Source organism: Melozone crissalis, unplaced genomic scaffold (assembly GCF_028551555.1).
Source record: "Melozone crissalis strain CALT ecotype California unplaced genomic scaffold, PUWL_Pcris_2 ptg000005l_1, whole genome shotgun sequence".
Taxonomy (NCBI): domain Eukaryota; kingdom Metazoa; phylum Chordata; class Aves; order Passeriformes; family Passerellidae; genus Melozone; species Melozone crissalis.
In genome coordinates, this window is record NW_026535783.1 from 46,492,955 (window position 1) to 46,741,664 (window position 248,710).

Genomic DNA, 248,710 nt, shown 5'->3' on the forward strand with positions numbered 1-248,710 from the left:
TGTCTAGCAGAGCTCATTTTTTTTAAAGTGCGATTTTAAAAGCATAGATATGCAATGTTTGTGGTTACGGGGACTTTCTGTGAGTACCAGCGTAGTGCAAGGACCAAGCTTTATTCTGGCATACTAGGCAGTGCTAATGCAAAGAATGTAAGAGGGGAATCATGGAAGTAGGAACATCTTTTCTCCCTTTGCTCCTCATATATTGCTGTTCATTCTTTCTATCTGCTTCTGATCAGATACTATTTAGATGGTGAGCAGTTAATTTGCTCAAAAATGAATGCAAGTTTTCTTTTATTCTGAATCAGTTCTTGTGAAATATACCAGGCAGATGTATGTGGAAACCAAAGCCCTCCACCTACAGTAAAAAAAAGCATACATCAACCAATATAAGCAATCTTGTGCTGCCTGATGTGTTGGGGCAAAGGGGAACTGAGTTTTCACAGCATTAATTTTCTGTTTTCTGTGACACCATTGTTTACATGATATCTATTATGGGTCACCATTCATTAGGGATGGGGCTGGAGGCTACTAAACAGTTATCAGATGACAAGTGTACTAGTTTTTGATCAAATCAGGCTATAAAAGTTCATGAGTTTAATTTAATTAAAAGATCTTCTGGGGAGTTTATCATAAGAACACTTTAGGTTACTCTGTTTCATAAAGGAGGAGGTTTATCTGATCCTGCCTTCTTGTTTGTGAATATGTTTGCATATGTCTTTGTATGTGTTTGCTTCCCTCTCTTCTTGGAATAACTTTTGCACCTTGGGAATCTTTAGTTACATGCAAAGACAGTCTCAAGATACAAAATTTCTGTAAGTCACATGAGACAGAAAAACATAAAAACCCTGCTGAGGAAATTCTGTATGACACATACAGTCAAGAAAGAGATTTCATTAGTTATTAAAATAATTGATATTTTTTGTTTTAATGTGTTCATTGAATCCCCTTATTTTCTTTGATTTTTGCTACAAAGAGGAGACTCCTTGGTATGCAGAATCACCTTAGTGGTTTACCTTTAGAGAGGGTAATTAATGTGATCCTAGAATTGGGCTAAATTTTTTCTCCAAGTATTTGAAGCATGTTCCTTGAATTTGAGGGTCTCCCCCCCGCCCCCCCCCCCCCCCCCCCCCGAATCGTAGAATGTCCTGAGCTGGAAGAGATCCACAAGAATCATTGAGTCCAACTCCTGGCCCTCCACAGGATATCCCAAGAATCACATCATGTGTGTGAGGGCATTGGCCAAACTTTTTGAACACTTCCAGACTTGGTGCTGTGAGCACTTCCTGGAGACCAGGTTCCAGTGCCCAGCCACCCTGTGGTTGAAGAACCTTTTCCTGATATCCAACCTAAACCTCCCATGACACAACTTCAGGCCATTCCCTCAGGTCCTGTCACTGTCACCCCAGAGAAAAGATCAGTGCCTGCCCCTCCTCTTCCCCTAACAAGGGAGGACTGCAATGAGGTCTCCCCTCAGTCTCCTCCAGACTGAACAGAACAAGTGACCCCAGCCACTCCTTGTGGCTTTCCCTCTTTTTTATTAAGTAACCATTATTTTTGCTGAAATTATCAACTCAAATCACTTAGACATTCAGAAACCTTTCTTCACTATAAACATGTAGACCCCTACATGCTTGTAGGAATGTACATCTATAAAGTTTTTCCAGTGAAGTGAAGTAAATAGAGTTCTTCAGGTAGTTTGCAAAAGTAATAGTCAGCAGAGTTTTGCTTCATCATATGTTGACTCTGTCCTACCTTGCAAAACAACTTTGTCTTATAAATTTTTCTTTTGTGTACAAAATGTTCATGATAATTCATGTTATTATTACTTAAATAAGATTAAATCATCAATATTTCTAAACTATATTGCCATCATGGAAAGAAATACATCTGCAAGTAAGGTCACTTAGAAATTTTTCTTTCTAATTAGTTAATGGATAGTATTTTTCCTGTTGTGAGTCTATGAGGGGGAATATCACTGATTTTTTGAATAGTGTTGTCAATCAAACACCCTCACCTATATACATCTTTTTCCCTAAAAGTTTACTTTCTATGGTCCTGGAAGTATTGTCTGCTGCTCAAGGGGGATGCCACCATACATGACTGGCTCATATAGTTCCCACTACAAGAAAAGACTGATAAAAAATACTTTCTACTAATGATACCGAGTAGTACAACAAATTTGGTGACTGAATTTGTGCTGTAAAATTAAGCTACACCTTGAGAGTGAGTCTTTTGGTGGGATTTTTCTGAATGCAGATTATATCATGCTCTCACCTATGGCTGACGACCACAACCAGTCTTTTTGTCTTTCGTTCTGTTTGTGCAGGCAGACTTGGCACAGCAGGCTGGTCCATGACACTTACCTTCAAAGTCCCATTTTAGGAAGATGGCTACACCACACCCTCCTGCAAAGGCATGAAATGCAAGTCAGAGAGGCAGGAGAAAATACTGCTAGTTTCATGCAAAGCTGTTTGTGTGGGGAGTTTCTTAAAATACAGATTGAATAATTGGAGCTTACGTGCAGAGTATAATTCTTGATGCAACACTGGAAGAATTGAGAAGAGAAGGGAGGAAAATAGTTTTTTTCTGAACTGGAGAGAAGATGACCACGTAACAGTGCAATGACAGCAGAGGAATGGTTTGCTATGAAGTGAGAGTTTGCACTGAGTAAGTGATGGTCTGTAGGGTGGTGGGTGATCTAGTAATAATTAAAGGTAATAAGAGTGTATATGGGAATGAAACAAATTATGTGAAATGAATACTATAAGTGAGAATACAACAGAAAAGAAAGTAATAGCAGGTAATGAAAATCAAGTTACCAGCCATTCTCTAGATTTAGAATCCAGTAAGTTGAGTAAGCACTAGATTTCAGATGTTATCAGTAGACTGAATGTTACTTGAATTACTTTTTTTCTTTTATCTAACAGTGATTACATACATCCTGTGAATTAAAGCCAGGTTATTAAGAACATGCAAACATTGACTGTGTACAACAAATTAGTATCTTTTTCATAAAAGACAATTTGTAATAGAGCAGTGTTAAGATGTAAAAGAGTCACACACCACAATTTTAAAGACAAGGATCAGATTTTTCTGAATATTTAGTGTACTAATTGAAAACAGTTTTTGCTGACTAGAGTAATTATGCTTCTTAATAGGGACTTACTGTCACAGTAACTAATTTGCACTGACATCACCTGTCAAATAATTTTATGCTCATCCCTGTATTCAAACAGGCTCTTAGGTGTTTGATTTGCACCAAGAGTGGAGGAAGTTATGTGTGCCTTTATGGAAAGAACAGCGCTCCCAAACTACTGTCTTTTAACAAGTGAGAATTTCACAATACAGGTCTGGAAAAAATATGAATGGATCTGAAGGGAATGACTCTCAATTCTGAGAACAGGAAACAGCATCAGGTGCTGGTTATTCTTTCCGTGGTGGTTTAATCCATCCCTTCTTCTCTACTAGGACATCCCGCTGAAATACATCTGATAGTCTTGGTGGGGAATTCCTCAAAGAAGAGGTGTTGGGAAACAGACGGCATCATCTTCTCTGAAGGACCTATTGGTCCTTCATTTCAAAAACATTTTGAAATTTCAGAAGTTAAAACTTCTCAGTCTGATAGCACAGTGCCCTTCAAATTCTTAAAGCTTCATATGGCAAGGACAATTTTTCAACAAAATGCAGCAGACAGAGAAAGAGCAGACAAGTATAGTTGCACATCTGGAGTGTGTGGACCATTTATAAATTTGCAGATTTGCTGTATTCAGCGGCCTAGATGCTCAAATTCTGAGCATGTCTATAGCATTTGAGATATGTTCTCAGTCTAGAAGTCTGTTCTTCTAAACATGCAGATGAAACATGTTGGAAAACTGAATTGCAGAGAGAACTCATCCCTGTGTTTAGCATTCCCCGACATCTAGATAGCAACAAGGGGACCCATTCTACATAATCAATGCAGAAAAATTGTACAGCACTACAGACAGACCTAAAGCATCCTCTTGCCCATCACCTCTAATGAAGTGGGGCTGTAGAGAGAAAAAACTCAGTTTTAAAAACCAAATCAGCAAAATAACTTATGAAGAACCTGGTCTGAAATGTCTGGGTGCATTTGCCTCTCCCAGTTGTGTAGACAAGAAGCATGTGAGGAATCCTGCCTAGCTCTTCCTTGTTTCTTCTGCAGCAGACAACAATCAATCAACAATCAGTACTGCTATTTGGAAAAAACCTGCAATTTTGTATACACCTGCTGCTGCCACAATTCGTTGGAAATTAGCCTTCTATTATAGTTTGGAAGTGCAAAGAGCAAATTAGATGTTGTTACCATTGTCTTGACCTAGCTGCAGATGAAGAGTGTTTGTATGAAGCTGATATTTGCAATAGTGTTAGTTTTGGCTAATCTGCCTCTTCTGCACTGGTTTCCAAACCAAATACAAAAATGGGAGGAGACATAATTGCTGAATAGCTCTGAAGGGTTTTCCCAGGCATTAGCATCAGTTGTGGGAACAGAAAACAGCATGGGGTGCTGATTATTCTTTCAAACTTTTGAACTAAAGCTATGCATAGATCTGGAGACTTCACAACCTCTTAACACTAGGATGTTTTATGGGCTGTTCAGTGTGAAAATATGAATTTAATAGTCCACAAAGTTCAGCTAAAACGAAAATTTATCTTTATGGGGAGCCATAAAGCCAATAGTACATACTATGATTTTTAACAGTGAGTAACTGTTATTACATTGTAGTGACAAGTCTCAGAATATCTACAAATGCAAATATCTATAATGGAAAAATAAGATAAAGGTAATATTTCCAACAAAGGTCAAAAGGTAATCCTCAGCAAATATTGAAGGTTGCTTATTTGTTGAAGTGGCTCATTGTGGATCATTGTACCTGGTGCACCCTAAGATATACAACATATTTGGCACACTGGAACACTCCCACACCCACACCCACATTCTTGGAGGAGTGCATGGGATTTGAAAGGAGGCTGCAGTCAGGGAAAGAAAGCTTAGGTAGTTTTGTGCCTTCAGTTACATTGTGGATGGGGTGCTTTTTGTTGGTCTGGACATCCACAGCAAAGGGAAGCAGGACATATAGATAACTATGTTCAGGGTATTTTTTGACTTCTGATTACCCAAGATTTACATCAACCCTCCTTTTGATGGAGGGTTCTGTTGTGATTTCTATATTATAGCATTGTGTTGCTGAACTGGTATTGCGTGTCACTCCAAAAAGACATGTGGGACCCGCCTTTAGACAGAAAACAGAAGAGCAACACACTGCACTGTGTCACTAACATTGCTTTGAAATATTCATGTCAATATCTTTGAAGATATGTTTATCACTGATTGTAGTACAAAACTGTCTGGAACTTAAGAGTTTACCAAATTCTTTCTCTTTGTGATGATTAGCTCAAAAGTAGGGCAATAGCAAAACCCTTAGTAATGTCTTTTGTAGCCCAGAACTTTTTATTCATAACATTCATACTTCAAATTGCAAAATATAACCATCCAAATAATAGTACTGCCATATTTTCCCATGTATTTTTTAAAATTATCACTAAGATTTAATTCTGCATATGAGCGGTGTACGATCGGAAGGACTTAGAATGGGTGACGAATCTGTCTGTTCAGCAATGCAGTTACTCATCACTGTGGGAGGCTGCAGTCAAGCAGCCTGGCATCAAGAAAGCACCTGGTCTCAAACTTTTCATCACTGTTTTCCAGAAACAGCTGCCAATTTAGTTATTTATACACCAGCTTCAATTTAGTTATTTCCTGGTTTTTGAAGGCTTGACTGTATAACCTATATAACCTTGTTTTTTGTAGCTCTATGTGTAGTGTCACACCATTACAAAACGGTGCCTTAAGGCTGCGGAGAAAAAAACCAAACAAAAAAACCTAGTTCTTGTTTCGACAGTCTTTTTAAATAAGTTTTGTTGTACAACCGGTCTTTATGTAGAATTTCATAAAATCTTGATGTACATAAGAAAAGTGTGCTTTCTGAAATTATTATAATAAAGATTGTCACTTAGTGGTGTAGAGCCTCAAAGATTAGTAAACTATCTGTATTTCATTTCTTCAGGGTCGTTTACAGAGTCTTTATTCAATCTGATATGGAGGGGTAGTAATGTCTGAAATCAAAGTAGTGAGATGAAAGGTCAGATATGACCTGGAGAATTCACTTGTGGACAATAGTGGGTGTGTGAAATGCCTGTTTCTGGTTTGCTTGCATTGTGGAGTTTATTGTCTTCCAGCAGCAAACTTCTCTGCCTTTCCTGCCCAGCTGATGAAAAGCAGGAGGAATAGCTTTGGTATAAAACATTGAGATGTACTACTATTGCTTGGGGACCCTCAGACTCTGTGGAATTTATCTCCAGTTTGTCTAGCACTCACTCTTACCATCTTGTCCTGTGAAGCCACTTGCCTAATCCCATCCCAGAGTTTGTTACAAAACTGCAAAGCTAGAACCCATGCCAAACCCATGCTGTGATTCCTCTGAAGGCTGCACAACTCTTCTTACTCGCTGCAATGAAGTTGATGGTGACCTTTATGAACATGAATGCCTTTCATAGTGCACACAGTAAAAAGAAGGGAACAACAATCTTCATAAAGGAATTAGCATTTTAAACTCTCTACAGGTATCTGGTTTATAGTAAATTGGAGTGGCTAACTGGATGTTGTCTCTGAGGTAGTGCAACAGTTTACTGCCACAATACACAGGTAAAGATGGAAACTATAAACAGCCTCATTATGAAAAACTGGTTACTGACTGAGAAATGTTTGCTGCAGGGATAAATGAGGTGTTTTCAAAGTACTTGCTAGTACACTCAACCCAGAATGAACACATGAAAAAATTGATCCAGTCTTGGTACTGGACCACCAGGCCAGTGGTCTCAGTTCGTTTTCCCAGAAGGGACTGTGTAGTCCAGCCTGCACTTCTGCTCAGACAGATGTACACAGTACTGCGCTGCTGAACAGGGAAAATCGCATTGCTTCGTTGGGGGTTTGGTTTACTTTTGGTTTTGATCCTATGTCTCTCTTCCTGTTTCTCCTGCACTTAAAAACTTGACACACACTGAAAGTAGATCACAACAGCAGCACCTGAAACAAAGTTTGTAATCTAAATGTATAAAAGGGATATTGGCCCTTTTGTTTCACATTTTTGTCCACATTATTTATTGCTAAGAAATCTATTTGGAAAGACAGGAAATACTCTAGACTGAACCTATGCTGTTTGCAGCAAGTCCCTGGGTGTGGTAGAATCTGGTTTAGCCAGGGACAGGGACACATCTGCAAATGAGCAGGTTTTTTAGAATGCTGTTGCCAGACATTCACAGGAAGTGTGATTACAGAATTGTCTTAACTCCTTTACTTAGCATGGGACTGCTGAAGAAACATTGTGGCTTTTTTCAAGGACTGTGGACACAGGCAGCTTTGAAAGAAACTGTACTCTGAGTCAGAGAATTTGTACTCCCTATCTCAAGTATTTATTATACAGAACATCTTTAAAGCAGAATTGGATGTTGATGTGAAATGGAGAGAACTGCTTCAGGTGACTTTAAAGTCACCCAGACTCAAACCCCCTGATTTCTCCCAGCTTGGGAAATATTTGTGCTGCCATGATGTCAGGAGTTAAGGAACAAAAAATATCACACCCAAAAAGTACTTTTCACTCACTGCATTTGTGCTTCATGGTAGGCTTGGTGTAATGACTATTCCCATTTTGTCTCTGAAGCCTGCAACAGACTTCAGGCAGCCCAATGTCTGGGGCTGTTTCCTGGCTTAACAATTGCTGGGACAGCTGTGGGTACCTTGCTTCTTCCTCTGTCACACATTTTTTCTTCACAAAACAAAGGAAAGAGACACAGCAACAGAGGTATCAGGGCTGTTAGATATCCTTTAGTACTGTTGCAAAAACCAGTAGGTACCACTAGGCAGTCCCTGCCTCCCTGTTTGTGCTTCTTTCATGTATTGAAATACAGGATGTTCCCTCTGGACCTGAGGAAATGCTTTTATTCTGTGAGGATGCAGAGCCGTCAGCTTACAGCTTTTCTCTGGCAGACCAGTGAGCAGATGCTTTTCTTCCAAGCATTTCTGACGGACGCTTACATAGGAAATGATGCTTGCTCCCATGTGGTCCCATTTTTTGCCAACAGTGGACTGCACTCATGGGGCAGTAGCCCACCAAACTTTTCCCCTGACCTGTGGAATAGCTTCATGATGAGAAATTAGATTCCTGAGCTTACTATTCACTTAACTATTGAATTCAAAGGTAAATGAGGAAAATAAGGCTGAAAGAGAGCAGAAGTGCCCAAACCTCCTCTGCACCCACAGTGTGTCCGCTTTGGGGTGTGTAGTGAGCTCCTGAGCCCCAGAAGTACGAGACAGAAAAGGCCCCATGGCTCCAGTGCTTCTCCCTCCTGCTGAAGCTCATATCCCACACATCCACAACCTGTATTGCTTTTTCTTGCCAGTGATGTGCTGTGGGATCTTCAGGCAGAAATGAATATTTCTTGTTCTGAAGGCTCCTAATTTTTTCAGCTACTGCATTACTTATTCCTCCTTAAGTGAAGCTTCTCTGGCTTTTGGCCTTTGATCATCTTCTCTAAATGGTTCTGATGCAATTTGCCCCAGGTTGGCTCCCCCTCCCAAACTCACTTTTGTTTACATTTCTCAGGGCCTGTGATGGCAAGGAGTCCTTGATTCACAGGCTTAGACAGGAATTGTTTTGTCTGACCACAATGGGAAACCCATAGTGTATGGAACCACACTGTGTATGGAATTCAGAGTTATATACTAAAGAATTGCAGGATTACAAATATTTGAAAAATAGAAAAGCTAAAATCCCAAGGCACCAGTTCACGTAGCTGTAAAATTAGGGCAAATATATTAAGGCTTAATCTTGATTACATTTCAGGATCATCACAATCATATGATAACAAAATCTTTTGAAATCATGTCACACAGCTGGCAGGGCAAGGACATTCTCTTGGTTTCAGAAATGTGTGTGACTGAAGGTGTGTTTGAGCTGCAGTGTTCAAGTGTCTTTTGGGAGCAGTTTTCATGGAAAGTAATTCACAACCCCATCAGAAGTTGCTTTCTAACATGCTTTTGTAAGAGAACAATAAGAATCAAAACCCTTTGGAGGAAGGGGTTTGAAAAGGTTTATAGAGATAAATGTGACTGATTATGGTAAAGTATGAAAGAAAAGGAGTTTGGAGTCAATGTTGAACAGCAATATTTCCATTCCTGGGCAACTTTGGTTGGTTTTGCCTACTTGAAGGTACTGGTAGAATAAGAATGCTCTCCCTTAAAATCGGTTGATGAATCAGTGTTCTGGACAGAATCCAGTTTCTTATCTATCTGGGATCAAGTTACCCTACTTTCCCTATTTTTGCATGTGAACAATGATAAATGGAGATATCAGTCTCCATGGGAGACTAAAATGACATCACTGAAATAGCGATGATGTTTTTCAACAACCCTGTAGATGAAACAAATTGGTACAGTTTTGACCTAACATCTTGAGTAACCACATGTTTACATCTTCATTACATTGTCTTCTTTTTACTGAAACAATGTAGATATAAAAGAATGGCAGATTAGAGGGATAATGCATTAAGTTGATGCAAACTATTTAAAATGCAAGATATCAAACAGTGTCTCCAAACATAGCACACATCATCTAAAAAACCCCAAATCAAAAAACCATAACACTCTGAAGAAAACTACAAGAAAAGAGAAAGTCTTTCCAACTATGAAATTACTTTCCAAATCCTCCTAACTTAGAATCTTGAACATAGCCAGTGTTAAAGAAATTTATTCACTGAAAAAGCACACAACACACAATGTTCAGGAAAAAATATTGGTTAGTCAGAGAACATCTGTCTCAGTGTTTCAATATTTAATTTTGAATCCATATTTTAAAAAGTGCTAAAAGTTTAAAACCAAACCAAAGAAAATGCTTTAGATGCAAGCAGCAACCACAAACCAAATCACTGTTTAAACCAAGCTAAAAAGTTGGTTACTTGTATGTATTATAAAAAAATTTTCTTTAACTGGACAAACTTTACAACAGTGGTGATTTTTATAGCATATATATTTTGTAAAACAGCTTTTCAAACACTTCCTGAATAAGCCTCTGCAATATTTTTGTACTTTCCTGTATTTAACACTGGTGACATCTTGTGGTAGTTTTAGTCAAGGTAAATAAAACCTGTTGCTTTCGTCATCCGTACTCTGCAGATTTGCTTACTGCTGAGTGATGGAGTCCTGCAATTGATAAAAATGCAGTGTATGGCTTCATGGTGAGGAGATACTACATCTACTAGATTTTAATAAAATAAAACTAGCCTAGTTAAGTGTCAAAAGAAATCTCACTCCAGCTACAGAAAGGAGAAAATAAAATCAGAGTGGTTATAACCGCAATTAGTCTGTACCAGAAAATTAATGATTCCTTCTGGAAAAGACTAAACTCTTGCTGAAAAGGGCTCTTTAATAAAGTTATGGGACAGATGGGGAAGTGTGTATGTAACTCTAGACAATGGGGACTGCAAATGTCACAGTCCTAAGCCTCCCCTCTCATGTGTGCTCAGACAGCAACAAAACGACATGGATATTTTGTCATTCCCAGAACTACAGTGAAAATCCTCTATTAAACAAGAGTTACCAGTATTAGTACAGCACAAAGAAAACAACTTATGAATCCTATAAAAATCTGACAGTTTTATCTGCCCTTTTAACCCAAAATACTTTATCCTGGTCACTAGCAAGAAAGAAAGTATCACTATAAGGCAAGTAGTAGGCCAAATCTCAAGTGAAATTATTTTGTGGCTGCCTTGCATGGTCTTAGTGACATGGATAGTTTTATGTGCCCGGCAGAAAATATGGTGGAGGTTTTTATGTTGTAATTTTCCCTGACCCTTGCATGTTTTGTTTAAAGAGAGGTATGTTGCAGACATAGGAAAGGAACAATCAGAAAAGGTACAGCTCCCATGAATTTTAGCCAAGGGTATTTGGCCCTGTGAATTGCTTAATACAAGGGCAAAAAATGTGGTTTTGAGAAGGGTTTGTAGGAGTCCCACATACGCATTATACTTAGCAATGAACTATAATGCCTGCAGCATGAATGCAGTCTTGGATTTCAGTTAGGTGCTGAAGCTTCGATGAGGAGGACACTGGAAATTCCCCTTCCAAGGCACAGTCCAAGCACCCACGGCAGAACCAATTCTAGTGATCAGTTTTGGTGGAAATCAGTAGCTTGCATGGGTACAAGTAGCATCACAACATTAAGTAAAGCACTGGTGCAACTAGGGCTGAAATTCTACAGCCTTACTAGTAAGAGGACTATGATATCTAGAAACAGTATGATGAGCAAGTGCCTCACCCAGCTCTGGAAATACCAGAAGGACTAAAATACACATTTTCACAAAAGCTTTTACATGATCACAAGAAAAAAAATTAGAAAAATCAGGGATTTAATGTCTTAGAGTTTCTGTGTAGAATATTAAAAGTCTGAACTACCCATGTATTGAACAGTCTGGTCTAGGTCTGATAGCAGAAATAAATAACAAAGTAAGGTCTCAGAGATGCATATCTAAAATTGCATTGAAAGCAATGGCAAAAACATCTGATAAGCATTGTTAATTGCCTAATTCTGCTCTCTCATATAACACTTTAAATTGCCTAAAATGCTTTATCCTGGTTACTCTTGGTATTTCACCACTTTAGAGGCATTTTCAGCAGGAACATTATTCAATTTATCACCATGTAAGACCTAAATTGAAAAAGAATTGGAAGTTATATGTCATTTTTTGGTGAGATATATAAATGATAGGCTAAATGAAACACAGAATCACAGAATGACAGAGTTTGGAAGGCACCTCTGGAGGTCCTGTGGTCCAACCCCTGCTGCAGCAGAGCCATTTGGAGCTGGTTGCCCACAACTGTGTCCAAATGGCTTTTGCAGATCTCCAGTGGGGGAGATTCAACAAACTCTCTGGGCAACCTGAGCCAGCGCCCGGTTATCCTCACAGAAAAAAGGGTTTCCTGATGCTTAGAAAGTACCCCCAGTGTTTCAGTCTAAGCCCATAGACTATGCCCTGTGTTCTGTCTCTGCTTCTGTCACTGAACGCCATGGAGGAGAGCATGGCTCTCTTTGTTGCACTCTCTCTTTGGGTATTTGTAGGTATGGATGAGTTCTCTTCTCTGGGCTGGACTCACATCAGTTTTTTATCATGGTAGACACTCTCCAGTCTCATTAACATCTACTAAAGATTATTGAGAATTACCTCACAGTGGTACAGGTGAGTTAATTCTCATACTCATGTGTGCATCCCAGCAAGACTCTGGTATGTTCAGATTGCTTAAGTGATCCCTGACCTGATCCGCTTCCACCATGGAAGAATTCCCTATGCATTTTCCTTTCTCCACATTCTTCATGTGTCTCTGGGTTTTCTGAAAGATGGAATTGCTAGTAAAGACTGAGGCAAAGAAGGCATTTTGTACCACAGTGTTTTCTGTGTCATAGAATTATAGAACATAAAATGATTTGAGTTGGAAGGGGCATTAAAGATCATCTAGTTCCAACACTCCCTGTTGTGGGGAAGGACACCTTCCGCTTCATCAGCTTGCTCAGATCCCTATCCAGTCTGGCCTTGGACATTGCCAGGACATCCACAACTTCTCTGGGCAACCTGTTCCAGCGCCTCACCACCTTCACAGTAAAGAATATTTCCTGATATCTAATCCCAAACCTACTCTCTTTCAGTTTGAAACCATTCCGCCTTGTCCTGTCACTACACGCTCTTGTACAAAGACTCTCTCCAGGTTTCTTGTAGGCTCCCTTCAGGTACTGGAAGGCTGCAACTGGGTCTTCTATTCTCCAGGCTGAACAAATCCAATTCTCTCAGCCTTTCCTCATAGGAGAGGTGCTCCAGTACCTCCAATATTCTGGATGCCTTTCCTCTGGACTCACATCCTTTCAGTGCTGGGAGTTCAGAGCTGATGCAGCCCTGCAGGTGGGCTCTCAGCAGAGCAGAGCAGAGGGGCAGAATCCCCTCCCTGCCCTGCTGCCCACCCTGCTCTGGATGCAGCCCAGGACACGTGTGGCTCTCTGGGCTGGGAGTGCCCGTGGCTGGGGCATGTCCGGCCTCTCAGCCACCACCACCCCAAGCCCTTCTCAGCAGGGTGGCTCTGATCTGTTTGTTCCCAGCCTTTGCTGATACCAGGGTTTGCCCAAGTTGCACATGGGGATCATGAAATTCCCATGGATCAACTTCCTGAGCTTGTTCAGGTACCTCTGAATGGCATTCCATCCTTCAGGTGTGTTAAGTATGTCACTCAGCTTGGTGTCAACTGCAAATTTGCTGGCAGTGCACTCAATCCCTTTGTCTACATCATTAATGAAAATATTAAATAACACTGGTCCCAGTATGGATTCCTGAGGGACCACTTGTCCCTCTTGTCCATCAGGACTCTGAGCCATTGCCCGCACCCCTCTGGGTGCTACCACCCCACTACTTTGTTATCCACCTAACAGTCCACCCATGAAGTCCCTCTCTCTCAATTTTAAGGGAGAAGGATGTTGTGGGGGCCTGTGTCAAAGGCTTTCCAGAAGTCCAGGTAAACGATATCTGTCACCCTTCCCCTGTCCGCTCGTGCAGTCACCCCACCACAGAAGGTGACTGGGTTGGTCTGGCAGGACCTGCCCCTGGTGCTGCCATGTTGGCTTTCCTGAACCACCTCCCTGTCCTATGCATGCCTTAGCACAGCTTTTGGGAGGGTCTGTTCCATGATCTTCCCAGGCATGGAAGGAAGGCTGATAGATGGGTAGTTCCCAAGGTCCTCCTCTCTACCCTTTTAAAAGATGAGTACAATATTTTCTTTTTCCAGTCACCTGGGACTTCACATGATTGCCATCATTTTTCAAATATCACCAAATTAAATATCACCCAAATGTGAGAGTGGCTTTGCAAGTACATCAGTCAACTCCCTCAGGACTCAGGGATGCCTCTCATCTTAGTCTTCTGTTACCTACATGCAGGTTCTTCTCTTTTCACCAGCACGACTGAGAACACCATCTGACCCCAAGAGTCAAGTTTTGTCTAGCAGTATCATTTCCTTTTCCATGGAAGATGAGCAGTGGTATGAGTCAGAGAGCCAGAGAAGCTTCTGCAGTCCCTACACATTATCCTGGACAGAGCACCCAGCAGGCAGCAGATCTCTTCAATTGATATGTCAGGTCAACACGTGGTTTATTCTGCACCCTGAACAGTGATTATTGCAGCAAGGAGTCATCCACTGCAATGAATCACTGTTTCCTCATGGTGCTATTGCATGTTTTAGGGTCAGGTGGACCAGATAATTTGCTTGAAGGTGCATGAAGCTCCTACTCAGCTTTGAGGATGGTGAAGCTGCAAGCCTTTAGGTTGTGGAATCTCAGCCTCTCGGGGCTGAGGGGCAGAATGAACAAGACCACCCCTGGGGGGCTCGGGAGTCCTGGAATGTTGCCAGAAATGTCTGGTGGCTGGACTTTGATCCCACAGGGGAGATGACATCAGTATGAGGATAGGAGGATTTCACTGGGGTGAATGGTGAAGGGACAAGTTAATTGGAGTGTGAGATACAGGGTTTAAGATTTCTGTACAGGGGGGTCTAGAGAGGTAAGATGGAGGAATTGGGGCGTGCCCTTCTCCTTCTTCTTTTTCCTCTAGGCCTCCATCTTCTGTGGTGGAGTTGGCACTCCGGGATTGGACCTTACTAGGGGAACACTGGTTAATAAGGGTAGAGGGTATTGGAGAAAAATGATAAATATTGTATACGTAACTCCAAGTATAAAGATAAGTGGCCGCCCCAGGGGCTCTCAGTGTGTGCCCATGGCTGACTGCTGAGCAGAACTCTGTCAGGCCAAGAGAAAATCTTTTAGATAAGCATTTAATAAACACCGAGACCGAGAAAAGATCTGCAGTCCCTTCTCGTCCTTTGGAGCGCGGGCGGCCCAAGGCCATCTTCGGGCTTTTCCAGACCATCTAAACAGCCCAAAATCCGACATTAGGTGAGAAAAGAGCCTTCCCCATTGTGCTGTAAGCCACTTGCTTCCACCTCTTCCACTCTCCAGAGGTTGCACTTACCTTCATATTAGGGATGAACACTGCCAACTTCTCAGCTGCAGGTGGGATTGGTGGCTCTTCAAGCTGTTGAGCCTCAGAGAATGTCCTATCTCTCTTTCCTCTTCCCTTGTGCTATGCAGCCTGATCACTTCCTCTGGGTAACTCCTCATCTTGGCAGCAAAGATCCTGCAAGACTTCACAGCTCCTAACAACAACAAATTAAAATGAAACAACAGACTTTTAATGGAAGCATACTAAATGTCAAAGTAGGGGCTGAAGTACAAATGTCTTCAAGCTGAACATCCTGCTGTTATCAAAGAACTGTTTCACTTGCCAGAAATCTTTCTCATATTAAATATCTCCAACTTCTGCCACTGCTTGCTATCATTATTTGTCCGTACAGGGATCCTCTTTCACACCACATCTAAGGTGTAGCTCAGTTTCTGTGTAAAGGTAACTTATCATCACCTCTAACACAAAGACAGCCTAGCCTTACAGCTATTAGTCAGTGCATGGCTTACATACAAAATTGAAACTAACAAACAAACAAACAGAAAAACCCCTATAACAAACCAGTGTAATGCAAATTACAGAAAGTTTTTATATTAAATGTTTGACAAGTTACAAAGTTTTCATATATATCTGCTGTGAATATGACCACTAAGTGTAAGACTCTCCTTGGGAATGGTGATGCTCAAGAAAAGTTCTCAGCATTTAGAGAAGGCTTTAGTGCAGTCTCATAGGTAGCTCGAAGCAGAAGAGAAACACTTTCTATGAAAAAAAAGTTTGAAACAACTCTTTTGAAACAACTTCAGACATACAGTATAGATATGATCAGGGCATGGCTAGGGAACAGGCTTCAGATACTTGCCAACTAAGGCTTCGAGTTTTCTCCGGGGTTGTAAGAAATGACTCAGAAGGGAGGATGTGAAACAAATGTGAAAAACTGCTGCAGGATTAGATGAATGGTTATTCCACAGAGGGAATAATCCACAGAGGGAATTTATATTGTATATCTGTAGTAAGTAAGTAAAGCATTGCCCAGTTTCAGATACCAAGTTCACTCTAAGCTCTCTGTGAAGCGCTCCTACCTGCAGGTTTTTTGAATGACATAGGAAGAAAATCTAGTGCCTTCATATTTTTGTGTATCAGCTCTGGTAGGATAATATATTATTGGATCATTGTTGCACCAATGGGAAAAATTATGTTCAGAGATCCAAATTATTTTCTCAAGAAACTGTTGACTTGTCACATGACTTCATTGATAGGAGCATATTTTTCTTTCAAAAAAGTAAAATGGACAGGTCTGAGAGGAATGTCTTGTGAAAACCAGCGGTGAAACAAACTAAAGGAGTATTTGTAGAAATGACTCTATTTCTGCTTCTTGCATTATTATATTAATGGGGTTTACAGATACTGAGGCTATGGCCCTGGACAAATAAGCATTTCTCTCTGCACGCTTTTTCCTCCCATCATACTTCCAGCCTAGTGAGAACAATTTATGCTGAAATTGGTGTTCACATTTGAAGCTCCTGAAGTCTTTCGTAGCATACAGGGCATATTATGTGCCATAACAGGCATGTTGTTTTATGGCACATTTTCCTACTTCTACTTCACACTTGCGGCATCCTTGCCATGCAGAGCTTGGCTGTTCCTGAGCCACTTTTTTCAAACACAACCTGGCACACCCTACTCTACTGGTCAGACCTTGTCTGTGAAGACCTGACTAGCTTGTGAGAAAGAATGAGGAGACATGGGCCTGTGTTTTATTCAGATGTAAAGCCTTATTATTCAACTGGCCTGGAGGTCTCCATGCAGGGTGAGTTGCAGCTGTGTGAAGAGTTTATTGTCTGTTCAGCAGTGGTGCATCTGGGTGCAGCACCTTGTACTTCCAATGGGAGAGTAGACAGGAATGTGCTTCAGCTGGGACCTGGACCTCTCTCGTCCTATATAGGAGCTGGAGAGTAACAAAATGGCATGAAGCAACTGTGTTCATGCAGCACAAGCCATGCAAACAGACTATGTTCAGTGAATGACATTGTGGGCAGCTGCTTTGATGGATGGTTAGGAGGTTGGAGTTGTATGGAGGATGTAAGTCTTTGAGTTGTGTCTGTAATGCCTAACTGGGATGCTGGGCACAAATAAAAACAGTGGGCTGTGAAATCCAGATTGTTGGATGCACTGTGCTGCTGATTGCAGAGGTATTGAGACATGGTTTGAGTGAAAAACAGATACATGGTCTTCTCTAACAAGATTCAGGCACTAGTTTTCTGTGTGGTGCAGGAAGTGCTTCTTTCTGATATGTTCCCTATTCCTGCACCTGTTCCTGGTTTGGCAAGAGGGTGACTAAATTTTCTATGTGAATAGCAATATGTTTTGTGAAGCATGATATGAACTTATAAGATAATCACTGATACAAGAAAACAGCTTTTTCTGTTCCCACTGATCTTCCAGGTGACTGCTTAAATGCTGCTCATTGGTAGCATCAAGGCAAAGACTGCATGATTAACCTTAGGGTTTCTGAGTGAGGTTGTAAATACATCCAGGCTCTATCAGGCTCTTCATCTGTAAATAGAGAACATTCTTTCAACGCCTGTATTGCCATTAATTGAGGTGATCTCCACATAAAAAGCACTTAAATACAACTATGAAATGTGGTTTTTTCAGCCATGATATGACTTATTTTTCAACATAAATATTGTTTGAGGTAAAAACAAGCTTGGTGCAGATGTCTCAGTTCAATACCAGTTTCTCAGTTCATTGTGTCTTGATGGCATCTTCATGGAAATTGAGTGCTTGTTCATGGTCATTTCAGTTGGAAGAACTATAAAACATTTTTCTTTTATTTCTCTACAGCATCAGAATTTGTACTGCTCTCTGAAGCTTTTACAATTTAAAATCATGAGACATATGGTATTTGCCAGTGAAATGTTTTTGTTCTGAGAGTCTAGACTTAGGAGCTGAATAGTTACTTCTTTTTGTTTGAGTTAAATAGCAGCAGCTGAACAGTTACTGCTTTTTGTTTGAGTTAAACAGCAGCAAATTTAAAAAAAAAAAAAATCAGTTCTTTCTTGGCACGATTTTGTGTAGAAGACAATTGAAAGAATCACAAGTGGCTGACTCCTCCAGCACCTCTGGAGATCACTCTGAGCATCATCATGGTCAACAACAGCAAATTAATCACAGCCTTGAACAGGCAGACAGATTAAAAAACCTCTCTGTTCCCATGTGTTTAACTACACTCATGGTAAAAAACATTTCAATACTTCTAGTCTGAGTCTTTCATGCTCCAGCTTGTGTCTCTTGCTTTTTCATTTATTGATGTGCACTTCTGAACAGAATTTTTGTCTACCTTCCCTATATCCTCCCACGAGGTTGTTGAAGGTAAGAGAAAGTGTAACTCTCTGATGAATAAAACAAGAGACGAGGAGAAAGCTCAGGTACTCAACAGTTTTTCCCCCTCAGTCTTCACTAACAATCTCTTCCCACAGCTCTGAAGTGGATGGGGAGCAAAGTCCTCCCACTGTAAGAGATCAGGTTCGAGACTACTTGAGAAATCTGAACAGACATAATCTATGGGACCTGATGAGATACATCCCAGAGTCATGAGGAAATTGGTTGATGTAGTTGCCAGGCCATTTTCCATAATATTTGGAAAGTGATGGTAATCAGGTGAAGTCCCCGGTGAGTGGAAAAGGAAACATTGTACTCATCTTTTAAAAGGATTGATATGAGGGCCCTGGGAAGTCCTCTGCTCTGTGCCTGAGAAGAGCATGGGACAGATCTACCTAGAGGAGGTGGTATGGCACATGGAGATGATTCAAGACAGCCAGCACAACTTCACCAAGGGCAAGTCTTGCCTGACCAGCCAAGCAGCCTTCTGTGATGGAGGAACGAGATCAGGGGGCGAGGAAGGGATAAAGATGACATTTGTCTGGACTTCTGTAAAGCCTTGTAACAGTTCCCCAAAACATCCTTCTCTCTAAATTGGAGAGAGGAATTTGATGGATGGACTGTTCAGTGGAGACGGCTGAATGGCTGCATCCAGAGGGCAAAGGATCAAGGTGTGTCTGGAAATCAGTGATGGATGGTGGCCCTTGGGAATCTGTCTTGGCACTGATTCTGTTTAGTGTCTTCATATGTGATACAGACAAAAGGATCAAGCACTGTCAGCAAGTCTGCAGATGACACCAAGCTGAGTGGTGCAGCTGACACATGTGAAGGACAGGATGCTATCAGAGAGACCTGGACAAGCTCATGAAGTGGATCCATGGGAATGTCATGAGTTTCAAAAAGACCTAATGCAAGGTGCTGGATCTGGGTTAGGGGAACCTCTGGTATTAACACAGGCTGGGGATGAACAGATCAGAGCAGCCTGAAGGCATTGGGGTAACCTTATTTGCAGCCCTTCAATACTTAAGGGGGCTTCACGAAGAAGATCACCACAGACATTTTTTGGAGGGACTAAAACAACGGGGCAAAAATAGGAAAATAAAAGGGTAGATTCAGACTAGACATCAGGAAACATTTTTTACAATGAGGTGGTAGAACACTGCAACAACTTGCCCAGAGAGCTTGTGGATGCCTCATCCCTGGGAACACCCAAGGTCAGGTTGGATGGGGCTCTAAGCAATCTGATTGAGGTGAAAATGTCTCTGCTTATTGCAGGAGAGTTGGACTAAATGACCTGCAAAGGTGTCTTCCAACACAAACCACTCTATCATTCTATGAAGTCAAAAAAGCAAGAGATCTCCCATCCCTTTTCCCAGCTTGACAAAAGGCTGGGGGGGGCTCTCCTGAACCTCACCCAGTATATTCATCTTTTCCCTATATTATTGGGATCCAAAACTGGACACAGCGATTCATAGCCACCTCACAAAGCATGAATCATTAAGAGGTAAAGGATAACTTCCCTGGATCTGCTGTCTCTGCCTTTGTGAGTACACGCAAGCATTTGGCTGGGTTTATTTGCAGCAATATTGCTTGCCAGGTAACAGAGTAACAGAATAATTTATGTTGGAAAAGATATCCAAGACCATCAAGTCCAAGCACTGATCAAATACCACCATGCCCACTAAACCACAGCACTAAGTGCCATATTTTTCTTTTTTCTCTGAATGTTTCCAAGGATGATGATTCCACCACTCGCTGAGCAGCCGGTTCCAATGCTTAACCACTCTGTCAGTGCAGATATTTTTCCCAATATCCAACCAGAATATCCTTCCTTGATGCAGTTCCTCTTGTCCTATTGTTAACTGCCTGGAAGAAGAGACAGATCACCATTTCATCACAGCCTTCCAGGTAGTTGTTCAAAGCAGGTCCCCCCTGAGCCTTTTTTCTCCAGGCTAAACAATCCCAGCTCCCTTAGCTGTTCCTCACAGCTCTTGTGCTCTGGAACCTTCACAGCTCTGTTACCTCCTCTGGACCTGCTCCAGCACCTCAATGTCCTTCTTGTACTGAGGGGTCCAGAACTGAGCACAGGATTTGAGGTGTGGCTTCCACAGTGCCAAGTACAGGGGGTCAGTCCCTGCCCTGCTCCTGCTGGCCACACCATTGCTGGCACAGGCCAGGATGCCATTGCCCTTCTTGGCCACCTGGGCACTGCTGGCTCATGCTCAGCTGCTGTCACCAGCACCCCCAGGGCCTTTTCCTGTGGCAGCTTTGCAGCCACTCTGCCCCAGCCTGTGGCACTGCCTGGGGTTGCTGTGACCCAAGGGCAGGACCCAGCCCTGGGCCTTGTTGAGCCTCACACCACTGGGCTGAGTCCATGATCCAGCCTGTCCAGATCCCTCTGCAGAGCCTTCCTGCCCTCCATCAGATCAGCACTCCCACTCAGCTTGGTGTCATCTGCAAACTGACTGAGGGTCACTCAGTCCCCTCATCCACGTCACTGATGAAGATATTAAACAGAACTGGCCATAGTACAGAGCCCTGGGGAGCACCACTGGTCACTGGCCACCAGCTGGATGTAACTCCATGCCCCACTAATCTCTGGGCCCAGCCATACAGCCAGGTTTTACCATGTGAACAGGATGCCTGTCTGAGCCATAAGCAGAGACTTTCTCCAGGAGAATTTTGTGGGAAACACTGTCAAAGGCTTTACTAAAGTTCAAGGAGAAATATCCACAGCCTTTTCCTCATCCTCTAAGCTTGTCACCTGATCATAGAAGGAATCAGGTTGGTCAAGCAAGATGCATGCTTCACAAACCCTTGCTGCTGGCCCTGATCGCTTGTATTTCCGGAGCATTGGTGATTACTCCTAAGGCCTGTAAAGGGCAGTCATGAAAAGTAATAATTTACTGCAGCTTTCCTGGATCAGTGAGTAGTATGAATCTTGAACTAGTCAAAGACACTTGACATAACACACATTGGAATTAATTTTGTCTCTTTGATTCAGAAACTTGGGCTGGGATAGGAAGTGTGTGAACTTGTAACTCAATGTTTTCAACTTCTGCTTTTTCCCCATTGATTTTTCCCTGGACAGGTAGACAATGTTGCTCTCTTAAAAATGTTCAAGAGGCAAGAGATCAAAATGCTGCACAAACTGTCCCTGTCTTGCAGCACAGTTACTCAAGAAATTGTCCAAGCAGTCACAATGAATTGAACATTCTGCAGTTGGTGGCTGTATCTCCGTGTGACAGGTGAGCCAGTCTGGTTGCCAGGGGATCTCTGTCTACTGCAGAACTTGAAATCTAGCAAAAACAGGTGGTTTCACAGAAATTACTTTTCAGAAACTAATCATGTTGACAAATGGCACTAAGATGTCAAAGGCTGAAGGGACCAGTGGGGAGGTCACTACCACACTGCCACAGCAGAACTGTCAGGCATTCTGGGTATCAGGGGCTGAAGGACCAGTTTTTTATCTTAATATAAGTATGCAGAAAATATGCACTGGGATTCTGTTGAAGCTGCAGCAGTGTACAATAAAATTGTGGCTTCTCAAAAAGCAAGTCTCGAGCATGGAAAGACCCTGTCTCATGTCTGTCCTACAGAGGTCACTGCAAACCCACTTCTGAGAAAACTGCAGTGCTGGTTTGCAGTATTATCACACTAACACTGAATGCAAGCTGAAGTGTCTTTGTCTATCACCGGTATTTATTTACATCTCACATGTTTGCACAGTGACAAATAAAAATGTCATTTATCCTTTCAGACAGATTCAATATAACTTTTGAGAGCAAGACATTAGTAAGCATTATGTTTTGACTTCTCTGAGCCACAAAAAAGAAAAAATTAGGATTCCAGCTCATCCTGTTTTTTAAAGATGGACACTCAACTCTAAGCTAGAATATAACTTGCATTCTTGAACTTCTGATTTTCTCCTACCTTATGCAGATTTGCATTTTCACAGATGCCTGTAACATTGTGTCTAGGATTTTTGGTGAAATCTTTTTATTGTTTGTTAGTGTTGAAGAGTGGTGAAATAGAGTTTTTCAAATTAGAAAAACAGCTAATAGTACCTTTGAAAAAACAGTTTCAACACTTGGATTGAACCTCAGATTGCATTTAGGGAAAAGTTTTATCAGATTGTAACCCTTATTTAACAGTAAAATGATTATATTAAATAACAGGTTTATTTTTTTGATTACTGTTCAAGTGTTTGTCCGCAGTGTTGGAGTGCAAGTGGTGAAAGAAGATATAGTGATTCTTTTCCCCTGACACTGTTTTAGGATTATGGTTTCCAAACCACTGAAATAAGCTTCAGGAAAGAAGCCCAGATCATGCTTCTGTGTACGTATTACATTACTATTTTTAAGGTCTAGACTAAAGGAGAACATGCAGGCTTACAGCTGAATTTGGACCTGAAAGAGTTTGATTTAGACCTTGATTCATGAACTTATGGAAGTTCCAGCTTTGGCTGTGGTGGGGTTCTGCAGCCAGTGCTTAGAATGACTGTGTGTCCTGTGTTTTCCCATGGCATTAGAGCTTCTCTACCTGGGATGGGGCAGCCCTGGATATACAGAAAAATGAGATGCTGGAAAGAAATGCTACAGAAAGGATCCTGAGAGTCCTGGCTTATGGCAAGTTGAACATGAGCCAGCAGTGCCCTGGCAGCCAGGAGGGCCACCCGTGTCCTGGGCACACCAGGCACAGCATCCTCAAGCACAGCATTGTCCTGCTCTGCTCTGCCCTGGGGCAGCCTCACCTCGAGTGCTGGGGGCAGCTCTGGGTGCCACAATAAAGGAGATATAAAGCTACTGGAGAGTGTCCAAAGGAGGGCCATGAGGATGGTGAAGGGTCTAGAAGGAAAGCCCTATGAGGAGCAGCTGAGGTCAGTTGTTCTGTTCAGCCTGGAGGACACTGAGGAGAGACCTCATTGCAGTTACAGCTTCCTTGTGATGGGGAGAGGAGGCAATGGTTTTAAACTGAAACAGGGTAGATTTGCTTGGATACAAGGATGAAATCTTTTACGATGAGGGTGTTGAGACACAGGAACAGATGTTCTGATTAGCTGTGGATGCCCCATCACTGGAAGTGTCCAAGGTCAGGTCTCACACTCTGATCTAGTGAAGGATGTCTCTGCCATGGGTCATCATTATCTTTAAATGTCCTGTTCTAACCATAATCATGGTATGATTCTATATTTTGTACATAATAAATACCACAGAGGGTTTTTTTAAAAAAAAAACAAAAGTAGAATATGTAAAAAACCTTGTATACATAGGGACATGCAGAATATTAAAAAAGGATACTATAGTATAGACACTTTGTAACAATAAAAGGTCACTTAGGAGTCAGCCATGCTTGAACATATCCACTGACTTTATGACTGTTACTTGAGCTACCAGCATCCTTTGTTGGAAAAACAGCAGCGGAGTATCCTTAGAAACAGATTATACTGGGGGTGAAACGGCGTGATAATAGCTGCTCTGTCTTGAGCTGAAACATCATAAGAACCTAAAAAATCACCTAATGATCTTATTATGCCATGTAACAGAAATTATCAGAGGACTTGGGATTATAACAGGCAATTAAAGACAGAGGTGGCTGAGTTTTTTGCCCCTGCTATTTATATTACTAATTTATTAGTTAGCCTGAAGTTTAAAAAAGACTCACCATGGAACATTAATAGTTGGCCAATGTCCAAAATTATCATCGAGACCAGAATGGAGAGTAAAAATCTATTCTATTGAGACCTAAGGTACTTGTGGTCTTTCAAACTACAGGTTTTGAGGAATTATAGCAAGACCTGAGTAGAAAAATGTGATGCCAAGCTCTCATTCTCATATTTGGGTGCCCTTTTCTTACTCTCTCTCTTTCACAATATATCAGGGCCTGTAGGACATTCCTGGCAGAGCAAATACATTTCATGGAATGAGCCACCCAAAAGAGAAGCTGTCTGAAGAGGCAGTCAGCAGTTTCCCCTCTCCCAGACACTATGACATCAAAGCTGGGAAGCACCTGGGACTGTATTAATGGTGCGGCAGTGAAAGTTAATTAGCATCTACTTTAGAGATTAGGTTTCCATTTGTGCCAGTATACAAAGGCATATGCTCTGAAAAATCATTAGCCTGAGGAATGCCCTTCTGCCTACCAATGCTTTCTAGCCAGACAGCATTTCTTTTTGTATTTTCCTTCTTTCCTAGTGTCCCTACCTTGTGACATACTGAAAGCCATGTCTGCAGTCCAGTTAAACATTTAAAACTTGTTTAATTTTAAGTATTTTTATGTTTTTCTATTGAAATCAAATCAATTCAAGCTGTTGAAATGTTTCCCTGTAATAGTAACATGTTGTGTTGTGAAAATTCCAGAAAAAAAAAAGGCTTTGAGGAATGCAACAAAAATGTTCATAACTATTGACAGTCATTACTAGCATTCAGTATTGTTTTATTTTAATGGGAACAGGTTTATCATCAGACATTGATATGATAATTGTTGCTTGGATTTTTGAGTTTATATATGTGAATATGTGTGTACATGTATTCTCTCTAGAGATATGGTATCTCTTGCAAAAAAGAGATGATGTCAAAGTTCTTGGATGGCAACAAGAAAGAAAAAAAAATGACACAATGTTTTATAAAGATTGTTTATATTTAATTTTCCTGTTTCTCTGTGGTTAGGTTCTTCCACAATTTATATATCCGCATCTTATATTTTATGTTGTCAGAGTTGTCAGAAAAACAAAGAACTATATTAGCACATATGACACTTTGAATTTAACCCAGCAACAACAGTCTGAATTCAACTGCTCAAGGAATAATTTATAAGTGTTTCTGAAAGTCAGGATTCAGTCTTCATTACAAGTGTGATCAGGAAGGTAGAAAAGGAAAGGAAGGAGATCTCATTAAGTGTCACAGCACCTCTCTGGAAACCTCAGAAGATTTTTCTCCTACAGCTAAAGCTCACTAGATTTGTTTGTCTAATCATTAGATTTTAGAATTTTATTGACAGTGTTATTTTTTCAAGTCAACTCCATTTGAATCCATGAATGCCAGAGATTTTTGTGGAACTGCAAACCCCTTCAGTTACAGCACACAGAAAATTGGTAAGTTGCTTTGAATTAGGAAATTTTAAAAGTGAGCTCCTTACAAAATACATTAAAAAAATTAAAAGCAGCATTTTGGGAAGATCAGAATTTTTTTTAGCAATGTAAAGGAAATAGATAGAAATGTACCTAAATCACTTATGCTGATGGATATGTATTGTAAGGCTGACAGAAGTTAGTGAAGTGCATAGGCATACCATAGAGTAGAATTTTGTGTAGCATAAGAAATAATAAGTAAAAATGCAGCTTATTAAAAAATTTAGATGCAATTTTGGATTTTTGATCATTTCTGAGGCACATCATATGCCCAGAAAGACTGGAACATGTGACTTGGTGTTATTCTTTTCTGTTTTGGGTTCTTTAAACTGGAGGAAAGAAGTATAATAGGGAATTGGCAACATTTTAAGGGTTTTTTTGTGCAATGTAGACTCTTACAGCTTAGAATAATCAATTCCAATGGAATTAAGTAAAGATTGTAGTATTATATAGATCATCATAGCTGTTTTCTTATCCATTTTACAAATGGATGAAAAAAAGAGAAGTTTTTAGCATTGCTTTATTAAATTCAAGGAAAGACTCAGGAGATTAATTTCCAATCCACTATATCCCTGTAGTTCTTATAGAGCCAACTAAATGTGAAGATATGTTGGTACAGTTATATCAACTAGGCTGGGAATATGAGTGAGTACTGTTGTGAGAACAAAGTCAGATCAGTATTTTGACACTTGGCTAGCATATAGACAACTTTCTTATTTCTTACATATGTCTAAACACAACCTTTCAAGAATATTGTGTGACCAGACATTTATCTGGACTTTGATATAATTTCAGTAGAGGCTATAGGAGTCCTTTCTAACTTTTTAAACAGAAATACTGTTTAAAGGAGAAAATTCAATGGTGCAGAAGCAAAAAACATAAGAAACATATTCTACCAGTGAAATATATGATCCTAGAAAAAGGTTAGACTTCTATTAGAATGAATTCTATGTAGAATCGAACAAAAACCACAGTAACATCAAATTATTCACATGTTGTTTTTAAATTGCACATCTTCTCCTAATGGAAATATACTAAAACAATGAAGAGGAGGGAGTGTGGGTGATTTTCTTAAGGACATAAAAGAGCAAAAAGATACTCTCCCGTGTAGAGAGTACAAAGCCAAGATACCTTTTACTCAGGCTTCAGGGAGACAGCTGATGCCCTGTTACAGGTAATGGGCTCCTGTGGCAATACTGTGCACACAATACCATAGCTTCACCCATATGCCTCCCCCAGACCCCCTCCTTAATTGCATGTCACCCTTGGGAAGAGGCACATGGACTGCGGGAGACAGTCACGTTTGGGGTGAATTGTTCACTATCTGATTGATCAAGGACCTACTTTTTAATGTGTTTTTCCCCAGTATTTTCTGAACTAAATTAGTTTCTTTTCTTAATTAGTAGAAGTCCAAAGGTACTACAATGAAGAAAGCTAACTACACACATGTCAGTATTTATTACACGGTATGAAGCAAAATTTAACATTAAAAATCAGTGTTGAGGTGAGTAGGCATAGAAACAAGAGTAGGAGAAAAATTGCAGTGTTATATGCACACCACTGAAGTGATTAATAAAATGCTTACTCTCCCAAACAAGAAAAGTGAGTTTCAACATTGTACTTATCTGCTGTTCAATCTAAAATTGCTGGGGCCTACAAAAGAAATCATTATTAATATCAGAAGATCTTACTGTAGGACAAACAGTAGTTCCACTTTATCACAACATTTTCTTCTAAGGTTTCTAAATGGACTGTGGGAAATTTCCTTCTTTTTTTCTTACTTGGCCCTCAATTAGCATCCTACCTATAACAATGTTTCTAGCAGTGTTATTCATCAGTAAGAATTAGGGAATGGACATCATGCTAGCCTGAAATCCCTTATAATTTCTCCATGGAAATCAGACATGTTTGGTTTAGTATACTTTGATCCACATCAAAACTCAATTTGACTTCAAATTTGACTCAGGCATGAAGACAGAGGTACCCAAGCAAATGTGGTCCCCCTGTTCTCTTCACCTGTTTGTCAATGTACATGATAGTCCCACTTTGGGACCTGAACCACAGCATATGAAATACCTAGAAAAAGTGTCAGCTAAGTATTAATATATTCTAGCTAAACTCCACTGCTGATATTATGTCTTTTCACTGATTAATTTTTTATGAGGCTTCTACTCATCAGTCTCAGTTCCAGCTTCTTCAGGTGTATTGTAGGAATGTAGAATTCCCTTGCAATTAATTTTCATCTAATAATTTTATTTTCTGGCCCTAAAGGTTTTATTGTTATAGATAATGACTGCATTCCTCTGTAAAGGTTCTGCATGTATGTTTGTATCATATGAAACTAGACTACAATTTAATTAAATGAATCCTGTTTACCAGTGCCAGCTTTGTCTGTGTAAGAATGCTGGGGAATCAAACTCACTTTCTTTGAAGAGGTTAGTAGAATGCATATATTTTTCTCATATTTATTCCACAGGCAGATTTCTCTCCACCTGACAGCTTACATTTAAGAGTGGGAATGGAACACCTTTTATTCATCTCTTCAATTCCCAGTGCAGGGTGCATTGCTGGAGCTGCAAGGAGAGGAACTGATTTGTTACAAGGATATCTAGATGCTGTTAGGAACTTTGAAGATCTTAGCAATATGCTCTTCATAAGTGTCAGTTTCTTGCAGTTGTCTCATCTCCTGCATAACAAGTAAAACTCACTAAAAAAAGTAATATTTGTGAAATCTGGATAGAGAAAAAGGAAATATAACACAGAAAAAATTTCTGTGGCCCTGCTATGTCATGATGGTATCAGACAGCCCTCCTTGATGTACTGTGAGGACCAGCTAAATGCAACCTGTGACTGTGATTGGAAAGATGAAGAAAAAGGATCAAACCCCAAAACTCATTGCCCATAATACCCTATTTTTTCTGCTAGAAAAAAAGAGGTATCAGCCCTGAGATGCTGGAGCCATGGATGATGGGAAACAGCAGAAGTCCCTTGCAGAGTTCTTTCTTGCCAAGAGTCAGTTTAAGCTAAGATGGGAGAGGTGCAAGACTTGATTTTACAGCTAAACCTGGAAAACCCAATTTGATTATATTTTAATATCAGTCAGTAAAACTATTCAAGATGGAATTCAAGGTTCAGGTTTTTTTTTGTCACATCAGCTTAACTAGCAAAAATACTGTTCTCATTTGCACAGCAACTATGAAAACAGAATAGATATGAAATGGAAGATTTGAAGTAAAATGAAAGGATTAGACCAAAAGTGTTAGTCAGTAAGATTTATTTTTTAAATCTGTTGTCCCCCCACCCCCAAAAAAACCAACCAAACCCAAAACCAAACCCCCAAGACAAGCACATGAACCAAAAAAACCCCCCAAAACCCAAACAGCTTGAGAAAGCTTCTGCATTTCTGTTTGCATCTGAGGAATGATTGTTCAGAGTTGGGTTTGTACAAATCAGCATGTCCAAGGCAATTAGAGACAAGCCCTCTAATTCTGTTAGTGTTCTCTAACCAAGTATCATCGTATTCCAGGTACTCTTCAGATTCTCTTTCTTTTCAGTGGAATTTTGTCCTCCCATTAAATTGACTGCCACAGTTTCAAAGGTGTTTGGGTCAAAAATTCTTTCAGATTTGCTATAGAAAAGCAAAATTAATTTGTCTTACAATCCTAGTACCTAGGTTTTTCCCCTAAAAGGTGAGTTCTGCTGCTACCAGTATACAGAAGAAAGAGATAAGAAAAATTAAAACCAGCTGTATCTTCTGGTTGTCACATTCCTCATTCTCTGTTCCCTCTGCTACAATGGTTTTCCTCTGGACTCTGAAAAAAATAATCTCAGTTTCCATACATGATGCTTCAACATCAAGAGAGTAATTCCCTTTCTCAAAAAGGCCTCCAAAATACCAATAAATAAAATAAATTTACTAATCTTTATTCAGTTTCTTTTTCCCACTTGAATGAGCTCTTTTCAGAATCTTTAGCCAGTGACCATCTCCTGTCAGGGCTCACTCACAAAGATGGTCTTTCCCTGGGAAAAAGGTGACAAGGATTTATAAATATAAGCATGTCTCTCTTTTCCTCCATACCTGGGAGTAACACTCTAGGACAACAAACCAAGTGACATAGTACAAGGATCAGGCTAGGAAGAGACTTTGCAAGGACTGACGGCATACTGTGTGATTCCAATAGAGTTTGGCACAGAGAAAAAGAAGAAAAAGGGGACTTTTTTCCTTTAAAAAAGAGTCTTTTGAAAAATGCTTCTGTGTTTGATAGTTTGTAAACTGAAGGCTTAATTCAAAGTTCACTGTACCTTCATATAGCATGTAACTATACATTTCCTTGAGCAGTAAATAAAAGATTTTACTGAACTATGCAAATGTAATTGGCACTGAAGTGACAAATACAAATTTTTACCCTCAGTTCTTGGGTAGGTGGCAGAAGAAGTTCACAGGTATTACTGTGGATTCGGATACATTTCTTGAATTTCAGAATCCACTAGCTCCATTAGATACATGCTTTTTGATAGAGGAGATAAAATTTGCAGTAGACAATAAGCAGTAGTTTTCTGAAGGACGAAGACATAGCCTTTTCATAATTGGGATGTGTGCTTTATGTGAGAAGTATGGCTTCATACTTCTCACATAAGGATATGAATGTGCAATGCTGTATGACAGACATGAACATGCAGCTGTGTCACCCACTAAGAAAACTTTGGATGCACTTACTTTTAATGCACTTATTAGTCTTACCTGCCTTATTTTACATAAACTTTGCTGCTATTTCAGCACATTGAAAATGAAGAATTATCTTTAGATATGAGTTGCAGTTTCTAATGTTAACTTTGTTAATTGGAGGTTCTGGTTGTCCTCTTTACTTCATGTTCAGGACTTCTCAGCAGGCTTCATCCAAGACAGTAAAAACTCTTATCCTCTATGTAAAGGCTGCCTATATCTTGTGTTTTAGACCACGTGTTTCTCAAGGTGGTACATTGATAGGATTCATCACTTCTTTTCATTTGAAAAATGGAGACAATTTACTTCCCATACATATAAATAATTTGATAAGGCAAAAAGATTTTTTTAATGGTGGTTAGATTTGGTTTCTGATATTGTCAGGGCTTATTTAAAGCAATTTATTTAACGCAAACTCACCGTTTATATGGTAGATTTGAATCAAAATGAGTACTTTGACAGTATATACCTTTTTTGTTGCCTGTGTTACTCATTTTCAGTGTGAGTCTTCCACTATCATTACCATGATGTTAGCTTGGGGATAATCCTTGAACTTTTTAATTATGACTTCCAATTAAATGATAATTGCATAGAAAATTCTGGCATATAGCACCAATAATGAGACAGTAGCAAAAAACCACACTGAGCTCACAAGTAAATTCTGTGCTTTCATGTGGAAAAGACCCCTTAAGCTGTCAGTTCTTTTAATATGATTTTTAAAGTAAGACGCAGCTTAAAAATATTTCTGCTTTAAATGTACTATGAACAGTAAACTTACAAGTGTCTCAATCTCTAAGTGTCCATATACTTAGAAAAAAATCCCAAAACACTGGAAGGCAATGAAACTTTAAAAGAAAGACTGAAGCCTCAATATGTCTGCTAGGTTTTCTGGGTATGTAAAGAATGCAACAACGACTTCTTACGAACTTCACAGTCACATTAATTGGATGCAATATGAATGAATGACAAAGGACCTTTAGCTTGGAAGAGTTTATTCAGCCAAGGATCAAGGCTAGCCTTGAGGAGCCCAGTGATGTGAACACATCAAAACACATCCCCCTCCCTCAACTCTCCTCCTAACAGCACTCACAGCACAATAGGGATACGGGCTTCCCTTCACCTTGGAAGAAGCAATAATGACTGCCACAGTGTCATTCTCATTCTTGGAGAACTGGGATTTAAAATTGTTTTAAATGCAGGGCTGGCCATGCTTGGCATGAAAGGCCCACACCTGCTGCAATCTTCAATTGCCCAGCCATGTTAGTGGGCTCCCTTGCTGCAGGCTCCCTGGCTGACAGGACGCCCTGCCATGAGGTCTGCATGCTCATGCGCTCATGCTGGTGGAGTGCTTGGGTAATTTGCTGTTCTCTGAGCCTGGCTTTTCAGCTGCTTTATTCATCTCTAGCTTCAGCTCATTTATATCCTCAATTCCCCAATTACACCAAAGGGGAGTAAGATGGACCCAAACTGAAAGAACCAACATGTTTCAGTTGCTGGGCCTTATCCTACATGTGTAGGAGTCTTTTTGAGAGCAATGGGCGCTCTTCATGGCATTTACCTCTTGGCTGCAACTGGTGTTGCAAGAACTGATCATCAACTTGGGGCCACAACATCCCTGTGCTTTTGCTCTGAGTGGACACTGCCAACAATACTGCCAATGGCTCACACTATCACATTGCTGGTCCTGCAATTCCAAGTCAGATTTCCTTCTAATTGAGAAAGGCTCTTGCATGCATATCACAGCTTTCTACGCCGGGTGGAAAAATGCCAGACATTAAGCCCCTTCATCCTCTTTCCCACTTCCAAAGCCCTGTTCCTCTGGTTTACCTGCTCCCCTGCCCGTGTACGAGAAAACCATAACGTTTAAGTCCCATCCAAGCCCCGTGCAAACCCCCACGCATTCCTCACAAAGCCCGTAGCGTGTGGCCCCCAGACTGTCCTCCGGGGAGCCTGCAGCCCCCAGAGCTTCTAAACATTTCTCCTGCAGAAGTGGTGCGGCACCGCAGCTCCCCCCGCTCCCGTTACACACAGACACAAAATCCCCCCCGCCTCCCCTACTGCAAACACCTCCGGTCTCCAGCGCACCCCTCGGTTCCCTCATCCCCTCTAGTGTCTATGCAGCCCGTCCCCCCTCGAAGCCTCCCCCTCGGCACCTTCCAGCCCCTACATGGCCGCCCCATCAATCCCCCCGCACCACCTGCCAGAGCCCCGGCTGCCCCGGCCCCACCCAGCCGTGTCCCCACGCGTTCCCTGGCGCAGGGGGCGCGGCGGGGCCGCTGCCTGCGGGACGCCGCTCCCCCCGCGTGGTGGAGCAGGCGCGGCTGGCGGGGCCGGCCCGGGCCCGGGAAGGGTTAACGGGAGGCGGCGGGCACATGACAGCGGGCACGGCCGGCCGCGCTCGGCGGGAGCTGCGCGCTGCCGGTGGGGCCGGCGGGAGGTGAGTGCCCGAAGCCCCGCGGCGGCGCCGCGCCCCGCCGAGCCTGCGGGCACGGCACGGCACGGCTCGGCACGGCACAGCACGGCACGGCACGGCTCGGCACGGCACGGCCCCTCCGCTGCCCCGCTCGCAGCCCCGCGCCGCCGGCCCCGGCGGGGAGAGGGTGAGTCGGCGGCTCACGGCCTCCGTGTCAGCGCGGGGAGGGCGGAGGAGAAGGGAAAGCAAAACAAGAGCGCTTGTGGTGCCGTCAGTTCGCGGTTACTCACCTCGCCGGCCGGTCCGCCGCTGGGATGGGGACGCAGCTCTGTCTGGAAGGACGGGACAGACAGACACCCGGCCGGGAGATTTGTCATCCTACTGGTGAATAAGCGGAGCTAGGTACCCGCGGCGGGAGGCTGCGGAGCGGCGCGGGCGGGAAGCCGGGAGCGGCCGGGGGTGCCGGCCGCAGTGATGCGCATCCCGCGGAGGCTCGCGGCTCTGATGCCGGGCTGTGTCCCGCCCGGGCCTTCCTCTCGTCCAGGGACTGGCCCCGTCCGCAAGAGACGTGTCGTGCTTGGTGAGGTGACAGCTCTCTTCATCTGCCGGCCTGTATGTTGCTAGCAACCCCAACCTCTTAAACTTAATAGACTCGAAACTCATGGCTTATAGCTGTGCCCTCCTCCCTTGTTCGCTTTTGGCCCCGGCTAAGGCTGCTCATGCTTTGCTGCGAGATCTCTGGGGTGAGAGCGGTAGTGATAAGGGTGGCCGTAGCTGTTCCCCGGTCCATCAACCGGGCAGTGTGTGGTGGCCTCCTGCACTGCCCCACGAGGGTGGTCATAGCGGAGGAACCAAGGCAGGGCAGGTGTCCATGGCCCCATACCTCTGTCTCTGCATTGCCGTCGGCTCACACGGGAGCATTGTTGGTGGTTTCCCGCGTCCTGCATGGACTGAAGGTCTCACCATTGCTAATACTGCAGCACCGGTAACCGTGCCTGCACTTCTGGAAAGTTCAAAGCCTTTCTAGGCAAGGTGAACAAGGCAGCATTGAGAGTAAAAGATGCACGAATCAGGGCTTGCAGGTACCTTTGTTTGCTAGGTGAGGATGCTGTGGCTACCGATGGCATGTCAGAAAGCCTGCCTCAGACTCAGGTACTCAGTGCTGCCTGATTTGTCTCGGGTTTTTTAACCACCTTGTCTGAGGGTTGTAGGTGTCCCTGCTGGGAATAACTTTGCTCCTGGAAAGCTCATGTTGTGTTTTTGGAGCAACTACTTGCAGAAGCACTGCTGTGATATTTAAGGTCGTAGAAGAGAGGAAGCTTAGGAGATCTTAATTAACATAATAAACTTGAGAAGGTTTCTCGGGCAGACTGGCCGAAATGGTAACTAAGCTAGGATATACATCATCCTGTCCACCGATCACAGCTGCTCTTTTGGTGGCAGTTGCAGCAGTATCAATGACTCTGCTCTGCCCTGTGTTTGTACAGTCCCTTGCACAAAGGCATTCCTTTCTGTGACTAATCTTCCTAGGAATTATAGTGATGCAAGTAATAAGTAATTAGTAGATTTCATTATACTAGCTCTGAGAAACTCAATCATATTTGGGGACTGGTTGCCTTGAGTGTTGTGGAAGATCTTTAGCTATCATTTACCTTGTTTGTTCATGCTGTATCAAGAGGGCTTTCTGATGATGCGCGAGAACTAAAAATTATTCAGATTGTGTGACCTTTTCTAGCTTTCCTTGGCTGACAACCTGGACCTTAGAAAAAGGTGATATTTGCAGTTTGGAATGAAGACCCCTGTGGTACTTCAAGAATACTACTGTCAAGAAATGGATACAAATTATCAAAACAGTGGATGCTAATACTATGTATTTATTATTGTAAGTAGTTGATTTCTGAGATGCTGGCACACATGGACGATGGGGAAGATATTCTATATCAATGAGAGAAAAGCTTATTTTTTAACCCCAGTTTTGAAAGCACACTGTCTTCCTTTATTGCAGTTGGGATTCTTAATGTACCTATTGTTCCAAACCTAATTTCAAACTCTCAATTGTTATTTCTTGCCTAGTTAAATCTCTAGTTGGTTTTCCTTTTCAAGGAGAATTTATTACCATGCTCTGTTCTGCGAACCAGACCCAGATAACTGTAAAAACACTGTAACTTCCTATGCATGTGTGCTCTATTTAGAAAATGCATGGTGGTTTGCACCTATATTAGGGTGTGTCTTTCTCACAAGTAGTTGTGAGACACGAAAAACTCAGGAGTCAGTGGGGCTGAGGTGAAGCATCCCTATAGCTTTTGGTGCCTGTTGCTTCCCTGTCTCCATCACAGCCCTGTCCACCCAGACTGGCTTATCAGGGGTGTGATGTCAATACTTCTGAGTATTTCACTGTGGTGCCACTGAGAGATGACGCTCCAAAAACCATGGCCATGCATAGACGGAAGGGCTGATAGGGGAGAATAGAGCTCAGAGGGTGGGTAGATCCTTTGGGTGGCCATGTGGCTGCTCAGCCGTGGAAGGAAGTAAATTTTTTCCTGGAATTGTGCCACGGAAATTGTGGAGGGGAACATGGTGAGAGTCTTGGCTACCCATATTCATGTTTGGGATGAGGACAGGCACTCACAGTCTTGGAATGCACAGTTCCACATAGGGGGTTATGGTTCATGCTTGATTTCTGTAGTGTCTGGTTGCTGTTGTAGAGGTGAGATGTGTCCAGTAGAAAAATGGGCAAGAAAAATAGGAGGTTCAGTGCCTTATCTTTCATTCTCCTCTTTTGGGATAGTGCTTGCTGTGCCATGTGCAAAATGCCAGTGTCTGATAACTACTTCCATGAAGGCATCTCCTGAGCTGGATTTACTATTCCTGAAACTCATCTCTGCAGTGGAGTAATTTAGCTTTTGCTGAAATTGAAAAGTATTTTACTTTCTTTCAGTGGGTGAAGCAGTAAGCTGACTCTGATTAAAACTCTCAGAACTGCCCTGGAAAAATAGATGATATAGCATACTGTGCTACAGACATAGATTTGTGAATTATTATTTTGTTTCACTTTCTGAAGGATAAGTGTTTGGATTTTCCAAGGCTTCAGTTCAGCTTGAATTTAAATTTTATTTTTATGAAAGTGAATTTATGAATCATTGCTATGGATTTTGAGCACTTATGTTGTCATAATGTTATTGATGCGGAGTCATAGAACTTGGAGTAATGTCAGCTTAGGAAGAAAGAGACTTTTAAAGCAGTGGACATAAGTGTCCTTTTGATATCTGTGGTAGCACAAAAAGGTCACCACAGTATCTTACTGATGGACAGAAATATTTCATTCACAGATGGAACATGCTTATGTTCCTTTGGCAGAACAAAGTAATTTGTCCGTACAGCCATTCAGTTTCAGGTTATTATTATTTCTGGGGTTTTTTTGGTTGTTTGGTGGGGGGGATTTTTGTGCATTTTAACTTAATACATGAAATTTCAACCCTATTCAGGATTGCAAAGCTTATTTCTAAATAAGCCATTGAATTTGGTGCTGTACTCTCACAATTTCCAAGATCACTTTGGTTAGAAGTGTATGGGGTTTTACTATTACAGGTAGTTATTTCTGGATCTGATGCAAAAGGTATTTAGACTTTTAGAAAATAATTCATGTCCTAATTTAATTACTTATATATGATTTAATGCATCTCTAGATAATCTGGTGCTTTGGTCTCATTCAGTTTGGCCACTAATATGAGAAGGTCCTTATTTCCTGATGGAAATTTATATTAAAATACCACAAAATAATAATTTTTTAAATGAGAAGACTTACGCTCTCCAAGGTGCTTTAGTATTTTAGAGAAATAATATATTCATTTGCATGTCAATGTTATGTTATACATTTTCATGATATAGTATGAATGGAGACTAGGGGAAGAAAATGCAGAAGAATGGCTTAACATGTTCCTACTCTCATAAAAAATTTTGGTTTTTTTCCTGCTTGCAGGTCAATTGGTTCAAAAAACAGTTTGCTAACATGAGAAAGGAAATTGTGAGTCCAGAGGTCTTTCTTCAAGTGTAAAAACCACAACAGTAGCTAATGAGAAAACATTATGGTATAGAACAGTCATTCCTTGTAAGATATAATGTTGCTGGAGGAGAATACCAAGGGACACCAGCATTATAACAACACAAATTGCATATCAACCTTGGTTTTATAAGCATTGTATGTCTGTGTAACCTATGTAGAAAAATTCTGTTGATTAAACTAAAGGTGCTTTTGTTGAGTAAAGCTAATGCATTCAGTATGTTATAATCTTTTCTTGATTATATTTGTACTTTTCCAATGTAGTTAAAATTGCCGACAAGAACTACAGGGAAGAATAGTTTTTATTTGTTTATAGTGACATGGTATAAACCCATTGCCAGAAAAACATGCCTTCTTTTATTTATTTTTCTTTTTTTTTTTTTTGTGTGTCCTTTTCTAAAGACTTAGTCACCTGTGTTAAGGCAAGGGACTTTCTGCTTTAAAATGAACTCTTAGAATTTAAGAGCATTCAGCTCTCCCTGTCCTAGGCTGAATTGGAGAGAGTGATTTATGCTTCATCCAGGCATGAAAACAAGTACTACTGACTTTTATTGTTGTATTTTACAATTTTTATTCCCACAACATAAAATATGTAACAATCAAAAATAGTATGTAGAGTAAGGCTCTATGACCATTTAAGTGTGGTTAAGACATATCTCTCCTAGTTAGGGATTTTGCTCTTTCCTTTGAAGATGACATGCTTAGGCCTTTCATTTTTAGTGAGTTTTACGTGGAAAGTGTGTGTGAATACTTCAGATACATGCATAGATATCTCTGTAGGCGTTTAGATGACTTTCAGTCTAGAAGTGTGCTGTGAGCACAGTTTTGTGAAATAAACAGGATGCTTTGTGTTTTTTGACTGTTCACAGATGGAGAAATGGAGACATTACAGAATCAGAATAAGCAAAGGTTTAAGTCTGAAGGTTTTTTGTTAAATTCGGTGATGAATATTCTGGTTGGAATCTTACTGGCTTCAGTGCTGAAGATAAAGTTACAGTTCAGTGTTTTGCTGCAAGAAGAACATAACACTTCATTAAAACCTTAATGCACATATGAATTAAAACCATGATTGAAGTCATACTTCAGTTTTGTTGCTGTCAACTTAATTTGTTTTTCTGAACAAGTTAATTAGGCACTGAGTCTATGATTGAACAAACTGCTTAAACATGTGCTTAATGCTTAACAGATGAACCTAGTGATGAAAATTGGACCTGAGCTGTTCAGCTGAATTAGGGCTGAAATTATACTCCATCTGTATGATATCTTAGCCCAGTGACTTACACTGACAAGTGCAGCTTTTGCCTAAAAATATATTTTATTTCAGGAAATGTTTATATCTGGTAGATTCTGCCTTGGAGTAGATTGTGGCTGAGATGATCTCAAACCCCTTGCTAATCTTGTCTTCGAAGATTTAAATAGGAAAACATAAGTGATGAACAGCCAGGGTCCAAAATTTATTGGGATAATTGGAAAGAAATCCTTGAAAATTTGCTACTATGTGGTTGTATTTCAATTATGACATATCTGTAGGCTCATAATAAGCATTCAGTTTCAAAGTGATTGCAGTTGTGTTTATGAATGCTTCTGTGCTGTGCTTCTCTCCAGTACTTCTGTGTTGTGAAGTGCCACAGAGTTTGAGAGACCACAGAGGCTTTTCTGTGGTTTTGCTGTTTTCTCTTCATGTTGTTTTATGCATATCCTTTAGGATGTGAACTGCTATTTTTCCTGTTTTGTCAGGTGCTTCCCTACTGCATGTGCTTTTCAGCATAGACTGAGGAGATGGCAGAAAAAATTGCAGTAGATGAGTTCATCCTAATGACAATTCCCTATCAGAAGGTCTTTTCAATTCTGGCTGCCTTATTGTACTTGGTCAGCATTCGCTCAATGTTATGGCTTATTTAGGTAATGTGAAGGCAGCTGGCCTTATTGGAAACTTCAGCTTTTTGAAGAGCAGAGAAAGGAAAAAAAAGATTTTCTTTGTGTTAGAGCTTAAGTCATTGCTTGGCTTTATTCTTTCTTCCTGAGAGACCATACAGAGCTTGTAGTTTGTTTCTTGTAACCAGTAAAGTCACAAAATTAAAGTCATGTGCAGTACTCTTTCATCTGTTACCTACTACAGCATAATTTATTTTTATTTATGTATTTTTTAAACAGGTGTAATACACAGTGGATTTCTCATTGACTTTGGATTGATATCAGTCATAGCTATGAGTCTGTAAAAACACCCTTTGATTACATTAACTTATTAAAAAGTAATGGGAGGTCATACAGGGCCATTGGACAGCGGGTGTTCCTCAGGGATCTAGGATCATCCATGGACAGTAGATCTCACCAGTCAGAATTCATGCAGGAGCACTCTGCCCATCTTCAAACAGCAGCACCCCCATCCCAGCTACTGAAACTTGTCTGCCAGCCTGCGCTTGGAGGAGGGATAGCTCCTCAGAGCAGCACCATTGACAGTCCTATTCACTCCCCTGCCCTAAATTCCAAGAAATGTGTGGTTACAAATGAGAATGACCCTTTATTGTGACAGGTCCCACAGCCCCCAGAACTGCCAGTCCCACAGTTTTTAAAGCCAATACAGCAAGAATTTTCAAACACTTTCTCCCCATGCTGAGATGAAGATAATACTCATTTTTCTACTGCCATCAGTAACAACAATTTTTTTCCAATCACACATATGCAGATGGGATTGGTTTAAGCAGATAGGAGCCAGTCTCTTCTTTACTTCTCTTTTCCTACCAAGGAAGAGACACTGCAACAAGATGTCTTGATATTTTCCACAAATGAAACTCATCATTTGATTATGTTCGGGACTTTGTGTTACACAGCAGTTGCTTGGAATCACTGAGTTGTCCTAAGATTCTTTATAAACAGAATAACCTAACCTTTTGACTCAACTAATCCAGAGAGTGTTTTTATGTTCTATGACACCAGAATTTTTGTCAGTGCTATCAGGAAAGCTCCGTGGATGCATGAGCACACCTTTCCACTGGTGACTAACAGCTGCTTACTGATGAAAGCAGCAAGACTCATGCTTTTTTAAGGTGTCTAGGCAGGACATGCTGTAGAGTGCTTTGCCTTGACCATAGATTTGCAATGCATTTCTTGAAACCACTGTTTATACTGTAAAAATGAATGATGCAGGACACTCACAAAATTTGGAGTCTGGTTCTCTGTGGGTGCTTTTGCTTCAGATGAAAACATACTTGACCGTCTGCTCTTAGGTCTTAGAAGTCAAAATGGAACATGTAAATTTGCAATACTTCTTGACTCTGGTCGTTCTGGAGATGAGTATACTACTTTGGAGGAGTTTTTCATCATATTTTCAAAATTTATTGTACATGGACGTGAGAATTTAATGTATAGAAATAATTGAATGGTTTAAAATGAAATAAATTAAAGAAATTTAAAAAGGCTTAGGTTGATATCCAAGTGGAAGTGGATTAAAGGAGAGAGACTTCCCATTTTATTACAAGTGTGTGGATTCTCTCAATTTCCTCTTTTTGTTCACTACTTCCATTTGAAAATTTAGGAAGTCTGTCCCTCTTCCACAAGGCTTGCAAACTCGAACCAGTATCATTCCGGAGCTAGTTGAAAGTTAACTGCATGTTGAGTGCTCTGCTGAGTCAGACTGGTGGTAACACATATACATATTCATTGTGTGACCTCTGGGATCACTGATCTGGTGCTCAGAGTGGTGGAGGCGGTGGGTGAAATCCACAGCACACACAATGAAAAGAGGTGGACCCCCCACATGATAGTTTTGGAGGAACTTTTCTCTCTTTCACTTCAGGCAGAGCCTGATTCTTGCTGTCTTCAAAATTGTACATTTAAAACTGAGAATCCATACTGAGATCTTTGAAGTAGACCTTTGTGTTCAGTATGTGTTGCAGAGCAGCATGGGAAGGTGAAGGGAACACCAGCCAGTTCAGTGTCCCTAGTTTGTGCATTTTGAACGGGGTTTTTGTCTGCTGTGCCCAATTGCTCTGCTCCTGGGTGCTGTCAGTTCTGCTTTTCCTTCTTGGCTTAATTAGCTTGCACACATGTGATATAGTCAACTTTTTTTGTAGGATAGCAAATAGAAAATTCAGCTGAAGGGCTGGCATTAGGGAAGATTATATATAAACACTGTGGACATGGTAAAATACTGTGTACTTCAGATACCAGCACTGGTCTTCAACATCTTTCATCAATGCAGCTCTTTGGGCAGAAGTTTTGTTATAAAATAGTACAATTTTAAAAAGCCAGCTTTTAATTGAATGTTCTATTAAGAAAGTAATTTATTTTAAGGTGTGTACATTTCACACTGTTCAAATTAGAACTGTCATTTAGTGCAGTGATATCCAAAAGTTATGTATTCAAGGATTTACTACCAGCATATTATGCACATCTGAATAGTAATTTTGTTTCTTAAGAAGTCTAGTAGCTATTCTTATTGCTTGTCTTGCTCATTCCTATGTGAAGACAATGGATTTGTGACTGTAAGCTGGACCATGTTCAGGCATATCTCGAGTGTTCTTGTGTCTCTTGTTGTAATAAAAATCCCAAGTCTTTCTGAAAACAGCACATACTTTCTGAAAGCACCAGTATGTTCAACACTTCAATTCGTTTCTCATAGTCAGTCAATGAAAAGATATTTTTGAAGTTCATTGAGAAATATTAAAGATAAAAATATCCCTGCTGGTGTAGGAAGTTGCAGGAGGTAGCTGTGGGAATAACTAGGGAGCTTACTTTTGATTTTTCCCTCAGCATTATTGGTGAACACTATGGGAGGGAGAATCCGGCTCGTGAAGCTGGGTCCTTAATCTGAATCACAGAGATTCAGAACATGTTATGACAATTCATTCAAAGTTTAGGAAGAGTAATACAATATATTGTAGTCTTAAAGCAGCCTGGATTTGGCTGAGGAAGAATTTTTACAGTGACCAAAGTGCCATGCTGACGTGGTGCTAGTGACATCAGTGCAGCTGCCGCACCTCAAGCCACTGGTGGACAGGATGAGGGGACAGGCGGCCAGAAAACCTGGGTTTTGGTCTTCCTGTGAATATGCTTTGAGCTGGTGTGTCTGGCAGGATTTTCAGTAATTGTGAGCAGCTCACAGTTGTGAGTGCCTTAGCCATCTCCTTGTGTCCCCCGTTCTCCCTGGCAGCAGGTGACACTACATGAGGGGGAGTTCAAGCCGTGGAACCAGTCTGGCCTTTTGTTCTACCTTGAGTGCTCTACTAAAACCAGTGCAGTCAGAATGTGGGTGTGTGATGAAGGCTGTGTTACAGTTGTGAAGATTTGAAATAAATATGACTGAAATGGAGCTTGAGGAAGCAAATCTGGACACCTGCCCCTCAGATGGGGAACTTCAATAAGAAATACAAAAAATTGTGCAGAGAGTCATTTGTTGTCCATTTCCAGGCATTGAAAAGATAACTGTCATCCATTTCTGAGGTTTCTCTAGTGTTGTCCATTCCTTGACATAAAGATAATACTGTATTTTATTTTCTGCTTTCTTGCATATTTGATTGTAATTTTTTATGGTAAAATGAGTCAATTAGCTCATTTGTTCATGTGTAAGATGAGCTTGTTTTCTGTTAGAGATCATTAGGGATCTTTCTTATCCTGGAAATAGGTGACAGACATCTTAGTATTTTATTTGATTTTATTTTCCCTTTAGAGACTCTGGAATAAGAAACAGCTCCAGTGCTACTAAGCTGTGTGAGAATGTGAACTTGGTCAGCAAGGATAATTTGTCTCCAGTTGCCAAAAGAGCCTTGTTTCACTTTTGAACAATAACCACACAGGTCTGTGAGGAGTGTTATATGCTGAAGTGTTAATCAGTAAGCAGCTTGAGCCACACTTGAAATCTCTTTAACATACTTATTTTGCTCTCTAGTACTTTTGTTTTTATGTGTCAGTTGGCGCAGTCTGAAAAAAAGACATTCATCAGTATTCTGTGCAGTTCCTTATGCAGAAAGCTTTACTCAAGACTCTTTTTTAGTTGTTTTCTATAATCAATAAGCAGGCAGTTTTAAAGCCTGGTTATTGATCATATTTAAGTATAAAAAAGTAAGTGATAATGACCTTGGTTTTATCCAGCTTGACACATTTTTCAGGTTTGCAAATCTTTTGGTGGCCTTGATATGTTTGAAAAAACAACATATAATACATCAACACAAGGAATGCGTTGGCATTGCAGCTCTGGCAGTTGTTTCTGGAGGCCCATTCTGTAGACAATAAGGATGGGCCTTGATTGATTATTTTTTCTTGTCTAGGACTTTTCAGAATGGTACAGCTGTGAACATGAGACTCCTTGAGTTTAAATCAGCAATTAGTTTTAGGGGCTGGATGACCAGCAGTCCTGGTTGGCCTTGAGCAGGTTCACTGCTGCTGTTGGTGTGCCTCTCCTAGAATGTGCAAGAAGTTTACTTAACTTTTATGTAAAGTAAATCTGGTTTATGCACAGATTCCTGTTGCAAGACACTCCTTTGGAGTGCTTATTTCAGGCTTATTTCTCTTCTCCCCTATCCTTCATATTTCAGGCATAGTTCAACTCCTGAACACAAATGACATTCAGGCAATTCTTAAACAGAAATAATGGACATAAGGGAATGATTTACATTGGCTCTGTACTTTTACAGTCTTTATCTTAAATATTCAGAATTATGTTTAAGAACAAAATGTTGAAGAAAATAAAAAAAGCTGGTGATGCCAAAACTATGTGTTTTAAAGGCCCCAAGCAACTTAGAAGAATGCCCTGAAGAGTCTAAGGCTTAATGCCAAAAAGGAGCTACTTTACACAAGAGCTGTAAACCCACTCAAGAATATTAGGACTGTTGCCAACAGTTACCCATTCTGTGTTGAGTGTATTTTAACTTCTCTCATTCTGTGTCTTATACCCTTTACCCTCCACTTTGTGGACTTGGACAGTGAGATTTAAAATTAATGGCAGCAATCCAAATTGCAATATAGCGAAGGTGTTGGTTTGAGTAAGGCTCCCTTTACTTTGATTTTCCTAGTCCAAATATTATTCTTTCTGACTAGGGCAAACCCAATAAAGGGGATAGGGTGTATTTATCAATAGATTTCTGAACACTTGTTTTCACTATCATGACAGCTTTCAGTTTTCCTACATTGTCACTGATGCTTATTTATGTCATCCTAAAATTGGCTAATGCGTTTTGTATCCTCCAAGTCCACAGAGAGGAAAATTTGATGCCTCAGGTCAATCCGTTAAAAACAAGAAAACCAAACCAGATCAAACTATTATATTTTCGCTTTACTCCGAGAATCTTCAACTCTAGTTAATGATTTTTCAGTTTTGTTTTATCACCAGGAGATGGCACTAATAAAATCTGTTTTCATACAGAGAGATGTATGTTTCAGCCACCCCTTATAGACGAAATTAGTAACAAAAATCCAGTTGAAGTATGAAATTCCTGGAAGTTTTACACCTGAAAATTCTTGAAAACTGTGTTGAGGCTACCTGGTCCTCTGAGTGAATTAAGATTTCACTATTTTGGTATGAATGTGGGTAAGTCACATAAATTTCCTTTGCCTCTATTCTTTTTGTTGGCAAATTTTGGAAAAGTTATTTTTACATTCATAAAGTGATTTGAGATCTCCACCTAAAGTGCAATTTATTGATGTAAACACAAAATTAATTTTAGACCTGCATATGCGCCTATAGAGATGGAACATAGAATGAAGTCTGTCTATGCCTTTTCACAGAGGAGCAGGCTACCAAAAAGCTGTCCCATACACACTTCAGCATAGAAGTGTGCAAATACTAAATTTTGCAGTTGTATTTGGCATTTTGTGTTCTTCCAGAACTATATTGCCTTTTCTAGCAGTACTGTAACACAATCTTCACCATTGTGATGTGTTTCTTTATTTGGTCCCTAGTGCTTCAGACCTGTTAGATGGTGCTGTACAGGAAGCAAAACCACTATTTGCTTTAGTGTAACTGCTCTGTCCTACCACTCACCCACAGAAAACCATGAGAAGACAAGCTGCTCTTCTGGCATTTATTCTGTTATAAACAACTTGCATGTGTTCCTTTGTCCATGTTTCTGTTCCTCTTACACCTTCCAGGCTAAATTTCATCTCTGGCCACTGAGGTGTTTGCAGGCATGTTATACTTATACTTCAACTAGTGGAGCATTTCTTTCACTGCCAGTGGTAAGGGTGTGCACCATTTTTTCAGCAGACTTGAGAGACCAGCTCAATATGCACTGAGTGCAGTAGAAGGTGCACTGTGCCTGAAATACAGTAATAAAGGTTTGCATTTAACTGTCATATTTATGGGGCTAAGTCGAATACTGGCATTTTGTACCAATGTTTGTTAAATTCTGCTCGTGGCACAAGCATGGCCTTCTGTTGTTTCATAGACGTGTTTTGGAGAGATTCAGAATGGTTTAAATGTCACTGGGCTGCATGTGCTGCTGAAGCTGATTAGGTGTTGAATTTTTTCAGAAGTTCAAAATCAGCTCAATAATCTCTGCAGAACCAGAAGTTCCCCCAGAAGGGCATGTAAAGAACACATCTCGCATGAAATGCAGGATGGCTTAGGGCAGGAGTAGGGAATGTGCTTTTTTCTTCTGTGAGCCCTTTGCCTCAGTTTTGTGACACAGGATACAGCTGAATACATAGGCCCTTGTGGGAAAAAAGAAACCACAAAAAACCCCAAGCAAACAAACCTTAACTTGGGATTACATGTTCAGGCAATATTCTTCAGTTGCAGGTCTAAATACATGAAATGGAACTTGAGATAAAAATCTCATTTCATTGAGGTTTCATGTAGTCAATTCTACAGATAATATATGGTTGATAAAATCAGTGGTTTAAGTGGTTTTTCCTGGGCTCTTTAGAGAAGTCTATCCCTGTTTAGTCTAACCATTTGACACTTTATTAGTTTGCTGACTCTGTGGGAGATTAGTTGCTGGCTGAAGTTAAATCATGACACTTTGTGAGAGGTTTCAAATGATGAGAGGAGAGCCGGTCTATAGTGGATTATTATGCTTTAATGAGCAGAGGCCACCAGCTCCTCAGATTTTTCTGCTTAACAGTGACCCTGACATTTTTGGCTGAGGACTGTACCAAGCTGAGAGGTCAGTAGAAGAGACATGCCTTTCCCAGCTTTAATTATTACAAGAAAGCAGTTGCTGCATAACATTTCCCTTGGAAAACCTCTGGAAAGAATTTTTACCTGACGCGTTTCCCTGGAAGTGTTCACATGGCAGGCCCATTTTGTCCAAGCAACATCATCAGGGCACGAATCTTCTGTGGGTGCTTGGTGTGGTTGGACTTCAGCCAGTGAGAAGAACTGGTGTCCTGGCTGACCCACGGTAGCTGCGTCCTGGCTTTTCCCTCTCCACTTTCCCCTTGCAAATGTGCCCAAAAGCCTAATGAATTTAGTCCCCTGAAACGATAATGAGTCATGCTCCAGCCAAATTCCTGTTGAAATCAACGGTGTACACAGAAATTCATATTTGGGCTCTAGTAAGGGATTTCTTTGCACATTGATGTGACTTATGGGCATTGCCAGAATTGTTCTACAGAGCTTCCTGTGGCTTTGAGGGCAGCTTGACAGGGTACAATGTTACCTTCTTTCAGAAGGCATTCCTTTGTGTTCAGAAAAGGTTCCTTTGTCTGACTCTACCTTGGTACTGTCCATTTTTAAATGAAATTAAGCCTTAAAAGTTAGTAAATTTGATTGAGATGAATAGGAAGAAGAAAAGATATTTAAACAATTGTGAATGGATGCAGTAACTGGTAGACCAGGTAACGACATACTTTTCAATTTTTACTTCCTTTCAGTGTCTATCCCTTTTTTCCCTAAAATCAAACAAACAAAGTGAAAATAGAAAATGTGTTTTGCTACTGCTGTCCAGTCTCTATCTCGTCTGCAGGGAAATAAGATTCATCAGATTAAAATCTCTTGCCTACTAAAGAAGCTATATTTGGGTCTCCAGCAGGGAGTGGGATAATGCACTTTCCTTGCAGTTTCCCTCCAGGAGCTGTTATCATTTGCAGGAGAATCCAGGTCTTTCTGCCTTTACAAATATTTTTTGGGTAATTCCTACCTTGTATTTAGTAAAAGTCCTTTACAGAACTAAGATTTGAAGAGTTAATTACTGAAATATCAAGAAGTAGATTAAAACTAGTAGATTAAATAGCACCAGTAGATTAAAATCTGCAACATGGCTAAAAAACCACTGTCAAGTATTAGGAGCTGGAAAATTGAAAATGGCAAGTGTCAACTGGAGAGGCAAGTTTCAAAGTCACTTTTGCCCTAAAATGTTCTCTCCTTTTCTTATTGATCAAAGATAATACTGAAAACGGAAATAATTAAATTTGGCAGATTTTCTTTCTTCGTCTGTGGTCCCTAACTGGTTTAGCTCTACTAAATAGTACTCAGAAGGTTTTGGAGTTGGAATCTCCATGCAATGTCTGATCCAGTTCTCTAGTTGCTGGTGGAGGTAACAGTTGCTAATGCTGGTGGAGAATGCTGGTTGGCCTTTATAAAACTGATATGCCAAGCCCTATATAATTTTTCTAAATTAGGCTGTTACAAAAAATAGGATAACTAACATAATTAGAGAAGAGACTAGAGGTAGATGTTAAGTAGAGATAACATAAAAAGAGCAGAGTAAAATCAGTAAGAAGAGAAATCAAAATGTTTGTTCATAAATGCGCTGTGGTCTATGTGTATATATAGTCCTTGCTGGCCACCAGTGCAGGGGTTTGGGTGCTGCAAGGCATGGTCCTTCCCAGTCCTTTGCAAAGTCTTTGTGTCTCTTTCCCCTGAGATGTGGCTTTCTGTCCACCCGCAGCCGTGCTTCTGCCCCTGCTGGCTCTGTGCTGTACACCAGCCCACTCTCCTCACTGGCCCAGCAGCTCCCAAAGCTGCCCAGCCCCTCTCTTCTCCAGCGGTGACCTTGGGGCTGTCCCTTCCAAAAGGAGCCTGTGGAAGCAGGAACATACTGCTCGGGTCAAGCTGTCCCAGCAGCTGTGAGATAGAGGGCCTTGAAAGCATGTTGGGAATGTTTCTTTCCTCAAGAAAGAAGAAATATTATCATGTCGTTTCCAAAAAGTTTTGAGTTCCCCTTCAGAGAGGGAGTTTTTGGGCTGGATAATGTTTTATTAAGATTATAATTTATTCAGGTTACTGAATAAATTTGTGGTTACCATCACCAAGAGTGATGATTTTGTATGAGCATAGGAAACTGTACAGGTTTTTCTCCTGATGGCAAAAAAGATGGAAAAATAGAAGTGAAAAGTTGCCTGTCTGCTTTTTGGTATGCCCAAATCTTGGGGTTTTGACGAAAGATGTTTCTCTTTGTTTCACTTGAATGTCTCTTTTCATTAATGTTGCTTGAGTGCTTTCAACTAGTGTTATATTCTGCCTTTTGCATAAAAAAATGTTACCTTTACTTTACAGTTAAGCATTACAGTTTGTCTTATTCTATCTGTTTCTGGGACTTGAATGAGATTTGGCCAGTGTAAAGGCCTTGGGGTTATCAAGAGTTTTACTGTGAGCATTTTGGAAATATCATAAGTACGTGTTTAAAGAAGGAAAAATAAATCTCTATAAGCAGTTTAATGATTTTTACTTAGGAAGTTAAAAAGAAAATAGGTACTCCTACTAAAATTGCACTTGAGAAAGCCCAGAATAAATTTATAATTCATGCTTTATTCAAATACCAGTATATTGGTATTGACAATATGACAGGCAGTCAGACTCATTGCTGGCATACCACTTTGGCAGCTAAATGCAGTTCTTAACTGTATAGCATACACTTTAACATGCTTGCTCTGTCCTCCTGAGACATTTTTAATGGCTTATTTCAGAGTTCAGTTGTAGCATATTTGACCTAGATTGAACTTGCATTTGTTGTATACTACTGTTAGAACATTTGTTAATAAATCTGCAGCTGGCTGTCAAGTTCCAGCTAACCAAACTGTAATTGGTCTGTCAATCAGTATTCACAAATAAATGTTGTTTGTAAAAAAACTATTGACCCAGCATTGATGTCAATTAATTAGTGAAATATATCTTCTAACACAATCCACTGTTTCTTATGAATGTTTTGATGCTTTTAGCACTAAGAGAGGACTACTTGGATAATTATTTGCATAAACAAGTAGCTATAAATTTAGTTGAATTTCAAATATGAGGAAATTTTTAAAAAACTTTTAGTAATATAAGAGGAAGACTGTTCATCTTGAGACCTCAAGACAGCCTGATGGAAGGTGGGTTGGCCATGGTGTAACTTGCCTGGCCAACCCACCAGCAGTGGGTTTGTTAATGCTGCTCTGTGACTTTTCTTTGTCCAGAGAGGTGCAGGGCTGGTGTGTTTCACTTGCTTAAACTAAACGGGGATTCTTGCTAGATTTGCTGCACCGCCAGGAGTGGCTTTCTAGATTGTCTTCTTGCTTGTCCGTACCTTTACCATCTTGCATCTGCTTTCTCAACTACTTCCCCTCTTTGGTGTGAAATATGGTTACACATCTTAGTTCCTTGTGAAAAGCCATTTATTTTTGAATGTACCATGTGTGTTCGTAAGAGAACAGGGAAATTTCTGCAGTGAGTCTTTGTCTCTGAAATTACTGGGTTCATGTGATGGGAATATTGCTTCTGTTGCAGTGAATTGTTATTTAACTGCACTCGTTGTGCTGTCAAGATGGAAGAAGGAGTAGAGAAGTTATACTGAATTTTTTTTTGTTCATTGGATAGCTCATCTTCTTACAGACATGTCAACAGCGAGAGGAAAACTAGCTTGGACAAAGACTAAGTACAGTGAATTGTAATTTTGAGAGGTGGAGAAACTGAAACTTGGGCCTTGCAAAAATTCTCTCTTTCACTTAGTGTGTGGGAAAACACCAAACTCTCTAAGTCCAGTGAAGAGTCTAATATGAAAAATAAGTCTGAATAGATATTGATTTTAAATTTTGCCTTTGGCAGATGTAAATATTATCTGACACAGGAAACAGATACTGAAAACCTTTTGTCTCCTAAATATTGCACTGTATGAGGGTTACTGGAATTAAAGGATCTGGGCCACCTGAGATGAAAACTTCAGTATACACATAGGGCAACCAGGATCGGAATTACAAAGTGTAATTCAAGTACAGATATAATTACTTGCCAACACTACTCTTGAATCAAGCTTAGCTTGTGATTATATTCAGTTCTTCTGTGGGGTTTGTAAGTCTGTTTTCATAGCTTCAGTCTTAATCTTCAAAAGACTAATTTAGACTTGTGTATTTTCTTATAATTGTGCACTATCATTTTTAAGGGGAAAAACAATTTTTAAAAAATATTTACTTCAACATACAAATGCTGAAGCCTTCAAACCTAAACCACAGTGTACAAATCTTCCTCCTAGTAAAAGAAAAAGGATCTTTGTGTATATTCTGTAGAAGACTCTTGCAAACAGGGATCACTATGGCACTAGAAAACTGAGGAGAAAATATGACTGTCCATGGGCCTTGAGAGTGGGAAGATAAGCTCCAGTGTTCTCTCAGAGTGTTCTGAAAGTACAGTCTGGGAGGTTCTTTCTACACAGCTGTGTCCTCTGTTGGCCATGAGAACCAGGAATTTTTTACATTTTTATTATCAGATAATACTGCATGAGTGCTCCCTGTCTCTATCATTAGTTTCTTTTTTAATCTAAAGGTTTTTCAAAACTAACCTCTTCCATTGAGAGAGGTGGTAGGCCTGTGCAACTGGAAAAATGATTTCTTTCAGATTGTAACAACTTTTGCTTGTCAAAAGGTGAGATTGAAATGTTGAATGCAAGGTTGCTGGAACTGTTTATTTTTAGCATTTGTAGAGGAGTGATAAAAGTTTTATTAGAAAATGCTGGAGTTCTATAGACTACAATAGAAAACTGTGCTGATACTGGCTGTTTCTGTGGAAGTGTTGAATGTATGGAAGAAAAGTTTATATTGGATTCTAAATGTTTAAACTGATTTATTTAATTTTAATTAAATCCTGTAATATGGAATTTCACGTAGAAAAGATTTTGTTGAAATTAATATGATAAAATAGTGTTAGAAGGAGGCCAATTGAGTTTTGATTAAAACTGCCAAACACTGAGCATCAGTGTTTTCAGTCATTCATACTTGGTTGTGGAAGGTGCAGTCTGAAGTTCAGATTACTTCATTCAAATTAGTCAGTTGCTGATGCTACTGAAGTACAAGGTTTAGGGTTTTCTTCTTAGAGTCTATTCTCATCCATTTTCCTGGTGATTTTTCTAATTATTTGCACTATTTCTGCTTATTATAAATTTACATAATATGTACAGTAAGTGTACATATCCTAATTTTACAAAAATTTGAAATGTGAGCTGCAAATGTCCTTTATTCCTGTGTACAAATGAATCATATACTGTAGCTGTCTAACTTGTAACCAGGAAATAGTGGCTGCTGGTTACTGCTCTGTGTTTGTGATAATACTCTTACCACCAAAGAAAAAACCACATCGGCTTCCTTTTTTATATTGCAGTAGGACATGGTGCCATATTTTCCACCATATATTAAAAAACCCCCAGCCTATGAAATGAAATACCTGCATTGCAATCATGTCTATTACCTTTCGTGGAAAACTACTATTTCTTTCCCTTAACTCTAGTTTTGCTGCCTTTTCACTAGCAATTCCTGCTCGAGGTGCTCTGAGTTGTTGCCAATATTCTGTCAAAATCTATGACTGTTATGGCACAAAAATGAACAGCTGCAAGTTAAAGAAGTGTCTTAATATCTGCATAGTGCTTGTGGTCATACCTCTCCCATACCTGTTACTTGCCTTCTGTATGTGTCTTTTTGCCTGAAGTGGACCCTATTTATGAATGTTGATAAACATTTTCAACATGCTACTGAGTCTGATTCAAAATTTTATAACTTGATCCTTTGCTTTAAGCCTTTAATTGAATGTGAAATGTGAATTCCTGGCAATGGTGAGTATCAGCTCTAAGTTAGTGCACATCACAGGCATGATAACTCAGAAAAGACTCAGAAATGGTTAGTAACTGTCATTGCTCCAAACTGATAGTGCATGTCTGAAGCTCCTTTGGGCAAGTGGTCCTTTAACAGTAAACTCAGATAAGGTGGAGGGCCTAAAAAGTGTGACTTTTGCTTTTCAGCTCTATGATTGTGTTTTTGTTTCCAGTCTATCTTCCACCATCCTTGTTGTGCTCTAATTATTTCCTCGTCATTGCTGCCTTCTATTTTTAGACTTTCTGAAGCAGTGTTCAAATCTCCTATCTGTCTCCAATTTCTTTATAGAGTGCTGTCACAGTAGCTCTTCATCACTCATGATAAGCAGCAATGCTGTAGTGTTTAAAATGCATAGTTTATGCACAACTACAGAAAGGCATACATACAGAGCAGGCACGGCTGCAGTGTGCAGTGTCTGCCACTGGAATGACTGCAGTCTTCTTGCACAAGAAAGTGAGGTGTTGATGCAGATTTCATTGCTTCGCCTTTGACTTTCGGTAAAACCGATACTAATTGAAATAGTGTCAGAGCTGAAAGTGTGTGAATGGATACCTGTGGGAGGAAGAGGGAGAACAAAGTGTACATGCCCCATGTTTACTTAACCATAGTATAATTCTGCCAGCTGGACAAAGGGACTATGCTGCTAATTGCCCTGCTACAAGCCAAGTGGAACACCAAGGGCCAAATCTGTGTAAATGACATTCAGGTTACTTGAGAAGTTTTGCAAAGCTGTTCTTCCTGAAGGAGAGACCTGGGAAGTATTGTGCCTCAGAGTTCACAGGTTGCACTAGGCAGATGCAGTTCTGATTTACTTTCTTTTCTTTTCTCTTACTTCACTATTACTCTTTTACTCTTACTTCACTTCTGCCTATTTCTAGACCAGTGCTGTAGGGTCAGTCCTGGAGTGTGCGTTGTCCTGTTGCTGTGCCTTGATGGGAGAATAGCTGTTTTAGTCTGGTATTGCTTGTTTTTAAGCCTTCAGAAGTGGTTACACTTTGATCCTGGGATCTTAATTGGTGTAGGTGAATTGGAAGGTTTGCTGGCTCTTTTGAAAATCTCGCTTTACGCTTACAGAAGTAGAGGAGGGGACTGGTGCGGTGCAGGTGTAGGGAGCAGCTGGAGGTTGGGAGCTGGGCTGAGCAAGGTCCCTGCTGTTGCAGACATCACGGTAACATCTAGCTGTATTCTTGCACTGCAGAGGGTAGCTGAAACACCCTTGGTATTCTTATATCGCCAGCTGATAAACATGAACAGAGTGTCCTTGGTGTTGGGGGTGGAGGACAAGCAGGGTCTTCTCAGTACCCTGCCAGTCCTCCTTGACTTGACTGTGGAAAGAAAATGCGCATGAGTACATTTACTGACAGCTCTGTGGTTAAAAAATGTTGATGAATGTCAAGTCGCTAGCACCATTTGAGGCATGCAGGACCTTCTATCACTCATTTTATGTGTAATAAGTAACTCAGCAAAAACTTCAAAGGAAAAAAAAAACATGTAAAACTATGTATTTTTAGCAAAAGATATGTTTACAACCTATGGTTTTAATGTGAGGAAGAGTATGTTAAGAGTGATCTTTAACTTTTTTCCTCACAGTTGAATTTTATAAAAGTAAATTTGTTTTTTATAGGTGTTGATTTATAATGAGAATTTGGAGTATTTAAGAGTACGAGAAATATATATTCCTATTCCTGACTAATAAAAATGATCCTTCAAGAGCTCAAGCAATTAGCCTGCTTTTGTGCAGTCATATAGCAAACATCAAGACATGGATTCTGCGCAAAAAATAACTGTGATTTTTTTGGTGATCTTTATTTTGCATTTCTTTTTATGTTCAGTTTTAGAGATTCTGGTTCAAGAAAGATTGTGAATTCCTCAGTCTCTGAGGAGACTTAAAAAGCTTCTGTAGTATATTAAACTAGAAAGAAGAAACCCACATTGATTGGACTAAAAAAAGAAAAGTGCTGCAAAATAAGAGCAAATAGTAGTCGTGAGCAGTTTCTTTCCACATGACTGCTCTTGTGAATTCCTTCACTGTATCCTAACCTATAAGTTCATTAATGGTCAAACTGAATGATGTGAATAGTTCTTTACCCACAGATCTCCAAAAGGAATCTATTAAATTAGATATTGGAATATTTTGCGAGGGATTTCAACATTGAACATAATGATAATAATCTCATTTTTTCCTTCATGATTACCTAGCATGTTATAACTATAATCTTAGTCTTACTTGACTAAGATTTCTTTCTTTCAAAAAATTTCAAAGGGAAAGAAATTATTTTTAAAGACTTGGAAACTAGAAACCAGGGGCCAAGTTACGGTCCTAACAAAACTGCCCCCAGTAAAGGGACTTTAAAATTTCTATAAAAATAGAAAACTTGGGTGTGGCGATTGAGATTTATATGATTTAATTGAAATTTCCAGGTTTATTCTGATTATAGCTGTGAACCAGTCCCATAAATTAAGAATTGACACACCTTTACTTATGTGAGATAGCCTTTTCCCAAGCATTTACATCATTGCACATGGTCAGGCTGTTGGGTTGTTTATCCTTTTGGCCAACCACACTGTACTTTTTCAAACTAATATCACAAAGAACACAGAATCACAGAATTTTCAGGCTTGGAAGGGATCTTTTAGGGAGATAATTTAGTCCAACACCCTGCCAAGGCAGGGTCATTTGGAGCAATTGTCACAGAAGCACATCCAGCTGAGTTTTGAATATCTCCATAGTGGGAGGCTCCACAACCTCCCTTGGCAGCCTATTCCAGTGCTCTCGTTGAGGTGGAACTTGTATTTTAGTTTATGGCCATTGCTCCTCATCCTGTCATGTGCACCCCTGAAAAGCATCTGGCACCATCCTCTTGGCACCTGCCTTTGAGAATTTATATGTATGGATGAGATCCCCTCTCTCTTCTCCAGAGTAAAGAGACCCAGCTCCTGGACTCTCTCCTCATATGAGAGATGCTCCAGTCCCCTCATCATCTTTGTGCCCTCTTTGTGGCCTCCGCTGCACCGTCTTCTTGTCTGTCTTGTACTGACCAGCTCTGCATCTCTCGTGTCCTGAGGAGCCCAGAACTGGGCCCAGCACTCCAGGTGAGGCCTCACCAGGGCTGAGCAGTGGGACAGGATCGCCTCCCTGTGACAGCACCTGCTGGCCATGCCCTTCCTAGTGCCCCCCAGGATACGGGGGGCTCTCCAGGTGGGCTCTCCAGGCCACAGGGGTGCTGCCAGTTCATGGTCAGCTTGTGACTGTCACTGACATACCCAGGTCCATCTCTGCGGAGCTGCTTCCCAGCAGGTCTGTCCCCAGCCTGTTACTGGTACTTAGGGTTGTTTCTCTCCAGGTGCAGAACCCTGCACTTGCCTTTGTTGAACTTGCCCAATTCTCAGCATATTAGGGTCCCGTGGAAGGGCGGCACAGCCTCCGGGTCTATCAGCCATTCCCCTCGGTTTCGCACCATCAGCAAACTTGCTGAAGGTTCATTCAATCCCTTTGTCAAGGATGTTGGTTAACAAGTTGAATAAGTCTGGGACGAGATTGAATAGTATGTTCAGTGAAGCACCCCTCTTTAGCCCATGGATAACCTTTGAAATATTGATAGCTTTTTCCTGCCTCTTAGCTGCAGCCGTTTGAAAGACAAGGTGGTAGTCTACTTAAAAATTTTGTAATGAACATAACAGGTTTAGAGGGGTAGAAAATATGGAGGAGATCAAAATATAGTAATGAAAACTTCAGACTTTACAGATATCTGTTTATGAGCTGTTAATTTAAGACCTGTAGTTCTTTTAAAAGTCTTATTCCATAAACAGAAATGCTACACAATCAACCTGACATAACAAATAGCTCTTGCAGTAATGACGTTATTGTTTCTCACTAGGTATTATAGCTGGGTACAACTAAAAATGTACACGAAACAAAATTGTATTGTTTTTAATCACATAAGCATGTTTCAACATCTAATGCATACATATGTAGGAGCAAAAGTACAATAGACTTATCTTCAGCTGAGCCTTCAGGATTCCTCATTTCTTGAGTTTCTTAGGCTGAAACATCCTTTTAAAAGAATTCCAGCTGATTAAAAGAGCAACAACCTTTATGTGATGAAAACAGAAACTGGCTTTTAATTATTCAGAGTGAATAAAATTATTCAAAGTTCTTGCTGTTTTCTGAAAGATGTAAGACATCCCTGGTTTTACAACAAATGACTTTCTTTCCTGAAAATGTAAGCCTTGTGAAATTCTGCAACTACATTATTTCCATAGAAAGCTGAGTGTTTAATACCTATTTAATGTTTAATTTTCCCTTTTCTCACAATGGGAAAACATTTCTCATTTCAAAATGATAAAGCTTTTAGAAGTAAATTTGAATTCTGCAGTGATACCAGAAGTCTGGATATTCCCTGGGAAGTGCTTATCCTCCTTACCTCGCTGAGCTGGTTCCCCATGTGTTTTTACTTTTCTAGAGGAGTCTCCTAACATTTAGTTGGGTTTTTCTACAGAAAGTATGCTGCATCTGTCTGAATGTAGTTAACTTTCTTTGTAGCTGTCCATACAGTGCTGGGGTTTGCATTTTTGACCAGACAGTCTTGATAACAAACCAGTGATAACACACCAGTGTTTTGGTTCTTGGTAAGCAGTGTTTGCACAGTGTCAAGGTTTTCTCTCCGTGACCCTACCGAAAAAAAGGCCACTAGGAAGGGGGTGTGCAAGAGGCTGGGAGGGAACACAGCCAAGATACCTGACCCTGGCTGACCAAAGGGGTGTTCCATACTGTAGGATGTGCTCAGTCATGACAACTGAGAGAAAGGAGAAGGATGTAAGGGCATTAGTGGTGATGGCATTTATCTCGCTGAGCAACTCCTACACAGACTGAGGAAGTGGCTGGACACTTGCCTGCTGATGGGAAGTAGTGAATACATTTCTTATTTTGCTTTGCCTCAGCATAAAGTTTTTGCCTTTTTTATTAAACTGTCCTTATCTTGATCCAGGAGCTTTTTCCATCTTTTCTTCTCCTGGGCTATCTGTGCTATTGTGGGTACAGGGGGAGAGACCAGCTGGGTGGGCATCTCTCAGCCAGCAAGTGACAACATCTGGGCACTCACTGAGAGCTCTTGCCAAACCAGACTACAAATACATACTCTTTCTTCACTCAGCCTGCCCATGCAAATTTGATTCTTGAATGTTGCTTGAGGAAGAGAAGCTAGTTATATGAAGGAAAAAGTACTATAACAACTGTTTTGGTTATTGCCTTTTCTTCAATTATAAGGACTTCAAGTCTTCTCGGTTGACCTGATTTAGTGTTCTGTAGCCTTTTGGAAGTGAACGGACTTTGCTTTGCATTTTTAGCCTGCAGTATGCATTGTAAGTACTTTTAACAGCAAACATGTTTTTAACATAGAATTTCATGAACTTTAGAATAGAGTGTGAATTTCAGCATTTTTGGGATAAAATGACAGCTGACTGTAAGAGATTTATATCTCATTCACATTAACTTCAGGGAATTGCAGTCCTTGAGTTGTGGGGAATCAAATCCCTGCAATTTAATGAAAATCACACCAGAATACTGAAAAACCACACACTAAATTGTATGAAGAGTACAAGAATACTTGCATATGACAGAAATTTGAAAAATTACATAAGCAGCTCATAAAGCCAAGTTCTGTTTGGAAAAAATTACTTATGTGCTTGTGAATTTAACATCACTGAAGTTCACTAGGATGATGTCCTCAAAAATCACATGATCCATTTTGAATATTTTACTCTTATCCATATAGCACATTCTGTCTCTCAAACTAATATGAAGATAGGTACCACTCAATTTTTTTAGAAGTGTGGAGGAGAGATACACAGTTGGGTTGAGCAGCTTCCTGAAATGATTTCACTGTCCATCAGGGCATTTGTGTGGGTTTCCACCCTTGAACAAAGGTACTCAGCTCAGCAGAGCACGCAAACACTTGCCTTTTTTATGCCTTTGTCTGTGAGCACTTCTTTCCGCCCTTCAGATGGCCCTTGCAGACACCATTGCATTGGGATACCACTGTGGTTTCCTGTGTCTTTACCTCAGACCTTAGTCAGGAGCCAACTTTGGCTGCCAAACCCTGCCAACACGGCAGCCTCCTCTTTGCAAAGTAATAGCTGTGGTTAAGACGTCATTCTTTGCAAATCAATTTTGGCAAGGATGACAGCTAAGGGCAGGAGCAGGACTGGTGTTTTGGGGCCTAAGCCATTCAATTGGTCTTAATCCTCCCTCTTATTAGCCTGGCTTTGTGGAAGGTAGATGGACTCACTTTAGAAAGATGAAACAAGCTTTCATTTTGGTCTTTTCTTTTTGATCACAACAACAAAAGACCTGGGAAACTCTGATTAATTACTATGGCTTGGACTGATGAAAAGAATAAGGAATAAAGAATAAAATTGAAAGAAAAATGTCTAAAGCTTTGAGAGGAGTGGAAGCATGTAGTGCCAATACAGATTTTAAATACTTCTGTCTGTTTGTATAATTTTCTCAGGCTTTGCCTCTCATTGACATGAAGTACTAAGGTGGCAAGACAAGTAGTGGGTTTTGTTTGGACCATGGTGGTGCTGATAGTGGCCTCCTCTAAAAGTCAGTTTGAATAATAAGAACCACTGTCATTCTATGAATGCAATGCACCTTAATGGCTGTATGTTTCATAGAATGAGATTGCATGTGAAGATAGTAGTAGAAATTTTCAGAGAATTTGTGGTAATCATGCAAGTGGATTTGCAAGGACTAACTTCACAGTCTAACAAATGTACTTCCAAATAGATCAGACATATTCCTATATCTTGAATTGAGAAAATTCATACTATGCATAAGTAAACGAACCTTTCTGGTAGGATAGATGTTCTCTTAACCACAGGAGTTTGGTTTATGAATTGCACTTGGATTTTGGTTTCTACATACTTATAACTATTAGTTTCATTGGTCTTTATGCTTCCTTAAGGACATGATTTTCTGACTTTATGAATTGAGGACATTTGGCAAGGTAGTTACAATTACTAAATCCAGGGTATGTTTAAGCTGATTACTGTGAAGGTGGAACAGCAAAAGATCAGTGAAAGAACTTTTTTAATGATGAAAATAAGATGTGTCAAAATAATTTTCTTTTTCTTGATGAAGTACTTTTGTTTCAGCAAAAGTATTTTTGTTTCCATTGTGTGTGGGGAAAGAAATTTGCATAATGGTTGGAGATACTGCTACTGTAGCAATTTAGACTTTGCTGGTGTCTGACAGACATGCTTGAAATATATATATTTGTTAAGAAGATTATCACTTGAAAATACAATTGTATTTTTACTGAGAAGTTTTTCTGAGGTGATAAAATATATTGATATTTAATGAAGCATGATAGACTTAAATGAACCATGAAAGCAATAGTTAAACTAATTAACTGAGTATAAAGCCTCTTAGAATATGTACATTATGTGGGCTGTATGCTTGTTATTTCTGCCTGGTTAAACTGACAACTAGGGTAATATTCTTACCTTTTAAGAGAAACAACCTTAAACAGTATCTTGTTTTTAGTGTGAGGAAAGAAAAAAAATGCACTGCTCAGAATCTCAGGGACAATGTTGTTTGAAAAATAGTAGTCCCCTTGAACTGTTGACTTTCTCTGGGAAACAAAAACATACTGAATGTGACTGCAAGCTACTTAGATTCCTGATTCCATACTGCAGTTTCTGAGGTTCTTTCCATGTTAGCATTTGTCACCTGTTTTAAATGGGTATCACTATTAAACAGGTTGGCTTTTTTTCCCCCTTTTTTCTTTTTCTTTTTCTGCTTCTTGTACATTTTGGTGTCTTAGAGGGGGAAAGATGTTTTTCTGAGAAGGAGCAGTCAAATGCCTTGGATTATCTGTAGAGATTTAGAAAGGGAGCCTCACGTGGTGTTAGAGTTCAACATTAAACAACACCTTTATTGCATGTTTTTTTTGCTGAATTCATGCTATTACTGGAACATGACGTGCAGCACAGTCTGGCACTGACGTATTAGGTGGCAGAGACTGAGGGCTGGCCCATGCTGGAGGTAGAAAGCAATCTTCTTGCTCTTCTTTCATCTGCTCAGGACTCGTGCACAGAAGGCGGCAGGCTTTGCTCGGAGGATGTTGTCACAGAGCACTGGAGCTAAGGCAGCCTTCATCTATTGAGAATCTGTCCCTTTGCCCTTGCTGCTCAGCTGCATCCCCTTTTATAAGTGAGTAGAGGAGGCAGAAGTTCTTCCCTTTGCCTGGGGCCTGGAGGAAGGAGAGGGTCTTCTTCCCAGCACTGCCATGCAGGCAGGCTGACAGGAGACACATGGATAAAGTGGGCAACAAGGAAGATAGACAACAGTCCAGTGAACAGAGCAAGAAGTCAGAAATTGTGTCTGAGCAGAGGGTACCTTGCTGTGGTTATTTACTTTGATATGTGGAATAGGTCTTTAGAGTAATGGATCTACGTGTGCCCAGAGTTGCAGATAGCAAAGCTCCTACGTGGTATTTTCAAACACACATAACAGAAGCTATCTGAGCATGTTTTAATTAAAATTGAGGGGAAAGAAAAATCAAGAATTAATGGAAAATATTCCAAGAATGTATTTCTAACATGAAGAAAAGCACAGATGTGAAGTTAAGGTTGAACAGTGCTAGAAGTTGTTGTGGCAGATGAAGTGTTACCTAGTAGACAGACTTATTTTTTCTAGAATGTTTTCTTGTTGCCCCTCCATAGTTGGCTGCATTGCAATCAGATGGTATCAACAAAAAAGTATTCTAACAAAATTGCTTGAATTAATTAATTTATTTTGCAGATGACTGCTATACTGTTAAAATGCTGGGCAAAGTGATTGATTTCACTTGTGTCCTATAATTCACAATATATGAAGAAGTTTTAAAAATATATTTTTTTATAAGTAATGCCACATGTAAGTAAAATTGTAGTCCGTGCTCTCACACACATACTGATATATGCTCCGTGTTTATTTAAGTCAGATTCAGGCAGTAATTGCCCAGTGGCACTGCAGCTGGAAGGTATTATCTCTTATTATCTCTAATTCCAATACAATTATCTTCTGTTCATTCAAATACTTGTAAATTTCGATTTTGATTATAATAATACTTTTCTCATTGTCTGTATTGTAGTGGTATTCTAAGAAGCTGGCCAATTCTGAAGCTTAAAACAGGAAACTTGTTGGGTTTTTTCCCCTGTTAGTGTTCACCATATATACGTATATTGCGCTTTTAGTAGAGTTTCTCTTGATTTGTTTCAGCTATTTGATTATGAGGCTAGCACAATGTATTAATATTTCAGAAGTACAAACTAATTGTCAGGCTAAGTTTTGTAAATAGAAACTGGTTACTAATACTAAGGAAAAGTAGTAGCACAAACCACAGGTGTACAGCTCTAAGTTTTCTGCAATAGAAAAGCACATACCATATTAGCCTAATAAGGACAAAAGCAGAAGTCATCTAATGTTACTAATAACAAATAGGGAGTTACCCATTCCAGCTAAAACATTTATATTTTAGTTCAGTTAAACATTAACTTGTGTGTGCACTAGTTAACTGATAACGTTTTACGCTTTATGCAAAATAAAAAAAACAAAGTAGCTTTCTAAATAACTTTTTTCTAAGTGATAGGTCTTCCTGGTATAGATAAAATGGATTCAAAATTAGTTTGAGATATTACAGATGCCTGTAGATCCAATAGAAAATCTTTGTTTTACTGTGTTTGTACTTTCCTGAAAGTTTCCTGAACCTGACTGTTTCATAATATATTCTTAGTTTAGTCATTACAAGACCACTGTTTTCATTTGTTTAAATTTAGTGGTTAAAGTGTTCCATAGAAGTAGGTGATATCATTGCTGTCTGCTCTAAACCAGCTAAGTTAATCACCTGTGAGGTATTGTTTTCACTGGTTGGTTCTGGATAATTTTTTACCTTGGTTCCAGTTGAAGGGAAACATTGTTTTTCATTGTGCTTTGTCAGTCTCTTTTGTCTCAGTAGAGTTGCTGAAAGTATGTACATGCTTGATTACTTCATACAAAGATTGCAAATAACATTGGAAATTAGTGCAAGTTAATTTACCAAGTGCACCCTGATAGTGGAGAAGCTGTCTTTACAAGATTCAAAGCATGAAGAATCTTTAAAGTGCATACACAGTACTGTTTCTTAATACCATGCCATTTTATAATTCTGTTTAGTGTATTTTCTTGAGATTATTTTTATTGATTGTAAAGATTAGGTCTCTGTAAACAGTGAAGAACATGGGTTATCCCATACTAGTCAGATTAATGGTGTGTCTATCCTGGTGTTCAGAGTGGACACTGCCAGAGGATTTGGAGAAAATCTGTTACTAAATGTCATTGTTGAATGCGTTAAGGAAACCATAAGCTATGATCATAACCATAATATTAAAAACAGTGAGCTTTTAGGATCTTAATTCAGGATTTTCTCTCACTACAAATCCTTGGATATTTTTTTGTTTTGTTTTGTTTTTAAAGATAATAAATGCTAAGAATCACTGTTTCACTAGCATGTAGTGGCTGTGTGGTGTATTGTAGTTGAGAAACTACAATATTTTGTAAGACTTGCAACACAGATGATAATTCAGCAACTTTTTGAGTCATAGTTTAATAATTTACTTGTACTCTGAAAAACTCCAGCTTGCATGCTATAAAAAAAAAAGCTCATACCTAATAAACTTGTGACTGAGCTTTTGTCTAGTTCACCTAGAAACTTCAAGGTCTTCCAAAAAGTTCTGGACTCAGAGTATGATGCCAGTTTGATGGAGCCCAGATTTCCAAATCAGCAAAGATTTTATTTGATCATATGGTCAGTGAGGCAAATGACAATATTCCCCCTGGCCTGCCTTTTTAAACTATATTTGCTCCCCTTTGAAGCTTCAGTTTAGCACACTTAAAGAAGGTTCACAGGGGTCTGATGTCCATTGCCCAATAGAGTTTCCTAGGTGGCTGTGGAAACAATAGAAAAGTGGCCGTTTGGTTTAAGGGCAAAGGGACAAGTGCTAGCTCTCTGGCAGTCATTAATAATATAACTGAAATTGCTGCAGGGAAGCCTGAAAACTTTGGCAGGCTCAAGGTGAGAGGGACTAAGACATTACCATTGGGAAGCAAGTCTTCTATGCAAACATTTGAGTTTTTTGAGTTACCAGCCACTGTGAAGCCCCCTCTGCTCCCCCCCTCCAAATAGGGTGTCAATGACCGTGCAGATATGGTGACAGATGGTAAAGGTGTATGTAGTAACTGAGGGCTGCAACATCCAGAGGATTAAATGTGTTCTGAAAAAAGGCCAAACGTGTTTTCAAACAGCCGTGGTGAGTTTAATCTATGTGAAGAATACATTCACACAATCTGCCTTATTCCTATAGTCTCTGCCCTCTTCCCTATTTATGGTCTTACAACGTGCTTTTTTGCTTGTGCCCTTTTCTCCCCATTTTGGTGAATAGAGAGTCCACAGAAACAAGACTGGAAGCCCAATACAAGGGAAACGTTAAAACCAACCACTTCCAAAGCTCTCAACGCATACATTTTCTGTGTATGTGTACACAGAAAATCCCTTAGGGAAATTAACTTTTGCTCTCTTGTTATAATTCTTTTATTTCTAGCTGTTGCTTTAACAGTAATAAGTGAGGTTTTCAGATGAAAGCTACTTTAGTAGCTTTATTTCATAATGATTAGTTCAGTAACTATAGAATTTATTAATCAAAGAGATGTTTGAATTTGATCTGGTGTTATGTATTTGATATGTATGTAGTGTGTTTCAGAACACCTGACAATTAAAACTGGTTTTGCTTTTATATGTTTTTGTTGACCATGATTTATATATGGAAAGCATAGTTTACAATTTCAAAGGTTTGGTGAAGTAGCTTTTTTTATTTTAAACTGAGATACTTGGATGAATGAACAAATGACTGCTCTTTACATAAAGAAATAGGCAAAGAAATTAGTTGATTTTGGTCAATATCTGATAAAAGAAAATGGTTTTTAAGTGAAACTGATTTCATATCGGATTCTTTCTCCAAAAAGTAAGGGAATTACATAAATTAAGAAAATCTCATCTAAAATTTTGTATCTCTAAAGTAGTTATATTTTTCTGCATTCTTTGAATGTTCTTCATAAAATTGCAGTGAAATAATTTTGCATTTCAAGGTTGAGTGAAGCTTAGCTGTTAACCAACTATAGAGAACAAACAGGGAAAATAGGCAGCCTAATGAATGAGGAAGTAAATGGATTAAAATATTTCCATAATTTTTTTACTGTTTCTACTTGTTAACTATAACTATAACTACTGTTATATGTTGATAAGGATCAGTTTTGATTTATGTGTTATTATGTTTATTTAGAATAAAGCACCTGTTCTTGTTAACTGTAACTCTTACAATGAGCTACTGCAGGACTGATTCCACCTCCTTAGTTCCTGTTGGCTTTATTGGACTGTCTCCTGATCTATGTCCTAGTATACAGGAAAAGAAACTACCTCTTTTGCTTATTTAAAATATTGGCTGACATAGTTTTCTTAGAATCTACAGTCATTTAAACCTACTGGTATTCTCCTGAGAGTTTCCTGTTTATCTCAGCTGATGTGGATTCAAGGCATTGAGGAATTTCTAGTTGTCCTTACACTATCCTGACATTTCCAGGCTTTGGGACAATGATACAGGAAACGTGGACTGAGGGCTCCTCTGGCACTCTGGGTACATGATGCCGTATGCTGATGCTGGAGATAGTATTCTGACATTTGTCCAGAGCTTCTGAACACATGTTCTGACAGCTTGCCTTTCAGCAGCAGGCTCATGGCAGGCCAGGTCCATGTTGGAACTAGCCTGTTCCTACATTAGATGTGGTCTGTACTTTTGTAGTGGGCTTGAAGTTGGCATAAGCTTCCAGTCTTGTGCTCAGACTTAGTTCAACATAGTGCTGCCTGATTCAGATCAAATTGATATTGCTCAGTGACCTGCAGGGCATGGACAAGCTGTTAATGATGGTCTTTTGACACATTTATGCCTATATGAAGCAACTGATGAAATGTTATGACTTTGCTTTTCACAGCAGCAACCTTTTACTTTGCAGTCTCTTTCAGTGGTGGGAACTTATGATTTATTCTTCCATGATAATCTTCCCTGCCTTTTTTCAGTGGAAGAATTGTAATTATTTGTCATAACAGCAAATGCTTGTCAATGGTAAAAAGAAGAAAATCTTTTGCTTCTGTTTTTGCATAAGAGAAAAGTCCAAACAAATGTTCCTGAAGACTAGAGTCTTGCATAACTTTTGTTTGTCATTCCAGTAATAAAATTTCCCCAAAGTACTTAATTTCTTATGTTTTCCTTTCAATGGCTAGAAACCAGGCCATTTTTTCTCATCATCCTTACCATAACACAGCAAATTTTCTTGCTTGCTGTTGGCATCCCTGAGGTACTGTTTATACACAGATAATAATAGCAGACCCTGTAACTGAAAGGGAAACCAGGATGCATTAAGGATGCAACTTTCTGTATTTTACAGCACTGGTTTGGCACTACTCCCTTTTCTGGTTTTTCTGCTGGGATTTGGTTTTTTTCCCAACATGTAAGCTTCAAGCAACTCAGATTTAGTAATGAGTGAATAGTAATTTCACTGTATCATTGCAGATTGTTATTTGAGATGACATATGGCCTTTCCCTAATGGAAATCTGACAAATAGACAGTCCGTGATTTGCTGATATGATAAAGCAGATATTATTGTTACTACTGAAATTTGTTTAAAGTGACCTTTAAGTAAAGGGTGTTAATGGCATCATCCAGGAAAGGATCAGTATATATTTGGTACATTTTCTCAATGCTAAATAGTAGGTTGATGTATTGTTAAGTGTTCCATACATGCATACACACACACACACACACACACACTCTCATACATACATATATATATATGCATGTATATATGTATGTATATACACTCTCCAAGCATTAAAACTGTATTTCATTGTCAAACCCAGCTGGGTTTCCTCCATTGTATAGTACACTTTTATATAATTTGGTGCAGAATATCTTTGATTCTACATACTAAAGGCACTTTTCTAACACATACATATAGGCATATTGTGTTGTATTATGTATTTTTTATAGTGTGAATGGAGCTTGTAAATTTATTTCACCCCATACAGGTTTTTGCTAAGAGGAGTAGAATTCATGTTATTATCAGAGGCAATTTACATTTTTTGCCTAATGTTTGCTACTGGTTCCAGTTTAACTCTCTGTAACATTATAAAATCAACTGCTGAGAAGTACATTGATTCAGCTTTATTGAGTTCAAAATATGTACTTTCTTGCTTCATAGGAAAGAAATTTAAATACCTTCTCTTTTTCTTTTAATTTATTGAACATCTGTAGTGGGAACAGACTGTAATCCTACAAGAGCTTAGATGCTTTGTTGTGGTGTCCACAGTGGGGTTGAGTGCAGAATCAGGAATTCTCTTTACATGTTTGTCCTTGAAACTGTTTGATCTGGAGGGAATTGAAGGATTTGGATTTTCTTTCTTTGACTGGGGGAGCATTAATGCCTTTATGTACATCTCTCTGCAGTCCGCAACCCATCTGAAGAACCTGGAGAAAAAGTTGTGTGAGTTGTATGCCCACTTCAAAAGTAGATTTAATTTAGGAAAATGGTTTACACAGAAATACTTTTCACTGTTTGTCCTGATATTGCTATCCTGTTTTGTGGAGTATTCTGAGCAGGGAAGCAGCTAGAAATGTGAATTATCTAATTATTAATTTTCAGCTATGATGAGAATTTGCTAGATATCCAAAAACTTCCATATTATGACATGCATTTTAACTTTCTAATCTCAATCTGTTTTAATGGAGACAATTTTGTAAACTACCACCTGTGATCTAAATCACAACAGAAAGTACGCAGGGCATTTTGAAGGTATGTCCTGGTGACCAGCTACCTTTTGTGCTACTGTGTAATAGCTATCAGTTTGAGTCATGGCAGCAGCAATTAAAAGCAGACTGTGGCCTGTAAAGAAAGTCCAGAATGCTTCTCAGTTTGACTCCGCTCAGATTCCTCCACCTAGACCTCTGAGGAATTCTGGTTCCAGCTTGAGGAATGCTGGGTTCCAGCTGTAACTCTCTCCTATTAGTGAAACTACTCAGCACTGCAGTACGCATGCGTATCAGAGTCTCCGTGCTTTATGCATGGGTAGTGATAGGAATGATGGAAGGGCTTGCAATGGATTGCAGCTGCAGGGTTTGGTAGAACTCACGGCACAGTGCTGTTCTGGCAACCTCCTTGGGTTCTCCCTTCCTGTCTTCTTCAAAGAGAGCTGTCCTTCAGCTGAGGGCTTTTTACCTGGTGCTTTTTCTGATGTTTTTCCGTCATGCCTGGTCTTTAGTTTATGTACTTCAGTACATGTTTTACACATGCATAATCTATTAATTCCCCTGTAGAAAATTGCTATTTATGTTTTGAGAAGTTTGCAAAATTCTTGTGTGGGTCCCTAGTTTTGTCCTCATCTGAAGATTCCCATTACTTTCTGGAGTTTGCAAAGTGATGTGATAAAAATGTGGGAGTTAGATGACAGAGTTCATGGGATGCTACAAGGCGAGCTCTGTACCTCATCGTGGGTTCATGAGAGATAAATACTAACCTGCTTTGTTTATTTTAGGAGGTTTTGGTTATGGACACAAGGGCAAGTCCATTGGAAAAGGCAGTGGCAACAATGCCATAGTCACCAGCAATCCCATGACAGTTCAACAGCTGGGACCTCTTTCACCTTCAGCGAATCAGCTTTCAACAGCATGCAGCCAGATCAGCCCTAGCTTACACAGGTCTATGGATGCTTCCAGCCTGAGTGCTTCTCCATCAGATACAAGGTCCTCAATTACCTTTTTATATTTAGTGCTTTAAAGGGAGGGGGTTTTAATTCTTCCTTAATTACAATGCAACATTTCCGGTCATTAAAATCAGAAAATTCTCTGTTATGCCATGGGAAGTTGAATTCCATGCAATTTAATTCAGATCAACTATAATCGTGCTTCATGTTTGGATCATTCAAATAATGGGTGAAATTTGGCCACACAAAATCTGTGTATGATAGGACTTTTGTATTAAATAAAAGCTGTTTTATAGTCGCAAGCTAGATTTTTGTGCTTGGTATTGGAAGTGTTATGGAGGATGAAAGCAGAAATAGTCCACATGTTACATCTACATAGTGCTAAGTGTGCCATGTTGGTGTCTTTCAAATAACATCAAGGACAGACAAAAAACCCATAAATGCTCAGTACATGTTCCTCTCTCCTCATCAAATGCATTTGCTTTCAAACGGCTTGTTTACCATCTGATAATTAATCAGATCAAGTGTCCTTGAAAATTTGTTTTCCTAGTTCTGTTACGTAGGTAAAGAAAACAATGACCACTTCCTGTAAATGTTGCCTTTTTATATCACTACCCCACAGATAAACATTTATTAATTAATTTTAAATGCTTAAGTAAGTTTAGAGATTATGACTTTGAGTTTTGTCAGCAAACATGAATTAGAGGAAAACAGGTTTTTGAGAGCCACCCTGTAAGTACATTAGGCACATATCTGGATGTTAAAAATACAGTGAGAAAATATTCTAGTGTATTATTTTGGAATCTACATTCCTCATTGCCTATGGAGTTGAAATGTAGTTTTTATTTACAAAAGACCATAAGAGTCTTTATTCTCACAGCAGTTTACATTTACTGTGTTGCTTTATTACAAGCCAAGGGACTTTCCTGAAATAATTAAAATTGGTACTTTGCAAATGGAATAAAACCTCACTTTACTCTTAAGATAATTTTTAACATTTCTGTCACTTTAGTTGTGCAGACTGAGCCCCCTGGGAAAATTTACAAAATTAATTATGCTTCCTATGTAGACATGTCAGCAAAACCATTCAGTGCTAAGATGATGACATGTGACAAATACAAATAGATGCTTTTCAGATCAAATAGTACTGATACTAGAAAAATATAATTACGTACATACAATTGTTACATACTTAAGTTTTAGGTGTGCCTATGTGGTTCCAAACACTGAATGTGTGGTTGGATGTATCATGTCAGTACTGAGTTATACAGTTTTGATTTCATTTCAAAGAAACATTTACTAAGGGCAAACTCAAGTTGAAACTCTGGAAGAATCAAGGCTGTGGTGTCCCTAGAGTACCTTTTAATGATTTATCAATCATTAGGTGTTATGGTGTTATAAAGTAAGTTTATCATACAAAGAATGTCAGTTTCAGCAGTTTTCATGTCAATTTGTTTGATAGGGCAAAGCAAGTTTAAAGTCAGATTCCAACTCACATTGTCAAAACAGTGTGGGGTTTCTTTCTTTGTGTTTTTTGGGGAGGTTGATTATTTGTTGTTCAGTTTTGAGCTTTTTTGGGTTTTTCTGATTAAATTTCTTAAACTGCGAACTGCTTTTGCCTAAGTGAAATTGACTGGTTCTTCCTGGGCAGAGTGCTTTCTCTGGATTTTATCTCTCAGGCACTGTGAACTGTGTTCTGGCAGCTCAACCCAAACCAGATTATTTGTTGAATTTACCAAAGCTGAACTGAATTTTCTTGATTTTTACTGATGGAAGAAAGAAATCAGTTGGCAAAATGAGAGTTTTGCTACACACAGCATCAGATTCTGGTGTACAGACCATGGAGGGTAAAACCTTCCCCATATTTTTTGAATTTGTGCAGTTTCTGTTTTGGAGTATTCAGTTGTGTTGCATCAAACCAGATGTGTATGATAGGACTTTTTTAATAGATAAAGGCTGTTTTATAGTCACAAACTAGATTTTTGTACTCAGTATAGGAAGTGTTATGGAGGATGAAAGCAGAAATAGTCCACATGTTACATCCATGCTATTTGCTTTGATGAAAGTCAGAAAAAGACCTAGGAAAGAGCAAAGGGTTCTTGATTAGTAAATAGAAGACCATAAAAAGAGAGAAAAACATAGTTTTCCCTCTGCCATGTTTATGTTCAGGATTCTGGATTGTACATTGTGGCCTCTGTACACAAAGGGAGAATACAATGTAATTAAAAAGTAATCTCTTGTAAATGGTAATGAAAGAGCTGGTCCAAACTCAAGCCGGTTTAGTTTACAATAGCAGATGCACCAATTAATACCATCTGAGATTCTGGCACCCTGATAGATCTGGTCCCTCATTTTCATATTAGGTGTATTTATTTTCCTCCTATCAGAAAACTACTTAGTTACAGTGTTGGCTGAATTTTAAATAAATCTTCACTTTTTGGGGAGCTGGAATTTTTATTATTTTTTGAATTTAGATGCTGAAGTGGTGCAGCTTCTTCAGAATAGCTTGCTCTTACTTATTGTATACTTGAAATTCTGGGCCAGCTTTTTATTTTTGCCCTATTATGAGACTTCTAAAAAACAGTTTTTCTTCAGATTCACTGATGGATATGCCCCTTTTGTGTTAGGCATTAGTAGCTTTTTGTATGACACTGGTTGTACTGTACATCTGCTTAAAACTCTTGTCAGTACAAAAATAGGCTTTTTATTGATGCACAATTTCTTTTTCTTTATTCATAAAAGAGAAAATAAAAATTTAAAGAAAACCTGGCAGAACACCCCTACCCTCTCCTCATATTTTCTAGGTGTGAATTGTAGCATGGAGAAATCAAACCTTGCTTGTCTTGCTGTGTTGAAAACTGTGGATCTGTGTTTGGGGTCACAACATGCTAGCACGATTTAATCGCCCTATAATGGACTGTCCTTTAACAAAGCCCGTTGACAACAGCCTAAATCAACTTTTTCACAGTCATCCTTTTAGATCTAAATGGCACACAAGGCTGGCCTGATGGAGCAGTCTCATTTTTCTCATTTCTCCCATTGCAAATTGTAGTCAGCATGCTAATTGTGCTTTTTGTCTGTAGTCAGTTTTGCGAGTGCCGTTCAAACCCTGATGGAGTCACGTAAGATCCATGACAGTACCCTGCCCTGACATTGAATCAGAACAGGACGTTTCTTATTCTGACACAGCAGATCAACCATGCATTGCAGAGCAACTCTCTTGCTAAAAGGGGCGTTTAACTGCTCTTCCACTGGTCACCACAGCAAGGCTTGCTGCTCTTTTAAGCTGCGTTTTCCCTGTTTGTGAGCTGTCTTACAGTTACAGCACCTGCAGACTGCTTCCTCTCACTCTCAGGCTGTGCCAAGCTTCCCCTCCAGTGTCCTTGATCCGTCATTGAAATTCTGTGCTTCTTCAAAACTGTGTCATTAAAATAATAAACCAAATAATTCAGTCTCAAAACATAAGATGTAGAGGCTTCTGGGAGATTGTCAGGTTTATCTAGATACTTAACCAGTTTTTTCTATTGTAAGAGCTCCTTGAAAATAGAAATTTATATACTGATAGCACCACTAGCTGGTCGGAAATACAAAGCTGCCTGGGTGTGAACTGGAAACAAAGAATTAAATCCAGTTAACCTTCAGCCAGCATTTACAGCTATGACTCAGGGCCCTTAATGCCCCTTTTATTTCCTTTTTATCCCTTTCTGTAGAAAACAATACTTTTAAGGGCCTATATATTGAGGGTTTTTGAGCTATCCAAAGAATATTTGCAGGATAAAGAAGTTCCCTAATATGTCTCTGAAAAATGCTTGATAACAGCAAGATTACACTTTTCTGAAAAATTTTGATTGCTGAGTTGGAGGCAGATACCTCTTCAAATCAAATATAGAAAACCTCTTCAACCAGTTCTCCTACATTACTCATTTATTTTGTTTGTTTTATAAAGTTAGATATTATCTGTATTTGTAAATTTGATATATAAAACTTCTGTAGGGAAGTATTTGTATATATTACAATTGACAAAGTCATTGTAATACAGGCTGAATATCCATTCTCTTTGGATTAGTTTTCTTTCTGTTTTTTTCAAGCAAAAACAATAGATGACTTAAATCATTATGGGTTTCCATAGAAGGCAGGAACATAATGCTTTGGCTTCAGAAGTCCACACCTATTAACACCACAACTGATGAAAAGACATGCAATAATTTCTGCAATGATGGATCAAGAATCTTAACAGTAACTTTCAAAATCTTTCAAAATCAAAATCTTGAAGTTTTAAAGTTGGCTTCCTAAGTGACCTTTTTACATGTATATTGCCTTTGTATAACTACTGGGACATTAACTGGGTGTCCTAAACTTGAGCACCTCGTATTAGGGAGAGCTTTTCTCACATGTAGCCTTTCCTTAATTTTAATCATGCGTGTGAAGGTAAAAGATCTACTTCTGAATTGTCTAACTGCTTACTTTATTGTACCTTTATTTCAGGTCACTCTTGTCATGTGAGACTCTGGCCTCTACAACATTAAGCTTGTCAGAAGGTCACTCCCCTCTGAGTGTTGAACAAGAGTGGTCACATAGGTACAGGACACTTTCTTCTGTTCCTCCTGACCATGGTTTACAAAATGGCAGTGAGGTGGGGGACTTTGTAAATTTTTCGCCTGAAGCATCTACATCCAGTGACTCATTACCATCCTACTTGTATGGCATGGAAAATAAGAATTCACCTTACTGTAGTCCTTGCCAGTCCTCAGTCTGGTGTCAATCAGCCCGCTCCAAAAAGAGAGCACTCTCTGTATCTCCTCTGTCTGACGGCATTGGGATCGAGTTCAATACAATCATTCGTACGTCCCCAACTTCTCTGGTGGCCTACATCAGCAGCTCCAGGGCATCGCCAGCAAACACCTCCCCACAGCCTGAGGTCTATGGACATTTTTTGGGAGTGAGAGGAAGCTGTATACCACAAAACTGCTCTGTTTCAACTGCCCAGAAAGGCTTCCACATGGCGAATGGCGGTGTCACCTTTCCAGGATATGTTGAGAACGGGACAGGTGAGTACCAGCGGATGCAGCAGCTGGAGCAAGCCAGCTTGCAGATGGTTGCCACAAATAACATGGTGATCCAGCAGGGTGTGCTGCCCATGGACAGCCATGCAATAGACGTCCTGAAAAACAAGCAGCTGGGTGACTTCTCGGGCCCTGTTGTGGACATGCCTCTTTCAGCCGTGGTGCTGCCACCGCCTCCTCCACAGGGGCCACCCCCGCCGTACCACGCTCACCAGTGCCGGCCCCCGCACGGCCTCCCCGGCCACGTCCCCGCGCTGCAGGCGCTGCCTCCGGCCCCAGGCGCCCCGCTGCAGGAAGATGGAGAGCTGGAGGATTTCAGTGGCAAACATGGCTGTTGCTGGGTTGACTGTGGGAAGCTGTATGACCATCAGGAGGAGCTTGTGCGGCACATAGAGAAGATCCACATAGACCAGAGGAAGGGAGAAGACTTTACCTGCTTCTGGGCAGGGTGCCCTCGAAGGTTCAAGCCATTTAATGCCCGTTACAAACTGCTGATTCACATGAGAGTCCACTCAGGAGAGAAGCCGAACAAATGCACAGTGAGTCTGAGTTCTGTCTTTCTTAACAACGAAAGGCTCTCTATTACTTAGGAAAATAGAGTGAAATTGTAATTCTGCCTTTGCTTCTCCCATTTAATGGTGTACTTCTTGAACTGGTCTGTGAGAATGAAATGCCTAGTCCGTTCCATCTTCCCACCTAAACAGAAAGGAAAGGTGTTCTTTAATTTGGTACATACCAACAGATAGGATTAGTTGAAAAAACAAATTGTGTTTTCTACATTTATAAACTTTTATTGTAGACTGCAACAAGTGACATGGTAAACCTTCATAATGCAAAACTGAGGCACAGTCAGTACTTAAGTATTTGCATGACGGATGCATGCAGGAAAGGTGCTGCAGAACAAATGTCACAATTTATCCTGAGAGATTCTTGCATCATGTGACACCTTTTTGACTTGAGGAATTTTCAAGACTTTCCATAATGTTACCACAAGAAACTGAGAAGTGTTGAGCATTTTTTAAGGCAGTTGTTTGTTCTACTACTAAAAACCAAACCCACATACCTGTTTCCATTAGTACATTAGGAATAAATCCCATAATAATTTTTCTTTTCACAGATTCTGTCAGTGAGCATTCAAACCCTGAAGTCATGTTTTTCTGTCAAGAAAAATTTCTTAGGGTCACTGCAAGTCAGTCTAACACATAGGTAGTCACATGGGTTAATAATCTGACTGTAAGCAGTTTGTGCTTGGTCTCTAGTGCACCATCTATAATCTCTGTAATACAGATTCTTGAACTGCCTTATGTATAGTCTGTATTTTGGGTTACCATGAGCTTAACCTTACTAAGTGCTTATTTAGTGTTGTCAGACAGCAACCTCAGTTTTGAGTTCGCAGCATAAATTATGATGGATATATAATTTCTAGGAATAACCGCTGATTAAAAAACATATGTTTACATGTGGTGAAATTTAAATTAATGCTTGGAGTCTATATCAGTGTATGTGTTGCTGAACAATTTTTTTTTAGCATGATGTAGATGTTTGCTTGTACAGTTAAGAGAAAAAGTCTGTTTCTTTTACTTTTGTTTTTTCAAAGGGCTAGCATCCTGCAGGATAGAGTGGATGTCTTTCCAGACTTCCGTCTGTTTCCATCCGCATTAAAAGAATCTAGTAGAGGTTGTCTTGTGATGCCAGAAAGGCTTTTTATCCTTCCCTTTTGTCACACCAGAGTCTTAACTCAGGATCTCTGCTTTCTGAATATTTTTGTAAATTCCATAATATTCTCTTTCTGCTCTCTGTGTATATTGGATCAGGGTATACCATTAATTTCAGTTCTTCCTCAAGGATATCTCATCACCTTTATGGGAAGAGAGAGAATGAGGAAAAAAAATTACTATGAGTCAAGAAAGTAATTTTTTAAGGGAATATCACGTGTAATTAAAGATAAGAAGACAGACATCAGCGGATGAGTAAGGACAGACAACAGGATGAAGAAAGAGGATAGGAATGATGAAAGAGCACTGAAAAAGAGTAAATCCAGAAACCCAAGGTCTTTAAAATAGACGAATTATGATGAAGGATCCTGTAATACTGGAGAAAACACTGTGTTGGTAATACACTAAACTCGCTGCCTCGTTGAGGCATCCTTAGCTTTGAAGATCATTCACTGATGATAAATAATGTGTGAGTGGATAAGGTATTTCTTATGATAAACTTTTTGAGATTACTAAGCCGAAACTAAAGTGCACACCAAGTCTTCCTGTGTCACCAAAACGTAAGAGGTGTCTAGATCAACTTCTCAAAGAATCATTGTTTTTAAAAGTGTGTTTAATGTTACTGAACTGAAGCAAGCATTGCTGAATAGCTCCAAGAAGTTTGTGTATCAGAAGCAGTGCCCACATACTTACCTTTCCTTCCTGCTGAGAATTGTAATTAAATGTAAAAATAGTGAGCATGATATGATAACCCTTATAATGTGAGTGTAAATCTGGAACATACGTCCCCTTTCTTGGAATAAGCAAGCAAAAATGGCATTCTTTAGCGCGGTTTGAATGAAACAACTTGATGCTTTATTCCTTTACCATTTCACAAATGGTGCGAATTTGGAAAAATGTATTTGGCTTTCTAATGTCCAGCAGCCATACTTTCTTGATATATTTAGAAAATTTACTTCAGTCAAACATCATACCTTTCTCACCAAGCAGTGAAATTTGCAATGATATCCATGCCATGTAAGGTTTCAAACTGAGATTTTAAGTGAGGTATTTGAGAGAACATCTTGGGCAAGATGATAATAAAGAATGGCTTCCAAATTAATAAAAAAATTACACTAAAGAAATCTGAAATTTTTCACTAAATCTCTACGAATGTATGCTTTTAAGTACAAAATCAAAACAATCCATTTATAATCTTTTTGGTCCATTTAGAATCTTTCTATAATTTATTTTCTGTTTCTAGGTGTAGCATGCCTGTTTCTCTGAAATTACTGAAACTAATAGTCTTTATGTGCACTGTATTTTGCAGTCTAGTAAGAGGAAGTCCAGTAGACCAAGCAGAAAAAGGGAAGGAAAAGTGGCAAGAGTACAACTATTATATTAATGAACCAGATTTATTGTAAAGAATGTGACAGAAGTATTAAGTCATGAAGAAGAGCCATCTTAATGTAATCTATCAAGACATCCTGTAATCAAAGGCGCGGTTGCACCCGTCATCGTACTGCCATCACACTCTAATCTTTGTGTAATCTTTGTGCACGTGTTGGTGGTTCAAGAACAACAGTTTGCAAGACACAATCTTCTCACTGAGCAGAAATTGCAGTGTGTCCTAGGCAATATACTTGTCATGTCAGTATATTTACTTGTCAGTGTTGTTTATCTCTGTATTGCTGAGCGTTGAAGGTGTATTGTTACACGTTCTGCTGTGCATCCCTGAGGATTGCTGTGATATACAGTGAGCTTCACATCAGCAAGATTCATGAGATTTCAGTAATTTTAAGGTGAAGGTTACTTCTCTGTTGTATTGTAATAATAGTAGAGATAACATGAAATTAGATACACAACTTCATAAACTGAACTTTGTAACATAATTTTATTCTTCTCTGTTATTGTTTTGTGCCAATGAAGTCATGTAGTTCAGAATAGACTTGCAGAACAGCTAGGACTTCAATACTTTATATGCTTATCCTTAAAACCAGAACCATGCTTAGAGTTAAAATCAGAGTCAAGTGACCTCAGCATTTGTTTTGCCATATCTGAGTTAATATATATTTATGTATGTAACAAAAATTTAGGGCAATTTTACACTAAAGCTGCAAGTGATATTTTACTCTAGTTCCTGCTTGTTCTAGATGAGCTGTCTTCTTTGATTCTGTAAGATAAAAGTGTTGAAGGGTGAATAGTAATAAAATATCAGCACATAAAAACATGTGACAATCAGGATAATCAGATCCAAACTTAAAGAATTTGTTTGGAATAGCAAGTCTTTAAATAGTTATAAAAATGCATTGGGCTCCCTTACTGTTCATTAAGCATCTTGCATGTTCTGTTCTAACTTACATCACCTGGGAAGCATTCTTCTTTTCAGTGAACTGGTTTAGTGACTAGAAAAATTATTCATGACATAATAATAATAATAATAATAATAATAATAATAATAATAATAATAACACTAATAAGTATTTAGTGTCTTCTCCTAAGCTTCTTCATATAAAGTAGACATAGCATGTTCTAATGTGTTGTATTTATCTATTAATCTGTGAATTAGCTTGTACTTTGTCAGAATAAGTCAAAAAAGAAAAAATATGAAGAAAAGTTCATATTGAAGTGCAAGTAGTAAGTACAACAGTGGCTGAGATATAATCTGTAACATTTGATAGCAGTTATCTCACAATGGCATTTGAGGATTCCACAGATTTTGTTTGAATTAGAAAAAGTCTGAATTCCCTTTAGCTGTTGAAACCTCAGGGAAGCAATTGGCAAATGCTGACCTTTGTTCTCTTTGTCTCTACCTGTGAGCTAATTTTCTACTCAGGTTCCCTTCCTTTAGAGTGAACATTTTTACTTTTTAAGTTCAGCTCCAATAAGAGCTATTTAATTAGTCTTATTGTCCTGCTATCCAAACATTAAGCTTAACACACTTACTCTGATACAAGCAGCAACAGCATGATGTTAGAGATAAGTTCAAAGCTCACACTTCACAGCTTTATTCAGATGCTCTAAGAATGCTTCCCATTTTGAGTCTGAGTTCACTCTTGTTGCTTTCCATAAACTCTGAGCTAAGCTACAGCCCAATGCTTTTAGTATTGATAGCACTACATGACCAAATATTTTTAGTGCAACTGTTTGATGTCATATAAACCAATAAAATTGCTAGTATTCCTGTCAGATTTAAAGCAACATCCATTTAACATTTGCTAAATACCTGAAATTATCCCACAACGCATCTGCAAAGAATGTAAAACAGAATGTATGTGAAAAAAAGAATATACTTCTTTAATGTTTTTTTTTGAGACACAAGCAAACTTCCTTAGGTGAGCGTGAGTGCTTGGATAGAAGTGTGTATGTGTGCTGTTTGAAGAACATGTCCTTGGAAAATATGGAAATTTTGATTAAAACCAGAAATGCATCCTGTAAAAATGACTGGGATTTTTTTTTCCATCTTCGGGCTTTAGCATTTTGTCTTCATATAGTATCTTATATATGGCATGTGCAAATATTTTGATTACAGTATATGCCATGTTTCTTGATAATACCATATCGCATGCTATATTGCACGGAACTCTTGATAAAATAGAAACGATAAAAAAATTTGAATTTGTTTTTCCTCATATGCTTGCAGAAGACCTTTCCACTATGCTAAAATAGCATTTGAGCACTTTGTCCTAAACAATGCCGCAAGAAAGGTAATTCAATTGGTGAGTCAATTTGCTGAAAATTAGAAAGAGCTAAATTTACACTTGCCTGTTGCTGATTCTTTCCCTTACTCAGTAAACAAACTGAAACAGAAATAGCACAGAAAAAGTAGAGACATATGATTAATTAGACTATATCATGTCTATGGATACAGAAAGTTGGACTTTAGTTGTCTGTTACAAAACTAAGCCTCTCTAGCTCTCACAAGTTTGTGCAATATTAGTGATCTTCTGGTCATGGTTATGATGTCTTAGCTGTTTAAAGAAAAAGTGAATTATGAATTCTCTCCAAACAGCTCAAGCTCATGTGATCATATCAGATGGCAGCTAGCCCAAACTAATGAATTTTGCCTCTCAGCACTTGCACTAATGATCTTTCAGTATTGTCCTTTCAGTATGAAATATATACCGTGTTCATGGTTCAAAATGTAATGGTGGGTGCTTTCTCTTTGGCTGCTGAAGATGCACAACTTGCACTTGAGTTCAGTGAGGACAAGAGGGCTTCTGATACTCAGGGTACTGAGTCTCAATAGCAGAACATCTCTTTAAGCAATCAAAAATTGCAGAACAAGCTCCATTCTACATGTAAATGATGACAGTGAAAAATGGTAGCCAGAGAGCCCGTGTTTTAGGTTTCAGAATAAAATGTTTATGAAACATCTAACTTCTTTTTTTCTTCTAATTGATAATTGATTTTGATGTTAAGTATTTGACTCTGATTTTTTTTTTTTGCCTTTTGACTTACAGAATTGAAAAATTTAAAAAAGAACTTTAATGAAATTTTGCAAACTGACATATTCTTAGTTTCATTGTAATCCAGAACATGAATGTGAAGTATCCCAAAATAAAAATGAACATTCCTGATTGGAGAAACACTAATGTTTGTATGGAAGGGTTTCTACTTTATTACCTCTCTGTGTTTGTGGATAGGCACAAAAATATATTTTATTTATTTTTATTTCCCTGTAGCATAATTTTAATGAAATATAATTTAGATATTTTTCATTGCTACACCAAACTATAAATAAATGGTAAAGTTAAAACAATGAAGAACTCTTAAATTTCATATGCATCAAGTAAGGAATCCTAAAACATAATTTACATCTACCAGAATTTCAGGTACAAGAAATTTGGAGGGTGTTCTGGTGTTGGGTTCTTGGTTGGTTGGATTTGGGTACACATTTTGGGTTTTTCTTTGTTTTTTAAACTTAGGTTTTAAACTAGAAAATTACCTGAATTCAAAGCTGAGAGGGTGGGGGGAATGGGGCTAGTGTTACTGTTGATGGTTTGGAGCATCTTTGTGTGAAGACTGGATTACTCTCCAAGTCATGAAATCTTTATAGATAACTTCTGCTCTTTCCTGCTCATTTTCTTTTGTCTTTCCACCATCCCTGCTTGGTTGGTGACTGGACCTCTATCAGGAACAGAGTCAGTAAACCTTGAAACTTTCCATTTAGTGATAGAAAAGGCTAACAATATCTGACAGGAAAACAGAAAATGCAAGTCATGATGCAGTTACAATAGCAACAGACAGGGACCTTTCCCAGAAAACATGATTTTGTTTTAAAGCAAGGAAGAGAGAGTGGAGGGAACAAGCTAATAGATTGTGCCATCCATTGCAATGTTACTCCTTCAGAAAGGAAATACAGCTTTACTTAAAAGTAAACACACTGTCGGCTTTATTCAGGTGATTGACACTGATTTTCTAAGGATTAGGAGTTTAATTAAAGTTTCTGGTGTTCTGTGGAAAACTTCCCAGACACCTAAGTCTTATGGTATATCAGTGAACATAGGCTTTAAATCCAAGGGCTGAGCATTAAGCTGCATAGAACAATCATTGGATTACTTGTACCGAGCAGTTAGGAAATGGAAAAATGCCAAATAGCTTTTTTCACTAAATATGTTCAATGCACTACATATGTTGAAGTAGGTTGAAAGCCAAACACAAATGTGTGCTGAAGCATTTGTACATCCTGAGGCACTCTTTGACATTTTTTCATTACTCAGATTTAGCATAAGATACTGTTACTGGCTTAATACTTAAAGGACTCAAGGGAAGGGACTGGTTCTGTTTAAATGAATACGTTGCAAAGCTATAGTCTTGTAGACTTCAGTGAGATTTGTCCAGGCAGAATCATGCTCAGTTCAGTGACTCCACTGATTTCTATGGCGTGTCTGGAGTCACAGAGCCGTTTCGGTTGGCCTTTAAGATCACAGAGTCCAGCTGTTTACCCAGCACTTGGGAGACCAGATCAACCCCCCTTCATTGCAGTTTCCTTTTGGAAATTGTAGGGAGCAATGATGTCTCTTCTGAATCTCAAGCACAGTAGTCCAAACACTGAGAAGACAAGATTCATCTTGATTCACTCTGATCCCTGAAGCAATTCTGTCTTATTGCCATTGTAGTCCCTATTGGCTGGGGTGGCATTTAGCAGATGCTAAAATCTTGTTTGCTTTTACAGATACCTACTTGCAGGGTAAGCTTCCAGAGAACTTTGACTGAATAAGGCTTAAGCACTGTTCAGAACATGATTGTCCCTGTAAGTGGTTGAAACAGGCACCTTGAGCAAGGATGTTACCGAATACAGCCCAGTGCATTGGAATGCTCTGTCACAGAAACATGGTTGCCGTTCATCTTAGGCTAACAGGATTTGAATAACTGTTGAACAAACCTTTCTGAACAGGGTGCATGGAAACTGGGTGGTCCTTTTAGAGCTCGTCGCTGTGAAGGTTCAGTCTGTGTAGAGTGCTGGACTACTTAAGAAAAGCAAATTCAGAAAGGAGCTAGTGAGGATGCTGTTGTGTCTAGAACTGTAGTGGTCTGTTGTAGCATCAGGGTTTGCTAAATGTTTTTATAGCCACCTGGTGATTGTTTTCTGATACCAGTCAGAATGCTTATTTTTCCTGTCAATTAAAGACTGTTTCAATTTAGGGTTGATATTTTCTTACCATTGTTTTTGCGGATATACAGCAAATTTATTCCATGAGTATTCAGTTCTTGAGAATTAACACTCATAATTGCAGAGTTCAAGGCCACAAGTGAATCATTTTAGAGAAATGTCACTGTGGTAAGAAATTTTTTTATGTGTTGTGTCTTCATGAAATGTTGAAATGTAATCTTACTCAGCTGTCCATGAAACAGAGTGCTTGATAAATAGAGTAGTTGTAAATAATTTCCCACTATCTCTTTTTATCCTTTTGAATGCTTTCTGTTGGTCACCAACTGGCACAAGCTCAAGTCAAAATCACAGCACGCCTTTATGTGTATTCTTGGTACAATTCTATAAATACATTAAAACAAAGTTAACATTCTTATGCTCTTTACTGTATTCTTTACTGTTAAACATTTGCAGAATTACCTCCAAGGTTAATCAGATGTTAACATCAGGCAATACCACTTTTTTTCAAGGTCTGCTGTACTGTCAAAGGATGTCTTTTCCTAATAACATTCAGATTTCTGTTTTAAGAAGTTGCAGCTATGCAAACAAGCTTATCTGGGCCAACAATAAAAAATAATTGATTTTAATTAGGAGTTGTCACATTACAGAACAAGACAAGGCTGCTTTTGTTCTATGAAAAGCCTGCTTTGCCTGCTTGCAAAAATGCATGGATTTGTTTCCAATGGCTTTACATAATTGGTATGACAAAGGTTCAGTCCTGTGATCCCTAAAGTTTCCAAATGATTCAGACATACTTGTCCAACTTTGTTTTTTGTATTTGATGGTAATCTGTAAGTTGGTAGACGGCATGAACATGAGGTCTCCTTTGTTTGTTTAAAGGAATGGGATAAGCATAAACTGAATTAGAGAATATTTATGTTGAGACTGCTGAAATTATTGAGACCACATTTTAAAAATGAGCCAGTGTTGAGAAACAAGGCTGCTCAGCTCCGACTGTGTCACAAGGACTCTTGAGTTTTGAATGACTGGATAAATGTGGTCTGAATCCATTATGTAAATTAACAATGTGAGCTGCTAAGTTGTGCCGCTGATTTTATGCCTGCACCAGTGAAGCAGGTCCAGTGTCACATAAGTTGTCAAGGAGACATAAAGATTGAGCAAATACTGTAGGAATCATTATAATTGATAGCCCTGTGGGCACGGTAACTGAAAATATGCAATACCTCCTCAATCAAACTCAGTCAGTTAGTTAAATGAATCTCTGTGAAGCCTGGGTTGGGAATGTGGCATTTCACTGAATCAGTGGAGAGTTTGGCTCCAAATTAAAAGCAAGCTGTTTGAAGGATTGTTGACCTGCTTTAATTTTTAAAAAGGTTCTCAGAAGTCTGTGATGCAAATTTGTGAGAGATGACATTTTCTCCAAAGGCAGATGTTCACTGGTTCTAGTTCTGATTGTTAGAGTAGCTGAAGCACCACTGAATGCAACACTAATCTTGAATACTAAGTCCGAATCATCACAGATTTTGAAAAATGGTGATGGCCTCTTTGGACACTCATCTCCCATCATCCAACTATCTACAGTGAAAACTTTTAGATAGTATTTGTAAGGCTTAGAAGACAGCAGAAATAAACTTATCATAGCAAGTTCTGTTTACTAACTTCAGTTTTTCTATCATCATCATAGTAGTGGAGTACCTTATTTTGTTCTTTTAGGAAGGGAGAGATGGGTCGCTGAATCCATCAACATGGCTTTTGCGGCTGAATTAAGGTTAAAATGTTAACATTGTGTTAGTTTATATTGTATTTTGCTGGTATGATAGGTCCTCTGTTACCATCAGGCAAAAGTGGTAACAGCAAGGAAATGGTACACCTGGACACTCTTTGAACCTGAGGGAGATAGAGAAGGCTAAAGTGACCTGAATAAGGAGAATTCTGTGTTGCTTATGTGGAAGAGGACAGTGATCATCCAGCCCTCGAAGACTTACATGGCTGTGAAGTTCTGACACAATTTTATGTCCAAGATGTTAGGAATATTTAAAGAGGAACAAAAGATAGAAATGAACTGCTTTGGTAAGGATAAATGAGAACTTGTTCCAGTGAAAATACAATCTTTATAAAGGAAGGAGAGTAAGACAAAGTGGTGCTCTATTTCTATTCCCCGCCAAAAATCTAGTAGGTTATCCATCTCTCTGGCATTACCTTGAGATAATGTTTCTTTCTTTAATAGTGGGTATGTTATATAACTGAGAAGCATGAAGCCTTAAGTGGCTCAGAGAATGCAAAATAAGCTTGCAGCAGGGTGAGGCAGCTGCATGTTTCAGAGGTAATGGTGGAGTCATGTCTTGGGTATGAATACAGGGAGCATGTCTGGGAGTGTAGGGATGTTGAATATTTTTGCAACAGACTGCTTGTGGCAGAGGCTGGAAACATGCTGTGGTGTGTTCTCTTAGATAACCTGCTGCTTGCATGTGGTATTTCTCCTGCTACTTGTTTCTCCAGAGGATGAGAGGAAGGACATGGTTGAGTAGTTTAACTTTGACATGTTGTCACAAGGAAGAGGAGAAAATTAGGCTACAAGGCTTTACCTCATGTGTGATGAAGACAAAACACAAATTTGAGGCATTTGTGTTTTATGCATACTTGAAATTTGCATTATTTTTCTCATTTTTTAACCCTTATAGACAAGATTCAGTCACTTTTGTACTAGTTGTGAAGATTTTCAGTCCTTGTACAATTCTGTGTAGAGGATGCAGGCCACAACACTAATCCTGGATATGTGGTATTTGGATCTATTCTGGCTTGTATTGAGCAAGCTCAGAGTTTAGGAAGAGTCAGCTCACTTCTGTCTCTTTAAGACTGATAGGTACAGCGTTAGCGATCCCGACAGCCTCCCTCCGTGTACTGATAAGCCATAAAAACATCATCTCTAAAATGGTGGAGGAAATCAAAACACGGTTGTTTTACCTCTAGAGTGACTCTAGGGAAGATACAAGAAAAACTCTGTTGAAGCTTTAGAATCTGACTCGTTGCTGTGGGTTTGGTAAAGATGCTGCGTATTCCATCAGTTTTCATTCCTACTGAAAGGCTTTTTTTAAAAGCAAGCAAACCCAAACCTACTTTTAAAAATCCCTTGGTGTGGAAAGAGAGGGCTGAATTAAATAGCTTGAACTCTTTAATTTTTGTATAGTACTTGGGGTTCTTTGCATTAACTTACACAATATTTTGGTTTCCTTGGCCAGTAGGTTTCCCAGAAACTGAACAGTGCAGGTGAAGTAGCTTTATTTCTGAAGTTAAATGTGTAGGCAAAATGCAATTTCTCTAAATGAAATGGGGACCTCATTTACTGACAGGTAGTCTTTTCTTTTGAAGTTTATTAAAATCTTTTCAAACAAAAATGTTTTGACTTGAGTCACAGAAAACTAATTATCCATTCTATACATTCACAGTAATTTAAATTTTTCAAGGTCATGATCCCATAAAACGTTATGTCATTGCTGTCACGCTCTCTACTCCAATCACCACTTCAAAAACAAATGTTGAGGAAGAAAATAATTTAAATGTAGTGCTTTATTTAAAATTGCACAGGAAGTTGTGAAGTACTCAACCAGATTAGAAAAGGCACATATATTTTGGGAAAGCTAAAATAGTAAATGGAGCACACGTGTCCCTGTTAAGGAGCAGGCACATTTATTAATTAATTCTTTATCTTCCTTTAGTATCTTCATCTAGGTCTGCCTGCAGGGTAAGATAAAATGCTCTGTTCTGAGGCTCTGTCTTCTGGTTGTGGTCACACAGGTCTGCTAGCAACTTTTGGTCATTCAAACTTGTTGATATGGAAATCTGAAGAACAACTTCTTAATATAGGGAAAGTATTATAGTTTTCTTCATTTACTGATAGCATTATGTGCAAGATTTTGTCGTGTGAGAAGGGGATCTAGTCTACAGTTATGGGCATTCAATTTCAAATGATTGTATTACCTGAGCTTTGCATGTTCCTGGTCCCTGCAAAGCCATGGTAAATCATAGTTTCTGAACACTTAGTCTGTTACAGCTCCTGAGTTCACAAATACATTTTATTTCCCTTTTTGAGTTTATTTCCCTTTTACTGTTTGTATACATATAGTACACAATAATTAATAGTTAGTAACTTGTGAAGTGTTAGTACCTTTTTGGTTTTCAAGTGTACCTATTAACTGTGTAAGTGAAGGAACAGTCAGATTTATATAACATCCTCTGTGGGATTCAGTAAGCCTGGTCTCTAAAATACTTGTAGTTCACAGAATCACAGAACTCGTCAGGTTGGAAGGAAGCTCAGTGGGTTGTATGCACAAGCAGGGTCATCCCAGACTGTGTCCAGACATTCTTGAATATTCCCCCATGAGGGAGACTGCACAGCCTCTCTGGGCAGTCTGTTCCAGTGCTCAGTCACCTGCACAGTAAAGAAGTCCTTCTTCATGTTTAGAAGAACTGTGCATCAGTTTCTGCCCATGAGTCCATCCTCTTGACACTCTCTCTTCAAATACATAAACACATTAATGAGATCTTCTGTCATCCATCTCTTCTCAAGGCTAAACAGGCCCAGCTACCCCAGTCTTTCCTTGTAAGAGATGCTCCAGTCCCTTAATTGTCTTCATTCCCCTCCACTGGATCTGCTCCAGGAGCCCCATGTCTCCCCTGGGCTGAGGAGGCCAGGACTGGGCACAGCACCCCAGGTAAGGCTTCACCAGGGCTGAGCAGAGGGAAAGCATCCCCTCCCTGACCTGCTGTCAGTGCTCTTCCTAATACCCCGCATTGGCCCTCTTGGCCACTAGCACACTCCGCTGGCTCATGGACAATGTGTTGTCCACCAGGACGTTCAGGTCCTTCTCCACAGACCTGCTGATCAGCCCCCAACCTCTGCTGGGTTATTCTTCCCCATGTGCAGGGCCCTGCATTTGTCTTTGTTGAATTTCAGACAGCTGTTCTCTGCCCATGTTTCCAACCTGTTGAGGTCCCTCTGAAGGGCTGCACAATCCTGTGAGGGCCACTGCTCCCAGCTTTGTGTCATGAGTGAGCTCACTGAGGATGCATCTGTCCCTTTATTGAAGTTATTGATGGAACTGGACAAGTTTTGAACCTTTGGAGACACCTCTAGAGACAGACCTCCAAACAGACACTGTGTCACTCATTATGACTCTCTGGGATCTGCTGTTCAGCCAGTTTTCAATCCACCTCACTGTCCACTCACCTAGTTCACACCTCCTGAGTTTATCTTTGAGGATGTTGTGAGAGACAGTGTTGAAATACTTGCTAAAGTTGAGGTAGGCAATATCCACTGCTCTTCCTTCAACCATCCATATACTTGTTTCATTGTGGAGGCAAGCAGGTTGGTCACTGTCATGGTTTTGCAAAACCAATAGTCACCTTTGCTGTGAAGACTGGAATGACATTTGCTTTCTTCCAGTCCTCAGGCACCTCTCCTGATTTCTACGACCTTTCAAAGATTGTGAGCAGCCCCACAATGGTGTCTGCCAGCTCTCAACATTCATGGATGTATTCCATTAGGGCCCATGGACTTGTGGATGTCCACTTTACCTAGGTGATCTCTAACCCAGTTGTCTTTGACCAGGAGAAAGTTTTCCTTGCAAAATTCCTTGCCCTGGTTTCCTGGGTGAGAGATTCCTAAGAGCTGGTCTTGTTAGTGAACACGGATGCAAAGAAGGTGTGCATCATTTTTGACTCATGTATGTGGTTAGCTGCATATTTTGGCGAGAAAAATTTTGAAGCACATTATAACTGATAGAAGAAAAGCAATTGTTGAAAACTGGGAGTACTTTTTCCTAGTTAATTGTGGCCTGGAATCACTCAAATTTATACATTGGTCCTTATGGTGAAAAAACCTGAACCCTAAATCAAGTGTTTGGTCATGCATAAGAACTTTTCAGCTGATGTGTGAAAACAGAGGGAAGGGCAGAGAAGGAGCAAAGAACTTGATCATTTTCCTTACATCAAAGATACCCAGGGCATTTTTATTGTGTTTTCTGTGGGGCATTGAGCATTTGAAGCATTGAGCGCAGAGAAATGCTCCTCCTACTGTCCTTGAAGCTGGCCTCTTAGGAAAAATGTCATTATCACCTGGAACAATTTACTGGCTATATTCAGGAGGTCAGGTGGATTTTATCATACCATTGTTTCATTATTTTAGGGAAATTAATGAGATGCATCCTGATAAGCATCCAGGTGTATGGTGCATGGCCTATACACCTATATCCCAGGGTATGCATCTTAGGAAATGTGAAGTTTTTACTCACTGGTTTTTCCTGAGTCCAGAGATAGTTGTGAATTGCATTCTTATGTAAAGAGGCTGTTCAAAACATATTTTGATTAGTTTTGCTTCATATTGTGTATATAAACAGATATTTTGATTTTTGAGAATTCCATTTTTCTGAAAGCCCTATTTTTGTTTTTTATAAATATCTCTTCATAAAATATCTCTTGTGTAAAATATCCTGGCTCCCTTTACTGCCTGTTAGAACAGCAAATTAAGTATCTCAGTCTTGGCTACTTGACAAGTGTATGATCTTCATGGCTTGTGGTAATAAAAATATGATAGCCTTACTGTGGATGCCCTTTGGTTTAAAGGGTGATGTATCGGAATACCCACATGTTAAGGAGAATCACAAGTTTCTTTCTTATCTGTTATGAGGAATTATACTATCTGACATGCATGGCAGAACATGAATTAGATTGCTAGAGGTATATTGCAAAGTAACACGAGTTTGAGCCATTACAAAATAGTTAAGTTGGAAGACTAAGCTTTTCATAGATAATGGATTTCTTTTGAGAAATTTGGGTGATTCAGAAATATTTGAACAGAAATCAATCAGAAATATCGCCACACCCTGTAAAAATAGCTAAAGCTGATTCTGCTATGGCTGTAAGCAAGAGTCTCATCTGGCTAAACTTGTATCAAAATTCAGCTGGTAGTGGGAATTGTATATTTTAAATGAAGCCAAGTAACAAAACAGCATATGCTGTCCTGTCATTTGACTTTTTCTAATAAATATGGCTGTTATTGCTTAACATACTTAGGTTTTTATTCTAATTCTGGAGTATCTGCTTAACAGCTCTTCATTTATTAAGATATTAGGCATATATTTTTCCTTAATTGAACACCTGTCATCAACAATATAATAGCACTCTGAAACATGGGTGCATTTAGCATTTCTGTAAACACTGTCAAATGTTTTTAAAATGCCTTTTAAAATTAGTTGTAAATAGAAGAAAATACCTCTATGTTTCAAGGGCTGGTAGCCTCTCAGAGAGAGACAAAAACAGATTTCTCACTTCAAGAAGGAGACCATTGATGGGAATGACATTAAAATGCATAATTGAGTTTTCCTCACCTGCAGTGTAGAACAGGAGCTACAAGGCTTGGCTGACTCTGGATTAGTATTGATTGCTGACTTTTTTTAAAGGCATGTCTGCATTGTGTTTTGTCTGTTGAAATAAGCACTATTAAAGGCCTTAGTTTGCAGTCAATTAATCTCCTAAAATAATTTGTTTGCCTGATCCTGTTGCCAGATGCACTATCCAGGTACAGCCACCACTTTTTGTGGTGGCTAAAGAGACTTAGCTGATAAAGCAGTTCATTATGTTTCCCTGCTTTAAAGTTCATTGATCTTGCTCATGGAAAATGTTAGTATTTTCTCCTTTGTTTGAACTGTACCTCTGTGTTTTCAGCAATTGTTGTCTGTGACTTAGATCTCATTAGGATTATGCCAAGGTCACTGAATGGCATGTCAGCTTAATTACAGCGGCTTTCAAGCTGAACAGTTCTGACTCACAAACAGGAATTCACAGTTAGGTAAATGAACAATCTGAAATCTCCAAGCCGCATGCCATGCAATGCGTAGCTGCATGCAGTAAGATGCTGAGTGAAGACTGTATTCCTTGGCTCCAGAGAACAGCAGCTAAATTTAAAAAGCCCTTGACTTGAAATGGGACTGAGCACCCCAAGGGTGGGCCGTAAATTGCAGATTTTAGCTGTCTTATTTTAAAAAGGTTAAAAATGAGCAGTTTGTTTCCCTTATGTTATCCAAGCTGGAAAGTCTTTCAGCAGCAGTGGTGTGAGATGTGTGGTACCCTAAAGGAGGGGCATCTGCTAGCAACAGAGTGACTTGTCCATTGCAAATAGTGAACTATTAAATAGTTCCAAGCTCTTCACAGGGAAAAAAAATAAGGACCATGTATCAGGTTAAAAGTCCAGTTCTTAGGAAGAGGCATAAAGAGCCTGTATTCATTTGCCTCAGAAGTTTCCACATGTTGAAAACCATCTTATTGATGAAAACCTTCTTATAATTATGTCAGAGTATGTGTCATTGAATGTGTTTTTGCACTAAAATCTAATATATTTCTGCAGCTGAATGATTCATAAGAATTCTGTTTGCAATGAGATGCAGTTCCCATTGTTAGTGATCTCTATTTCTTTTTGTGCTCTATGTTTTATCAAACTGACATCCACATACCTTATTAATCTGACTGCCATATGCTTCTAAAATATAATTGGCTTTATTTTGTACTTCAAAGGTCATTGCTGTGGTGCCTATCTACACAGATATCAGATGCATCTAATAAAAAATGTCAGAATACAGAGGAAAGCAGAATACAGCAAGAAATAGAATCTTCTTTCATGCATTCCCAAGTAGATACATCAATAACTTTTATAATTTTGCTTATAGTCAGTGTTTATTCAGATTACATAAGAATAACTCAGGTGTTTTTGAGTACAGGTGTGACAAGACAAAAGTGCATTTTGTGGTTAAAAAAATAAAACTGTAGTGTACCTTGCATGTTGTCCCTAAAGTTAAAATAACTGAAGTGTCTGAGACAATAGGTATGGTCAGTTCTAATGGCCAGACCTAGGCAATAATCAAGGGTAGAGTTGCATGCTACCACCATGCTAAATTATGGTCCAGATCAAAGAGGCCAAGAAATTCACTCTTTCAAAAACCTTATCAAGAGCATCTGGCATCCATTGGCTCAAAGGAGCAGTCAGAGGAACCTGGGCAAAAAATTTGGATTTGGGCTAGACTGGAAACCTAAGCAGTCCATGGGTAAATGGTTAAAAAGCAGTAGCTAGAACAGAGAACTAAAGACTAGTGATTTTTATCAGAATACAGGGGCAGGATTTAGGATTGAGCAGTCAGTGAGGATCTCTGCTGCATCCTAGGGGGAGTAACCTGGTTGTTCTGGGCTACTCTGGCAGCTCCACGGTCTTGCCTTTCAGCTCCTGGAGTACTAATTTATGGAAGCACAGAAGTGGCCAGGTGTATCTTGGTTATTTTATTTATTCTGAACTGTTTCTAAATCAACTGTTCCTGATCAAAGAAGAACAATTGACATGTGGCTTTGTGTAATTGGTTGCCTATCTGGGACAGATAATGTCATGAAAGGGAAAAGAACTTCTTGAGAGGCTCTTAAGTTTTGTGGCAAAGTGTACCTTCCACCTTGGCCTCAGTTATTCAGGATGTCTGAGAATTGTGCTTTGCTGCAGTGGTTTGCAGTCTCTTAAGTGACTAGTTAGGGGAGAGTGAAGGAGCCCCACAGGTTAGGTGCCTTATCCATTTTAGAATGTTGTGCTCATTTTTGTGTATTCTGTGAGGTGTATAGAATATGTATACTGTAAGTACAATTACTGAACACAATAAAAATACTAGGCCATTTTAATGGAGAGAGAAGAATAAGACAGTGGCTAAGTGGTTTTTTAACATCTAATTTGTTCAATTAATTCTCTCTAATTAAACTCTTAGGCTGACTATGGAATGGAAAAGAAGGATCATAAGATAGACGTAATGTGGCTTTTAATTTAAAATGTGCATGGCTGTTGATGCAGATATTTAAAATACAGATTTTTTTCTAGCTAGTTTGAGATATGAGTTTTGAACTTCTCTTATGAAACCAGCAACAAAGTGAGCCACTAACACGTGAATCATTACAGTCTCTTTTATCAAGATACTATGGCTTGATTTAATTTTCTATGGAAGTACATTGATTGATGAAACACAATTATTTCAATACAAATTAAGTAGCTAAACTCCTTGTTAGCACATCAGATATGAATGGTTATTAGTGAGTATATTTTGCTATGGTTGACTGTGCAATTGACAGCAGCAATGCTTGCATGCATAAGGATGATGGTTGACCCCAATCAGCTTGTATAGTTCACAGTGACCTGATGCTTCCTGGGAGAGTGATCAAAGTTCTGCGAATCTTTCTAATGCAAAGAGTTACTCATTATACTCCCCAGCAAATTCTTTGAAGATTTGGGATTTCTGTAATAAACCTGAAACATGCAGAACAACCACCATCAGAGGTGGTAAGCTGTTATTCCTTCATGATGGTTTTAGGAGACTAGTACTAGTGTTCCGTGGAGATATGGGACATCTTCATTTATTTTACATTAATGTAAAAGTCCATTACTTACATTATTGCAGTAGTCTATATTTCAAAAATCTATGTTCAAGCCTTGATATCTCAGTAGTATCTTTCTGAGAGTTCCACTGTGCAAAGGTATGTAAGAGGCAAGGAGAAGTAGCTGATATTCATTACTGTTTTCCTCTGTGTTTATGACTCAGTGTTATGAAATATTAAGACAGGAATGAACATTGCTTAAGACAAAAATCTTGAATTCTCTGAAATATTGTCATTAGACCGTTCAGTTGGACATGGTTGGCTCCATAATTTTCCATCTGTGTAGACAGAATTATTTAGAACTCATTGTGCAAGTGATGCAAATAACAGGATATAAAATTTTTTAGAAACTCTTCCATATTTTTAAAGTACTTAGATTGGCTAAAGACTAGGCAGCACCAGATGATGACACTTTAAGGGAAGATCCACTGTACACCAGACATCACTGCAAAACTTGCGTAAAAATAGATGAGTTTTTAGCATAAGAATGACCATTTTCTCTGTCATTCTTAGAATTTTACATTCCAAGTGAATAGAAAATGGGCTCTCCTAGGAGGCAGGGAGGGAAAGTATTTTGAATAAAACTTTGAAGTTTTATTCATATGGGTGGAACAATGACGTTACAACTGCACTACATATGAGGTAGTTCAGCCCTGCTGCTGAGCTAGCTGCCGCAGCTGCTCCTTGACATCTGAAGGCAGCAGCCTTCCCAGTGGAAAGAAAGGTTCAGAAAAGATCTGTGGTCCTTTGTAAGCTCAGGAAATGAGCACAGCTCCCTTGAGTGACCTATAAACAATATATAAAATTTGCACCCGGGAGTCATAGTCTGTCTCCTTGATGCTGCTTAACTCTCTGGGAGGGGTTTTGTCCCTCAAACTCTAATGAGAGTCTTTTATCCGCAAAGACCTCTTTTGTGTACCTCACAACCAAAACAAAACCAAACAAGATATACCATCTCTAAGTAAAATCTTGCTCACATGCTTGGAAGAGCCTGAAGACTATGTTAATAGTGCCATCTGGTGACATTTTATGTAGCCCTATGTTATTTTTGAGACCATTCTCTATTTTAACTTTTTTTTTTTTTGGCCTATTTATATGAAAACATTTTCAGACATTTTAATGAAGTAATCTGGACTAGATCCTCAAACAGCTTTTCCTCTTTAGTCTCATGACTGCTTTTGAGTGAATTTTTTCCTCTTGAAGGCAGTTCTTTAGACATGATGACACAACAGTGGATCAGCAAAGTTGTTTTGGCTGGGGATTCCCCACTGTGAGAGGGATCTTGGATAGTATCAATTGGCAAGTGCTATTAAAATAAAAAAAACCCTGCAACCAAACAAAAAAAAAGTTTCTTGTAACTATTTGCTGCAGTATTCTATTCTTCAATTCTATTTAGTCTTGTCCTGGTTCTAAGCCCAGCTGAGATAGAACACCACAGAGCTACTTGCTCAGTCTTCCCTCTCCTTCCCCCCACCCCAGTGGAATGGGAGGAGAATCCAAGCAAAATTGTGTGTTAAGAACAGTTTAATAATTGAAAATAAAGTAAAATACAGTAATAATGGTAAATTATAATAATGATAGTAAAAGGGGAAAAAACAAGTGATGCACAATGCAATTGCTCATCCCCCGTGGTCTATTGCCAGACCCCTCTTGCTAACCCCACACCAGCCCTTTCCAGGTAACTCCCCCCAGTTTGTACCCTGGGCATGATGTTCTGTGGTGTGGAGTATGCTTTACGGCAGTTCTAGTCACCTGTCCCAGGTGTGCTTCCTCACAGTTTCTTTTGCTCACCTCCTCACTGGTGGAGCAGGAGACAAAGAAAAAGAATTCCTAGACTTGGGATAAACACAACTTAGAAAAACCCCAAACATCAGTGTGTTACCAGGATTCTCATTCTGTATCCAAAACACAACAGTGGAACAGCTACTTAGAAGAAATAATCTCTAACCTAGCTGATAGAGTGCTGGATCAGTTCTGTGAGGAGGAAGCCAAAGAATGGATGTTTTACTCTGGTGGGATACATCAGCAGAGATGCACATGTAATCAAAGATTCCCAAGATCATAAACAGCACTAGAGAATTTGCAATGAAGACACAACATGAAATTAAAACCAGATAAACTGAGAACCTGTGTGCTTTTAGCACATTTTTTTGCTAATACCTACTTGCCTTCTAAAGGTCTTATTTAAATTGGCAACAGCATTAAGATTAATGTCTGCAATTGTACCACGAAGTGGAGAGAAAGGAGAAATGCCTGAACTTCACAAACAGATGACTGTTGAATAGTATTCCTTAATGACTAACTTTTCTTTTTTCCTAAAAGGTTCAGACTGAATTACATTTCCAGACTGCTGAGTGTGTTTTATACTCCAATGGTCTAAAAATCCCCACTTTAACATCTGGTGGCATAAGAACATAACCATCTGAAAGTATAGGACCGGGTAGAAATTGCTCTTTATATTTATATTTTTCCAGTATTTGAAATTATTACTCTCGTTAAGCGCAAAAGGAAGGCTATAAATCTTTACCATGCGTTGAACAGGCCTGTTACTGTTAACATTCAGTGAAACATGAAAAAGGTTCACAAACTAGGGTTTTTAGTGAGATCGAGACTTGAGCTGATGTGCCGAGTTCTGAGTAAGTACTGTCTCTGTGATGCAAGCACGGTTCATGTGTCTAATGCAATACAGCAGACTCTTGAATGAGTAACACATTTTGAAGAGACATGTCTCTTCTTTCGATGAGAGGGATTTCATTTTGAGATGCTCTTAGTCTGTTAAACATTTAGCCCTCTAATGGGGACTTTTATATTTTTTGCAGTTAAACTTTGAACTAGTAATTTATAATAATTGAAATATCCCTTACAGAAAGATGTCTAACCTTGAAAACTTCAGGCATGAGGAATCAGTAGTTATGCTAATAACTCATTTGCATGATTAATTAAAATTCCATTTTTAAAATGTGCCATTTTACTGATTTTTGTTTGTATAGTTTCAGCTTTTGAGCATTAGATTAATGCTTTTCTACTACTAAATCAATGAAATAAAGTAGTAAGCTTGGTGTCCTTTAAACAGCAAATACTTACAAATACTTGCAAATACAAATACTTAGAAAAACTGAAGACAAAACAATAAGCATTATATTGTGTTATTAGTCCCGTATGATGTAGCTGTAGAAAAACACTTCTCATGCTTGCTCAAATAGAGACATAAAATAAATTTCCCTGACGAATATTAAAAAATCAAGCTGTTAGCTTCAATTATATAAAATGTGTGGGCTACAGTCTGTAATTAAGAAGAGTGTTTCAGTTATTCAGGGGGGATAAGTGTTTTCTGTAATCTGTCACTGCAGATATTAAGTTGGATTCTCTTTTACTTGCAGTGGTGTTCTGCTGAAAACATTGGAACATCTGTCTAAATACCTTCTTTTTAAGCATGGTTTAGCAGTGTTTTGTCGTTAGCTATTACATGAAGTTGAAATCCAATAGTTTTAAAATGCTTTCACCTCTGAAACAATAAAATAGTTTTTAAGTGTTTGTAACAGGTTTTAAATGTTGAAGGAAAGTAAACTGTGTCAAAGATACCACTTTTTTTTTGTACGTGCTGGAAAGAATTGTCTCATAAGAGAGTTATACAAGATATGTAGCTTAGTGACATTTGTCATAGGAATGAATAATTGCAAAATCCTGACTCGAGAGACTAAAAATGCTGATTCTCAGGGTCAGATCTCTAATATGTTGTTCATTGTACTTGTAGAAGGTTGATCTGTACCATGGCAGGAGATGGTATTTATGTGAAGGACACGGCCCTTATCAGCTTTGCATTAGCATTCTCTAAGAGGTGGTTTAGTTTTGGTACAGGCTGTACTCAGTGAGGTGGTTGGCTCAGCACAGGGGCTAATTAGCACTATGGTTTCTTGGTAATCTTCCCTGTATCAGTCCCCTTCTGTTTCTAAAGTTGTTTGCTGTATCCATTGAGCATGCATTGTAGTTCTCTACTTGTACTCTTCTCCACTGCCATTTCACTTTCCAGCTAATTTATCTGTGACTTACTTGATAGTTGCTGCTTAGAAATGTGGTGAGAGAACTGGTTGCTTTGAGAGATGGTTCTCTGTTCAAAGTTTTTCAGGTCACATCAGCATTCTTTATCCAGAACTGATTTCAGCATGCATAATCTTTCCCTGCTTCTTCTGGTTGATACAGGTGAGCTGATCCAGATACTGCAGGAGAACAGAATTCAAATGAGAATCAGGTGGGTGGGATTTTAGGTTTGGGGACATTTTGACTTCATTTGTGCAGATTCTGAACTATATATGGATATTTGAGAATATATCTTGTAATTATTCTCTGTGAATATCTGTCTCTGCTAGCACATTGAAGCCTTTGTGGGTCATACTTCAGATTTGTTTTTCATTTGGAGAAGTCTTAGAGTAGCTTACTAGTATTGCATATAGAAATGGTTTGCTACACTCCATACAAATCCCATCTCTAATTATGCACAATTGTAAAAAAAAACTATTTCTGAGCTGAGTAATTTCCAGACTTCCCTGACAAAACAGAAGGCACAAATTGTAGATCTCTGCTAGAACTCTTTGTAGTGCATCTGTCCAACTTACTTTTGCTAAGGATGGTGCTGCATAAAAATAGGAGCTTTCATCTTGACCTTTCTCAGTTTGCATTGAGGGAATGAAATCAAATTTTTAAGGTGAGGTAATTCTTTGATATGTATGCATCCCTATCTCTTGTTAATGAGTAAGTAATTGGACACTTAAGACTCACTTCCTTTGTGTAGTATGTTAGAAACCAATGCAAAGACAACTAAATGCTTTCTGTAAACATCTAAGTCTTAGTATATGTTTGAGGAGATAGAACAAAACTATACTTGGTGCTAGAAAATGCTAGAGAGAAATTGAAATTATGAGAAGATAGATGTTAAAATTTATTTAATATTAATCCAGGAAATTTCAAATAAGAATGGGCAAGGCAACTTTTGTAGTTCACTTCTTTAGTATTCAATACTACAAGCAGAGGTACTTGCTCTTACGTACAGCTGCTTCATCTTCCAAAAAGAAAGGAAAAAACCCAACCAAATCTACCAACCAACCAACCAGCCAACCAAATATCAAACCCACCCAGAAAGACATGGAGGAATGGGTAACATACAAGGGAGAAAATAATGTGAATCTTGAGAGGAGTCAGAATGGAGTCAGACCTTGAAAAAAGGTTACTTTCTTTTCCCGAAAGATCTTCCTTACCTAGAAGAATTGTCTTTCTCATCCCTGGAAGTGTTCAGTGCCAGTTTGGATGGGGTTCTTGAGCAACTTGATGCAGTGGTATGTCTGTGCTCATGAAAGGGGGGGTAGACTTGATGATCTTTAAAGGTCCCTTCCAAAGCATTCTGTGATTTTATGAAAGGCATGATAATTTCCAGTGATGCATCTTACTAACTGAAGCATTGCAAAGTTCTTACCAGGAAACCTAATTGTTCTTTTTAACAGTCTGTTTGATTGTGTCCTCATTACTCTTTTTCAACTTTCTATGTAATTAAGCATACCAACATAGATGTATATCCCAAATATTCCCTTTTATTCAGTTGCTACATTTATCTCCTGTATTTTGCTTTTTGTATCTTAGAGAATGTCTTCTTTTTTACCAGTTCTAGGGAGACAAAATATAATTTTTGCATAAGGGGAAGGGCAGTAAAAGCTGAAGGAGTTTCTGTGGCACTGTTGGCATTTTGTGGGCCTCCTGCAATGAGTCAAAAGGATAGCAGCAGGAATAATTATGTGCTTGTTCATGTGCAAATGGATAAGTACTTTTGCATGGTTCAAGTTCAGAGAAGCAGCACTACTCAGGATGTTGGGGCATGTGAGTAAAGCAGATACTTAAGTGTTTGTTGCAGCCATGGATAATCCTCTAAATAAATAGGAATTGCATAGTAGAAATGAACTATTTTCTTTGAAGATTGATTAACTATTTCTACTTATAAATTTTAGAGATACTCACAAAAGAAATTCTCAAAAATCAGAAAATATTAATGATTCTGAAAATTGTTTTAGTGGCATGAATACAATAATAACCTCTTTTGTAGTAACATTTCTACCTGAAGACTTTTGAGGATAAATTAATTGCCATACTGTAGGATGGGGATTTATAGTTTGACTATAAGTCTCTGCAAGGGCTACTCTTATACCAAGAAGCTGTAGTTGCCCCATTTGCATCAACCAGTCTTTCCCCAACCCTGCAGCACTTTGATTTTCTGTGATTTCAGTCTAGGATGCATCTGTGGCACATTCTAATTTCTCAGATAGGAACCAAGGTTTCTCTCCTAAATGAGAGATCAGGATCTGAAGAGTGCTCATCTACCTTTGGCAAATCTTATTCTTGTGGTTTACTCTCCTGCTGGCATTGAGGAAGGACAAGTAGTACCTATGGGTTGTTCTGCCCTGAGTTTTCAGCATCTAACTAAACTGGGTTTTCAGCACTTTTTTAATCATAGGATCATAATCTTGCCTCCTAGAAGTGGGGGTAATTTTTGATAACTGAAGCTGGATGACAGAAATCAGCAGTGACTCTGGGTAATGTTGCATGATTTCCTGCATAGAAATTCCTTTATTCTGGTAGTACTAGGAGCAATCACTGTCTTAATGTGGCATCTAGCACACTATGTAGCCATCTAAACTTGTGTTTTTTATGCCCCTGGCTTACAGTGAAGCATATCTGAACTGTTGTTCATTCAGTTTTCCTACTTCCCACCTCATTCTTTGCTAGCTCAGACTAGGTGTGATCTTCTGTGTAGCACATTGCTCCTCCTCCCCAGCAGCAAAAAAAAACCCAGCAGCAGGTAAGGCTGCTTTCTCTTGCACATTTGTAGATAGTATATGCCAGCAACATTCAGCCCTTAAATATATTTTGGACTTTTTTAATTGAGAATTTTATAACTCTCTACTGTATCTAGGTAGTCCTTTTTCTTGTTGAAAATAGAAAAATAGAAGCAGAAGGAGTGGAAAAGTAGAAATGGACATGAATTACAAAAATTCAAGTTTTTCTGAAGCTAAATGAACTTTCCCAATTTAAAGCCCTCAAGGAAACCAATGTAGTCTTTGGGTTGATAAGATGAAGCAGTTTTACAAAATGTCTGATGGAAATGAATAATGAATAGGCCAGAGAAGGAACAACCCTTGTTCCTTCTAATGGATGCTAGTTCAAGCATGCAGAGGCAGCAAAATAAATATGATCAAATTCATCAGTGATGGGAATATATCTAGTATGGTGAAACGTAGTCTTTTAGAATCTCTGTTTCTGATTTTCCATAATGGATTTTCTGTTTTGTATAAGGATTTCACTTCTTTTTTTAAATTAAATAAATGGTTATTCTGTTTCCTGAATGAGGAAAAAGATTCTGGTATTTCAAAATATGACACCAAATAGTTGTCAAGAAATATTTCTTGAGTTATTTCTGCCGTTAAAGTAAATCTTTTTGTTGAAGGTAAATGCCATACCTGGTTCTCAAGGTCCAAACTAATGATACAAAAAAACATTGGTTCAGAATGGAATCATAGAATTACTTGGATTGAAAGGGACTTAAAGACCATCTAGTTTCAAACCTCTGCCATGGGCTGGGAACTTCTGATTAGACAGCTCAGAGCCCCATCTTGAACACTCCCAGGGATGGGGAATCCTCTCTGCAGCCACTCTGGGCAACCCGTTCCAGTGTCTCACCCCTCTTGTACTAAAGAATTTCTTATAATATCTACCCTAAAACTACTCTCTTTCAATTTGAAGTCACTGCCCCTTGTCCTATCACTATGTGCCTTGTAAAAAGTCCCTCTCCAGATTTCCAAAGGTAGGCTACCTTTGGGTACTGGAAGGTGCTAAAAGGTCTCCTTAAAGCCTTCTTTTCTGCAGGCTAAATGGTCCTGGCTGTCTCACCTGTCCTTGTAGGACAGGTGCTGCATTGCTCTGTGAGCTTAGCTGCCTCTTCTGGACTCGCTCCAACAGGTCAGCATCTTTCTTGTGCTGAGGGCCCCAGAACTGGACACAGGTCTCACAGGGGCAGTAAAAGCATATCAGTAAAATCAAAAGCTTACAGAGCAGAAAAATATATATTTGTGTGTGCAATAAGGGCACTTTTTTTTTCTGATGAGAATATGCCTTTTTTTTTGTAAACATTGCAGGGATACCTTTTTCAAAAAAGATTTTTCAAAGTCTATTCAATACAATGCTACTGCCTTGGGGAATGTACCCCCAAAAAAAGATCTGTTAGGGGTTCTAATCACTTCTACTTTTCATCATTATTTCCTTTGTAAATAGATGCTTAATGTAAGACATGAGTAAATGGCTGGGCATTACACTTTTCATCAGACATTATCTCTTCTGTTATAACTTTTTCCAGTTTTCCTAACTGTTTATTTAGTTGTAAACCTCCATTGACTCATGTAATTAGAAGTTTCCTTCAGTGTTGACAAAAGTAATCTCTATTGCTTGGTAACAAGCTGTGTAACTCTCTTTTGAACTTCAAGAGAAAGAGTGACTGAAAAAAAACCATTTGTGGAATGCCAAAAATGGAAGATACCATAGTAATCACTTCAACAGAAAATACTCTTATGTATAATTAGATTACGAAACATCTCTTTGTCTACATAATTTATTAAAATCTCACTTTGAGTCTCACTTCCAGATTTGGACTGCCAAGAATATTTCTGAAGGCTTTTCTCTAGTCCCACAGTCCTATAGGTACAGTGATGCTCCAGCTGCTGTTGTTTTTAGCCGGGGTTCTGAGCATCAGCAGTTACAGGCTTCCACTTCCCCAGATTCCATAAAACATGGTTAGAGTTCCTGGAAAGCAAGCTGGAATTAGCAAGAAGCCAGTTAGCTGTTGGGCTTAATTGTGTAGTAACCAGTCAGACTGAGTGCTGTGCCTGCCCAGGCTCCTGGTAAGTTAACCTTATGTATTTCTATTTAAAGTGAAGCAGAACTTGTTCTGTTTTCAAGTGCACACTAGAATGTACAGCCTGTCAGCAGTAATGGAAAGTATAATAAAGTTTGCAAAATTAACTCTCTGGCTGGGGATGTAGAAGCACCAAAGCCTGATTTCTCTTTAATGTCCTCAGGAGTGAGGGATAGAGGGATATCTGCATGGAAGCCTGTATCTCAGCAGAACCACTCAGATGTTTTGAAAGTAACATTTTCCTATATGTCTTTGTTCTTGCCAGAAGTATATTTGAAGCAACGAATCACAAAGAAAACAGAATCACTTTCTCTAATGTTCACTGAACTCTGTATTAGAAGAGGTAGTACCAGAACTACTGGAACTACTACTGGAAGGTACTAGCCATTGGGGGACTAGACTTTTTTTTTCTCTGTGTGATTGGAAAGTAATTTGCAGGCTCTCCTACCATATTAGATTTTTCTTATCAGTTTATTTAAGTTTCAGATGCTGTCTCAAATTTGAATATATTTGTAGTGTATCAGGCAAATTTCAAATAAACTTAAAATGTATCTCTTAAAATATATTCTGAATAGCAACATCATGAGTAGAAACTGATAGTATTTTTAAGCTACAGAAATGTGTACGCTTTGGCCTTTCTCCAAAGCAAATTTAAAAAGTACAGTGATCTTGGAAGGTCCTTTTGGACCACTGTTAGTAGACAAATCTTTCCTAGAAACGGTCTGAATAGGAGTATGCTTTCAAACTTGTTTTGTATGTTTATCATTTTTATTCTTCTGTGCAGTTGATAGCAGCCAGAGCTCTTATTATACAGATATGGAAGAAAACTGCCATGAAGAATTGGGGTCTGCCATTTAGCACTTGGTAGGTGTTCTTGCCCTGATTTCTGAACTCCATTGGTGGGATTTGACTCTCCTCAGGAAGTTATCTAGGCTCTTCAAATTCAGTGGAGGGAGACACACGTGCAGACACAAACATTTCCAAAGGGGCCATTCATCTGACCATAAAACAGTCACTGGATGAGATACCTCAACTTTTCTACAGTGTCTCTAATAACTTTTTCTAGGAACAGGTGGGTAAAGGAGATGTTGGCTGCTGTAAACCATTAGCTTTTTGAGGTCACTTGTTGCAGTAGTTTTCTGTGAGTATGATAAAAAAGTAACTATTCACTGGACACTGCACTTACAATGCCCATACTCAGACTCTTGTAACTTCTTATCTCTCTACTGATGCTTCAGTCTTTTGGCAAAGGAAAAGCTAAGAGGAAAAGTGCTTTTCTATTCTAGTCCCTTGCTCTTCTAACAGAGCTCCCATCCAAGCTGGGATGAAAATAATCAGGACGAATTTTCTTTCCCGTCTTTTCTCGGTCCTTGTTAGCTGGTGGTGTGATTATCAATTTGCAGCTGCTGCCAGCTTTTAGAACTTGTTTCTTAGTAATTAGAACATCAGATTCAGAGTGCTGGAAGTCTCAGAACAGCATTTACCCTTTTCTGATGGCTGCTGACGCTTACAACAAGGGCTAATCGGGGGAAGGCTGAGTTATAATGTGAGTCAACAGCACATCAAAAAGCTCATTCTTGTATTCTGACTCAGTCTGCAGAGGGGGTTTACAAAGGGAACATTCAACCCTCGCTGACCAGTTGGTTTGATACTTCTTAGTGGTAACTGAATGGGGGCTTGCCTTGTTAAAAGGCATGAGCTCCTGCAGAACTGGGTAAACATCCAGCTCCTCAGAGTAAGGGCTTGATGGTCCCATTTCCTTTACAGTGCAGAATAGGGATCAATAGCTGCAATGAGTAACAAGATATTTTGGCTTGTTTTGCAAGAACATTTTTGACTTAAAATATATTTCCTGTCTTAGAAATGTGGAAGAAGAAAAAATAAAGTAAAATGTGAAACAGGAAGTAAAATGAGATGAAATATTCATTTGAAAGGAAAAATAACCGACAGTCATGAAGGTAAAAGTTAGAAGCTTGAGATAAATGTCTTCAAAGAAAGAAAATTCTATAATTGATGCAGAAACCAAATAGGTTTTTTAGAACATAAATTAATTTAGAAAAAAATATTAATTTATAAGTAATTTTCATGTCTTGTAAAATTTCTGATGGATTGGTTGTAAATTGCCATTTATCATGTATCATTTAATTCTTTAATGTATATGCCCTTTGCAAGTGTGTGTCTGTGGGGTAGATGGTTATAGGTTCCCAAAGGTTTAGTTTAGGATTTTTTCAGGGTCACCTTTTATAAGTTGACTGTAACAGAGTTTTTAATTACTGTACTTTGTTCAGATGTAAAAGGTTTTCTCTCTACATGTAAACATAAAACCCCCCATTAAAAGCTCTGTGCAAACTATTTTCTGTAAATGCTACATCCCTTCTAAATTGAGGGAGATGTTTATTAATTTGAAGTCTCATGTCTACACCTACTTTTTGTGCCCAGTGGCATTTTTAGCTCAGGTGAAAGGAAATATAGGCATGAATTTGTAATAGAAGTGGGAATTTTTACTTCAGGTAGAAACAAACAGCTGGGTAGTTGCTTGTAGATGGGGAAACAGTGAGGTTATTCTATTCTTTTATTACTTTGTCTAAGTATATTTTAGACTTTTGCTGTTTGTCTAAACTAGTCAGTGTGTGAAAGTTTTGGGGTTTTGTATGCCTCTCACCATTTCTTTATGTGGAAAATATGTGCAGTTTAATTTATACATAACTTCTTCAATTTTAATGTAGCAATAATTAGTGCCCCATTCACAGGACTGGATTTGTCTTCTGTCTCTCACTGTGTAATTCAATAACCAGAGAGTTAACTCCTAAGGCTGACTCCTGAAATGTCAAATTTAAGTACAGTAATGGAGGAAAAGGTAGGGTGGAAGTTACTTCTCTTTTATGGATTGGAAATGCTTTGTCCCTTGTCAGTGCACCTATGAGGCATTTACTCAGAGGGCACAGACCATTGTTAGAGGGCAGGCCTTTATTTGTTACAGAGACAGAGTCAGAACCAGAAGAAGAAACCCCACATCCCCACTGGCACCAGATAGTTGTGAAATTCCTTATTGAACTACTGGCTTTGGGCAGGTCCATAAGCATGCAATTTTTTGCGCTTGAAGTCCCATGGGCACCTGTATTTCTGGGTGACGATGTGTGCAAATATTTGGTGTTGACAGAGCTGAATGACTCAGCACAGTTTTCATTCTTGACTCCCAGTCAGGTCATAAAATAGTTGTCTTTCTGTCTGTTCCTTGAGGGCTCAATGAAGCTGGCATTTTTGCAAAATACCAATCATATTTGTGTATGAGTCTGATAGAAAATATGATGGCAGTAGCTTCCTTTGGCTCACTCTTTTTCCCTGTGCCCTACATGCAACACAAAAAGTCCAAAACTTAGCTTTGTAATTGTTAAGGTATTTATGTCCCTGGTTGAATTGAGTACTTAGTGACTTTCTCAGTATCCAATAATATTTTGTTTGCAAGGCTAAGGTTGACAAGATTCTGAGTTTTGACCTGTGCTTTCAATATCCAATTATGCTGTCTCTGATAAACTGCTCAAATTCAGATAATGACCATTTCTGTGAAGGAAAAACATGCTACAGGAGATCTGAGACCTTATTATTTTTAATTGATTAAATGCACTGCTCTGTCTGATGTACACCCTTTACGGCAGATGGTCATATTACTGCAAGTAAAATGCATGACAAATAGTAACCATTCAAACATAATATGGAGTTTGTTGTTGCCTAGGCTAATATATTTCTCTCAGGCACAGAAAGTTTTACCAAGAGAGTATGTGACTTTGAAACACCCAAAAAAACCCACTTCTGAGTGAAGCAGTATTTCCTGAAGAGTGAGGAAAAGCTCTTGTCTCTGTCCCCCTCAGCACTCAAGACTAGATAACATGGCTGTAAGAGCAAGCTCGTGTGTGCTCTTTCTTCAACAATAGAAGTGTTGCTCGTTGAGAACTGTAGCTGCAGATGATACACCAGTAAATCTCCCGAGCCTCATTGTTCACCACAGAGACTTAATCAATCCTTCCAGTGTAAGTGTTTCTGTGTTGGTTGTGCTATGTGACCATCTGCCATCTGATGATGGGATTGTAATGGCTTTGAACAATGTCGTCGTCATCAAAACCCTCAAAGAGTATGACAAATATCGAGTGGCAGTATTCTTCAGTGTTTCACTTAGGAAGAAAAGAGTGATTTAGGACTCCTTGTGTGGGAGTTTTAAAGTATGCACAGAACCACATAATTCTCAGGAAGGATGGTCTGTGCTTGAGTTGGGGGCAGTATAGGGGATGCTGCGAGCTTGCATTATCATCTTCTGCCTACATTTTACTGTCTCTCTGAAGAATACTTAAGCACAGATTTATTTAGGAAGGCTTTATTTGGTCATCCGTCTTCCCCGTGTTTAATCCTTTAAATGTGGAAAAAAAACCAAGCTGCAACAAGACATCTTTATTTCATATATTTTGCATCAAGGGATAAAATGACATGCTAATTAAAAGGGTTTTTCCTGAGTTTAAGGGTGAACAGTTACTCACAGATCTGCTAGCAGGGTACCTGTTTCTGAGGGTTTAACCTGTGAACAGCAGCAGAGAAGCACAAACACATGCTTTTGTCTTAGCCATATTCTGCCCAATGTGACTGGAGAGAGTCTATGCCAGAGTGACAGGTAACAAGTGGCCAGGTGAGGAGAAGAACCAGAGGAAGAGAAGGAAGGCATTCTTCCTAGGAAGGCACAAGGAAGAAGACCCTGGAGTGATCATGTCTGGCAGTCTCCTGTTGTGCACAGGAGTGCCACAGGACAGGCTGAGGTCAGGGCATGTTAAACACAGTAGTGAGCACAGATGCTGGTGCACCCTTGGCTGAGCAAAACAGCCATTTGCAGTTTGATGGCTGCACAACTGTGCCCTTTAGGTTAAATGGGAGATTATTCTTGTCCCTGTGAAAAACTGACTATGATCCCAGAATATTTGTCCCAACTGCACCTCAGATTTTCCCATTAGAAGGGAAGGGGTGGCTGAAAACAAGACTTAGATGGCACATAACTCTTGAGCTGAGACCTGTATGCAGCTGTTTATGGGGTAAGGCTTTATTTTTGTATTCTGGTTGGCTTTGCAAACATATTTTGTTTAACTTAATTTAGTATCTCTAAGCTGTCAAAAGAAGTACAAACCAGTAATTTACTACATATGTGTATGGAATTGATCAGTAGATATTTGATGAGATATTCATTAAAGTTAAGATAAATTGATAAAGACTGGTTACAACTAGTGTGTCTTACAGGATGATATTGCAATTGAAATCTAACCCCAAAACTTGACTTCTCCAGCATGTGCAATGCATTTATTTTACCTTCTCTAGAACTCTAGAAAATCGCACTGAACTTTGTAGTAGACCTATAGGTTCTAGGGGCTGAGTATTTCCTTATGTCTGTCAAAAGTCTAACAAGCCTTCATGTATCGTGACCTCTGTCCCACAATTAAAAAGAGAAATAAAACCTGCAGGTTCAGACCAAAGAGAGGTATGATGTAAGAATGGCATGCAGCACTGCATTCTCTTTTTTTTATGTGGAATTTGTTTTCTCATCAGGACAGCACCTTTTAAAGGTTTTTCTAAGAGGTTTTTGGTGGTGTCTGTTTCAGGTAGGATAAATTAGCATCATATAAAGTTAGTGAATACTTACTTCTTCAGTGCTTGATTGTGATTTCTGTAGCACCTTTTATTTTACCTATTTTGCAATTCTTAAGCCATCACAATCTTGTCAAGCTCAGGGATCCTTACATTTGCTTTTCCTTAGCAGAGTTTGCACGCATGGAAAAAAATGCTAGGAGTCTGCGCACAGCAGAGCCACAGCTTCAGAGGACTCCTCCTGGAAACTGGATTTGGGCAGGGAGATCTAGCTCAGGGTATGCTTCTCACATCCCCATCTTTGCCAGATATAGTCAGTGGTTAAACTGGTGTTTCAGTCCACACCTCTGTCAGGATAAGGCCCTGTACTTAAGTCAGGAATGGGGCTGTCTGTCTGCTCTTTGATCTCTCCTGTTGACTTTCCAGACCAGACCTGTCGTCTTACTCATGTTCTCTGCCAGACATAACTTACAGCAGCACAGTAGCTATGATTAGCCTGCTCACAATTTGTGGCTGATGTGACAGACCTTATGCAGTTTAGCCAATCTGATTAGGCATGACATGGAAACATAACCTAGAAACCAAGAGTACATGTTCCTTACACAAACAGTTCAGTACAAAACCTGTTATAGTCTATATCAGACCATTACTGATATATTATGTTTTTGCTGAACAGCTGTACCTGAAGCTTAAACAAAACATTTGAAATTCAGTAAATTGAAATGTTTTTAAAGTTTTAAAATTTCTTTTCATATTCTTATTTAGATGTATAATAATTTTATAGATTATAGTTTTATAGAAAAATGCTGCATGAGGATATGGAAACAGTGTATATACAACTGGAAAAATAGGAGTTTCCACATGCATATTTAGTCAGACCTGCTTATTCTTGTGAAAAATTTGTTTGAGTTAGCCAGCTTTGCCTAACTGTTTTTTCTGCAGTTTTTCTGACCAGCCTGGTTGCAGCAGGAGATACAGCAGCTGTGTTCAGAACATGTTCAGCATACAGGACTGAAACACGAAGGATACCATCCTTTCCGAACTGGCCTTTTCTATTCTCCTATCAGTGGTTGTTTTAAACCAAAATGTACCTGACTATAGTTAGCCCATATTTTAGAGTTTGCTGTGGGAAGAGGTCATTCATTTACCCACCCACACAGCAGGAATTTCACCCAGCCTGTACTTGAAGGCTCTATTGAGGCTCCTGCTGGGAAGCACAGTTGAGAGAGGAGGCTGAGAGAGGCAGGGTCCTGCAGCCTCCCCACTGCAGCCGAGACAAGCTGTGCTGTTCTGGAGTGCCCTGGGTCTTCTCATTGTTTTAGAGGACACAGGTCTCATTTGAGATTTGATTTTTTTAAAGAAAGACAAAACCATCCAAACAGCAGAAAATAGAAGCTGGGTGTTTTGGATGTGTGATTCACTTCAGGGAGGCCAGTGCTCCTCTGTGTTGCTGGCAAGGCTGCAATCAAGCCTGTAATCACAGGCTGAGGCAGTGCACGGGCTGTGTCCCCTCCCACCGCCCTGTCACCTCAGGTCCGTGCCTGGGTGGTAGCTCTGGGGGCTGCTGAGGTGTCATTGGGGTGCAACTAGGCTTTCCAGATGCTGCACAGGGTCAGTTACTGGAGTATATAGCTCTTGCATGAAAACTTGCACCTTGCTGTATACCTTTCTTGCTTTTGTGCATTATGTTAAAACCCGTGCATGCTCTGGGCAAAATTTTGCAGGGTTGGCTATGAGGTAACAGGCACTTTGTTTTTATTTGTGGCTGTCTAACCTTACACCCTGCATAGTTATGTAAGGAACAGGTATGTACTTAAAATTTCTCAAAATTATCAGCACAAATGTGTAGGTGAAACTAAGCTACAGTGCAGATCTCAGGCAAATCCCTAGAAAATGGCAAATTGCTTTTTCTAAGCTTTGTGAAAACTCACAGAGTTTGGATAATGCAAACTGGAAAACACTGAAGGTTGGAAAAGCTCAGTTAAGCAACCTGCGTATACATAGTGCTGTTTGTGGGATGTCGGTACCTTCCTTGAACTGCTCATTCCATGCTTTGAGTTTATAGACAGTCATTACAGAAAGTAGCCTATGTGATATGCTGGATCTCATGCCTTTGCGAGGCATTACTGCCCATTCATGATATTTGAATTATAGCTCAATGACTGCTTCAGTCATGCTTTTATTTCTTTTTTTTTTTAAATAAAATTTCTCCCAGCTCTATGAGTTTTCTGAATTACCTTTATTAGCATTTGCTATGAACTCTTTTCTATGTATACCTTTAGGTCTGGACTACTCTATTAAGATCATCTTGGACATCTGCTGTTCTCTGCAGTTGCTGTCCTTTAATCTATGGTCTGCTATGACTTTGATTTCCACTGGCATTTTTCTTTAACCTTTAGAAAATCCTGTATCTGAGCTTGGGGTCTCTTCTGAATTAACATTGGAATAATTAATTATTTAGTTCTCTAGAAAATTACATCCTAACTGCTTGATCTTGGTAATTTTCAAATTACTGTTGTAATATATTTGAGGTTCTAGTATTTAATATATGAGCCTTTTGATCTTTGAAAACAAAAAAATTACAACTTATTTGAATCTCACAGGTAGAGTTTTCCAGCTCTTTTACAGAAGATGAATTGTCTCCTGAGTGTGCGCATGGTTTGTAGAGGATCCTACTTAGGGGTGCTGACTATGGACCCTAACTTCAGTGAGTCATGTTGTACTGATTCCAGCTGTAAGGCGTTTGCCATAAAGGATAGGCATTACTCACCAGCAGTCAGCTGCAGGTTCAATATTTCTTTGCTTCTCACAATATGATTCACAATTTATTATTGTAACACGTAAAAACTACCTGGATAAAACCCCTAATAGCACAAATTTAGCCACACTCATAAAGCAGTCAGGAACAAAATATTACTTTATATGAGGACTGCAGTGTAGAAAATGAGACTTTAAACCTTGCAGTTAATTCTGAACACTGTCAGTGCTGGACTTCAACTGCAGTCACTTTTCACTTTTTCAGGGCTTGCAGGTAGCATCTGTGTTTGATCCAAGAACCAAGAGTTGGGAGAACCAAGGCTAAGAAAGATGAAGAAATAGGGGGTTTTATACTTTCAGATTTAATGCTTGGGTAAAATTTAAAAAAACCCAACAAAATAAAACAAAATCAGTAATCCAAAACAAAACCAACCAAAAAATCTCAAAAAACCTAAACCAACCCAAAACCAGCCCACAAACACAAAATCCCCACTATTACCAAATGATTGAAGGTTTAAAAGTATGCATTATCACATTTCCTTATGCTGAAACACAACGAGGGACATCCATTCCAGTCTCATGCACCATTGTGAAGTTATGTCACAGGGAATAGACATGGATATATTTACCACAGAAATCATAGTTTGCCAATCAAATGCCATTTTGTTGTCTACTGAAGGGCTTCTTTGTCTAAGGGAACTGCTGATCTGTCAGTCTCCCATCTGTGCCTGGGAAGATCATGGAACAAATCCTTCTAGAAGCTGTGCTAAGGCACAGGGAGGTGATCTGGGTCAGCCAGCACAGCTGCACCAAGGGCAATTCCTGCCTGATCAACCCAGTGGCCTCGGGTGGGGTGACTGCATCAGTAGGCTACAGGAAAGGGCTACAGATGTCATTTTTTTGGACTTCTATGAACCCTTTGACATGGTCCTCCACAACATCCTTCTCCCTAAAAACTGAGAGAGTGATTTTATAAGTGAACTGCTAGGTGGATAAGAAAGTGTTTGGTCTGGTCAACCAGAGGGTTGTGGGCAATGGCTCAGAGTCCTGGTGGGCATCAGGGACAAGTGGTCTCCCTCAGGGATACATACTGGGACCAGTGTTATTTAATATTTTCATTTATGACATAGACAAAGGGATTGAGTGCGCTGCCAGATGACACCAAGCTGAATGGTGCAATCGACGCACCTGAAGGATGGGATGCCATCCAGAGGGACCTGGACAAGCTCATTAAGTGAATCTGTGAGAATTTCCTGTGTTTTAACAAAGCAAAGTGCAAGGTGCTGCACCTGTTTTGGGGAAACCCCCAGTCTCAGCACAGGCTGGGCATGAACAGATCCCAGCAGCCCTGCCCAGAAGGAATTGGGGGTGCTGGTGGCTGAGAGGCTGGACCTGCCCCAGCCATGGGCACTGCCAGCCCAGAGAGCCACACGTGTCCTGGGCTGCATCCAGAGCAGGGTGGGCAGCAGGGCAGGGAGGGGATTCTGCCCCTCTGCTCTGCTCTGCTGAGACCCCACCTGCAGGGCTGCATCAGCTCTGGGGGCACAGCACAGGAAGGACATGTGAATCCAGAGGAGAGGCATTCAGAATATTGGAGGGATTGGCGCACCTCTCCTGTGAAGAAAGGCTGAGGAATTTCAGGCTGTTCGGCCTGGAAAACAGAAGGCTTTGAGGTGACTTAATTGCAGCCTTCCAGTACCTGAAGGGAGCCTACAAGAAACCTGGAAAGAGACTTTTTACAGTGGCATGTAGTGACAGAACAAGAAGTAATAGCTCCAAACTGAGATTAGTTTAATTGGATATTAGGAAGAAATTCTTTACTGTGAGGGTGGTAAGGCACTGGAACTGGTGCCCAGAGAATTTGTGGATGCCTGATTCCTGGAAGTGTTCAAGGCCTAGTTGGATGGAGTCAAAGCAACCTGATCCAGTGGAACAGGGGGGATTGGAACTAGATGGTTTTTAATGTATGATCTTTAATGTCCCTACCAAAGCATCTGAGTTTTTAATTTCAAAAACTCTTTCTTAGAAACAAAAGAAAAATTCACTGAAAATGCATGGAGTCCTAAAACAGGCTAGTGATTGTATGGGTATGCTTTGTCACTAAGTGAAAATAGAGAACTTGACTCATGTACTTGGTCACTCTGGATTTAGTCAGACATTAGATGTTGAGGTAGGAAAAATCCTAATGGCATGACTAATGCGCTAGCAGACCAGACAGACAAGGAGGCAGTAGAGGTTATCACCAGAAATATGTAAATAGAGTTGAGATGAGAGTTCAGGAAAATACAGTGAGTAGCTCTATGGAGAATGCCCAGCCAGGCTGAATGATTCAAATGATTCCTCCCTCCCCAAATTCCTTCGTCGGTGAGTCAGTCTGTGTAAATAAGGACTACAGCCAGACAACTGAAGAAATAATTTGGATTCTTTCAACTGAGCAAAGACATGTTCATGACTTCATCTATGTTCTCAAATATCTGCTCTGTTATTAAAGGCTCAGCTTCATTCTAAAGAGCAATTTCTTGTGCTGGTTTTAGTTTATATGCGACCCCAGTACTCCTTATGAGAGGAGACTTATGAGTGCATAGATGTTATGACTGTTCTTTGTGAAAGCTTCTGCTGCTTGCACATGGTACATATTATAAGCATCGGGGCAATGTAGTCAGAACTTGATCAAGATCACAATACAAAACTTTCTTTTTTCTTCTCCTTTTTTGGTTTTTTTTTGGTGGTTTTTTTTTGTTTTGTTTTGTTTTTGTTTCATTTTGTTTTTTGTTTTGGTTGATAAGAACAAAAATAAGGGATTTTACTTAGGCAATAATAATGAACATGTAGGAGCCTAGTAACATTGGCTGAGTAACAGATTTTTCAGGGAAAAAATAATGGTCTTCAAGCTGAATATCATGAAATAATTTTGTTGTGCTGCAAATGAGACTTTTAGGACACAAGGATTTGTAGGTGCTACTACTGTCTGTATAGCCTGGGATACCGTCCTTAACTTGTTCCAGTGACAATCTCTCCAGTTAAACACTGCAGTTCAAGTAGACATGGACTAGTTTTAAAACCTCACTCCTAGATACCTAGTGGTCCTAGAAGACCACTGTGAATGATCAACAAAACCTAGACAATACACAAGGGCTGTGTTAGCTTTAGCTAAGGAGTAGAGTACTGAAGAAGAGTTCTTGTTCAGTCCCTCACAAATGTAAACCAGCTTTTCCAGGCCAACCCTGGCAGAGCAAAATCTAATATGCCACTCATTATAATGATATAGAAGTTGAACATAGCCTGAAGGAAAATGCTTGTGAAATACATGTTTCTAAAAACTCCCCTTGTGGTGGAGAGAATGAGGCGGAGAGTATGCCTTTTTCACAGAGAGAAAAGAGATTGAAAGATCAGAGCTGAAAAGAACATTGAAATGTTGCAAGATCACATCCTGCAATTATCCATATAAATGAATATTTGGATAACTCAGCAAGCAAAATCCAGCTGATGAAGTAAAAACGTCATTTGAGTTAACTGAATCTATGGAAGCTAACCCTAAATGAGTCATTATTGTGACTGTGAGGATAAAGGTGATGAAATACTTTACCAATGACCACTATATCTTCCAAGAAATACAGATTTTTAAACCGCAGTTGGATAGCTCTCTGAAAGATATGCCTGTTTCAGTGTATAATTTTCTGGTCTTGTTACACAGGATAAAGATCTCTAAACTGCAGATAACCCAGATGGTTTTAAGATGTATGTAGCACAAATACAGGGAATCTGATACAAATAAAAAGTGAAAATTTGGGATACATAATATGAAGTAACCTTAAATGAATCCAAGAGTAAACTGAACCTTTGATCCTTTCTCTCAGCTTTTCTTCATTTATTGTTTTCTTCTTTTTGCTCTCTCCTGTTTGGTAGAGAAAATGCTTCCGTATTGCAGTTTCTGTCCATAAAGAGAAACAGAGAAGACAGGGTCTGTCCTGAAGGGCATCTGAAGTTCCTGTAGCTTGGGTGAAAATTGGTAACTTGATTCAGTAGGAGCCTAAATTATTACTTCTATTAAGGGAAATGCAGTTAAAATGCAATCAGTGCAGATTGGTGGAAACTCCCTGTCTAGTCAGTGTCCTTTATTCCAGCCTTGCTGTATCATAGGTTGCTGTTTGTCCCACCAGTGGCAAGGGGCGGGTCCCAGGAGAGAGCTGGAGTTGCAGGAAGGGCTGAAGAGGTGAGGCAGGGTGGATAGGAACTATAGTGGGGGGGAACTATAGTGGGGGAACTATAGTGATCTATAACTATAGAGGGGGAACTATAGTGATCACAGGCACAGGAAGTATTATTGCAGTACTGAGAGAAGGTGAGGGGAAGAAAATAGAACCTGCATGGAACATCTTGAAAAATGAGAACACGCACTTACAAAAACACTCTACTGGTCTGCCTGTATGGGCAATAATTTTTTTCTGCCGTGCTGTTTACTCTTTACTCCACAGCCTGTACTCCTGTGCTCAAACGGGACACTTGTCCTTTGCGCAATAGCTATTTTAATGTCTCCTGCTTAAATTGTTACGAGGCCATGAAGAATTACTCCTTTTTCCCCATGAGGTAATTTTTCTCAATTGTATGAGCTAAATACAACCTATGAATTGATGATAAGATTGTATAAGATTATAATTCTAGCCCAAGATATGATCAAAGATATTTTATCACTAAGCTTAACTATGGAAATTTATTGTGTTATTCACTTTACTTTACAAATTATGCTTCTAATTGAAATACTATTTACTTTTAAGCACAGAGTTACCCTTTTATTAGTCTGACAGTGGCAAACCAATTACTCACCTGAAGCAAAGACATGAGAACCTCAATGTCATACCATAAATATAATCTTTAGTTTTTCTCTTTCTTTATGATGAATAAAGTGTTGATTTGTGTGCTTGTTGAATTAATTAAATTAAGCTGAAGAATGCAGGTGCTATTTTTAAATTTTACACGCATTAAAGATATGAAACACAAGGGCATCCTCAGCTTAGGAGATGGAAGGAAAAGCTACACATTTCAGCTGTTGGCACTGAAGAAGGTTAGTGTTTAGACTAAAGTCTTAGCTTTAGGTAGCTACTAGCGAGATTCTTGGGATGCTAAAAGTAACATGAATCCAAACCTGATGCTTACAATATTCACACTAACACATATAATGTACCACCAACAAAGTCTTCCCAGAAGAGAAATTCCTCAGTTGCTTGGAGGTTTTTGTTGAGCTTTTTTCTTTAATTATTATGATTTCCTGAATGGGTTTTATACCATGAGTGGACAGAAAGGTGCTCAGAGCAAATGGACAGATTGTCTTTATTCTGTATAAATGGACACTGAAGAAGAAGAGCGCAATTAACCTATTAGTATGAAAGAACATGTCATCTTGCAAAGGTTTATACCTTTCACTGCAAGAACAAATGGAAAATTGAGATGCTTCTGGAAGTGGTCTGGAATTAATACGCTAGTCTTTTTTTAAATTACTACTTATTAAGCATTTTAGTTATGTATGCAGCTGTATTTAAATTCAGAGGAGTCATACCACATGCTGCTAGAGGCAGAACAAATTATGAGAAAGTGCATTTTTGAATGTCATGTTCTTTTCTGTAAGTAAATAGAATGGTTCAGCAACAAAACGAAGGAATTAAAATGTGCTAATCTGTTAAGTAGCAATGAACTCTCAGATGAAAATTCAGAGTAATTTAGAAAAACCCCCAACATAAACCAAACCAGTTATATTGTAGTTGAAATAAAGATTCACTTTCTTACATGAGCCTAGTAGTACTGATTTAGAAAGCAGGGTACTGGAACAAAACGGAAATGTTTAAATGCTGATCCTTCATGGATACCAAATGGAAAGCTATTCTCACACATGGTATTTTGAGAATGACTAAATGTGGAGTCTGTTCTTATTCCAGGACTGATTTTGCTAATCACAGTATCCAAGTGTAGGATGTTTGTACCAAAGTTAGACCTGTATCACTGACTTTTTCCATCCATGAAGACAGTACTCCATTCATGTGGACTGTTTGCACCCTAAGTTTGATTTATATTGACCCTCTTTTTCCAAAAATGTTTCATAAATATGCCAAAAAATAAAACCGTTGTGTTTCTCTTTCACTCTGTCTCAGTTATAGTCAGAATTATGTTAAAATGCAAACCCATCCATGATGTGTCCTGTTCTACTAATGACCCAGAAAATACACTGTAAGCCTGTGAAGGGTTTTTTTGCTGAGCATGACTGCAGAAACTGGTTGTATTTGTCCTCTCATGGAGTCTAAGTATCCTGACCAAAGAGTAAAAATGCTCTTTTTTCCAAGAACTCGGTATTGACACACAAGATTAATACATAGCAATAACATGTATTTGTATATAAGATCTATCCAGAAGAAATTATTTTGAAGAATATACAGTGAGAACATTGCTGTGATTTGATAAGTTCTGCATGATACATTGCTTCTGCTGTCTGTATTTTGGACAGCATGGTGTAAATAACCCTGTTGCTTTCAAGTGCAGTATATTAGAAAGAAAAGCTGCAACTTAGCAAGCTGCTTTTAAAACTATGACAATCACAACAAGGACCATGAGTGAAAGTTTTATGGCAGGCATACGACTAAAAGAACCAATTTTATCTGTTCAGGAGCATGGGAGCTTGTTCTGAACAGTGATTTAAAGGATTATAGCAGAACCTGTGTAACAAGATGCTCACGAGCAGAACATGTAAAACAATTAATCCTGTAACTTCTCAGGTATTCATTTAGAGAAGCTGTAAGATCTATTTCCATTCCCAGAAACAACTTGGAGGGACATTGTTTACTTGTAGTGCAAAGAAAAAGAAAGAATTTTAAGGATTAAAAAATCTCATTTGTTCAGCTCTAAAATTATTTGTATCTAGACCTTAGTCAGATCATTGAGACCTGAAAATGGTAATGTTTACTTTCTTGAGAAGGTTCTAGTTTATGAATGTTAAAGTTGTGGCTATTCCTTACTCATAAGTATGATTCTGCTCATGGCATAAGAGCCTATAACAATTCATAAGAAACTTTAGGACAATTTATCCTTAATTGTAGTAGGTTTGTTTATTTGTGCTTTTAAATTTCATAAATATGCAAAGAAATCTGACCAAGAAATTGGAAGTGGGATGTTTCTATTGTCTTGATTATTCTATCATCTTAAATTCCCATTTTTCTGATATTTTAGAGATTTGTGGATGGGTTCCCAAGGAGTACTGTTGAACACCAGGTCCCACTCAAACAGTGTAGGCAGCATATCTGGTTGGGTGTATCTGTGAAGTATTTAGAGATGTGATGTGAATGTGGATGCTTCCAGGGCTTGGAACTTAGAAACATGGTGTCTGAGGACTGCAGGGTCTCCAGGTAAGTACTCCCTAGGTTTTCTACCTCGGCTTTGATCACTGGGAATAAACCATGGCTCAGGCAGCATTGTCTTTGCCTCAGTTTTGCCATCTAAACCCATCTCTGCAGTAGGCATATACCATTACTTTGGGAATGTCTTTTCTCCAAATTCAGTTTAGAAAACAATTTAAACAAATCTAGTTCAGAAAGCAGTTGCTTTCAAATACTCAACCTGATAGAAGCATCTCCTGGAACAACTAAAAGAAAGAACCTTTTTCATAAAGCATTTTCCTTGGGTTTTCTCTGCCCTGCCCATAAATCAAAAGTTTCCTCCACTCTTCCCTTCTTTACCTACATTGTTGCTCCTTTACATTCTTTGATTTTCTTCCTCTTTAGCTTGTCTCCTCACGGAAGCTTTTCCATTAACTGAAAAGCGTAACATTGACAGCTTTGCTACAGTGGTGTTTTTTGTTAGATATGTCACACACTTTTCTTTATTGCTTATTTTCTTTATGGCTAGTACTTTCAGGGGCAGTTACTGCCCTTCTCCTGCAGAATGAAGTACAATGCCAACCCATGTTTTACTGAGCCACTGGGCAGTATATGCAGAAACATGATAAACTTGCTTCAGCTGTAAAACGAGAACTTCTCTGATGGCTGAGCTAGGAAGCTGGCAAGAGTCCATGGGGCAATCACGTAGTACTCATTGAAATTCGCTGTCACCACTATGGTATTTAATTAGCTGAGTTGTTGGAAACCAGCTACAGGGAAGTGAGAATAAAATTCTGAAAGAAAGAAAGCAAGAAAAAAGAGAACAAAAGAGCCAGACAGTCTGTACTGATTCAGACAGAAGATAGGGTCAGTAGTACTTTTTCCATGAGCCCATTTTCAATAGCCTTGATTACAGAACTTGAATTACGAAGTATTTCTTACTGAACTGGTGCACAAACACTCCACAGTTTTTTACAGAACCCTCCTATTTATTGATATCAAGTACAAATCATGTTATGATTTTGAGTCTAAATAATACTGTTATTCTCTCCTGTTAAAACAATGACCCTAATTTTTCATTCTAGCTGAGGTGAGAGTTAAACTGCTATTAAATAAGATGTCCTCATGAATTTCCCTAAGCTTGCATGCATAATATATGCTAGAAGTCAAAAATGTATTGTGTTGAAAGCATCTTTTTATAAAATTTAAACACTTAGCTTGCAAGATTATATTCTTTTATATAACTGATAACTTGAAGAAAGTTTGTGTTGCGATGTTGAATAGGCTAGGCTAATTTCAGTTTAGCTCCATCCCAAATGCTTTATACCTATGAAGCTCCTACAAGATCCTGAATACCCCACAAGACCTGCCTAATGGATGAGGGAAAGGCTGTGGATGTTGTCTGCTTGGACATCAGGACAGCCTTTGACACCATCTCCCATGGCATTCTCCTGGAAAAACTGGAAGCCCATGGCTTGGACAAACTGCAGTGTGAGTTTCAAAACTGGCTGGATGTCAGGCCTGGAGAGTGGTGGTGAACGGTGCTGCATCCAGATGGCAGCCAGTCACTAGTGGGGCTCCCCAGGCCTCAGTGTTGTGGCCGGTTTGGTTTAATGATTCTTGATGAGGGGATTGAGAGTATCCTCAGTATGCTCGCAGACAGCACTAAATTGAATGGGATTTTTGATCTGCTGGAGGGCAGGAAGGCTCTGCAGAGGGATCTGGGCAGGCTGGATCATGGGCTGAGCCCAGTGGTGTGAGGTTCAACAAGGCCCAGTGCTGGGTCCTGCCCTTGGGTCACAGCAACCCCAGGCAGTGCCACAGGCTGGGGCAGAGTGGCTGCAAAGCTGCCACAGGAAAAGACCCTGGGGGTGCTGGTGACAGCAGCTGAGCATGAGCCAGCAGTGCCCAGGTGGCCAAGAAGGGCAATGGCATCCTGGCCTGTGCCAGCAATGGTGTGGCCAGCAGGAGCAGGGCAGGGATTGACCCCCTGTACTCAGCACTGTGGAAGCCACACCTCAAGTCCTGTGTCCAGTTCTGGGCCCCTCACCATAAGAAAGACATTGAGGTGCTGGAGCATGTCCAGAGAATGGCAATGAAGATGTGCAGGGTCAAGAGGGCTGCTTCTGAGAGAAATCTATGACACCTTATGTATTCTCTACATATTTATTTTTCACTTGAATAGGAAAGTGTGCTTCTCAGCACATTTCTGTGTTCTATGGATTTCTTGGATGTTCAATTATATGTTCAGTAAATTTTGCTCTTCCTTGTGTCTATTTCAGATTACTTTGCTGGTTGTGACTGGAACTCTGCATTTTTTAGGTTTTAGTCTCTGTTTTGTGAATTAACATTGTTTATAATTTTGAGCTTTCAATTATTCACATTTTGTTTACTTTTGACTAATGATAATTACCTAAGAATTTGCATTTTCAACTCTGTGGCTTTGTGTGTGCAATTAGTGCCCAAGAAACAGGTGAACTTCATTGTGACAGTAATTTTGATAATTTCAAAGATGACAGCTTTTAGTATGAATTTACCAAGATTTCTATTCCTTAGGTTTTATTGGATTTGAATGAAACACAGCAGTAGGCCATGATTTATGAGAAGGGAAGGAAAATTTCTCTAAGAAGTGAAACAGTGAAATAACTGAATATAGTGCTCACAGCAAAGAGCAGGCTTATTACAAGTCTGTTCTTTATTGTTGCTCTCCAAAAGCTGAGCTGTTCAAAAGCATCCTTTACTGCCAGTACCCTGACAGCCACATCACAATATTGAACCAGACTGAAGCAGACAGACATGAGTCAAAAATATACTGATATTGTCCACAATTTTTCCCTGTCAAAGGTGTGGTGGTTGTGGTAAGCTGTTTCAACTCCTGATTTCCATAGCAGCAGAAAGAAGAAGTCTAAAAGTCTACAGAAAGCTATGGGCTTTTTTGTTTCCTGGGTCTGCTAAGCTTCCACAAATGCTAAAAACCTTCTTGAGATGCATGCAGAGGGTGTGAAGTCTTTAAAAGTGCCAAGCATGTACTCACTTATGTGAAAAATACAATCCATACAGATAAGGAAGATGCTTATTCCTAAAAAAAAATTGTTAACATGGCTGCAAGCACCCTGTCTGGCCTTGGGAGGAGGTTTCCTATCGCCATGGTCAGCTTTTCCTGCAACAGGTGGGAGAATGATGATGTTTTCAGCCTCCTTCCATTCTAGTTTATTATCATGGTCTTCCTCTTTATCAGCTCATGAGCTACTTGTCCCTTCATATTCTTGGGCATCTATCTTCTCTTTGTCCTTTGAAACTCAATTTCTTCAGTCATGAAAAGTGAAGTGGTGAGGTAATTTAAAAAACTCCAAACATTCAAAGAATTAAGTGTAAAATAAAAAGTTTTGAAACTTTCTGTATGAAGTAAGATAAAACAATTTTAAGTATGTTTTAGTAGCAGAAATGCATTTTTGAATTGTTACTTTTGATATATTCAAGATTAAAAATTATATTTGTTGCATTTTAGCAAAAAATTAAACATGTGTTCATGCTTTTCTTGCAATCAGCCAAAAGAATTTTTAAAATCGAGATTAAAATTTATAGGCTTTGTTTCAAACTAACCAGTGGCCCCTGAAATAAGCATATCATGAGTTTTGATTGTCTTGGTATTGGTTTTAAGAGAAGTTTCCTTCGTCTTCGCTTTACCTTTCCAAAAAATACACCTACATTCTTTACAACTGGGAATTTTGGTAGAAATTGATCACTGCTTGGAGAAAAAAGGCAACGAAGTTTATTTAAATAAACCAGGTAAATCCAACCACAGGCTATGCCAGCAAGAAGGAAAAGAAAAAAGAAAATAAATAAAATGTTGCCTCTAAAGCAGGTTAAAAAGAGGAATACATTCTGTGTGTGTATAAACTATATTCATACCTGTTACATCCATGTTTTGTGGGACTTTCAAGAGTAAACTGGAGAGGAGGCCTTTTTCTGAGCTAAGTGTTGCCCTTGGTACTGCTGCATCGAGTCTAAAGGGAGAGTAGGAGCAGTGTCCAATGTGACACCTATGTGAGGCTCTGGCTGGCTGTACCTGTCACTCAAGGTATTGTAAATATAAATTATTGTACCAGACTTTGTGTTTAAATAACTTACTTCACATGGAATATTTTGCAGAAGCTAACAGGAATGCTGTTTGCTGTTTTTCTCCAGCAGTGCCACATAACTGTAATAAGAGATTTCTCAGTTCAATTTTAAAGAAATTGTGCTTTTCCAAAGATTGCCCAGCCAAATCAGGCTGAAAAATGGGACAGATTTTGCAAAACTCATCCTCCTGTCAATAATCTGAGCATGCATAGCCATAAAGCTTGGAAGAAACTGTTTCCAGAAACTCTGTGCATCTGTAGGGGGTCATAAAGATAGTGGTGGACAAGGAAAACCAAGAATATTATTTGGGGGGACAAGACTATGTGTCTTCCATCATTAGCACCAACTTGTGGAGTTTTAGCCCAGTTTTGTCTGCCAAGTGCTGTATCTTTTTTCCATTTAGAGTAATTTCTAATAGCTGAAATATACCTGATCAAGAGTTCATAATCCTTTTCTGTTACTGGTCCCTTGCTTCAAGTAAATACCCCATTGCTTTCTCATTAGAGGGAGAAAATAGTGATTTGTAATCCAGCTCTGTGATGTAGCTGGCTGTAATTAGAAAATTCTTATGAGTCTTTGTTCTGTAGTTTGTAACACAATGTAATTTGAGGAAAATAAGACATGTAAGCTATTATAACTCTGTTTTTGAAAAGTTAATATGGCTTGTTTTAGTAATGATTTTCCAGTTGTTTGACATTGAAAAGACTGGAAAAATAGGCACTTAATTTTTCAAGTAAAGAGACTGCAATTAATTTACCCTAGGCAAGGTGAAATTGTTTCAGTAAATTAGATAATTTTGCTATTTATGTCCTTGGATTTTATTATGTCAGACATTAAGTCCCATAAACTGATATTACAAGAACTCACTCACCTGAAATCTGCACTCTAGTTTTCCATACAACAACAACAACAAAAAACCCAAACAAGCTAACAAAAAAAAAAAAAAAAGGGTTCTTTGAAGCCTTATAAAAATCTTGTCCTAAATTCCCTGTGACTTGCTTTAAATTTTGTTTTCCTTTACAGGTAGATAAAATACATACCAGGAAGTCCAAAGTGATTCAAATTTATTTGTTTTTCTTTCTCCACTTCTTCCAAGGAGCCTCCTTTGGAATCTTGTTTACTTGTTTATTTCTGCTCTTTAGTGCTAGAGCACTGCTTGTGTTTAATGTCTTACTCGGAAAAAATGATGAATGTTTTCAAGTTACATTAACAACATTCTCTTTGCATTTATAGTAGAAGAAAATCAAAATTAAAGTTGACTTGCTGGCTCCTAAAGAAAGCCAGAGAGGAAAATGTTGATTATCAAACATGAAACCCTATGGTAAAAGCATAGAATTTCAACATGTAGTGGAATTTTCATAAATCTTAATTATGTTGATCACTACTTTAGAGGTGATCATGTTGATCACTTTTAAAAAAAAATAAAATTAAAGTAGAAATTAATACAATTGAAATGGAAAATAATAATGAGATGTGGATTCTGTGAGACACAACTGGAAACTCAGTTAGCATTAGTATATTAACTTCTGTTTATACAGGTTGGAAGTGTATAAGTCTACCTCATGCACTGGAAGGGAGAGGTGCAGGAACAGCAGAGATCAGTGGGCACTGTGGCTGTTACGCTGGACATGGAGTCTGGGGATGCATCCTAGTCCTACAGGAGTAACAGGCAGTGCTCCTGAACTGTGGCCTGAATATCAAATTTGTCACTACATCCACTGCTGGAGAAATTATCTTGTGAAACTGGGATGTCCACTAAGCAGAAATATTCAAAGAACTCCTAAATTGGACTTCAACACTCTTGGTCTTGCTCAGCTTTAAAGGCTGAAGACCTCCTTTTCAAAACCCTGTGATGCATATCAAGCGCTCTTTTCAAGAGCTCAAGATTCACAGTGGGTAGGCACCAAGTAATTTGTTTGCATACACTACCTGTATGAGTTAATGTTTAATATTTTTGTTTTGTTTTGCTTTGTGTTTTTGGTTTTGTTTTGATAGTAAAGCACAGGACACTACCAAGCCAATAATTAGTCAAAAACTTAACTGAGCTTTGACACAAAACATTGTTAAGTCTTGCAAAACATTATTAAGTCATTGCATACAAGTTTAACCAGCAGAAACAACACAAAAGCCTAGATTCATCATTGTCTATGGCTAGGTAGGAGGTCTAGAGAAGAGGATCTTTGCAATAATTTCACTGCATTGATGATGCCAGGGTCCAGCTTTGAGTGAATTAGAATTTCTCTGCTGATTTTTCAAAAGATTACTTTTGAGAAATTCTCTTTTGTGTTTGGATGAGTGAAAACTTAATAACTTACACTGAAACCTGAGGATGAATCTTAGAGTTGCCCTGGAAGGAAAATTTGCAGACTTCTCATCCTCCCTCACTTTTTCTCCTTTTCTTTGTTATCATCTGTAGAAAGATACCTGACATTCTAAAATGCCTGTGCATGAAGATGTAAATTCACACCCACCAGAAAGTTGATGAAAAGCTCTTCTGACCTTGTCATTTTCTTGAGAAAGCTCCACTTAGGTTTTTATGAGCTGACAAATGATTGGAAAACATGTGACTACAAAGTACTGAGGAACAAATTTGTAACCCTTTGTAATACAAGTATTAACAAATTGAAAAATATCCAGACTACTCAGGCACAACCATAGATACTGTGTTTTTCAAACAGTGGAATGGCACCATACAAAGCTTTTCCTAGTAGCTGGTGTCTGCTGGCATTTATTCTTCCTCTGTTCTGCTGGCTTTGAAAGCTGCATAGTAGCACAGGTTTCCCCTGGTTGAGTGCGTATTTGTTAAGGCTTCTTGCTTAAATACTCATGATCGAGACAAACCTACCTGACTTTATGGATGAAGGAACACTGCAACATCATATCTTCCATGTGAGGTGTTGGTGGAGCAATTAGGAGACCATTTGGCAGCACTATGCAGTTGAAGTTGGAGTCACCTTTGGCTGGCACCAGTACACATCAGTTACCTTATCTCACTGATTTGCTCCATATATGTCAATCAAGTGAGAACAATGTTAAAAAAAGCCATGTTTTATTAACTAGCAAAGTATCTTTTTGATTTAAAGGTCTAGTCAGTTGGTTTCATAGTCATAGAATGCTTTGTGTTGGAAGGGGCCTTGGAGATCATCTAGTTTCAGTCTCCCTGCTATAAACAGGGACCCTTTCCACTGGAGGAAGTTGCTCAAAACTGTATCACACTTGGCCCTGAACACTGCCAGGAAAGTGCAAACAAAACTTCTATGGACAACCCTGTTCCAGTGCCTGACCGCCTTCACAACAAAGGATTTCTCCTAATACCCAATCAAAACCTACCCTCTTTCAGTTTAAAGCCATTTCTGCTTGTCCTGGTACAATATGACCTGCAATCACCATCTCTTTAAAGAAATTTTTTTCACTGAGACCTTTAACCATTTTTCTGTGCAGGTCACCACTAAATGATTGATAATCTAAAAAACTCAGGTCTAGTTTTTCTTCTATAGCTAAGAAAAGAATGCCTTGTAAGCTGGTCTATTTCTTCTTATTCGTAGAATAACTCATTCCTATAGCGCATGTAATGAAAATGAATGCAAAATGGCACTTCTTCTACAGGTTCTTTTTTATCTTATTCACGTTAGTTTCTCACTTGTGAAATTCTCTGTGTAACAGAGATCAGTAGTGTCTCACAACCCTTAACTTACGTTGACATACTGATCCTAACCTTTTTCATTGAGGCCTTTATTCTAAATCTTTATGTTCTGGTTGGGTACACAAGCTGTGTTTTATTATTTAAAGTTATTCGTGTTCTTGTACAAACAGCACAAATATTTATGAATACACTAAAAGTGTGTTTTCCCTGGATAGTCATCCATGTTGGTTTGAAATCAGTTTTTTATAAAAGTGTGCTGAAATATGTAGATTTGCAGAATGCTCAGACTGAATAGAGATGTGTTTAAAACTTGACTAGAAACAAAACTTGGAAACCCATGTCCCAGTCTTTACATGTAGCTGTACTGTGCTGTCTTTCACAACTTTGCCGTCTTAGTCAGCTTCTATCCATTCTAAGATTTATAAAGCATGATTTCTGATAGGAGCCGGATCCACACAACACTTAAGGGGATAGTTTTGTAGTAATCTCTAACACTGAAAAAAGTGCTTTATTCCCATGAAGAAAAAACAAGTGTGTTTCCACAGTGCAGAAGGTCAGTTGGGTGTAGCAACCTGACCTTGAATTTTAACCTGACAAGTCAAGTTCTGGGATAAATGACTCCCCTAAAAAGCTACTCTTAAAATGCAGTTTTTTCATGGCTGCTGTACTTCTCTCACTCTGCCTTCAGGAGTCAAAGATCACAGATTTTGGGTTGAAATTATGACTAATCGGAACAACTCTGATTCCTTCCTGTTAATTCCTGAAACAGTTACATATTCTGGGCACATGAAAGGAATTATGAGAAGATGACATAGGATTATTTACATGTGGATGGGTTATTGTGTACTTTTTGCATGGTACATTTATTCCTTTTCTTTCTGACACCCATTATCATTCTCTGATACCCGTTGGTGATATAAGGAACCACTTAGTGTGGTAAGAATCTGCATTTGGTGGGCTTATTTCTTAGTTTTTCAGAAAATAAAAGCCATGTTATAATGGGTTTATTTACCTATTCTTTTTGATGAAAATCCTTAAAAAAAAAAAAAAGAAAAAAAAAAAGGGGCTACTTTGCAGCTTAAGGAGCTGCTTTCCCAACTTAGAATCTTTGTGGAACTGTTCATATGCATTTAGCCATTATTTTTGTATTGAATTTTACTGCTTCAGGCTGCTAGTGGACAATCATAAAAAGTTCTATATGAAGCTTTCCTGATGTAAACTAGGAATACTGAGTTTGGATATTTACTTGGCCCATTCAACACTTTGAATCTGTAAAATTTTGAGGTACCACACATGAGAGCAAGAGTTTATCTGGGTGTGTGCGAATGCTAACCATTGAAGGAAATTACAAGGAAAAACAGTTTTCCCCCTTCCTCTACATATACCAATGCTTAAAATCAATGTTGTTCCATTAAATAAAAACATAGAAAATAGTGTAATTTGTTTTCCATGAGGAGTACTTCACTCTAGAAGTGATCAGCAGTTAGGAAATATGAAGAGTTTCATACCCATGTCTTTCCCTAGTCTTATTTTCCCTCTCATCTATTCAGATTAGTTTCACCCCTGCCAGATTTTAACAACAAAACTTGCCAGTCAAGGAATGTGCATATTTTAAAAACTTTTGTCTGCGATGCTTGGCACGTTGCAATATTTGTCATTTCCACAAGTCCTCATACCACAATGACCATTGTCTTTTTTTTTTCTGCCAGTGAATGTAATAGTCCTTTTTTACAACTCTATCCCAAATATAAATTAAAATTCACTCAATAAAATTATGTTAAGCATAACTTTTTGGTTGTGGCTACTTTTTATATCCAGGGAGAAGGGATAGAGAAGGCTAGGAACAATTTAAGATTCATGTCCAATTTTGGCTTCAGATACAGGGCTTTGTTAATGTTGAATTTGCTTTCTTACTGAAAGGAGGAAAAAAACCCCTTCTTGTCACCAGAGATTAAATACTGAATGACATCATTAGGACTCCAGAGAATCCTGGGATCCTATGAAGCCCTGCTCTGCTTTTCTTTTTTCTTTGCTTCTTTTCCTCTTCTTCTTTTGTTTTCCTTTTTAAAATGGGAACAGTGTAGTTCAAAGTCATTACATTGCTGATGAACCATTAAGTCACTCAGCCTTGTTTAAATAAGTGTGTTTCACATAGACATTCAATCCAACAACAGTTATTGTCTCTTAAAACTGGATCCTGTTTGCTGAGCTACATTGCATATGCCTGCTTTCATTAAAAAGATGTATTTCCAAAGACTTAGAAAAATAACTTCTTTACAAAAAGTATGGAGAAGAGGTGATGGAATTTGAAGGCTTCTAAGGGGAAAACCGAACACATCTTGCTGTCACTGTATTTACAGAACTTTTCTTGTACTATAGGGTAGCATTCAGGCGAGGGTCCTGACTCTGTGAAGATTTATTTATGGGATAAGCTTATGGCAGGGCAAGTCATCTCAACTGAACCAAGCAGGAGCTCTTATGGTACTGGGAATAAAAGCCCTTCCAGAACTGGTGCCTTGAATAGTTAGGAGTGTGATGAGAGAAAATATTCTTCTGAAACTTCTCATTTATTTCTCTTCTCCTGTCAAATACCCTGTAGCAACTGGGGGCATGGTGCTAACTCCAAGTTACCTTATTAATTGAAAATAATCACAACAGTGAAGGAGTGGGTTATGAATTACTTGCCACCAAAATAAAGGGATATGGATAATTAGGCCATCATAAGACTCTCACATCTTGTACTTTCAGTGAAGGTTCTATTCTAGGTGTATGCAGGGGTTCAAATTCTAGGTGTATGCAGGGGGCTTTATGTCAGATTTTACCCCACTGTAGTAAATATGGTCTGATATTAAGTATTAAGTGGTTATTATTACATCCGATAAGGAACCTGCCACTGGCCTGATTCAGACATCATTTGGGTGGCCAAGAATATAGAGAGGATTATCTAGTAATGATCTGCTGGATTGGGCTCAAACTGCTCTACTGCCAGCTGCTGTGTCTGATCAACTTTCCAAAAATATGGTCTGAGTCAGCTGGTAACTTCTTTCACAGAGTTTTATTTCAGACTAAGTGACTTGCATCATCTTTTAACTAAAATGAAAACATCACAATGCTTCACTATCATCCATGTAGGTCATATACTGCCTTCAAGTGTTCCTACTCTTTAGCTGTTGAAGCTTTATTTTCTTATTCTACAAAATAATTAGTGGTGTTTATTAACCTCAAGTAATTTAGTTGGTACTGTTTCCACCTCTCTTGGTGTCAGAAGGGCATGCTGTGGCATATGGTCAGGATGCTTGGTGGGCTCTGATCAGTTGTTTACTTTCTTGTAATGCAAAGGCCTCTTTAGTCTGACACTTGTGCTGCTGTCAAAAGCAATGAGGGTCAGCAGTTGTGGTGACAAACTAGTTTTGACAAGCTTAATGACCCCAATGAAGAAAAGTCTGCAGCTTGGATAGCAACTGCAGGATAATTGGCTAGCTCAGCCAAACAAGAAGCATGTTAAAATCCCAGATCCTCTCTGGCAGGCCAATTACACCATTCAACAAGAGGTGGAAGGTTGCCATTAGCTTCTAAAGTGATACAAAAGCATCAGTAGGCTGTATTACAGTCAATTTAGTTTGCTATGATGGGATATCAGGAAACTGAAGGAAACAACAGCCTTTCAAACAGTGTTCATGCTATACATTGTAGACCAAAGACGAATCTTCATAATAGCCTTTAGACTTTTATGGACAATAGTACCTTGCAATGTTGCAGGTAAGTATGTGTATGTTGATTCAGCTAGATGCAAAAGACTTATTCAGGCTTTCCCTGGGTTTTCAGACTGTAGGACAAAGCAACCAAATTGAAGAAATTAAGTAATGTAGGTAGCAAATTACCAACTGGCATGCAGTTAATGGAGAGTGTTGATGTTTGATCTAAACATATCTTTTTATAAAGAGAACACAACCACTATAGGGACATAGCCACAACATCAGCATCTCATAATTACAGTGTATGCTGTTAATGAACATCAAAAGGTCACTGCTAGCAGAGCTAGCAAAAGTTATCAGATCTGCAGGCTTCTTATAAGTTAACACTAATGCAGGAAGGAAAAGAATCCATAGGGCCATCTTACCAGCAATATCATCATCACCAACATTCTTCTTCATTTCTGGGCTCTAGTTCCCCCTCTGAGCAGCAATATTGAAAGTAAATAGACGAACCCCTCACTTTCTCTACAAATTGTCAATTTTCTAGGGAATGCACAAGTTTCCAGTTCAGTGCACCCTCTTTGAGTTATCTTCAAGGTCTGAAACTCAATTGATCTTCAAAGATAAACCATTCCAGTTCAATGCTTTCTTAGTATATAAGATAGAAAAGGAAGAACAGGATATAGATATCACAGGTGTTTTCCACAGTTCTGCTGGTATGACTGGAGACAGGAACTGCTCAGTCCAGCATGATCCATCCTGAGCCTGCCCATTCACTTCAGCTTCTTGATTCTTCCAGATCTCTAAAACCATGTCAGTTTTCCCTCACTCTTCATTCCCTCCTTCCTACACACTCTTCTTGTTGTTACCTTCAGGTTGTTACCTGAAAATAATCAGGCCTCTCTATTTATGGAGTTATTAATTACAAATACTTATCAAATTTATCAATCCACTTAATATATTTGTAATATAAATACCAGATTTGCTTACCCTGCCTTTGGACATCTGTCTAGCAAGATGGTAACCTTTTCCATAGCGGTGTAAGCATAAACTTACTTTGAAACAGGAACTCCAAAGAGGTGAAGTGCAATAAAGCTCTTCTGCTGTGTTTTTAACTGATTTTCTGGCATACATCAACATGCACTTTTGGCACTGCACCTGATTAGAAAACGACCATAATCCAGGCTCAGAGTTAGTATTCTCTTTCAATTAGTTAATGTAAGCTTCATCCGCTATTCATTCCCAATTAGTTCTCATGTTGTGTATTTATCTATTTTTTTATCATCTGGCTTTCTGCTAATGGTACAAACAATTAAAATAGAAAATATGGTTTGTATTGACAGTTAAGAAAAACCAAGCACAATGACTTTGTTCAACAGTGCAAAAATGGCTCTGTTATCTGTTGTAGATTCTCTAAAATATCCTTTCACAATGGGAAAAGATTAATTCAAAGACTACTGAATGCTGTAATAATTCACAGAGAATGAGGTAAATGTTAAGTTGCCCTAGGGAAATACACATTAAGAAGAATGTAAAGTCCACAAGAAAGATGAGAAAAAAATTGCTTAACTTCACAAGGATAGTTACTTACTGAGTCATCCTTTTATTTTCCTTTGATGAATTTTGAAGCTTTTTTATCCTTGTTCTAAGAAAATTGCACAGCTCATCCCTTGTGCATCTGAATCTGCAGGTATTTGGATTTTGTGTTCTCTTTGGCTGTACTCACAAGCAATAAAACTTAGGCAGTCTAAAACGTCCTCTGGTTGTTCCACAACCAGTTGTGGTGTCAGACATAATACTTAAATGAATCAAGTCTAGTAACTCACTGATTGAACACTTCGCTTGAAAAAGGACATTTGTACTTACCCTTAGCAATTATGCCATGTCTACTGGTCTTATTTTTCTTCCTGGCCCTATTTGTGCATCTCATTCTTCTGCTTGGCCCTGCATGTTTTGGACTGGCTTCTCTCATCCTAGCTTTGGATTCATTCCCAAGGGAGTTTTGCTTCTGTAAACCCTTTGAGGCTTCCCCTGAAAATTATCAATTTCATGATAGGAACAAAATCATTACATGATATTAACAAAACCATTGCATTTATCAAGGCTTGTGATTATTCCACTGACACCCTACATTTATTGCTGAATTCCTGTATTCACTCTTTCTTGCCCTTCTTCTCTAATGATCACGTAAGGTTTATTATAGCTGAAACCTCAGTTACATGGTGAGAACCACTTCTGTGTAAGATGTGTAAGACCACATCCCTCAACTTTTTTATTAGCTTGTTCCTCAGCTTTTCCTGTATTAAATTTTTCATTGTTGAACAGCTTTTTTGGTTCAGCTGAGGGAACTATTTTGCATTTATCCCTCTCAGTCCCTCACCACAGCCGTTTTGTCACAGGGATTTTGTTTGCATAAGTCAGCATCTCAGTAGACGTGACTGAAATCCCCTGTTTCATGAGTGACTTAAACAAGTACAGGGATCCACATAGTTTTGCTTTACCTTGTCTTCTGGTTTTGGAAACTTGAATCTTTTTGTACCATCTGTGTGGCAGAAGAAATAACCCTGTAGTGAGTCAGAAAATACTGGCATTGGCATTTTCTTGAGCCAGAAGCTGTTGGCTGCTGAGCTCTTTAGAAAAAAAAACATATTGTGCCCTAACCATAGTTTTACAAGCAGCGAATGTGTGCCAGCAGCTCTGCAGGGCACAATTGGGCTCCAAGCCTTGCCTGTCTGTTCAGACTGTGTTCTGTGTACTCAGCCTTGCTCTGAACCCTGAGTCCTGCCCCTGGTAACCAGACACATCTGTTGATTTAGATATAGCCCTGCCTCCTTCCAAACCAAGGTCTAAGCCAAATATTTGTGCTCCCAGATTCTGCATCACATTGTTATCTCAGTCACCAGCCTTAACTCCCTGGGGACAGTCTGAGTGAAGTGGCTGCATTTGTCCTGAGCACAGCCATGGTCCAGCCAGGCTTGTGGCCTTACCCTGGCCAGGTCTTGCCCGCAACACAGTCCCAAATACCTTCACAGTGTGATTTCTGCTGACTCCAAGTGTTTTCCTCTATCTGCTGTGAGGCATGTGTGCAGGAGGTTCTGGTGCATGTAAATTGACTGGCAGGTGGTGCAGGATGTACTCAACTTGTTGGACCCAAGGGATGAGCTTTGCTGGTATTAAATGGAATGTCACAAGCTAGCCTAGCCATTACATGAAATTCATGGTACTTCATTTCTATTTTTTTTTTTGGGGGGGGGGGTGGTGTTTGTTTGGGTTTTTTTTTGTATGTTTTGTTTTTCTTTTTTTGTGTTGAGAGGGAGGAGGAAGAGGAGGAGCAGCAGCCTTGTTTTCTTTCCTGTTGTATGTACATACTGATTCTTTGCACTTGGGTACACTGCACCTAAAGGAGGAAAATAACATCTAAGGGTGTATATTTTCTTTTTTGGGCTGTTTTTACTGTCATGGGATCTCAGCAAAAATCTTTCTCAATTTGACAAGGCACAAACAGGCAAGAGGATTTAGCATCCTGGAAGGAAGATGGTGCCTATTTCTGCTATTGGCATTCCTTTAACTTATGTCTTTCCCATCAAGTTGTCTATTAAATCCTTTAATTTTAAATTCAAAACATAATATTTAGATTTTAGTAAATGCCAGTAAATGCTGCAAAGAAAGAGTAAACAGTAAGCAACATTTATACCTTGTCCAACCTTTAGTCTCTTCCATTGGTTTTCTTATCCCTAACTCATACCCATCAGTCAGTTCTGTTGGTTATTTCGAAAATTATTTTGCTTATGAAGCCACACCACACTGAAGAACTGCATTGCCAGTACATGAAGTCTTGTCACCCTCTTCTCATAGTCATGGCTTGTTTGCTTCATGTCCACATGGCCTTCTGTCTTGCCCTTTTGAATCTGGAGAGCTTGCTCACCAGGTGGGTTTCTGTAAGCTCTCCTAGCTCTCTTTCTAATGCACAGGCTTATAAAATGTGGGAGTGTTGTCTGAATAGTCATGAATTTTGAGATTTAGTTGCAGATATTCAAAAGCATATCTTCCACTGAACAAATTCAATGAAGCAAAAAAGCTTCTTTCTGCTTTTGTTCTTATTACACTTCCCAGCAGGGCAGAAGATTAAAGAATGCATACTCCAGATTTGAAAAGAATTTCTAATTTATGTTCTTTCTCAATAAAATACATGGCTTAATCCTTTCTTTAAAGCTTTATTTCTTTCTTTCTTTCTTGCCTTTTAACTAATTGAACAAACAGGCCCTAATTGAAAAAAAAAACTGAGAGTGTTAAGCAGTCAAGAGTAGAAAACAGTTACTGGTCTGAAAAGTGCATTTTAAATGTTGCTGGGAAATTTTATGTGATTTACTTGTGGGGCAAGAAATAAACCTCCTTGACTGTTTCCTATTGTGATGGACCCCTGCTGATTAAAATGCAAGCACTTTTGCCTCGTTTTCCACAGTTGTTTTTTCTGTGAGTGGTTTGTGTTTTGCCCTGAAAAGACAGCTGTGTAAGTAGCTCTGCTCAGAACAGGAGAAAGTGAGGATTTTAAATGTTGAATTGTATTATTGATTTCCCCTTTAGCGGGGGGCAAAGAGGGAAGAGGAGGTAAGGCTACATTGCTAAACAGCTCAAATACATTTCACTCTCATCTTTTGGTTGTTTGGTTTAAATTACCTATTACATATCAGTGCAGAGGCAAGTTCTTGATATGATTTTTAGACTAATTCAGCAGAATCCTGCTGTTAATGCCCTTAAAGGTGCTGCAGAGCAATTCAGCCAGCTACATTATGAGTTAAGGCTTTATAATTATCTTGGCTTATGACCTAAGGATTAAGAAACTACTTGTAATTCTACATTCCTTGCATATTTGGAATTCTCACTGACTTCAGTAAAAGTGGGGTATATTTAAGTAATGCAGAATTAGGACTTGGTTATTATGACAGAACTGTTTGAGTATGGGCTGACAGGAATGCAGCCGTGCTAAGGTTGTTTAAGAATTCACCTTTGCCCCATTTTAACTTGCTTAAGCTTCTGCTGAATAGTAGATCTTGTGGAGTTTTCTGGTCCAGATTTTTTCAGTAGCCATAGATACTAATCTGGATACTCTTCAGTAAAGCACCGATTAATCTGATCTAAAAGTAATGGAATTGTTTTAAAAAGTACTGGAATTCAGAAAATAAACATTAAAATGTGAATTTTCTTTACTTTCTAATTATTTAGCTTTGGGGTTCGTGGAGTGGCTTTTAGGTATTACAGAGCATGTTTTGATTAAGTATGCTTCCAAGTGTTCCAGTGAGTGCATGACAACTGTAACCCCAAATTAGCCATTTCAAGTACCAGAAAATGTTGAATATTTACTGATGTATATAGCCTTGAATGTATCTTCAGTGTGATTTACTTGCATACAAATAGTTAAAAGTATCACAAGGTAATATATTCTTGTTTGCTTCGTATGTGCAATTATCAGGATTAAAGCTTCTCTTAAATATCAGTGAGATGGCATTATCATGGTAGAGAGTAAGTATTAAGAAATAGAGGTAGAAGAAATAAATATGCTTCATGTCTCTTTTCCTTAAGGATAGAAATTTGAAATTAGGAATATAGTTAGAGGATAGCCAAGTAGTTCTTATAGCTATGTATACAAGTATACTAGATGGCCATAGCTATAAAGATTCACATGTTATATTTTAAGGGAAGAAAAACTGCTAAAAAGCAGTAAATTAGTAAAATTTTTAAATACTACCTATAAAGTTTTGGTCACCATGGCACATTTGTTATAAATCATAATTACTGGCAGAGCTTCTGCCAGAGTAACAGAAACAGTCCTTTCTCCATTATGAACTGAGTGGACCATGAATACACCATGAATTGAATAGTTTGAACTTATTAATTCCATAAGAAACATTCTAGAAACTCTATCTCTTTGTTGGAAAAGAGTTAAATAAATTTTGACATATGAAATCTGCGAAAATTCTGTCCCCTGATGAGGTTGTTATTGCATAATGGAGAATGTCAGACTTTTTGGTGCTTGAAATCAAACAGTGTGCTTCCCATGTATCCTTATGAAAGAGCATAGTTTGAGAGAGATGCTTCTCAAACCATTACATACTAGCACAGTTTAATCCTGTTATTTTCACTATTAAGTATTCTACTTATATGTGTAAAAATTTTGTTTATGTTGGAGGTTACATATGATTGAGCCAATTTGGCAGATGAAAATTGTGCAGCATGTATGTAAATATTGTAGTAAAAAGTAAGAGAATTGCCTTTTTAGTGTAGGGTTTTCTGCATTTTTTTAGTGAAACTGGAACTTCTGAATTCAAGTCCAGGTTTGGCCATGCAAATTTCCTTCTACTAATGATGCCTCTTCTTGTATACATTGTGCTTTTTGTCTCAGGCATGTCAAGCTGAACACTGCTTAATGTAAACAAGTAACACATTAAATTATGCCTCATGCTTTTGCTTTAACAAAACCACTTTAACCAGGCCCTTTATATTATATCAGTGTGAGTTTGCCAAAAGTGGAGCCAGTCAAGTTGCTTTTCTCCCAGCATAACAAAAGTACCTCATTTCTTTGCACATGAAGTTTGCATTTGCAGAGATGTTCCACTGTATCCTGACGTATTTTCTACTGTATCTTTGGCATGTTTGCATTTGAGTGCAAATGCTGCACTTGGGAACTATCAAATGGATCTCTTACTGCCCATTTTGCTCTTGACAGTGATCTAATGGTTTTTTTAATTAAAAAAAAAAAAACAAAAAACAACCCAAACTAAGAAAATTAAGGTTTGACTATTTAAATAATGAAGTTTACCAAGAGACCCTGTGCCAGATGGCAGCTGGCCTTGTGTACATTTTCTGGGACTAAAAAGAACCTCATACCCTGATTTGTAGAACACCATGTTGAAAGTTTTACAGTATCAACTGTGAGCTATGCACCATAAGTGAGAATTTACTGAGAACTGTCTTAGTGGTTTTCTGTGTATAGTATCCTTTATCTCTGAAAAAGTGGCAATTGGGTGTTAATATTTTCAAATAACTGTAAGAAAAAATACTTTGTTAGTGTCTGTAGAACAGCATGCATGTTTGTTTCAGTTTTTCAGTCCCAATATGAATGTTTATAAATAGGATAGGACAAGACGGGATGGAATGGAATACTCTTATTTCTATGATAGAAATAGATATTTGTATGATGTTTTTATTTATAGAAAACAAAATGAATCATATATGATAATCTTGACATGGAGTATGGTGAGGAAGAATCCTCAAAACTGTTTATTTCCCATTTCAACTTCCTGGTTTCAGAGCTTCCTGGTTACTTATTCCTTTTTTCCCTAGTGTGATAGAGATCCGATTTTAGTCCTTTGTGAAATTCACAAAGAGCAAATTCTAAACCAACAGAATCTTCTCAGCGAGAATGTGATTTACACTACCTCATCTCCATATTTGAAAGCCTATAGTCTCAATTTATAGTGTATCTCTGACATGAAATCCTGTAGAGAGCAGAACTACAGAAGTGAGAGGTAGCTACCTACCTGAAAGGAAATAGCTGGTTTTTTAGTCAACAAAAGGTTGTTTAGTTCTTGCATGTCTATAAAAAGGAAAAATTATTCAAATGCATAGGACTTCTCTGGGGTTTAATGATAGTAGTAGCTACCTTAGCAGTGAACAACTTTCAGTAGAGAAAGCTGCATGATTACAGATGATAGCTTCAGTTACTTGAGACTCAAAGACAGCCTTTTAGAAAAGCCAAAGAGGAAGAGAAGGAAAGGAGTAAAACAGGAGTAAAACCGGGGCAGGGTGGGGGGAAGAAAAAAGCAAGGACATTCTTCTAAAAGGAAGCAAAGAAAGAATTCCCAAAATGTTCATTTTTCCTCTAATAGTTTCCTCACCATATGGTTTTTGAATCAGTAGCAGCTGATGTATTCAGTAATAGTTCCTTTTGAAGAGACTTGTCATAATATTTACCCTCTCTACAGCAACAGAAATAGCTTCTGAGGCTGAAATGGCCATGCTTACTAAGACTGATGAAAACAAGAGACATTACCATGGTGAATGAATCTCTTGACACCATTCTTTCAGGGATAAATAACATTCATTGCACTGTGTTTCATTTCAACAGAGATATTTGTATCCTTGGGCACCTAGAAAATAAGGTTACATTGTGCCACAGATCTCTAGATCATGAAAAGTACGAAGACTTCGGGAGATCTGATATGAAAAGGAAAAAAAGAACATGCTACATTTATCAAAAACACAAGAATAAAAAAGCCATCTGTAAAGAAATAGTGTGGTAGGCAGTAACAGTTACTTACTCACATACCTCTTCTTCTTGCACTGCAATTTGATGCCATCCTTTGTCCACTGTCCTAACAGACCTGACATCAGAATACCGATCTCCCTGGAAAGGAGATTAAAAGTAAATTTTATTGAGACACTCAAGTAATCTGTCTATATACAGAAATAGTCAAGTGTGTGCAGTGTGACCAAAAAAGTGAGAATTGTTCAAAGGGAATGAAGAAACTAGCCTCTCATGTGCATCTGTCTGAAAAAGTAGCAGGATTCAGTTTCCCATGTGAACCAATCTGTAGATTTTTGGTCTGTACTGATATGTCCTCTTTTCCATTTATTTCATTGCCTGTATAGCAGCATGTGTCTCTTCTTAAAAATACCTAAAATGATGGATGCATTGGAAAACAGAAGTCAGATTAGGATAAATCAGGATATAGTCTATTAGTCTTATTCAAACCCTCCACACACACAAAAAAGCATTATGTACTGCTTAGTCAGAAGCTCTTAAAATGTGAGCCTTATACTTGTGTGCACTGACTAGTCCCATAAGTCTTACATCTGAATCTAATCGTATGAACTTCATTCTACATCTATTGAGTGTAATAAACCTTTTAAATTAAGATAGGAAGTACAACAAAGCTAAATGACAAATTACTTTAGATTTTGTCATGGTCTGTAATTATCTTTTGTTCACTTTTATATTTATGCATGTTGGATCATAAAATTTTAAGGAATCTACCAGAAAAACATGAAGTGAGGACATTGTGGTGAAGGGAACCTTTTATTTTTTTAAAAGGAATGAAAAAGTGAGGAATTACCTATGGACCAAATTGTCATGGAAAGACTGGGTAAAGAAATATCTCCCATAATCTGTGTAACACATATAAACATAATCTGTCATTATTTACTGGAACAATAAATTCCAAGACATCGAATAATTACATAAGTCTAACGATAAAAGCAAAAATAAACGCCAGGCTTTGCATAGTTTTGAGGAAAATATATGACTTTATATAAGCTAGTGCATTCACCAAAGCATTCAGACACCACATTAATGTTGTAACACACCAGTGTGCACTAAGGTAAAGTGCTGCTCTGAATGCTACATTTTCCCCCATTTAAACACTTCAAGGGTTAAAAGCACAATACTCACTTTGCTTTAGATGAACCTGGGCCTTTAAATCTCAGCTGTGGCTGCAGCCTCCTTGTCAGTGAGTGCCTGATGTCAGCAGTTTGAATGATGTCTGACACTAATTATGTGCCATTCACAAGATTGCTAGGCTGGAGAGTCTAGGGGTATAAAAAGCTATTTAAAAGCTTTTCACATGAGGTCTTACTCTCATTTTTTTGGAAACATTTCTTTTGCAGAGCAGCGCCCTGCTAATACCGTTGAGGAAGGAAAATGGTTACAAGACTATTAATTAATGCTTGAAATGCATTGTTTTTGTTTGAAAGCCATATAAGGAACAGCTTTTACATCTGTTTTTGTGATAAATACAAAACTGTGGAGAGATACCTTGTCCTTGTCATACCACCTGCCTTGGTGCTGACACAGAAGAACCTATATGGTCAGCATTTCAAAGCATTGAAAATTAAGTGGCAGATGGACATTGTTAAATAATTAATATGCGTTTTAGCTGCTAATGAATCTTAGATAATGCTGCATGGCTTTGAATAATTCAAAGATTTGTTTTGGGACCTTATGTATACACAACTCTAGATTTATTTTTTCCTAGACAGTTTTTAAGAATACCATTCCTTCCATTTGCACATACGCATTCATGTATGACAGCATTTCCTGAAATCTAGGAATGGCTTATATTTTTATTAAGATATCTCCCTTCAAAGTTTAAGATTTAAAACTTCTGCTTGTCATGCTTATGGTCAGTTTATGAATATTACAAAAGTAAGCAAGTCAAGCAGCTTGTCAAGCCAATCTCAGTGATTTGCTTGCAAACCAGGTATGGATCAATACATTATATGAGTCAGTACAGTGTTCTGGGGTGGGTGTCCCTCTCTTCTTCCAAGTAACAAATACTAGGATGAAAGAAAATAACTTCCAAGCTGTGCAAGAGAAGGATTAGATTGGATATTAGCAAAAAATTCTTCACTGAAAAAGTTGTCAAGCATTGGAAGAGACTGCTCAGGTCAGTGGCAGAGTCACCATCCCTGGAGATAATAAGACTTGTAGATGTGGTGCTTGGTGACGTGGTTTAGTTGTGGACTTGGCAGTGCTGGGGTAATGGCTGGACTCGATCTGAAGGGTCTTTTCCAACCTGAAAAAATCCACAGTTCTATGACTTTAAGTTTTTTATATTAAATTTCATTGGAAGGGCACATACTAGATGAAGAGTACTTCACTTGTTCTCAGAATAGTGGTCCTAAGTAGTTGAACAAAGTTTGTACTTTTAACAGGGACTAGTAGAGCTACAGATACCTTTTAAAATCAGCGAGGAATTTCTCCCCTCTGATATGTATCTTAGTTTCTGGCTGCACATTTTTCTTCTCATTTTGCATCATGAAAGGTTCCCCATCACTGAACTGGTGACTAAGCCAAATGAGCTGGTATTTCCCAACTCTGGGCATGCATTTGAACCACTTGGTTAATATGGCCTCTTAGGGTTGGGTTGATTTCCCCCAAGCCAGGTTGGCAGAGATTTGAAGAGTTCTTCACTGCTCCATCAAGCTTGTGCCATATCAAACTTTCTGAGGTCATTTGGATGTGTCTCATGTGTTTCCCTATACCAGAGCCTTTCGAAGGGGCTCTCAGTCTCTTTTGCTTCTTGGCTGAGACATGTATTCAGTTTTGCTGAAGAAAAAATAAATTCTGTCCCTGAAGTATCTAGGTTTGCTACTGAGATTTTGTGTGGACAATAGCTAGCTCCTGTACACAGAAAGCCAGCTGCTGCAATTTAATGGTTATAGGCAGACTAATGTTTAGCAAAGTCAAATTTCGAAAAGGAAAACCATCCCTCTCCCAGTAAGCTTAGAGACAGACCAGATGAGGAACATGTAATTAAATGTATTCATTGTAATATCCCATAAATATTTTCTCACACATGACAATGGAGAAGAGAAATGCTGATTCTTCAAAAAATAAAAGATGATCCTTTACCACAAACAGCGATGCTTAGAAATATTTGCTGATCACTGTATAACTGTTTCAGATGAAGAAAGATATTAAAAGCCAAAACTTGAGGAGAGTAACATTATATTGTATACTGGATTAAATATTTCTGTAAAATGAAGTATTGTTCAGGTGTCAGTATTTCTAAAAGTAATTAATTTCCTTTCATTTTTTAGAAGTTTGGGATCAATTTTGAAGGAGGTCTGAGAAAGCATTGTGTATAGGGAGAAAGTAAATACTTTTGATATGTGTAAGAGAAGGTTAAATTACTTGATAACAGAAAATACCTTGAATAAAAAAAAGTTACTTTTTACATTGCTTATAATGTTAATACAGCAGAAGAATGACAAAAGAAAATACACTGCCTGGGTGCTTAAGCAAAACCTATTCAGATAGGAAAACATGAATATATTTAATACCTGATATTATTAGATACTGGATTAAGAAGAAGCTATGTTGGCTGTGTTTCACTTTTATATGAAGGCTGCGTACTTTTCACAAATGGATCAGAGCTCAGACAGATGTCTGCCAGAACAAGTTCTTCAATCCTTGCTATACTAGTGATCAACTGGGATAATCAGAACAGTTCCTTTTGCAGAGAAAACAAACTCATTTCTTTGTCACTTGGCCACTATCTGCTACTGAAGTACTCACACAGGCATTACCATGCTGTTCTGTAGTTCACGAGTCTAAATGTATTACGTGAAATCCAGTAAGGGCTCAGAAATGCATGGTGCATCCAGCAGGGCTTTTTGTGTTGCACAGATTATTTTATATAACCTATGAAATTATATTGTCATTTTACAGGAGGGTTGCTTGATATGCTGAACATCGTCTCTGTGTGAACAGGGATGAGCAGTGCACTCTTGAGAACATGAATGTTTTAAAGTCATAAAACTATGGGGTTTTTTCTGTTGATATGCTTTACCTTTCCCTTTAAATATATTGTTTCTTGCTTTTCATAATTGTCCTTATAAAAGGAGAAAGTAAACATTAACATATTTTAAAAAGGACTTTGGGAAGTACAGAGAGGAATTTTCCATATGAGCAACTTAATGGTTTCAATTTGCATGCAGCAGTAAAAAATAGAAGCTCAGTAACTGATTTCTGTATTGCAGTTTAGGAAAACATTGCACAATTAATTTCACGTAAGATTTGCAAAAATATCTGGTTTAATCAGGATATGTTTGGGACTGTTAAACAGATTCAGAATGCTAAGGTATGCCATATACTTAAGTGACTACAGCAGTTAATACCTTAGAAAACTATGAGTTCCATTTCCAAAACATTTATCAACTACCTGACTTTTTTTCCCCCATAAGTGATCCTGTCTTGTCTGCTATACTTTCTCTGAAATATTTTTATCAGGATAGAGAGTATGTTCTGTGTTGTTGAGAAGAATATCTTTTCATTCCTTTTATCTTAAGTATCCAAGGCTTTAAGAAATTTGATTTATAGTAGAAACAATCATTAACTTTTGAGTAAGGATGGTTGTCTTAAATAATACAGGCTTGTAGATTGTTTTGCTAGAATGACCTTTCCAGCAATACACATCTATATATTGCCTGGTGAATATGCCAGACAGTAATTTAAGGCTGTGGGGGGGAAGAGAGAACTATCCTTTCTTCCAATATATACTGAGCAATGCAGAAGTCTTCAGAAATAATTCTTAAATTTGTATGTTAAGATTCCCCAGTTCTGGTTACTTAAACATTTCTGCCCATCTAAAATTAATGGTAATTTTACAGCCGTATAAACAACATGTAAATGTTTAAATTCATTTACATACTTGAAAATTCAAAGTTTAATAACCTGCAAAATAAACAAAACAGAATCATGCTTCTACAACTTGTTCATTGCTCCGAGTTATACCCTATAAAATTACTGACTTCTTGAGAAACTACAATTATTCTCATGTACAGCATAGTTACAGTCATTAGAATATATGGTTGTTCTTTCATGATGTTAATTCAAAATAATAACTTGTCTGTATAAGGTAGGCTAATCAGCAGATTTCTTTCTCATTTTAACAGATGTGCTCTTGAATTATTTTGGTTCTTGAAGGTCATTTTTTGAAGGCTCAGAACTGAAAGAGTACAATTTTATTAGATGTTAGGAAGAGATTTACCGTGAGACACTGGCACGGGTTGCCCAGAGAAGTTGTCTCAGCCCTGGAAGCATTCAAGCCAAGGCTGGATGGAGCATTGAGCAGCCTGTTCTAACAGGGCTGCCTGCTCCTGGCGGAGGGGGTGGAACTAAATGATCATTAGGATCCTTTCCAACCCAAACCATTCTATAATTGCGTCGCTTTTGGGATTAATTTCACAAAATTTCATGTTTTTATGCCATCTCCACTCTTTACTTTTTCCTAGAAAAAAAGTGATATTTTTATCAAGGCAATTTTAAGATATATTGGTGTATTTTATTTTTTTTTATCCTGTAATATTTTCTAAAAACATATCCTTAAATGTAAAAATATTTTTCCTGTTGCAACAATGTTTTGTATGCATGCTAAAGCTCTGTAAACATAAAGGTGACACTATTTAAAAGCATAAATTAATTTCCAGTGATCAAAACTGGATAATCTGAAAAGCACTGGTTTGTTTTGGATAAAGGGATGGAATATAAATAAAAAGTTTCATGGGTCGAGACATTTTCTGAAGTGCATGTGTAGGAAGGATAAATTGCAATTATGGTGTAGCAGGCGTGGTTCATCCTCTGTATCAAGCTTTAATTTCTTAAGCCTAATTTTAATAGTGCTGGTTTATAGGTAATGTGTTCTACTTTATTCTTCGAACTTGTAATGCTTTTTTGCAGTAATCCAAAAGATGTGCTTAAAATTAAGTGATCTAAATTTTTTTCCTCTTTTTTTTGAGGATGTTAGAGATTTGTGAGAAAAGCATGCTAATTATCACTAGAATTATGTCTGTTTTCCTACTTGTGCTTTTGTAAACGCACATGCGCTCCATAATTTATTATAAAATTTAGTTGTGTCATTCTGGCACCAGTGAAAAGTGGCCTGTTTCTTTTTAAGTGAAGAAAATTAATAGGTAGTGAAATGAAAGAAATTTTTGTTTTAGCTTTAGAAACATCTCTACTACAGGATTATTATTTTTGCAAGCATGCAAGAACCTCAAACTAGCAGTTTGTTATGCATCAGAAGCTTTAAATGTTGCATAGTGAGATATGCAACAACTGAAACTAATGAGATTAATTGATCTTGACTGATAGAATTTCAGAAAGCCTATACTTCTGATATTCATTAATGTTTAGGTCTAATTGAAATCAAGTGTCTATAAAAATGCTGGTGTCAAATAGAACAGGTCTTTAAGTTTCCCTTGGGTTACAGTATACCATGAGAACATGATAGATGAAAAGCTTGTTTTCTATTCATATAAACATAGATTTCTCCACAGATGCAGTACTTGATTAGGTATAGAAGTACTGTGCCCCATGGTTATTGGTTCCCCACAGGAATTACATCCTATTTTTACAGGCTTGCAGTATTTTTAGTGTGTCATTCATTTACTCATGGCAGAAAGTAAAAATACATTTCAGAAATCATTTCACTTTTTACATCACCATGAGCAAGGCAGAGCAGACTGAGATTTCCCTGCACATCCTTGCAGGCTGGGCTGGTACTGAGTGATGCCTCTGTTAGGCGGAGTTGCTAATATCCAGAGAAGCCTGGAGCTGAGACAGGGGTAGCTAGCAGAAGTCTTGAGAACCTCACCTTTGGGTCTCAGTGTGTCATCTGCAAAATGTGGGACATACTCTCCTAATTCAGCCACATCCAAGGAGAATAGCAACACCCACACTGGGAAGCCAAGCCCTGCAGAGCTACCCAGCCATAGCTAGGTCTCTTCTTCCTGTTCAGTGTTTGCTGTTGCAGTTTACTGTGTGTGCTTTCCTTTCAAATAATTTCTTTCTCTTTTCTAGTTTGAGGGTTGCAAGAAAGCCTTTTCCAGACTAGAAAATCTCAAGATCCACTTAAGGAGCCATACGGGTGAGAAGCCGTACCTTTGCCAGCATCCTGGCTGCCAGAAGGCGTTCAGCAACTCCAGCGACCGTGCCAAGCACCAGAGGACACACTTGGACACTGTAAGGACACAGAAGTCCCATTGCAGCCCTCTGAGCAGTACAGAACATCTGCTTCTTTCCTCCAGCTTGGTGACAGCAGGTAGCCCATAACCTTAGAGGCAGGAGGGTGGACAGAATGATGAGGCTGTTGGAGCTGCCTCAGAGGTGACCCAGCATGCAAGAGGATGGACCCAGGCTGGTTGATAAAAAGACCACAGGTTCCATGGTCTTTGCTGCAGGTAGAAGCAGTAGCTTTCTCCCACTTAGCTGATCTTTAGGGAAACTGAAGCCGTCTGCAATATAAGGTGCTTTTCTGTGGTGAAAAGTTAAGGGTGGGGCATGTACCAGAAAGTCAAGAGAGATAGAATTATTTTGTAAATTTAAAAATTTTTGTGCCAACAGATTGTCCCTTGTAAATTTGAGTGATGGCAGAGATTTGTTTTAAAACCTCTGTTTCAGAAAAGAAATTTTGTGTTTTCTCAGAGACAGTTTCCCAAGGTCTGAAGTCCAGAAACACGATTAAAACAATGTATTGTGAACCTACAAGTCTTCAGGCAAGACAGACAGCTTAGAACAGGCAATATGAGATATTTATATGAGTTAGATTTATTGGGCATTCTTTTAAGAAAACTATAAAGATATTACAGGGAATTTTATAGGTATTTTTCTAAAATGAAGTATTATTAGAAAATGCGAGCTGATGGAGTTGGCCAGTACTTCACATTAAAATGGGGGTTTTTTGTGTAATACTTTTGAAACTTCAGTATTCAGTGCTTGCTTGGGGTTTTGCTTGCCTTCTTTGTAATATAGAAAAACTAACACTTTTTCTTGTTCTCTTTTTCTGAAGCGGATCCTTCTATAATCCTAAACAGTCTTTCCGGGCCTTTACTGCAGTTTCTTTACCTGATTCACTAAAGACTGTAATTTCTGATTAAGTCAAAGATTGCTCTGAGGGTGGAAAAATTGTAAGTATATCTAGCAATATTTGTTGTACTACTAAGAAAAGAAAGGTAATCATGAAAGGTGTTGTAATGAAAACTTTCCTTTTGTTTGTCTTCCTTTAAAGCTTTACTTCATCTTTTCCTTTTCTAACAAATTGTGAAGCTTTCTGCATGTAATAATCTACAATGTTTTTGTTCTGTAGTAATGTGGTTTGTAGCATCCCAAGGCTCAAAAATTATTCTCTTGAGTTAAAATAATCTGTGATATAGCAGTAACTTTATCATTTTTTCCTTTTTTTTTTATTTAGAAACCTTATGCATGTGAGATTCCAGGATGTACTAAGCGATACACAGATCCAAGTTCCCTCAGAAAACATGTGAAAGCCCATTCTTCCAAAGATCAACAAGTCAGGAAAAAGGTGATTTTTCTGCTGTCTTGACCAGTGTAAAGTTTATGTGAAGAAATCAGTTATAATATTAGATGTTTCAATGCATCTTCAAGTACTTGGGTTGATTTCAAGCTTTAAATGATAAAAAAGAGCAAATAGATTGATGTGGTTTGTATGTAGATAATTTCATCTCTGACTTAATGGTTTAATGCTTTATGTTTTCTGCTATAGTTGTTAATCACTTAACAAACGCAACAAGGCAAGTAAAAATAATTTTTGCAAGCAATAATTCTTGGTTTCAAATTCTGCCACTTGGTAAATACACAGTATTACAAAATACTGGCCAGTCTCAGATGGAAGGATGGATTTTGAGGGCAGTATGTGGGACTAAGCTCTAAATTTTATTTCATTATTCCAGATACTTCCAACACTTCCAAGATATTTCACAATGCTGATTCCCTGTGGATGTCAAGTCCATGAGTCATCAACTGTTTATGTGTATAAGTGCATTTCTAAAGAGCTGAGTTGCTACCTAAGGAAATTTTTTTTGAGCATTTTCATCATAGCTCCTATTAATCACTGACATAATGTTTACAAGGTACAACATAGCTAGTTACTGGACCTTTGTAAAGTTATAATTACTAACTAACATTATGCTTTTGGTATTTGAAATATTTCCTGACAGTAATAATTATGAAAAATAAGAACAACCAACCTTTTAATGAAGAATTATTTATTTATGGATTTAATAAAAGTGGAAATTGGCTTATGCCAAAAAGGTAATTATGAAAATGTGAATTCATCAAAAGCAACCCTAAAAATAACCATAAAAATTCCATGGTGATAAGGGCGCAGTGGACTAACACTTCAAGCCCTAGGGATCTTTTCTGTTGAAAAGAATGAAACCCTTTGCTGTCACACCCCGTTAGTCATGGATTCCTTTAATATATCGTGCCTGACTGGTTTTAATCCTCTCTTTAACCTCCCCCTGCATACCAAGTGACAGGATTGTGTCATCTTAAGTTGCTGACTCTCCAAGACCGTACCTGTAAATGTATCTTTGATGTTGCCTAGACTTAAATAGCAGCATGAAGTATATTTGTAAGAGTGGGATCTTATGTGCTGTGCTGATGCTTACACTGAGTCTTCACCCTGGATTCTGTAGATGTTTCTTCAAAGATTTGACTCTTTCCTTGGCTCTCTAATATGGGATTATGCAATGGTATATAGGTAAATTTCCATCTCTGAATAATTTTAAGCAACTTGTGTTGATGTGTGTCTATGACTTACCATACAAGGCAAAATTCTTTTTCTGGAAATCTGTAATGCAGCCACTATTCCCCTTCACTTCCCAACTGTTAGTTATCCGCTAAATATATTTAACTGGGAATCTCACCAGGTAATGGCATGAAATCCAATATACCACGAAGATCCCAGCACAAATGGATTTATTAAAAGTAATTTATTGGGTAGTACAATAAAATTTCATTTACTCTTCAAAGGAAAGCAGAGCCATGCAAGAGTAAAGATAGTCATGCCCACTTTAATCCCCTTTGTGTATTTTAAAAAATTATTCATAAAAATTAGGGCAAACATCTACACAAATACCATGCAAATATCTAGGAATAGATGCCGAAAATGTTTAGTAAAACATTTTAGGTATAATCTCTATGCATCATAATATTCTGTCATTTTAAAATATTTTGGTGGGGTAAAAAGCAGAGTTTGCTATCATATTTTTGAAAGGAAAAATTGCTGACTCTGCCAGGATTTCATCTTTTCATTGGGAAGATAGATGAGATTTCATCTAAGGCAGGAAGTTTCTAGGAAAGAAAGCTAGACAGTTCCCAAAATGAGAGATTAAAGTGATGCTGAGAGGAATGTTAATGTACAACATGCCCCTCAACTACAATTACTTTTGAAATGTGTTCTCTTTTTAATCTTGTTCTCATTTCAGCTTTGAAAGGACAACAATTTACAAGATTTTTTGTAAGCTGGCTAGACAAGTAAGCCTATTTTCAGTGGCTATACTTTTTCGATTTCAGTAAAGCACAAATGTCTTTCATCTGTGAACTGATGGTACTGTATTGAAAATGAAGAATCCATAGCTCTTTTAGTTTGTAAGTCTTTTTATTGAAGGTAATGAAAATGAAATTATGGAACATTGTGATACCACAGCTGCTGGATAGAAGCTTTCTAACATGGTTTTGAGTATTAATGAGCAGGCATCCTTTACTGCAGTTGCTGGACACTTGGAGGATCCTGTCTCCAATTGAATGCCCGAGTGTTGGGTAAACAGGGTGTTTGTCATACAGAAATGGTCACATATTCATTAGCTTTCCCCCCTTACTGGATGTATATGTTTTACTTCATTTTACATGGTCTCATCTCTTATCAAAAGTCCTCATAGGTTCCTTGGGGTCTGTCTTCAATTCCCATGTCCTCTTGGACATGAGACATGGGTTGTTCCTCAGCCCCCATTTTTGACTTAGTGCAATATAATTTTTTTCATAACTTCAGCTTTGTTAGCCTTGCAGAGCTGAGCTGGCATCCTGCTTGTGTTTTGCTTGGTTTCTATTTGTGAAGTTGCATCCTTTATCTGTTTCTCCAAGGCTGTGCTGTTCTGTTCTTCTGTCCTTGATAAGAGTAAAATGTTATTCTTTTCTACGCAAATCATTAGAATAATTTTACTCATGATCTTGTCCATATTGTCATTAACAAAATTCAGATCCCATGCTGCTGAATCACATAAGCACAGGTTGGAGGGGGTCACAGTGGTCATCTGGTCCAACCTCCCTGCTCTGTCATCCCAGAGCACACTGCACAGGATTGTGTGAGACAGTTCTTGAATATCCCCAACGAGGGAGACTCCTTGGCTTCTCTGGGCAACCTGTCCCAGTGCTCAGTCACACTCACACTGAAGAAGTTCTTCCTGGCGTTCCTGGTGTGGTATTCCCTGTGCATCAGTTTCTGCCTGTTGCCTCTTGTCCTATCGTGTGGCACTGGTGAGAAAAGCCTCTGACACCCTCCCCTCAGAGACATACAGGTGTTGAAGAGATCCCCTCTCAGTCATCTCTTCTCAAGGTGAACAGGCCCATCTCCCTCAGCCTTCTTTGTAAGAGACACCCAGGGGTTTGCAGCCTGTATAGAAGGTCAATACCACTGTTAGGGTCTTCATGAAGATCTGTTTGTTGTGTAAGATAGCACTCAGCCTTGTACAAGTATGGGATCGGTGTCTTTTCCATTCAAGTATTCCAGGAAAAGGAATTTGCTACTTCTGTAGCAGTCGGGCTGAGGAAATCTGTGTTTGTAACTCTAATGAAAATATTTGATTCACTTTCAAATACTGAAGTGCAATTCCCACAGGGAATGGAATGGAATGGAATGGAATGGAATGGAATGGAATGGAATGGAATGGACTCTCCACTGGCTTTGTAGATCTTGTCATGAATATTTGCAATGTCCATTGCCTTTCTTAAAGGTTTTCTCTTTAAAAAGTGCATTTTCAAACAGATAAGAGATAATTTAAAAAAGGACAAAAAGTTCTGAATTTGTGCAGCTGTTAGAGATAAGATCAATTTAGTAACATTGACCTTCTCAAGTGATTAATGCAGTGGCTATGCTTTTGGATAGTTTTATCTATACCAGTGAATAACTGTTGTCATATATAACAGTACTTAAAGACTATCTGTCCTGCCAAAAAAAACCCCCTGAAACTGACAGATTTAAAAGATTGTTTCTTTGAAATTAAAAGAAGGTGAAATAATTAAAGGTACTACTGGTTAGCTCAATGTTTGTGAAAAAAGGAAGAGATAATTTGAACAGTTGACATAAACAAGACCAGCTAAAGGGAATGCAAAAGTCTTAGTCTGAACTTTGAATTGAAGGATGATTTATACCAAATAATTTCCTTATTCGGCTGACCAGCTTGTGATTTCTTGGCAGTTCTAAGTGACCAGATCATGTCTTGGTGCTTTTATTTAAATTATCTATGGGTCAGATATATTACTTAGACAAGCTTTGAACCCTTTGAATGCTTACCTGACAACTGTCCCTAAAAGTTGTCTGTCCTGTAAACCTGTACCATCTTAGATCATTTAAATGGGTCTGGAGAAACCCACACAAGGATTCAACTGACCAGATAGGTTAACGCCTCAGCAGATACTCAGTGATACTCCTACGTCACTACTTAGTTTCAGCCTAACACAGGAATTATGTTTATTTTTCTGGGACAAAAATGTTTGTACTCTCTCTGCCAGAAATAAAATATCGTAGAGGCATGGCTTCAGGAAAGGCAGTCAGAAGGATATTTCTGAAAATTATTCAGACATGATCAAGATTTTTACAAATTGTAGTTTACATGGTACATGTACCAAATCACTAAGGAATGGAGGGAATGGTGAGACTGAAGGAGATAAGAGCTATGTGCAGGGCTTCCAGATTGATTTCTTTCTTCCTGGCAATCTTTCTTTTTCTCACACATTGGTCAGTAAATGTAAAATGATATCTGAACAGACACTCTTGAGAAGTTAGCAAAGCATTATCCCAATCACAAATCAAGATGGATGCTACCATCATTTGTTCCTATGATATCTGACTGGAAGGAAGTTTCTTCAGGTGTTATTTTGCTGTGCAAGAATAAAGCACAGAAGGCAATCAGGATTTCTCTAATCCTGGTGCTATTTATGCATGATTTCTTCCCTGTTGCATTTATTGCACTTCCAAGATTGATGGGCTAGCAATGGTAGGAAGTTTTCAGAATACTATTCCTGATTACAATAAGAAAAACGGTGATAGACTGCACTGCTGAGATGAAGCAGGCAGTATGACACCTCAGCCATCTCCACTTCTGCTTCACACTGTGGTAGAGGCCAGCAGTAGAGCAGACAGTCCATACTAGGTGTGGAGCACACTCAAACCAATGGGATAAGGATTTAAATCATCTGGCCAAAGCAACTACTGGCATTCCCTTTCCGAGTGGTCTCTGCTGAGCTTGATGAGGGTTCCCATCTGAACTGAGGGGGCTTTACACCTTGCTTGTAAAGATGTTATAGATATTCCTCTTCTCTCACTGTGCAACCTCCATATTAGCAAAAAGGGAATATAAAATGCTCACCTTTAAAAGAAGATCTTAGTAATTGAATTCTTCTGAAGCCTAGTTATATTCCTTTTCTAAAAGTTCACTTCTTCTCTCTTAGAGCCCTGTAACACATAATGTATATAGAATATAGAATGGTTTGGCTTGGAAGGGGCCTTAAAGAAGATCTAATTTCAGTGCCCTTGCCATGGGCAGGGACACTTCCCTCTAGACCAGGTTGCTCAAAGCCCCATCCAGCGTGGTCTTGAACTCTTCCAGGAATGGGGTGTCTACAGCTTCTCTGGGCAACCTATCCCAATGTCTCACCACCCTCACAATAAAGAATTTCTCCCTGACATTTAGTTTAAACCTACTTTCTTTCAGTTTTAAGCCAGTCACCCTTGCCTATCAGTACAGTTCCTGAAAGAGTGTTCCTCTCCAGCCTCCCTGTAGGCCCCCTTCAGTTACTGGAAAGCTATGAACTCTCCTCTCCTCTCCTCTCCTCTCCTCTCCTCTCCTCTCCTCTCCTCTCCTCTCCTCTCCTCTCCTCTCCTCTCCTCTCCCTGTCTTTGTAGGAGAGGTTCTCCTATCCTCTGATGAAATTTGCGGCTTCCTCTGCACTCAGTCTAATAGCCTTACCTGCTTTCAGTGCTGGGAGCCCAGAGCTGATGCAGCCCTGCAGGTGGGGTCTCAGCAGAGCAGGGCAGAGGGGCAGAATCCCCTCCCTGCCCTGCTGCCCACCCTGCTCTGGATGCAGCCCAGGACACGTGTGGCTCTCTGGGCTGTGAGCACACAATAGGAGATCATGTTGAGTTTTTGTCAATCGTCACCACCAAGTCCTTTTCCACAGGGCTGCTCTCAAACACTTCTCAGCCCAGCCTGTAGTATGCTATATAAACCTGTCCACCTTAAAATGGAAACAAGAAATCAGAAAAAACCCAATTGTTTTAAGACATGATTTTCTCCTATTGAACAATATTTCTCTGGAACTAAGACATAGAGGTGTTTTCAAAAGGTTAACACGGGAATTTCTATTTGGTTTTGAGAGAATTTCTGGCTTTCTATTATGGGTTATGTCAGCAATTATATTATTCAAAATAAAACAGACCTCTTTGCCTCTTACAGAGCTGCATACTCATGATAGCCTATTTTTTAATTCTTTTACAATACAGTAGAAACAGGGTTTTTATTGTGAATACATATTGATTTTACCGCACAAGTGATGGACCTACCAGTTTGCTTAAAGATTCTGGAAAAAACCAAAATTTTATACTAGCCTTTAGATTTTGTGAATTACACAAGAAGAAAACAGTATCTGGGGATTTTTTTTATTTAGCTAGTATATTTTTTTGGTTAATTTAATGACAGCTTTACAGCTTTTTCTTTCCTTTCTGTCTCAGTATTTGAACTAAGCTTTTTTGCAACTCAAGAAACACAGTGCTTATTGTGTTTCTTACATGAATGAAATTATTTTTTAAAATATTTTTCTAACTCAGAATGTTTAATTGATGAGGAATGTGGGAGCCAAGGAGGGTTAGAGCATTACACCACTGGTGTTTCAGGTCATTCAGGCACTAAGCTAATTACCAGTGACAGTTTCCATTATATGACTATATTAATCTGGAAGAGCTGCTCTTTCAGTGTTTGTGAACACCTTCCTCATGGGGAGCAAACATACTACCGTATGAGATAAGTGGCTTCTGGTCTTTCAGTTTTTGCTTGGCCTTATTCAGACTCTTTGTTCAGATTTCACTGTTTAAACTGCAAACAGGAGAATGGGTTGAAAGAGAAGCAAACCTATTTTCTTGCTTTGAGAGCAGTTGAAAATAAGGATATTTTCCCTCATTTGTTCTCTATGACGTCCACTTAAAAGATGTCACCAATGCAAAAAGAAGTGTATTCAGGGCCACGAGGTCAGTGAGCAGTGCCCATGGCAACTAAGAAACTATTCTGCAGAAGAAAATGCAGTAAGGAGTAAGCGTTTTAATCCCCAACTTCAATCCCTTTACTTCCTGTCTGTGGAATGAAATATAAATCAGACACCATGGCATTCAGCAACTTTTCATGAAAGGCATGTTTGCAAAAAGGGATTATGAATGGGCAGCAGTGTTTAAGGAATTTAATAATACAATTTGCTGGAAAACTGTTGAGACTAGGAGTGACTAGTTCTTTTGAGCGTGGTCAGTGGGACAGAGGAAGACAGGCTGTGAAAGCCGTGTACCACTGGCTGTGCTGAGGCGGGATGCGCAAGGCATGCTTCTCAAGGAACACCCATTGTGGGGGACATGCTTTGCCGGCACTACATTTAGAACTTTGCTCACCAGGGAGAAGGAAAAGTTGAAATCCCCCAGTGGTTTTCATGGTGTTCTGACAGCTGTGGCCATTTTATAACCAGGAGATTGTTGGTTCATTTTACTTATAGTTAACATTTGTTATTCCATATACTGATTCCTTCCTGCGCTTGGTTTCCGTCCTGACCTGTGAGGTCTGGCAGTGTGACATGTTGAAAAGTGCATAAGAAAGAAAAAATGAGTGCTGTCACCCTTATTACATTAACACCCGTGGCAGAAAAAAAGAAAACCAACCCAGATTGTCTCAAAATTCTGTAAACAATTTCATGCTCATAACATTTCATGTTTTTCAGGTCCATTTTTGATATCAAACAATATCCTTTTCTCTATTTCTTTGTCTTCTCTTCCCCGCGACAGTATATGTATGAACATGATCTTGATAGAGCAGGAATCTTTCTCCCTTCTGGTAGAGAGACTCCGTGGTTGGGCTTGGCAGTGCTGGGTGTACACTTGGATTTGGTGATCTTACTGGTATTTTTCAACCTGAATGATTCTATGCTTCTCATTAGCCTATCAAACTTCAGTCTGGGCTTTGAATGCACTGTCCTGTTCATTATGCTCCTTAAGCAACACCAGGGTCTGAGCAAGCAAGATTTAAACTGTGCACAGATACCTAGGAGGTTGCAGTTCAGCACCCTGATTCCAATATAGATACCCTTCAAGTCTTTAGTACTGTCCTCAATGAGGGTTCCTGTTCCAGGGTGAAATCTCTGTGATTTCACACTGCTGGATCTGGATTTGGGCAGCTGCATTGGCAGGTGCTGATTCTGGAGTCCTCAGTACTGCTCCTGAAGCAGCCTTATATTGGCCTCACTTGCAGTGCCCATTTGATGAGGGCTGAATTATGGCTTTAACAGCAGCAAAAAACCCAACCTGACACAGAAGTGCCCCACTTCTGTAAATCAGAGACAGTAGAAACTCAGAAAGTTAGCAGTGCTAGCCTAACTTGCACTTCACATCATTTTCTTGCCTGATAAAGACAGCAGAACAAAGCAGCATTTTACTCTGATAAGGAGAATAGAACAACACAACCTTGGAGAAATAGATGAAGGATGTAATTTAGGCAAACAGAAGCCACACAAAATGCAATCAGGATGCCACTGAGCTCTGCTAATGAAGCAAAAGTTATGCAAAACAACGATATTGCCCTTACACAAAAAGGGGGTTGAGCCACATAAAAAGGACATGCGACACTGAAACTGTCAAAGAAGGTCCCAGAGAACCTATAAGGACTTCTGATAAGGGGTACAGCTGTGTAAAATAAAGTAATACATAAACATCTAGCCAGTGGGGATAGCTGAAGAATGTGTGATTGGTGTGTACAATAAACACTCTGTTTACGTGATGCTCAGGACACTCAGCTGGAGGAAGGATCCCCTGAGTGATCAGCACACTGCACTGAAGAGTGCCTCCTCTCTAATAGTCAAAACCATGTTAGCAAATTCCCATCTGGCTGGTATCATGCCATGCAGCACGCTAAACAGACAATTCACAGACAATGTAAATGTACAGGGATGCCTTGAAGAATCTTTGCAAAAGTAGAAGTCATATGGCTGAAGGCTAATGATTTTGACCTCTTGATAGTAGAGTAGTAGAGCTTTTCAGTTCTAGTCTTAGACTCTCTTCAAGAGATTATTTTGAAGCGAGTCATGCATGCATTTAGGTTCAAATGGAGATAAATACAGAATTAAATATTTAAAGTGAAGGCCAGTGTTATGTAAAGGATGCTGTAGTTCAAGAAAAAAAAATTACAAATGAAATCTGAAAGCCTATTTCTGTATAAACAATTGTTGACATTATTAATCTACAGATTACCATCAATTTTCAGTAATCTGTGATAAGGAGAAAAATATGTTTGTGCTAAATGAAGCACCTGGTGGATAAGTATGTGTTTATTTTACACATTTTTCCTCTCATGAAGTGAAAATTTGCCAAACAGGTGTATTTTTAGAACGAGAAAGCAAATAATTTTGCAGTAGAAGTGTTTTCTTTGTCAGGCTGCATTTGCTTGGAAAAACGGATGCTTAGCAATATCGTATAATAGCTATATCCCCAAATCAGCCTGGCATGAAACAGTAGGTTTTTCCTGCTTTTTGAATTGAACTGGTCAGGTATTAGACTGATGTTCACGTATAAAATCAGCTACAAGCCTCTTGGAACTGCCTGAAGAAGAGGATGAAATAAAAAGGGCCATAGGTATAATTTGTATAACATTTCAGATTTGATACAACTTGATGTGGGATAGGAAGAGAGGTAATATATGTGTGTGTTTGTGTGTGTGTGTGTGTGTGTGTATGTGTTCAAACATCTGTATGACTGCTTTTCAATTTTCAACTGGACTGTGGCTTGTTTGTTTATTTTAGAAAAAGGCCACTGCACTCACTCTAACTGTACTTCCCTTTTTTAAAGTAAGATTTTCAGGGTTTTTCTTTAGTTAGAAGTTTCCATTCAGATCTGTCCCAGCTGCAATTTTTCCCTTAAAGTGGTCATCTTGGTAGTCTGTATTGTTCTAGTAATGATTTAATGCAAAATATTCCTCAAATTAGAATAATACCAATCAAAAGAAAATTCTCTTTTCTATATATAGTAAAAATTGAATTCATTTTAATGTTATCAATCTTAATGCAACAGTGTTTTCCTCTTATAGTATTGCTTTTAAATCATAATTTCTTCTTGACTGGAAATTTGCCAAGGTTACCTAATTGTGTAGGTTCCAGGTCTTTTTGATTTTTAATGCAAGACACTGAAAAATATTTTTGGTGTGTTTTCGTGATCTATGCTAGAACATGAAGATGGAAACCATTTTATATTGAACTCAAATGTTCAATATAGTAAAACTTTTGAGAGTAGCAAAAGTAACTATTTCTTGCATAGAACCTAACATCGCTACTGTGCAGGTGGGCTAGTTGAGCTTGATTTTTATATTTTTTCTGGCCAAGTGTTTAATTGAAATGGGATCTAAAGGCAGGGAAAAGTAGCACGCGCACACACACACACAGAGATGCATATCTGAAAGCTGTGGTAGACAATTAGCAGAACATTTCACTTTAGAAGTCTTGCACAGATAACTCCCTGAAAACAAAGGGTGCAGAGAAATCCCTTCTGTCTGCGTTGCTTCATTGCCCCAAGATGTCTGTAGCCTGCAGAGGCAAGAATTAAGACAATTTTTATTGATTCTGTATCATCTGTTGTCAGAAGGGTTTAGTACTGTGCAAGAAAGTGCTCGACCTTGAAGCTGATCTTTGTGAGTAAATGGATGATCTGTATCCAGCAAGAAAAACCATAATATGAGTAAATACTGTCTTACAGCATCGCTTCATAAATTTAAAATTTTCTAGTGGTGACATCTGTGTACTCTCAATGTCATGATACTAGCAGGACATAATTTTACTCTAACTGTACAAGTAAATATTAAGTTACAGGTACTCCTACAGAAAAGTTAGTACAATGTGGCCCTGTGTAGACAGGTCATGCTTTGCTCTCGCAATGACAGCTTAAATTACAGGCAATGAAAATGAGTAAAAATCACCTACTTTTGAACTTGACATTTGTAAACTTAATACACATACTAAGTGAATAGCAGAAATTCCTCCTTGTCTTTATACACAAAACAAAAACAGATCTATAGAACGATTACAGTTAGTGTAAAAAATTCTTGTCAATGAAACATACCATTAGTTAGGGGGTTTTTTTGCTAGTTTTAGACATGGCAGACACACACCTAACCTGCATGAAAATAAATAGACTACAACTAATGTCTCACATATGTAAATACTTTACTCGGTGCACAGCATGCACGTATATTAAGCACATGTTTATGTAAGCAAGATCTAAAATGTTATGGTTTGATGAGATAACTGGCATGTTTGAATGACTGACAGTGTCTAGACTTTACTGAAGAATTAATTGAGTTAATCTGAATACGTACAGGCAGGTTTTGAAGTTACTGAACTATTTTGTGTGGTTTAGGATTTCTCAAGCTATGCTGCTTCTTTTCTTATGAAGTGTATTCATAAACACACCTATCGTATGTTCTGCTTGATGGTGTCTGACTTCTCTTATACAGAAGCAATGCTGAAGAAACTAGTCAGGTTAAAAATAAACATGCAGATCTCAGATGAAACACACATTAGTGAGAGAAAATTTTTTAAAATTATCTTTTCTTGTAAGGAGACATTTTCCTGGGATTAAGTCATGCATCAAATCAACAGCATGCCTCTGCTTTTGAACTCAAATGTAATGAAATTGAAAACTGAGAAATAAGAATCTTACACCCTTCTAATTATTTCTGCTTGTTTCATTTAATTTGGATAATTACTTATTCATATGCAAAATGTGCAGGAGTAGAATTTCCATCCATTGTTCTGAAAGGCAGTAGACATTAGCTGATTTTCACATAAGTAAAACAGTTGTAAACCATGACTGAAATATTGTTTGTTTTGTATATTAGAAAAAACTGCCACATTGTGATAATGGAAGTGCTTCTGTATTTCCAAATACAAAACTTCACAACTCTTACCATAAAATTGAGCTTTTAAATTAAAAAACTGTTATTTGGACCAAATATCAAATACAGGGGAGTTTTAGGTGAGTAATGCAACTGATTTTTAACTTGCACTTTGGTCAGCCATAAATTTAGATTACATTCCAGCACACGGGAGGTGGCTGTGCTCCCCATGTCAGACTTGTCAGTTATTGATTTCACCAGTCAGTGAGGTAACTCCATGGCCATACAGCTCTTAAAAACAGATTGCCAAGTTTTCAGTCCCAGCATGATTGTACTGGTGCTCAGCTGAGTGATCATGAAAGAAGCAAGATGGTCATGGGGAAGTGACGTATTTCTGTCACAGTGCTGGGAGATCTGTGCTGGGGTACAACTCATATAGACGTCAAAGAGAGTGTCAGCTTCCTTTTACACACTTGGATAGTAAGTCTGCAGTCCAGGCTGGAAAAGAAATGCAGTATTGTTAGAACAGAGCAAGAAATGGATGGCAGCAGTTATAGCTGGTCAATTATTATTTCTCCTTTTTAGCTTTTTCAACTGAAAAAAAGGTTTCACAGTTGCAGGGAATGGTGTGTGGTTTTTACTTGGTTTTAAGATAATTAGTCTTTCCATTGTTCGTTCAGTTTCTTGACATACTAAAGAAGAATCATAGCCCAAATTTCCCTGCATTTGTCACAATGCAAGACATTGCTTTCAGTTAAAAATTTTAATTAAGCTTAAAGAAAATTAATAAGTTTTCTGTGAAATATGTAAAAATATTTGACTGATATAGAGTGTGTTGGATTATGCCCTTTTCTGACTTGTGATTGTATTTCTAGAGCTTGTGATTGAAAATACTAAGCAACCATAGGCAATGCATGAAATAGGATCTATCCTCAGAAATCAGATCACACCTGTCTCACAGTGTTTCTTTCTCTATTTTTGGTGTTCTGTTGACGATTCTAGGTTTTCTTCTTTTTTTTCTTCATTTTTATAAGTTTTGAAAAGCCAGAAAATTTATGCCAGCACAGATTGTCATGATAGATTTGTTCTAAATATCAAAGGATATACAAATGCAAGATTCCTGAACAATGCAAATTAGAAAAATCTGTAAAATAGGTGGTTGCATATTTTTTTTTTAAATAATTACTTAATTCTTGTAACTAATGTGTAAATACTTAACTCTCATTTTCTTGTTTTTCTCACTGTTTTATCTGTGAGCGCCATCTGATATAGAAAATTTATCTGTTTCTTAAAATAATTCAGACAACTTCACACAGGCATCTTCTGTGATTGTGTATTCTGTATGATAGAATCCTGATTCTTTTATAGAAGTCAGATTTTTCATATAATATTAACTTTAGATTCCATAGAAATTTAAATTCACATAAGGCTTATTGATAATGTAGTGTAAGGATTTGAATCAGGATATATTTGACATTTAATTTCACAAGCACTGAGTTTCATGAAAAAGCCATGTTACTAGTGATAGTAGGAAACCTAGCACAATTACTGGATAACAGCAGAAAATGACATGTACCAAAGTGGGAGAAATGTTTCTGCTTACAACAGATTGTAAATATGGATAACAAAAAAAATAATTTGTCAGGGTATTTCTTCCCTTCTCCCTCTTCCCCATCCATTTTCCCCCTTCCTACAGTTCTAGAAGAGCAAATATACCTCACAGAGCTAGTGTACCTCTGGGCTTAATAACGGCTGGTTAAGTTTTTAAGAGAAGAAATCTCCAGCACACAGAGTGTGTGCACAGGTATCACAGGCTATGTATCTCCAGCTCCAGGGTCGGGTGTTTAGGGGGTACAAGGCCAACTCTTCACTCAGTTGCCATGGTTTCACAGTAGTGCATATTACCAAAAGTAATTTGAGTGTTTATCAGCATGTTGTGGCACAAGGGTCATCTTGTGGCAATGGGTCTTTTTATAGTTGCGTTAAGAATAATTTCCTCCTGCTTTTCTTTCTTCATTTGTCCGTCCCTGGGGTGTTCAAGGCAAGGTTGGATGGTGCTCTGAACAGCCTGATCTAGTGGAAGGTGCCTCTGCCTGTGGCCGGGGTGCTGGGACTTTGTTCCTTCAAATGAAAACTGTTCTGTGATTAATTTCTGAGTATAATATGTGCAAAAATTTGTCTTTTGGTTCCTCTTCCTCCCCTGAGGAGTTGTTTAGAGGTGCTAGGCTATCTTCTAGTTAACTGTTACCTGCTCACCCCGCATGGCACCAAACAAGAGAGGAGAAGCCTCAGTGGCCTCTGTGAGATTTTCTTCTTGGGAAAGTGCAGCACACTTTCCCAAGTGCACTAGGTCAGGCTTCTTTCAATCATGCTGCACGAACCTGGATGATGTAACAGGATATTTATGGGCTTGTCAGCCACTGCAGTAGCCCACATGCTTGTAAGCACAGACCTTCATTTTCCAGGCTTTTAAATGGAAACAAAATTACTTAAAGGAACAGACAATTTTTTTTATATATACCATTAACATCAGGCAGCAGATCAGGACAGGCGTCAGTCCCAGCAGCCTGCAGCAGCATCCATAATCTGTCCTAAACCTCAGGGTGCAATTTGGCATTACAGCCACACCATCCTTGTTAGGGTGCTGCAGCCATGACAGAGCACTCTCAGTTCTGCAGTAATGTGAAACAAATATAGTCCTAGTCTGTTTAAGAATGGTATCTCAAGAGAGCTTTAGTCCATATTGAAGTGGTCCTATTTCCACCTGCCTGTATATTACCTCTCCTAAGTGGTTGCTCCCAGTCACTCATTTCCAGTGTTTTGAGCACCTCTGCTCTTCTGGTCCTATGGTGAGACAGTTCAGGGCATTAAAGCAGCAGGAAAATATTTGTATCCATTATAGTACCCCTCTGCTGGCACAAGCATGTCAGACATTTGATAAATCTTCAATAGCCATTATCTAGGCCACTCCTCTGTTTTGCAGTCTATGACAAAAGAGCACTGAAGTCCTTCTGTCCAAGATCCTGCAAGTAGTGCTTGTCCTAAGTGTAGTCTTGTTAAGCATCTGGAAGTGTTTTCTTCCTCAGGTTCAAAAAGTGCCTGCTACATTGAAAGGATGGTATTAATGATGGTTTAAAAGGGAAGGTTTCTGATTGTGCTCCATTTCTTTCTCTAACCTCAACATTTCTTCATTTTAATTTTTCACTGTCTTAAGATTTTTGTGATTATTTCCTTTCTTTTGTCCATGTCCATCTTTTGTAACAATTTCTCCTTTTTTATCTCTTGTTTTTCAGTTGCGATCAAGCTCAGAGATTGGCCAGGACATCCTGAATGACTGCCTTGCAATCCAGCCCCTCCGGCCAGTCCTGTCACCACAGGATGCTGTAGATAGTACCATGGGACACTCCCCAGGGTCTGCTTGTGATATTTACCCAGGTATAAAATAAGACAGATAAAAAGCTGCTGTATTGTTCCTCACTTAGTATTAGGGATCACTTTGTAGAGTAGAATGTACTCTGAAATGCATATCTATCTCATAAGAAGGATAGAATGTGAAAAGCAATATAAAAAAAGATTTTGAACATGTTTTTATGTTTTTCGGAGGGAAGGAAAACCAATCATCTTATACTCATTAAAAGACCTAATACAACATAGATGGATATTTTTGTTCTATGGGCATTTGATTCTGCAACCAATTTACTTCTACCATTCCTTGTAGACATCTTTAATACGTATTTTAATTTAAAATCACAGTATTTTTCCTCTGCCTTATTCATGGATCACATATCAGTTTTTCAGTTGATCTACATTAAGAAACTGAAATGCTGCATTATGAGTATAAATATACAATTGACTGTAAATAGACAATAAACACATTTACACCATGAATGTATGTATAATCCTATTGTATTATTTCAGTTAAATATCTGAGATTTTCCTACTAAAATACCTTTGTCATACCTGCCTACATGTACAATTTTTTTGTTGACATTTCAAAAAAATTTGAAACTATCAGTAAGTTATGAGTGATAATAAATCTTAAAGCTTGAGAGGGCAATGGGCAGGATGGTAACATTTTTAATGCAATATTTTAGTAGTTGTGAGGGCCTCTGTTTTTAACTTTCGGGCAAAATGCATTACGTCTTTTATCACTTCAACTTTTAAGTTGAAGAGAGAACCAGATGTAGGAAGTGAATTAATCGGCTTCATTTATGTTATCTGCAGTGATGAAAATGACATTATATGAAGTGGCCACTTCAATAGGTGGTTTTATTTTGCTGAGAGGTTTATAAAACTAGCAATTCTATTTCATGCTTTTGTCAAGGCTGCTGTGAGTCACACAATAGTTAGTGATGATGTAGGTGTATGTGACAAAATTCAGGGCATTTAAACCTGTGATTGATTGTATTCTAGTTTTTAGGTAGTTGGTATTACTTGTATGCTGTTAACTTTTAAATGCCTTAGTCTGAGTGTACAGACAAAGTGTGACATTTACTATGCGATAGAAAAGGGAAATTTCAGATTTTAAAAATGTGATTTTGGCCAGAGAAACTCTGGGAACATGTAATTGGTTATAGTTGTTTATTTTACATTGTGCATTGAGAGGGAGTTGGATAGTGAGGAATGTTGAGATTTTTTAAAATTGTTTATGGTTTTACCAAGTGTAACACGCAAAACTGAGAGATAACAAAGACTAAGCTTTTCCTTTTCTTTTCATGGTCCTAGACAGAATGGAAGCTGGGATGGGACAGTGTGTCAGATTTCAGAAACTGAGGATATTCTCACAGGAGGTGGCCACAGCAATCTGTTGGGCACTCCCCCCTAGCTTCCAGGCTATGCTTAAATGTCCAGCTCTGTCTGCTGGGTCAGTCCAAGCACAGGCTGACAGTGGCTTGAACAAGCTGCTGCCCATGACAAGCTGGGTAATTTCTTTCCTGGCACTACTTCCTATTGTATAGCAATTTTTATGGTAATTTCATTTTTATGCTAATTAATCAACATACTCTTATCAGCATTAATTTCTGTGTAAATAATAATCTGCTTTCTCTTACATGTCTCCCAGCTATCTATCATTTGGCAAAGTTCTTGTAGTTCTAGTCACTTGTGTTGTTTCACATCAGTTAGAGGGTACTATGTCAGGCGTAGAGCAGTCCGTGTCACTCCATTTTGACAACTATTTTGAAATAAATTGTTTCATTAACGACTCATCAAGGATGCTGCAGGGTGATAGACTATGTGAACAAATGAGATAAATCTGACAGGCAGGAAATTATTATATTGAAATGCCAACATGAAAATTATTCATGTCCAATTGAGAGAAACATAAAATACACAAAAAGCTAAATGTCTTGCCTCAGAGAAGCTACCCTTCAAAATTCCCTTAATTTATTTTTTTTTTTGTAAATACAGCTTTGAGACTTTGGAAATGTTAAACACATTATTTTTACTGGGTACTGTTTGAGACAGCACATTAGCTGAAATGTCTCTGTGCTACTTTTAAAGTAGAAGGAGGAATAGATTTTCATACTTCCAGTCATGTCCAATCAAACTTTTCTTACTTGAAGGTCATTTCACTTACTATTGATGCACATTTAAAGCACATTTATTGATGCACACTTAAAGGTTTTTTTCTTGTAGAAGAATTCTTCAGAATAAGTGTTTGAAAGCAAACTATTAGAAATAGGCAAGAAATGCCAGAAGTACATGTTTAGATGCAAGTCCATTTTCACTTACACAGTAGAACACCTGTAGAGACCACTGTGTAGTTTCTCAGCACTGATAAAATACAGAATCTATAGACACAGACACATTTAAATGAAATGCAACAATAACCTTTTTGATTTGACAGATCTATTAGTTGGAGTTAAGTCTTCAAAAGAGCTTTTTCTTATCTTGTAGTCTTTGTAACTTCATAGAAGAAATCCAAACTGACTATTATCTTATTAATACAGTGAGGTAGCATTACAACCTCTTTGCTTAAATCTAACACAAAATTACATTTATGGGTCTAAAGCAAACAGACTAAGGGCTAAGCATTGTGATAGTATCTAGGTTTAAATTTTGAACAATACCTAGGCATTTTGGTTTACTCGGTTCACAGAATGAAGGTGAGAGCAATGCACTCATAATAACATGGGGATGATGATTTTTCCTGCTGTGAAACAATATGAACTTACTTTGTATAGAGCAATCTGGAACCACTAAACCCAGAAGAGTCATAAATAATGCAGCAGAAAAAAACCCCATCTTTTTACTGTGCTGTTTGGATAAAACTTGACCATTTCATATTTATGCATAAGCCAGAATGTGTAATTCATTTACAAGTAGTTATTGAATATCACACTAAGTTCTGCTCCAGAGTTAGCAAAGGATCTTTCTAGAGCTTGTCAACTGCATAATTTTCTTTGCAAGTTGGAATTTAAAAATTGTATCAGTAAAGTTACAGAACTTATTTGAATATTAAGTATTTTTTAAATAATGTCTTACACTATATTGTTAAACTTTGACCTAACTACTTCTATGTGTATGACTTTCTGTGCTTTGCTTGAGTAACACTTTTCTTTGGTTTTTTCCCCTGCTGAAATTGTACTAAGCTGGGTGCTCTGTGCACATAATAAGAAAAAAATCCAATCCCCCAGGAATTTGTATATAAGGTAACAATAGGAAAGTCGGAAGGTACAACAAGCAGGTAGAGGTTAAGGACACATACAGGAATAGATAAATGAAATTATTAATTAATGAAAGAGTCATATTAAAGAAATTGTCGTAGTGGGTCCCTAAGAGGTGTCTGAAAAAAGGCAACCTAGTTTTCTTTTTTAAAAAGTAGTCTGTTCTTTTCTTTAAAAATAGTTTTTTTAAGGGTGATAGGCTTGGAAAATAGTTACAGCTCGTTCCTGTTAGAAAAAACAAGAATGGGAAGGAAGAACTGACATATGAATGGCCCTTGCTGTGAAAAACAGAATTGTGTTTGATGTGTAGGGAATGGATGCAAAAGGAGCAGTAATGTAGGACTACCAATAATGAAGAGGATCTCTGTTTTCACCTTTTAGGCTGAATTTAAGTACTGCATACATGTCTAGAGCTCCTGCTTAATGTGATGTAGTCATAGGTAGAACCATATACACATTACAGAGGGCAAAAAGTGTTAATAATATTTTCTTAATTTAAGGAGGATAGTTTGCTTCCACTCAGACTTGCCCTTTTATTTACCAGTTTTACTTATGAGTTTATAATTTCTATTTTGAGATAACTTCATGGTTCTCCAAAAATTGATGTAATGTTTGGGTTCGCATTTTTAAGAACATTTACCAATGGACTGCTACAAACATTGTGGGCAACATGCCCACTTGCACCATTTGTGGTTCCATTCATCATGATGAGACTGAACTTCAGAAACTGCAATCCACTAAAAGAGAAGAAAATGAAAGGCAGGGATGTGATCTAGAGATGCCATTTCAGGAATGGCTTAAAATACTGGTCCAGACTCTGCTTTATTTCTTCAGTACTTTAATGTTTTCCAGTATCTATGATCTGCCTGTAAAACACCTGAAAAGTCATAGAAAAGCCATCAGTGCAGGTGGTCCATGTGACAGGTCAACTTTGGAGACAAACTTATTATCTTGAAAATGCAATTTTTACTTCTACTGTACTTCTTAATGCATGATGGCTTCTTGAGTTTCATGTTCTCTGGAGACTTCAGATTTACAGATGAGCTGAGGATAAAGGTAAAACAGAAAATAGGTTTTTCATTTGCTGGGCTTACCACTTACAACTCAATGCAGCACATATCCACTTATTCCTGGCTACAAAATCCGGTGGACTTCCTAGGGGAAGAGAAAGAGGGGAATATACGCAGGTGATGCTTACAAGTGCAAAAAATATTTCATATATTTCCTTCTGTGCAATAGTACATCAGTTGTTTTCAAGGACCTCATAAATATTCCTTACAGAAATAGAAGGCTATATTTAGTAATTAAAAATAAAGCAACCTTGCAAATTTAGCTAACTGAGCTACAAAAGTAAACCTTCACACTGTCTTACTCTACATGGTAAAAACTCTCAGCCCTACTCCAAATTCATACCGTCAATAATTAGAAGAGAGATCTTTTGATGGCAGAAATTGTTTTTAAGAGTGCTGGTAGTAAGCCCAAGATGCTCTTCAATTAGAGCATTTTTGATAATTTGCTAATTTCTGCATTTAAATATGTTCCATGAAATTACAGGTTTCTGACTCCGTTGAAAAATAACTTTTTATATTGGCCTTAGATTCTGTGACATTTTCAACACTACTTTTTGGTTTTCTTTTCTTAAAGAAACCTTATTCAGGATCATCCTTTTCTCTTGCAACCACCTAAATTGTTCCTATGCATTGTGAGGGTACATGTGAATTTAGCTTCTCATAGAGAACTGTTTGCAGAAAGATTCTCATGGAAAATTCTTATGTACTGATAAATGGATATGTGATGAGGCTCCAGAAAAGAAAACATTACTCCTTCCTCTTTTTGGCTGAAACTTTGTCCCAGTTGAGGTTCACAATCTGAGGTTCACAGTTGGGACTAAGTTGGGACTAAGCTGTAATCATCTTGTAAATAATGTTGTAGCTTGGACTTTTTAAGGGATACAGAGGAACAGCACTCATGATTCTTTGGCTTTTATTGAGGTTTTTTGGGTTTTTTTTCAAAATATCTGAATATGTATATAATTTCTTTAAAGATTTTAGTTTATCCTGAATTGATAAGACTTCTTGTAGCAACCCTTTTGTTACATAATCATAGAATCACAGAATGGTTTGCATTGGAAGAATTCTTAAAGGTCATCTAGTTCCAATCCCCTGCCATAGGCAGGGGCACCTTCCACTTTACCAGGTTTCTCAACGATCCATCCAGCCTGGCCTTGAACACTTCCAGGGATGCGGCATCCACAGCTTCTCCAGGCAACTTTATCCAGTGTCTCACCACCCTCACAGTAAAGAATTTCTTCCTGACATCTAATCTAAACCTCTTCTCCATTTGTTTAAAACCCACTTAAAGCTAGCATTTAATTCTACATCTTTGTGTGTGGACCTATATGGTGGTACTACACTTGAGCATGCTGGTTGTCATGAAAATTTCACAGAGTCACAGAATCACTAGGTTGGAAGAGACCTTCAAGATCGAGTCCAACCCATGCTCTAACACCTCAACTAAACCGTGGCATTGAGTGCCACATCCAGACCTTTCTTAAAGACATCCAGGGAGGGTGACTCCACCACCTCCATGGGCAGGTCATTCCAGAACTTTATCACCCTTTCTGTGAAAAACTTTTCCCTAATATCCAACCTGTAGAGAGTGATAAGGGCACCCCTGAGTCTCCTTTTCTCCAGGCTAAACACCCCCAGCTCCCTCAGCCGTTCCTCACAGGGTTTGTGTTCCCAGCCCCTCACCAGCCTCGTTGCCTCCTCTGGATGCGCTCAAGCGTCTCAAGGTCCTTCCCAAACTGAGGGCCCAGAACTGGACACAGCACTCGAGGTGTGGCCTCACCAGTGCTGAGTACAGGGGAGAATGACCTCCCTGCTCCTGCTGGCCACACTGTTCCTGACACAGGCAGGATCCCTTTGGCCTTCTTGGCCACCAGGGCACACTGCTGGCTCATGTCCAGTCGGCTGTCACCAGTGCCCCCAGGTCCCTTTCCAGCCACACCATCCCCAGCCTGTAACGCTGCAAGGGGTTATTGTGGCCAAAATGCAGGACTCAGCGCTTGGATTTATTAAACTCCATCCCACTGGACTCTGCCCATCCATCCAACCATTCCAGGTCTCTCTGCAGAGCCCTTCTACCCTCCAACAGATCAACACACGATCCCAGCTTAGTGTTGTCTGCAAACTTACTAGTGAAGGACTCAATCCCCTCATCCACGTCATCAGTGAAGATATTGAACAGAACTGGCCCAGCACAGACCCCTGAGGACACCACTGCTGACTGGCCCCAGCTGGATGTGACACCATTCACCAGCACCCTCTGGGCCCGGCCACCCAGCCAGTTCTGAACCCAGCACAGAGTGCTCCTGTCCAAGCCGTGGGCTGCCAGCTTTTCCAGGGGTGTGCTGTGGGAGACAGTGCCAAAGGCTCTGCTGAATTCCAGGTACACAATATCCACAGCCTTTCCTGCATCCACCAGGTGGGTCACTTGGTCACAAAAAGAGACCAAGTTGGTCAAACATGACCTACCCCTCCTAAACCCATGCTTTGCTCAGTTTCACACCTTCTAAATCAGGTATTTAATGGACTGAAAAGACATTGGGAAGGTATTTACTGGCAATGCTTTGAGCAAGTAACTCACATGTAACTCAGTCTGAACCAGCTAGAAAATGTGCAAGCATGGCTTACAAAATACTTGCATGGAATGCTAATGATGGCTGTGGAAGAGAACAGCTACGTCAAGACGAACAACTTTTGCTACCGTGTGCTGAACACCTGGTTAGAATCCAACCTTTTTACTCCTGATCCTGAAGAGGTTAATTTTAAATGCAAAGATTACAGTAAACTAAGCCATTGTATAGTTTTACGCAGCTTTGTTAGTTTTTGTCATGGTAAAATGCAAGTTACCCTATTTTGCCAAGGAATAATTTAAACAGTTTCTTTTCATTTAGACAATCGAGGCTTTCCTTAGCAGTGTCCTGATTCATTAAATATTCTCTGTTCCTTTGCTGTCAGAATGTGTGCTTGGTTGTTTTTCAGTATTTTCTTCTGTGCTGCATGAAAGATAAAATAAGAATTTCAAAAGTTCATTCCTTTGTTTTTATCTTCTGCACTTGTCCTGATGCTACGCTGAGACACAGACATGGAAAACATAACTTTTGGGGTACATGAGCAAACTGGAAAAAAAAAAATCCCCTGTCTTACTAAGAAAATGTCCTCAACTTCTTCTTTGCAAGTTACTCTGCTGTTTTAAGTGATGTCTCATCTTCCTGCGGGACCTGCCTCCTGTGTTCCTCTTTAAGGTTTGGGATGTCTTCTGCTGTCAGATGTCTGTCATCACTTGAGTTGTTATTAGGAGGCTCTGGTCCACAAACAAGTTAGCCACCTTTGACCACCAATGTCAACTTCCCCATATCTTTGACATTACCTCTACAGCATCTGTATTGGATGCTTTTATTCACAGAGTGGTTTCCTGTCTGTCATCTTGCACTGTGTGCCATTTCCAGCAGCTGAAAAATGTCCCGGGCTGCTCCTTAATGGGGCTACAGCATAATTAGACTCCTGAGCATTTTTTTTACTCTTAGCTTGGTGACTGTCCAGTGTGTCACAAAGGTGGGCTTGTAAGGATCAATAGAGTGTTTTCAAGAACAGGCTGAGGCTTTGGGAGACAAGGTGAATTTTCACCTTTTTGATCTTCTGTAGCCGAATTCACACTTGTGTGTGAAAAATTATGACCTGTGAAATCATTTCCTTGAAGACTGATCTGTGGTGAGGCTACCTCTATTGCAGTGTTTCTTCTGCTAGGATTGCAGCATCCATGGACATATTTCAGCCTAGAAAGATGTTTTACTAGTGACAGTGCCCCCTGGGGAACTGGTTTAAACTCTAGGATTTTATCAAGAAACTCAAATCATTAGCTCAAACATATTCACTAGCATAATGTAAATTTTATAGGTAGAATTTCACTCTGTAACTAGGCCTGAACAATACCTTTTTTTTAAAAAGAGACAGATACAACAGACAAACAGGAGAAGTAATTTTTATCTTTTAGACAGACTATCTAATTCATTCTTTGGGTTCATAAAATATTTAAGAGCATGCATTTGTCTGCCAGTCAACATCAGCATAAGCGACTTGACACAAATGTCAGTAGAAATAGCTGTGTAACAGGATTTTCAGAGATACAAAGATTTATATTTGTCTGATTTAAACTTTTTTTTTTAAAGGAGTTACCAGAAAATAAAGTTATAGGATTTGGGATCAACTAATTAGGACATTTCAACAAAGTCCTATATTGCTTTTTGTTTATTCAGTAAGGAAACAGGCAGGAAACTTTCCTTATTAGAAAAAAAAATCCAAGAGAAAACACATAGAAAATTATTAAGCTGTTAAAGATGGTTTAAAATTTTTGTATGTATTACTGAGGAGTCTGGGCCAATGATAGTAATAATGCTCTTCAAGAAATTTGTAATTTTTACAGATGAGGGGAAAACATAGAAAGCATTTCACATTTTATGAAACTATTCTTTCTGTTCACTAGTTCTAAAAATACAGATCTTAGGAATATTGATACATCTTCTACAATAGAAGAGTATAGAAGATTTGCAGCCTTATTCAGACAAAAAATTCCAAGACAATGAACATGGCTGTGATCATTCATGCCTGGTTTTATGGAAATGTCATTTGGAAGCAGCAAAGAATACTTACTTATTTTCATGTGGTTCTTCTTCTCTTTGTGAAAACAACACATCAGAAAACCCTTAGTTTCCTTAGTTGCTAAGAGCTGGCACTACAGCTCGACAGGAAGGGTTATATGTTGGTGTTTGGTCATTTATCAATATTGTTGTTGCTTGGTCAGTTATCAGCGCTGTTTCCTGCCTGATGGGCATTATTTCTCTCTTCTACTTTCAGCAGCTGTGATCCCCAGCACACAGGTGAATCAAAGTGGAGCAGCAGCTGGGGGAGTGTCCTTGTCCCACCCCAGCAGCCACTCTTCCCCAGGACAAAACATCCAGGGCAGTCCTCTGCACCCTCCCCAGGTACCTCTTCTCACAGCTGCTGACTCAGAGAGGTAAGAGCCTGTGCTTCCCAGCTTGAGCCTGAGGCTGGACTGTCTTCAGAGATGCCAAGGTGGGGGGAAATACAATTGCTGGTAGGCACTGGTGGCAGCCCTGGCCTAACGACTGCTCTGGATAGGGGTTTGTCAGGACGAGAGGTGAAGTGGACCATGTTATTCCAGTCTGAGAGGGAGATTTTCCATCCGTTTCCATTTCAGGAACTTCCTCCAGTCCCTTCTTGATCCCAGTGAGGGGCTCAAGCAAGGAAAGTGATACCAGCTGGCACGCTGTACTTCAGATGACTACAGCCATACCTTACAGTATGGGGGCCCTGAGATTCATGTTTCTGTTTACTTGTGGGAGAAGAGTCATATTCTGTCAATATTCTCCCAATACTAAGCATTTCTGAAGGAAGACCTTGCCTTTATTTTTTTAATTGCCATTTTATGAAGAACAACAAATAATGAACAAATTTTTATTTCACTAGTTTTGAGTTTGATTTATAGTCAGGATTTGTTTTATGACAGTTCCACTAATGTATATTTTTACATATGCTGGTTAGGTATGATAAATTCTATGATTTTAGATCTTTCAGTGACATAAAAATCAATTGCTTGGATGTGTCTTGATTTTCATCGTTAGACATTCCCTAAATTATTTTCAGCACTCTTTCCAATGATTTAGATAGTGTATGGTACTATAGATATAGAAATTTATAGCTCGTTGAACCAGAAGTGTACCAAATCACAAGTCTGAACAGGCCTAAGTAAATGTTTTTTAGTGGAAAAGTCAGGAAGATATCATCACACTAAATACTAAACTGGTACTATCTGCTCATGGATACATAAGCATTATTTTTAAAATCTCTTTTTCAGTGCTCTAAGTGATAAATTGCTGTATTTCACTAATGCATTTCAGAGTATTTAATTTCCTTGAGTGACAGATATGACAGTAATTTGAAGAGTACAAAATCCCCAATTATAAACCTGAAAACAACATTCACTAGATTTCAATTACTGGTAAATGAGCATAATTTCTTTGGATGAAAGCAATATTCACTCTGCCTTGTATCAGGAATATAGAAGAATGTGTGGTGTCAAGAAATTAACTACAGGTGAAAGTAAATTTTTATTTCAGACTTCACATGTGAATTCAGCCAGTACTGGAGCCACTGGAAGTTTTTGTGCATCAGTCTGAGATGGAGCTTACTGTCTCATGATCACTGGAGCTCATCTGCTTTGTTCCTCCCTTCCTCCCCACTCCTGCCCCCATGATCCTGATCTTTTTCCCTTGTGCTGGCTCTGGCCCTCTGTGCTCACCTCTGGGGCTGTCCATGCTCTCTTGCCTGACACTGAGGCTCTTCTGTCCCAGTATAGTTTTCTCTTCAATGCATGGCCTGTCCATCCATACCCAATGATTGCCAGAGCACGAGGTGATAGGCAGGGACACATTAACAGTTGTTATAGTTATAAATGTAATTACAAAAGACAATGATCTTATTAGCCCATTTCTGAGGTTCTTCTGCTGTAAAACCATAGCAGAGGTGCCTAGAGTGAGACTTCCTTCATTCAATTCATTGAATGCATTTCATTCATCAAGATAATAGAGTACTCTACACAATAATAAAAAGCTACCACGGTATACTCCTTGTTCATTTGTTAAGTGTATACACCCTCTCTAAAAAGGCTTGAAGTGCTAATTCCCATATGTGGAGCTGCTTTGGGTTTTAAAAAGTTCCATTGTCTTCACTTAGGTAGTGTGACAAATGGCAATTTAAATTCAGAAAAGGAAAAAAGTATTACAGCAGTGTTGGTTTGATTACAATACATAGGGCAGAAGTTAGGGGAAATGTTTGAAAGAAGAACTAAGGCAGAATCTGTGTATTGAATCTAACAGAGTACACTTGCCTAGGGGCCTTGCAAGTAGGCTATCACTTCACTTCATGGGTGTGATGAGAATGGTGAAAATGTGAAAAAACCTTCAGCACAGAAAGTGACAGAGATAGTGTCTTCGAAAGGTGTGAGTCATCCTGTTTATTTCAACCTCATTGTTGAGAGGACTGCAGGATTTAGGGGTGTAAGTAGAGCATTTGTTGCCCCTCTTGCTAGTAAGGGTTGGACGAGGTGACCTTTGAAGGTCCCTTCCAGCCCAAATTGTTCTGTGGTTCTGTGGTTCTGTGCTGTGTGGTTCCTGACACACTGTGCATGCCCAGGGTCATCATTTAAGAGCTAGGACAGGCTGACCAGCACTCATTCCAGAAGAAGGCTGTATTTGTTGGACTGAAGCTGATCCAAACTGGCTTGGCTGTTTGATGATGCTGGGGGCCAGGCCTGTGGCACTTTTTGGACAGCAGACTAAGGTTTATGAGAGGCAGAAGTGGAAGGAAAAAAGCGTTTTCTCTACATTTCCACATACCATGGGATAGAGAAATAATGGGAGGGGTTCTTTTAAGTCTTTCTCTTCTAGGTGGTGTGAGGGAAAGTGTGGACTTGATGAAGCCTTATAAAGGTGAGAAACTGAGCCAAACATGGAACACATCTTATATTGCATTCATTATGTATACAAAACTCTGAGAGCACATCGTGCAAGACGGTTAGAGAGTTTGAATATAAGATATCACTTTATTTATCAAAGGACAGAGCATAAACAATAAAGGTGCAAATTTGCATTTTGTCTGTCCCAGCTCTTTGATACTAACTTTGAGTGCTCCACTTATATGAAGTACTACAGCTATTAAATGAAGGTACCAAATGTGTACCTAAAAGCATGTCTGTAACAGGGAATATGTACTTCACTACCTTTTTTACTCACTACTGTAATACAAGAAAGCATGAGCATACAAATAAGCTGAAAGGCTAATCTAATTAAAATTCAGATCAAAAATTATGGGTTTAAATGGCGTAGTTAATACATGTGGTTCAGTGCCCCAAAACTGATGGTGCTAAATGTTTGAAATTAATATTTTTAAATTATTTCTTTATATAATGAATTATCCAAATATACATCTTGCTTCTGAGCAAAAACTAGCCTGTTAATCAATGTGATGCAATAACAAAATTTTTCATGGATTTGATGTCCATGTGATTTTTTATCCACCTGTGAACCAGAGCTAACAGTACGTCCCTAAAGCATGATGCATCCCAGCTTCACAGGAATTTCTAAAGACTCTTAAGGCTGACAAGAAGAACTTAGGGCCAGAGTGTTCAGTTTAGCAGTACCATTATGCTATAATAAGTTCTGCAGCAGTAATTCTTTTCACTTATCTGAGTGTGTGCTTATATTCCCTTTATGATTTCACTGTAAAATAGTAGGTAGCTCCAAGCTAAACTTCCAGAAGCAAAAGCATCTGCATAGTTCTTCTACCCAAGAAGCCAAGACTTCCAACCTTCATGTTACAAAGCCCTGTATTATACAAAGGGCTGCCTCAAAGAAGGTCTGTAGTTAACAGTGTGGTTTTGAAATAAGTACATCAGCTTCTTTCCAGGCAGAGGATTGCCTGTTAATCATGTTTTATTTTTAGTGGGCAAACGACACCTATAAATGACAAATGCTTGTGTCGGAGGTATTGGTAAGGCTAACCCTGAACCTGAGCCATAGGGTCACAGAATCCTAGAATAATTTAGGCTGGAAAAGACCCTTAAGACCATCAAGTCCAACTGTTAACCTAACACTGCCGAGGCCACCACAAAACCATGCACCAAGTGCCACGCATCCACGTGTCTTTTAAATACCTTCAGGGATGGTGACTCCACTGCTTCCCTGGTGGAGCCTGGTCCAGTGTCTGCCCGACCTTTCTGTGATGAAACTTTTCCTGTTATTCAATCTAAACCTTCTCTGGCACAAGTTGAGGATGTTTCCTTCTTGCCCTGTTGTTTGTTACTTGGGATTTGTGTTACTGAGTTCCGCCTAGCTACAATCTCTTTTCAAAGCAAACCTAGCAAAGTTTGGAAATCTTCTCACACTTTTTTTTTTCCCAAAGGCATTTTTTCCTCTTTGCCACATTTGCAAGAAACTTAGTTCTCTGATACAATATAGGCACAGAAAATACTGAGAGATTTTATGAAAAGTTACATAGTCTCCCTCCAGGGAGTCTGTATATTGAGGTACCTGCTCACAGCTCTCTTCCTTAAATTCCACTTCAAATTCCACATAAAGTCTCCTTTCATCTTCTCACCAAAAAGTTGAGGTACTGGTCAGAATATTTGTTTGTTCATTCTGCCATCCCTTCTTTCATCTAGATTTTGGTTTTCTTGCCCAAAATATTTATGTTATGCAAGAAGATTGCGTTCCTTAAAAAAAAAAAAAAAGACGACAACGACAACAACAAAACAACACCAAAACAAGACAAACCCAAAATTCCAAACAAACAAACAAAAGCCCCGAAACCAAAACACCCACAAAACTTGTGGCAGAGAAATCATTGGAGAGAAACATTCATCATAGGTAGGTAAAAAATTAGGCTTTTATTATTTTGGTCAAATGAATATATTCATAACTTTAGGGAAAACATCTTATTTGTTCAATTTTGTTCCTGGCAAAAGGTATGCTTTCCTTAAATGTGTTTTTAAAACATGTTTATTTGATTGTCACTTTTAAGTAGTCAGACTAACTTATAGTGCAATATGCTCGGTTTCACAAACTGTGTCACAAGAGAATGTTTTCTTCACTGACAGCAGACTGAGGATCTGTAAAGGCACTACGACACAGCATAAGGTGTGAGTTCAAAGAATGTGAGTTTATAGAAAGAATGTAAGATCAGAAAATGGATGCACCATCCCAGATTTTTTTACTTTTTTAGAAATAAAATTCAGGCATTCCGGAAGGAATGATCATGGATTTTTCTTCATTTAACATTGTCCGAAAGAGCAGCACTGTACAGGACACTGTTTGAGGCAGCAGCCTCTTACAGGGAGCTTGTAGTTCAGTCCTCTGTCCAGCCAAACCTTCAGCTCAGCCAGATGAAAGCCTGATCACCTTACTGTGTGAACTGCATAACATTTGGATATGTTCCCAAACATGCTGAATCCCATGCAAAAATGACTCCATCAGGTAAAAGAGCAGCAACCCAATAAATACTGTTTACAAGTTGTCCAAAGAAAACTATGGCCTCTGAAGAAAAAAAAATCAGGATTTTCAGCTTTAATGTTCGATTTCCACTTCAGCAACATATCTATAGCAACCATAAAGATTCATTTTGTCGGAATGGTGACAAATGCTTTAATTTACATTGCAAAGTTGAGGGAAAAAAAAGAAGAATGAAGACAGAACTACATCCAACATAATTACATAGTTCCTGTCTCAAATATTTAATGTTAGAAGCAATTTCTGCCATAGTGTAGCATGGAATAATGGTAGGTAAATGATGTCTTTTATATGCAGGTGCAGTTTCTTTTCTTTCAATATATAAAGAAAAATATTTTTGAAAATTTTAAAAATACTTGGTTGCAGTGAAATAAATTGAGGAGTTGCAAAGCACTTGGGTTTCTAGGTGAAGAAACGTCTTATATATATTTTTGCTACAGAGACATAAGAGGTTGTTTCCCCACTTAAAAAAGGATTTATTTGTAGGTGGCCAACCATGATAAAATAAACTATATTAAAGCATTATATAAATACACAGTTTATACTGCATATTATGACTCTTTGATTTTCCTCTTGCCTTCCTTTTCCACACATTTCTTGGGTTGTGCATGTAGTTGTAGTGACTGTTTACTGGGCCAGCTCCAGTGAAGTGTGTGGCATTGTATGGGGCATTTTAACTAATCTCATCAAAACAGATAAGCTTTGGTAACTTTGTCATCCATCTTGCTTACTACCAAATGTAGTCATTCTCCAGAAAGACACTTTTTCACAGCTAAAATTGGAAAAGAAAGATTTTCTTAGTGGCTCCAGAAACGTTTCTGCTCGGATTTTACATCAGGCATAGGATAGGGCAACTTTCAGCAAATCTGGCTGGTTCCTGATTGAATTGATGCCTGGGCTTGACTGTAGTTCTTGATTGCAGTTTCCAAGTGGTTACAAACCGGTCCTGAGTGTTTCAGGATCACAATCAAATTAGCTGTTCTCCCAGGAATATAATGAGATTTGTTCAGAGATAAATCTGGGCTGTGACAAGTACAAGTTTCTCTTTTGTTAAGCAGAAGGAAAGAAAAAGTAGAAAACTATAGTCATGGATATGAGTAAGCCAGATTGATTTATAAATAATTATAAAGACCATGTCTACTAAAAAGTAGTCCTCTCTGCCAGTGAAATATACTGTATTATTATTGGGAGGGAGTTTTTTGGATGTTAAATCAAAGATAAATCTGTAAAACTGTGCTTTCCACTTTCAGTTTTGAAAAGGATTTTTCCCATTAGTGGCTACTGGTTAAAATAATTTTTCAGAAATTAATTTTCCTAAATTAATCCTGAAAACACAAAGGATGATATTCCATGATTTTAAAAATAATCATAGTATTTAAAGACTGCCTGTGCTTAGCTCTCAATCTCTGGCAGGAGATAGCAGTCTTTCTATGTGACTCCTATACAAAAAACTAACTCCAGTTATTACTCAGGAGACATATAACCAGGTAGTTACAGCGCTTTTTAAAAACCTCTGATATTTTTATCACAATATAACTACTGATTTCTCTTTCTAAAAAAAAAAATGTATAATAGAATTATTGTGAAATATGTGCATGCTTTGTTCTCTTCCTCCCTGGTTTATCTTTCAGTCTACTTGCAGCTGTCATCTGGAACAATTAAATATTTGACCCATTACTCAATGGCTCAGTAGTAACATTTTTATTTCCTCCATCCATATAGCTTTTCTGAAGTAATATATGTTTATGAAGTTAATATCACATCAGCACCAGGACCATCCAAACCCTACCTAATATGCTTAAAAATGTGCTTCTCACAGAAAACTGAATAGGAAGTACACCATCCAGAGTTCATCTTGAGACTTCTTACACTCCAAATGTAGATTATGATTCACCAGAAATGTAGTAAATACCTTTCAAATGAAGTCAAAACCACATAGAGATAACATGTGGCAGATAGAGATTCTTAGCTGCAGCATAAAAGATCTCAAGTGACTTCTATTTAAATATAGTTATAACCTGTATGATGACCCTACCCAGAGGTCTTCTGTAGAGCTGCTACTGGAGTTGCACCTTCTGTTGTATTCAGGGTGTGATAAACTCTTCCTTGACACTTCTTTAGGAAAAACATGTTTTTATATTGGGGGGAAAAAAAAGTCATCTAGTATATTGAGGCCCAGTCTCAGGACAACAGGGACCAGATCCATAGTTTAGAACACCAGCAGACTGTGCTAACTGCAGGCACTGATCCCTCCTAGCAGCAGCCACTGAGCACACAGAGAAAGGTATTCCTCCTCAGCAGACTTGCAGCTTGTTTTTAGTGGTGGAGAGACAGGCTGATCTGCAACAAGATTTGACATGTCACTTTCCACTCACCTTCTTGCAGAAATGTCATGGTTCTTTTTTGGTGCTTGGGAATTTTTCCAGCTCTCCTCTCATTGATACAAAAGTGGCCCAGGGCCATTCCTGAACTTTCATTAAGTAGCCAGATCCCACCAGTCTATTGGGTGGTTTGGGGTACAAACAGAAGCTCTTAAAATCCTAGCTTTCTGCCTGCAAAAAAGATTGCATGGCCTATCTGTAATGGACTTTGAGGTATGCAGTTCTAAGGAAATGCAGAAAAAAATCAGTAAAAAGTTAAATTCCATAAAACTCTTGTGTAAAATCTTCAAAAGCATTGCACATCCTTGTGGTGCCAGTAATGACAGAGCTGTGCAAAACGTAGCCCTGTGGTGATGAACCTCTGTGGCAGCTGCACCACCAGATTTGTTCTCAAGCACTCTCTCTTCTTCCAGTCTTGTAAGTTTGTAGTTTGAGTCCAGATCAACATTTTGATGTGGTCAGATTCTGGAAGCAATTTAACACTTGCCCTTACCTGCTTTAAATTGACATCAGATTGTTTATTGTCAAGAAGCTCTGTGTAACACACGAAGATTTCTAGAGTCCGAAACCTGGGCCTGAACCTAATACCTAACAACTCAGTGGCCAGTGACCTGAACTGACCTCTCACTGTCAGTGAGCAAGACCAGCTATTAATTGATAAATAAAGTTGGTACAAAGGCTTACAATAAACAGATGGCAGTGGCTCCAAAATCAGGTCCCCCTTTAGGCATGTCCTCCAATTATGGCTTAGACACACACACAGAAGGAGTGGATTAAAAGTAGTTTTCCATTATAAGGGGCAATTCAGCCTGCTAATTTCCCAGATGTTAAGTCTAATGATACATCACCATTTAAAAATATGTCATCTCTATTAGGGCTACGCACTCTTATTTTGGAAGTCTGTATCTATGCAAATAACTAAAGTGATCTAAATAAAGTAAAAACAATCTTTAGCTCTTATGTGTTGGAGTTCTTACAGATTTGTGGTCTTGGACTTCTAGGTTTGTTGCTCCAGTTCCTTCTCATCACATCAGCCCCCAGAGAATGTCCATTCAACATCCCATGATGCAGAGACAGACTCCACAACCTCCTCAGCTTCCACAACTTGCAGGGATGCCTCTGAAGACATACCAACAAGCACAAAGCCCTTCTTTTCAGCCAAATGCCCTTCACATCCAGGGTAAGAAGGAAGAACCTTCATCGCTGATGTTAGGTATTTGTTGCTGTTGCAAATCTTCAAATTAAGTGCTTCAGGGATTGGCGCTGATATTGTTAAGGTACTTTTCCTTGAAAGACCCTAGGAGGTAGCCTTTAGGACCCTGCCTTCAGACTTTCTTAAAATATTTACCTTAGCTAGTTGTTATTCATACTGGTATGGAGTTACATGTTTCTCTTCATATTGATTTTCAGTGCTGTTCTTGACAGAGAATGGCAAAAAGTTATGGATGGCTTTTAATTTCCCAATGTTATGCTTCTAATTCCTCCTGATTTAGCACGTAAGTATTAACTTGCTTTTCAAGAGATAGGATATTTTTGTCCCTTGCACTTGTGGGGAGATGGAGAACTCTTCCTGTGTAAGCGTGGATGACTCTTGCAGCTGTGTTCCCACTTGTGCTGTGTAATCAACATCTACATGACCTCTCTCTCTCTCTCTCTTCAATCCTGTATATTTATTCTGTAGCCAAAGAAAAAAGTCATCAGCTTGTGGGTTGTTTTGTTTGTTTGTTTTTCTTAGCTGGTGGAGATTGAATGCTATTTACTTTAACATTTCAGGAGTGTGTTGACAACAGTGTTGTTTTTTCCTCTCAAATGTTTAAATGTATGATTTGTCATACTTATAGACACAATTACATAGCAGACTGGACTTTTTAAGGTCTTAGGAGTCTGCTTATTGATCAGGCTTCCTGAGTATTATCATTGTAGGTATCATAGGAAACATGCTAGGAAGAGCAAGGTGTACTGGTTTTGCACAGTTTGGTTTTCGTTAGCAGAGGGGCCACGAAGACGGCTCCAGTGAGAAGCTGCCTGAAGCTTCCACCATGTCCAGCAGAGGCAATCCGTGATGGCTCTGAGGCTGGACATGCTGCTAGCCAAAACTGGGCCAAGGAATGAGGTTGGTAATGCCTCTGTGAGAACATATTTGAGAAGAAAATCAGAACAAAGTGGGCACAGTTTTGCTTCTAGTCAGAGAAGAGAAGAGGAGGAGGTGAGAACATGTGAGGGAAGCAACATCACAGCACCAAGGTCAGTGCAGAAGGAGGGGAGGAGGTGCTCCAGGTGCCAAAGCCAAGATTCCTCTGCAGATGAAGCAGCTGTGCCCCTGCAGCCCATGGGGATCCATGGGAGATCCACCTGCAGCCCGTGGGGGATGTGTCCATGCTGGAGTGGGTGGATGTCTGGAGGAGGCTGTGATCCAGTGGGAGACTTTATGGGAGAGAGAGGGCCCCTGCTTCCAGGGTGGAGCAGCCTGTCCTTGGAGAACTGCACCCCATAGAAGAGTGACCACACCACAGCAGTTTTGGGAGGACTGTGTGCCCGTGGGAGGGGACTCACGTTGCAACAGGTGTGATTTGGCTGCTGCTCATGAGAGCGGACCCACAAAGAGGTGTTCACAGAGAACTGTCTCTCATGGGAGGGACCCCATGGCCTCACAGGGGAAGAACTCCTCTCCCTGAGCAGCAGAAGAAAATTTTAGTGATGAACTGACCAAAACCCCCATGCCCTGTCTCCCTGTGCTGTTGGTGGGAAGGAGGAGGGTCTGGGCAGGAAAAGATGTTTCAAGGCCTTATTTTACTTCTCATTATCCTCCTCTGATTCTGTTAGTAATAAATTTCACTTTGCAACCTTAAGTTGAGCCTGTTTTGCCCTTGAAGTGTTTTCTCTCAACCTTTATCTCACTCATGAACCTTTTGTTAATTTTTTTTCCTTTTTTCCCTCTGCTGCCCAGAGAGCAGGGAAGGGTCACCGAGTGCCTCTTGTGGGTGCCTGGCATTAGGCCACTGTCAAACCATGACACAAGGCTTCTTCTATTTTCTTCCATGGATGTAAGCAGTCTCTCTCTTGGCAAAGAGAGGAAACATCTTACTGAGTTCACAAATGTGAAGGAGAGAAAAGAAAGTGCCAATCCTGTTACATTCTTCATGTTACACTGGCCTCAGAGAAGCAGGATCTGAGGCTGAGGCAGGTGGTTTTCTCCACAGAGTAGTAATTCTTTACAGCACTGATCAGTATGAGAAGAACATGAAATTTACCAATGGACATAAGCAGTTATAGTTGGCTTTCTATATTCTCTGATAGACATTTCACTAATAATGTATAGCCAACAGAGTACAGGGTGAAATTTCTTAATATGCAGTTCATTGTCAAATGACATACATGAAGGAACTGGTCCAGTAAATTCCTAGTGCAAGGCTTGAAGGGGTCGGGTTAGCCCTTCTATTTCCACAGTATAGAACATTTTACTTGATTCCCTTTTTTGTTGAACATTTGGCAAGAAATCATCTTGAAAGGCATTGAGACATCAAGGTCTGTCTTTCTGCCTGGAGCAGAAATTGTCTTTCAGTTATACAGATGGCTTTACCACCTTCTTCCTCTCATGGCCATGGGAGTTTTAGGAGTCCTAGAAGTTGGGAGCACAAGCAGTTGCTCCAGAGAAGAAGACTTCCCAAAGAGTCCTGCCTCCCAGAGATTCACAAATCACCCTGGATTAATTGTTACTCCACACAGGACTTGCACTGGCTTGTGCAGAAACCTTCATATCTCCTTGAGCATCTTCTCTTCAGGGCAGGCCAAAACAATGCTACTGTGTTCCCATCTCCCTCTCCTACTGTCCAAAGAGTATTTAAAAGGACAAAAGATGTAGGTCATCATTCTTTACAAGAAGAAGGCCCAGTAGAGACCGTCATCTGAGTGAATGTCACATTTGAATTGAAGCCCTGTTACATGGCCAAATTTAAGATACAGTTTAATACTATCTTCTGAGATCAAACAGTGTTTGAATTTCAAGGGCTTAGACCTTAAACCTGTACCATACTTAGTCCCATGTTATCATTACTGTGTCTGCTTCACTCTCCTAGGAAAGCTTATTGAGAAGCTTTCCAAACCCTGTTGAAAACAGATACTGCTGACAGGAATTATTTGCACACAGATAACAGCTCAAAGTTCAAATTCTAAACAATTTTGCACTTAAAACTAGTAAAAACACAATGTAGACTGAACTCTTAATTGTTTTTTTTAGTATTGAAAGATACAGTACAGTGCAATTCAATACCCACAATGTGGATATTAAATGTTTTTTCAAAGATCAAGTAACCTATCATCACTGTACAAGGTATTTCGTCAGAATGTACTCACTCCAGCTTAAGCACAGCTGTCTCATCCTATATGCTACACTGAAAGCATTTACCTGTGTGCCTTAAGGGCTTACCTAAATTCTCTCTCTCAAAAGCAGATGTTTGAAGAGTTTATGTTTTCCCAGTACCAATACAAAGATTGCTGTCTTCCTTGGTCAATTCATTGCAATGCAGAAAAACACCATGGAGTTATCTCCACACCATACTATTATGTATACAAGAAGTGGCTGTGAGAAGTTCTGTTAGTTTCTATCTCCTGCAGTTCATAACCTGCCTTTTCAAGATTTAAAGCGCTGTAAATATAGCCACATCAGCTCAATCTGCTAGTAGACAATGGTGACAATCTGCCTCAGTATGTAGTCTTAAACTTGTCAGTTACATGTAAATTTGCTTTATCAAGGAAGAAAGAGTTTCATTGCCCAAAAGCTTTTTGAAGAAAACAAGTTCTTAACAGACACAATTTCTGAAAGCCTGAACATCTTAAAAGATCATGGTGATCTCAGAGGACTATCCTTTAGAGAGAAATATTTATGAGATCCAAGACTGACAGCCTTCTTGTATCTAATAGCGACTTGTATTGTGAAATGTCTTTTCCTTGTAAGAACATTGTCTACAGTTCAAGCTTCATTATTTGTTCTGAATGATTTTCAACATACACAGTAATGTCAGAGAGGGCTTTCTGTTGCCTCAGTTAATATTACATAATTGACTAAATATTCCCTTTTCTTGCTTGTGAAATTCCCACTATCCTTTGCTGCATGGAATGTTCCTAATTGATGTTAGATGCCTCACTGAGCTATAGAAATGAAGCCCTTCTTTTCCTTTCATTAGATTGTAGTATTTTTTACTGTATTACCATTCCATAAATGTGAAACTATCCTGACTTGAAGACTGGAACTTCCCAGCTAGATGCTTTTGTATGCCAGTGCAATATGTGTTTATAGACAGAAGACAGTGCAGGTGCTGGAAATCTGCAACAATTTGTCCAGTACCTGTATTGTACTGGTGATTCTTTTCAACCATGAAAAACTACTCTCAGGAGAGGTGTCTGAAAACACAGGCACCTACAGTCCTCAGGCAGCTGCCAGAATATGGTACTGCTTGCTCTGAGACAAGCCAGAAGAGATGTTCTAGGTATGAAAGGAAAGAACAGCAACAGAGGCTCCCTCTTCACAGTAGAGAAAATTTATTGTGCTGTTTAATATAGGGTAAGGTAAAAGTTCTTTAGGCATGGGTAAAGCTAACTTGCTTTTGGATGATACTGTAAACATTTTGACACTAGAAATCTGGCTGTTCTTAAAAATTGTGTCTGTAACTCTGTTCACATGTCTTTGTGAGTTAAGCAGATGGCCAGAGCTGTCTGAGTTATGGAAGAAATAAATTAAAAAATGCAAAGTATTAATTTAAAGAAAATAAAAAGCTGTCATTTCTTTAAAAAATTGTTAGCTTATATGAGTTAGTTGTATTAGTACAGACAGGTCTACTAGTTACAGCTATCTTTAAATTAAAAATAATAAGATTTTAATAAACAGAAACATTTCTATTTTTTCACATTTGAAAATCTGTCTGTTAGTACAGTATGTGACTTGAATCTCTCTTGTACTCTTCCTTTTGTTCTTCACAGCCAGATGGTACCACATGATTACATGGTGTTCGTGTAATTTGCCTACTGGACATGCAGAAATAGGTATATTTCTGCAGGAAATACACCTATATTTCCACAAAGAAATGCTATCTTGAAGTGTTTTAGACCAAAGACAGCTGGAACTTTTACATGCCATAGAGGCAAAGACTACTCAAGCATGGCATATATTTCTGAATGGCAACTATAATGATTTTCTTGAGAAAATATTCTCTCTTTCTTGTGACAGGCAGAGAGATGACTGAGGATGAAATAGATGTCCATCAGAAACTTCCTAGCATATGGAAATTATAATTGTGGCAGTCATTCATTACATACCTATAATGAAATCTTTGTCCACAACCGTTCAATAGGATAAGGATGCTATTACAAATGTATGTGGACCCCAACTGTACAAGTGAATTTGACCTGAGCTGTCTACCAGGGTTTTTTAGAATGAGCCTTCAGAACAAGGCTCTTTAGGTTATAAAAAACAAGAACTTCTTGCTTTTAGAAGCAATTCTTACAGCTTACACGTCTATCATACTCAAAAATGTTCACTGTCCTAGGGAAGTTATGCTGTCATGTCATAGCTGTTTGCTCTGTACCTTGACATCATGAATCTTGGCTGTAGTGCACTGATTCAAAGAAACACAGGTGATGTAACCTTGTGCATGTGTGTGTTTTAAATAGTTTAATAAGAGAAAAAATTTTACAATCAAGAGTTGCAGCTGAAATGTTCAGTTGCTGGAAATTTATTAGACAACCTGTTTGCATTTTTTTTTTGTTTTTCAAGTGCTGCATGAAACACAGAAAAGTGATGGTACAGTTAGGTCCCTAACAGATATCTCAAGTATATATCTGTATATATCAAGTATACATCAGGTCTGCTGCCTGAACTGGATATGGTTTCATGTTATCCTACATTCAGCTGTATTGCAGATTATCTTGGGCATGACACTATGTGAATAAAGACACCAAGTTAGGAGATTTTGCTGTGTCATGTTGGACTCCAGTTCTAAGACTGGATTGATGCACTGCAGATGCTCACAAAGACATTTAGAATAGGACTAAATAACTGAGGGGAAGAGAACCAGATATGCTTATTTCTTGCTTAAGACTCTCTGTTTTAAAAGATGGATAATTGACACTGAATTGTGAAAATTACTTGTACCTAAGAAAGTGACACTAGTTTTCTGTGCTCTCTTTCCATGATAATTTTTTTTTCTCAGAGTCTCTATGCATGACTCTACTATCAGCCAGCTGTCTTGGCATCAGTGATAGATCCTTGGATTTTATTCAGATTTTACTTGTGTAATCTTCTTTCATTTTGAGTTTAGCATTTTCTTAGATTTTCAAACAGATGCACAGTGTGACTCTGGAGAATACCAGTTCAGACACAGGATTGCGCAGTACAGGGAGAAATTCCTGAAAAATTTCAGCTTCTAGCCAGTCAGTGCCTCTCACAGGTCATGATGGAATCAGGATGTCCATGTAGTAGCAACCTGAGGAAGTTTTAGGGAGCATCATATCAATACTGCTTTATTTGTTTAAAATTATTGAAGACCTGGTGATAGGGCAGTTGAGGTTTTTATCATTCTCATGGCCATGGTTCCACAAACTCTCCTTTTTATCTCTTTCCAGGTCTTTTACTGATGGCCTTCTTCTCATTCTAGGCTTTTATGGGCAGCTTCAGACTTTCTGCCCTCCACATTATGCTGACACTCAGAAGAACATACAAGACAGTGTTTCTTGCAATATGGTTCCTCCTGTTGACTGCTCAGCTCTCGCATCAGCAGGCCAGGGAGGGCTTGGCATTTTCCATGGAAGTTTTTCAGATCATTCTGGTATCAAAGGTAAATAACTGCTGGTCACTCCACGTATGATTGCGTAGAGTTTGTGAACTTCAGCAGATATGCATGAGCTGTGTATTTGGGTGGGACATGTCCTGACAGATTTGACTTTTTAGAAAGAGGAGAGAGTTTTCAGACCTTCATGGAGCGGTTGGTGTTGGGAGGCCGGAACTCGCCATAGGTGACAGTAACAACCAGCCTGTGTGCAGTCTGAGCACTGTTGAAGGCTTCTCAAGATTATAGCCTGTGGGACTTACACAGCCTCTGGTTTGTGTATTTCAGCTGAAATAAGGTCCATTGAGCCCTCTGCGATATTTGTGCAGCCACTTCTTTCCACTACACATATTGTGGCAGAGACCCGAGATGATTCAAACTACTGATTTTGCTTGGTGCATGTTTGGTTTTATCAGTCTTGAATTTCATTTATTCATGTTTCAATGACAAAAACTGCCTGGATGAACACTCATCTGTGTGCATATAACTTAGTCTGTGCCTAGATGAAAAGTACTTAAGGGGCTTGCATGCTGCTCTGGAAGGCTGAAAGATCTCTGTGCAAAGGATCAGTTCAAAACAGTGAGCCTACTCTTAGCGTTCAACTAATGCCCAGGTCTTTTACTGTCCTTCCACACAGCGTGAATCCACTTAACATTTATTATGCTTTGAAGTCCCTCTTATGTCTTGGTCCTTCAGAAGTGTATTGCAAAGCCAGTGCACCTGTAATTACAAAGAGGAATCTTACAGTATGTTAACATGTTATCCAAAAGATGGGAGTGTGTCTGCAAACAGTTATTCTTGGGCTTACTATTGCCACTGGTAAAAGGCAGTAATTTCTGTGCCAGAGTCTACTTTATGGCAACATTCTACAATATTTTGTTGCCTTTTATCCTGTGTTCAATATGATGAAATGTGTTAAACACGCACGAAGTTTATTTTTAAAATTATCACAATTTTAACACCCATTAAATGGGGAGGTTAGTTGCAATGAAATCTGCTCTACTTCAGACTTGATTCTGAGAGAACTGAAAATTCCTCCCTTGGTAAGCAGTAAGTTGTGTAATTAATTTCATACATAATTTGATTTGTTTTATTTGTGTATTTGATTTAAAACAATTTTCAGTTCTATGCATAAGTATTAGGACATCATTATATAGTTATCCTACTTATTAACTGGGGCTTTTTTGTTTTGTTACTTCTTCCAGTGTACGACTTTCCAGCAGGGTCTGTAGATATCTTTGATGATTCAGCTTGCAGCATGCCAGAAGACAGCAGTTTCCTACAAGTAAATGCAGTGGATCATTGTTCCAGCCATCTTTCTTCTGTATACACTGAAGGCTAAGTAATGTGTATCTATTTACAAGAACTTGATTCTGTTTCATCTTGCCCTTCTGTTATTTCCCTACAATTTTTTTTCTCTCCATGAAACTGCCATGTATGTATGGGGATATGACTAGATATACATACATAATGGAGAGGGGAAAAAACAATTACCAAGCATTCTTCATTTAATCAAGCAGCCAACTGAGAAGGAGAATGTTTGGAGAAAGCAACGTTTGCCAAAATCTTAGCAATTGTTTATTTTCTTCTCATATGTGGTACAGCAACTATACTTTTAAAATTATTTCTTCTTTTATTTTCTCAAAGGGAATTCAGAGACCAAATAAGAAAAGTGGTTGTTGGCTGTAATCCTTTCAAGCTGAATGGGTGCACTTGCAGAAAAACACAGCTTTAGAAAATTCCTTTTTCAAACAAGGAAAAGAAACAAAACCAGAGCATACTACAAACATTTCAAAGGCATAAAGTTTTGCACAACCTGTCTGCATGTGATAGTTCCAAAGTTTTACACACACCAGGATCCAAAAGGGAGACAAGAAGACATACATATAGGCACTACCTATTGGAGGCATTGGTGTGGCTTCTTTTTGGATCAAAGGTTGTTGGTAGAGAATTTCTTACAGGCCTCATAGTAGGTGTCCTTTCTTTCTCTCTTTATTTTAAGCCACACAATACAGCTATTCTTGTTTTCCCAATATTCATTCTGACCCTCTAAACATGAATAAGATAATTTAAATATACAAGAACTTATGTGGGCTTTGTGGCTATTTAGCAGATCTGCCAGATAAGCATAAATGTATTTTAACTTTCAGTTGCTTTTTAATTAGATTTTAGAGCATTGTTGCTGTCTGTGCTATAGTCTTCGCCAGGAAGGCTTAAAATCTTTTGTAGGAAAGAGTCTTCCTTAAATTCCACATTTTTTAAAAAAGCTATCTGTACTGATTCAACTAAAAAAATTTTAATTGTCCTAATCTTTTTCCATAACACATTTTCAGAAAGAAGAACTACTCTTAAGTGCACTGCAATTCCACTGGTTACTTAGAAAGATAAAACTGTACTGATTTGGTGGTTTTGATTTTTCTGATCAATGTCAGGCTCAAGGTCCTCAAATTTAGTTCAGGATGCAAGCAAATTGAGTTGTAAAACACACAAGGTTATGAGTTAAAACCAGTATTTTGCACTGGAGATGCCATCACTGTGATCCTGCATGCCTTGAGAACAGCTCTTAAATTAGACTGAGTTTTTAGGTTTTAATTCCTGTTCATACGTTTTGTGGACTTCTTAATGTGTAGTGTACATCACAATATTCTCATGACCTGATAGAGTAAGGACAGAAAAGTTCATCCTTGCAGGCTGGACCATAACTATGCTTCAGAAATAACTCTTCCAAAGAGATAAAATAAAAAGGTTTATACAACTTTTTTTTTTTTCCTGGCAAACTTTTGAGTTGTTAAGTCCAATTTGGGTCCAGTTCATAATTTAATCTGCAATTATGTGGAACAGATGAATTTATGTCCGGACGTTTGTGAACATTGGCAATCTTTTGAGGTTTGTATTCATGAAGTATATTCTTATGTGCAGTTATATGCTTAAATATTTAATGAAGAGATTTTTATCTGATACATAGAATATATTGATAAACCATTCACATAAATGAAGTACAACAAGAAGTAAAGTGACTAAAATGTAGCCAATCCTGTGCTAAATTCTTCCTCCATATATTCTGCTTCTCACATCACAAGAGAATGTGTCCCTCTGCTCCCGCTTGCACTAAGAGGTCTAGATGTTACCATGTGTGATTTGCATTGCATTAAAAGACAGCAGGCATTCTTCACAGCTATGCATATGCAATCAAAAAGACAGTCCTTTTGCATAATGTGCATTGACTGCAAGTTTCGCTTTTCAATAAAGCTTTACTTTTTTACTACCTTAAAGCCCATTCTGTGGTCACTGCACAAATGTAACTTGGTTCAGTAGGAATAATTAGTCACACTGAACACTTTAATTTCAAATGTGTGGAATTGTGTTTTGTTCCACCAAAGTCAGCAAGGGCAGGATCAGACTACGTGTGGACATTTACATGTACATATATACTTCCATATATATAAATCCCTCAAAATTCTTTTAAGCACATGATTGTCCAGAGTTTGTCCATTGCTGTTTACAAAACTGAAATATTGTTGCTGTCTTCAGATCTGTACTGCCTTGACTTTTAAACTTTTTGAAATATTTTTTTCTAGTATCTGAATGTACAAGTTGCTCTGTAGAGTTGAGAATTATACTTTTTGAAACATACTGACCAAAGGGAAAGTGGGAGTACACAATTCAAAAAGGGCATTTTCAGCTTGGGAGTTCATAATTTACATTTTAAAAAGGAAACTTTTGCAAGTCATTAATTCATTCTTTCATATATATATGTATTTACAACTTTCCATGAGCCCTAATCCTAAAAAGAAGGCCCTAGAGAAGAGTCAAATCAAGCACATGAATATGGGCTACCAGTCTGTAAAAAGGTAGGCCTATGTTTACTTCTCATTCAGAGACAAAAAGGATTCTTCACTATTATTTCATTATTCTCTTTGGAGTTGGACTGGCTTTGAGGCATCAATTTAATCACTGAGGGCAATTGCATAAAAAACCCCATTGTAGCTCATGTATATTGGATATTTAAATAGGGAATCCTGTTTGTCACAATCAAAAATGGTGCTTGAGAAAATACAATTTTGTGGATTACGTGCATAAGTGAGTTATTTGCAAATACTTGTGCCTCCATGAGTTTTGTGTTGTTATTCTACTTGCTGTATTGTTAAGTTTCTAAAGGGATTCATATCTAAGAGATGAAGTTATTTTAGACTACAAACATTAAACAATATTGAAAATAAATTATTTACAATTATTCTTTTATACATTGTAACTCTTTGCCGGGTCAGTGGTCTATTTATATCTGCGTTAGAAATGGTTCTACACTGGAGTTTAAAATACAGTTTCAAAGTGCATCTGTACAAGTGGGAGTGTATGAGAGTGCATTTAAGGCTTCTTTTCTACATGTGTGGACACACAAACATGCAGGCATTGTGGTTTACTACTACCAGATGCTGAAGAATGGCAGTGCTAAGGCCATCTGTCACACTGTATATTGTTTTCAGCTTTTCTTGAAAAGGTGTGAATGAGTATAAAAAATACATTTTAACTGTTTATTCCCTGTTTTCCCTGTGTAATTTTATAGCAGAATTTTTAAACAGCACTTTTTTCTTGTCTGAAATTTTGTTCTTGGTTTGGGGCTTTTTGTTTATATATATATATGTGTGTATATATATATATATGTATTTCCTTGAAGCAGTTAAAGCAAAAGACCACAAATGAAAATTAGCTGAGTTTTTATTTAAGAAAAAGAAATCCTTTTGTCCTGTACAGAAAGCAGCATCTGTACAGAAAGCAGCATCTTGTGTAATATTTTTTACACAAAGCACTTTGGTGAGGAGAGAAAGTGGGATTATGTTTTTCCTAAAGGTTACAGAGTAATCTACATATTTATACATGCTTACATATATACATATGATCGTAATTTGCCATACTGTATATCTGGCTGATATATCTTGCTGTAAAGAAATGTGTCTTTTATGTCATGGAAAAAAACAAAAATTCAAAAGAGTTACACTTTTTGCTCTACCAGTATGTGTAGTTTTGTGATTTTTTTACAGTTATTTTTCATACAATCATAAGTTATTTTTGTCCTGTTTCATAACATTCTGTTTTATGTAAAAGTGAAAGGTGTATGTGCAGGGTACAAAATAAAACTGGAAAATTGTAACTCCATTACATTACCTGTAGAACATGTTATTGTGAGATGCCTTTAAAGAGAACTGCTCCAGGCACTGTCCTTCACCATAAAACTACTAATATTTGTATGGATTCATAGAATTAGAAACAGAAATAGGAAACAAACTCTTGGAAATTTCTCAAAAAAATCCACTCAACTCAGAGTTTTAAGTCTGGATTTAATTATTGTTTTGGTGAGGCTAGAGATTTGTAGAGATAAATGAATGCCTGGGTGTGTGTTTACACCCTGGGTGGAGACGCAAATAAAAGAAGAAAATGTAATTACATTTTTGTGCTGTGATAATTTTTAATTTTTATGAGTTTCTTTGATCATGTGGTTTGACAGTACAACATATCAATGTATTTTGCTTTTTTTGGTTATTGTTTGTAACATACTCAAAGAATTAAACTATGTCAGAGCACTTGGTATAAGGAAAAGAGCATTTTTAAACTGCTTTGGACAAAATGAAAACAAAAGGCAGAGACAGAAGCTGATGCAAGCTTGTGTCCAAAATACATACTGAAAACCCAACATGCTTAGGAGATAAGAAATTACCTCATACCACACCCACATATTGGATTAGAAATCAAAGCACAAAATACAAAATAAAATAATTGAGTGGAGAAAAATCCTGTTGCAGAACTGTAAAGAAACCTTTGAAAATAATGGTCCTAGTTGATATTACTATGAAATTATTGACATGGTTGGCTCTGTGTCAACCATGAGCAGATAAAAAACTACCAAGCCCACAGCTGCTGACACTTACATATGTGATCCCATAGAGTTTTGCTAAAAATAAGCTTTGCCCAGTGCAATCTTATTTACCCTGCATCTTAATTTAATGTAGGAAGTATGATCCATGGTTTAGCACATGTTGTTAGTGAATTCTATAAGCTACCATGAAGAACTGAGAGTTGCTGAATTCAAGAGTTCCAAAGTTCTTTTTTTTTTTTTTAATGGAGAGCTCTTAAAATGAAAACTGTACAAGTATACAAGTTCCATATGCAGTGGAAAGTAACATGGCTCAATATACCTCAAAGCCATGTGCTTTTTCCTGTGAGCTTGAGCTGGACCAGTGCTTCATGATGTCCTGAAAACTATCCTATAGAAAAATAATCAATATTATGTCATTATGTGACAGGTATATTCCTCCAAAGAACAATAATTTCTGGATGAAAGTAAATGAATGTCTATGCTTTTTATTTTATAAAGTGTTGGTGTTTGGGGTTTTCCTATTTCAGAACAGAATCAATTTTGAAACATCAGAAATTCTTACAAGATAAAAATTTGGGGGGTGGGAGAGATTATGTCAGTTCATTATGTTTTTAATTACAGCTGTGAGTTCTCCCATGCAACTGTGCCAAAGCCCACTGTATTTGTGAATTTATATCATCTCTGCCCTAATGGAAAATACTTCAATAAAGCTTTATGTACAGCAATCTCCTTCAATAAGAGGGGAAAAAATAAACATAATTCTTCCATTCTGAATATGTATCTGCTTGTATTTACTGCACCTAATAACACTATACCTTATATTTGCAGATAAGAGTGAGGATGTCTATATGAAAACAAAACTGACCATTTTCCTAGGCCATGTTCCTCAGGAAAATTCTTCCTATGATCCTCAAGAAAATACTTGTCTTTCAAACTTGCTGTTCCCTACCTTGGATCCCTTTGTAACTCCAAGTATCATATATGTTTTGAATTCCCTGATTTTTAGACTGTGTCTGTTACTCACTGTAAATATGACTTCTTGAAAAGCAGTTTTCAAATTTTTCTCCCCTAAGGGATAGTCTTAAAGTGGACAATTTGTGCATGACTGTGTATACTCACTTACTGCAACAAGAATCAGAATGGTAAAATTAATCTTACAGAATGAAAAATGTTAGCTCTTTTAAGGTTCCTGTCTTCTTCCAAGATGTTAATTTATATTTTTCCTTCATCTTCCTTAAAACTATAATGTTCTCATTTAAAAGCTAAGTATGAAAAATCATTCTACCACATCTTCCCATGCCATTTATAGATTTACAACCAAAGTAAATTTACACAGCAGTCAGTATCATTAATGATTCACAAACGAGATGGGTTAGTTCAGTGAACTGTAACAAAGAACACCTTTCTATGTGTCTAGTTAAACACTCCAACATTCCTTTGTTACAACTAAAAAATGCAAACCTTATGCATGGTTGCAGCTAGGTACACAGGATAAAGCATTACAAATACATCTAGGCAGACAGAACAAAATATAACCATTTCCTCAATATTATACTTTTTTCCCTTTTGATCAAAAATGATCAAACATCAAACGTCAACAAGTGGGCAAACTTCAAGCTTGGCTGCATGTAGATCATCTAGCTTCAGATGTTCCAGGAATAGACATAGTGAAATTGATTATGCTTATGGAAGGGTGAGCTGGCCTTCTTTGTTCCTGAAAACTTTGGCTAAAATCTGTTGGAAAAATAAAAGCCAAAGTGGCTTCTGCAACTGTGATTGCATATTAGACTGGCAGCATTGTGATTTCACTTGTTAAGCCACCACTTTGCATAGCCGACAGCTGAAATTAAGCTGTAGTTTTCTTTGACTGGAAGAAGAGGAAGGATACTTTAATGGAAGTTATATTAGTAGTATATGAGGGAAGTTCCTAGAGAAAAAGTTAAAACACTAATACTGAGCCAGCTTATCCATTGAAGAAGTTGGAATAGTGTTACTCCATTGCAATGGAGCAATAATGGCTCCATTATTGCACAAAATCTTTATGCAATGAGGAGTTGAAACAGTTCTTAAAAGAAATTGGAAGTTTTTATCCTGGAAGTTTAAAATCGGTGAAGGCTGCATTCCTATCATTCACATTTTTTCCAACCCTTCTGTAGAAGCCTAAAAATGCTTGGTAAATTTTTCTAGTTCTGATGTCAATTTTCTCTTTTCTGTCTTTCTTAAGACAGCCCACAAAGGCATTGAATACAGTAGCAGTTTTTTTACCTAGGTATGTGTAGAAGGGAAACTGTATTAAAATTAATAAACTGATTTTAGGAAACCTTCTAAAGTAGAACCTGCACAAATCAGAACTGTGCAGATTTACTCAATATCAGAATTACTCAAACCAAAGCTGAACCAACATTTATAATAAGGTGATTTTACTCACCTGATGGAAATGCTGCCTAAAGGTTGACCAGAAAGAATGGCACTCATATCCACTGTGGTACTCTTGTTGCTACACTTTTTTTCCCTACTAGCAGCTATGTGTCTCAGATACTCGAAAGCCCATTCAATTGTTAGGTGCAGAGTTTGTGCTGGCAGCTGGGCTTTTTATTTTGGTGGGCTTTTTTTTCACAGAAATCACATGCTATAAACACTGCTGAACAAATACAGTTTGAGTAAAGGAGGAGGAAGTCTGCATCTAGCTAAAAGGGACTTATGTAATAGTAGCTTCATTGCATTTACTTTAAACTTTCTTCTTTGATGCTTATCCCTAAAATGACAGTCAAGGAGGCTACACTTAATGGCTCAAAGGACTAAAAGAATTGATCATGCCAATTCTATTGTCTTTCATTTTACTTTCACATCACTATGTGACCTCTAACAGGACATTTACCATACAGGAACAAGCAGTAGCCAGAATGCTTGTCTGATCAGTTTTTCATGCCTTACTGACGAAGTTGTTAGTTTCACTGCATGAATTATGGCCTTACACAAGTCATCACACACAATGAAGGCTGTTAGCAGATAAACAAGGACCTTAAAGGAAATGATAGCTAAAAGGAACTTGATGCTCATTTAGACCAAGGGACCACAAGTGCTGCCTGGTGATGCAAACTGGAGGACTCTGATGGCAAAAGTTCACTGAAGCAATTGGAGACCAATGTTGCCCACAAGTGACCACAGCCTGCACCTCTCCCAAATACACTTTCTGCAAAGGTCAGTGGTTTTGGTGGCTCTTGCTGCTTGAGAATCCCACCACAGGAAGGATTCTCACAAAGCCGGCCAGCTTCATTTTTCACTGGACTTGGAAGGATTATGGTTATTGGGCAGCACCAAAGGCACTGGATGTCATTCTGGCTGCCTGTCCTAGAGAAAAACTGGAGCAGAAATCTAGTATAGGGTGGTTTCCCAATTAATGCAACATATAGCATCAAATTAATCCCCATTAATACTGTCCTGTTATTACTGCTGTATCTTTTTGTTTAGTGGGTTTAGCACACTTTTTTAAGGCTAAAATCAGTACTAAGAAAGGAGAGGGGAAAAGTCTTTTTTCTGTTGTTCTCTTTTGTGTTCAGAAAGTCTTCCTGAAAAAGCACACTAAACACTGAAGTCATTTTGGGGCTGCATAAATGTGAATGAGGGTAAATTTACCCCTTTCTCTTTGCAGAAAAAGTAAGTAGGAAAACCGATGTTCTATGTCTTGCTTGAGAATTATATACAAGTCTAAATTTGAATTTAAGTTTGGACTCAAAAGCAAAAATAAGTCAGAGATAAGTTCAGGAAATGCATCACTGAAGGAAATGTGATATGTGAAGGAAAAAATAAAAGCAGTCATAGTACAACATAGTATGATATATCTCTATATATGTACAGAGACAGAGAAAGGTCATACAAGAGTTGATAAAAGCATTTTCCTTTCAAAGCTCTCAAAGTTTTTTCCTTAACCAAGAGAAGAATGCATCATTAGCATAAATTTTAGTTGCCAGTAGCACTTATAAGACTATAGATTACATATTTTCAGTCTAGGTAAAGCCATTGCCAACATAATCAGAAACAGAAATCACTGCTTACTAGAAGGCATAGGTTGCTTACAACCTGGAAAACCTTATAGTGGTGGGTTTTGCCTCCTAATTTTGGCTTACCTTGATTTTATGCCCACTGCACTTAAAAGTCTTATTTCAATTCCATGTGAACCCTTGAGCAGATTCTCAGTGGCATTTTACTATATGTACCTGTTAGTAACAAGTGGCCATTTACACAAATACTATACCATCATTTTGGCATGGCAGAGTTGTACATCCACTCTTCCCTGACAAAACCAACTGCATAAACTATCCTACAGAGGAGAATTTTGCATGCACAGATTCCTATCTTTTATTCCTCTATTCTTTTGTCTCACATTTTTTTACAATACCAGGTATGCCGTCTTCCTTGATATTTCTGTGGCACTTACTGAATGCCCTGAGATTCATTTGTAAGACAAGTGGGCCTATGTAGGAAGTACAGAAAATCTCATCCCAAAGTCAGAAAGAACCTCTGTGATCGTCTCATCCATTTTTTTGTTGAAGGGCAATAATAGGAAAGTCTATGAAAGAGTGACATAGAAATGTTAACTTTAATCCAGGCCCCATTTGAAGTGAACAGGGAGTGATTCTCCTACAGTCTGTAGTGTGAAACCCTGTAATGAACATGAATACCAAATCAAGCCTAGCAAGTGCCACACTAAAAGCTCATCTAAATTTCATATACTTGGGTTTTGGTGGAGAGGAGAGAAAAAGTGAGTAATCCACTTTAGCCTTCCAAAGCTGCTACTTGCTAAACTATGTGTAGGTCTGTAAAATGTTGGAATTAATCCTGTAGCCTTACCTCATCCCACAGGCATTTAACAAAGGCAGTATTCTTGAATGCCGAATTTCAACTAATTATCAGGACTGAGAGAAAAATGGGACAAAGAGCACCTGACATGATGCCATGTTAATAATTCACCAAAACGTCTAGGATAACATGCTTTCAGTACAACATTTCATGTGGTCCAGAAACAGGCTTGCTCTTTTCAGCAGAGGAGGCGGAGCACTTGCTGAAAAATGGCAGCTAGTAAGTGTGCCCCCTGTTTGTACATCATTTAACCTGTTCAAGTGTGTAAAGGCTTGTTGCAGCAGGGTTGTATTTTACATGCAGGAATTGGGAGGTTCTTTGCTTTTCTGAATTTCCTTACAGCCTCCAGTTAATTAATCCTGAAAAATGTATGTGGAAATTTCGAACTTGCATCTTTGCTCAGTAAGAAAATCTAATGGTGTGCAAGGGCACTCCAGAAATGGTGACAAATGTTGCCTGACCATGCTTCTTCAAGGGGCCACAATCTTAATGAATTATTTGAATAACATAATTATGATAGCCCCCTAAAATATATACACGGCATATCTTGAAAAAAAAAATGAAAAGCAGAATCAAGTTATGCCCCAGAGCAAATTCAGAGCAAAGATAACATCCCACCATCCCTGCCCCCCAAACTCTCCATTATGAGTGTGCATTTTCTAAGTAAGGATACATTGGAAAGATGCATTGCCCAGATTATCTCCTGGACTCGCTGTCTTTCTACAAGGTCATCACCACTGAGCATCTGTGAAAGTAAAAATTTCAGTGTTACTCATGGTATTACAAGATTAGTACATGAGGAAAACTCAGGGATATTGGTGAGCCTAACTCCTCTTCAGCCAAGGTGAGCAAGTTCTGTTATGGAATAACATGTTGAGACAGTAAGAGCTGCTATCTAAAATGCCGCAATTGAGTGAAATAATCTTGAGGATTCATCCCTTTTACCTTCCTCTGTCTGCAGCAAGAGGAGATGCTGATAAAAATAAAAGCAAGTTCTGCCTGGGCTCTGCATTTGCTGAGAGATCTAGGCCCCACGCCTGCCTGTTCCCTTGGGGTCACAGGTATCTAGAATATTCTTGAAAGTGTCAGGGAAAGTCTCCTCATGCCTTTTTCAACTCAAGGGATTCTTTGTTGTGTAAAACAATTTACAAGCATCCAGAATGATGAACAAAAGTTGCTACTGGCCACTGAGTTATTTCAATACCAAAAACTAAAATTAGCAAGAGGCATGTTTCAAGCAGCAGAACAACTGCAAGCATGTGTTTCTTCTACTATCCAAGAGACTTTTTAATTTGCATTATACCAAGAAAAATTATGTGCACAGACAAAAGCAACAAAACAGAGGAAAAAATCTCTATTTGTTTCAGAGCAACAGCCCTGGTAACACATGTGGCAGTTGCATAAGACAAGTGAAAATATACAAATTGTTTAAAAAATCCAATCTTATGCCAACCCAAATAATGTTGCTGAGTGACAGAATTCTAAGAAACTGTGCCATCACTCCTATAACTGCTTATGTGCCTCATTCAGTTGGTATGTGTTATTTCTAAATTTGTTGAGTGTCTCAGTCCTACTGCTTGACAACATTAATTTTGTTCTGCTTCCTTTCTTTATGTTTGATAGTTATGGTTTCAAGTTAAGTTGCTGATTTTGAAGTAGTGTCACTCTGTTTCCATGGAGTTAATTTTATGCTTACAGTGGGAATACACAGAATGCTTGTGTTTAGCAGAAATGTACTGTGTACTTAATTGATGTTTGAAAGGTTGTGCTGATAAAAAGATTTGGGAAGTTAATACAATGCCTATGACACTGAAAGAATAGTTTTCTGTACAGAGGAAAGTACAGTCAAGCTTTAAGAGATACCTTAAAACAAGGATTTTTTTCTGTTCTGTAGGAAGCTGGTACTGATCAGATATGTACTTGTGGAATGATGGCAGTTATAATCCCACAGCAGTTTCTCTGAAATTCTTGGAACTAGATTGACATAACTAAGTATTGGCATAGTCAAAATCAGGTATTTAGCCTTAGAAGGTGACTGTGCGGGGAAGTGCATGCAGATCCACTCCCTTGGAGCCCTGACTCTAAAGAACACTCTACTATAAAAATATTTAAATTACTTTTGGTTTTTAAGACAGCTGGTAGCAGTTATATTTTGCTCCAACGATCTCCTCTATGGTGTTCCAGATAACAAGATATGTTATAAAGAAACTACTTACTATTTGCAAGCAGATGCATAGAAATTTATCATTGGTGTCACATTCTTTACTTTTCAAAAGCAAATCTGCCACACATGTGGCAGCATAATGTGTCCTAAAAGTGAATGAAGTGAGAAATTTATTATTTAGCAGCCTTAAAAAGAGATATGGAGTGTGGATAAAATGTTCTCATTTCCACAGTCAAACTACAGTGAAGTTGGGATGTCTTGGTTTGAAAAGACAGGTGTCTGCTAAGGAAGGCAGGGGCTTCCCTTGAAATGGAGAACATAAACCCCTTCCCTCCAACTTATTATAATTTTGAAATTAAGGGGCTGTCAGGCAATATCTATGGGAGTAGGAATAACAGTTCCTTATTGAGGAACAAATAAAAATAAAATAAAAATGCAGTAATACAAAACAACACTGACAGAGTCAGAATACAACCTGGCACCCTGTTGGTCAGGATGTCAGTAGCAATCTGATAAAATGATGGCTGCAGTCCTCCTGCAGTGACAGGTGTGGTTCTGTTGGAGCAGTGATCCTGTAGAAGGATGCAGTTTTCCTCTGAAGGTCCAGTGGTGGTGTAGATGGGCCTGGTCTTCCTCTGGGAATCCAGTGGAGAAGACAGCTATACACCTCTGGAAATCCACCTCTGGGAAAAAGCCACCTGTGATGTTCAAAATCTCAGATTATATCCAGGTAGGAATGTTTGGCTCTTTCCCCTGGGCAGAGCATCTCCCAATGGGATGATGCAGTTTTATCAGTCATGCAGTGACACTCAATGGCCCATTAACAGAAGATATTTCACAGAGGGAGGATTGGTTGTAGAAGAGATAAAGAAAAACAGCCCCACCTGGTTTTAACAGGTGGCCCAACTAACAGGAGATAACTGCCCCAACTCTAACAGATGGCAGTAGACTACACACCCCCCATTTGCAGCCTAAGACACTGGAATGATGTGATTATGTGTTCTTAAATTCAGCTGAGAGCATACAGCAAAACTGTTGACAATTTCTTCTCAGAGACAAAGACATCACTTGCTAGTCTTTTTTTGTTGTTGTTTGTTTGGTTGGTTTGTTGGTTTTTTTAATTAGAACCTTAGACAGAAATCCTTTATGTTATATTTCTTATCACATCTTACACCAGTGGAAAACAGCCTCTGAAGTAAGCACCAGCAGAAAGCCTCGTGACTCATACGCTTCATGGTTAACCATTAATCCCACATTTGTGATCACTGTATGATAACAACGTCATGTCTAAGGAATTCTCTTGGTAATGCTGAGATAAACTACTTGCACTGCACATCTTCCATCTGTCTACCATCCATTAACTGTAAACTTAAGTATTTCAAAAGGCAAAAGTCAAATGCAAAGGTCAATGAGTTCTCATTGTGCCAAAATCTCTCTAAGAGGGATTTTAAAAGAGCCTTAGGTGATGATGAATATTTGAGTCACATATCTAGAAGCAGTATTTATTGATTTTTCTAAGAGCTGTTTAGATTTAGTTTCATATTCTTGTACAGTTTGTACTGTAAAGCAATGCAAACTAACTTCATGTACTTGTAGGATGGCTGCAACTCAACTGGAAGAGAAGGAAAACATAAAAATCTCCATTATGACAACTGACAAATAATTATATTTTTTTATCTTGAAACTTCTGTCTGTTTTGGGTCAGAATCAACCACAGTAAATCTGGCTCCAGATCTAACTGTTTCTCATTATGTATTTTGACCACACTCAAACACTTCTAAGAAATGATGGATTTTTATTTTTTCCCATTATCTCAAAGCAATAATGTCTATACTTTTTTATTCTCTGTAATTTTTGCACAGTTATACTATTTATGAGCATATAAATATTGTAAATATTGACCAAGAATACTTAATAAATTTTTCTCAGCCATTAAAGATATCATTAAAACTGTAAGGTTGTAAAATCTTGTTTAGCAAGTTCTTAATGAGCAAGCTTGTGCTATTCAACACAACAGGGAAAAGTAGAAAGACCTTAATCAAGAAAGCAACAGATTTTTTCAAGTATTAGTAAATGCTCAATGTTAAAAACCCCAAACAAACCAACCAACCAAACCAAACCAATCTGCCTTCCTTAGCAGACACCTGTCTTTTCAAACCAAGAAAAACATAAAACAAAAAACCCCAACAACAACAAACCAAAATCACAAAACCCAAAGCACCCTGTGACCTTTTTGTAAAATAATTTAAATATCCAAAGCAAACCAGTGCAGTGTCCAGCGACACAGAAGAAAAAAAAAAAAAGTTAAAATCTAGGAAAGCTGAAGGGGGAGATCAAGATCGTGATTAGGGAGGTGAAAGATTTTGATAAGAAGAAGAATAGGAAAATCACTCAATTCTAGTAAGTGTAGTGTCAGGAAAACTTTTTAAGGCTGAGTAATGGATGTGACTGAGGTGAAAGCTAGACATTAGACCTAGATCACCTTCAACTCAGCAATAATAGAGACTACACAACAGCAAAAAATCTCTCACCATAGATATTTGAGTCTGATGAAAGCATTTGAGAGTCTTTATCAAATTTCTGAACATCATATCCCTGGAACAACTTGGAATATTACTACTTGCTGTTGAAACCAATTAAAAAGGTCAAGGACTTATAAACAGGCACAGCAAGTAATTTTAAAGGAAACACAATCAGCCTCACTGTAGAGTTTGGTACCAAACTTCCAGTCTCTCACTTCCCACTTTTGATACTTTAGTTGTAAGGAAAAATTTGCTGATACAGCGTTTGGTGTAGTAACAAACAACAAATTAGGAAAGACATTTTGAGTTTTCTGATTAATAGAGCTTTAAAATGAAGAATCCAACAGCTATTAAACAAGTAACAAAGGAATATGAAATGTTGCAAACAGCAGAACAATGGTTTATTTAAAAAAAAAGGCAAATCCAGTGGAAACTCTAGGAGATTCTAATTGAAATGCTATTTAAAAGCTAAGAAACATAACTGCCATACATTAACAGTAAACTCTCAGTCAAAGAAGTCATTTGGGAGGAAAAACCAGAACAAGTTGGAAATGTACCAATTGCAATGATTACCTTAAATTACAACTTCATGAACAAACTCATGATCTTCAATTCTAAGTGCATTACTGCCGAGAAACTAACTCAGGAAACAGATAGGTGTCTAAATGTATTTGAAAGAAAATGCCTCAGAAAATTACTTCTAAATCCATTTTGAAACCTTTTGATTTGTCAAGAGTTCAACACCTTACTTAAAAGTTATGTGGGAAAGATGGTAAGGATATATAATTCATGTGAAAATTTTCTGCTGCATGTTTGCCAGGCTATTAGCAGTCAGCTGAAGGAACTCCAGTACTGCACAGCATTTAATGAGGGCAACTATATGGCACTTCAAGTAAAGGACAAGCAGAAAATAGATGGCAAAATTCATAGCGGGAGTACTAAAAATCTTCCCAGCCTTTCTCTTTCTTTAAAACCTAAGAAGAAACTTTCAAGCTAAAGTTATAGATTTCTAATGGGTAAAATGAACAGATTTCACAAGTATTTCAGAGGATGTTACAATTATTTAATAACACAGGAGAAAACAAAGCCAAAATGAAATAAAACCAACAGCATTTTCTTGTAAGAGCAAAAATTGTGAATGGGAAATAGTACAATGACTACTAACTGGTTTGTGCTATCACGCTTCCTACTGCTGTTGCTTCTATCTGATAATTAATTTTATCTGGTTATTCCTCCTATAAATTTCAAAAGGTTTGGCTTCAATATATTTAAGTTCTCCTCATGTAATCCATCTGTTTACAGGAATAATAGCCTATAAACTTAATTACTTTTAAAAAGTAAACTTACTCTTTTGCTTAATCTGTCCTAACACTTGTCCTAAGTAACCCCCCTCACATTTTTTTCTACACATTTGCATATAATTCCAGCAATTAATTTAGAGACTGTTTTTATGCTGTTTCCTTACAGTTATGTTGTTTCTCCCAGGTTAAAAACAAAACAAAAAATAACACCCTCACCCCAAAACCAAAACAATAACCACATCCAAAAAACCAGAAAAAAACTACTTATATGAAAAATAAAGTTGAATAATTCAAGCCACGCTTTTGATGGCAGTCAAGGACAACAACACTCTTAAAAACAATGTAAAATTTACTGTCTGAATGGAGTTTAACTAAGAAAGCGAAACATTTTTATGAAATGCAAAAAATAAGCAAAATATCTAAACAGTAGCATTATTCTATCTGCAGAGCAATTTCAATTGTATTGCTCTGCTAAGCATGGGAAGGTATGGTATAACAGTTGTTTAATTAGGAGGAGTCATAGAATCACAGCAAGAATTATTCACTGTTACAATCATAATTTTCTTTTTATTTTTCTTCTCCAGCACAGAAACATTTGTTACTCTGGTGAGTGCACAGGGAGGTACATACTAGTACATACATTTATGAGAGGACATAAATGTTAGTCAACTTGTAACAATTCTTCCAAGTAGATTGAAGAAAGAAGTGAATACTGAATCAATTACATCTATTTCAACGATGCAAAGGACGGCTAAGTGCATTCTCATGCTTCAAACTGTCAACTTCAGTATTATAGCATTCCATATTTAATGGAGTCTGCAAGATATCCCATTGTTATAATTTCATACATAGCACTGATAGCAAACCAGTGTGCTACTTTTGACTCTTGTTGTTTCATAAATGAAAGACAAGTAAAGATAAACTGCTGTCACGAAACAAAAAGCCCCACAGCAACAAAAAAGAAAACGCATACTCCTATTCCTACTCCTACAGCAAAAACTCAGATGACCTGTATGTTTGTAAATTAGGAATGTTTTGTCAATGTCTATACTTATGTTAAATGAGTATTAATGAGTTGCTATATATTGCCTCCCTCTTAGGAAAGTGTTATGATCTAATGATTAAAGAGATGCCTCTGCCCAAATTAAGGAGCAAAAAAGACTATATGCCAAAGTCGATGGTACAGAATTTATTTAATAGTAAATGTTAGGTGAAGAGAGAAAGAAATAGAAAAGAGAGGAGGGTAGGGGGGAAGGGAAGAGAGACAGATTAAGCAGAAAGATTGTTGTAGTGTGTTCATTAAATTCATTTAATTCCTCCCCCATTTTATGTATCTGCTCCCCCCCCCATTTTGTGTAAAATGGTTCTGCCCTCCTCAGTTTTCCCGCCACAGCCCTGCCAGTTATATTGTCAATCTGTTAGGTTATATAATTCCTCCTCTCCTTTTTCCCTTATATGTATGCTTTTTCTCCTCCCTGGGCCAAGTCAATCACCCCCCCACTCCACCTAGTATTCCAGAAGCTTCTCCTCTTTGGGGGTTGTGGTTGGCTGTGGTCCCGGGACCCCTCCCATACCTGGTACCTATTGGGCTCTCCACTATGTCATTTGTGTTAAGTTCATCCCCTCTTCTCCCCACATTGGTCTTCTGTAAACCCCTCCCGGGTCCACTCCTTCCCTTTATAACCTCTAAGCACCCTTTGTTCTGGGTCATTGGCTGGGACATCGTGGGCTTTCCAATAAACCAAGTTTAGCCTCCCCCGGCGAGTGTCCAGCTCCTCCCTTCTCGTCCTTTAGCAGCGATCCAGTCCACAACCAGCACAGCCCGAGGCCTGATGACGCCGAGGGGTGCTGGCAGGTTATGCAGCTGGGTGTCGGCCTTAACCTCAGCTAGCCCGACTCCGACCTTCTCTGCTCTAGAAGACTAAATACATGCCGCTGCAAAAGATAATTACCGCCCCTGTGGATCCAGTGGTGTGCTGTTCATCCTCTTGTTCTGGTCTACTCAGTAGTGAGGGTGTCCCACAAAACATTGAGCTCAATGGGTTCATACATGCTCAGGTATCTGTAGGAACACCCAAGCATATTCCCTGTGGGTATATATTTGGGCTTCAGTGGTCACAGATTTTATACTCTTAGCCATAGTAGGCAAAATCCTTTGGTGATCTTTACAGTTGTTTAACACAGTTATGAGAGGTAGCACTTGTTTTTCCAAGTTATTTGTCTCAAAGGTGGTTCCAAAAAGTAATATTATGTTCTGTCTTTGCTAAAAAATATTTCTAATAGTTGCCATTCTTCAGTATATTGAATATAAAAAGAGGTGAGAAGGGAATATTTTATTGAAAATGATTGTCAAGAATACTGTGCAGCTAGGCTCAGAGAAAAACTATCATCCATTATACTTCTGACTCTGAGAAATGTTCTTCCACAGTCTGTAGGTGAAAGAAGTTAATTTAAGCTTTCTTAGGTCCAACAGAAGGAGTCAGCACAGGCCAAGTCTGACAGACATGTTAAATGATGAAATACAGTTTTGGTTTTGCTGAAGACTCGCACTATAGTAAATGTGGTGAGCCTAATACTGCAGCCTGGCATGCATGCATATCTGCTCCTTATCTGTAGAAGTTCTTAGCGCATAAAATGAGATGGGCAAAGGTCTGAGATGTGTGCAGATGCACCAGCAGCTCATGGCCTCCTGCCTATCCCAACCACCACAATGGAAAGTTGCAAAAAAGGTAAATTAATTACTTCTCCTAGGTGAACCAAGCAAGGCCTGCTTACAAAAAGCTAACTATCTATTTCCTATCATTTTTCCTCAAGAGGCAAAATTGCTTGACAAGTGTATAAGGAGTATTCACACTACTTGAGCATTTTCCTCAGTGTGGCCACATGACAATTTTGAGATCTGTGAGATAAAACCAGGTAAAAGACTGATAGCAAAACATTTTTTCCTGGGTGTAGTTTTGGAAGAGTCCACTAGTCTTCTCTTAGTGTTACTATTGAAAACACTTAAACTTACAAAGATGCAATTGTCTAGCAACAAAGAAGTATCAAAGAAGATAACCACAAACTCTAGACAATTAAAGACATTAAATGTACATTAATAAGTGCTTTCCTGTTTGGGAGTAAGAGACTGTATTAGTTCCACATATATAGTTGCTGTATATATGTGTGTGTGTGTGTGTGTGCATGTGTGTATATTTAAAGCACAAGAAGGAAATTCAACACAGGTAAGATGGGGAAAACTGTAAATTCTTAGGGCATCATTATATAGATTGAATGTATTTCATGACATGCCAATCAGCCAGAAACTGTATTTGCTGAACACTTTCTTGCTTTTACCTTTAATGGCACACATTTCATACTAAGACAAATGAAATCACATTTAGACATTTTTAAATTTCATTTAATTTTTATAAATTAAAATCTATAATTTTTAATTTAAATTATCTTTTATTGTCCTTCCAACAAAGGGATTATCTGTTGGAAAATTTTATTGAAATTGGTCTCAAAAAAGAAGTATATAAGTGTTGGCATTTCACTCACTGTTGTTTTCTACTTCAGCTTCCTTATTCTTGACCTAAACTATTAAATAGATAGTTTTCCAAAAGAAGCAGTTAATATTATTAATTGTACAGACCTACAAATCTTTATTGAGTTAGGAATGGCTGGTCTAAATCAATACTGCTGCATTAATCTCTGCCAAAGCATGTACATTTTCTGTCGGGTTACCTTCAGCTCACAATGACCATCATGATGGTAAATCAGATATGTATTTTTGGTAAAACAGAGTACATCAGAGCATGTAATCTTTTTGAGATTTGAAAAAAGGCCATAAGGCAACTTATGGAACATACAGAATCTATGGATACTGTTATGAAAGAATATTTTTGTTGGGTCTTTCCCATATTTTAAGTATTCTTTTACAACTGACTCTCTTATGTTACTGCTTTAATAATTTCTTTTCACCTATCAAGCTTCTTATCATAAAAGCATTTGAAGATTTTAGCAATATATGTAGTCAAAAATATATATAAAGACCCAGATGAGGAGATAAAAACCTGAAGTGCCAAGCATTTATAAGGTAATTGTCCTGAATGTGTTACAAATGGCAGCACAGAAGTGCAAAAAAGATGGTCACAAAAATTCTCTCTCAGACAATGGTGTGGCTGTGCTAGATGTCTCTTTCCTAAGGATATTTTCTGGGAGCAAAGGCAACATTATGTTTTATAACTTAGCTATCTCTAAATATTTGTGTCAGTCAAGTCTCCTCTGAGCATTTTTGAGTGCCTTTGATCAGTTTTAGGCAAATGTGACACAGGTATCAATGACAACAGCTCTTGCAGATGCACATAAAATAAAGCAAAGAGAAAACAAATCAGCGCTCCAGTGACTCACTGTCAGGATGCAGCATGAATGCAGTTTGCCTTTAGAAACTGAAAACATATGCAGAATATTTCTCATTACAGGACAAATTTTAATGTGAGTGAATATAATCCAAGACAGAGAATAATACAAGCATGAAACAGAAATCATAGGAAATAGTGATTTGTTGCTTATGGAACTGGATCTTATAGAAATGTGGAAATTTTGTGAAGGTGGCAAATGTATTGGGTGGAAGGTACATTTTAAAGATGACTTAGAGGTCCTCTGAAAAAAGGCAAATCCATGTGTCTAGTATTTAGTCTAATGAAAGTGAGGTGATCACTAAATACACCTACCATGGGAAGCAATAATGAAGTTGAGAGCACACAGTAGGTTACAACAGACTTTTAGGCATGACAGAGTAATGCCAGGACATTTATTACTGTCTGAACTGTGGTTTGTTGGACTCAGATCTATCTTTATCTACTTTATCTATCCAAAATTCTAATACACATGCTTTAATTACACTATCTGACTATCCCAGCCTTTTAGAAATAATTTTCTGTGCAAAAAAAGATCCTGGTTAAGGGAGCTGCCATTATTCACTAGCAGAAACAGTAAGAAAAGCACCTCAGACTCAGTCTGAGAAGCTGAAGCTGCTGCTTTTGCTACTGCCACCCAGCAATTAGTTCTCACTGACTCTGTTGTCAGGCTTGGATTAGGAAGTACATCCTAAAGTGCCTGGCAAAGTGAGTTAAACAGTTTCCAGTTTATGTCCAGCTGAAGTTGATGGAGAACATGCTTGATCTGATAATTCAGCATCAACAAGTTTGGTTCAGGAAAATATGTACTTCCTCTGTAGTGTTTTAGTGACAAAAGCCTACAGGTAACATAAGTCATACTGACTTACACTTCACTGTTTATCCCCACCACTACAAATTTCACCCAGAAAAGGAGTTACTAGAAGTCTTTCATTAGACAAATATGTATCTGCTTTCATCCTTGTTGCTGCCTTTTAGAGACATTATAAAGCCATCAGATCTGAAAAGTAACTTTTCTGCTGTCAAAACAGTCCAGAATTCAGAGTAAGATCAAATTGGTACCTAATGCAAGCATTGCCACTTTTTCCCATATTTGCTTTTACAAATACTTGCAAGGAACAAAAACTGTTATGGTTCCTGTATTTTCTAACAGTCTCATTTATGCTATTCACTAACAGAAAAATAATACCACATAAAAAAGACTCTTGAACTAAGTTGTCTGCCAAAGCGAACACTGGGGTCTTAGGTATCTGAAATAAGTCCCCAAAATGCACTCTACAGCTACAACAGACTGAGCAATAGAGCTGTAAGAGGGTACACGAACATTTCCAAATGCCAAGTCCTGAAGAAAGCTGTCAAATGTCATCATTCAGTTCACGTCAGTAGACAAAGAAAATCCAGACCTTTGATGACCCCTGCTGAATAAACTAAGCACTGCATTTAAATTATAACTCAAGAGGTACTTGGAAGAATAGTTCAGCGCTCACTATCATAAAAAAAAAACAAAGAAAAGCAATAAAAAAAGGACACATTCTTTTATGACATGCCAAAGAAAACAGCTTTTCTGCAGCTGGACTAGCACCAGACCTGAGAGATATATGAGATAGCATCTTGAACAGGTGTAATCTAATGAACTGTATTCCTGCATCCATTAAAAAAAAAAAAGTCAAGCTATCAATACTGTATTTCTTTTATGACCCAGAGAAGAGGAATCTTTAAACAGTACAGCAATCACAAGGAGAATCCAGACACTCCCTGCACTGTCTGACATTGCTTAAGGCACTGAGAAGGTTCCTACTGTTCCTTTCCACAACAGTTCTTTCTGCAAACACTCTGTGCTAAGCCTGTGTTAAGTTCTTCCTTTTGGAGTCATATATTAATGATGGGAAGCCCTTCATCAAACCAACTCAATGACTCTGCACTTCTCTAGAGAATAGTTAAGGGAGGTGTAGAGTTAGAGAATTATTTATCTCTTTTTCTTTCAATACACCAAGTCCTACAATGACTATGATAACACACAATATAAATTGCTCTTTAAAAGGACAGCATGATGTAGGTTGTTGCATCACAACAGCCATAAAAACATTTGGAATTTTTTTACACAGGGTCTGAAATGTTATACTAACTTTTTAATATTGTTTTAAAGAAAGAAGCTGGAATTTGTGAATTAATTGCTAACAACTGTTATTTCATTATGGGCATGCATATAAAGTAGAAAGTGTCTAACCTAGACATATGCGTAAAAGTTATGTCTGTTTTAGAGCTAAGAAAAATAATTTATTACAGGTAAGCAATGTGTGTAAAATACACACCAGCTGCAGATATTTCTCTACCATTCCTGGTCTTCTGGCAGTGAAATCTAGCACATGTGTGGGAGACAAAAGATAACTGCAAACTTAGAGCTGAAGTGAAGGACATTTTTACAACCCAATGAAAAGGGAAGCACTAAATCACCAGAGTTTAGACATTACACTTCTATTAATCAGGTACAAAATGTATCAATAACATTCAAACTATTAAACAGACAGAAGAATTTCTCAGTGTAATTTTTTTTGCAGGCAATTCTGAGTTTCACACATGGATTAAATTTCCCATCTCTCTCTTCTCCATCATCTTAGACTTCAGTCTAACAAAGCCAGACAAATTTATTTCTCACCAGGAATTTCAGAAATGTTACAGAAAACAAACTATTTCTTGGAAAATCATGAGATTAATCAATTTGTTTAGAAAAGCAGGACCTGAGAAAATTGAAGGGTCACTGCAAAAAGCCTGGAAGATGCTACTTTCTCCTACCCAGCAGCTCTTTTCAGGAGAAGGAATGCAGGCAGAGCTGGGACAGCAACCATCTCTGAAGTGGCAAGATGAAAGCACATTCACTTCTAACTCTCCTGAACCACAGAATCTGGTGTCAGGACAGTAAGACTCCCATTTCCTAAGGAAGCTAGGCTTGATTTGCACATTTCTTCTAGGAGTTCATCAATTAAAGGAGGGCAGCTCTAGAGAACACAAGATTCTTGTATTTCTTCAAAACTTATTAAAATACAGCACTTTGGTCTCTGTTCTAAACAAAAATGGTTTCAGATTCAGAAAACCATGGCATCAAAAATTAACACTCAATCCAGCTACAAATATAAAATAAACTTTTCTCCATTTGGCTAATCTGCCAACTTTCATTAACCATCCTGTGTCCTTCAGCTGTGAGGGACAACTCACACTATATACATATATATATATCTGGGCTGTCACTTGAAATTTTAGGTTACAATTACATGTGATCCTGCTACTATGTGTAAAAGTGCTACAAGAAAACCCCGCCACTGTTCTGACGAACAAATCAATAACATAATATGGGTGATGAAGAAACCTCTTGTCACATTTAATGGTTGTTTTTCCAACCTAAATCAGTACATTATGTAACTGAGAGCACTGACCTAACAGCTAGCAGTGCTGTATAACATAATGAAAGGGGAAAATAAGGGCCTCAGGAAAGTATCCTTTCAGTCAAACACAAAACTGCGTTGTCATCTGGTCAGTGGTTTAGGATACAGATACACCACAGAGAATATGCAATCTGCATAATTAATTTACATTGCTAGATATTGGGTCACCTGAGGATGCCTATGAAATCAGTGAAAATACAGATCTTTGCCCTTTTTTTTCTACTAGTAGAAAAAGGTAAAATACTTCCAAATACATACATAGCAAAAAACAGAGGGATCCAACCAGTTCTCATTGCTGTCCTCACCAAAATATTTCACCACATTTAAATTAGGTAAGCATTGCAGCCTGATGGCATGAAGTAAGGCCTTAAAGACTGGGTAATCCTCAACAATAAACATGTATATTTAGATTTGTATCTGTATTATGTCCACACATAAAAATTTTCTTCGTGCTCCAAATACGCTGTGATCTGACTGTTACATACACTGTTATACAAACCAAAAATTGTTTTGAGTTTCTCTGAGAAACAATTTGATGCTTCTAGCAGGAGGACTTAATATTATCTGATTGCTTGATAAGACAGCCATTACCCTGAAGAGATGCTAGGCAAGAGTTTTTTTGTTGTAACTTGACAGTAGGTTTATTGAATTAAATGTGTCTAAGATACAAGGTATTTGTGCTACTTCATATGGCTTGTGTAGATCAGTTTTAGCTTTTTCTCTTTGTAGCCTACTGTGAAAAGAATAACAGTGTTCCCTGAATTTCTTTTATAGTGTGCTCTTCTTGGTGAAGCAAAGCAGGATGTAATATTTCAATCACATAGACAATTCCTTTCTCTGAAATTTCCGGAGAATCAGAAGTGGCAAAAACATTACTTTTGCAAATGGAGATCTACTTATCTTACTAATTGCCAGCCTTCAGGGCAGTGTGAAGGCTCTGTATGTGTAAGAAATTTCTCTACCTGATCTCACAAACTGAAAGGGACACTGTCAGGCTAAAACCTATATTTTAAAATATCTTTTATTTTAAAAATTCCATTTAAAAATCCCTTTATGTGGACCCATTTTTGATGGGTCTCTCTTTTTCTTTTTTGTTCAATTATAACAAAAAAAGCAGACCATGCAGACTCGTTATTGGGTGCATTCATTTTAACATGCTGTTTCATGGTAATACTTGTGGATACTGTGGCATTGATCTGAAATCTCCTGCAGGAATAGGCTTACTTTCAATGCACTCTACTGTAAAAAAATGTTTACAAACATTTTAAAACATTAAATACAACTTATAATAAATCCCCATGCATTTAAGCAGTTTTTTTTACAAGAGTCATTGACTATCCTGTAAACTAACAAAGAGAGAAAGATTCCTTTTCACTATTGTGGTATGTTTCATCCTAATTTATTACCCTAATGCCCCTCATTTTTGGTATCGGTTTCTCCCGTTAATGGCATAAAACTTGTAAAGAGTACTTAGAAAGGATAAGAAAATGTTATTGAAAAAATATCCTAATTAGAGGCTTGCTTCAGTAGCTGCTTTTAGTATACAAAATTACTTCATGTGTTTTCCCTTCTTCCCCTTCTTTTTAAAGCTTGCTCCCTCTCATGCCTTTCTTAAAGTATCTGGAATTTTTTTACATACTACTTAAAGGACAACAAGGTACTTAACTGACAGACAAGCAATGCAACTAAATTAATTTTGAGGTATCATGATAAGATCATGATGACAACTTTTTTTCCTTATTGTCAGCTGCACCATTCTATTTGCAGCTCCAGGAAAAAATCAGAAGTCAGTTGCAAGTTATTCCAAGCAGATACAGTAAAATATGCCAAACTATACAGATGAGGTCATTGCTTACGCAACAGGCACCTTAATACTCACATGCAACATTCCTGGAATACAGATAATAAATGGTCTTGCAGATCTCTAGGACATTGTTATTATATACATCAGTGAGAGATCATCAAGTGTGTGTTTTCATGTCATGTACGCCAAATTTTAAGTCAGTGTCCTCTATACATTATCTAAATGCTTTTCTGAAATCAACTTTGAAATTTGATGAGATTTTTTTTCTGAAAAAAAAAAAAACATTCCAGAGATGCAGAGTGATATTCCAGGTAGATGTTTATTTTTTAGGTTGGATAAGATCTTGAGCAACCTGGTTGAGTGGAAGGTGTCCCTGCCCATGGCAGGGAGGTTGGGACTAGATGGTCTTTTAAGGTCCCTTCCAACCCTTAACATTCTATGATTTTGTGATTTAGAAAAAGTATTCAACCTTAACCCCACATAAATCATTCAGGATCTATAACAATGCTTTAAAATTTCAGTTGCTACCATTCAGGTTAGTTTCATGAAGTGTAAACCTACAAATATATGGCAGACTGTATGCCTAGTCTGAGAATTCACTACAGACCTATAGACTGCAGAATGCCCCAGATGCTATTGTATCGCTAATGTCCATTTATCAGTATTAATCTCTATAAATTTGACCTGCAAATGGACAAAAGAATGGGAGGATGTGAAGACTGAAGGTACATCTCATGGGTGAGACTAAACATCTTGTTTCAACCTCCCATTAAAAACTTTTTATCAATGAAAAAGCAATGTTCTAGATTTTAGGAAAAAAGCAAACCAAACCATGACAACAAGTTTAGAGATATCTGTGTCATCTGAAGGCCAAAGGTGAGGTGGAAAAAGCATAAAAGTGAGCAACAATATACTAGTACTATTGCTTTGTTTCACCCTGCATAGAATACAACTGTGTCTCAAATCACTTCACCAATTTTTTCTTCAAGAAGAATGAAAATTTAATTCTTCATTACTGTTTCTCTTTTCTTTGGTGTCCCTTGAAGGAAAAAGGACCTTTTAACTTAGACATTGCTATTGCTTTATCACTTGTGTTTTTCAAAAAAACTGTTTTAACAATTCTATTTAAATGGCTGGAGAAAGGAGCCAACAGGAAGCACTGCACCTGGGGAGGAAAAACGCCATGAACCAACAGCAGCTCACCCAGGAGGGCCCAGCAGGAACACGGGCCGGCGGTGAGCAGCCCGGTTCCCTGCCGGGCTCACTGGGCGCGCTGCCAGCGGGACCCGGAGGGATCCTGCCCTCTCCCCTGCCCCGTGAGGCCACACCTGGAGTGCGGTGCCCGCTCTGGGCTCTCCAGCCTACGAGAGATGAGGAGCTACTGGGGAGAGCCCAGAGAAGGGCCACAAACACGGTGAAGGAACAGGGGTTTCCCTCTCCCATGAGGGAAAGCTGAGGGAGCTGGGTCGGTTCTTCCTGGAGAAGATGCAGCAGCACCAGACTCACCACAGGACCTGACAAACTGAGGGGTTTAAGGCCACCAAAAGACGTCTGACAATCTGAGTGGGGTCTTTTCCCGCTGGGCTGTTTGTTGTGCTCACCAGGCAACAGCCGGGTGCCAGAGGCTCCTGTATTCGCACACTCGGCCCAGTGTGCGGCCTCCAGCAGCACCCAGGCCCTGCCCTGGCAGTGCCCACAGCACCACTGAGGGCTCCCGGCCACTTCCTCCGTCCCGGACGCCTCCTGCAGGTACCCTGTGCCAGCCGAGTCCCGCTGGCTGGGCGGGAGCAGAGTGGAAGGGAGATTTCTCCTGCCATGGAGAAATTTCTCCTGCCTGGGGGAACGGAGTGGGAGGCAGGTGTCGAAGGCAGCTGAGGGGCTGCTCGGTCACTTTCCAGTAAAGTCTCCTTAGCCTGCAAGGAGACCCTTCGGGAGGCCCCCGTCTCCCCTCTCTGCCCCACACCGAGACCCTTCGGGAGGGCCCCCGTCTCCCCTCTCTGCCCCACACCGAGACCCTTCGGGAGGGCCCCCGTCTCCCCTCTCTGCCCCACACCGAGACCCTTCGGGAGGCCCCCGTCTCCCCTCTCTGCCCCACACCGAGACCCTTCGGGAGGCCCCCGTCTCCCCTCCCTGCCCACGCTCTGGGCCTTCTCTGCTGCCCGCTTGCCGGCGCCAGAGCAGCTCCGGCCCCGGGCCCGTCTCGGGCAGCCCATGGCGCGCGGTGCCGCCGAGGCTCTGCAGGAGAGCGGCTCCGCCGCGCCGGCCGCCCCGAGCGGGGGGCAGCGGGAGGCGGCGGCGGCCGGGCTGTGCCCCATCTGCCTGGGCGACCTGGACGACGCGGCGCACGTGGACGCCTGCCTGCACACCTTCTGCTTCGCCTGCATCCGGCAGTGGGCCGCCGTGCGCGCCGCCTGCCCGCTCTGCTGGCAGCGCTTCGGCCGCATCCTGCACTCCGTCAGGGCGGACGACGACTACCAGGAGTACGTGCTCGGCCCGCCCGGCTGCCGCCAGAGCGCCGCGCCCGGGCACGGCGCGCTCGGCCCGTCCCCGCACTGGCGCTACCGGCTGCGCCCGCGGCCCCGCCGCCATCCCCCTGCCAGGAGAAGGGGGCGGCCCCCAGGCGACGGACGGAGAGCTCCAAGCAGCTCCGACACCTCTGCCCGATAGGCTCCGGGCAGCGCCCGGCCCGCCCCGCCGCTGCACCTGCCGTCCTCTCGCACGTGCTGGGGGCGCGGCTTGCGGCCCTCGTGCGCTTGGAATGAACGTCCAGAGGATTCCCGGAGCACGCGTCTCTCACAACCCCTTGGTACACCGCATATGAATACACTAATTCGGTGGAGGTGTTATTTCATCTCTGTCTCTCTTTTTCATTACTATTATTATTAGTCATAATAGTATTGTTATTTTTTAAATTATTAAAGTGTTCTTATCTCAACCCAAAAGGTTTATCCTTTTTTTTCCAATCCTCCTGCCCAGTAAGGAGAGGGTGGTAAGTGGGTGCATGGATCTCAGTTCCTGGTTGGTGTTCTCCAGCTGAAGAATCCCAGCTTTTATTGGTGCTGGTGCTGGAAAATCACTGGCATTGGACACCACAAAGATCCAGAGACTTTTCAGAGCATGATTTGCTCAAAATCAAAGGAAGCCACTTCAGGAAATGCTTTCTTACAGTGCCTTGTTAGTATAGGAAAACAAAAGCCAGAATGTCCGGAACATGCTGCAAAGTTCTTTATAATAAATGCTGCAACAGAGCCTCTTTACTTGAACCCAAAGCCTTCCCTCTCCAAGCACCAGAGCATCGCTGCCTGTAGCAGTGGGGAACAAAGCAACACTGACCCCTTTAAGCATCTGAAAGAGATCTCTTTATTGTAAAAATTGTCACCTTTTTATAATTTTAATCTCTACCTGACATGACTGAAACCAAATGAAGACTTGACAGAATTTAACAGAAAGAAGGCACCCATTGGCTGGCTCAGCTGCTGTGCTGCTGTCCATGCGTGTAATCATCCAATCAGCTTCCTAGTCGTACTCGGTCCACACGTTTCTCTAGCCAATCACCATCTGACTTCCAATTGTCACTCAACTGACTCTTTCCTCCCTCGTAACTGCCTCTCAGCCCTCAACCGGCTTCAGTCGTCTGGCTTGCAGCTGTGCCTTTCCCATAGGGCCTTCTGGTGAGCCTAAGCATTAACCACTTTAATAGTTATAGCCCTATATCCTGCAGCTGCCCAGGCTCTGTGGTCATCAGCCAGAATGCCTGACCTGAAGCAAAGCCAGGTCCATGGACACAGGGCACCCTAACAACCCTCTCCCTCCCAAATGGATTCCAGACCCAAATGGATTCAGTCATCCCCCCGTCACAGCCCTCTGAGCCTTCCTCTGACCCTTCCATACAGCAGCAGCTCAACTCCTCCGGCCTAAACTGGCTAAAATGCAGGAGAGGGCTGGGTTCAGGCTTCACAAAAGATACTGCTGGGGACCATCTGCTGACCTGCACCCTTGGCTTGGTGTTTTTTGCAGAGCAAAGCTCTAAACTCCAAGCATCCCAGAACTTCGGGAGCTGCCCAAGAAGCAGACTGACGTGCAAGCAAAGCACATCTGTGCCAGGGGCCAAAACATGGGTTTCCCACCTCTCTCTGAGTCTTACTGTGCCCATCCCAGTCCCCCACTTTCAGTCCTCTCCCCAGATACACCAGCACCATATTTGAACATTTCCACGAGCTCCACACAATCCCCTTTTGCTGGGGCAGCCCCACAAACTCTTATCCCACATCCCACATGGGTCCTCAGCCCTGCTGGCCGGGTTCCCATTGCCAGTGAGGCCTCTGCACAGCATTCCTGTGGGATCCATCTCCATTGGCAGGGAAGGGTCTGGAGGTCCTGGGGACATGAACATACAAATGTCACTGGTGGTGTGTCCTGTGGCCAAAAGGCAAAGAGGCTCTGGGGGGGAGACTGGGAGTGCTGCCAGCAGGACAGGGAGGGATCCCACCCTCATGATCCTCTTCTCTGCCTGAAAAAATGTGCAAAATTCCATTGTGCAAAACACAAGATGAAATTTTTTACTGTGGTGGTGACCACAGACTGGGATATTGTTGAATAAGTTGTCTATACATGTAATTGCCATCTTTTTGCGTTCAATACCTTGGAAGCAGAAGATAAAATTCTTCCCTCTACCTGCTCCCTAGCTACTTGGTTGTGCAAAATTAACTAGTCAAAATAAGCCAGGAACCAACTATTGGGCCTCTTACACTTCTAAGAACAGCTGTGAAGAAGTTATCACTAAGTACAGATTATCTTCCATAAAATATGGATGAAAAATGCATTAAAACATAGGATGAAGAAAAATTACAGTTCTTGGATGGTGTGTTGTCTCTAAGTCAATGTTGTCGAGCCTATGTATCTAATCCTGCATGGGAATCAGCACAAGTTCATGTCTTTACTTTGCAGAAAAATCTAGAAACTGACTCCCACAGATCTACCTTCCAATGTCACCTTAATGCTACTATGTCTAGGCAAAAACACTTTGTATACAACTTAGCACAGGAAAGTAATAGAATTACCATTTTGTGCTTTAGGCAAGTCAAAAAATATTTTTGCTTTAAATTCAGGAACTCTAATGCAATCACATAATTAGATACTCTTTTCAAGTCTAAAATAGCCAGTGATCTCTGTATGAGGACCCAAAACTAATTTCCTTCAAGTGAATGTTATGAAGCTTCAGAAGAGAAAAAAAAATCAGTGCCCAGAATTTGTTTGAAGTGATACATTTTGTTTTTAAAAATGGGAACCCCTCCGTATAGTTAAAAGATCAGTAGAAGGCATGAAAGATTAAGTTGCAGATGAGCTAATAGACAAGATAATTGCAGAGCATTAAAGACTCAGATTTATTTTTAAGACATTCAAGCTCTATTTAGAAAAGCTTTTTGTTAACTTTTGTGAATCTCAAAAGAATTATCCTAACATGTTGAACAATAATAGGACTAATGATGTTAAAGCATCATCATTTCGTATTCCAAACCAGCCCATACAGTAACTGGCCACAGAGTGTTTCTGCAGCACAAATAGAAGACTAGAGGAGTCATAATGCAGCAAAACCTCAATATCCACAAAAAGAGATTTGTCGTGCTCTGTGCTGGGGTAAGTGACAAGTCCTGAATTTTCTCACTGAGCTACCATGCACAGGGAAGTTGAGAACGCTTCCCCTCACAGGCACACAGGCTTTCAAGCACCATTTTGTTTCTGTGGCACCAGAAAGGTCATGCTAATTCAGGGTGAGAGCTGAGTGTGTGAAAGCTAGGCGGACAGTTCCCTGAAATGGAGCTGCACTAGTCTGATAGAGATAAAAAGAAAAGCAAATATAAATCTGTGTTGATAAGTTTACAAGCAAGCAAATGTGTAGCTTAGCAAAGAAATAGAGAACTAATTTCTGTATTGGTTTGGTCTTGAGACTGTGGAGCTTCTTGAGACTCCCCTGGTTTTATTCCACCTTTCTGAAACATGGAATAAAGAAAAAAATGCTGCCTATTGTCAAAGCCATCTGCATGCCTTCTAGTGATATTACACTTCTGCATTTATTACATATTTTCAAGAAACTCCTAGACTCTTCTGTTTAGGAAACCTATTCTCTGTGCTTTTACAGAGAAGCTTTTCTGAAGAGCTACAGAAAGTGCTTTCCACCTATATTTTTTATCTCCTCAGATTAAAAAAAATATTAAATGTATTCTAAAATTATAATTTTAAATATATACATGGAAAGGTACATGTATTTTACATATATACTCATACATACACTTGTTTGTTGACAAAACTACATACATGCATAGATGTGTATATATTACACAAAGCTAAAATACTCATGCCTGACTAAACACTATAGATTGCAAAAGGTGGACACCATCACAACATATGAGATGATCTGTTTCCCTTCTATTACTACAAGCCTGAAATGACATCAGAATATAAATAAACATATTTAATTGCATTTTTTAAAGTATGACTGACAAAAAACAATTCTACAGAGGTTTTTGAAGATGTTCTTAGTTCTATTATTACACTTACAATAGAGATTATTTAACCTTAGATAGTTAGTGACTTGTTTCTGACCATAAGGAAGTATGTGAAAATGTTTATTTGTGTGTATAAATAACAGGCAACAAATACTACTACTATGGACAGATTAGAGGAAGGAGCTGAATTCCTGAGGGTAAGGAAGTAAAACATGGGAGGTAAGACTAAAAGGAGACATAAAAATGAAAATCAGTATTTTATGGTTGGTGAAAGAGACAGAAATTTCCAGAGTGCAGCAGGGCATGTGTAGGTAATGAAAATCACAGTTTAGTGAGAGTATGTTTGCATTAGCATGCTGAAGAGCTGTAAGTGAAACATTTTGCTTTGCTTAGAGATAAAAGAATGTTGACATAATTACTGTTGAAAATTAGGATGGCAGCTGAGCCCTGAAAGACATTTCTTATTTGTGTGGATAGATTAGAAAGGCCTTACCTCAGATTTCATTCAGGAAGTTCATTCAAAGATACAAGAGTTTGTTATGGCAAGAATTTGGGGATCTAGGCATAATGCTGTGTTGAAGATGATGCAACATTATACACTTGAATAGCAGTCAGTGTGATCATTTGTTCTACAGGAAATAAAATGTGCGTAAAAAAGTGCTTCTTTTCTGAAAAGCTTCAATAACAGTAAAAAAAATAGAATTACCATGGCGACAACCAACAATCTTACATGCCAACATGGAAAAAATAAAACAGGGAAACAAAACAGAAAATCAATTAAGAATTTAAGCAATGATAGACTGCACAGTTTATCATCAAGTCTGATTCTTTATAATGTATTTCAAATATGATTTCAGATTAAACAAACTATTTTCATGTTGTTGGTAGTTTAAAGATCCTCAAGCAACTGAGGCCAAACAAAGTGGATGTAAACAACAAAACTGTAAAATCTCATGTCTTTTGTGGAGGGAAGAGAGGCAGAGTAAAAGAAGCATATGGATTTTTACAAAATTATGCTGAAAAAATTTTTATACTCTCACTTTCTTAACATGTCAAAAAATAACTCACAGAAGGTAAACTTAAAAGTCCATTCTTTTCCCATGCTAAATTTTCACCAGTTTCAGGAATTTCTCAGCAGTTAATGACATAACGATGTACTACCCTGAGTATTTTTTAAGTTGGTAAATGAAACTGCTGTGGACAATAGACTACTGTCCTCATTTTCATTACAGTCCCTAGCAAGGGGTCCACATTTTGTACTGGAGCAGTATCTTCTGGGTCTCAGTGGACCTAGAGTAACTTATCTCATATTGTGACTTCATAATAACAGAACATATGCCAACAGCAAAATTCAGGTTCTCAAGACAGAAGAGGAAATAGAACAGCAAGATTGCACAAGAGAGGACAGAGGTAAAGAACTGGAAGAGATATGAGGCAGAAACCAAATGAGAAATATCAGGGTATTAATTTTTCACAAAATAGTGTGTCTTGGAAAACATGCTAATAATCATATCCTTTATTCACATAACAGGGAATTTTTAAAACTGCAGGAGCGTTTTCTGTATAGATCAAAAACTAGTGACACAATTTGGTAAGCCTTGGTGAAAAATATTAATTAAACTATACCCCTGTATTGTTGAGTAGTAGTTTAGCAGACTCTACACAGGCAACTTCTCTGGGAAGGAGTAAAATTTTGTTATTTTATGTCTAGATCCATGTTTTTTTACATAATTTAAGTAATCTGCCTGTCTGTCATCAATCTTCCTTTCTAGAACACTCATTTATTCCTATGTTTCTTGACTTGGATCCTTTCTGAAATTATCTGAATATCAGCCATGAACCTGTGAAACTGTTTTAAAAGCTTGAAAAAAGCCAATGCTGTCTTACTCATCTGAAAAGGAAGACCTTAACTCAGCGAATTGAATGCATTTATTGCACAGTTATACAACTTCGTTACAGAGGAGTTTCAACATGGTTGTGTTTACTCACCTAACAAACAATGGAACAAATTGTTTTGCCTCTGAGAGCTGTCATATGGAGCTCCCGAAGCTTTACATTTACAACCTGTGTAATGTGTCTTGAAAAGAGATGTAACCACATCTTCAGTGGTAACAGAGAAATTCTAAGGGTCAATTTAAACTATTGAAATACTTCTGACCTTGGGCAATAATGACCTTGGGCTCTTGTGTTGAGCACTTAGTAAGTTTTATTCCAACATAATAATGAAATAATGCACATAAAGCTACTTAGCAAGAAATATCAGACATGATGTCCTGTGTTAAAGAATAGTTAGGACCCTAGGTTCTGAGGCAGAGTTGGTTTATTTCAGCTTGAGCTGTGTGCCTTTGGAAAGGCAACAACCTCTGAGGCTTGGAAACAAGAGTTGTCTTCCAAACTCGGTTTTCAACAGCAGCCTAGGTGGACCATTTGCATGCTAACCTGACAATGGTTGTGATACCTCTCTGATAGAAGTGCTGGTATATTTACCTCTTCACTGTTAAAATTAGCACTCCTAACTTCCACTGAAACCTATATACAAGCAAAGCAGCTTTTTCTCATATCTGAGATGTCAGTTTCTGTGTCAAAACTCCATAATGTCTCAGATATTGGCTGAAGTTACTCACTCAGTAACATCTTCACTGCTGCTGCTAGTGAAGCTCTCAGGCACCTGTCCTCAAGCTATAGAGCAGTTTGCAATTTTGGTATTTATATATAGATTCAGTCTGAAAACCAGTCTTTTTCTACGTGGAACTGAGCACTATTCTAGTGATAAAACCCCCATATTAGTTTTTACAGTCAGGCACCACTGTTTTTCCAGCTAATACTTACACCACCAAATCTGCCCCTAAGGTACTCTCTTGTTTCTGCCTTTGCATGTCTTCACTGTAGCACACAAGGTTCTCTTGCATGTTGTGATCAATATTCCACTACAAGTTGCTTTTAGCTGACTAGCCTTCTACTGGATATGTTAAGGGACTGACCAGTGTTTATCACTAACACTGCCTAAGCTAATTTTCACTTTTGTAAATGTGAATCAAACTAGGGGGGAAAGCCTGAGTTAGTGAAAGGGAATACACAGGAAACAAAGTCAGCAAGGCAAGCTTGTTTTGACTTAGAAGTTTACTTCTTCTAAGTGAGTGAATTAAGCCAAATTATTCAAAATTCTGCAAAATCTAGGGGGAAAGTTGTGCCATATAGAATTTAAAAAAAATTTCTTTTTGTAAGAATCTGGGATGCATGTGTATTTGACATCTTACTTTCCCAGAAAAAAAGAATAAAGGTTGTGTAAATTCATTTCCCATCCACTCAGTGAGTAGAAATCAGGTCAGCTCTACTTACGGCTGCATTAGCATTCAGATCAAGCTCACTTCACTCACATTTCCACCCAAACATCTCATTACAGCAGTCAGTCTAGGCTGTTCAGGGCACAACAGATATTTTCATCTTTTCCACATCTGGCCACTTGAAAGGTGTGCTTTCAGTTTCTCTGACTTTAACTAAAGCAGTCAGAAGCAGTCTTTGTGAGGTCATGGACCAAGATTTGCTCAGAAGGTGTGACTCATCCATTTCCAAATCCTGATACTCTCCAAGTCAAGTGTTATTTGCCTCAATGGCATTGACCATGCAGTAGATATTGGTACTGATGTACCAAGTACAGTAATGTTGCATCAGAAACAAACCTGAAAAAAGTTTGCTGTTTCTTGAAAAATCCTTTGAAAGACCTTTGAGGACTAATATGCTCTAGGTTGTGAAGATGAATATTTGAACACCTGCAATACAGAAAAATATGAGGAGATCAAAAGTGAAGAGATAGACTTACGCTGTTTCAGGAGAGATCACAGTTAATGTTGAATTGATATCTCATTTTAAGTGTGCTAAGGTACTGCTTTGAAAGATCTCATACTATCAGAAAGTTATGTTTTAAGTAACTGAATCTACAGAATGATTGAGATATCCTAGGAGAGAAAATACACCCCAATGTTGACTGCTAGCTTTACAGCTCAGAACTTAGTTGCCAGTGTTTTGGGAACAGCATTTCCTCTGGGAAATGAGACTAGATGCCACTTTTAAGTAATCCCGCCACCGTTAGAAAGCAGACAGACAGAAATGTCAGTAGGTGGAGCTGCCTTTCCTGCAGTCAATAGAGAAGTTCCTCTGCAGAAATTGCATTTGCAGGCACCCAGTCAGCTTTTCCCAGTCCCTGGCAGATGGTACTTGAACAAAACATGAACATGCAAAAATGCAGCTTTTTTATATCATGTTACCAAAGTGCACAAGTCAGGAGAAGATAGAACACAGAACTGACAATGTTTGTCAGCACAAGCTGTTTATTTTTTCTTCTTGTTTTTCTTGGGGTTTTTTTTTGTTTTGTTTTTTGGTTGGGTTTTTTTTGTTTGTTTTTTTGTTTTTTGTTTTTTGTTTTTTGTTTTTTTGGGGGGGTTTTTTGGGGGTTTTTTGTGTGTTCCTAGTCATGATAAATAGCATTATTTTACAGTTATATGCTTTTGCTCCAGAGCATCTTGTTCACAACAGTAAAACACCCTATAATTCATGCTTGGACTGAAGGTAATGCTAAGGTAAATAGGTCTATTTTCATCATCTTCAGCACTGAGGTACATGAAGTACATCTTTGCAGATGATAATCAGGCTGACAGTTTTTTCTTTCATTATTGTTCTAGTGAAATAAATATGCAGTTCATCTATTTATTACTAAAGAGTACTTCCACTTCATCTCTCAGCTTGAAGCTGTACAGTGTAATGAGGGCTGTGATCAACCCATTGTCTTTATTTTAAAAGGAAGATTCATGAATCTGATTAACTGAAAGAATGATTGTGGTATAAAAACTTCTCAGAATCACTCATATGAGGTGAAGAATAATCATGGTACAAATTTGTGAAACATGTCTGAAGATTGGCTTATTTTATATGAAGAATTTCATGTCTGCTTTATTTCTGAGGCCTTGAATAAGTATGGCAAGGAAGGTTCTCTGACCACCATCTTCAAGTTTGACATTCCCGAGTAACTGGTTCATTTTTTTTTTTCACATGGCAGGCCCACAAACCAAAACATTAATATTGAAATGAGTAATTTTGGTTGTGAATGAAGAGTTAGTGCTTGCCCTGATAGCCCTAGATATCACAGTAAAATCAGCTCCTCTGGATGTTTACAAAGCACACAGAACATACGTCATCTTCTGATTTTATGCATGTCCATATGGCCTTCTTCAGCAATCCTAATCTCCAATCTTTTTTCCAATATGCCTAAAAAAACTAGCTCATATATGGGGTTTAGCCCATATATGTCCAGGTGATATGCTGGACAAAGGTAGTCTGTCAAAATCTTTGAAGAATTTTTCTAGTTTTGTGGTAAGGGCAAAATGCAAGAAATTTTTTATTTTGTGGTTATGGTAAGGAAAATATGCACAGAATGGTATTTGATTTCACTGTGCTGGTAACAGGTGCAGTGCCTTTGGGCTCATGTCTCCTGATACCTTTCTCATTTTAAAATTTCTAAAATACCCAAGAAAGACACTTCTAATAAGGACCAGATTTACTCATCCAGATGACAATAGGAGGTGCTCGGAAGCAGCTCTGAGCAGGAAGGCACTTCAGTGTTCATTAGACGCTAGAGATGGTTGATATATTTATCTTCAGAGTGACATTTAACCATTTATCTGACTGTAAGACCTTGAAGTAATACACACCCCATCCCCAGTTTCTGTCTGGCCTTCACATCAGAAGGTGGGGACAACAATGCAAACTATATAGCTTTGTTTACTTTTTCCTTTCACTTTGTCTCAGTGAAAGGAAAAAAGTCCTCCTGAGCTACAGTTCCATGTACATTGTCACAGGTAATGAGCACTGTTTTTATATTGTCTTAATCTTAACAGTCTTTTAAAATCATATGAGGTTTTAGCATCTCTTAGGAATGCCTCAGAGTCAGGGCTCTTGCCTCTTTCAGCAAAGAGTCTGTAGCCCGTGCTGATTTAATTGAGCATCAAGAAGATTAGTAGTTAAATGGCTGATGATTCCTTCCAGCACAGGAGATAAAAGCTTTGGTTTCCATGCATATACCAAGAGTTGCACAATTTCAAAAAATATCTTATTTTTCTCATTTAAGCTTGATCCATCTGCTAGTTACTAGAAAAATATCAACTAAATAAACTGAAGGTGGTAAGTCTATAGCCTCAAAGCATTGTCTTGACCAGGAACAAGTTTTGGTTTTTAAATTTATGTGGATAATCTGTAAGTTGGTTAAGAGTGTATCCTGGTGAACTGAAAATCCTGAAGAAATGGCCTTGAAACTATTAATCTAAACCCAGCAGCAATTTAGAAGAAGAACATGGTGGATGTTTTTCTGTATCTTGCCATTTCCTCTGCTAGGAAGAGATTGGACCTTGCAGCATTGCCCATCTGATAACAAGATCTTTTGGAGACATGGCCCAATCACCTCTGTTACGCTGCAATAATACAAAGGCACAGGACGTGTTTAAGCTTCTGTCAATTAATATCTGTATTACTGAAGACTAATCTCAAGAGAATAAAGTTTGCAGGGTGTAATCACTACTGAGAGGATTTCAGATCAATAAATTTTAAATTAACAACACAAAATGTTTTTTGCGAGGCAAAGTTGTAAAAAAATAATACTTTGTTCCTATTCAGAGTTGTTATTTTTATTTTAACAATTGGAAAAGCAGATAGGGAAAAGTTTGGAGCCCTTTATTCACTATTGTTCAATAGCCAAAATTCCTCTGTAGAGCTGCTGCCTTGCCAAAAGTAAATTTTAAATGTGTACATTATATGTTTCAGTTTTATAATGAGAATTGTCTTAAAAAAGGGTGATATTCTTTAATACCAGATTTATTTGCCTTCCTTCTGTGAGAGTGTTTGATATGGCAGGATTATAAGATCAAAATAATGCAGTAATGTAGAACCAAGACCATCATGCTGAAAAACTTCAGATAAATTTTATGCTGATATCACATAGTAGCAGCAAGGATGGGCAGAAGGAACAGTCCCATGAGATTTCCATTTTAGTTTTCTAGCTTTACTGCATTAATACAAAAGCCTGATTTCTTACTCTGTATTTGTCTGCTTATATCCCACTTTATAGTGAATGCTTTACTACTATAATTTTTATTACTACTACTATCACTTAAGGTAAAGAGATAGAGTCTCCTATCCATTGGGGTTTCTTACCTTTTCTTTAGCATCACCATAAGTGGAGATCATGACATAAACTGAAAAAAAAAAAAGAGAGAGAGATATTTGACAGAGAGGAAAGATAATGTTTACTCTTAACAAAACATTCCTTAGCTTGAAGTTACACATGCTCAAAAGTATAGTGCATTTCAACCGTAGCCATACTTCTTTGCCTTACCTGCCATTAATTTATCACCTTTTGTCAGGAATTTAGTTTGTTCTAATGTATTTAACCTTGATTTTCTAAGTCTTCATGTCCCATGCAGAAGATAGCTAATAATGTGAGTTTTCTCCACTTACTGTGAGCATGGTCTTTGAAAGGTTTCAATAATTTCAGTTGGTATGTGTGATGCAGTAATTTTAATGAATGCCTAAGCAGATTGCATCAAGTCCTTTTGTGTAGTTAGGAATAATTAGCAGTAATGAAAAAACTATTAGCTAATCTCTCAAAACAGTTTTAGATTGTACTTTTGTATATATACGTCCTCCAAAATGCCTCAGAAATTCTTTACAATCCTATTACCTAGAAGTGTGTTTTAAGATCAGTTCCTTCTAAGATCACTCCTTCTATATATACTGCACAGTATCTTTGGTGATTTAACCATTAGAAAAGTGTAAAATAAGTTACAAAATTTTCATCGCTGCTTTTTGAACAGGTAAGAAAAAAACATGATAAATAGATATGGCAGAACAGATTTCACCTAAACAAGCAAATTTCAAGTAGAGCCAGATTTACCTATTCCTTATACTACAGAGTATATTTTAGAAACTATACCTATCTCAATATATTAAATGCACAAGAACTTCAGATTTTACCTTTAGGTCCCTTGTAACAAAGCTCAGCAGTATTATCATATCGTATAGAGGAACCTAATCCATGTGAATATGTTTTCAATATCAATTATCTAGAATCCCCAGTGAGGACTTTTACATTTTATTTAACTGTCTTTTTCAGACATACCTGTATATAGTGTGAGTGACTCTAACATGTATTTCTTTCCCATATCTAGTTTTGTTTGGGGATGGTTACATGAACTAGGGATAATAAGGTGTGTTATGTAAAAAGTGAACACTTTTTATGAATGTGATACTGTAAATTTTAATAGAATTGAAAATTACTATAAATATTTCAAGTATAGTTCTAGAAAAAATTACGTATGTCCAGCAATAAAAGGAGTAATACTTAAGCAGGGTATACTTAATGACTGAGAAAAAAATACAATCTACTTCAGCTTTCTTTACACAGGATGGATGGATAGATCATGTTCTGTTACGAATAAACCAGCAATCCCTAGAGAAAGTGATGGTCCCATCAGGCCAAACAAGGGATTAGTAAAGGTTAAAGAAGACATCGTTTCACTTAAACTGATAAAGTTCCCAGTGATTGAAAAAGGGGAACATAATTCGCATTTTTAAAAAGGATTAAAAAGGAAGACCCAGAGAGCTGCAATGTGAGACCCAGTCAGTTTCACCTAGGTGCCTGGCAAGATAGTGGAGCAAATCCTCCTGGAAACTATGATGAAGTGTATGGAGGACATGGGAATGATGTTCAATTAAATCAGAAAAAATGATTGGTGACAGCCAACACGGCTTCACTAATGGCAAATTGTGCCTGCCTGATTTGGTGAACCACCTAATGGAGTTACAGCATTTGAGGATGGGGGAAAGAATGACAGATATAATCTACTTGTCCTTGTGCAAAGCATTTGATGCTGTGCCATACTACATCCTTGTCTCTGGACTGGGGAGACGCTGATGGATGGAACATTTGGTGGATAAGGAATTGGCTGGATGTTTCACTCAGAGAAATGCAGCCAACAGCTTGATGTCCAGGTGGAGACCAGTGATGACTTGGGTCCCTCAGGGATCTGTACTGAGAATTATTTAACATCTTTGTTGGCAACACGGACAGTGGAATTGAGTGCACCCTTGGCAAGTTTGCTGACAGTGGCAAGCTTAATTGATGCTCTAGGCGCAGTTGACACTCTAGAAAGAAGGAATGGCATCCAGAGGGACATTTACAAGCTTGAGAAATGGTCCAATGTGAGTTTTATAAAGCTCAGTGTGGCCAGGTGTTAAGTCCCGCACCTGAGTCAGTCAATCCCAAACATGGATACAGTCTGGATGATAAATGAACTGAGAGCAGCCCTGCAGAGATGGACTTGAGTGTATTGGTAGATGAGAACTCAGCATGAATCAGCCATGTGCACTTGCATCCCAGAGAGTCAACTGTGTTCTGGGCTGCAGCCAAAGCAGTGTGCCCTGCAGGGCAAGAGCAGAGATTCTGCCCCTTAATTCTGATCTCATAAGACCCCACCTGGAGTGCTGCTGCCATCTATAGGACTTCTCCAGGTGTAAGTCCAGAGGGCCATAAACCTGAGGGCTGGACCAAATCTTCTCAAGTGTGAAGACACGCTTGAGACAATTTGGGTTTTGGGACCATTCTTGTTCTTTAAAAGATGCTTGCCTGAGGTTTTGTAGGATTAATGACAGTATTGTCATGAAGCTGTTCTGCAATGTGAACTCACTGGATACAATGCCAGCTAGTTCACAGATGCCACAGAAGACTGTGCAGGTCAGCTAGTGCTAGCTGGTAGCAACTAGTGCTTAATTGCCACTTTCTGTTTTAATATAAAATCATGGCCTTTCCTCTCAAATACTAAACTAATTTATTTTATACTCTGAGGGAAATGAAACAAGGTCTCTCCTAATTATTTCATTACTGATTTCACATCTGTGGCCAAACACTTTCCTACCACATAAATTCAATACTAACTGTACCACAAAAATTATTGGAAAAGATCAGACACAGGCTGCACAGGTCCCCCCCGACTTGTGGACCAACGGGCTGATGGAGGGGTTTTGCCTTCTCGAGCTTCTCAGCTCCTTCTGTGCTTTCAAAGCCAATGCAGATAAATCATGAAGGCTATAAATCATAGCTTCATCTGATCCTTCTCCTTTCTGTTTTCTCAGACTCCCACCAAAGTCCCTACTACAGAAAAATGGAAATACCTGTGAGAAACCTCATTGAATATGTAACTCTGATGTGCTAGGATTTGTTGGTTGTACTAAAATCTCTACTATGTGTCTTTAGCCGTCTTCACCCTTCAGTCATTTCATGTCATCATTTCCTCTATTTCCACAGGAATGAAAGAGTAAACATGTATAATTTAAAATATAAAGGAAAAAAATCTAATTAAATTTGTATATTGGCAGAATAATGAAATCAGAGTATTCCCACTTTTATCTGATTTTGCTTTGTCTACCTCTCATCTTTTGGTCATGCTTTGGCTTTTTTTAGATCTTTGTGTGAAAGGAACTCTTTTGACTGTTATGAAAGGACTGTAGTTGAGTGCTACTGCAGTAACTGTACTAAACCAAGTAGAGATTTTTATTCCAGTGACTCCAAATACTCATTTCTTGGAAGCTAATGGCATTTAATCTAGCTGTGAGTAAACAGCAGGCTCCAAAGCAGCCTGTTGATCCCCAAGTCAAGCTCAGCTGATAAGCCATTCCCTTGACATCTAACAGCTGGTAATGGATGACATAAATCAGATGCTAAGGTAACCATTTAAACTTTAGTGAGCCCTAGCAGGGCTTCCTCCAATGTAAATTTATATTGTCTCTTGGTATGTGGAAATCACTTTGTAAATATTTTCTGTTCTGAGCTATTTTAGTGCTGTACTTTGGCCTATATAAATGCTGTCATTTATGTCGTCCCACAGTCTTACATAATCCTCTTCAAAGAGAAATGGTTAAATGCTTCTTAGTTCCATCTTGACTTGAACTTAAAAATTCTGTTATTATCATTAATTATCTTTATCTTTACCGTTATTATTGTAATGCACATGGTTTGCACCTGGACAGGTTCCAGCTTTGTCCAGGGCATTGTAGGAAATGTATATTATCTCCATTTGTTAATTTATTTATGTTAGCAGTAATGACAAGCCTTGGTGTGTATATTTTGGCATGTAACTAGTAATATTCAGCAGTCTCCTTTGCCCACCCAAAAGTCCATGCGTTTCCATTACTTTCTGCAGGTCCGAAGTCAACCGGATAGACTCTTTTTTCTCCAAAATTAGTATTTGTTTTCAAATTAAGACATGTAAGCTACTACAGTTCAGTGAAAAATTCAGACTGCAAAAATACTCATGCAGGTTACATATACAACTTAACAAAAACTATCCCAGGTTTAGTTGACACGTTACAGCAGCAGCCTTTGAGCTTTGATATCCTGATATTGCTCTGCAAAACAAAGCATTGCTTGCCCCAAGTCAGAGAATTTCCATACACACATAGGTGTGTTAAATTATTGCAGAGTTGAATTTTCAGTAAAACAGGCATTCTCAGAAGTTAAGTTGATGCTAAAATGCTTTCTGTATGGATTTTTTTTTTTTTAAGTAAAGACCAATGTTACCAGGATTTGCTATCATTCTGTGTATGGGGAGGATAGTTGATTTGATCGGGGCAATGTGAAATGCTGCTTAGAAAGTGTGAGAAGCAAAAGAGATATTGGAAAATGTACACTAGAACCCTAAAGTGAGAACAGAAGGTAAGTAAATGAGATGCGGGAATACAGAGAATAAACTGCAAAGTAATTGGAGGCAAGATGGAATAAAATGTTGTAAGACATGAATCATGTTTAGAAGGATGAAAAGACAAGTTGTTTGCCTTGCAGTGGCTGGGGATTAAAGTAGTTGTCCTTATGCAGCTAGAGAAAATATCTCACACAAATTTAAGGCTACATTTTGACCTTTACACGTTACTTCATTTTAGGAACATGTGACTCAGGAAAAGTACTTTTCAAGGTAAATACAGGCTGAGCAAGTATAGTCTCTTTAAAAATCTTAAGAATTTCAAACAGTATTTTCTGGAAGTAGTAACTAGTTATTTTCACTTGGCTACTTTGGCAGTAATAGTTTATCCTATTAGTATTAGCATTAATCAATACCCGTGAATGCCATTATAGGTATAAGGCTGAACAACCATTTCCTTACCATTTGTTTATTTCATTTTTTCCTCCTCAGTTTGAGTTATGCTGTTACTTCTGTGAAAGTGGAAATTCTAATATTAAATTAATGTTCTCCTATAATAGATACCTTCTAACTGGTTTCTACATTAGCTTTCCAAAGGTAAAAATAGATAAAATTGTTCTAGCAGCATCAGGGCTATTCAACTTTAGGTTACTACACAGTTTTGCTGGGAAGTATTGAAACATTTTGCTGCGTGTTTTTATCTCATAAGACTGACAGATAATTTTTTGAAGGTCTATAAATGTGGCTATTAGGGACAAAGAGTGGGCTGATGGTCTGTATAAACACTTACCTGCCAGGCAGCGGGTGCGGCATTGCTTCTGGCCCAAACAGGAAAGGTCAGGATGGAGTTTCCTAAGAAGGAGACACAGTAGAATCTGTGTCTTTAGAGGCTGAAAGAGCCATTAGCAACCTTGTTTTGGTTGGCATATTGTTTTGATTTGTTCTTTACTCTCTCTTTTGATGGTGCTGATCCCAGATACTGTGGCAGTATTCTTTTGTCCAGCTCTTTGGGGAAACTGACACCTTGACAAAATCGAACTATGATAGCTCAAAATGCCTGTATGGCATTATCTGGTGTTCAGCTTTACTACTTCCTTGGTGTTTTTCTAGTACTGATATATGCTGGTTACAGTCATATAAATATTTTAAAATACCAGAAAATTAGATTCAGTATTTCCTTCCTAACATGCACAGAGAATTTACAATCTGAGTTGGGGTGTGTAGGCATGATCTTTTCAAAGTTTTATAAACATCAGAGGCAGGATTGACAAAGACCAACTGAGTCCTTAAGGGCAGTTTTCCATTCTTAAATATTTGTATGTAACAGAAGCTTGGTGCGGAAAGTGTGACAGTTTTATCCTTAGTTTGCTCTTGACTGCTGTAAGGACTTAAATTTTTTCATACTTGTAAATTTACTCTGAGATTCAGAATGACTTTTGAGACAGTCTCCTGAGGAGGCTTTCTAAAGTGCTGAGCTAGCTTCTTTCCAATAATGACTGATTAGAAAAGGACTTGTGTCTCACACAAGCCCATCATACAGAAAAAAAAAAAAAAAAAAGAATATTCAGGCTACTTGCTGCAACAATGCACTCAAAATTTCAGTGCTTTTTATTTTTGCTTTCAGGCACTGCCAGGCAGACTTAGTGGGGCAATGAAAGAGAATAATAGAATGACACTTTCCATAAACTAGCAGCCAGCAATAGTAACAGCAAGCTACAACACACAGTGCATCTTGTTAGCCCTGCAATATCACACAGGTACTCTCCTCTTCTGCTTTTAATTATTTCTGATTAGTTCTTGAATGCTACTCAGCCTCTGCCTTCACTGCAGTCACCTAAATTCGGGTTACTATTGTCAAAATGTCTCCTGAGAAAATATAAATTCCAGTATACAAATGGAAGGCTGAAGAGTAGTGAACAAAGTAATTGCTTGGCATGCTACCTTCTGCAGTGGGTACATGCATCCTAAGGTGGTTCCCCAGATATTTGTTCCCTATTGAAGCATACAAAAACAAGCAAACACTGCAAAACCCCAGGCTCTTCCTTTAATCCTTTTCTTGGGGGGGCAAGTGGGCTCTTCTCTCCATAGGACATGAAGTCCTACAGTGCTTACATGCACCTGTGAAGGTTAGTTTTTCTTCCTCTCTTGTCTAATTCTTCCTCTGTCTCTCATTCTCTTGTTTAGTTCTTCCCCTGTCTCTCACACTTATGTGACAGACTTATGCTTATGAGATCTGCAGGGTTCACATCACATCTGTCTTGTCTGTGTATACAGATTCCTTATCTAATAAACAAGGTGTCATATCATGAAGTAATTTTTCAGATAGGGTTGTACTTTAATTATTAGCATAAACTGGAATTTTTTTTTGGTGAAAAGTGAAAAGATCATATTTTGAAATTAACTATCATGCTAAGTAAACTAATAACTATATAGATTAAATAAGCATGGAGCTTAAAGACTTAATCAAATGGGCCAGCACAAGAGAAATTGCTTTTCATGTTTTGATTAAGCCTATTTGAACCCACACAAGAAAAGTGCAATATATATTGAGGGAAGAATCCAACAGAATACCATTGATTTTCCAGCATATATTGTATTAAAAAAATACAAAATGAATACAAAATGTGAAATAAAAAAAATAGAGGTGGAATAATCTTGAGATCTCCAAGGAATTTACAAAAAAACCAAAAAAACCCAAAAAAACAAACCCCAAACCAAACCAAAAAAATCCCAAACAAACAAACAAACAAAAAAAACCCCAAAACCCCAAACTAACCCCAACCCCCAAAACAAAACAAAAAATCCAAAGTAATTCTAAAGGAAGAAGTATTGTATGAGAACTTGCAAAAAGAAAATATTCTAGTATTAAAAACACAATGCCATATATTTATAAGGAAAGTACATAATAGAATTAATATAATTTTAATAGTTTCATTCTAGAATCCTGTTTCTTCAACTAAAGTGCACAAACAAGTAAACAAATTTTTTCTGAAGGCAGCCTCTCCTGGCTCTTTGGGTATGTAGACAGAGAATTACATATAATCACATGTGAGTATTCTAAAAGTTGATGAGAGTCTAATTGGCTATGAATGACATGACATGACAGAATTATCTCTACTGCTGATTCTTTTAACATTCCCTACCGAAAAAAACAGATTGAAAGAATATTAAATTTGTGAAGTTATACTTAGGATTCCAGAATGCCAGAATCAAACTTTAATTTTAAACTTGGAGCTGCCTCAGTAGTTCATCTATTATGCCAAAATCTTTACATACAAAAGGAACACCAAACACCCCATCATTTAAAATCACCATAACATCTTTGCTGTCTGCATCAAAAGCAACATGCAATGCCTGCATCCTACTACACAGCACAATGGCATCACGTACCAAAAGAGGTGAAGGACAGCAGGCTGCAATAGGCCAAAAAACGTGTAACATAATGAATTTTGGTATGTTATTTTCTTCTTTCACTATCCTTGAACTTAACACCTACTAAAAAGTTGTCTGTCAAAATGCTCACCTGCTGCTAATACTATTTCTTCCTGTCTGCTTTTTGGCCTTGTTTTAGGACATATTCTCTCCTTCCTCCTACAGGCCTCTTCATTCTCATTTGCAGAACCAAGTAGCTTCATGTTCTTTTCCTCCTCGTCCCAGGATTTTGCTCACAAATACACAATGTGTAACAGAAAGTGGGGGAATCAGAGCCTCATGGCTCTGCTGGTATCTGTCCATGGGCAAATGAGAGATTTTAGGCCCTTGGGATAAGTGGTTAAGGGATCAGGAGCACATGTAGTGTTTGTTCTCTCACCTGCCACTTGCAGGCAATCATGAGAGAAGAAACAGGAAGGTCACAGACTAGTACCTGGCTCTGAGCTTGGTGTCTCTGGCAAAATTGTGGGTTCTTTGGTCATGCATTGGTTTTTACATGACACCAGGCCTGCTGGCAACAGATGGTGTACACCTGTCTCAAAGGAGGAAAAGGAACTTGCACAAGAGCCAACAGGACTCATTGAGCAAGTCTAGGGGAAAGGGATAAAACCAGGACTGCTAGAGATAAGCCTGGGGACAGCATGACACAGAGAGGTTGCTTATGCAGCCATCTCAATAGATGTAGGGTATTGAGACCATGCAACAGCAAAGACGTGTGGGCTGCTGATGTCTCAGAAACCAGATGTGCCTGAGAATGGTAACATAAGCAGCAGAGCTTCTCTCCCTGGAAAGGTGTCAGGATCAATATCCCAAATGAACGACTTCTACACCATGCTGCACACAACATGGACAAGAAATGGAGGAGCTGGAAGCCACTGTGCAGCAGGAATACTATTACATAGTCAGCATCACAGAATCATGGTGGGATGATACAGGCAACTGGAATGCTGCAACAGAAGGCTTTGAGCTCTTCAGAAGGGATAAGCAAGGGAGGAGGTGGGGTAGCCCTGTGTGCTAGGAAGTGTTCTGATTATCTAGAGCTTAATAATTGTGTTGATGGCTTTGAAGGTTTATTGGTAAGAATCAGGGGGAAGACCAACAGAGCAGATATCCTAGTGGGTTTCTGTTACAGACCACACAACCAAGATGAAGAGGCAGATCAAATATTCTGTAAGCAGCTGGGAGCGGTCTCAAAAGCATTAGATCTTGTTCTTGTGAAGGACTTCGATTTACCAGATGTCTGCTGGAATACAACGCCCAAGAGATTTCTGGAGTGTGTGGCAGACACAGCTGTTGAGTAAGCAATCTAGGGAAAGCATTTGCTAGAACTGTTGTTTGTGAACAGAGGAAGACTGATGGGTGATGAGATGGTTGTCTTGGGCACAGCAATCATGAAATGACAGTTTTCAGTTCTCAGAGATAAAAGAATGGAGGTCAGTAAAACTGCTACCTTAGAATTCTGGAGGGCACAGTTTGGCCTGTTATGACACTGATTGACAGAAAGCCTTGGGAGGCAGTCCTGAAAGGCAAAGATGCCCAGGAAGGCTGAAAATTCTTCAAGAAGGAAATCTTAAAAACACAGGAGCAGGCTGTCCCTATGTACCAAAAGATAAGGTGCCAGGGAAGGTCAGTCTGACTGAACAAGGAGCTTTAGCTGGAACTCAAGCAAAAAAGATGAGAGTTTAAGCCTTAATGGGCATGCAACTCAAGTGGACTACAAACATGTAATGAAATTATACAGGGGGAAAATTAGAAGGGCCAAAGCCCAACTAGAACTTGGTCTGACTATTGTCATAAAAGACAATGAAAACTGTTTCTGTAATTCCCTTTGTTGGGAATATATTACATGCTCATTATATTACATGTAATGAGCATGTAATATATTCCCAACAAAGGCAGGTTAAGGAGAATCTCCATTCCTTACTAGATGCTGGGAGAATTATAGTGACAAAGAATGAGAAAAATGCTGAGGTAATTGATGGCACCTTTGCCAGTCTTTAATGGCAGGACAAGATGTTCTGAGGGTACCTGGCCACCTGAGCTGGAAAACAGGAATGGAGAGCAGAATGAAGCTCACACAATCCAGGGGTAAACAGTCACTGACTTGCTACATCACTTAGACACACAGATCTAGGAGACCAGATGAGATGCAACCAGAAGTACTAAGGGAGCTGGTAGAAGTGGCTGCTGAGCCATTTTCCATTATTTATTGGCAGTACTGGCTACCCAGGAGGGTCCTAGCTGACTGGATTGTTACTGCCTTCTATAAGAAGAGCTGGAAAGAGGACCTAGGGAACTACAGGCCTGTCAGCCTGACCTTGGTGCCATGGAAGGGCATGGAATAGATCATCCCGAGTCTCATCATGTGGCAACTGTAGAGCAACCAGGGGGATCAGGGACAGTCAGTATGAGTTTGTGAAAGTCAGATGCTGCTTGATGAACCTAGTCTGCTTCTGTGACAGAGTGACATGCTTACTGGATGAAAGAAAGACTATGGATGTTGTATACCTGGACTTGGTAAAGCTTCGGACACCATTTCCAACAGCATTCTCTTGGAGAAACTGGCTTGGATCGGTGCACTGTACACTGTGAAAGCAAAATGGCTGTATGGCCTGGCCCAAAGAGTGGTGGTGGATGGAGTTACATCCAGCTGGTGGCTGGTCATCAGTGCTGTTCCCCAGGGCTCAGTACTGTGGCAATTCTGCTTAATACTGTTACTGATGATCTGGACAAGGAATTGAGTGCACTCTCTGGCACTGTATGGATGACACCAAGTTGGGTGGGAGTCTTGATCTGCTGGAGAGTGGGAAAATTGTTCAAAGGGATCTGGACAGGCTGGAGTATGGCTGAGCCCAGTGGTGTGAGGTTCAACAAGGCCCAGTGCTGGGTCCTGCCCTTGGGTCACAGCAACCCCAGGCAGTGCCACAGGCTGCAGGGTGCAAAGCTGCCACAGGAAAAGGCCCTGGGGGTCCTGGTGACAGCAGGTGAGCATGAGCCAGCAGTGCCCAGGTGGCCAAGAAGGCCAATGGCATCCTGGCCTGTGCCAGCAATGGTGTGGCCAGCAGGAGCAGGGCAGGGACTGACCCCCTGTACTCAGTGCTGGTGGGGCCACACCTCAAGTCCAGTTCTGGGCCCCTCACTCCAAGAAAGACATGAAAGTTCTCGAGCATGTCCAGAGAAGGGCAATGGAGCTGGGGAAGGGTCTGGAGCACAAGTCCTCTGAGGAGTGGCTGAGGTTGGAAAAAAGGAGACTTAGGGTAGATCTTATAGCTCTCTAGAACTGCCTGAAAGGGCGTTGTAGGAAGGTGCGGTTTGGCCTCTTCCCCCAAGCTAACAAGTGACAGGACAAAAGGAAATGGCCTCAAGGGTGCTAATGGAGGTTTTGTTTGGATATTAGGAAAATTTTCTTCACAGAAAGAGTGCCCAAGCATTGAAACAGGCTGCCCAGGGAAGTGGTGGAGTTACCAACACTGGAGGGATTTAGAAGGTGTGTAAATGTGGAACCTGGGGACAAGTTTAATGGTGAACTTGATAGTGGACTTTAATGGTTGGACTTTATGCTCTTAGAAGTCTTTTTCAAACCAGATGTTTCTGTGATTCCATGTTGTTTCTATGTTGTTGCTCTACTAGAATGAAAGGCTTAAGAGACAACACTGTGAACAGTGGATAGCCTGAATGCTAAATGGATTTGGCCTTCATAAGGGACACTGAATCCCTCCTACTAATCTGACAACTAATCTTACTGTGATCTTCATGAGCAGTCAGAACCCTAGCTTCTGCTTTTGGTAGATACTGTATACTCACTTTTGCTCAATACCCAGAAATATGTTTCTGAGTATTGAGCTGAAAATAATACCTATCTTTCCACCACAACTCCCTTTCTATTACCTGCACAAGATCTGCACTAATTTTAACCAAATTCCTTCCAGTCTTGTCCATAGTGAGACCATGAACATACACCTTTTGGACTGCAAGCTGAAACTGCTTCTTGTGTCTCTGCACAAGAACCACAACTGACAGATTGTACTCTCTGAATGGACATAGACTTATGGAACATATAATACACTGTCATTAAATTCCTGGGTTTAAATTGTACTTTATGAACTTGTGTAATAATTGTATAGGTATCAGAGAAATAAAATATTCTTACCAAGATGCAGAATATGAGGATGCAAATTTTTTGATCTGTTGGTCCAGTGTGTGATACTGGAAAAATCTTCACACTTCATCATGTTTCTGTCCTCCTGTCCTCAAAAACTGTCTTTGTATTCTTTCGGATGGTATCTTTGTATCTCAATAGACACTGAATTTGGCAGTAAGCAACTCGCACAATATAGATCTTACTGTTCCCCCTACAGCTTGCCAAAAATAAAAGATAAAACATGCTACAGTTACTTGAAATAACTTCTAATTTGTGATACATCCACTTAATCATGGTCAGTTAAAAATGCATTCATCTAAAATCCTAAATTCTGTATAAAGGATGACTAAATTCAGAAATATACTCTTGACTTTTCTTAAGAGTGATGTAAAGTAAGAGTGCACTTTTATCATATATATTGTAATTAGATTCTTGTGAAATACGGTCCAAATACTGAAGTACAATAGGGTTTCTGTGATTCACAAAGATTATGAAAATATATTAGTCATCATGACAGTGACAGTTACTTAGTGCTTAAAAGCACCAATATACAGCAACTATAAGGCCTGAAACAAGATGTGGTGATCAGAAAAAATGCTGGGACAGCTCACAGAATGGGAGAAGTGAAATGGGCAGATTCAGGGTCTGCAGGAAGGACAAGCTGGTAAGGTGAGGGGGGACATAATCTTTTATATGAGAGAGGGCATGGGCCTTTGCTCTGGGCTGGCTCTCTGCCTCAGGATGGGTGATGGGGTGGCTGGGTCCTGGTGGGTAAGGATTACAAGGCAAATGCTAATGTAAGGAGAGGTGTTTATGAAGGGTTAGGAAAGTTGACTCTGATAAGGGATATGGGGAAAAAACCAAAGCTTTCTACAGGTTCCTTGTTGGGAAAAAGAGAAGGGAAAATGTAGGCTCATTGCTGAATGGTCAGGGATCTAGAAGTAAAGGACATGGTAAAGGCCAAGTAGTCAATGCCCTCTTCACCTCAGTCTTAAGAGATAAAGCTATTCCAGTTCACTAAGACCACAGAAAAAGACTGGGGCAAGGAATACTTATCCTTGGTGGAGGAAGAGCAGGTGAGAGAACATTTAAATGTCATTAATATGACTTGATATTCATGCATTCACAGGACCTGACAGGTTGTACACGAGTGCTGAGGGAATTGGCCCTTGTCTTTGTGAGCCACTCTTGAGTATCTTTGAAAGGTCACTGCAAATGGGAGAAGTTCCTGAAGACTGGAAAACAGCAAGAGCACAAAGGGGATTCACAAAACTACAGATTTATCGTCTTCACTTCAATCTCAGGCTCAAAGGGTTATGGTAGCTTGCACAAATACCACCTAGTGTGGAGTGGTCACTACTGATATGCTACAGGGACTGACACTGGGTCCACTATTGTTTAACAATTGCATTAAGGGCCTAGAAGTGGTGGGACAAGAGTGCAACCTTAGAAAATTTGCAGATGATACAAAACTGAGATGAGTGCTGCTATGCAGATATATCTGGGCAGGCTGGAGAAGTGGGTCAACAGAAACATCAGGGAAAATGCCAAGTCCTGCACTTGGAGGAAAATAACCCTCTAGGTCACCAGAGACTTAGGACCGATGAGCTGGAAAGAAGCTTTGACCAAAAAACATCTGGAGGGCCTGGAGGATGAGTAGATCATGAGCCAGCATCATGCATTTATAGCAGAGGCCAACAGCCTCCTTGTCTGCATCAGGAAGAGTGTTGCCAGCAGCCAGGGAGATTTCATCTTTCTCTGCTCAGCCCTGATGGGTACTGGAGTACTGATGAGTACACCAGGAGTACTGTGCACAGTCCTGAGTTCTCCAGCACAAGTGAGACATGAACATATTGGAGTGAGTCCAGCAAAGGGTCACAATGATAAAGAGATTGAAGCATCTCTCACGGAAGGTAAGGCTGAGAGTGCTGTGTGTGGAGAAATCTCAGGGAGATCTTATCACTGTATGTAAATAATCGGATAAGCAGAGTAAAGACAGAACCGGGGTCCTCTCAGCTGTCCCCAGTGACAGAAGAAACAACAAAAATCAAAACACTTAAAATTCCTTTCAAAAATAAGAGGAAAGTTTTTTTTACGGTCAGGGCGACTGATTGAAGGCTGAATGAGGATGGTTGTGAACAGGCTGCTCAGAGAAGTTGTGAAGTCTCCATCCCTAGAAATACTCAAACTTAGTTGGATACACAGCCCTAAGCAACGTGCTGTGGCTGATTTGTTCTGGGCAGGGGTGGGATTCCAGAGGCGCCAACTAGCTTTGATGCTTCTACAGTTCTGGAGCTAGAACCTCATTTAGACCCAATGGTAGCATAGCACAGTAATAGGAACAAAGACTGGACACACTGTGCTAATGGCAATATTCTCTCAACAAGAAAGAACAGGATCTGAATTTGTATTTAGAAAGCACAAGGGCACATGGAGTAGATGTGTAGTCTTTGATTCTATATATCACATACTTTAAGAAAACAAGACAGCACCTCAGAAAATAAAAAAAAAGAGGGTTTTGCCTTAAGAGGGATGAAACCCAAAATTTGTTTCTGCCCCTGTTTTCTAATGGCAGTCTGTGTCCCTTTTTTTGACCATTCACCTTGTGCCTTGAGTCTTGGCCTTTGCCATTCCTAGTTGCTGTGGCAGAGCACATGATATCCTGGGCTCCCTTGTGTTGACTTACCTGCTGTGCTGCCATGCCATGCTCCTGCCTGGCAATCCTGTGACCCAGCAGCCTGGTGAGGAAGCTCTGCAGTCACAGGATGTCCCTGCTTACCCTGGCCCACAGTTACCCATCAGATGGTCCTGCACAGCCCCGGGTGGCTTGCTCAGGAAACTGATGTGATGCTCTTAGCAAGGAAGGATTTCATGCCCACATTCTTCAAAAAACTAGAGCTTGTTTCACCCCCTGAGTTAGGAGCCAAGGCTATGGAGCAGGCTTGCTGGTTGCTTATCAAAGTCTCACAAATAGTACTTCTGCTCTTCCCGCCTCCTGCTGCTTTAAACAAGCACGAGGCAGCCCAAGTCCCCCATCAGCCTCCTGGGGAAGGTCTTTTGGGCACTTGCAGCCCACGCTGCTTGACCACCATTGCTGTGACAGACCTGAATAAAATGCCTCCATTTCACAGCCCTACAGCCACCACTCAGGCGCACAGACTGCCTTGTTCTGCTGTAACATCAGCTTCCAGGAGACGTATCACAGACTCTGAAATGAGCAGGAGAACCCCACAGAGCTGCAGTCAAGTAATGGGACTCTACCTATGTGTAATGGCACATACATTTTTTGAGTCTTTCTACCTTATTTTAATTTTAGATGCTACTAAAAAGAAAATAATTAAAGCCCAAAATAGCAACAAATTTTAAGCTTTAGTATGTAACAGATTTTGAATTTGACAGATTCGATTGTACAGATTAGGAAAGAAATTAAAATATACAGAATAGGCTTGAATAAATGTTTTCTCCAGGCTCACTGCAATGGGTAAAAAACTCTAGTGGAAAACTGTACATATTTATACCAAAAGAAGGCTATAATGCCCTTGACTGTACACCACAACTCCCACTGCATTTTCATAACATTGTATGTATTTGGTTCGCTGACTCAACATACAAAGCCTTATATCACAAACAAGGGCTGTTATTTACAGGTGCCAAGCCTACTAGAAGACCCTAGATTGATCTACTCTAGCCCAGTCAGGGAGGAAGTATCCCCATTTGACTTCAGCAAAGGAGCCAAATCTATGTAAATAAGTGGATGATTTGGTTTATAATTGTATGCCGAATTTAAATTAAGATCTTCTAGGCATATGTTCTTCCGGGTGGATATTTGTATTAGAGAAGGTCTCTACTACTCTTAAATTTCATCTGCAGTATCACCCACTCATGGAGTAGGCAGTAGAGTTCTCACAAACAGTACTCTGTGCTGCATTCATTTACTACTTCAGGTAGTCTGAAAGTTGTTTTTCTGGAAAGGGCAATGCTCACTTGGTGTTCACAGCAGTTACGAAGTCCAGCCACACTGTGATGAAGGCAAGAACTTGTACTAACTCTGCTGGACACCAGTGTGCAGAAAGTGGCAATTAATTACTTTGTCTTTTGTCACTGTCTGTAATATATTGATTTAATCAGAACAGATCAAGAGGATAATTCCATCCACCCATGCAAAGATTTTTCTGCCATTGTATTTGAGCATAAAGAAGAAGTTTTAAAGCCTCATCTATGGCCAGCCAGCTAGATGAACACCTCTGGTGTCTGTACAAACACCACTGCTTAGACTCAGGCCCTGTGTCAGACATCACCACACCTACAAAAGTCATCAATTTGGCACCATTCCCTGACATTGAAAATTTGGAGCGAAATTGTTTTTGCAGCAATTGTTTAAATTACTATCCCAACTCTGGTTAAACAACTAAAAACCCCCTGAATTCTATTATCAAAGGAATTTCTTTCAGGATTAGGGCTGAAAATTTTTGTAATTTTCTGTAAAGAAATACAGATTCTCAGTGGCTTCTATAATCTCAGGTTTTGCATGGCAACCAAACAAATCTGTATTTCTTTAGTTCAGATACAATGTGGCATAATATATGCCTACTAAAAGTATTTCATGTTTTTAATATCAGATACTGAAGAAAAACAAATGTCTTATACTGCACCTGGGTTGTTTTTACTCATTATAACATGTAGAAGTGCTGTAGGAACATATCTCAATATAATTTTAAAAATAATTACTGACACTTCTGTGTATGATACCAGTTTATTAAAAACACAGTGCAGCCAAACTCTAAGCAACTTTAAATCACATGAGCACAGAATCATTAGGTTGGAAAAGACTTCCAAGATCACTGAGTCCAACCTTTGATCTATCACCACCTGGTCAACTCAACCACAGAACTCAGTGCCACATCTGGAAATTTCTTGAAATCCTCCAGGAATAGTGACTTCACCAAGTCCCTGGGCAGTCCATTCCAATGCTTAACAACCCTTTCAGTGAAGGAAGTCCTCCTGATGTCCAACCTGAACCTCCCCTGGCACAGTTTGAGGCCATTTCCTCTTGTCCAGTTACTTGTTGCCTGGGGAAATATGTCAACTCCCCCCTGGCTATACCCTCCTTTCAGGCAGTTGTAGATAGTGATCAGGTCTCCCTTAAGCCTTCTTTTCACTTGCCTAAACAACCCCAGCTCCATCAGCTGCTCCTCACAGAACTTGTGCTCCAGACCCTTCCCCAGCTCCACTGCCCTTCTCTGGACCTGCTCCAGCACTTTCATGTCTTTCTTGGAGTGAGGGGCTCAACACTGAACACAGGATTTGAGGTGTGGCCTCACCAGTGCTGAGCACAGGGGAACAATCCCTGCCCTGCCCCTGCTGGCCACACCATTGCTGGCACAGGCCAGGATGCCATTGGCTTTCTTGGCCACCTGGGCACTGCTGGCTCATGCTCAGCTGCTGTCACCAGCACCCCCAGGGCCTTTTCCTGTGGCAGCTTTGCACCCTGCAGCCTGTGGCACTGCCTGGGGTTGGTGTGAACCAAAGGCAGGACCTGGAAACCTTGGCTCATGATCCAGCCTGTCCAGATCCCTCTGAAAAATCTTCCCAATCTCCAGCAGACCAACACTTGCACCCAACTTGGTGTTGTCCACAAACTTAGCAAGGCTACACTTAACACCCTTGTAAAGGTCACTGATGAAGATACTACACAGAACTGGCTCTAGTACTGAGCCCTGGGGAACACCACTGGTGACTGGCCACCAGCTGGATTTAACTCCTTGCACCACCACCCTCTGGGCCTGGCCACCTGGCCAGATTTTAACCCAGTAAACAGTGTACCAGGCCAAGAGACGGGCTGCCAGCTTTTACAGAAAAATGCCATGAGAGACAATATTGAAAGCTTTGCTAAAGTTCAGATAGACAACATCCAGAAGCTCTTCCATCATCCATTAGGCAGGTTGCCTGGTCTTAAAAGGGGATTGTGTTGACCAAGGAGGACCCATCTTTCCTAAACCCCTGCTTGCTGGGCCTGATCCCCTGGTTGTCCTGTATGTGCTGAGTGATTACAATCAAGACAATCTGTTCCATAACCCTCCCCAGCAGTGAGGTCAGACTCACCAGCCTGTAGTTCCCCAGATCCTCCTTACAACTTTTTTTTGAGGATGAGCATCATGTTGGCCAGCCTCCAGGTCTGAGACCTTCCCAGTTAGCCAGGACTACTGGTGGAGAATTTCTTGGTGAGTGCTTCTTCCAGCTTCCTCAGTACCCTTGAATGAATTCCATCCAATCCCATAGAATTCTGAGTGTCTAAATAGCTCTTCATCAGTACTTCATCATGTATTGCAGAAGATCTGGCTGGTTGCCCTCAGGATGAGTCTTACTGTTAAAGACTGAGGCAAAGAAGACATTGAGGATCTCAGCCTTTTCCTCATCCTTGGTGACAATGTTTTCCAAGCCCATTAAAGGATGGAGATTTTCCTTGGCCTTCCTTTTGTTGAGGTATTTATAAAACCACTTTTTATTATCTTTCACAGCAGTGGCCAGATTGAGTTCTAGTTGAGCTTTTGCCTTTCTAATTTTCTCTCTACATGTGCCAATGACATCTTTGTACTCTTCCTGAGTTACCTACTTCTTCCAAAGGTCATAAATCCTCCCTTTTTATCTCTAAGTTACTAATTATACTGAAAATACTGATTAACATGTCAGCCTCTGAATTATCCATGGATGTGGTACTACAGCATTTTAGTTCATACTGAAGCTCATACACTGTCAAGGCAAATCTATTACACTCCGTAATATGCTTTGATTCCCTTCATGATGCCATTTTTGTACACACAAACTTCATACAGCTTTTCAAAACACTTTCCAATGTAACCCATGGAAGGTGCATTCCATGAGTTCACATAACATGTTTTCTTTGCTAATGCAGATGCAAGTGCCTCAGCTCAGTGATTAGGCTGCACCCACTTAAGTCCACCAGTGCATAGCAAGCACAGAGGTAGGAGCAGAAAGCTCTCAGTATGCACAGCTTATGCCATACCCTGCAATGCTCTTCATGCACATAAAAGGCTAGGTGTCACCGGTTTTACACATGCTCTTTATGATCAGCATTTATGATTGGTTCTTGCAATCTTGCCCCTTCCTCATTCCTGTAAATGATGTATTGCCCATGACCTGTGTCTCGGAATTATCAACAGTGGGGCACAAAGAAACCTATGGAGAATGCAGGAAAGTGCACTGCTTGTAAAATGACACTGGACACAGTTCATAGTACAAGGAAGACACCAAATTGATGGTCAACTAGTGATGTCTCATCAGCCACTGATGAGAGGACCAGCAGCAAGGACAAAATATAATTTAAGAAAATCAAGTATTTTCTATGTGGAAAAGGTATCAACTTATCCTCATCAAAACCCAGGACTTGCAGAGCAGCATAGCAGTATAACAGAATGCCTAGGCAACCCCAAAGTGTGCTGAGTCTCCAGCCCAACAAAGCAGTGAGGCCATCTGTTCCCATCCCCAAGGTCAAACATGCAGACTGCACAGGCATTTGTGTCAGCAAAGGAAAAGGACTCTCAGTTCCTCAACTATCTGGTACAGATCGATAGAGGAATCCTGATGTACCTGAATGATTAGCAAGGGAGGTGGCTGTCCTCCTGTACTCTGCTCTAGTGAGACTCCACCTGAAGTACTGCATCCAGCTCTGGAATCCTTGGTAAGACATGGACATGAAAGGACATGGAAAAGACATGGATCGATTGGAGCAGGTTCAGAGGAGGGCCACATGACTTAGGGCTGGAGCACCTCTGATATCATGAAAGGCTGAGAGATTTGGGGTTGAGCAGCCTGGAGAAGAGAAGGCTCTTGGGAAATATTATTATGCCCTTTTAGTACTTATAAAGGGGACTTACAAGAAAGATTAACACAGACCTTTTAGTAGGGACTGCAGCGATAGGATAGGGGTAATGGTTTTAAGCTTAAGAAAGGTATACAGACTAGATATTTGGAGGAAATATTTTACAATGAGGGTGGTAAACAGGGCCAAAATTTTCCCAGAGAGCTGGTGGATGCCCTTGAACCATTCAAGGTCATACAGGATATGGATTCAAGCAACCTGATCTAACAGGAGATGTCCCTGCTCACTGCAGGGGCGTTGGACCGGATGACCTTTGTAAAAGTCCATTCCAACCCAAAATATTTTAGGACTGTGATTCTATGACATTCCAGGATGCTAACTGAAGAAGAAAAGTAAACAAAAAAACCCCATATACTGTTCCTGCAAACTCCAAGGAACTGACCCTAGAGACCAAGACAACTTCACCTAACCCTATACAAATACCAAAATATTAGTAGGCATTTGCAGAACATGTACCACATATAACTGGTATGCAAATCACCAAGTAAGAGGGAATATTCCCTCCATAAAGAGACTAAGCAGAAAATACTCAAGAGACAAGTGAATGACTTGTTACGGCTCTAAGATAACAGAAGAGAAAGATTGTTATAGGTCCTACTGTTTACCCAAAAGGTAAGGAATAACTAAGTAACTAACTTAGGTAGAATTGTTTAGCCTTCTTTATATTTACAACAGTATCCAAAAGAATCATGCCCGGCAAGCAATTGGACATTGGAGTGTCTGGATCTGCCTAAGTTGCCTATCCTTTAACATCAGCATGTATACATACCTCCTTTGCCTCTTTCCCCCACATCATGAGCACCCTTGAGAATGAAAATCACACAAATCAACAGGACTAGAAAGCAAAAGGGCTTGTTTCCTCATATAACAGCTTCCAGATGGTTGGCAATTCTTGATGAAAGATATTGCAAATGCAAAGTTTATACATGAGTTTTTGGGGTAACTAGCGAAGTTTTTGGAAAAGATTCTCTGATATAGATAAAAAGATTATCATGCAGAGTTCAGAAAATCATGAAAATGGAGATAGGTTGGCAAAGTTAAACAAGCAAAATGCACTTATGCTTCTTATTGCACTTGTCGAGGCATTAACTTACACTACTTTGTCCAGTAAGTATACCCGTGGTCTGAATCAGTTGGATTGCTCTTACACACTTTTCCTTAGTACTTTGGATTGTCTTCGTACTGCTTCATAAGACAGATAGCTACTGTGTTCTGTGGCAAGAATGATTTATGGTACATTTCAGAAATGCAACAAATGGCAGAATGTATCTGAAAACCATTTGGAAATGCAAACAACCTATGAAATGGACTTAAATAAAAAAAGAGGCAATGTTATACGAAATTACTAGACAGGCTAATTACGACTTTATAGGAAACAACAAACTGTGTAAGATTCTGTATTTTGTAAAAGTTCTGAAAGGATAGCAATGTAGCTCTGTTGAAAATAAAACACTTAAAATATTATAAATCTAGTATGAAAAAAAGGAATTAATAGGAATTCATAGGAACAAGAAATGGGAAAGTCTTCCATTACCATTTGCAACATACAAAATTGCAGTAGAAATTCCTGCATATGACACCAGTTATTTTTTCAGAGGTGTTGAAGATTTGAATCTGGCAACAGAAAGTGATAATTTTCAAGGTACACAAGCAACTTCTATACAACCATCTTTTAGTAGAAAACATTGATTACATTCTGATTATTCCTTATCCATATAAAAAGGTATAAAATTACTTTACTATGCAGCATATTCTGCATCTAAACATAAAACACAAGGCTTTTAGCAACACAACCACTTTTAATCAACACTGCTTTCATATTTAAATTTGGCAGGTTGTTTAATGTCATTAGTTACAAAAATTCCATGAAGGGACTGAATGTTTTAGGGATTGTCTTGCAGCGAATAACTGTTGTATAAGTTAAAAAAAAAGACTTCATAAAAAATGAATTTATCAATATAATTTATCAAATTGATAAAATGCTAGGATACAAATTTGCAGAAATTTACTTGAAAATATTTGAAACAGATTCCCTTAGGTCCTGACTGATCTAAGTGGGCACCTCTGCAAATTAACTTCACAGACAGAAGCATAAAAATATTGAAGTGATTAAATAATCTTCCTGTAACAAAAGTAGCCACTGCCCTTTAACAAAGAAAGTGATCATTTTCCTGTAGACTGAAATGTTGCCATAAATTCAAATATTCACTAATATACTGGCACAGGGAAGATGTATAGTGATATTTATAAGTATATTTTAAATTTCTGCCAAGGCCCCGATTTGCTCTTTCCACACATATAGACACATAAAGTTCCATGATTTCAGGAAGAAAATCAACAGCCCAGTCCTTTTATCCTCCAACTTTACACATTCACCACAGTCCACCCTACTAAGGTTGCCAAGCACATAACAATGCAAGTGACAATTGACACAACAGAAAATATCCAGAATTAAAATACTTAACATCAATGCTTTCTTTAGCAACATAGATGACATGAATGTTGCTAAAGCTTTACCATGGAATTAGGTCACATCGCTTTAGCAACAATTTTCTGGTAAAACTACTCAGTATCTGACACCTCTATTTGGTTTTCCACCAAACCAAATAGTATGAACTTTGTTCATATGAAATTTAAAATTGTATGAAACACAAATAATAAAAACTTTCCAAGTACAAGCTAAATTAAAGCATCTGTATTTGCTATAGAATGAAAGATATTTATCAAAACATCTTTTACCTTTAATTGAATGCATTGCTATATATTTTTATTAAATTAGATTCCTTATAGTTGTGTCTAATTTTCATGTTTTTGAAAAGGTTAGTCATGTGAGTGTGACCTCTTAAAACACCCAGACCTCCAATGAGGCTGAAGATCTCAGCTGAAGTTACTAGTTTAGCATCTCTCAAAAATCAGGTTCCACAGCAGAAATATCAAGACATAGCCTCAGCTGTAGAAGGGCTTTAAATAGTTTTAATAATTCAAGATTATTCTGTTATGGACTTAAATCTCTGTCAATCAAGATCTTGTTTGTATACACTTAACCCTAATTCCCAGTATTTTTTAGTAAATAGTTGCCATAGCTTAAGATGGTTGCACAGGGCCCTGAAAATCAGAATGAATCTACTAATGTAAGAGCAATTTCAATTTTTTTCTGTAGGGACAGGTGGAGTAGAATTGGTTGTAGACCATTCCACACAAATGTCAGGTGCTCTTAGCAGGAGGTATTAAAAAGACGTGACTGGTAAACCATAGGCTGGTAGAACATGTGAGGACACAGACCAGTACGTAGATAAAGGGGCAACTCCCCGGTTTACATGGATTATAGCATTACTGGCAACACAGACTGCTGCCACTGTGTATAAAGCTTCAGAGATACTTTTCTGGTTAGTAACAGGCTGCAGATGGCGATGCACAGGGACCACCGGGAGACACAGTAGCAGCCAGCAGATGTAGGGCCACTATACGTAGCCTCAACATATACATACCCACTGAAGGAACTTCCTGAGTTTGGCAAGCACTGGGACAGGCTGCCCACCGAGGTCCTGGATATCCCCTCTCGGAAGACATTCAAAACCCACGTGGACACGTTCCTGTGTAACCAGCTCTGGATGACCCTGACTTGGCACGGGGCGGGGGGTGGGGGTTGGACTAGATGATCTCCAGAGGTCCCTTCCAACCCTGTGACTCTCTATACACCTGGAAGGAACAGACACAGCCTGTCAGGAGAGCATCCCGTAATCTCATTTAGTGCTAACCTCCCTGGAAGTGTTTAAGGAAAGACTGGACGTGGCACTCAGTACAGTGTCTAGGTGACATAGTGGTGTTTGGTCACGGATTAGAATCGGCGACCTCAGAGGTCTTTTCCAACCCAATGGATTCTGTGAGTCGGTACGCCAGCTGGGACAAGGGCCCAACGCACGCACTCGGCCAGAAAGCCACGTGGGCTGAGAGCGGCCACCGGGCACTCCGGGGCCTTGCCTCGGGCCCCCGCACAAGTCCGGGGTCGGCAGGGTTGACACGAGGCCACCGGCGAGTCGGCGGGACAGGAAAAACGACAAGCATAGTGGCGGCAGCGCTTCCCTTTCCATCGCCACTAGTCGCCGGCGACCCACTCCTCCTCCTCCTCCCCCCTCGAAAATGGCAGCGCGGGCCACGAGCGGTGGGGGAGCGGCCCGCCCGCCGCCATCTTGAGGCAGGAGGGACGGCGGCCGCCGAGCCCCTCCTGCCCGGCCCCCTGCCGGAAGTGGCGTAAGGCGGCCCCCGCGCGGCCACACCCCCCCGCCGG

At 38.9% G+C, this 248,710-nt stretch overlaps 1 protein-coding gene across 2 annotated transcripts; it reads left to right on the top strand.

The window, feature by feature from the left end:
* Positions 1-67,519: 67,519 nt before the first annotated feature.
* On the top strand, positions 67,520-186,981 carry GLIS3 (GLIS family zinc finger 3). Of its 2 annotated transcripts, none has more exons than XM_054289031.1 (9): positions 67,520-67,694; positions 72,140-73,256; positions 142,982-143,143; positions 144,372-144,482; positions 159,621-159,762; positions 168,914-169,073; positions 177,524-177,702; positions 184,172-184,351; positions 185,548-186,981. In XM_054289031.1, the coding sequence occupies exons 1-9, from the start codon at positions 67,564-67,566 to the stop codon at positions 185,682-185,684; spliced, it is 2,319 nt and encodes a 772-aa protein (XP_054145006.1). In that variant the 5' UTR covers positions 67,520-67,563; the 3' UTR covers positions 185,685-186,981. The 2 variants fall into 2 exon arrangements, with proteins under 2 accessions (XP_054145006.1, XP_054144999.1); XM_054289024.1 differs by having other exon boundaries at positions 67,544-67,694; positions 168,917-169,073.
* The last annotated feature ends 61,729 nt before the right edge of the window (positions 186,982-248,710 follow it).

Coding starts and splice junctions, on each gene's coding strand:
- GLIS3 (XM_054289031.1), top strand. CDS start 67,564: ATGACAGTTCAACAGCTGGGACCTCTTTCACCTTCAGCGAATCAGCTT. Junction 73,257..142,981: donor AGAAGCCGAACAAATGCACA/GTGAGTCTGAGT, acceptor TCTCTTTTCTAG/TTTGAGGGTTGCAAGAAAGC. Junction 143,144..144,371: donor AGAGGACACACTTGGACACT/GTAAGGACACAG, acceptor TTTTTTATTTAG/AAACCTTATGCATGTGAGAT.